General features: G+C 46.6%; 2 protein-coding genes across 2 annotated transcripts; both read left to right on the top strand.

Annotated features, from left to right (window-relative positions):
• The first annotated feature begins 8,070 nt into the window (after nucleotides 1–8,070).
• On the top strand, nucleotides 8,071–242,513 carry LOC122398936 (nephrin-like). The gene is made up of 13 exons (XM_043399206.1): nucleotides 8,071–8,192; nucleotides 141,601–141,812; nucleotides 171,918–172,028; nucleotides 181,200–181,290; nucleotides 181,963–182,075; nucleotides 185,630–185,796; nucleotides 193,382–193,526; nucleotides 197,034–197,164; nucleotides 211,678–211,837; nucleotides 218,409–218,708; nucleotides 225,428–225,748; nucleotides 241,236–241,466; nucleotides 242,197–242,513. Exons 1-13 carry the CDS (start codon nucleotides 8,071–8,073, stop codon nucleotides 242,511–242,513), a joined length of 2,421 nt encoding a protein of 806 aa, XP_043255141.1.
• Nucleotides 242,514–249,753: 7,240 nt separating this feature from the next.
• On the top strand, nucleotides 249,754–251,455 carry LOC122398937. Its single transcript, XM_043399207.1, has 3 exons — nucleotides 249,754–249,966; nucleotides 250,927–251,139; nucleotides 251,237–251,455. The coding sequence occupies exons 1-3, from the start codon at nucleotides 249,754–249,756 to the stop codon at nucleotides 251,453–251,455; spliced, it is 645 nt and encodes a 214-aa protein (XP_043255142.1).
• The last annotated feature ends 19,057 nt before the right edge of the window (nucleotides 251,456–270,512 follow it).

Genomic DNA, 270,512 nt, shown 5'->3' on the forward strand with positions numbered 1-270,512 from the left:
GCGGTGTTCGCAAAAGGTTCAATTTTTTACCATCCACAATCATTTTACTTCAGGCGTCGTTAAGTTTGCAAATCCTCCAGGATTCCAGACATTATTTATCCCCAGAAACTCTTTGAAAACTCGACGTTTCTATTCTCCTTGGAAATCTATTTTTGCAGTTCGTATTTCTCGTATGAATTTTGTTAAGGATTGCACGTCTTTTCATCGAAACCTTTCCTGTTTCGATTATAAATATTACACAGTTTATTTTGTCGAATAAAATTCTTGAGATTTCGGAATCGGTAACATACCTTCGGGATCTCGTCCCGAAAAATATCAGTGACGCTGTAAAAGCACTAATTTTCCGCGCTCGCCGGGAACTTTGTAAATTATATTTAGCCCGCGGCCTGGCCGCGTTAACCTTATAGCGAGATTAACTTATCTATAAAGACATTTCAGTTTTACGAGGGGACCGTGCCGAACTTGGTAGCATATTTTATTTTTGTTCCGAGCGCGTCCGAGACGAGCGAAAGGGCGATATTAACGAAAGCTCGTCGTCTAATTAAGAATTATTCTCCCATAAATATCAAAACCGCTCCTGAATCCTGAGACTACGAACGGGGGAGAGCCTTCCGAATTTAACGACGCTAAATATTTTTACCGCCGGTGGCCCCGCGGTTCCGTGCGTGTGGAAATTTACAACCGACCGGGACACTGAGACACACAATTATTTGAGTTTGCCCCTTCAATTTGCCCGGCTGCGTTCTCCGTTCACGAAGGTTTGCATACGTTTAGCGGCAACGTCAACGATTTACCGCGGTCGTATTTTACCGCGACTACTGTTTTTCCTTGCGGCTTTGCTTTTACGTACTCCGCCACGCGTGCAGCTACGAATCAATATTTACGATTTTTTAATGGTTACGCGGCGAAGGTTGCGGTTGCGTTTCAAACGCTCGGCCGTGATCAACGTTGTCGCCCGATATTGACCTGGTTACGAATTTACATTCGATCTCTTCCCACAGACGTCTCTACACATCTACATTTTTCGTTCAGGTGATCGTTTATTTAACCCACTTCGATATCACTATTTGCCCTTAGTGAAAATATCACTAAACTAAAACTCTTATAACGAAGCATAAAATAAAAATTTCTCCTTTTAAATTAAGGGAGCCCATAGCCAGAGGCCATATTGTACGTTGTCTCCAGCGCTCGCCGCCAGAGGGCTACGCTCAGCTTTCTTCTCTCGCGAGCGCTCCACGAGAAGGTGTCCAAACCCCAAATAAATAAAAACGAGGCATCGTGAAGCGAAAATTCGCGTTATTTTGACGAAGGAAGGAAGTTTTGTTGACTCTGGCGGTCAACGGAACCGCTGATAATGGTTTAATGGCCGTCGGTGGGACCTCGGTTGGCAATACGTGTCATCGAGGGGGTAACAGAGACAACCGGTGCAACGTCCGTCAGGCTTCTCCATGGCGGTTGATCGTACACGCCTAATGAGGATCGCAGCGACGCACAATCAACTTCGTGGCACGTAATTATAGCGTGTCGATAAATTTCAATCGGCGGGATGAAGGGATACCGCGACGAGAGGGCGAGGGAGGAGGCTTGGCTCCCAGCTTGCTTTCGAGATTCTGGCTGGCAGCTTTATCGGCGAATAATTGATAACCTCGTTGCGACGCCTCGCTGTTGTTCGCGTATCAACGTAACTGCACCGTCGGAAACTCGGATCGAAACGTTATACGTACGTACTTCAACGAGACGCGTGATTAATTGACACGTCCCGCGCCGCGCGGTATTAACTGCCATTGAAAAACTAAGGAGCATCGATTCGCGTCGGTCTGTCACCGTTACCACGAAAGCGATCGATAAATCGAACGAAGGGATTTCGTGCTATCGACGCTTAGAAAGGATTTAGAAACCGTGTGGTTGAATCAATTTTTCGTTCATTCGCGTCTGTTTCCAACGAGAAGAGTTTCCACGTACCAAAGAGTAGGGTGAATCTGTAAGTGATTTTCACTTCGAATGATTTGTATGGACCTGTTTCGATGGCGAGAAGGGTAGATCGTCTCTACTGTTGCAAGATCCATGCCTCAGAGTCTCTGATCCACCTGTTCAATTTACTGCTCTCCAATCTACGTACGCTACTTTCTCATCCCCTGAAAAATTATGCAATTTGTAAAGAAATCTACACACTTAACTTAATATTTTCCTCTATCACATCACAGTGAACCTTATTGGAAGATTGTAATAGAGAAAACTATTCAACGTTTGTTTGTACTATGGATTGTGTTCTTTACAAATTGCATGCTTTTCAATCGAACTATCGCATAACAGAGCGAATCTCAGCGAGGGATTAGAGTACCAGGCTCAGTCTGAATCATCCAGCGATCCAAGTGGATAAATTTCCGATGGAAAATCTCACCCAGAGCCGATTGTTTACCAAAAATCCGACCACCCCCCGAGCGACAGGGACGCAAAACTGGTGTGTACGAGGGAGGGGTCGCGGTTTGACGTTTTGATCCGCAGGGGGTTGTAGGTCGCGGGCCACGTTTGTCAGCCGCGCTCCATAATTAATAGTCCTCGCGCAGGATTTGAATTGAAAAGCGGACAGGCCGATTGTACGCCCCGCAGAGGGGATGGCACCACGCCCGTTTCGTCCCGTTAATTGCGTATTTATGAAAATTTCAATCGCGCTGTAATAATCGGATTTCTGAATGCAAATTTCATCGCCACGGGTTTCTTACGGCGTTCGGAGATCAAAGGGCCGACTCGATTCGCCGGCAAGTCGGCTGGACAAGCAATTTCCTGCGGTATATACGGGGTGGTTCGTTATTGGTAGTGCCAGACGAGAAGCCACGGTGAAAATACGGCCGGCAAACGAGTTTTCGTTCTCCAGAAAAAGAATTTAGAAAATCCCAAGAGGCGTGCGTTCCTTTTTAATTTATTAAAACACCTGTAGATTATAGTTTCCCGTTAATTATGTTGGGATTTTTAATAACGCGTCGAACAAGGGTTCGTTGTTATCCTTGGAATTTGAAATTACGCGTACGCGTTCGACGTAGGCGGCGATTCGATTAATGCGAGTCACCGCCGCGCGCGGATTCAATTTAACTACGGAGAACAATTTCCGGATTTTGAAATGTACCCGGCGCGCGGTCGAATCGATTTTCTAACGTAATTTTCCGACGACGACGGTCCGAGGTCCGGGGTATTTTCGGGGAGGGTTGAGGACCCCCGGAAAAAGGCCGGATTGAAGAGGCACGCGAACAGTTAACTCGTTGTTTACGAAGCCATCTCATTAGGGAAGTATTCGGAAGCTCGTGGACATATCAATGTTGCGTGAGCTCGCCGGTGCACTAATTATAACATACCATGCGAGGAAGGCTCGGTATGCGAACTATGCGCCCGGCTAAACACACGATCTGCCCTCTTGGCAACCCCTGTCCCGCTCGACGACGACACGCACCATCCTCGTAGCCGCTTTTCATCCCGACCGGTGTTATCAAACATTTATTACACCGCCCTGGCCCTCGAGCAACTCCCTTCTATCGTTACTTTTCATCCAAGCTTCCTATAATACGAATTAATTTCATTCCAAACGTCTTGCGATTCTATTTTTACCACCAGAAGGCACTGTTTCGATTCGTGTGGTAAAATAAAGAGGAAAGATGAATTATATGTAGAGTAATTCTTGAAGAGGATAGTTTGTTTGGAGTGAAATTTTCAGAGAAATATAAATTTACCTGCCCCTTACAGTGTCAAACATACACCCCTCATCAGGCCAAATCTCACTTAGCATGAGAAACTTTACTTAGTGTCGTATCGACAGCCTTACAGATTTGTGAGTGAGGACCACTATAGCAGCTGTTCGATTGCTATTCTTTAAACGTCAATAACATTTTAACGAAGTCTCGATCAACAAATTGGTATTCTTGATTCTCATCTCATTTTACTCTTCAGAATCCTCCATTAAAATCTTTCCCAGAGGTGAGCAACGTGTATACTTGACTATAGTGGTCAAATATCCTTTTTAATCCTGTCCCTCGACACAGACCAACGTCCACGAAATTGTCTCCGAAATAAACAAATGAAAAATCGCGAGCGGGGGGCGTTGAAATTTGATGGGTGGCTCTCGATTAACGCGAGGATCGCGGCTAAAGCGAAGTGGACGGTGGAATTCGTCGGAGAAAATGAAAAGGTATAACCGTACGAGTGAAATTTATGTCCAGGTTTCGGGGATCGTTTCGCGCGAGTTCGGATCCTGCTGGTTCCCGATCGAGATTTCTAGATGGAGTTCCCCCGGCGATGCAATAGGTTCCGACCTACCGAATCCGGGGCCAAGACCGAGGCCAGGCGAGATCCCCCTCAGCCAGGCACGTAATCCGAGGACGAATCCCCAAGATCAACGGTCCGGTTTCGCCGGAAGCCCCTCCGTCGACCGTTCGACCTTTGCTAACCGATTCGTACCTCGCCCCCCCTTAGAAATTTCACTCTGTTTGCCGACCACTCTATCTTTACCGTTTAACGATCGCGTTACGGGGATCGCGTGTGGCCCCGGCGTTTCGTTTCTTCCGCCCACCCCCCCTCCGGTTCGACGCCCCCGCGAAACTTTTCCCGTTTCAACTTTCTTCTTTTGCTCGATCACCCGTTCCGGGTGCCTCGACTCGTCGCGAATTTTTACAGGAAAACAAAACGCTGCCTCGTTGGGAAAGCGTTCGATATTAAACGGGATGGAAGAGTTTTCTGTTTGAGTTTCAGTGGTTTATCTTGTTGTAATAATCAAAAGAATCTTTTGGAGTCTGTTTTGGAATCTTCTGAATCTGTTGGACTTGGTCTTCTTGGCACCTAGATCGTTCGATCGTCATTTTTAAGGGGTACGATTACGAGATGTGATATGCAACTTCTTCGAAACACAGGAGGAATTTTGTCGATTCTTTAAATAAAATGGCAGGTGTATCGGTAACAAGGGCGGGTTCCTAAGGAGCCCGAGTAAAAGTTTATCGCGTTGCAGCCGTTAACGGTGAGCTACGAGTGGAAAACGCGACCGCGTTCGGATTAACCCCAGAGATCAGTGGTTTCTCCGGAGCCTATACTTCAGCGGGATCGAGAGCACGGTTAGACGCCCGGGGCGAACGGGGTCAGGAAGGTGGTACCGGGTCAAGATGCGGATTAGGATCTCCAAGGGGTCACCTTGCGAAGCCCAAGGGTCTATATACCTATCCCATAAATTATGTCCGTCCAAACACATAGTTCTCCTATGAAGTGCCCGTTCTAAGATCGATTAAAGCCGCGAAAATACGTGGGAGCCTCCAGGAACGGGCTCGAACTCGAAGAAAGCCAAAACTATCGAATCCTCCTCTTCAGTAACATGGCAAAAACCCTCTCAGAAACTGGTAGTTACTTCCATTCGTTTCTATCTCTTCAGCAGTGCATTCTTGACACTGCAGAAGTAAGGTCAATTTATACTTTTCTACAAATTTCACAATTTTATCTCCATCTCTAAATAAAATGTTCTCCGCAACGATTACTGTACCATTTTCCAACTTATTCTCGACTGGAGTGAAAAATAAAGGTTACAGACTGTGTCAAAACTATTTTTTATTAATCATCACTTTCCAGCAGCAGTGTATGTTTGATATATTTCTCTGAAAACTACAATTTTTGCTTATTTCCACCTCTCAACGACCCCCCTCAACAATTACTATATGTTCTCCGACCTTCTCTTCGATTGTAGCGAAAAATAAAGGTTGCACCCTCTCTGAAATGTCTCCATGCTCTTTTCCGGTTGTTAAATATAGAGTCAAGCTGCGTCGGGGTCGCGTAACGTTTCGATAAGGGGTCAGGATCGCGGCTGTTGCCGGGGTCACAGCTGTCGAAACGCTGCGAAGGATCGACGAAAATGTACGATTGACTTTACGTAACCCGGAGGTGGGAGGACTTTTCAGGTCGAGATTTCAATGGTCCGGTGTCAAACATTATCCTGGCGTTGAATTCGATCAACAATGGGGGCCGCCGGTTTGCGCTGCGTTCGCACAATAATTTGTACTCGACCAGAGTCCCGGGGGTTAGCGCGTTTACAGAGATTTAACCATTATCGTGCCTATGTAACCGGATCTAATCAGATTTATAGTTAACGCGCATAAATCTGATTAATTGTAATTACTGTAATTATCGGTGCCCCCGTGGTTCATACGCGTATAAATCACGCGCGAGTACGCCGTGGAACGACGGACGTCGCCGGAAACGCACCGTCGAGTTTTCGACCAGCAAAAATCCAACCCCGCCCCCCCCCCCTTTTGTTTGCGCGTACCGACGCGAAAATCGAATTCCGTTATTTTTCGAAATTTGATTCGTAGCCACGTTGATTGGCGGGAACTCGGTTTATGTAACAAATGAGAACAATCGAAACTTTTTTCCCCCTCCCCTTCCCAACGCGAAATGTTGCGTCGTTTTTTGTCCGCGAGCGAAACGGATTTACCCGTTATTCGCTCGCATCTTGATCCAGAGGTATCCGCGTTTTCAATTTCGATCGTTCAGCGGTGGTAGCGCCCTTGACCAACGACGAGCAGATTTCGTTTAAAAATATGTCGAAAACAGCGCTCGAAACGTCCGCGAAGTTTGTTCGGATTGAATCGTCACGGGGTGTATTAAAACGCCGAATTTTTACTGGGATTTAAACAACAAAAATACATGTTTTCCCGTCGCTTCGAAAAATTCGTAACGCGCGTTCCGGATAATGCAAAACGGTTTCTCGTTCGCTCCGACTTCACGTGCCGAGAACGATCGTTGGATTTTCTTTTCTTATTTCAACGACCGCTCTGATATCGAGAAACGGCGACATAAATTCGTCTTATTGCGTCTCGCGTGAGTTGCCCCGGCCCGATATATCATAATTACGAATTAAGGCTGTCTCGTTCGAATTTATGACTATTGAGAAGCGCAGGGAGACAGGTTCGATATCTCTGTAGCATTACAGAGTCTGTTACGAAATTATTTCGAGTCCTAGCTTACATTAGAAATGCTGGATAGCGTGTTTCGCAGAGTATCTCGAACAAAATTCTACGGATAAATTAAATTCGTCGCATAAACATCCTAACGAATGCTATCGATTTTCCCTGCAACTCGAGGCCCACGACTACTTTGTTTTCTTTCATTTCGTAGTTTCGTATCTATACTGCGTGGCTCCCAACGAAGGGTTCTGCCATTAATGATACAATAATAATAATAGTTGTTATTATTATTCTCTGTCCGAGAAACAGAGCGATATAGGGACCTGGTAACAGCAACGCGAAATTACAGAAAATACAATACCGAAGATCCAACAATAACGCGAGACCTACCCGGCTATGGTGCATTGAAAACACACAACATATAATTAACGGGTGCACCGGTGCTTGTACTGAATATGCAGAAAGACGCAACAAAAATATCGAGTCGATATGGCTCGAATACTGGGGAAGGGCAACTACATGCATCAGAAACATTAATAGACAAAGCCAGTACGCGAGATATATTGAAATAGATTGCAGACTACATCGATATTAAATGTTACAAATATAGGGTGGGAGTATCCTACAATTCTATTATCAGATTTACGAATTATAATTAAATCATGTGTCTCCAAATCGATTCTATTTCTATATTATATACCGTTCATCAAGGAGCAATGATGCCAGACGGTGCCCCGGACGCACCGTGGACACATCATTTCTCTTTCTAACACTACGCCAGATCACGCGTACGTGAGCTCGTAGAGTTACGAGGAGTCGACAAAGGCGAACTGACACTTGCCCTCTTTTTCGATTCTCCGAAGCTGCCCAAAGTAATTTCGGACCGTCTCGTGGGAGTCGAGAGAGGAAGGCTCGCATTTGCCTTCTCGCTCTTGAACAACTGGACTCCGACCTGACGTCAACTGCATACGATTTGGAATCTCGACTGCCCTTTATTTCTATACGTGGGGAAATCCTCATGGACACCCGCCGGCGGGTAGTGCCGGACTCTTACCGGCTAAAACCCCACGGGAACTATAGTGAGCCCACACAGGATTCACCTATGACCAACTGATCAACTCGCGGCCGAGGGTACTCCGGGATGCCTCATTCTCAGGATGATGACACCATCCCCGCATCCCATCCCAGCGGCTGTCCCTGTCCACCACCTGAAGACCCACCACGTAGGGGTTCACCTCCCATGCCGCCTGGACAACCAGACCAGTGCGTGGATCTACGTGCCCCTACTGGTCTCTGCTTGTCTCTGCTGGCCTCCACTGACCTCTGTTGACTGTCGCTGACCACACCTGATACTTCAGACAACGTATAACAATTACTACGGGCTATTGCCAGCCTCTGCTGGCCTCTGCTGGCCTCTGCTGACCACTGCTGACCACCGTATATTTCTGGCAACGTACAACGATTACTACTGGCTACTGCCAGCCTCTGCTGACCTCTACCAACATCCCCTGCCCTCAGATGTCCTCTGCCAACTTCTCCTGACGTCAGCTGCCCTCCACTGACCGCTGCTGGCCTCTGTATGCCCCTGCTGACCCCTGCTGACCAGTGATGACCACTGCTGACCACTGCTGACCACTGCTCACCTTTGTTGACAACTTCTTATATATTATACATGTATTAAAGCTTTGTATAATGTAAATTCATGACAATAAATTATATAATTTCAAAGAATGCTATGTGTTTTCATCTTTTTTACCTTTCTTTTCCTCTCCAAATCATTACCTTAGTTATAAGACTCCCTGAAACTCCTTGGTTTCCCTGAACCCACTAGGGAGTCCTGAAACTCAGAACTTTGCTAAAAATTCAGAGTTTCCAAGAATTTTCGGCGTTTCCAAGAAATTTCAGGACTTTCCAGCTGTTTCAGGACTTTCCAGCTGTTTCAGGGCTTTCCAGCTGTTTCAGGACTTTCCAGCTGTTTCGGGACTTTCCAGCTGTTTCAGGACTTTCCAGCTGGTTCCAAAATTCCAAGGAGTTTCAGGACTTCCAAGTTGTTTCAGGGCTTTCCAGCTGTTTCAGGGCTTTCCAGCTGTTTCTGGACTTTCCAATTGTTTCAGGGCTTTGCAATTGTTTCAGGACTTTCCAGCTGGCCCCAAAATTCCAATGAGTTTCAGGACTTCCAAGTTGTTTCAGGACTTCCAAGTTGTTTCAGGACTTTCCAGCTGTTTCAGGACTTCCAAGTTGTTCCAGGACTTTCCAGCTGTTCCAGGACTTTCCAGCTGTTTCAGGACTTTCCAGTTGTTTCAAAATTTAAAAGTTAATTTTTGATTTTGGCATCAAGTACGAGAGCTGGACACTTAGGGAATCCAATTTTAACCGGAAAAACGGTCTCTTAAAACTAAGGCAATGATTTGGAGAGGAAAAGAAAGGTAAAAATGATGAGAACACATAGAATTCTGTTAAATTATATCATTTATTGCCAAAGATTTACATTATACAAGGCTTGAATACTCTTATTGTACATCATGTGAGAAGTATGCAGAGGCAGGCAGAGGCCAGCAGTGACTCTGTCTGGTATCTCGGTCTACGAGCACTGTTCCCCAACTCGACTGTAAAAATATTATATTTGCTCTCGTATACTATTTTTACTTCAGAAATATATTTTTGTATTCTGTATAATGATCGACACTTACGAAAAAAGAGAGTGTAACGAAGGAGGAAGGCCCGAGTGAATTTATGTCGCATTTCGAGGGTGTCGTGGAAGCGTGGAAAGACGGTCGACGACGAATCGAAGAGATAGCATGGCGGATATCCAGTTCCACTCGTCCGGCGTCGCGAACCCCATAAATCAGCTGCGTCGTCGTTCATCCCCTTGCTCTATTTCTCCGTGCCTTTGCTCTTAGCCGCTTATCCTCCGCCGCCGATGGCCCCTGGGGGAGAGGGGGCTGTGCTCGCCCCGGTATCTCCTTTCCTCTTTTCCAACGGACCCTTTGCATCGCCCCGGAGAGCAAATAAGCGACAACAACGTCATCTCCCTCTCGTCGTCGCCGGGAACGCGTGCAACCGTAATCAAGGACGTTAGAAGCCCCGGGTATCGGTTCACAGGCATGTGTCTGAAGCGAGTGTCGCGGAGGGTTGCGCGAACCCGATACGAGGGGGTGCTTATTGGCGGGTGGTGGCGTGCAAGTCGAACGAGGCTACTACGAGTCATGCAACCGACCCTAACCGCCATCGCCGACACTATCATCCCTTCGAATAGATTATGGTATAATATCAAGATTCGAATCGCACAATCCAACCCCCCACCCTTTGGTAAAACGCGTGCCTCGTTTTAAACCGTGGGCCTTCGTGTTTGGGGTATCTTCGTACCCAATTTTCAGCTAGGCTTTACAGATACTCGTGTTTTTAAAATTATTGCTGGCTCAAGACACTTGAGTAACCGAGAAATGGACCGATCTCACTCTATTGCATTTCTGGATCTTGGAAAAAATTTCGCGAGTCTGTGGACGCATGGATATGAAAATGGAAAAATTCTGAGGGTGAAACTGAATGATATGGTGAAATCGTCTTACATTAACGATGGATTTCGGTTGTCCATAAAGCGTAGTTGCGGGTTAAACGAGAACGGGCGCTTAGCTACACTCGATCTACCACGTAACAACGTACAAAGCATTTCCCCGTTTGCTCCATCGTGTGACGCGCGAGCGTTTACTTTTCTCCCTCGACGGTTTGTCAACAAATCGAGAGTCTCGCTCCGCGCTCTCCAAATTCCTCTTTCTGTTCGCTGGACGATTGTTTCGTCTAATTGGCGGAGAAACTCGAGTGGCCTCCGCTGCTCGAAATCACCGTTCTCCGCGTTTCGTCTCTGGTTGAAACTTCCACCGATTTTCGATCGCCCTCCACCTCGACCCCTTTGCTCTTTTCTTTCTAAAGTTCCCTCGAGCCCCACCAACACGACACATTTCACGTCGTCAGATTTTGCAACACGAGACGCTAACACGCTTCTACGAACCATGTTAATCAAGAACAGGGGGTGGAACAACGTTCGATAACTTTTACTTTCGACGCAATGACAAATAGTAGTTTATTTTTGGCCGCGAGCATGTTTGCGGCGACTGAATTATTACACCACCATTCCGAGGCTGCCTCGTTCGTGCAAAACTTGGGCTTTTCGTACGGGGCTAGGTGGGCGGAACAAAGTAGAAGAATTTTTCACTTCTTACGGGAAGGTCTTCCACGCCCTGAAGGAGAGCGTAACAGGTTGTCGAAATGCCAACCCCACGCGCCTCGCGAGAACAGGGTCGTAAACGCCTAAAAGTACCATCTATCGTCCCCCCCAAGAGTTCCAAAATTAATTACATTCGGACGACATATTCTAAAAAGAAAGGATCCTCTCGAAAGCTAACTGAGAATTCCAACCCCCTAAAACATCTAACAATAGTTTAAGAATATGGAATAAATTTATAAATATTCCCTGACGAACGTACGATACGAAAACGAAATAAATTCGACCAACAGCCATGTTGGAATTCCCGTAGAAATTTCCGTAAGACTATGCTCGCGACGAACTACCAGGGAACTACATTACTCCCCTACATTATTCATAAATTTCAACAACGCCTCGCTGCATCGACGTCGTCTACGCCCTTTGGCAGCTGCATCCCCCGGAGTGTCGTGCACTCTTGGACGCACGCACGCGTACGTACGTTTGCGAGTAAATAATTGTACCAAGGACGAATAGGGCCAGGGGATTCGCCCTGTAGATCGTCAAACGAGCTCTCTCGCGCATTATCGCGCGTCCAGCGTCCGTTTTGGACCTTTCTGCCCTTTCAATAGGAACCAGTCGGTCGTGCGGTCGGGCGAACGCTCTGCGACGTCGTTATCGTTACGAGTTCGTGACCATTATGTGCTGGCCGCTTTGTAATGATACTAGCGATAACGATACGCGCAGGTCGTCGCTGCAAAGAGGTCGTTACTGTTTTACACCGTACACGACAATCGCCCCCACGCACTTTTCAATCGACCTACACACCCCCCTTTGGCTGATTTTCAGATCGACCGTTCGGAGTCGAGTGGAACTTAGAAAATTTCACACGTCGGACCGATCGCTCGCATCGGTTTTTCCTTAATAACTCGGAAACTAGGACGTTAACAACTATTTTCGCTTATGTGATACTTGTGCAGTTTCACGCTATCTACCTGATGGGCTAGTCTATTTTTTTTTATCTCGAATTTTAAGAATTTTGTTTTTCTTTTCTCGAAAATGAGCACGACGACCTATACTTTTAACGACGGCATTGTGTTCCCCTGATTTCCCCCCACAGGATAGCGTGTCGAAATTTTGTCCTACTTGACTCTGAATGATCGAGGAAGACACGAGCCATTACCAAACGATTTTTACGAGAGTCGAATTTTTCTTTTGGAACCATAATGCCTGTAAACTTTTAAGTAAAATTCTTTTTAAAAGTTAGTAGATCAGTCGATACATTCAAACACACCCCCCCAAGGGAAGCCTGCCCCAACACGACTGCTATGAAACGACATGATCGCGCGACAAACGCTCGCAGGCGATAGGATCATTAACGCCGCGATACAGCCCACAAAGCAAATATAACGATCTATTTAAGTCACATTCGAACAGCACGACGATACCCTCGTTGGCGAGCCGCTAAATGGAGTTTTCTACGCTGGCAACAGGTCCGTTCTTATTGAATTTCGATTAGGCACAGTTACCGGAAGCCTGTCCCTCAGGAATTCATTTTTACCGAAATTTAAAAATACATCCAGAGCGGTTTCATTCGAGGACGAGCCGTGTATCGATCCTATTTTTCTATTTAGCGGCGATTACCGCAATTTTTCTAGAGCAGAACACGACGCCTGGTGAAATTTCAGTGGATCCACTTAACCTAAGTGAAAGGGTCACGCCTCCGCTCTACGCCCCGTCAGGAAATCACTTTGCTATCGAGGATCAAGCGGGCCCAGTGTGTTTGCGTTTAGTTTCGACACCCAAAGAAGCCCCCATGCTCAGAATCATTATTATCAAATATTTTAAAATTAATTTCACGATGTCCAAGTAATTTTCCAACCCCTAAAATGTCATTTTAAAGTCCAGCAGTGGATCTGGAGGATGGATTCTGGATTCGAGGTGTCTTAAGACGATGTGGGTTGCGAAAATATCATTATCGAATATTTTGAGATCAATTTCACGATGTCCAAGTAATTTTCCAACCCCTAAAATGTCATTTTAAACTCTAGCAGTGGATCTGGACAATGGAGTCTGCATTCGAGGTGTCTTAAGATGTTGTGGATTGTGAGAATATCATTATCGAATATTTTGAAATTAATTTCACGATGTCCAAGTAATTTTCCAACCCCTAAAATGTCATTTTAAACTTTAGCAGTGGATCTGAAGAATGGATTCTGGATTCGAGGTGTCTTAAGACGTGTTGGTTGCGAGAATATCATTATCGAATAGTTTAGAATTAATTTCACGATGTCCAAGTAATTTTCCAACCCCTAAAAACCCATTTTAAAGTCGAGCAGTGGATCTGAAGGATGGATTCTGGATTCGAGGTGTCTTAAGACGTGTAGGTTGCGAAAATATCATTATCGAATATTTTGAAATTAATTTCACGATGTCCAAGTAATTTTCCAACCCCTAAAATGCCATTTTCAACTCTAACAGTGGATCTGGAGGATGGATTCTGCATTCGAGGTGTCTTAAGACGTTGTGGGTTGCGAGAATATCATTATCGAATATTTTGAAATTAATTTCACGATGTCCAAGTAATTTTCCAACCCCTAAAATACCATTTAAAACCCTAGCAGTGGATCTGGATGATGGATTCTGGATTCGAGGTGTCTTAAGACGTGTAGGTTGCGAAAATATCATTATCGAATATTTTGAAATTAATTTCACGATGTCCAAGTAATTTTCCAATCCCTAAAATATCATTTTAAACCCTAGCAGTGGATCTGGAAGATGGAGTCTGCATTTGAGGTGTCTTAAGACATTGTGGGTTGCCTAACATCACAATAAAATATTTTGAAATTAATTTCACGATGTCGAAGTAATGTTCCAAACCCTAAAAACCCATTTTAAAGTCTAACAGTGGATCTGTAGAATGGATTGCGGATTCGAGGCGTCTCGAGACGGTGTGGTCGCATATCGGGCATTATTTTCCCGCGATTTCATTCGACGATCTCGGTCGGATCGTTGGCAGCTCGACTGCAATAACACCGAGCCGGGTGCAGATGCAACAATAACAGCCGCGTCGCGACGTCGAAACCGGATATCAAATTCCTGTCTCCGCGGCCCAGACGGAATCGATAAATTGGCAACGGAAAACGCCGTAGACGTATCGAGAATTAACGTTTACGCGAACGGGCACGGGTCCGGTCGCGCGGCGATCGACAAATAATGCGGCTCTAAATTCGACCGTTCTCCGCTCGGCCGAAATTAAAACGGAATGCCTGGCCGTGTCATCGTCGCGCGGCTTTTCAATCGCGCGGAATCGACGGGGAAACGTTACGAGCGTCGCACGATAACTCGTTCCACGGGCTTTCGAATGCCTGCAGACATCCGCGGGAATTATTGACATCGTCCTATCGTCGAGAAAACCCCGTTTCCACCTCGTGATCCCGCGTCTCGTATAACTCTCGAACTCGAATCGGTTCCCAGACACCAAACTTCTTAAATTGTTCGAACTCAGAATTTCCAAAAATTATCACCAGCTTGCAGAGGGGGCGAGGCGAACGTAAAAAACAAATTCGATCGTATATTTTTATAGAATTAAGAGCCGATTGTTACGCTGGAAAACGCCGACGCGAGTTGTTCGAAACGATCGGAATAGTAAAACCGGGTTTCCAATTCCAATCAAAAGTTATATCGCGCCGCTATGAACGGCCCTAAAGACAACCATGAATCCGACAATACTTCGGGCCGAACTACGTTGCAATAACCTTCGGGGTAACTGCCGGGTACCAGCGACCTGAAATATTGGCTCGACGAAATAAACGCCGCGAATTGCCGTACGTTACGCCGCCCTGAAATTAAGCAGCTCGTCTCGTCCCGGAATCCGTCTGCTTCGCGCGACGCGTGTGGTAGGGGTGCTTTATCGCCGGGGAACGTACGCAACGGCTGTTACAATTGTTAAATTCGTCGAGTTTTAGGGCCTAGGACCTCAAATTTAACGATTACGGCGATGATTCGTTGAATGAACTCCTGACGTGATTCGTAAGTTGAACGTTTCCCTCCTGAAGATGACTCGAATACTCACTGATACATTTGCCCTATAAATATCTGATGATGAACATGCCAACATCGACAATCATCGCTGCACCAAGTATAAAAATAATTTGCAGAATGGCGAGGATGCTTTTCTACCCGACTTCGATCGAAAGTAGTCGAACGAAATGTTCCCGCGATATTTCAATCGCCCCGATCGATATTTAATACTCGCTTAGGACACGCACATATGCGAGGTACGTGGATTCCGTGGGAAAACAAGAGGATCGCGCGCGGTTCCCCGACGGCCAGCAAATTTATGCCGATTTTTAACATTCCGTCCGTGCTGCGCTGGCAGACGTGACCGCCTAAAATCGAGATTCGACCGATCGATGGAACGAAACGCTGCCCCCGAAAGTGCTTTAACCGTCCACGTTCCAACAATAAGCGTTAATGCTAAAATTGGAAGCGGTTATCGATGCAGAAAGCACCACGATTCTTAATTCTACGCTAAAACGAACGTTGATGGAGCGCTTGTGAGAAAGGTACAGGCATCGTAGCCCTCTACTGGCGGGCGCCTGGAACTATCGCCACTGTACGCTACACAATTGATAATAATATCAACTATGGAACATTCAGAGTTCCTTTAGAAATTCTCCACCTTATTTTCTCGAAATTAAAAATGTGTTTCTGCTATGGCAAACTAATATCTGAGCTATTTTTGGAGGAATATTTAGGTGACACACGTTTTTAATAAATTTTCCCGCCCAAAGAGAGAGTGACCCGATGGATTAGGATCGTTTAGGGGCGATTAGGGTTAATGGTGATCGCGGTGGATGGTAAACGTCTTGGTCAGAGGCGCGGGGGACACGCGAGCGCGATCCCGGGCCCGAAACTCTGATAATTACCGAACGAGCGGGGTTTCATTAGGCGAAAGGCAACCGGTTCCGCGGGTCCCGAATGACGGACAGGTGTAAAATTGGACTGCGGTAAATCTTAGGCTGCTGTCGGGCGTAGCTGGCTCGCTGAAACGTGGATTAATTACGCAGCTTGACAGTGCTGCGGTCGGTCGGTCGACGCGACCGCCGGTTGACACCGGCGCAAACGGAGATCCTGCTGATTGCGAATCTCTTCCTCGTCCTTTCCCGGGGATCGCGGCGGAAACGGCGCCATCAACGTCCGCGACAATTCCCGGGGTCGAGAGCTGTCGCCAGATAGAATTTCGTATGAGCTCGTTAACGCGACGATTGCCATTTCTTTACGAGCTAAAATTTCACCCAACGCCTACTCCCGCGGAATCGAGCCGATCCTCTGCTCAGAGGCCCTCCGGTTCCCGCGCGGGACCGGAAGTTACACGTTGGGTGGCCATACTGGCGAGCATCGTCCTCCAAACGACCAACTACAGCTTTTATGGGGCTCGGTGCTTGGCAGGACCGATCGAGAATTCTCAGCTTGATCGATTCGTGGAGGATCGAGGGAGACTGAATGGAGCTATGTTAGATATAGATGACTTTAGAGATTTATCAGAAACGTGTTAATTAACGTTCAAAGTTTGTGTTGCTCAAAGGGTTAGTCTGGGGTAGTCAAAGGGTTGAGTCTGTAAATAAGCAACATTTGGTAGAAATAAATGGAAAGAACTTATAAGAAACAAGCGTTTCCCGTAGCAGTGCACGAATACAAGTAGCAGAGACTGAATATTAGAAAATATAACGCGGAGTTTCGAGCAGGAACGACGAAGCTTGGATTTCCCCGGGAGCCAGCGAGCCCTGCTGTTCGATGTAGGCTGGAAACCCGAAGACCTCTAATCAGAAGGCCGCAACGTTACCCGATAGAACGGTTCGAACGCTGGCGGAACGCTAAACGACCCGTTGTACTTTCGTTATTGGGACGCGTCCCATTGATTGCACGGTAATTAATTGGCGATTCATTAACCGGCGAACGATAATAGACGTTTATAAATGTAGATACGCGCAAAGTGTTTGATTTGAATACCAAAGGCGGGGGCCTCTATCGATTGCACTATTTGTCGCTCGTTCGCGCGTGCAACTCTGTTTCGGGATCGCGTCTGCGCGCGCGCATCACTCTCTCGATTTCTATCTCTCTCTCTCTCTCTCTCTCTGTCTCTCTGGACTATATATACATCACGTATAATACAAACATCGTTAACAGTGCAAACCGCCGGGACGAATTGTAATAATTTGCCGACTGAAATTACGTAATAAAGCGGGCATATAGACGCATCCGCTCGTACAATGAACTGCACACGGCGCATTGTTATTTGCCAGCTTGGATGACGAATATTCCGGGCCGTACGCTTCGTGCCGTGTAACGCAATACTTTCTCGTTCGATCGGACGAAATTCCGCCCGGGTGGAACCAGACGGAAGGAAAAAGCTAACGAGAGGGAACACCGTCATTAATACATTATCGCGCTGGATCGTCGATTGTCCATCGAACGGAAACAACGCGCCGCTCCGGACGAGGAAGGAAGCACGTAACGAAAGCTACGAGACAGACAAAAGCCCAATGGCGACGAACTATAGGCCGGTGCAGTGGCCCTTAGCCTTCCTTTTCCCACGAAACCCTCTTTGGAATCTAATAAAGCATCATACATTCCTCGAAAAATTTCCTAAATATTTGTGAGGCAAATATATCAAATGTTACCATTTTATTTATCAAATTTCTTTGCTAGTTTGCGGAGAAAATTTTGACTCGAGAGGACTGGTAAACTCTGTGACTGAAAATTTTATGCATTTTTGTAACTTCGCTGGGGAGTTTAGGAATCCTCAACACGTCAGCTTGAGAATTAATTTATCATGATGAGATCTATTCTTGAGAATTGTCCAAGCACCCACAACTTGGACACCAAAATGAAATTATTGCCAAAATGTGTGCAAACCGAACGTGCAAGCAACAGGTTGGTCGAGAATTTTACCCTGTCAACGGAGCAAAGAAACATTCCACGAGGCACGATTAACTTCATTGCCAGGACACGATGTAACGAAAGTGTAAGAAACAGGCAAGAGGGACCGGGAAACTAATGGACGACCAAAGTGATTATGAGAAGAGACTGTTAGAAATTTTACAGGGGAACGTATGTAGAGTTTGACTTGCGAACGGACATCGAGACCGAAGACTTCGACCCCCGTTTATTTCAACTTGATTGCCAAATTGAAATTCGCAGGTTAAATATTTGGGCGCATTCTGTTTTCAGATGCAGTCGCCGCCGCGGATATCGATCGCAGCTTGTTACGAGAAAGCTATTTATTTCCTCGCATATCGCGTCCAATATTTGTCTTGAAACAGTTTCATTTAAAAAACACCGACGCGAAACACGAGCCTCGCGGTTATAATTACTCGAACCAGTACTTTCGAGGGCCCTTGAGCGATTTAAATTAGACGGTACGATTTATGGACGACCTATTGACTACGCGACGAGTTAATCGAGTGTCGAACAAATTTATTCAACATCAGAAACAAATTTATAAGTAAAATCGACAGCAAGTAAGTGCCTAAATTTTTCAGTGAAAAAAAAAATTTCAAATCGTTCTAGAAAAATTATTTTCTGCTGCAGGGGTCCATTTCAATCATTTTTGGTGAATAGACATACCCCCGAAATCCTACGCGTTTTCGAGAAAAAAATTCCCTACTGAAAATGCAATGTCTGACCACACATTGGTATGTTTCCCTTAAATTTTTCCGTAATAATAAGCGTTTTAAAAAAATTATTTTCGGTTGGGGGGATCAATAACAATCATTTTTGGTGAACAGACATATCATCAAAATCCTAACCATTTTCGAGAAAAAAATTCCTTACCGAAAATATCATGTCTGACCATTTATTGATATGTTTCCCTGAGATTTCAAACGAATCTTTAAAAAGTCATAACTTCTGAACGGATTGGAGGATTTTAATGTTTCAAGAGGCAAACTACGCGTATTTTAGTAAAGAATATGTAGAAATTCTAAGAATCTTCGATAAATGGTTCCTTAACTCGATGAAGTGAATATTTCATCCTCTCTAATCTAATACTTCTAGAAAAAGCCACGAACGTCTATATTTCCGGGTTCCTGTAATTTTCCACGAGCGACCGCTCCGGATAAAATAACAAGAAACGTCTCCATCTGTAGGAATAAAAATGTTTCTCGATGAATAGATGGCGAGTCCTCGGATGTTTAAATACTCGGATGGAAGGGACTCCGAGTAAACGCTTTGGCCGTCGGCGGTTGCAGCGAGGGGTTGTCGCGTCCGACTAGGGGGTGTAGAAGTAGTCGCATCCCGTCGAGGGAGCATAAAGAGAGCGGAGTTTTGCTGGGATAGAGAGAAATTGAGAGATCGAGGGGGGAGAAAGAGACTCTAACGAAGAGAAAAAAGGTGTCGTGGGAGGAAAGAAACCGAGCGGAACGCCTAGGAGGGGGGGGGGGGGACAAAGAAGCGTGGAGGGGTGGTGGGGGGTGGAAAGCTGGTCCACCACAGGCAACGGACTCTCGTCCATCTCCATTTAAATCGCGTTGCTTGGCGATACTTAACTTTAAAAATGGTGTCTGTATATTACCCGCTACGAAACACACCCTCTCCGTTCCTCCGCCTCGACGAGGGCTGTCCGTGTCTGCCGCGGCGGGTGAAGCAGCCCTTAAACTCTCCCTCTGCGGCGGCAGCGCGCCGTAGAGCCACCGAGTGCATCGTTTACGCGGCAATAAGGGAAACTTATTGCCGGTCGGCTAATAACGAACGATTCCCACGCGGGATATCCGTGGTCTTTATTTTCCAGCTACCGGGAACTTTACGGCCCCGCAACCCCCAGGATTCTCCAGGTCCCCCGATACCGCGAATCGCGAGCTGCCACCTGCCCCGCTGCTGCTCGTGGATCGTCGTTTCACCGATATCCAGCTACCAACCCTCCTATTTCCTCGAATTTCGTTTGAAATTCTATCGTTTTCGATCTAAAAATTCACCACGGCCACTGCGGGAGCGGAAGAAGTCCTTAGACAATTACAGTTAATAAAATATTGAGGGAGAAATTGAGACCATTAACCACACAAAGAGCATCGTCTGCAATTGGCTCGTCAGCGTATTCGATGGAAAGAGAGGAATATCGTCTTTGCTGATGAAATGGAGCTATCGTTTCGAAAGTATCTGTCTTCAATTAGTTAGTCAGACGAAGGATGCGATGCTTTTCAATTATTATCGTTCATCCGAATGTCGCGCCATCCTGTTCCCCGCCGGTCGCCGTCGTGCGATGTAATATTTTACTACGTATTGTCAGTCTGTTGCAAACTTTGAAAGTTTCAAGATGGTCGGGAACAAGGCGCATGTGAAACATTGCACCGTTATATGAGTTTCAGGGGGAGAACAACGCAGTGATCGCGCATAAAAGTTTGTGCGGTGTTTCCGCGAGGATGTACTGGCAGTGCGCACAAGTCAAAAGTGATACTCCCAAGTTTCGTTCCCGGGCAACTTTAGTCTCGAAAACGAGTCCCCGGGTCCCGGGGGGGCATCAAGAGTGGACGATCGAGGCAAACCCCTCGAAACGGATGAACGCGTCGAACTACTTAAACACCGTGTAAAATCTAAACATGCAACTCGACGCGAACCCGACGAATAGAATTTTTTTTATCGCGCCTCGCACCTCGTCGAACACAGAAACCCTTTCTCGATCGTTTAATTACAGGGGATGAAAAGTGGTTTCTTCTACAAAGGCTCAGGCGCGTAAAAGAGCTCGCACGCTCAAAGTCAAAACGCGAAACTGTGAAAGCTCGCGTTCCGTGGGCGGGGGATCGGTAAAACCGCCGGTTGATCGTTATTCTACCCGATTGGGAAAGTTGAGGGCGACAATTTACGGTCCGATATTAAACGCGGGAGACATTTTTTTTCTTTTTTTTTGCGATAACGCACGGACCACGTATCTCGCGGTGAACGCTGGGAATTCTAAGCAGGTGTGCTTGAAAGATACTACTTCATTCATTTTCTACCGACCGCCACCCACCGATTATCGCGGTTTCATATCTTTTCAGAACTTTACCGCGTGGTAATGAGTTTACTTCGGAAGAAAGTGTGCCAATGGCGCTTTACGATATCATTGCGCCTGAAAATGGGGAAGAAATTGATACTGGCGGATGGCGGATAAATAAACTTTTGATGTTCGAATTTTTTGACAATTAATATTTTTAAATAATTTAACACTTATATTTCTAAGAATATCTTTCCAATGAGTCTTGCAAGGGATGGAAACGTTCAATTTACGAATCACGGGACGATCATTTTACGAATCATCGCCGTATCGAGTGTCTACCTTGCCCGGGAAGATCGACAGACCGGCGAATCCGAATTCTCGCGGAAAGTTCATCCTCCGCGAGCGGTTTTCCGCGGCCGCAAACCGCGCCGGAAACGGCAAGACAATTTACAGTCGATACGCGAGAGCAGCAACATCGGGCCGCGCGTTACAGTAAAATACGATGCGGTTGCACGTGGGGAATTATAATTGCGAAAGTTCGGCGCATAAACTATCAGATGGAATTCGCGGGTGCGACGTAAGTGCAGCGAATAAGTTCCAAGTAACCATCGGGGGGGGGCCGACGATGAGCGGATGTTCCCCGTTCGCCGGAAACACGCGGCGCGTACAGGGCTAATAACGAACAATTCCCAGCTGAAATCTCGGATCTTTGCTGGCTCGTAACTCGATATTTACGAAGCACCGTCTCGCCGACCCGTTCGGGCTCAAACACTCCCGCGCCACGGTGAATTCGCGAGCGTAAACTCGCGCGAGTGCTACCGTAAATAATATATCCGAACGAAAATATTTGCACGGCCAACAGGTTGTTCCGTCGATCGATCGACCGGCAATAAGAATAAAAGGTCTGAACCAAACGTAGGAAAGGAACAAGGAGGAAGCTACGGGGGGCTCGAGATCACCGCGAATTCCTTGATTTTTCGTTAAGGGACCATTATAAACAACCGAAATCCAGACCAGAGCCTTCTAATGCAGCGATACTGGTTAAATCAATCGATATAACGTCTCCTTATTTCCCTATCTGCCCACTTTAAAGTGAATTGCACGTTTGGTCGAGTCTCGATGATATAGAGTTCGAAGTCTGTGTGTTTGTGATTGTCTCGTAACTTCCTCCACCCATGTTCGATCTCCACGAAATTTGGTGTGGTTGTTCTCTGTGCTCCAACGGAGAGTATAGGCTGGTTAATTCACGCGGAAATTTTCGATGCTTTCCAGGACGACCGAGTGGCCGGTGAAAGATGGGAAAGTATACGAGCGTTGGGATGCATAGCTCAGCGTTACCCTCGCGATTCCTCCGAGGATAGAAGTCTGAATGTCGAGTTACGTTCGCGCGTAGGTTTCTCCAGCAGGACCAACACAATCTCGCGGAGGCTGCGGCTATTCGGGTCGCGTTCTTTCGACGAATTAATTATTCAACGCGTTCGAGTCGACGTCAACAAACGGAAATATCTGTTTCACTAAGATCGCGAACAGTCTATAAACCCCTGGACGTATGATTTAATTACAAGTCGCAGACTGCACTTCGATGGAATTAGACTGGCGAAAATGCTCAGATCCAGCGGCGCGAACGTAAGGAATAAATAGAAGAGATCGGATCCGATGATCTATCGAGGCCATCGACGAGTTCGAGAGGAGGGGGCCCCACCCACCTGCCCGTTAATTACGCGAATCCGAATTTACCGTCGGGAATATATCGCGTTAACGCGCTCGTAAAGAAAAGCATCGTAGGCATCGCGGCAGTTACTCTGATTCATGCGACTGCTTGCAGACTCGGCCGACAATTTTAATCATTCTTTAGAGGAGCGTCGTGCCGGGCGTTAAACGCTTCGCCCCGCTCCGTACATTTATGCCGAAGGCGTTTATCGCGAGCACGCCGACGCCGTATATCTTTCTGACGCACTCGAAGCCCGTTGTCCTCCCGCTACAGATACATTCCTCGGACTCGTTTAATTTCGTTCACATAGCGCCGTTTATTTTGCCACGCCGTGCTTCCGCCTTTGTCCCCGGGACTCGGTGTTCCCTTCTTTTTTCCCCCCACCCCCCTCCCCCCTCCCCCAGCCCAACGTCGTAGTCCGCGCCAATGGAAAATGTAACCAAGAACCGGGGAATGGCCCTCTTCGCACCTGCATCTCTCGGCAATGCGGAGATCCATAACTCCTCGGTCGAGGGCAATTCGGTCGATTCCCTGAATACGTAATTGCCTCTTCCTCTTCTGCCTTCGTCGCACGTTCCTCTGTCGCCATCGCCCTCCCACGCTTCGTTCACAGCCTCTGATGTATCGCCGATATTGCGCGGCCTCGATATCTCCCGGCACACCGCCTGTTCTCTCGGGCCATCGAATCTTGGCGACTTTGTTTCGAAATCCTCTGTCAGCCTGTGGCGGGGCTCGCTGTTCCTGGAAGAAGAGGAAAGGTCGTTCGTAGCCTCAGGAGGCCTTCGATGGACAGTCGAGTGCTTGCGAGAAACGCAAGTTGAGCATAGCCCTCTACTAGCGAGCGCAGGAACTACGTCACGTACAACGATTCTTATATGGAAAGATTAATATATTATAGAGTGTATTGATAATATAGCGTTGCAAATCCCTCGTTACATGTTTCGACACAATTTTCTAAAGAATCGTCCGAGGAGAAGTCGTTCTACACACCTTTATATATCAATTTTATAAACCTTGACGCTGTGACATTCGATGGTCGAGCACTTGCGAGAGAAGTCGGTTGAGCGCAGCCCTCTACCGGCGACTATCGTAAATATCTACCTATTTTTCACCACTCGTTCAGTGTTTTTGGCAATTCTTTAAACCCTCCGTTTATACACAACATTCGCGTGAAACTGTTCGTCGAATCCCACCTTCTTAATGGTCATCTGGTGGGGGGTGAATAAGATCCGAGACTTTTGTCGACCGTTCAGCGGCAGCGTAGACCGTGCACGGTCATTTTTAAAGCTTTGCAAGAATAATGCAGATACGGCGAGGCGATCCATTCCACCGGGGGGGGGGATGAAACTATGGTGCTTTGCCATGATCTTTCTTCCGGAAGTGAATCGATGAATTCTCGCGGATACGTCGAGACGTCTCCGTTAGCGAAATAAAATTAAATAAACGTTTTCCTATTTTATCTGCGTGATCCCAACTTTCCATAATTCGAGAAAAATTGCAGCAACTCTAAAAGCTGCGACGTGAAGCGAAAATTTCAGTGAAAATTCACCGTGGACTTGAACCGTGATGGAGTTTTATTTAATGACGGGCATTTTAAGCCGGTGTTATTGTAAAAGTATTAAGAGCCGGGAGTAATCGCGAGCGTTTTGTTCCGTGAATGCGCGATCGCGCTGCTGCATAAGTTGCGGACAAATGACTTGCGAGAAAAGACGCGAGACGTTGACAAAACGAGCGGGTTTAGCGCACGACAACGTTCCAGTCCGTGTTCCCTACAGTTGCGCAAACTGCCATTAAGGACTGTGGCTTTAACACACGACCTGCCTCGAAACGGCTCCCAGCGATCATTATCTTTTCGTAGATTCGAAATCGTTCGAGAAAGACATTCCACGAGAAAGAGTTAAATGCTTCATTGCAATTAATGGGGATCATCGAAACGTGCTTCTTTTATCAAAAGTTCCGTATAAACAACTGAAGAATTCGAGACGGTTTTCTTGGGTAGATTTTTGTTTTTGCAAGCGAGATTACGTTGTTTCTTATTTTTATTTCTTCGATATCTAGCTCGTGAAGGGCTCGTGAGTATCGGCGGACGCGTACCACTGAATCTTATGCATTTTATAGGGGGTAACGAAGCTCCGCGACAGGAATGTTGGAATACTGTCGGCCATTACGGACGATAGAGAGCGTCGTGCTTAAGTACATTTGCCCTTATCGCGAACTTCCTTTCCTTCCTGTCGGGCATAGTCGACATAAGCCACAGGATAACCGTGGCGGGGACGGAGGCTCCCGTTGTCAGACGTCGATTATCGCTCTGCGGTTGTTCGGTTTTTCCCGGGACGAAAACGAAAAAGTTTCTCTGCGGACGATGGCGACCGGTTGTATCGGATCGCTGGTAATTATTTCCAACGATATCCGGAGCTCGATTGCCACGCTCTGACCGCCATTCTAGCAAAGTGACCTAACCCACGTCAGTCGAGAGCTCGCTGAACTATCCAAGAAGTAAAATGGAAATCAAAGGAGTCATAATTTATCTTTCACTGTCGACGGAACTACCATCGAAATTCGAATTTTATTTTAAGAGTAATTCGACGGAAAGTTTCGCGACTCCGGGCCAGTTTTATTAGATCGAATTGATCGAGTAAACGCGGTAACCTTTGCCCTTTTACCCGGAAAAATCGCTGCGGGCCCCCCGCGAGCGGGGCGAGAGCACGCGTATAAACTTTTTCGTGGGCCAAACTGGGCGAGATTACTTTTTCTCCGTTTTTTCTTTTTTTTTTTCTTTTATTCCCAGGCACGATAACGTCGACTCTCTTGGCAAACAATACCCACCCCCGTCCGTCTACGGTGACATTTCTTTGCTCGCCGGGAAGGAGATCGATGAAACGAGCCGGTAGCAGTTCCCCGTCTGCCGATAAGGGTCGATCGCGGGGCAAAAGCAAACGTAACCTTTCCAGTTTTCCAGGGGAGCGTATTTTAAGGACTCCCGGACTCGCCGCGCTGCGAAAGACGGGAGACGTCCGTGCTTCCTCCTGCCGTTTCTCGATCCCCGCGTTCGCGTGGTAACCGGAAACGAGAGAACCTGCAAAGGGTCTTCGATCCAGTTTCCATTCGCTCGTTCCCCGTTACCCCGGCTCCCTCCAATGACCAAGGGTTAAAGGGCTGGCCTCGCCTTTCAAACCGTCTTCGACGTCAAAGAACCTTTATCCGAACGGTCCAATCTGGCACCGGGGGGGGAGACGTTTCCCCTTCGTATCGATATGTTTCTTTAAAATATGTAGAAACCGTTCCCCGCCTCGATGCGCGCATACTTCATACTCCATTTCGTTCGCGAAGTTAGTGGGTTATTCCGAAAATATGCAATTTCGCCTCGCGTTTCGCAAATATATCCGAAAGGAGCGATTGCATTTGAAAAAAATTTATTTAACAAATTCTGTGTGTAAAAGCAAGTGGAAAGACAAAAGTAACATTTTTTCATTCGAGCCTTCGTTTCGAAGATATATCTGGAACAAGTGAAAATCAGTACGACTGGTCCGACAGCCGTCTGGCCAGACCTGTGTTTTTCTACTTAAAATCCAGCCTTCGCCTCGCGGTCGATTTTCTCGAAAACGAGGCTTCGAACGAGAAAATTTCACTCCATATTTCTTACTCGTTTTGACACGTAGAGTCATCCCCCGTTCGGAACATACCACCCCTTCTGGACATAAAACGATAATAAGGGTGTTCTTCGCGTACACGTGTTTCAAATATCTTTTGCGTATATTGCACCGACGAAGACGAGGAAAATATGATAATTTGGACGCATTAAAATCGTGAATCTCGACGAGATTCGCGGGGGAGGTGTGCGTTTGAAAAGGTTTGACGACGCGTGTTTGATGTATGGCGTCTGAACCGCTTCGATACCGAATATGAACTTGGCAATAACATTTACATGGCCTCGTTTCTTATCTTAGTCTGTGGCGAAGGCACCGGTGGTGCTATACAACCGGTGTCTTTGTGTTCGCGAGCGTACTTTGCTTGAGTAGCGCGTCTCGAAAGAGAGGAACGGTTTCAAACTTTCTTCCCCAAACAGGGAAGTACCGTAGAATCTACTTTATCCGAACCTCCGTTACCCGAATGCTCCGCCATCAAGACACTCTACTATTTGAAGGTTTCAGGTAGAATATCCTCCCTTTCGTTCACGCCTTCTACGACGCTCGCGATTCTGATTTCACCCCCCGATGTATACCGAAAAGTTCCAAAGCAATCGTTACTTTCTACTGTTATTAATTTCTATAGCAAATATTTACACTATTTTATTCGAACGTGCAACGATCGATCTCGGGGGAGTTTTATTATCAGAGAATTCCCTTACTCGAACAGCCTTGTCTCCCTATTAGCAAAGTTCAGGGGTCGACAACCTACTTTCCGGTGAGGTAAGAATAATTTTTAATCGAGTTTCACGGCAGAGTAACGAAACCCCGATATTACATGACGATACTGCGTTGAAAATAGAAACCTCGAGGATTAAAATAGTAGAATAATTAAGAAAATAACGACAAACCGATCGTGCAACAGTTTTCGTCGAAAGGCGTCATATTTAAAAACTGGTTCAGAGGAGTCTCCCAATCGAGTCAATTTTCTGGCTTCCGAGTAAAGGTCTTTGGTGGTAAGGAGATGTGATCAATTCTTAAGAAGTCCAAAACTACCCCTGCAGCGATAGTTTCTCTAGTATCATGAATAAACGAATAATAGTAGTCGTATCGATAACATTTACATTACAATACACGATTTCACTTCGTCTAAAAAGAACCACTGCCATCCATCCGGGGAGCAAAATAAAAATGCTCCTCGTCCCCCTATTTCCAGCGTGCTCGCCCATTAAATTGCGCCACGACTTAATGAATTCGCAACAATCCTTTCCCGGTATTGCGCGAGATTTACAGGGAAGGATTAACTTCCCTAAAGTGGTCACCAGTAAATCGCAGCAAACGCTAGCTCCCAGAATGGCTACCAGCGGTTCCACTATCTTCCTACGCAGTGCCTGTTACATGGTACGCGGAAGATATTTATTAAAACGTCCCAAACCACCGATGGAATCAAAATCTAAGTGGAATAATCAGTGCTCGCCATTACACGATTCGCGTAGAGGTCAAAAGGGTCCGTAAGAATGCTCGAAAGCACGTCCTTATCTCTACGTTCCATCTTGTTGTCGGAGCTATTCTTAAGGGCGAGGGTGTCATTTCAAATCGTCCTAATAAAATTATATTTGGCTACAGGGGTCAATTACAATCATTTTTGGTCAACAGACATACCTACGAAATCTTAACCATTTTCGAGAAAAAAATTGCTTGCCGAAAATATAATGTGTGTGATTGGAGGATTTTAATGTAAACACGGGTTATATGATTCGAGGAGAGGTTAAAAGGGTCCGTAAGAATGCTCGGAAGCACGTCCTTATCCCCACGTTCTATCGCGTTGTCTGAGCTAGCCTTAAGGGCTAGGGCGGGGGCCGAGAGCCTAGGGTTGGCTCGTCCTTGGAGACGTCTCGATGCGTGTCACTTCGTTAGAGCGAGCCAGTGGGCAGAATCTAATCGGATTCGACGGCCCTTCGCGGGTTGTTTAGGCAAACGTTGCGTGCAGAATACGCTGTCGGTGCCCTTTTTCACGGTGACCCTGCTGGCCCGCCCGTTGAATCCACCCCCGTTATTCAACGAACGGCTCTCGGTCGTTTCTTCTACGGCCAGTAGCAGCCTCCGACCCTTCAGTGTCGCTTCGAGCCACTTCCTTTGATCTTAACCCCGTCGAGGCAGGCCTCTTTTCAACCGTTTCGCACAGCCGCCTCGTAATAGGTACCCTTCGCGAAAAACCGAGCCACGAAGAGAATAATCATCCGGAAATCGTCGCCGTCGCCCTGGAACGGGCAACCTCGAGAGCGTTTTCATCGTTTATCGCTCTCCTTCCACAGTTTCTCCCGCCCCTCCCTCCGCCTCCCCCTTTACCTCCGCGCCGACAGCTTCCTTATTTCCTTTTTTTCTTCATTTCCTTTGGCCCCCGACCCCGGTAGTCCTCCTCGAGGAAGGCATTCGAGCCGCGAGAGCGCCAAGATTGCTGCCCTCCGCTCAGCTTTCTTCTCGGCTCTTCCGTCGGGGTACCTTTCCCTCCATTACAGAGAACGCCCTCTGCAACTTTTCGAGCGTCGACCCGAGTCTTGTACGAGTGCGTGTAATCGCCGTCCAAGGCCCACCCCTTCGATTCTCGCGTCGCCGGGCGCTTCGCAGGCACCCTCGGAAATTAATTCCATCCGCTGTGCAACGTCCCCTGCAAAATCTCTCGATCGAGTTCCAACTCCCTCCGGGCACAAATTTAAAACTATTTCTATCTATTATCATTACCGTTGAGTGATACAACTTGACGGGCAATGCCCTTTGCTGGAAACTCATCTAAACGAAATCCAGGACCAGGCACTTGGACGAGAATTTTATTTTTTTGCTCCGCGTGTAACGAAAGTTTTTTTAAAACATTTTGTGGGTAAAAGTGAGTAGAAAAGGAAGAGTAACATTTTCTCGTATGAGCCTTGGTGTCGGAGATAATTAAATTGGAAAATATAACCGATGCAAGTGGAAATCCGTACGATATGTCCGACAGTGTCTGACCAGGCCTGTGTTTTTCTACTTAGAATTTGAGCTGCACTTTGCGGTCGATTTTCTCGAAAACAGGGCTTCGAAACAAAAAATGTTACTCTTCATTTTTCACTCGTTTTGGCACGTAGAATCACTCCTAATTCGTATTATACAACTCCCATCCCCTATACACATAAAATAACGCTTCGAATGTCTATCGTGTAGTAATGATATTAGGAACAAGTGTTATTCTTCATTGATACAGGATGAAACAGTCACGAAGATGCACTGTGATAAAAAATTTTACTCGAGAAACCCAGGGGACGTATCTTCCAAATTTTTTAGGAGGATCGAAGTCGTGTTTACGCGAGAGGCAAGATTCGTCGGACGAGCCAGCCGCGTTCCGGTGAAAGCGACGCTCCTCGTCTTGTCCATTGAGGGTGTCTAACGTGCGTTATAAATTACTACGGCGCGGCGGAGCGGTGTCGCGCGACAGATGGATGCACCGAGCGCGTTTCACGACTCGTCGGCTCCTAGAGAACTGCGCGGAACGCGGCTGATATTTGGAACAATGTCAAAATACGAGGCGAGAGAGCCGCGAGAGACGACGAATCCGAACAAAAAACCGTGGAGGGCGCCTGGAAAGGGGGCGGAGGACGGAGAGACGAACGGCCAAGAGCGAGACACCCGGTGATTTCTCGACGATTTTCACGGTACGCCGATCGCTGCTCGAAACTCCCTCGCGACGCCAGATTTACCTCCATTCGCTCGTACGTCGGACCGTTGAAACGAGCCTCGCTCGATAGATTTATGAGGCTCGTATGGATTCCAATATAAAAGTGTTATATAGACGGTGTTCCGTCGGACTTGTCGTCCGTCGCTCTCCCTCTGCCCGGAGAGGTTTCGAACCCGCATGAAAAAAATAAACAGAGAGAGAGAGAGAAAAAAAAGAAGGAAACCGTTGCACACGGGGAGCTCGGTGAAAAAAAAAAAAGCGGACAGCATGACGGACGAGCTTGTCCCGTCGATCGTGATCGCGAACGCCCGGCGACTCTCCATCCGAGACGCTCGCGACGAAACGCGCGGAAAGTACTCTCAGCGTCCAGACGCCTCGTTAATTTATGACGCCTCGCGCGCGCTGACAGGCCGCGGGATTTCATTTCCGCGCGGCGTAAATAATTATCCGTCTCGCGGGCTCGAATCGCCCGGAGGATTCAATCCCGGGGCCAATGGTCGAGCATTTTTGCGGACACGCTGGATCACGCGAATGGGCTCGAGAATTCTTGCTTAGAGATGTTGTGTCGAACATTGCATTTTGAGACTCTTAAGAAAATGTAAGAGAAAGGACTTTTTTTAAATCTCTTCACAGACTGGACGGGGGTTCTCCTTAACGAGGCGAGGTATCAGCAACGAAAACGGAATAAAGGCGCGGAAAGAACAGCGCCAAGAGCAACATTGCGACTCGAGAGTTTCGTGGGCGGCGGGACGCTGAAATTTCTGGCTAACGAATGATTTAAACGAGGTCAACCTGTTTCCACGGACTTATTTCTCGGTAACAAGGGGTGGCTCGCGTTTCCTGGGCGCCGGTCGGACGCGTTACCCCTTTCGACGGCTCGAGTGCCAGCTGGAATTCATTACGAGGGGGAGCACGTCGACGCGAGCCGTCTGTGCTTTCGAGCCACTAGGATTTCGACAGGGCCAAGACGCCGACTCGCGGAATATTTTTTAATTCCGAGACAGACGAAACGAGCAAAAAGAACGCGAAGAGCCAGCCCCCCCCCCTTTCGTCCCCCTTCCTGGTCCATGGCCTGGCCCTCGAACTTGTCGCGGGCAAGATCAAAGGCCGGCGAAGAAAATGGAAAGCGCGGACGGTGAGGCGGAAAAGTTTCACACTACGGAATAATGGCGTCGTAGACGTCGAGAGGAATCATTCCGTGATACGTAATGACAACAGGAAATACAGTAGCAACGTTACTAACGATGGTTTGTACGATCGAGTTCGTCTGTTTATTTGTATTATCGGTTTATGGATATAGGGGGTGGGGGTGGGTAGTGCAAATGGGTAGGAGGTGATTCTGTGTGTCAAAACGAGTGGAAAAGGAAGAGTAATGTTTTTTCGTTCGAAGCCTCGTTATCGAGATATGGGCACGCAAAGTGCGAGCTAGATTTTAAGTAGAAAAATAAAGGTCTGGCCAGACGCGGTCGGACATATCGTACGGATTTTCACTTGTTTCAGATATATTTTCGAATTATCTCGGAAACGGAGGCTCGTATGAAAAAATATTATTCTTGTTTTTCTACTTATTTTTGCACGTATAATCACCCCCTATCCGAGTTTTTCCAAATATGTTAAATAATAATTTTCATATGTAAGCAATATTTCTAAACGAAGCTGATGTATAATTGTACGTCCCTGAAACTGGTTATTTCGTCGAAAGGGACGTTTTTCAAGGGTTTAAGGTCGTGGTCTAGGTTTCTCGGGGTAGTTATTTTTATATGGATGCAAAGCAAGGGGAAAAATTATTGTTCTGGACAGGTGGATAGTGATTTTTATGGATAGATAGAAGTTAAGAGACACATGTAAGACCTCGTGTAGAGGCAGGGAATCGGAAGCGCGGAGAAGCGACGGTGAAACGTGGCGGTGGAGTCCGATGAATATTAATGGCGTCGGAACGATTCGTCGCGTATCGCCAAACCCGTGGTGACATTGCCCGCTTTTTATCTCCGGCAGGAAATATCCGCCAGTCATTCTGGTAAATTTTTAATTCATATATTTCACCCGCGCGGGTCGGGGGCCCATAAATGACGTATCTATTTTCGAAAACGCGACGATCCAACGATTAGATAAACGGAGAGAATTTTCTCCCGATACCGCGGATATTCTCGCAATCAATAATCGTCCGCGTGCAGCTCTTGACAACCCTTGAATTTTTCAGTGCAACGAAGCGGCGTGGATGTCTGTGAAATGGAAATATTAATGATCGAACAAATTTAGTGTTAACGTTTCAAGACCTTCTCGTGTTCTTCCCGCAGAAATCCTATTTGAAGTTCTCCATTTGTATATGCACGTAGACAATACTGCTTCCTTGCAAAAATATTTTTTTGGCGGAAGAGGCGATCAGACAGGTGGCAGAAAGTCGATCGAAACGCGTTGAAACTTCGAAAGGGCAGAAACACCGGTCCAATGGAGAACGGGACGATGCACGGGGGTCGCTAATTTCCGTCGCTGGATATGTGAAAAACCAGTGCTAATTAATTTTCGGCGAGAAGCGATCCCCGTGCGAGGAACGTCGTCTCCGCGGCTATTAGCTCGAGCTGGTTTCGAAACGGGCACGTATTACTCGCGCCTCGCGACAATACCGTAACCAACGAACGAACGAGGGGGGCGACGCTGGCGCGGATTCGAGTTTGTAGCGGGCGGTGAGTTCGCGGCGTTTATGCAAATTCGAGCATGTGCTCGCGGAAAGTTCCTAATTCAATTCGGTTTCGCGTACACGCCGGTTACTTAACCAGCCCCCCCCGCCCACTCCCCGCGCCACGAAATTCATCCTCGCGACTGTCTTTCCGCCAACTTTTCCCTCGCCTTTTCCGTTCCTCCGTTTCGAGGCATTCGGACTCTGCGGGGCGTTTAAAAAACTTCGCCCCAAACCCCCACCGCGGCTAACCAGGGCTAAATTGAAAATTAAAAAATGCTCGAAACACGCGACCCCGACGTCCGCGAAAATAAACGCAACAATGGACGATAATTGCGGAACGCGGTTAACGCGATTTTTCTTTTTCCAACGGCGTGGGGAGAGTGGGGGGAAAAAACGCGAGAGCGATAACAAGATTTCTCGAAAAGTTGGCTCTCGTTTGCGCCCTCTAATCGCGTTACGCGAATCTGGCTCGAGGGGGATGATTCGCGAACGCTAACGAGAGCGCATAATCCACCCCTTGACAAATCGGGAGGTGGTATATTATAAGAATAAGATTTATTTTGTAGTTTAAAGTAGCCACGGTTAAGGCGTGCTCGTTTAAAGTTAACCGTTAAATGACTTCCAGCGGCTGCTGAATTTTGAAGGAACCTCTCTTCAAAGACGACGGATAAAGTCGTTCCGTAGTTAGGAGGTCCCGAGCGGCCCCGGAATGTTTAGTTTTGGGACGCAGCAATATTTTCGGGTAGCTGGCAATATCGAACGACGTTTAATCGATGCTATCGTCTGGCGCAAAGGCGTCTCTTTTGACGCTGCGGCGGCGACGACTACGACGACGATTCATAAATATGCAACGTGGGTGTACGAAGCCCCGTTCGAAGTAAAGTCGGCTTTAACGCCGAGTTCTGACACGTGCACCGCCCGCAGCTTCGACTTCGACGCGCTGCGACGCCCCCGTTGGCTTTCGAAAATTCGAAATCGTCGCCCCGAAAATTCCTAATTTCAACAGAACCGCGATCCAACTTCTGCTCGATCGAATGAACTTTGTTTTTCTTTCGCCGCTAAGGCGTAGCGGATACGTCAGAAATTTTTGTCGAATAAACGTCCACTTTGTTTCGAATAATTGCTACAACGCTTCCGACCCTTTCAAGCGACACACGCGAGCCCTCGAGTTAATTCGCGGATACGCGAACGCACGTATTAATTTACGAAACGGAGTTTTCTTTTCATCAATTTTTCTTCTCGCCGGGGCGAGTACGTACGGATCTGTTTAATATTAATTCTCCCCTTTGCAAGGAAGATTCTACGCTAAATGAATTTCACAAAGATATAAAAGTCCCTGACGGGAATTGTTAATTGCCCGACCCTCCCCGACCTCCCCCCGATGAACTTTTCTCATATAATATATTCGATCCACGTTGCTATCCGAAGAATTTACTGCATTTTCGTCTTCGGGCACTTTTAACGATCGACTACGGGGGCACCGGGATAGTCAACGCATCGATAATCGATGGAATTCGATCATGAATCATTCATTCGACGGAAGTTACTGAATATTATACGAAAATATATTATGAATAGCGCTGGCCTGGAAATTGTCGGGTCAAATTTTCAACGTACGCCGCGGTGAATTATCCGAGGAACGTGAAATATAAAAAGAATTATTTAAAATATTTAGTTTCTAATAAATAACGATAATAATAAATGCTTATGAAAATTTGATCAGAAGCGCTGTAATGGAATGCAGAGAATCTTTGCTCTACAGCCTTTTAATAATTCCTGAAATTTTACGTTTCCGTGGATAAAAATTTGAAACAAAAATGGAGGATCCTGAAGTATTTCGCGGCAAGAAATTCCCACGAAGGGGAGAATCTCGGGGTCGAAACGAGACGAGACAGGCGACTATGTGTACATACGAGTAGATGGGATTCACGGTCCGCTTAAAGGTGGCCGAACGTCGACCGACGGATCGTCCGATAGTAAGCGATAATAGTACCTCGACCTACTTACCTTTCGACAAAGAAAGTGGAATGATGTATTTTCATTCTCTCCAGAGGGGGAGGAAGGGGGGTGGAACGACGGGGAGAAAGGTGTCGGCCAGGTTGGCAAAGGTTAGAACCGACGAGATACGCGCGGCCCGAGCCCCGGAGTTAAAGCGATAAAAGCAAGACAGGGGGACACGAGTGACGCTAAAAGGATAAACGATTCGCTCTCTTTCAAAGAATCACCTTTTCCCGCTAACTTCGTCGACTTTTTCCGGTTCTCTTATTCTTCCGGGCGCGCTACCTCCGCGCGACTCGCGCGTAAAGTTGTTTTTTCTGTTCCGACGGACAACGAATCCCGACGCGGAGCGTAAACTACGGGGGCGGACTCATCCTTTTAACGAAACTTTACGATTTTATTTACTATCACGACGATATCGAATAACCCCTTGGCGCGCAATGGCGAGTTCACAATCGTGAGGCTACTCATTAACGAGTTTTGTGTATTAACCCTTTGCACTCGAGGGCTCCGCTATGGAGACAATGCAAATAATTACATATTGGCGATTGCTTCGAGGAAAGAAGGGAAATTGAATGGTATACGTTTGAAAAATTACATTAAATCGAATGTCAAGAGGTTAAAGAAATTATTAATGGACAGTTTATTAATTCTGATGGGGGCTTGGCGTACCAATGGCGAGTTCGACTCGTTATAAGTTCCTGATGTCGAGCTTCACAATCATTAGACTATTCATCATTGAGCTTTATGTATTAAAATCAACATATTTTTACATTCACGAGGTATTTGTAAAGCGAATATATTCTTGTTTGTGGTCACTCCTTGTAGAAACAAATTCAAACAAAATTGAAGTACGTTTCGAGAAATTAGTCGGAATTGAATCGTGCGTCGAGGGGTTAACGAAATTGTTAATGGATAGAACAAAATTCTGGATGAACGAGGCTGTGCAGGGGAACGAGTCTAGGGTTGCGTATTAAATTCGTGGGCGTTCCCTGACAACGATGGATCTTTTTTTTGGGGGGGTTCCACGACGATCGAATCGGAGCCCAGATTGTTGCGGCTCGGTGGCGCGACGGTTGTTGGCAAGAGTTGTCCGTGGGATTGGTCACGCATTAGTAATTGCCAATTTCCATCCTCCCCAAACCGGCGTAAACTGGCGTTGTGTTGTCGCAAGGGAATAGGCTGCGCCGGACACCACGCTCGCCACTGCAAACACGCGGAATTCGAGACCGGTTAACGTCGATGAATTCAATCTCTCCGTCATTATTCGTCGAGCGAAGAACGATCGATTTTATCTCCCGATGCCGTTCAGAATTCCGACATACTCTTCTGCTACCAAACATTATTATTACACGACCATAGAGCCCCAAAGATTCTGATAAAAATTCAAATTCTATGTTGGTGTCGTCCATAAACTTCTTTGTTTATTTGGGGTTGGTATATAATTGTTCAGCTGTTTCGAACTACTCTAAAAAGATCGATCTTTTGGCAATTTGCTGTCGATGAAATGCGTTTAAAATTTGATGAACGAGCATACGAGTGTTAGAGAAGAGAATCTCGAGTAAATTCGAAGAAATAGTTGGAGGTTCATGCTTATTAGAATTTACCTAGCAATGTAAATTCTATTAACAATAGTTTCACTCTCCAAGACTTCAGTTTTTACACCCGACAAGCAATATAGATTAAAGAGCCGCCATTATGGAGAACGATGGTTTGACAATCGACGTTCAGAGCGATCTCTGTCAATTCACCAGTGATTTCGCGTTTTGTTCTCAAAAACGGGGCCTGGATCGACTGACCCGGTGAAATATTCGTCGCGCGAACGACGCCCGTTTAATAACGAGCAATCTCGTATCGTTGCGCACCAGATTAGAGCGTCGTTTACACGATTTTGCCTCTGTTTGCGCAACGCCGACTCTAATCTCGGCCCCCCATCGACAAATGGATTCTCGTAATTCTCCGAACGATTTACGGAATTCCGATTAACTCGAACGACTCTCGCGGAGCAGAAAGTGGCGCCCGTTTCCGGCTCGCGACACGCCACCCCCCCGCATCCGGTCCCTTCGTTCTACGTTCCCCGACAACCGATACGATTATTCGCACCTTGCCATAAACGCCCACAAAACAGACCGTCACGAATTCGCAGCGACACATTGAAAAATTATTTTAATTTTAAATATTAATAATACTAAAACAATTTAAATTTGATATTGAATCATTTTGTAACCTTTTTATATGAATAAACTGAAGGCTATTGGAAACACTTGGCATTTATTTTTACCCAAAATGCCCCAAAGTGCAAAATCCTGGATCAACGCCCCTTTTTTCGCCTGGCCAATTTTATTTCGCGTTCGATCCCACGATCGACCCCGAGACGCGTTTACGTACGCCGATAATGACGTTTTCGTTTCGTTTGGAACGTTTACGACCCGCCGAAATTCCCAGACACCGCCGCCTGGACCAAATAACGCTTCCGGGGTACTCGATACGCGCGTGCACGCTTTCAGAAGAGACGTACGGGGTGGAAACGACGGGGGCTCGTTCGAGAAATTATCGCGGATAGGCGTGCACAATGCATCGGCGTGTTGCATTCATTCGACAGGCTCACGGTTGTTCCCTCGCCATTTTGCTAATTGCAAAAAACCGGTTCCATCCCCCCTTACCGCGCCTAGTCTCGATGTTCTCGGACTCCAGACTCCATTTCGGACTAAACCGCCCCCCCCCCTCCCCCGTTCGCCGGAAACGCAGGAACCATCCACTCTCCCCGATCTATCGCCCTTTTCTATTCGATCGCGGAAGCTCTCTCGGAAATCGCGTTTACCGGGGTCTTCGTGCGCTCCTTTTATCGAGGAAACTCATCGCGTCCGAGTCTGTTCACTGTTTCAATTCGCAAATTGTATGCATTCAATTTGATTTGCGACTGTTGGATGCTCGAAACGTTCCCGTGCAAGGGGGGATGGTCGTAACGATGTAAAAGGTATTTCTTGTGCAAGTTACCAGTGACGATTCGTAAAATGAACGTCGATTTGGGGTCTGGTACCCATGGTAAATGATACATTTTTAAGCGTATCTTTTCACTGGACTCTCAATGGGGATCCTTCGAATCGAGAGGGATGGAAATGTTCAATTAACGAATCACGTGGTTCATACGGATTCTCGAGAATGACGACATTATTTACGCATTTGCCGCGGGGATATCGGTATCTTGGTGTTTTATTTCGCTCCGTAACTGTGTATCTGATTGCTCTGGATCAGGGTTACCGCATCGGGATCGTAAACGCGAGTGAAACACGATTAAGGTGCATCGCGGTTCGGGTGGCAAAGCGCTCGCGACGAGTGTTTGCGGAGCCACGTTCTCGCGTGCGTGGAACACTCTTGAGACGCCTCTTTGGAGCGTGCTTCCTTCGAAAACCGACACCCCTTGGGTGCCTCGAGTGCAATCCGCGATGCGCGCGAGTGGATGCGTGAATTATCGATGCGCTCGAGTGTCTGGCGATAATTAGATTCTCTTTTGTTGTCCATATCGCGTAACAGCGAACCCAATTGTCCTTTCAAACATAAAATTCTCGTTTTCTGATCTGGGTTATCTAACCTCCGGAAGACTCTGATTTTTCCATAATAAGGCGACCCTCCACGAACCAGATAGCTTCGCGCGTATAAACAATTCCTGTACAATGTTCGATAGAAATCGTAACAAGCTATTGTTCCAGCAACTCTGTATCTACACCGCGGGAACAGCGCCGCGATAAGAAAACGCGATACACGAACGCGAGAAAGCAGATACGACGGTGGTTTACAACGCTTGCAAAAGCACAAGCTCGTCGGCGAAATTTCCTAATCAGCGCCATCGATCGCGTCGCGGGGGCACCCCAAAAATTCATACGAAACGTTAAAGGCAACCGCGCGACGTACGAATCGGAAGAAACTCGACGATCTAGCATGTGTTTCACGCGATCCTCGCGTGAGTCCTCGACAAATTTTACGACCGAGTAATATTAGTGGAGTAGCGTGATCTGCACGGTAACCATTTCCATCCATATCGTACGCCGTTGCATCGAGACTTTTGCAAGCTGAGGATAAAACTGGGTAATTTACTTTGGGGGACCTCAACTTCGATTTCGACTATTGCAAAATATTTTATAGAAAATAAGATTCTGAACAACTGTTTCCTACACATATAACAATTTTATTGAATTCGCGTTGGTAGGAATTTATTTGGTGAATGAGTCACACTGACGCTACGAAGCGTTGAAAAAAATAATTTTTTATGAAATGTTGTCACGAGAATAAAAAAGAATATAGTAGTTTAGCGAAATTTGATTTAACAATTTTATGAATACAACAGAGAGTATATTTCTGTGCAATAGCCTAGGGGGTCAGCGGTTATGGGATTTATTTCGAACGATGACGAGAGATTTCGATAGATCGAAGCGTGGGGGAGGTTGCAGACATCGGCGGGACAGCTAGCCCGGTCGGCTGGCCGCGTTATCATCGAAATTTCTCGAACGTCTGACAAAGTAGTTGCTTCGAATAACCGGCTAATGGTCGCGAAGGCTGAGTAGACGGCGATATAGAATCGCACCGGGAGCATTTCGCAATGGTATCGCGGCCAACAAAGGGGGAAACCCTTTTTCGCTAATGAACCACGAAACGCGGCATCGTCATAGAAATACTTTGAAAGGGGAGCCGCGCAGCTCGGTCTTTTGTTGCCTCTCTCCCCGTCGTTCTCTCCTCTGTCCATTCCGCCCACGCCCACCATCTTCATCTTCTGCTCCTTTTTTCCCCGCCGCCCCGCCTCGCCCACCCTCGATCGGCCGATAGACCTATTCGCTAGCCCCCGAGACTGTTCCACGAATCCAACGGGGCTCACGATTGCTCGACGTCCTTTGAATTTCCCCGTTTCTGGCCCCGTGTGCACTTACGACTCTTACGGCGCCAATGCCTTGGCTGGAACGACTGGGGAACACGAAATTTCGTGTCCGTCGGTCCCCAGAATCCCCGAGAGCCTTCCAGGAATTTTATTGGAATACCCAGACATTGGTATTAGTCGTTATTTTAAGTCTCTCAAGATGTCGCGTAATATTACAGTACAATTTATGGATCTTGACTCTTCGATGAACGAGAATTTTATATCGAAACGTTGGGACACTATCGATTGTAGTTGCAATCGAATTTCACTGAATGAAATTACCAAATTATTTTTATAAATAGAACGTGAAAATTATTAAATTTAGTACGAGGTTTTCCCTAGTTTCCCTAGAAGATCGATGGAAATTTTCAAGTGGAAAAGTAGATTACAGGTCAGACCACTCGTATTGAATTTCACTTGTTCGAGTAATTGAACCTGACTTATAAAACGAAGAACGATAATAAGACTTATGAACCGTACGAGAAGAGATTAGAGTAAGCATATAGACGTTAAAATTTTATTGGAATAATCGATAACCATTGAAACCAAGTGCTGGCGTGACGTTCGATCGATCGAGCAGTTGAATTTGTATCCGTTGAAATTTATAATTCCATCCAGTTGATCACTTATCTATATAAACCTTCGATTCCCGTCTGCCTCGTATGCTATTCCTTCCCTTCATAAATCTTGCAACAAACCGATAAGTACACCTCAACTTTTCTTCCCAGTTTTAAGAAACGCACGGTCCTCTCGTCTGTTCCATGAAACATGCCCAGACCTTTCCGGGGTTCGCGGAAAGTATCTCTAAGACTGTACCAAAACAATTACGTAAGTCTGAAGTTTACGTAACTCGGGCTTATGTAAGTCGGGAACCGTATCCATGAGAAGGAATGTCAACCACTTACCAGGACAACACACTTTTTTATAAAAATAGAATACAACAGTTTTACGCTTCACCCCGATAATCCAACCAGGATTTTTGTCTCCGGAACTATCAACCTAATTTTAGGTTTGGTAATTGACGGACAGGTTTGAATTCGAGAGTTGACATTGAAATATCGAGTCTTTTAAAAGTGTTCCAAACACCTCGCGATATCGGAGGAACTTTAAAAACACGGATTCTCTGGCCGACTCCAACCTAAAATCTTTTAGCTGCGTAATTATTTCAGTACCATCTTCCGTGGTGCCACTTGACACACTTCGCGCGATGGATGCGATCTACTTTCCCGGTTGTCTTCTACAAACTTGATATGGCGAGATGATTAATTATCGAAGAAAAGGAGTGATAAATTTCAATAATACGAATTGCTAAGTGGTTTGAAATAAAGGGATGAAACAATTGGGGTTCCAAATCATTCGAATTTCGCTTGCGTTCCTAGAAAATTTCAGGAGCCAACGCGACCAACGATATCCGACACGGAGGAAAGAAGAAACCTGGTCTGGAACAACAGGATCGGTCAGGTCGACGATCCTGAGGGTCTTCGTGGTCCCTGGTACCCTTTTTCCCCCGCGACTGGTAGAAAACCGGTGCTCGGACGAGGTACAAGATTACCGGTGCCCTTCGAAGGGGGGAGGTCGACGAAACGATTGACCCCGGGCACTCGGTGAAATTTATCGTAAAAAAGAGCCCCCGGAGTCCTCTCACGGCTTTCAGGCCCTTCTCGTGAGTTCTTCGCTCGGAAAGGATGAAAGTCGACCCTAATTCCCGGAGCGTCGAACGGAAAAGGATGAAAGTCGACGACCCGTTTCACGCTTTAAGAACCGAATCGATATCACGGTGGCTCGGATCCAGAGAGCCGCGATCGACTTCGACTTCGACTTCCAACCCCCCCCCTACCAACCCCCTCTACGAATTACCGTGTCGAGCCCCTCGTCCTGCCGGCTCGTTAAAGCCGTATTAATACGGTGGGATTAATCAGCGTGAAAGGGAAAGAACGGGGACGGTTTTATGTAACGCGGTCGGGGGAGACTTGCACACGACGATAACCGTCGTCCTCTTCTGCTTCCCTCTCAATTTACTTAAGGAAATATTCGAAGAGATTGCGATACTTTGAGACCCGTGCTATTTCCTCGTAGGCGTTCCGATGTTATTCCAGCCCAGGATCGAGGTCGTTGTTTTATTATTCCAGTCCTGGTTCGAGGATAGACGACGGAGGAATGCCTGAGAATTTTATAATTTTAGTAAAGTTTCGTGCAAGACTGTTTCGATTGATTATTTGCACCTAAAGCCAGCAGACGATTCGTTTCGACGCAAAATTGCTTGACCTTCCCAAGGTTGGAAGATGGAAAATTTTATTATATAATTAAATAAATGGTGCATTAACTCCTTCCTGTACCATTTAGCTGGACGAAATCCGCGATAAACAGACCAGACTGTGCTAACAATGCTTTGTAACAAAGGTAATAAGAATCGCGACCGACTCTTGCAGCGTACTGATAAGAACTGAAACTCAATGACGATCGTGATTTGTTGTCCTCGAGCCTGGCTCGTGATGTTACATGCAGATTTGGGCCAAAATCTTTGTTACGGTAAGGGGTTAATATTGATTTAAACGCAAAGATACATTTTGTTACTCGTCCAAATGAGAACATCACCCATAAACAAGACGTCGGAAGATTAGAAAAATTTCTTCGACGAGTAAGAACCCCCAGGTTGGCAATTAAGAGCCTGGAGGCGCGATCCTCCGGGCGCTAACGATCGCGAAGAATTTTATGCGGCGGGAAAAAGAAGAAATCGAACCGCGGGACAATCCTGAACGGGCGACGCTTGAATTCTATGATTTTGCGGTGCACGTCCACGAAGCTACATCATGAATATGTAAAGCGATTGCGGTCCGTCACGTCACAGTACCACCGAGACCACCCCCGCCCCTGTATCCACCCTCCCCCTCTCTTCTCGCCGCCAAAGTGTCCCCGGGTTTATCCGATCCCGCGGAACGTTCGAAATTATATCGTCATCGGGTAAACAAATTACTCGTTAGCGGCGATAATAACGATCGGTGCCGATCGAAACCATCGCCGTCGGCCGCCCAGCGTCGCGGCGCAATTAAAACCGGAGGGGCCTCGAAAATCGCGCGGCATCCCCCCCGTCCCCCCGCGGAAAATAATAACCGATCCCCTCGAAAACGCGATGTACAATTTAAATACCGTTGTCCGTTGTCCGTCGCGACGTTCACCGTGACCGATAACTTCACGAGGGGCTGTTTTTCGCGTGCGCGAGCCACCGTATTCTCGTCCCGGGGTTGCACGTCTCCGACGCGATATTTAATTCATGAACGGTCGGCCGTTAAGGTGTCCGCAAATTTCCGCGGATTTTCCTCGAATCTACCGATCACTGACCGAACAAATCCCCGTTCGATGTCCGTCGCGGTCTCGTACGTGCGGCCATCTCGACTAGACTCGTTCGTAAATAAATTACAGCTCTCATTGCTTCGTTAATGCATCGAGATATTATTACCACCGTACAGATGGTACTATTCAGGAGGAAATGTTTTTTTGAAATAAATTTGGGTGGTTAAAGCAGACACGCGAATGATGAAATTAATTCCATTTGCGAGACTTGTTTCAAATTTCTGTTTTTGGGGGGTGGCTATTTTATTGAAACCTTTCACGTTGAGTGCTGCATTAAAATTGGATTTTTCTTTTAATTAGGATATATATGTTCGTGATAAATTGTAAAGCATAAATAAACACTGGAAACTAAAGAAGGTATTTACAAGAACGTGACCATCGTAGAAAGGGAAATATATTTTTTTAGAAAAACGTTAATATAGACCATAATGTTATTACCTTCGATTAAAGAACAGTTCATCCTAAAATCTGTTACTAGTGTATTTTAAGGCTCCATTCAGAGAAAAATAAACAAAAGGCGTTGCACAGTTGCCCGTAACGAACGCCACGATTGTTGCGTCAATTTACCCCGTCTCGACGTGTTGTTGCTACGCCCCTGGCGTTCCCCCGCCCACCCGGAACAAGGTGGAGACCCTGTTAGGTGTATCTCGTGTTGATTAAAGAGCCCTGGGCCGCGAGGGGTAGCGAAAATCAGTGTTCCCTTCGGATAGCGGGAAACAACAGACGCACCTGTGCCCGGTTTACTTATTCGTGGAATCGAATCAGTCGCCCATCGTTTAGTATTTCAGCCACGCATTTCGATTTCTTCCTCCGTACCGCGGAGTGCCCCGGGGTTCGACACACGATCGTAAATAATTCCCTGCGAAACGAGTCCCGTGGATTTCAGGGAGCTGCCGGGGACTCGACCCACGAAACGACGAGCAGAAGTACGTTCTAGGAGCCATAACGTCTAGGCGGGTGTCTACGAAAGGATAAACTACCACCTGACTTCTCCCTATATATAATATCCGGATCTCTGTGCATTTGGTTCCACGGCGAAAGTTGCCACATAAATTTATACCGTGGGACCGACTTGGGCCGCGGAAAAATCGTAACTTTCGCGCCTGCTACTTTTTTTTTACACCTCGTCGCTCTATGGCCAACCAACTTCGGTGAAATATCGCGTGGTGGCGACAGATAATTGTAAAATAATAAAGACTCGGGATACCTTGATCGACAGTTTTTTCATTTACGTGGGTATTATTAGGTGTGGCGAAAAATGTTTCCAATTAAGTCGACTGGGCTTCCAGAGGGGTGCATTTTTGGTGATACAAATTTCCTTGCAGGTTGATGTATAGAGGACATAGGAAGATCAGAATATCAATATTTTAAATGGAATCATAGAATTTTGATTGCATCTGTTTATATTAACCCCTTGCTGTACAATGACGAGTCTGACTCATGACAAGTTTTACAATCATGAGGCTACTCGCTCATCGCCAAGTCAAATCTATTCCTTTTCTTGATCATTCCTTGTACGAACAAATTTAAACAGAATTAAACAGTCTTTTTTTAAAAATTATTTGGAATTAAATCATACATTGAGGGGTTAAAGAACCATTAATCTAGGGGGTATTTTAATTTAAACGTTGACTTGACAAATCAATTGAATTTCTTGGGTGGAGAATTCCCGGGGGACGTCGTAGCCAAATATTGCGTTCCCCAAGAAACACAGAACCCCCGATCGTCAGGTGGGGGGTGGGTAATCCTCGAATTAGAGGACGGATTGTCTTGGATTGAAGTGCATCCCGTAGTTCGATAACAGCAGCCGCAAACTCGAAACTCGGGACAATGGACGACGCGCGAATTCGCAAGCGTCGTCGCTTTAATTCATGGCCGGGAGCGTGTCTTCGTCACACCGCGACGAAGTTCATCGGGATTTGACAAATAGCCAGGACCGTCACGAGAGCAAACGTACCGGCGGGTTGGTTCCCACCCCCCGACCTTGAATAATTATTTTCGGCTTCGTCTTCCAATTAGAACGACCGCTTCGAAGCGGTCGTCCGGTCGCTAGGGTCGCCGTACAGAGGACCGAGATTAATATCGGCGGGGGCAATCGATTCTCTCTCCACCCCCCCCCGCGCCGTAGACTGCTCGGATTCCGGTTCTCGGCGTCGGCTTCGATCTCGCGCTATCGACCTTTGACGGGACGCATTACGTTAATGAGAGGCGGCATCGATTTCGAGTCGCTTTGCCCGACGAATCGCGATGCTTTTTCCACACTGCTCGCCTCTGTCGCGAACTTTCCGCCTTTGGAGCGACCGTTAATCGTCGGATCGCGAAATCTCTCCGCGCGACGCGTGTCGTCCGAGGGAGGAACGTCGATTTTTTTTTTTTAATATCGCGTCCTCGTAAAAATACAAGGAGAATTCGTTTCTTTCCCATTTTCCTCGAGTGGCTGCTCCGACGGAGGGGGCGCTTCCAATAGCTACGAGCATACCTCGTAGACGACAAATTACAAGGAAACAGGAACGAGTGTACTGAAATCGGAGGAGTACGTATTTTCGTAGTTACCTCTCGTTTTCCAGTCGCTACGTTTCCTCCATTCTCTTGCACGTAGTCGTCTTCATCTTCGTGTTCGTGTTCGTGTTCGCGTTCGAGAACGCGTAACCCCGTCGAGTAGCGTTTTTTCTGTCCTCTTTCATTTCTTCCTAACACATAATATCGGTCTCGAGAGAGGCTCCCACGCCGATAGGTCGATACTCTCTCGCAAGACACGGCGTATTATTGCCATTCCTATTTACCCCGTTTAAACAGGGAGGGGTGGAGAACGATACACATCGGGCGCTTGTTCTGTCCTGTATGTACACGGTACACGATACATGGTACACGGTTCCGGGGTACACGGTACACGGCGCACTGTACACCACCCGGAGACAGAAACTTCTTTAAAAGCTAAACGTCCCGGTAATTTCGACGCTAGACGCGATACCGTAGACGGCAGTCGGAAGCGATCGCTGCCAGAAACTTCCTCCGACTGAAATTAAATTTCGATGCTCGAGATTCTCTTCTAACCCCCGCTACCCGTGTCTCTCTGACCTTTTCTTCCCACGGATAAACAACAACTGCGTCCCCGGGATCCCGTTATCCCACGGGATAGACGCTAGTTATTTGCAAAGTCGACGTCGACTTTATTACTATTATTATTAATTCTTTTCTCAAATTTAAACTTTGGATTACTATAACTCTAAGAAGTCTGAGTATTTTTTCCGAGTAGATACAAGAGCACTTGTGAGAGAGAAATGTCGAGCGTAGCCATCTACTGGCGAAACCAAGAACCTTTCACTTTCCTCGGTTGAATTGTCCTCGAATGTTTAAAAAATCTCTTGATATATTGCACGAAATAATGTTTAAATATTAGAAAATAGATGTGGGAGTGGCTCGGTGGTAGGATAATTTTGATAACATTAGCATGGCCGTGGCGGTGGTCGGGCTAATTAAATTAATCATATACTTCGTGTACCACGTTGTAAATTATTTGGCAATCTCGAGCAATAACTGGAAAAGCTTTCGGTGGAATTTATGGCTGCAAATATATTAAACGATGGAACAGGAAAATCGATAGATGCGTACGATGAAATCAAGGGACCAAAAATATATTACGTGGCGGGGAACAGCGAAGAACAATGGTCTCGCGGAGGTTTCCATCATGCAGACGCCAGGGGGAAAATTTTATTCCAGCGATACATAAACAAAATGATTAAAATACCTCTTGGACGAATAACTTTTGTTCATAGAAGCTTCCTCGCACAAGGGGGGTCCCTACAAATGTGATTGAAGTGTTCAACTTACGAATTACATTCATTTTACGAATCACTACTGCAATTTATATTCCCAGATTAACTGAACATCCTCTATGGCGATACAGATACATATAGAACGAGTTTCATCACGAAGACAATAATTTAAACAATTTTATTCCAACGATACATAAACAAAATGATTAAAATACCTCTTGGACGAATAATTTTTGCTCATAAAAGCTTCCTACTTATCCAAAACCAATTCCTCACACAAGGGGGGTCCCTACAGGTGGGATAGAAGTGTTCAATTTACGAATTACAATTTATATTCCCAGATTAACACTGTACATACTCTATGGCGATGCAGAAACCACGAGGACAATAATTTAAACAATTTTCTAACCTCGAAAGCGTTTCTATAGTTTTATATCAAAGATGGTTGCAAACTCGCGATCGTGAACGCTACGATTACCGTATTTTATATCTTCCTGGCAAGTTCCAAGACCATTTCTCGAACATTGTTCTCCCCCCGGTCATTCCCTAAGAATCGTCTGGCGTATTTCCTTGCTCTGTTCCGAGCGTGTGCGTTTCCCGAGGATGCTGGACCGGGAGGAGAGATCATTAGGCGCGGTCGGACGCGAGGCAAAAAGAATTCGCGATGCGAGGGGTCCGCCGCCTGCCGTCGGGACTCGATGTTCCGCGACGCATCGCTCCGCCGGAGATTGTAAACGCGGAATACGACCCGGAGTAATACGTTGCGGCAGCAAATCACAGAATAAAACGTAACCGCGACGCATTACCCATAAAATAAGCGGCGGCTGGGCTCCGAGCTATTGCTCGTTTTTAATATGGCCCCATACCGCCTAGAAACCGACGAACTCTACGCGCCCGGTCGTCCGGGCGACTCAACCTTCGCGTTCGCGTTTGTAAAACGTTTCGAGGAAAGTAGAAAAGGAAAAAAAAATAGGAGAAAAAGCCACGCACTCGTAAACCACGTCCATTTGCCACCTCTACGACTCCCGGACTCGTAAGGCCGGAACGTGCGACGGGAGTAAAACGTCTCGTGGAAGAATCAAATGGACTCCGAGGATTCTTTGGAAATTAGCTGGATCGAAGAATAATTCACGCGAAGTTCCCCGGTCCCGGGAACAACCGAGGCAATTTGCGACCGCGCTATATAAGCTACAAATATACCATATATTTGTGCACGAAACGATTACGAGGATATAATTTCAGTTCTGGCTCGCGGCTCGCAATGAAATTAGATTTTTAATTACGTTTCGCGGAGCTCGCCCGGGCCCCGACTGGCTTTAATAACGCTCACTTTCGCGCCCGGCGTCGAGCCTTCAATTATTCTTGAGCCACGAAACCCCCACAAACCGCGTTCGCACTTTATTATAATTTAATTCGTCGTTCCAATAGTTTCTCTCGATTTTTTTCAGATTGTCCTCGTACGTTCGCACGCGATTTCTTTCCCGTAGCTGTGACGTAAAAACTTACGCGTCGATCGTTACGCGACACGGGGAAAGAGAACAGTTTCCCGCGCGATCGTTGGAAAAACACTTCGAAGAAGTCGGCGTGGAAATTAAATTCCCGCCACTAAAAGAATCATTCGACCACCCCCGCACGATTCTCGCCGCGAACGTATTTACGATAGTTTTTTATTTCCTTTGAACAGATTGCATAACGCGTAAAGCTTCGCGTTACTTTTTGACGTGGTCGAGGTTGAACACCGGTTGGATTTTAAATAATGAATCTTTTATTTCCCCCAACGTCGATATTCCTGTAACGTGCCACTTGTTGTATTTTATTTTATTAACCCCTTGCATCGAACCGCTATTGTTTATATCCACGACGTGCAGAAGCATACAGACGGGATCGTGGATATTTTAAAATATTAATTAAACTTCCTCCCAGCCGTCGTTTATTCGTTGACGGAACAAAAGATCGCGTTGAAGTTTTCCACCCCTTCCGGGTCTTCTTCGAAAACTTGAGAACCAAGTTATTTATAGTCGAGCGGGGGGTTCGAACGTTTCCCATTCGATCAAAGGGGAATTTCGTACAGTTTAACAACTACTTTACGAGAAAAATTCTAACGAGAAACTCTCACGTTTCGTCTATTTGGAAGTACATTTTTAATTGCATCTCTCTGGGGGAATTGAACGACAGGGGGCTAATTTCTATTTTCAAGTGAAAATTTTCCACCCCTTCCGTGTCTTCTTCGAAAACTTGAGAACCAAGGTATTTATAGTCGAGCGGGGGGTTCCAACGTTTCCCATTCGATCAAAGGGGAATTTCGTACGGTTTAACAACTATTTTGCGAGAAAAATTCTCACGTTTCGTCTATTTGGAAGTACATTTTTAATTGCATCTCTCTGGGGGAATTGAACGACAGGGGGTTAATTTCTATTTTCGAGTGAAAATATCTTCCGATGATAATAAAATTTTGATGAAGAGGGTCGTTCGTGCGTCCGTGGAACACGAAACGGCGCGGCCATCGATCTCTCTCCGTCCTATCTGCCAACGTCGAGACAGAGTTTCGTAGCTTCTAGATATTCCTGGAGGGTCTGGATGCGACTTCCGGGTTCCATCGAGCAATGTCCCCGCGTCGGCTGTACGTCGAAAGAGGATCCCCGGCCACTACGTACAGACAGCGATTTCGCTCCTTACGGCTGACCCGTTTCGCGCTCGTACCACTTACCGCACACCAGTACGCGCTGGTACAGTGGACACCGTTGGCCCGATCCATTCTGCCGGAAGGGCCGCTAGAAACGGAAGAGCGGTCGAGCAGCAGCTTCGAGAAGGGCTGCAGGACCACCGCCGAATTATATCCGAGCCAATTCTGCCGAAACCTATCCTGCGAGAGCTCATGCGAGAATCGCCTGCGACTACCACGCTATAATCCAAACAAAATCAACCCGACCACCGGTCAAACCGCGTCTCCCTTCATTTTTATTACCGCTATCGCGTTGTTTTCTTGTAACATATGAATATTTTATCGAACTATAGAGGGCGAGGCACGAACTTCCACGATTTTTCCCTTTCATATCGAAGTTAATCGGTATCAGTTGCTTAAATTTAAAGAGGAATTGATTTTCGATGAAAAAATTTAGGTTACTGTTGTAGTTTTGATTTTAGAGTATTGTAGGCGAATTCAACGACCTCTCACAGTGTGATTTCACATGATATTGAAAGGAAAATTGCCATGAATCGAACGAAATTTCTTACAAATAAACTTCGATGTGTCAGCTGTGAAAATATGTAATGGGAATATGGTTTAGAATAAAGTTGGCTGATTAAAAATACTATTAATAGATAGATAACCGTAAATAAATTTTTACAAGGTAGGTTAAACGAAGGGATGTTGCAGGGTTGTGAAACTTATTCGAGAAGGGAATAAATTGCTTAGTGTATTATACAAAATTTAATTTTTAATCCTTGATAAATGTCAACACTAGAACCACTAAGAATGATGAAGTATTTATTTATATCGAAGAAATTAAAAGATGATGAAAATTATGATAAATTTTCCAAAATTCAATCCAGTAAATTTTGCACAAGTTTTACTAGAAAATTATTAATAGATCATTTTGACTATTCTGATACAGTGTTACTGACACATATAATTCAATCAATTCTGATTATTTCTATCAAGAAAAAAATTCGAGAAAAAATTAAGCAAACTAAAATATCGAAGTTGAGAAGCTTGTACAACAGTTCTCGTAAAAAAATGGACGAAAAGATCGAGAAAAATTCTAGACTAGAACGACCACCTATGATTGTACCGACTGTGCCAATTTCGAGTTTCCAGGGGTACCACGGTCGATGTAATCTGAGTAAAAATGGCGGACGTAGCGAGGGTGTTTCAAAAACGAGGGGCGACAAGACGGCTGACTTTTTCTAATCGCATCGGAACGTCGCTCGATCGTGTTTAATCCGCGATTAAACTCCGTTGCAGGCGCCATTAAGCCGGAACCAAAGGACACCGGAATCCGGGAGCGGGCTATCGCCGATATAGACGCGCGCGATCCATTCTCCGTTTAAGCCGGGCCTTGACTCTTCGGCCATTCACCGATCGTCCCTGGTGCGTGCTCGTGGGCTACCGTGCTTCGACTAAACGCGGGCTTTACCACTGTCAAGCCCGTCGCGTACCTCTCCACACACGGTTTCCAACCTAACGTATCCCAGATTTCACGGATCTCGCGATACAACGGGATATCGCCGCGCTGAAACAGATCCCGGATTAGATGAAAACCGATCTACGGTCCAACGCCGAAAACGGCTGGAACGGAAATTTTATTTAGAACGCCAGATACCAGAATTTTTACCCCTACGAAGATACAACAATCTGGGTAAAGGGGGGGGGGGGAGGGGGGAAGTTTGTCAGAACATTCGGAAAATTCACCTGTCAACGATCTATGAAAAGTCTCAGAGTGTTGAGTAATGTGAAAAATAAATTCACGAGGGTTGCATGTTTCTTTTATTTTTCCTCCCCGATGAAGAGGGGGTAGAAACTTTCGGAAGAGCAAAAGTGGCTCGATCTCAAGCACTGCTAATTGGAGCTCGAGGATTTTTACAGAGCATATACACCGTAACTTTCCACGCGTAGTTAAACTGGGAATTATGTTAATGTTGTCGCTAGCATTCCCGGGTGTATAAAATGCTCGTTTAAGGCGTGTCTCGAATTAAAATTGCACCGCGAGTATCTTTGTTAACGGGATCAGAGAAGAAACGCGTCGATCTTTGCTGGTGGCTTTATTAAATCCGCCGATTTCTGTAGCCACGTGTACAAAAATCTATAGCGATATCGACGATCGTAAAACACCGAGGTGTATCGAATTCGAATCGAGCGTTCCCCCGACCGGATGATAGAAATAAACTAAATCTAATAATGACGCCGAAAAAGGTTGGACCGAAGTCGACGATATTTTAGCGACGCGGGGCAGAGTCGGAACGTAGCGATTCGAATCGAACGAAATTAAAACGAGCCCGGAATTTTCAATAAACGATCGTACCCGCGGCAAACGGCGCGCCGCCATCGAAGGGATTAACTCGTTAATTCGATCGCACGGCGGGCAGCTCGCGTACAACGTGTACCCGGGGATTTTACGATCTCGCAACCTCGGCCCTATCAAAGCCGTAATTTATATGAAAAATTGTCCACGCGAGGTCCCCCTCGTTATGCGAGAACGTACGTACGAGACGCCACTACGAGCAAATTCCTCCCGCGAATGGAGCCAAGTTGCGCCCCCCCGTTTCGTCGACCGTGGAATTTCACGAGCTCGTAAATCTCGCCCACTATTTCGACGATGTTCCATCAATATTTAATTCAATACACCGGAGCGTTACTTTATTCCACAAACACAGCGTACGATTTTGTTTTAGTCGTGCAGGAAAATGTCTAACTCGTAAATCGAGTGGCGTCGCAGATTGGGATTATTACGAGTATTAAAAAAATAACAGAAACCGTGGCGATATCTTTGAAGCGTCGAAACCCTATGCGATCGTTATTTAAATGGAACAAACGATGATCAAGTTTCGCCATGTAGTACACAGCTAAAAAAAAGTCAGTCGATCGTTGCGTCTAATTAGAAGCTAGTGTATCGTACAAATTACAAAAAATCTGAATGTTTGTAATGAAAAACGCGTGAATGGTATTGTTATGTCTTTTGGTAAGCACTTTTTTAATTACCTTTGCATTTTGTACATATAGTGCGATGGTTTTTATAAAACTAAGTATTTTTTATTTGCTGGCCCCTGGTTCCGGACATTGCAAATCTAAATTTTGCTTATTCGTGCTCGTACTAATGGTTTCCATCTGGAATTTCTCCTCTGAATAGAAATATGTGCTCAGATATTGATTATGCAGTTTGTGAAATAAGGAATATTTTCATTGAGAAAAAAATTGTGATCATTCGTAAAACATGAGCAAACGTGTACGTAAAATATTGAAATTGAGAAGCTTGTACTGTTCTTGTAAAAAAATCTCCAAAATGACCAACAGAAATTCGAGACTAGACAATTTCCAATTTTCAGGGTTCCACCGTCGATGAAATCTGACTACAATTACAATTACTGGCTTCAAATGTACTGCAATTTATCCTCTGGATAGGAATATATTCTCAGACACTGATTATGACAAATATTCCACACGAAGGAACAAGAAATCAGCAAAATTTGACTTCTACTACACCTAATGATCCCTTCAAACTCTACACCCAATGTTTAACGAAAATATCCAATCAACTATTATAATAATATTACATGTTTGGTTGCTTTATATTGATTTCTAACATTGTTAAATTATAAATAAATAAATTTAAAAAATACCTTGTCCAGTACTAGAGGAACCCCACCTATCGGTTTTCGTTTATTCCTGGCAAAGGATCGACAATAAACTATTTTTCTCTCGATGAGAACTTTGAAATTTGCTTAAAAATCGAAGGGGGATCGTCGACCCGGAGGAAGTTTGCGCAGTCGTTGCAAGATTGGTACAGGATGTACATGAATTCATAGACGGTTTCGTGGAACATCGTCTGTCCACAGTAGCAAATGCCACCGGTACAATGAAATTCTGGAATGAAACACGAACGAGCTTCATATTCAGCTCGGTCGGCCGGTCCGGTCAGTCGTTTCGAGTTGGTTTACGAGCACGGGTGCTGCATTAATTCGTACCGTGGACGGTTTCAGGACGATACGTAACGGGGACAAGTGCCTAAGACGAATCCTCCGGTTTTGGCTGATTGCTCGCGTCTTGCGCGAAATAACGCTGCGCACACATATACTTTCGAACACTACGCCCCCGATGTTTCGCAAACCAACGCGCGATACGGAGCGTTTCCGTGAAGAATCATAATTAGCCACTTAACGACTCCGACGCGAATTAATTCGGTCACGCACTCGCCGGAAAAGAAGGGGAATTTAGCTCAGCGAAACGTTCAAGAGCAGAAAAAAATGGGAAACGGGAGATTCGAAAAATTAATACTCGAAAAAACGTCAACTTTTAAGTTTGTACGATGGTCCCCACCCCCCGGCCAAAGAAAATCTCGAATTTCATGAAATTTTTGTTCCAAGTTCCGAACTAGGCCGAACTCGTGCAAATTGTATTCACGAATAATGAATAGAAATTTTAAATTCATTCGTAAACTAGTTCCGCCGTTCGTGGTTTCGTTCGTCCGTGTTTAAAAAAAATCCATTAATGGATTCTAGTGTAGGAATGAATTTATGAATGGAACATAAACGAAAGTTAATTCGCTACGAGCGTGTTCAAACTTTTTCTATTTTTTTTTTTTAGTCGTGTAAAATTTGCTCCAGCTTCGAACCGTGCTGGTCATTCGAAGTTCTGACGTACGCAAAGTATTTCCCTGGGAACCTTGAATCTCTAGAAAAGGACAGAGATATTTAGATGCCAGGTAAAAAATTGTTATTTCAATTTTATCGAAGCGATCATTGAATCAATTTGCCATAAAACAAGTATTTTTACAAACGAATCGAGTTTGCACTCACGTTTCCCCGGTGGAATTTTTAATATTTTTGGGTTTGGTTAACGATACCGAAGCCAAAAATGTATTTTCGGAATTTTTGTTTGTTTGCCCGATCCGATATCTCTTCCGCCATAACTAAAAAATGGCTCAAAATATTTTCAATTTAAAAAATAGACGATAGCTGTTTCCATTACATAAAAATTCACCAATTATTCCCTGACATGGACTGCACTTAATTTCAATATATATTCTCCAATCCGCGGTGCACGGCAAATTAATTATTAAAAACCACGTCGAGTAAAATTCCTCAGACTCGAGTTTACCGAGCGCTAATGAAATTTCGAAAGCGTTCATAAATAATGGTCATCGATCTAGGATCCTAACCGTGCAGAATATTTACGAGATCGCGATGTTTATTTATTCATGTAAACTGGAATATCCCATTAGTATACACCGAAACGCTGCAATGACGTTGCAAACTGACGTACCAAATTTGTGCATTGCATCCAAGTAGCTGGATCTGGGGCAAACGCTTTGAGAACAGTGTAGCTATTTTGTTGCCGCGGAATATCACGCGGTCTGATATAATTAGCGTATTCCTAGGTCTCGAACAGGGCTTCGCCGATTCAAACACGAGAGATCGCGTTACGATTCACCTATAAATCCGCCACCGTTTGCCTCCGCCTGTTACACGATCCAAAGAAGTTTATGGTGGGAGTAATTCCGCAAACGAAATAAAACGTATCGTCGCGCGATCGATGACAACGGAGAAACGTAACAGTGTTTTCGCGCCCACCGTGCTTCATTGCTTCCCCGGCAAACGAAACGCTCGCTTTACATTGCAAATAGATTATGCACATAAACCCGTTGCGCGGGATTTACGTCGTATTTTTTCGCGCAATTATCGTGCTACTTTATTTCCCTGTAACGGTCGCAATTCGACGTCAAACATTACGCGACCCGGGACGAGCAGACTCCGCTGGAGGGGATGGAGGGGCAGAACGCGATAAATTTCGAACCTCGAGCTCTCCGTGGAATGAAAGTCAAGCGTCGGGAAAAATCGAATCGAACCTCCGCACGCACCAGTCCGGGGATCTAGGCTCGAGGGTGGAGAGGCGAGAAGAGCCGCGACAAAGGTAGCCGTGGAAAAATCAAACGGGGTGCTCGAAGAGGACGGAACAATTTGTTGGAAAGCGGCTAAATTGGCGAAACGATCCACGATTGATCCCTTTTGCGCCACGAATAGTTTTATATTCGAGTACTGGGGATACTCTTCGGCATTGTTGTTCGAATATTGTTGAATAAAAGGAACAAAATTGCTTCCTTTTCGAGATATTTAAATTAAAAAATTTCTCCAATGAAATCCAGCGCGACTGGTCCGACTCAGCATTTACTGTTACTACTTGGAAACACGTTTGGAGTCGATTTTCTCGAAAACTGAGCCTCGTACGATAAAATTCTATTCAACACTTCTGTACAGCTAGAAATGCTACAATTATCCTAAGTGTCAATTCTAGGATTGATTATAATATTAAATAAACGTCGAACGAAGAAGTGGCGTGGCAAAGGTGGCCGTGGAAAAATCGAACGAATACTGGGAATATTCTTCGATGTTGTTAAATAAAGCGAATAAAATTGCATCCTTTTCGAGATATTTAAATGAAAAAATTTCTCCAGTGGAATCCAGCGGGACTGGTCCGACCCAGTATTTACTGTTACTACTTGCAAAGATGTTTGAGGGTCGATTTTCTCAAAAACGGAGCCTCGAACAATAAAATTCTATTGAACACTTTTGTACAGCTAGGAAAACTGCAATTATCCTAAGTGTCATTTGTAGGATTGATTATAATATTAAATAAATAAGATGCTCGAAGAGAACAGTAACCGAGTACTGGGAATATTCTTCGATATTGTTGCTCGAATATTGTTAAGTAAAACGAATAGAATTACTTCCTTTTCGAGATATTTAAATTAAAAAATTTCTCCAGTGGAATCCAGCGCGACTGGTCCGACCCAGCATTTACTGTTACTACTTGGAAAGATGTTTGGAGTCGATTTTCTCGAAAACGGAGCCTCGTACGATAAAATTCTATTCTACACTTTTGTACAGCTAAGAAAGAATAGATAAACGTCGAACGTGGAAGTCTTTGACCACGAATATTGTTGTAAACGGGAAAAAAGCTTGCGTTGCGGGGATTGGTATCGATGAATCTCTACGAGTGGCTCGTAAAGAGGAATAACAGGTAGGCGTTAATATCGCGGAGGCCGTGGCGCGGTGGTCCAATTGAAATTATAAACGGCTACTAAGAGAGGTTAATAACAGCGGCTATAATTCTCGCGCTACCCTCTCTTATGGCGCAATTAAACCTTGATAATGAATCGAATCGATAGCACTCGAACGCTATCGGTTGGGAAACGGGTCGCGTTGACCGTGGAATTCATTACGCGGCCCGCGGGCTTCCTCGTCTCTCGTTTTTTTTTTTTTACTTTCACAGAAATATTAATTCGTTCCGTTGGGGGGGATGGCGGTGGGTCCGAGGGTTCCGTTCCATCGAGATCCTCGGGACTCCTTGGCGATTCCTTGGCATTTCAATTACAAATTAAGCGTTCCGCCCGGCTCCGTGGGTTTTTGCCGGAGGTCGCGAGAGCCCCCGATCCCGCCTCCCGGCGAGGCGGATGAATTTTTAAAAAGCTCCTGGGGAAACGAGGGAGTGATTTGAAAGTTTCGGGGATGTCGAGTAGAAAAGTTTTGAAAAGGCGGAGGCGCGGCGGAGAAAGCAACGGGGGTGTGGGAGGGCGAAGGGAATAAAAAAAAAGAAGGGAGAAAAAAGAGGAAAGGTGGGAGGGGGGGGGGGGCAGACTGCGGCCTCAGCCTCGGCCTCGCGGGCCGCGAGAACATCGCGAGCGACGAGATTGAACTGGCTGTCTGCAACACCTCCGGTTTCGAGACTGCCGCGGCGCTCGTATCAAGTTGCTTACCGCGGAAAACAAAGGCGAGGAAAAGGAAAGTTTCCCGCCGGCGTAGCGAGTTTTTACGATAAATCACGCTCACGAGATTCAGATCGCGGAACGAGGACGACCGCGCCGAGCGTTCCCCGTGTTTGTTCCCCGGAACAATGCGGATTATTAGCCGCAACTGTTTCGGAACGGGCCACGCGGGAACGGAATTCGTACGAACAAATTTCTACGCGGTTATAGACGAAACGAGTACGATTGCAATTAATTTTCGAGCCTGACGAACCGAAACGAGACTTTCTTGGCTTGATAACTATCAAAGAGATCATTGGAATTTTCAAATTTGGATGATAACAGCTTTTGGACTTACAGAGCTGCGCACTGGGTCCGATTATTCTCGTCTGCGCATGGATTTCTCGTTTGAACGATCGATAAAATTTATTAAAATTAATTGTACCTTGACTACTAAATGCCTATGAGCGTTAGACCTGTGCTCAAGGCATGAAAAAGCTTTCCTCACGCGACTTCTACTCGCGTAAAAATTACCCATAGTCGAGGGGTTGATAAATTAACATTTTACACGATACTGTGGCTTTCGATTTTAAATCTGAAATAAAATAAAATCTATAATCCACCGTTTGGGCAGGTTAATAACCGATCGCGAGCCATCGAATGGAAAGTCGTCGGCGAGTGAAACGTCCTGCGACAACGGCGACGGTTCCGCGAGGGTAAGAAAAGAAAAATCGGTCCTCTTTCCTCCGGGGTAAAATTCGAGAACGCGTTCGAGCGTGTCGAGAGCTTCGGGGTGGGGGTGGTGGTGGTGGTCGAAACGGCGTATCCCGGGGCAAGTTTTCGCGCTTGACGGTGTTGGTGAACGAGCTTGTATATCCGAAGGGACTACTCGCGAACGTTGGGGGAATCCAATGTATCATCGCGCTAACAATACGGGGTAGAAAGAGAGGCGACGAGGAGTAGCAACGCGAAGGAACGGGTTGGAAAGAGAGGGGAGAACGGTCCGCCCGCGCCCTCCACTTTGTTCCCGAAGGTTATTTATTACTTATTGAAGCGGTCTTGTAATTTCCTCGCGTGATATACTACTGACGGAAAAATAATATCGGCCGCGTATGCATTATGTATCCGCGGGCGCGTCGTCCCCCCTCTCTGAGGGTTCGTGCAACCTCACGTAGCCACGACGCCGATCGTGCCCGATTTCGTTCCGGGACGCGTTCGCAACAAACGTCTCCTCGTTCCGTCGTTTCGAGACCGGAAGTCACCGGACGACTGCACGCCGCGGCTTCGGGTACCATTTAATGCGTTGAGTTACGACCACCTCCGTTCAATTATTCAGCTGGACGAGTTTCGCGTCGAAACGAACGTCTCGGCGTGCTCCTTCGCCCTTTGAACCCTCCACCTTACCCCCCTGTATCGAATTTCTCGACAGTTCCGTCTGGAAACGTTTGCAATATTTTCTCCCCCTCGATCGAGACTTTGTGCAGAAACGAGGTCGAGAGTCCAGAAATAATAATTACCATCGTTTGCAAAGCCACGCGGTTAAAAGGTATAAATTTCGACTGGGAGCACCGTGGAGGGAAACTTTTAGAAAATCCTCAAAGCGTTAATGGAGGCAGATAGGTACCGTGGTCTATATAGTTAACATCCCCGGGAGTAAAATTGTTTCGAGATCGTTCGAATTTAGCGATCGTCTTGGAGGATCGACGCGGTTCCCGACGTACGGCTGGATCGATAAATAACGAGGAAGGGTAGGACAAAGTGTACAAGAGAACGAGCCCCCGATGAATATTTCAGTTACACGTGCAGCGGAATTGCGTTCGCGTCCAAGAACACAAGCGCCGAGTCGCACGATTTACACGTCACCGATGGCTTTCGATGCTTGATTGACAAATCATTCCGCGTCTTAATGGATAATGCACGCCGTTATAAACGCCGACGGGGAAATCGATCGATCCCACGGAAACAGTCACGGAGCACGCCGTGCAAAGAATCGTCCCAGAAACTCGTTCGTTGTTTGCCCTAGGATGATGGCTCCGTTGTTGATCTTGAGACGACCTTTGATCTCGCCGGGGAATCAAACTTTGAACCGAGCACGAAACGACCGTGGACATTCCCGTTTCCCCTATCGACGCGCCCTGAAATGTTCATGAGTCTTGGCCCTGCGAACGGCCTGTAAAATTTTAAACCACCCCCCATCGTTGTTAGGCCATTTGTCTTACGCGACGGACCACCAAAAATTCAGGACTGCTTCGTTATTTCTCGTAGAAATACATTTTACTGACACTGTTTCTCGATTTGCGTTAGGGATACTTGCAATGGAACTCGACTCAAGTTTAAAATGAAAACACCAGTTGCGAATGCTCTTCGAAAGTCAGGATTATGAATGTTCAAAGAATGGCTATCGAATTCGATTCAGTTTACAAATGTATCACTATCTCTCTATCAGCGTTAGGGATACTTGCAACTCTGTTCCTCCAACTCTAGCAACAGCTGTGGAATTAAAATGAAAATACCAGTTTGCAACTGCTGTTTAAGAATCAGGATTATGAATATTCCAAGATTGTCTATCGAATTCGATTCATTTAACAAATGCATCACTATCTTTCTATCAGCGTTAGGGATACTTGCAACTCTGTTCCTCCAGCTCTAGCAACAACTGTGGAATTAAAATAAAAATACCAGTTTGCAACTGCTCTTTAGGGATCAGGATTGTGACTATTCCGAATGCAAATTTTTCATGTAGCTGGTGTTTACAAGTGTAGAATGGATTGAAATCCCTTTAGCGATTATTTGATTGCTCGAAGGGAGGCGTCGGTGTATCTCGAACTCTGGTTTGGAGAATTTTTGTCGTGTCCGGCGATAAATCTTGGCAATCAACGCGGACACCGGCAGTCGTTTTTCTCTCCATGAATGGATTCTCGTTAACCAAATTGGACGATCGACCGACCAGACGGTAGCTGCGTGTCACGGTTGCTCTCCGATTAGCCGCGCTTGGGCATTAAAGCTAAAATTAAAACAGCGACGCGTACTAGAAGGGACGCGATGCGTGAAAACCGTCGACCACTCCGGTTCTTTGTCCCTCGAACGGACCCGCCGTTCATCCTGCGAGCATTCAGGGGCTATTGGTAGCCTTGCGCGCGGTAAATCGCTTCGTTTCCTTTAACATATTCCCCGGCCACTCGTCTATTTTTACGCCGTTTTACACTTATAGCCCGGGACAAACAGTCCGTATCTCAGATTCGAGAGTTCTACTAAACGTCAAATTTCTTTAATATGAACTTTAATCGAGGAGCGTCTATCGTGGAATTTCTAGGGAACAGGGGCGAAAAAGTACACTCTCGTCAAAGAACAGAATTCAGTTATCGTTGCAAGACAAGCGTCGACGTCTTCGCGTCCGTGTGCGTGCAATCTCGGCCAACGAGTCAAAGAATCCTCCCCTTTTGTCCGCGGCGGCGTTGAATGGAGTTTTCGGGGGTGTCGAAAACAGTCGACCGGTTTTGAAGAGTACACCGTCGCCGAAGGATAAAAATTACCGGCTGAAAGGCCGACGAACAGGGGAGGGCTCCTTTCTCTCGCGAATAATAATAATCTCGCCCAGTGATCTCGTTCCCTTTTCTCGAACAGCTACGACTGCGACTCCCGGACTAGCGACAAAATTAATACGCCTCGTTCTTGAATGGCATCCGGAGCGCGGCTTCTTTGAGCCAGTTTCAAAAGGACACGAATTCCGCAAAGACGTTACCACCCACAATGCCAACCCTCTGTTCCCCCCCTGCTTTATTACGAGAGGCACGACCGTATCAAAAATATTTGTCCTGATTTTTGTTAACCAACATTTAATCATTTTCCGTAATCTCCAAGTCTCGACTTGAGAATCAATTTTTCCACTCTCATAGTTAAATTATCGCCGCCACCCCCCAAGGGGGAATTCCATCGAGAAGATATAGGGGTGAAAATAATCGATAAATAAGTATCGACGCGAGTTTGTTGAAAGTTTCGACGCGTCTAGCGCAAGACAAGATCGAGTAACTCGTTAGAGAACCGGGCTAAAGATAAATCGCCTATTTTATATGCGAGCCTGGGCCTCCGCCCGCCGTGAATGTACAGACGAAGTTTCGGTAATCGATAAACGCACTCGTAACTCTTCCTCCCCCCCCTCCAATACTCCGGCGTAATGCCGGAAATTTATTAAAACGTTGGCGAATTTTACGACCCTGTAGAACACCGAACTCTTTTCGCGGGGCGTCCATCATCATTTTACGCGGATACAATGCCAATTTATTGGACGCGCACCGAACCCGGCTAAATCTTTTATAGATTTTCCCTGGATGTTCCATTTTTCCTGCTTTCTCGTTCCTTTCCGGAGTTCAGCTACTCCCCGGGCTGTCACACCCACTCTTTCGTACCCCAACGTTCGAAAAATAACATTTTTAATTAACCGTGGGCTCGATGAAATGCGATTTTAATTTATTCTGCGCGTTTCAGGTCGCCATTTTGGATCCAATTGTATTTAAGCACTATCTTGGCTCGTTCTTTCGCAACCGAGTTTATATTTATATGGAGTACATTGGGAACGACATTCGGGATTACGAAAAGTGCTTTCTTTATTAATCCACCGCGAGAAATGCAGATTTCGACGAGCCAGCTCGCCCAGTCGAAAGGTTAAACGTCGCCATCTTGGATCCACTTGTATTTAAGCATTATCTTAGCTCCTTCTTTTACGACTGATTTTATTTTTATATGGAGTACATTGGGAACGACAATCGCGATCACAAAAAGTGCTTTCTTTATTAATCCACCGCGAGAAATGCAGATTTGGATGAGCCAGCTCGCCCAGTCGAAAGGTTAAACGTCGCCATCTTGGATCCACTTGTATTTAAGCATTATCTTAGCTCCTTCTTTTACGACTGATTTTATTTTTATATGGAGTACATTGGGAACGACAATCGCGATCACAAAAAGTGCTTTCTTTATTAATCCACCGCGAGAAATGCAGATTTGGATGAGCCAGCTCGCCCAGTCGAAAGGTTAAACGTCGCCATCTTGGATCCACTTGTATTTAATCATCATCTTGGCTCCTTTTTTTATTTTTATATGGAGTACATTGGGAACGACATTCTTAAACACGAAAAATGCTTTCTTTATTAATCCACCGCGAGAATTGTAGATTTGGATGAGCCAGCTCGCCCAGTCGAAAGGTTAGACGTCGCCATCTTGGATCCACTTGTATTTAAGCATTATATTGACTCGTTATTTTCGAAGACAAGTCTACTGTTCATTAGGCAGCTCGGTACGGGACGAGACACGACGGAATAATAGTCGAGTGGAGTCCGTATTCTGGCGCGCAAGGACTCGTCGATTAAATATTGAATTAATACGGAGCCGCGAAACGTCACGGGACTGTTTAGAGACGGTCGACCCAGTTCCGCGCTAAACTCCTCGGAAAATCCGTTTATCGATTTCACACGTCCGCGGGAAAATTCGATTTTCTCGAAACCGAGGGCGAACCGAACGAAACCAGTAGTTGGCTCGGCGCTGTCTCGCCGCTTACCTTATTTTTCCACGAGAGCTTTCAGCTTTGAACCGCCGCCTCCGTGAAATCATTTTCCATCCAACTTTCAAATATAAACGTATCTACTTCCCTTTGACGGGGACGGAAGTCTTGGAAAAATCTGAAAGCGTAACCTCGATACAAACACAAACAGTGCTTACCCTTTGAAATCGTTTGGCTCCCGTACGTAAGCGCGTCCTCCGCGGCCATTCCTCCTACGGATCGATATTACTTTATTAATCGGGAGGCCTGACGGTTCCACCAATTATTTGTATCGCGTCGATACGGAAAATGTCTCGCTGGTACGCGGGTACGCTCGACCGGAATTAATTCCGCGACGATAAAGGGATCGTCGGTGACTTCGGCGACACCGCCGCGCATCCCTCCATTATCCACGCAGGGGGTATGGAAAACTCGCGAGAAAGAGCATTTTACAGCCCCCCCCCCTTCCCCGAAGTCGTGCTCCCTGGAAAAAATTTCCGAGCGGCCGACGCTTTCGAGTACATTGTGTCGAATCCTTTTCAAATCGTCCGCCTCGAAGTCGCGGTTGCCTAACAAATTTCGTACCCGACTCTTTTTTTTTTTTTATCAATGGAACGTTCAACTTCTGCCGGTCGCGCCCTTTAATCCAGCCTACTTTTAACGAGGTTACGACTTTCTTTCGCGGAGTTATCGCGATTTAAAGCGGACTCGTGAATCGGATTCCCGCGCGAAAAGAACCGGGGTTCGCGTTAAATCGAAATAAAAACTGTTACCTCGTTACAAAACCGGCTAAATTATTCTTAAATATAATCGAGACCGTCGACAGGCAGCCTGGACCCCTCGAAAGTTATGGATTCGACAGTAATGTCGTTTTAAAACCAGTACACTCTGCCAGACATTTCATAAGATACCTCTGTTGGGGGAGAAAAAAACTATTACCAGGTTAAAAACGAACGAAATTATTCTTAAATACAATCAGGACAGTTACCAAACAGCCTGGAGACCCCAAGAGTAGTGAATTCGATACTAATATCGGTCTGGTATACTTCAAACCAGTACACCCTACTGGGGGATCACAATTTCAAAACATGGAAATTCGACTGCCCTTCGAATCAGATATCCTCTAACTCGAACATTCTCACACGATCATTTAAAACGTTCAAACACGAGAATATTCTTATTTAACAATTATCTCGATACACCAACCTACACGCCGTGATACACGCGCATACATTTCCATATACGGTTCAATTGTGGTCTCAAAGTTGGAATCGTGTCGTAACCGTGTCACCGGTTGAAAGAAATCATTTTAAAGCCCGTTCCTTTTAATCGTCGACCCTCTGGCGCCGTAAATACCAAGTGAAACGCAGCGGTACGCGCTCGCTGGAAAAACAGAGCGATGTCCCGTTTGATTTCGCGGTTGCGGCGAACTAACTTTCGCTCTCTCCCTTATTTTTCCGTGCTCGCGGTGCACGTTTTGTGTCCCGAGCGGCACAGCCCGATAACGACAACTTCGATGCACGGGGCGAACAAACGCGAACCGCGCCCGATACGCGCGTATTCTTCTCGCCCCGACAGCCCCGTCGCGGGAAGAAATAACCGTCCGCGATAATTACGCGGCCGCGATCCCCGTTATTTCAACGTACTCGCGGAGAGGGGTGAAACGGAAGTAGAAAACCGTAGGCAGTTACGTGCCCCGATATTGGATTTCATCGTAGCCTTTGGACACGTCCCGTGGTCCCCGCGATTCGACGTGCAAGCTCGCGCGCGCGGCAGTCAGACCCGCGGCAAAGACGAAGACGGATAGTTACTACGGGATACCACGGCGCCATTAGGCATTCAGGCTCGTTCGTGCAGACGGTTCCCGAGCTCTCTTTATCTAAGAATATTTGTTCAGGCGAACCTCGTTGAAATTGAAACGGCCAGATTCCGCGGTCGCTCTCGATTCCCTCCGGGGGCGGCTCCTCCCCCCACGAAAGTAACCGAGACCTTCTTATTTATTTCCCCGCGTCCAATTAAAGGTCTCGCTCGAAGATAACCCGGGCATAGCCGATGCCGCAAATTAACACGGATATCGCGTTAATTGTCCCCGGGGCGCACGGCCCGTCGAACAAAACGGGCCATCGTCGCTTTTCCCGCGGTAATTACGACCCCGTCGACGTCGTCGTCGTCGGCGAAAACCTCTCTTTTCACGCGCGCGAACCCGCATCGAGCCGCCACTGGCCTACATTCGGTTTCGTTCGTTTATTCGTCGTTTCCACTTCTGTTTAACTTGCTTCGGGGTCCCGTGGGGTCACGGAGGGGGGGGTGCGGGGAGTCAAGCCACCAAACCTTATTACGAATTTCACGCATCCCGAGTAAAGGGTCCCGGGCTCCTCCTCCTACGACCGCGCCGCGGCTCGTTTCCGGCGGGAGAACTTGTTTTTCGTTCCCGTCCCGGTTTTACCTGCTTCTCCGCGCCGGCTTATTTACAGAACCGCTCGCGGAATAACGAAAACAACCGCCTCACGCTGCGGGAATAATATCCCGGATTCCCGCACGCGACGCCAGGAATTAATCGACCGTCCGATTTTTAATTGCTCGCGAGCGATCGTCTCGATTTATTACGATAATAAATTTATTCGAAAGACAAAATGCCATTTATTAACCCTTTGGAGTCGGTGACTTTTCTTCGATCACTTGCGTACGAACTCGAGCACACTTTCTCACGAAATAGATGGTAAATACTCCGAGCAAACATATCTTTCTTAACATTCTTCTTTAAATTTCTCCAGTGGAATCGAGAACGGCTGGTCCGACTCAATATTTACTGTTACCACTTGCTCAGACGTTCGGAGTCGATTTTCTCGAAAACGGAACCTCCTGCGATAAAATTTTATTTTACACTTTTGTACAGCTAAGAAAACTACAATTATTCGAAGTGTCATTTGTAGAATTGATTGTAATATTAAACAAACGTCGAACAAAGAAGTTGGCGTGGAAAAATCGAACGAGGTGCTCGAGGAGGACGAAACACTTTGTTGGAACGTGGCTCGATTGGTAAAAAGTTTTCTATACGAGTACTGGAGATACTCTTATTATATATTATTGAATAAAACGAATAAAATTGCTTCCTTTTCGAGAAATTCGAATTTAAAAATTTCTCCAGTGGAATTGAGCGCGACTGGTCCGACAGGTTCGACCAAGCATTTACTGTTACTACTTGGAAAAATGTTTGGAGACGATTTTCTCGAAAACGGAGCCTCGTACGATAAAATTCTATTCTACACTTTTGTACAGCTAAGAAAACTACAACTATCTGAAGTGTCATTCGTAGAATTAATTATAATGTATCTTGCTCTATACAATATCGTTATGTTTCCTTAGAAGATACAATTCTTTGTCCCTTCGGAGGGTACAGTCGAGTGCAAAGGATTAAAATTTCTCGAAACAATATTTGGAAACGTTCGTGTATTGTACGCGTCGGGGAAATGATCATGATCACTGCACGATCGAGGTCGGTGATTAATTATTGTAATTACCAAGTAATCAGTAATCATCGTTCATGAATAATAAGAATAATCCGAGCGAACATAATCATCGGGCATTATTAACTCGTTAATTATTAAACGTTTGCATTTTTTATTGCGATCCTGTCGATAATTTAATAAAAACTGGCTGTAATTCAATGTTCCCGGAATATACTATTCAATCCTCTTCGAGAATAACCAAATATTTTACTGTGAAATATTTTAAAAATATAATATGATATTTCAATTTTATCGGGCATTATTAACTCGTTAATTATTAAACGTTTGCATTTTTTATTACGATCCTATCGATGATTTAATAAAATCTGGCTGTAATTCAATGTTTCCGGAATATACTACTCACTCCTCGAGAATTACCAAATATTTTACTGCGAAATATAATAGGATATCTCGGCTATTATAAGAGAAACACGTTAGGTTGTGTATTTTCGAGGGAACGCGGGGTTGTAAGAAACTTGAAACGAAGAAAGATCGATGTTTCCACCCGTCGCCAAGCATAAACGCGCGGAGTTGTTTCTTTTCGTGCCTACGGTTCCGGACCACCCAGAAAAATCCACGATACCATGGATATTGTGTAGCGTAAAGAAGAATGCCGGGGTCACGGGGCAAGCGAGGCGTAAAGAAGGGCGCGCTTAAGAGGACAGAACGAATCCGAAAGGGAGGAACAAACAGCGCCTTTTGCAAACAAGAGCATCGACTTTCCTATCGTTTAAGCATGACCCGCAGAATCCGTCGAAAGCGTACGTGTGTACCGAGTGCTGCACCGTGCACCGAGTCGAATTTCACGTGCTAGTAACGGCGCATGAATCTGTTTGTCTTGCGTGAAATTAATCATGCGAGGCCGGGCTCGGCGCACGGAGCGGACCCGGGATTCCGATTTTGCTCTTAAGATGGATGTCTTGTAGCGACATTGATAGAATACACGTTTCGTAACTGTCGCTTCAGAATGGTGTAGTTACGGGAACGAGAAACTCACTTATTCTTCCCTGAATCTACCCCGTTCTGATGTTCCTCGAATCAACCGCCAACGACCAGCCAAAACCGCGAAAATTCCCTGTCAAAAACTACAACAATGCAAAGTGGAGGGTCGTGGAAAAGTCCTACTTTAGTGCTTAATTTACAGACTGTTCACGAATGAAATTTCTGGCTTATTAGCAAAAATTCAACGTTTCAACCTTGAGAAAACAAATTTTTATATTATTTTAACGCCAAGTTTGCAGATCGATATGGCGAGTTTCAGATTCCAAACTTAACTTCACAGAACTCGTGTCAGCAATTTATATTGAGATATGCCCAACGACCGTAAATCCGGTGTTAAATTAATATGCAAAGGTTCTCCTACGATTGTCAAAGGGAATAATTTTGAAAACTGAGGAAAGTTTCGATTGGAAATCCGGGATCCTCCGCCTCTCGATGGGGTCGTAAAAACGCCCACGAGTTGCGTAACGTTCGCGCGTAGGCGACGACCCGGTTAGCGGTGCTCCAGGGGCAAGGTATCGGGTGTGACTTGCAAACGAACACGCGTAACCCTGTCTCTCCCCGAAAATTGCAACCGGGGATTGGTTCGTAGTCACCCCCGATCGGCCACGTTCCAGGACAGCGCACGTACCCGCTCGAAATCCCTGATTTACCGCCTCGAGGGCCACGCTGCGCTGTTCTCGCTGGCCGAAACGTGGCCACGCACACACCGTACCGTCGATAATCTACGCGTTCGCGTACTTATGCACGCGTGATACACACTTACGTGTCGGGAGGCGCCACCCACTCGCCGGTATCTATTTACTGCTCTCGCATTTGGACCGATGTTTACACGCTTTCGGCCTTCTCGGATAGCTACAGAGCCTACAGGCCGTTTCTAAACGAGTCCATACAAGTTTTAATAATAATAATTCCTCTCAACTTCAGAATTCATTTTTCTGGTGGTAAATCCTGGCACCCGTGGCAAGCAAAGGGTTAAACTGGGTCCCTGAATCTTCTATGTTACCCTCCAAGAGCAATAAAATTTATTTTTCATGTTCTATACACTCCAGGACTAGACTCTACACACGAATGAACTATGCTTATCTCACTGTTTACAAATAGAGCTCGAACAATCCCTGAACGAATGAAAAGGGTAAAATAGTCGATGACAAAGCGTCTCCATTTCTCTCGCCATAACTCGAAAACAAGATCGAACAGGACTTTTTTTTATTGTTTTTTTCACGCGTGGAATCTAGTCCCGAAGAAACGATGATAATTAAATACCGTGTAAGACAATCGAAATACCTTTCTAACAGAGTTTGTTTTTCACTCGAGCCAAGTCGATGGGGAAGAAGAAAGGGGCGTCGAGACAAAGGGGTGTTCGGATTCAAGCGAGACGAGGCTGCAATTAGGAGCGAAAGAAACGCGTAACGATATTTGCATGCGAAAATGGGGGGAGCCGAGGTGTCAGCGTCGTTGAATGTTTGTCTTTCTCGAGTTGATGCGCCCTGTAGTCGTCCAGCTTTCTCGATAGACGAGGATCAAAAGCGAAACGGCGAGCCACGATTTCTGCGCGAGGGTTTCCGGCTCGTTACGACGAATTAAGAATCGCAGGAACGACAGAGAAGGAAGAGCCCCCTCGGGACGCCCAGTGTCCGCGTAATTAACGTTGAATTTAAAGAGACACTCGGGCGCAAAGATTTTTTTTTTTTCTACGACCGTGCATACACCCCTCACTTTTCATTTCCCGAAGATCTTAAATTTTACAAAACACCCAGGCAAACGAACAGACCGAGGTTTCTTCTCGCTGATCTCGCCCCCCCCCCATCCTCCCCCTCCTACCAGCGCCTGTCTAGATTTAAAGTCGAGGCATTGTCACCACTTCTCCACAGCGTAACGACCTTTTTATCCCCTCTCTCTGTCTGTCCTTCAACCCCTTGCTATCTCCGCCTCGTTCACCCCCTCTTGACTCTCGCCTTCTTTCACCCTGCTTCCTTTCTTCCTTCTTCCACGCTCTGAAGATCGGCTCGAGTGGCTCGCCGTTTTGCGTGTCCCGGCAATTATCCCTTGCACTCGTTAATCTCTCCCACCAACCACACCCCCCCTCTTTGCTCCGCGTCCTTGGTCTGGAGTCGCGCGAGGTACGCCGGACGTAAATGCACGCGCGTTCCGTCAACCTCGTTGTCTCACGTGAGAGCACTCCGAGTACTTTCGCCTCCTCTATCCCCTTTTGTCCCGTCGGTGTGTTCAACGTGTACCCGTAGACTCGAATATTTTAGATCCTCTCGCTAGCAACCCACGGTGCAACCATTTTTACCCCGAAATACCGAGTTTCGAACTTCCCAGGCCTTCCCGCATTAAGGGGGTCTTCTACTCTGAACCGCCAAAAAATTACATTTTTTCTTCTACAGTTTCTCAAAGGATACAGTCTTATCGATACATGTACAAAAACATATCACTGGACTCTTAAAATTAACGAAGATATTTAAAGGTATTTAAATGCCTTTTTCTCAAAACTATCTTTTCTGAATTGGCTTCCACGATATCTCAAGATCTACTCGACCGATTTCGATTAAATTTCCCATGCACCTTTGGTACATGCTTCTACCACAATGAAGCCAAAATCATTATTTTTTAGTCTGCTAAAGTTTAAAGCGAGAAAGAAATCCGACCACCGAAAAATTGATTCCGTAGCCCCTGTTTATCGTTCCAGTAGAACCTGTGCATGGAATTGAATAAACTATAAAGTCTAGGGGCTCTTACAGCGAGCGCTGTCCGTTCCAATAAAGAACAAACGTTCGTAATCTTTCCGCGCAATGTTTTCCTTTGTAGCCGGGCGCTTTTGAGCGGGAAAACACGGGACATTCCACGGCTTACATTAGAATTGATTAAGATTAGATTACGGTTCAGGCAGTGGGCACACATGGAATAGTATAACCAACTGCAAGCAATCCTTTCATTAATTAATCCGTCTGTGTACTTACACGCGCGCGTGGCGTCCAGAAAACCGTAACATCGCAGGAACTCGCGAATTTAGCGAGACCGTGTTAAAAAGGAGTAATGGCCGAAGTTACAGGTCGCCATCCAACGCGTGTACTTATATTTCATCGACAAGTGCTTCAGAAAAATATACAATTGAATGATACCTTCCAATGCATACGTATTTTTTAAATGAAACGTTATTTACATAAGTTGATTTTATTCCTGCTCGAAGTTTCGAAGACTCTATTGCTTTCTTGAATTTCTAGCTAGATCCTTAAGTTGCACAGAGTGTTAATTAATTTGATTAATTTACCAAGAAATCCAAGCGAGCGATAAAAGCGTTCGACCATTTATTTTCCGAATAAATCGAGCTGGAGGGTTTTGGAGAATCGTCCGGGAAACAAAGGTGGACAATTATACGATCCGAAAAGTAGCTGAAACGACTGGTTGTAAAATTTAGCCAGGTTTCAGGGGGGCCCCGAAGTTTAAGACTGTAATGCCCACGTTCGTATAATTTGAGGTCTCGCGCCGCCATTTAAGTCGCACGTGCCCTCAGTCCACCACCGAACGCGAACATTATTGCCGAGCTTAAAGCTCGCGTGCCTTGTAATCTTGAGCAGTGGGAACTATACATAATGCGGCAATTGCCAGCTCGTTTCGACGTGCTCTCGTGCTCACCCGTGCGAGCGTTTTTCCCCCGTCGGTGTTCGCAAATTAGATCGCGGTCCCCTTTTAAAGAAAAACAATCCCCTACGATACGGAAACGTCCACCCGTTTCGATCCTCGATCAAAGAAAGGCTCGAAAACTATTTTATCAGATTTCTGATGATATGCTGTCTCCCGAATTTAATAGGAAAATTATAATAATAAAATTGATCGCCGTTCGAATAAACTCGAACGTTCCAAGCAAATTAACAGAATCGGAGAAATAATCTAGACGCTCTTAACTGGCTACTGGCAATGTTGCGCAGTCGATTACCCGGGTCAGGGTATCCTAGATAAGTTCGGGGGAACTCGTGCCACGCTAGGAGTCGGCTTTCCCAACATTCCGCGAGATCTTCTAAGATTCATTAGTTCGAGAAGTCGAGAACAATTACAGAGGCTTCCATGATTGTAAGCAGAAAGCCTGCCCGTGAATTTCTCCCGCGCTTGTTACGGAAACAGAACGAAACTTTGATTCCAGACGATCGCGAACTAAAAATTTTCCAGGGGGAATTCTCGAGATGTCCTGAATTATTTCACCGCCGCTCGTAAATGATACAAATTTATTTTCTCCGGTATCTGGGAGTTCTGGTGACTGGCAAGAGACCTTTCAGGCATTCTTTGTTCGTTTTAAGGTAACTTTTGCACAGTAGCGTACGCTGAGACCGATCCTCTCTCGCTATAATATTGATGTCTGATAAGTATCGAAGAATGATTCAACTTTCCGCGGCGGCTGATGTGATCAATCTTGCCCGGGTTTCACGGGGACGTCCCCGGGTTCGACGGGATATACGTTTCCTCCTCGTCTTTTGAGGGATCGCCTCTCTGTTCCCGGATCCAACGGGAAAGAAACGCGATCCTGTTTTGTCGTGACAGGCGTCGTTTTCGGGACCTGCCCCTTCGGGATCCCGCTTTGCACACGCAGCACGTTTCCTGGCTGAGGCTACGGTATCCCTTCCCTCTCACCCCTTTTCCACTTTATACATTTTTCCTATCGCATTCGCGTTGCCCGTGTCCGTGTCCGTGTCCGTGTCCGTGCCAGCGACCGAATCTCCCCGTTCCGTTTTAAATCTGGCTCGGTGATGTATTGTCCACCAGCTCGTTTCTATGCTCCCCCCGACAACGAAGTAAAAAGAAGTACAGGCCTAAGAAGGACCATGGCCCTTCGAGGAAATCACCTCCATCGAAATTACCAACGATATTCGAGAACAAGAAAATGGCACCAATTTATCTTTTTGGGGGACAGGGCTTTATACGGTTATGATTCGTAAATTGAACAATTGTATCGTGAAACACCTCCAGAAAGAATAAACGAAGTCTAACTAAGACCACCCTTGTTGAATCTATTTGATGCAGTATAGTGGTCAGTGAGAATAATTTTATAGATAACATCGACGTTTATTGTTTTCATCCCTTACCAAGTGGCACGATCATGATTCGTAAATTGACCATTTGTATCGTGAAACACATCCAGAAAGAACAAACGAAATCTAACAAGCTAAGACCACCCTTCTTAAATGGAAGAATCTATTTGATGCAGTATAGTAATCACTGAGAATAATTTTAGAAATAACATCGATGTTTATTGTTTTCATCCCTTACCAAACCACCCTTGTTGAATTTATTTGACGCAGTATAGTGGTCACTGAGAGTATAATAATTTTAGAAACAACATCGACGTTTATTGTTTTCATCCCTTACCAAGTGACACGATCATGATTCGTAAATTGAACATATGTACCGTGAAACACATCCAGAAAGTACAAACGAAATCCGATCAGTATAGTGATCACTGAGAATAATTTTAGAAACAACATGGACGTTTATCGTTTTCATCCCTTACCGACACGGACCAAAAGAATGAAGAAATTTGAAAATTTGTGGAACACCATCGCCGAATAAATAGTTCTGGAGCGATTTTTCCGTTTCGTGTGTTGTCGAAAGGTTTTACGGCGTTTCCAGGGAATCGTAAAACGTTATCCGCGGGTCACCGGGCAGTCTTTTTCTTCTAAACACCGTCTACGAATGCCCGTCGCATCGATAATTCAGCGCCGGAATAGAACTGCTCGAGGACACGGTCGTCTCTCAAGAATCTCTTCGCGCGTCGCTTTTCAATCTCGAATCCGGAATTCCAATACGTGCCGGACCCGTGAACGTCCCGCCCGTTTACAGGGACGCGAAGCACGACCATTGAAGCGCCGTTTTCTGATTACACAGCCCCCCCCCCCGACGACGACGTTTTCTTGTTATGCCGCCTGACAGTTTCTCATTATAGATTACGTTCGCCCCGGAGTCGAGTTCTCGCGAAAAACATCTCGCCTGCCTTTTTTCCTCCACTCGCGCCCTCCCCCATCTTTCTTTCATCCTCGACGATTCGCTATTGTGCAGCCGCGATCGTGTCCCCATAAGCTATATTATTCGCGCGGAGCTGTTTCCTCGGCTGACGCGCGACTTTAAATGGAAAACATTCGGTCCTCCGTTGCGACGGGAAAAATAACAACGCTTACGCAAATACCCGTCCCCGTTTGCAGCGGATATTCAAATATTGTTCTTGAGCGACTCGATTCTTTCCGAGACGCCACAATGGCGACGAGATCTTGCTCGATCCTACGAACGTCGATTGTTAACCCAAATTACGCCGTGAAGGAAATTTGTATCAAAAGATCTTTAGCAAATAAAATCCTCGTTAACGTAAAACAGTCAATAATTTATTAAGTTTCTCTTCCAATTGTAACACGAACTCTGTAAAACTAAACTCTCGTCCAGGAGATCATAAATTAGGTTTCTGTACACAACACGGGGCTGTACCGGACCGTAAACCACACGAACAATTCAGCGCAGCAAGCTAATTTCCGAGAATCCTAAGAAAATACACGGCTGCGAGGAAAGGCACGAGTTTTCCTTCTCTTTCGCTTTTCGCCCGTTCCTGTCGCAGCCCTCGAACACGAGAGGCGGCGTTACACGAAACTCGTATAACCGAACTCGTTCGGACGTCCTGAAGAACGCAACTAGAACTTGTAGAGAAGAACAAACGGAACAGATATAACTCGGGTGAACTCAGACAGCGGCGAACTCGTTTGTAACATTATTACTATATCTTTGCACGGTGTGCAAACAAACTGTTGCGAGTTTCGAGTTGTAAAAATATACCTCTGAATCGTCGGGCGCTTCTTTGCCAGCCGTTCGCCTCGACTACGACGACTACGGTTAATTTTCGTTGCTTCGAATATTCGATTGAAGCGACCGAGTTCGAAAGAGTCGCGTGGAAAATTGTAACCGTCTCGCAGGGAAACGCGAACGAACTTAATTGTGCGGAGCAGTCTCCAACGCTTTGTCTCCTGTTAGTGTATGCACGAACGTTTACGCGCGACCGCGCCACACAGGAAACGGAACCGAGGAGTCTCGTTGGCGAATGAAATTTCATTAATTAATTCAAATTTAATCTTTTGCACTCCCCGTATGTTCGCCAATAAACCAATTTCTTAGCAATGTTATTAAAAATTCTTTGTTCGGAAAATAAAACACTTAAATAGACTCTCATCCAAATCAAATTTCAATTAAAGTATATCAAATTGGTAAATGAAAATCCTCTGTTCTTTAAAAGCATTTTAAAAAATAATGGAGGATTACATAAATTTTCAAATAATTACATTGACATATACACTTAAGGATTGAATGCAGAAGAATTTTGATAAATTAAACAAGTATCATTTTGACATTGCCAATAATGATTCTTAAAATGAACATCGACTAGAACGTTCATTTTTCGTACAGTGGAGGCGAGCTTCGACACCGACAGACGTTTGTATCCCCAATTCGGGATGGAGGCGTTCAATTTACGAATCACGGTCTGATCATTTTAAGAATCATCGCTGAAACTGAACGTAGAAATTTTCTTCCGGTTCGAGGAGGTTTTTTAGAAGGCATAGACACGTTGGAGGAGGATATTTCGCGTCGAAAAAATTCGATTAGGGCTCGTTCGCGAATATCGTCGTCGTTGAAACTTGGCGATCGCGTCGCGTGTCGTCCATTATACGATTCCATGGGTAGCTCCGTCTGCCGGGGGTCCCGTTTAATTACAAATTAACAGGTTTAATCAGGAAACTTGCCGGGGTCGAGTAGCCCCGTATTTTCGCGTCAGCCAACGGCCACCTCCATTCCCCCGGTATTATCACTATCGGCGCGGCGCAAATACGACCTATAGCCAACCGCATCGTTCATCGCCACCTTATTGGCTGAACTTGCCAACTAATTTTATCAAAACACTCCTACCACCCTGCCCGAATTCCATTCAGGTTCTTCGTTTTTCCTCCCCGCGATTCCCTGGGAGTTCTCACCCCCCGGAGGCTTCCTTAATAATTATAACGATAATTTATTGTACGAGTACGATAGAGTAGAGAAAAATACAATAACAGTATGGTTAAGCTTTTTCTGAACTTAAAGAATTTGGAAAGGACAGAGGGTGAAAGAGGGATAAGACGAAGGCCCCCCAATGATCGAAAGGGTGAATCTATTTCTGTCCGTCTCTAATGCTGGCAAATTGCACGACTTTTAGGTATACATACGTGTTCCTTTTTCGGGCAGCGAGCCGAAAGGAAAAAGCAAGCGAAGCACTTTTGCGCCACGCGCGGAGGGGACAAAGTCGAGAAAGCCGTGGGAAAAAATAAAGTTCGCCAAGAAACAAAAGCGCGAACGAAGGGTGGAAGGTTCCGAAATACCGTGCTGTTTATTTACTTTCTCCGCGTGACCCTTCGCGCGTAATATTCTATTAAATTGCAGTATTTAGACACTTGGTCAGAACTCACCCCTTGACAACCACCGTTTCAAAAATTATTGCGAGTAAAATTTATTTATTGCTTGCTCGAGACGCTGGAGGAAATAAATTTTGACTGGACAGGGGTCGTCCGGTCGCTTCCGGTGAGACAATTCACCCCGGCGATCATCGCCAGGCGCGTTCAATCGGCAATAATAATCGCGCCGGCAATAACAGAAACAACCATTAGCGTTCGCGCGCTCGATTCGACACCGCCGCGTACTTTTATTGAAAACGTAATTTATGGAGAAAACACATCTGCGTAATAAAGAGCGGGTCGTTAATTTTTCTGCCGCGCCAGCCGTTAGCGAAACGGGAGTAATATTTTCGCAAGCGTTTTACCTCCGGCCACGTCCACCTCGGCCAGCATTCACCGCTCACCGTCGCTTAATGTTCCGTTGCTCCGGCAGAAACATTTAAATCGCGGCTGACTTTGGCGTTCTTTCAACGCTCCGTGTTCCCTCTCGCTCCTCCCGGAGCATTCCTCTTTCGCGCGACAACTTCCTAACGTTTCCCCCCACCCCCTCAACAAAGAGCTTGTTCGGAGAAATTTTCTTAAATTCCAAATTATCACGTTCCTTTTTTATTTTATTTCTCGTCGTTATGAATATTCGTTTGTCTAGCGTGCAGGAACATACAATATTCCGATTATCACGTGTTCCCAAACTTTGGTTACCCGATACAAATTGGAATATCAGTGGAATGGCTGCGAAACGGTCGGCCATGTCTGGCCCATTCGAGCACGTACTACTTGTTTCTTCGGTGGAACCGATGGCGGATTACAGCGGGGGACGAAACAGACGATTTCCTGGGCTCCGTGACGTTTGGAACTCACGATACGTTTATACTTTTAAAAACTAACAATTAATTGTTCATTCGTGTTAATAAAATAAATAATTAACAATTGGGTGTATGCCTTATTGGAGTACGAAAACGTCTCAAATGAAATACACGCAATTTCTTCTTGATTTACTGTCCCATGTTAAAAAAGTAATTTGGAAGGAGGCCTAAAAAATAGTCGAAAATTAAAATCACAGAAATTGAGACTTTCCTTCAAATACAAATAGAATAACAATAGAATAGAAACTGCATTAAAATTGCATTCAAATAAAAATAAAGTACTGAATATTATTTCTAAATTAGAAAGTATCGCGTGGGACCTTTTCCGAGGGAGGGCGGTTTGATCGTTTATTCTGAACCGATCGTCCCGATTACCGAAGTTATCTCCCCGACTCACGTCGTATCTCAATTTCTGTATATCGTGCCCGGCGAACAGGAACGAGCCCCGCGTGACTCACGTAGCCATCTTTGCAACACCTCCCCCGTCCGGCGTGATTAGATTTTTGGCATCGAGCCATCGGCGTGGCAACAACCGCGGCGCACGGCGAATCGATTTCCAAAGCCCGATCTCGAAACAAATTACGCAACCGACGGATGTTACACCGGGCGAGTTTCGAAAATCATTACGAAGCTGCGCCCGAATTGCATTATTCAATTGGCCGCGGAACGGAACACGAAATTAACAACGAAAGCAGCATCGTCGGGGGCCAACGTTCTCCGAAATCGATCGATGCCGACAAATCCGCCCGCTTCTTCCCTCGTTAAGCGTGCACCAGGACCAGTAAAATCCATCCCTTAACTCTGACTCGTTGACTGGCGTTGGTTAAACTCATGTATATTCTTATAACTTCAAGAATTATTAACTACCCTACTGTAGGGACGTGAAAAATTTATTTTGAGAATCTCGATATAAGAGAAAATTGCACGTTGCTTGTAAGACTCCGCGGTAGAAGTTTACGCGGAGAAAGAATAGCTGTAATCGGTATCGCGCGAGATTCGATTTTTAATTCACGAAGTCGATACGGCCATTCGGGTAACAAAATGGGCGGGCGTGTATACCGGGAAAGTTGACGCGTACTATCCAATATTGTTAAATGAAACGCAGCCAGATATTGACTCGCCGTTAATAAAATGGCAATATTAAGTTATCGAGTACACAATATTACGTCGATATTGGGTAAATGTTTAATATGCAGATACCCGGGATAATCGATACGGAACGAATAAAAATCTAATTTCGCGCGCAGTTATGTTTTACCTCCGGTGCACCGCAACGTATCGGGCTCGGTGTAGTCGCGCGTTAATCGATGCGTTCGCGTTGTTTGGGATTTATTGTAAGTCCTGAAATGGCATTCGCGCGGCTGAATACCGCTGGAACCCTGTGTTTCTTTTATGAAAACCCGAACGACGGAGCACAGAGAGGGGGGTGGGAATTGGGTGGCAGTAGCGGCACTCGTGGTCGAGGGTTCCATGGAAATTCTCGCGAAGGGTTGCCAGACGCGCGACCGCGCGCGCCTCTGTTAAATGTATGAGCTTATCGTGCCAAGAGGGGATAAAAGTGACGGAGAGGAAACGCGACAAGGCGAATATCATCAAAGTTGTCGCCCGTAGGGGGAGGCTATCTAGATCTTGTTTTCCTTCGGACGGTGTTTCCAACGTTGTCCCATTTCGGTGACAAATGTTTTTGAGAAACGACATCTGTTGCTAGCGCGAACGTCGGAATTAACGATGTATCGTGGCTGGAACTTGGTCCACGCGAGGGCAAACATTTTCCAAAATTCAAATTGTTAATATTAGTTCAGACTAGCCTTGGGATGAACACAAGAATGTTCCAAAAATTGCATTGCACCTGACAGTATACAGTATATAGTGTTCCTCTACTGTATCGCGAATCTATCGACATCGAGCGTCGAAACAAGGCATTTTTCCACCACAGAACGGAACTTCCGTCTCGCGTGAATTTTTCCTTCGCCGGGCATCGTCTGGCTAATGAACTCCATTGAAACGAATCGTCGAACCGATAATAATTAGCGTTCTATCCGACGTTTCGGACACCCCTTCTGTTCTCTGTCTCCTCGAGGACCGGGGACGATCGAAAATGGCGGGACCCGTAATTGCGAAGCGGCGAGAGTCCCGGGACGAGAAACATAGATTTTCGGAAAACGGGTAACGGAGGCCTCGACCTCGGCCGGCTTTGCCAGTGACAGGTAGATGAAAAGCCTCGTTAAAATGTCTGCGATTCTAAGCGACCGTGGGAGGACGTGGCTCGGGCTATAGAACGGGAGTTATGTCGGGGGAGTTGAAGCGTCGGTCTAAGCATCAAGACTAAGTTACTGCTCCGCAGACGCGCTTGATGCACGAACTAATTAAACAGAAATTTAATACGCGGGATTAATCTGCCCGATATTCCCCTGTTCCCCTGCGAATGGAATCTCGCGACTCCGACGTCAGCCTTCGAGCATCTTGGAGGTCTGCCCGTCGGATAATAACAACGAACGTCTTCGAGAGGCTTCGGGTTCGTTTCGTGGCGCGCGAGAACGCTCGGCGATAAGTACTTTACGGACGAGTGAACTTTTCCCTCGCGCTGCGTGCCGACGATAAGCGTCTACCACCCTCCGTAGACTTTGAAAGATTATTGTTACGCGTTTACGTTACGCGCCCTTAACTCCGAGAGCCACCGTGAGCCACGAACGCGAACGCGTACGCGTCGGCGGTTAAACACAATTTTCCTTTTGATCGTAGTACACGTTCGTATCGAATTCAGGGGAACGCGTTGCATTTAACACGAGAATCCATTATACTAATTATACGCGATCCTGACGATTCGATGACGGGACGGAAAAACACGTAGTCGCGTCACCGTCGAGCGAAGCTTTACGGTTTAATTACGAGCGCGTCACGAGACTCGTTATACCAATTACGAATATTGCCGATATTTAAATAAACTCCGTTTTCCAGTCCGGTAAATAGGCGAGGAGATTTACCCGGGTCTACGATGACGGAATTTATTGAAACGCGAGGATCAAGAATGTAAAAAACCCATGTTTTTTTTTAAATCGATGGAAATTAATATTTCGATCACCGTGGGAGAATAGGTTTAAGGCTCCAGGAGTTTCGAAAGTACGCAACTCGGCGAGAATCTCGGGTAGCCAAATGTTTGAACAGGGTTTCTCGGGGCGGCTGAAATCTCCGTACGTCGCACGCGTGTTTTATAAGCTGCCACGTCGAATATTTTCGCGCACGGAGAAGAGGAGACAGCGCTCGCGACCTTCTGTTACTTGGCTCCGACGTGGAACTCGGTGCTGGCGCTATCCGTACCCGCTCGAACTTCCAAATTCGTCGAGACAGTCGAGTCATAATGGAGAAATGGACGGCGACGCGCGTAAAACTCAGACAAACTTTGCTGTCGCGTTTCGCGTCATCTTCGGGTTGACGACCGCCGGGAATAGAATAAGTAACGTCGAGCCTGCGGGGAAGTTAGTTGCTCGCTGGGACGGGGAAACAGTCCGTTGACGAGCGACGAATACAACAAAAGAAACTATCACAGACGTGTAACGAACGCTTGTTGCCAGATTACTCGAGCGGACAGAGAAATCACGATTTTGATTCCAGCGATCATTTTGTTTCTCGATTTTTAACGAGTCTCCCTCTGAACCTCTTCAAATATGTTTTCATGATACGTGAAACTACCAATCGATGTGTTTTTTTATAATGATAATTTAATTAGAAAGCTGTGTTTCTATAAATATTGCCGTCGAAAGTCCTTTCGATCGAGTCGCGAGTATTCGTGACGCGTCGGTTTTCTGGCAATTAGAAAAAGGCCGTGAAATTAACGCGGGTCGATTTTTCGGAGGCTTAATTTGCGTCGTAACAGCCTCTAAATATCCGATATCCATAAAAATACATATTTCGAACCCGCTAACGATGCTCGGCCATTGAAAAAGGACGCAGTTATTCGGCTTAACGCCGCGGCCGTTCCGACGATCTGTATATCGTAATCCTGAATGAATTTCACGAGTTTTTAATTCCCGCTACGCACCGCCGCGACGATATACACGTTCGATTTGGCTCGATTTATCGATACGCGGCAAAGTTACCGGTATCACGGAAACGAGGTACAGTAATGGCGGGCGATAAACTCGCGATTCGAAGTCGAACAAAAAGTGCAATTTAAACTGAGATACGCGAAAAACAGAAACAGAGAAACGAACGCTAAAAGAACATAGCAATTATAATTACTCTGGAGCCCGCAATTATAATTAAAATTGAAACTTTTGAAACACGAGGGGAGAGGTTCGAGTATAAAATATCGAGCACGATCGTCGAGGGGTAAATACTTCGGAGAGGAGAAAATGATCGTTTGTCCGAATTCGAATACGAAATTCGAATTCGAATGTTTTCCGTGAGAACTACGAGGGACCAGGGTCGTCGACGGGCACGATGGAAAAGAGAGAGCGACGCGAAATGGTTTCCACGAGCACGAACGGTTCATTACAACTCGAGCTCGTGTTTCGAGGGTGGTCGAAAGTGTAGCTTTGCGGGAGAGGTCACTCGCAAACCTGGCGCGCATACAAAGACAGCCGCGGCACCCGCGTACACACGCCACGGCAGAAGCGGCTACATAAACGATGACGGAGCGTAGACGACAGCCAAAACCCGCGAGCGTTTTAATCTACCGCTCGGCAAAGCTATTACACGCTACCGGTGGAAGTCATTTCGAGACGGTGCGCGTTCGTCCGACTTCCTGCCAGCCGCGGTATCCGCCGCGAGAAACAATGGAAATTAGGACTTTACCACTCGACCCCACCCAAATCCATACGTTTATCGCTTTATCCGCTTGGATCGTCCATCGTGTTTTTCCCTTTGACCACAAACGGCCACGCAAACGCGCCCCCAAATCCGTTGTATTATTACAGTAATGCCGTACGGTGACGATTCGTTAATTGAACGTTTCTGTCCCTTGCTCGGAACGTGCACTATCGTTTCAGGAAAATTAAGTATGTACGAGACAATGATTCTCTTGGATTTTCAATAGAAACGTTGTGCTTCGAGTGGTTTGAGAATACCTGGAAACCGTCTACACAAATATGGAACACCTTCGATCCTCAAGAGTCGTTAAACATGAACGAGACAGGATGAATATGTAATTCTGAAATGTTGGTATATAGGACAATCCATACGAAAAGATACACTTTCCCAATAAGACAGAGCCAGGTTGTGCAAATAAGCAGATGAGGGGATCGATACTCCAAACGAGGACGCATCAAAGACTAATACGCAGACTCATTCTTCATTTTCAAATGATTATTCAAATGAATTGAATCTGTCTCAAGCTTCTCGAAAGTAATTTTGGGGTGATTTTAAATATTCTACGGATCGTTTAGAATTTTTGAAAATACATCAGACGTACGTGCCGGGAAAACTTGGAATTCCGAGGCAACGGGGCGCGTATGCTTATTGGAATCGGTCCTAGACCGTTTCCAGGGGGATAATTTGTACGCCATTTGGCAGCTGTTTCTTCGCCCTTGTCTCTGCTCCGCGATAATTAACGATTTTCCGGCCACGGACGCTGTCAGTTTTTCCTGATGCTCCCCCGGCGTCGATCGGGGAACGCGTTAATCTCCATCTTCGACGTTTCAGCGGACCCGAGATCGTATCCCCGATAGGACACCGAACCTATCGCCCATTTCCTTAATCGCACCACCTGCGAGGTTTTAACGGTTTTGCATCGACGAACGCTAAATATCGATTCACGTCGCGCGACCATGGAAGAACAGTACGACACACCGCACTTCCGCGACAATGGAGAACCCATCGACTTGGAAAATCCGCCATGGAATACGCAACGAAGACGTTCAGGCTAAAAAATCCCCATTGACAACAAGTTATCTTACTTTGAAACTTAAATCCATTACCAAAATAGAAATCTACACAGTAAAGGTTAACTGTCGGTAAGTTAACGCCGATTGATACCAGTCGATAAGTAAAATACCGATTAATACCCTACCAGTCGGTAAAGTACTCGATAATTGAGTCGGTAAAACAGAAAACTAGTTTTTCTCAAAGTGAGAAGACGCGAAATAAAATTTCTAATAGAAAAATATGTAACTACGAACCTTTCGTTGATGGAATGATCGAGGGATCAACCATGCGTTTAACGAGATGATCGACGCTACTTTCCCACCGCGGGAGCAATTTAGTGGCAGGTTGTACGCCAGCCTCGGCCCACCCTCGTATGAATTATCATCGTTCGAGAACGGTTGTACATCTTCCGAAACATTAATCTTGCGGGGAATCCGTGCGCGACGCAGCCACGTGCCCCGGAATAAAGTCCTCGTTGTTGGTAAACGACGACGTGGCTCGTTAAAACTGAACGCGGACTACTTTCCAGCACGCTCCCCGAATTGGCCGGCGGGGGCACCCGACGAACAATTAGCGAGCACGAAAATTCGCAACGACGCCCAGGGGAAGGGGGACACCGGCTATACGCGTCGCGACGGTAATTGGAAATACTCGGTGATTTTTCCTGGACTCGTCCCCCCTCCAAAAAAATGCGAACGTTGCTTTTTAGCGGTCAACCCTTTGCAAAGGGTAAATTTTGAAATAATAATTATGGAACTTATGAGTTCGACGCGAGTTTGTGAGATGAGCCGATTAAAATTCATTTCTCTGATATATAAAAGCCTGATATAAATGTGAAATGTGAAAGTTCGATGTGGTTTGCTCGGGGAAAGGCTATTTCGGAGAAATTTAAGTGGTGGCGTTAATAGGTTTCCGGGACGTGTGAGACCAGGTTCGTTTCGGAGAAACGGAGGCGTCGTATTTACCGATTTAAACGTCCTATAAATCCTGCCCAGTTTAACAGAGATTTTACTTAAGAGTCGAGAGGACGGCACCGCGCCGCACCCTCCGCGGGGGGGGCGCGAAATTTATCGCTTTATTTAAAGAGTCGCGGGACGAGCACCGGCGTGTACGTCTCGCAAACTATTTACCGTCATCGCGCACGCCATTTCGCGGTACACATTCCCCGGGGGGGCTTTATTATCGTCCGCTTCTACAACCAGGATCCTTCTCCGCGTTATCGGTTTCGCCGGTCAATGTTTTATTTACTTATTTATACCGCGATCTAAACACCACGACCGTTCGTCGTACTGTGCGCGATCCGATCGCATATTTTGGTAATTGCATGCTTAGATCGTTCGTCGATTACACTATCGAGCCGTATAAATAATTTCAACATGTATTTACGCTGCCGGTACAACACGACTTCGTGAAATATTTAATTTCGAACGAATCTCCCACTGCAAACGAATTTATAAACAATCTGATAGCTCTGAGAAACACGTCCACTATCGAGCAAAGATCGCAGCGTGAAAGAATTATTTGCCCGAGGAAAACAGTGTGAATCGAATTGTTTCGAACGATATGTATCATTCTACGAGATGCACACTATTTACTCAGCCGGATAGAGGCGGACAAACAAATGCGTAGGCAGTCAGCGAACTATTGGAATATATATGTAATAATACTTTTAGATCTACATTACAAGCCCAAATATTTACTGAACAAATAAACCGTGCTATAACATTTCTTGGATGCCCGAATTTCACGGTAAAGAGTTTGCACAGTTATGGAGCCATGTATTATCGAATATGGACGCTTCGAAAAATTACAAACATAGTAATAATAAAATAAATCAGACATTGGCTGCTGAGAGCTTCAGCCAATTTCTCGATAATTCTCTGAGAATCGATCGAGGATACGCGAAGTTGTACCGTGTCTTGGTTCCTGAACTCTCACGTAACCTGACAGTCCGTTCTTCCGCGGAACCCTTTCTTCGATCAAATATTTACAGAGACCGATACATCGACCATAGACTAATAATTGCCTGGAAGACAGGGGGAGACGTTCGAATACAAACTTGCGCGACCGTGAAACGCTCGAACGCCCGTTCACGTGAAACCCTCCGCCCGGCGGCGGCGGCCATTGTGGTCGAAAAAGCAAAAACGCGAAAAGAAAGGAAGGGGATTCGTTTTTACGAACGTTACGAGCGCTTCCGCGATCGATTCCGCCTGGCGTTAAGAATGCAAGACTAACGGCCGCAAAAATTGCCGCGATAACGACGCCCGTGGTAAAAATCGACGACGCCGAAGACGACGGGGTCACGCGGGACCATAACCGTCCCTTAACGGCCGTCTTTGTCGACGGCGGATCGTCGAACTTTGCAAGAAGCTTTTACGAGCACGTACGCGCGACGGTAAAAAAAACCGCGGACGGATGAAAGGAGTCCGACTATAAAGTCTGCTTTAACGTCTGCCACCCGCGCGATATCGCGAAAACGTCCGCGTCGCTATCAACGAACACGGTGAATCTTTTTATTCGGGCTGGAACCGCAGACCCGCGTCGACCAGTGAAACTGAAACCCGCGATAAACTGGAGACGTCCAGAAGAAGCGTCGAGGGTCCTTATCGGGGACTCGAAACCCCCGAAGTTTGCACAAGCTTCGCGGATCAGCATTCCGGGGAGCTAAGACTCATTTACCGACTCTGGAAAACAGTTCTTTCTCCGGAGAATATTGGCAGACACTTTGGAGATGCTTCGGATATCGTTATTCGTATTATATTGAATTTTAAGATACGATATGGACCATTCGAGGTGATTGGATCGTGTGTCTCACTCTGTGTATAGTAATTATGGAATTATGGGAAATTTTGATTCTCGAGAAACTACAGAATGCGCTTGATATGCAAAAATATAAGATATGCTAAGGGTAGAGTACGAATTATTATATTTAGGGGTTGAGACGAAGCTACAAATCTCCCATTTCATGAATTCTATTAAACCCTGGACGTACGATTTAATTTCAAATAATTTGTCAAAGATATTTAAATTTCATTGTACAAAAATTGACCACGAAACAGATTAGATTTGTTTTATACATACTTCGTAAATGTAAAAATGTAGCCTTATGATTGTGAAACTTAACGTCATTGTACGGTAAGGGATTAACAAAAATATGAATTTTCCAAAAGATCCACAGTAATTGTATGTCAAAAACTGAATCAAGTTACCTCCAAATGAGTACTCAACTCGTCCACGGTAATGATTCGTAAAATGAACACTCTGATTCGTAAAATGATCGCTACTTATGAATTGAACGTGGAGATTCGACCGATTCGAGTCAGTTTGAGGACCAGGCGTCCTCTGCGGAGGAAACCGGAGGAAACGAGGGACCATTTTCGGTTTTACTCCGGCGTTGTCGATCGCAATCGCGGCCGTTGAAACGCTGTCGGCCGTGGGGCCGGGGGATTTAAAGCAGAAACGCGCGTGCCGCACGGTTCGCGTCGGGGCCAATTTCCAGAGGCCATAATCCGGGGCGCATAAACGTCCTCACGGTGAAAAGACACCTGCCAGCGAATGCCCTGGTCCCGTTTCGCGCGCATCCGGCTCCCTTCGACCGGATCGCAATAAATAACCCGGCTTTAGGGTCGGCCGCGGATACTTCCTTCCGATTGTCCGACTTGCTCTTACTTTTACTGCCGCAGTTAACCGACCCCCGCCATCCACGAGCCCTTTGTTTCTTCCTCTTCCGCGCGACCGACCGCCACCCCGCGCCGAGGACTCGTGAAATTTTATCGAAACGCGGCGTTCGTTTTACGGACCGACGCCCACCGCGACGCAAAGCCTCGTGCGTTCCGAGGCAGCTCGTTTCACCAACGTAAACCACCATCGTGTAATCTGTTCGAAAATTATGTTCGAAGACTCTCGAGGAAGGGAGAAATAACGAAACTCGGATAAAAATGGACCCAGAGAGGATTAATCAAAATGGTTGTTTGCATTATTGGAACAATTACAGTTCGGCAGTGGTAATCGTTGTGTGCCAAACACTGAATTACCAAACTTGGACTATCGATTTGTGTACCCTTACCGTACGAAATCCTCTTAGTGGGGGATAAACGGACTATGGAGTTTCCCCGGTGAGAAAGTTCCCGTACTCGATCGGCCGATTATGGGACTTTTCGACAATTTGGGCTGTGCTCCGAGGTTCCTGGAAAGGACTTACACCCGTGGCGGTAAAGCATCCGTCATAGGTTGCGAGCTCGCGAATAAACTCCACGAACGAAACATACAGCTTCGCGAAATTCGTTTAAAGCTGTGTACGGTCGTCCGCGAGATCTGTAAAATAATTCAACCGGTTTTTTTCGCTACCCGGGAAGTTTCCAGGGCTTCGAATGAATTGCAACGAGGGCGCGGAATGTGTGGAAGCTGCGGAATGGTCGCTCGTCCTTGAAAGTTGCAGAAAACCGACTTCCCTTAGCGCATGATCAATCAAAAGGAGGAATATCCAGGGACGCGCGAGCGAGAAAAGAGTTGACCGACTTTACCGCCGGGTCCGGTAGCTTTTTCTTCCTCCCTCTCTGGACGCGTTCCCCCCCCTCGATCTTCCCGCCATCGTCTTCCTTTTTCTCCCTTTCCGCGACGTCCGCGCTCGTGGGAAAGCTCTTTGAGTGACCGCGTGCTAGCACATTTTTGTCCGAGAGTCAGCCCTTTTATGCCGGGAATTCATCGACGGAGAGGAGAAGCGAATGCCTGGAAGACGCGTGCGACCGCCTCGGTATATGTCACGCGAACGTAATTTATTTACGAGCCGAGGAGCCGCCGGACGCGCGGCTGCCAGGCCCGATTGCGAGAAATAGCACGAAACCGATCGATCCGCTTCAAATATAAATCCGCAAATAATAGCAATATAGAATTGCTCGCGATTCCGTAGCTCGTAACTGGTTCTGATTCTTTCTTACGTTGTCGATGGCAAGAAGAAGCTACAAATTCGAGCGGAAGAGGACTTAAAACCATTGGTAAGTGGTCTCAGATAAGTGGCCATTTTTATAAAAATTCCCGGATTAATTTCAACTTTGTTTGGTTTCGAAATGTTCTTGTATCTCAATCTAGTGTCACTTTTACATATGAAAATTCGAAGATGTAGGTGGACAAATTTTTCGGTGAAATTGAAAAACTTCAAATCGTTCTAAAAAAAATATTTTCAGTTGCGGGGGTCCATTACAATACTTTTTGGTGAATAAACATACCCTCGAAATCCTACCCACTTTCGAGAAAAAAATTCATTACCGAAAATGTCTGACCATACCATTGATATGTTCCACTGAAATTTCAAGCGTAACTTTAAAACGTCATAACTTCTGAACGGATTGGACGATTTTAATGTTTCAAGAAGCAAACAACGCGTATTTTGATGCAGAATATGTGGGGATTCTAAGAATATTCAAAAACTTATTCCTTAACCCCGTAAAATGAGAAAAACCCCATGAAAGTGGTGTAATCGCATACCTCGTCTGTGATTATACTTTTTCTCATCGGTCGGTAAACATTGTCAGTAAAAAACTGATTAATAGGCTATCAGTGGATAAAGTTTTAAGAACAGATTCTCATAATCGCCTGCCTACCGAACACGTGAAACAGACCCAGAGATCGAAGGAATAATTTCAACGTTTCGCGGCGTAGAACTGGAGCAAGAGACCTTGGAACAATGAGCGTAACGCAACTTTTATTTCAGCTCTTAGTCACCTCTCGTCCAGTCGACATAGTAAAACCTTTTACACCGTTCCCCTTTGCCGCCCCCGTTTCTCCGCAGAAAGAGTTCCGCAGCGTAGAAACCAACACCCGGGCGTTTTTGTCGATGCTTCGCGGTTGTATCTCTCTTACGTCCTACTCGCGTGACTCGTTCCGCAGACATAATAAAACCCCCTTTATCCATCCTCGATCCCCCTTTTCCGCCGTACGTTCTCCATTACTGCGCTTCCCTTCGGTCGGGCCATGTTTCTTTAAGGACGCCGCGACCCTTTCTCCGGCAATGGATGCCGACAACGTTGCTCGTTTCCTCGCGGCGATCGCGGAAAAGCCTCCGCACTCCTGGGAGCACGGGAGTGCATAGCGTCACGTGACCGCGTAACGAGTTCCGCGACTGTTGGCCTCCGACAGGGGCTAATGGAGCACCGTCGCCGAGGAAACGCGGTCCAAGTTCCCCGCTGGCCTCTCGAGATTAGGGCCCCCGGTTCCCGCGAGCAATTTGTTTCGCTAATTGAAACGCCCCCTGGATCCCTCGCGATTTCGATCCAGAGGTCCACGAGACCGGAACTTGTTCCCAACTGGTCAGGGTTATCAATCAAATCCAACCTCACTGCTTAGTTTTAACTTGTTATCGACCGAGTGACGTACGGTCGGTAACAAAAATCGTTTCGATTCTATTTTATCGACGCGAGTGTTACCCTTTTACGGATATTCGAATTGTTTTCAGAAGGATGTTAAAATTCCCAACGAGTGGGATTCGGTTTTCGCGAAACGGTTCGTCGAGCGTCTGGGAGAGCCCGAGCGCGGAAAAGTCGACGTCTGGAGGAAAGAAACGAGAACGGAGACCCGGGCGTCTAAATTGGAGGAAGCGCGGGAGAAGCGAGAACGGACTGCCCCGGCCGGATCCGGCGCCGTCTAACGATCTCGTATTATGCGCCCGGTGGAAAACTCGCCTTAATTAAAGATTATAACGCGTGAAATGAATTCGAGCGGGACAGACGGATCCCTGGTACTCCCAGACGATGAACGGAGGGGAAGACTTTTCACCGCGGAATTCAAGGTGAGGCGCGGATAAGTCCCGCGTTCGTACCGTCTCCTAGACACGACCTCGACGAGCAATTTCCTAGCTACGATTAGCCCGTTCGACCAGAAGTCCGGATTCCCAGGCGAAAGTGGCCAACGACGCGCAAAACCGGTATCGATGGGAACAAGAATGCGATCAGAGTCGACCGGGATCGTTCCGCTCGACTTATTTTATTTCACGTCGCGTGCATTTATCGTTTCAACTTCTCGATTAAATCCAAGTAATATGTTATACGATAAAAATATTCTCGAGGCTCGTTCGCGACCAACCGGGGGCGAAATCGGTGCAAAATTGGAGTTGTCACCGATGAAACGTACCGTTTCGAGGGGTCGAAATTAAAACGGAAGAAAACGCGTTCCTCCCCCCCTCGGGACGCGAATAAATTTCTGACGAAGCGCTGGCAACTTTTTCCCCGGGTCGTAAAGCGACCTGGAGGGGTAGGTAAACTTTTTCGACGAAATCCCCGCAACACGTGTGCCGTTTATTCTCGACGGGGCATCCCCGGTTTGTTCCAGCCGCGGCGGTCGAACGCAGACCATTATAATAATGTTACCTCCGTACTACGAAACCCGGAGGCAGATCCTCGTTACAGTTACGATCGCTGCCACGATTATTGGCTGACTCTTTTTACCCGTCTCCTCTTTTCCCCCGTCTTGTGATATGCTCCATTATCCCGTGTCCTCGACTCTTTTGATTCTCGTGGCGTTCCTTAAAGACAACCCCCCGTTACGCTTCGAATAACAACCGACGAAACGAGATTTGCGTCGCGACGCTCTTGGACCCGTACAAAGGGACGGTCTCGTCCATACGCCGAGTCCTCTGTGTTATTTTTTGAGCTCAGAAACTGTCTCCTCGAGCCAAGGACCCGAGACGGCCTCGATCAAAGAGTGGACCTTCCGTAACCGGAAACGAGAGACTCCACCGACGTCCGGGGACTTTGATCTGCCATTACATAGAACACCGCCGCGATAGTTGTCGCGGCTACAATGGAAATTCTGACAGATATATGCATTTATTCGGGACAATATCCCTTAAGAACGCTGAATACAAACAACCTGTAGACAACGATGGCGCTAATTCGACGTTGGGAATTTATACCGTAATTGTTATGGAACAATCGAATAAAACGTACGAAAGAATAGTTTCTCTGTCCCTTGTTCAAACCCTGGTTTTAAATAGAAATTGGACACTTCCTAAATTGATTTAATTTATTTGAAGACTCGGGCACGATGTAGATATTTTAAGATGACAAAATTACTAAAAATATAGATAAGAAAATTGTAGCTTCGAAACGAGATGGATGAAAAGCTTAATATTTTCGTCCTGGTTTCTGAGACGCAGGAAGTGATCGAAATAAACCTGTCCAAGTTTTTTGAACGATCGATCGAGATATTATTATTTAATCCCATTGCTTCCTAGTTATTTTCGAGCCCTACGAGTTTCTATTTGCAAGGTTCACGATTGAGGTGGACAAAAATAACATAATTTTATTTTTTACTAAAATAATTAATTATCAGGTATAATTCAAAGTTTTGGTTTGGTAGTGAACGGGTTAAGTGCTCGATATTTTCCTGGGGCAGAGACGTAATACGTTGAGAACCAGTCGATAGACTGCTGTTTCAGATTTAATCCGTATCGATTAAGATATAGTGGTTACTTAACGTCCGTTCTGGTCTCTGTGCTTTTGGCGGAGAACCAGTATTAGCAATGTCGCGCGGGACTATCGGAAGATCGGAATTTACTTACTCGAGGCACTCGAAGGGACGTGCCGGTTGGGCGGAGTGGCTTGTTGTCGAGCGCAAACACGGCCAACAATGGCGCGCGGGGTCTGCACAAAGAAAATACGACCGTCCGCGAGAAGAGGGTCTTCCTATCGAGTGTCGTCGACCCGACGGGACATTAAAGTTGGAAATCTTGCGACACCCTTTGTCGTCGTGTTTTGAAAAAGTATGCATACACGGTAAAGCAGATTAGAAAGTTCCGTTCGGTTGCGGTAGCAGGTGTCTCATTAAATCTGCACGAGCCCCCTGGTCGCAACGACTCGCCTCAACCGCTGCTGTCAACGACGGAACTTATACTGTCGCGGACGACCAAGGGACTTTATTATTGAATCGTGTCCCCGGGCTTCGAAATGAAACCCCGATTACATTCCCTGCCAATTATTTCGGTACCGAGATACCCACGTGAAACGCGGTCAAACTAGCTCCAAGCGTTTCTTGCGTCAGATATTGTTAGTAGAATAAAATTGCTCAGAGATCACTTTTCTGCTGAAATCTGCTGGAATCCGTGCAAAAATAGGGAGAGTTTAAATCACACTCTGAAGTGTTTATTTTTTCGTGGATCAATTTCAGTTGCACGTACACGTGCCACAGACTCGTGCATAAAGCGAGGCACTATTGCAGAATTTGCGAGAGACTCGATAGGAAAATATTAGTTAAATAGACATGGTCGTGTCGCTAAACTGGTAACCGTGGCGTGAAATTTTTCGAGGGAAGTTTCGAGGGGGTGGCGAACGATCAATTGAAAATTGGAAGTTAGAAGGGCGCGGCGCAATCGCGCTCGGAACTGTCCGCCCGTGAATACGAGGAAATTGGAGAGTCCTTCTGGACGTCCGGAGAATCTGTTCCCCTTTACCACACGCCTTCTCGAATCTTCACACGTTTTCGTTCCCGTCCCTCGAAACTAGTTCTCGCGATCGATGGGTCTCGCATTAACGACTGCTCGATCGCTATCGACGTTCGCCTCCCAGCCGCCATCCATCTTGGTTTAATCGTTGTTAAAGGTTCCGTCGAGCTCGCGAGAAATATATTTAGCAAATAACCACAATTACGGGCTTAAAAATGATCGGAGCTTGTAACGATGACTGGAGAATTTAATAATGTGTTCTATCGAGATGGGGGATCGTTCGAACGCGGAATAGTTTTTCCCCCGCGTATTTTTCGACGCTACGGATCGTGAAAAATGCAATCGCGGATATCGATTTAACGACAGCGCGGGCAACAGCCAGATATCTACTTAATATGCGAGTTAAATTTGAAGTCGATCGGTTCATTCGTTCTTGATATCGCGGCAAACAATGTGGAAAACACGGTTTGGGAAAACAACGGCGTTTAATGTTTTGCGTGCACTTTCGACGCGTGTGGACATAACGTTTCCGTCGACGAAACTGCTTCGTTTGCTGGTATAATGGGCGGTTGAAATTAACAACGTGTTTTTCGTTCCACTCCTTTCTTTCTCTTCCATCGACCGTGATGGCGTTTGTTACGGCCACGAGGTTACATATTTCGCGATATTTTCGTGCATTCGCGATCCACCGATCCTCTTCGCTCCCGTTCGCGTAACAGTTCGGAAACACGTTTTTAAAATACTAAGAAAAATCCTTTCGTAAACGTGATATTGAAAATAAAGTAAAACGTCCCTCAAAGCGTCGTGTTCATTTCAGAGGCAGAACAGCGGCGGAAAGTCAGTTTCGTGCACGTATCGCAGGATAATAGGGGGTGATTAAAGCAAACTTTTTCCCCCTGCCTGTTACTAAAATCACTGTTCGTTTAAAAATCCTATAACGTTGGTATAATTTTTCAAATTTCATCGTGATCCTTTCCGTGGCATATTAAGACACGAAACTTTAGAAAGACGTAAAGAAAGCAATTTTCTTATCTCGCGGGACAGGGTGGGTTCTTGATCAAGTTTTCCAGGTACGAGGACCTCGAGGCGGCCCTGAATGTTTAAACAAATATTATCGACGAAATCACCGTGTCCTGAATATTTTAAGCCACGTCGAGGCGAAATTCCGGGGATATAAATCCACGGAGAACGGTGCTCGGGGTTGTCTCGGTATAAACCACGTACCACGGTGGCTGTACGCGTGTATACGTTCCGGTAACGGATCATCTTTCACGCGTCGTCCGCCACATACTTCTTCTTTGACCATTCACCCCGATACACGGGTCTCCTCTATCCTCCTCCCATCCGTGCGGAGGGTTTCCTTTCTTTTCGGTACTCTTCTGCTCGCTGGTTCGGACGTCGAGTGATACTACTGAAAATATTGGCGTACCGTTTCACGCCGTCCGAGGTATCTGTAAACGTCTCCATCGGGGGAAAGGAAGGAAAACGCGAGATTCGAGCGGCGAACAATAACCGGAAGACCGCGTAGGACAACATCAAACGAACGAGTAACTATTTGCAATTGCAATTCGTGCGGGATTTTCCGCTCGAAAATATCTTACGAGTTTATATTCCGTGCGCAACGTAAAAGTATTTGCAATTTTTAAACGGTCGAATGACTCCGCGCAAATGTATAATTCATAAATTCTGCATGAATTTTGCGCGAGTAAATTCGTCGATTTCGACCCGTATTAAAATTTGAAGAGCTCTCCTGAAAACGGAGTGGTTTGTAAGACCCAAATTCGTTAATTTCGAGTGCGTGGGAATTCGAATATCTTCCCCGAAGAAACTGGCACAACTGTTCGTATGTTCGATGATAGTATAAAATATATTGCGGATGTTCGAGGTATTTTCGACGTATTTCAATTACAGAATATCCCCGTTCGAGTCGATGAATTTATTATATTATTGTTTATCAATCGCATCGGGGGGATCTTCCGGCGCGAAGCTTCTCATCGCGAACGCTCGAAACGGCCGGAATCCCGCCACATCCTACCCCTCCTCCCGCCCCTCCAACCCCCTCCCCCACCCGGGGGAGATACAAATAACGTTTGGTCCGTGAAATTTTCGACACGTTGCCCGGAGAAATAGAAGGTTGAAACAGCGATACGTGCTCGAAAATTCAGGAATGATCAACGGTTCGACGGGGGCTATCGGCGTTCCATCTGGAAACGGGGGGGGAGGGAGGAAACAATCGGAACAGAGATACAGCCGGTCGAAATAGCCGGGCGCTTATCGTCGATACGATACAGACCGGCCCGGGCATCGATTAAAAGTAACTGCGTACCGGCTATTCAACGTGAATTATCAACGCGATTTAATTGATTCCTAATCACTGGCAACACGCGTTACGCCCCGGAGTCGTTTATTGAATCGCGCGAACTCGTATATTCCTCTTTCGTCCCCGCTTTATTACTGCAGTCTTCGAAGGTGTCGCGATTACTGACCCTTACGATACAGATTACAACACGATGGGGGTGGTGTGTCTGTATACAATTTTAATCCCACTCGTATATGTACATATATTGGTGATTCACTTGGAAATTACAGAAGAAACTAATTTTAGGGTTTTTCTTACGAATTTTCCCCCTAATTGCGAGTTTATTATGAATTTTTTTTGTTAATATTAAGGGATTAGTAATGTCTAATTAGAATAATAATATAAATATAGTGTAGAAATCAAGAATATGTGTTTTTTTTCCTCCGAGCGGTAACCACCCATCCTGTGCTGCACGCGGCCCAATGCAGCTGCACTTTTGTGATCGGACGGAGGCCAGTGTTTCTAACGTTCCACGACTGCTAACGAGTTTTATTCTTAATTTATTCATAATATTGTTCCTTCCCTTGAAATATTTGAGTTTTTGCAAATGCAAAATGATCAAAATTGTCTTTGAATTAAATTCTGTACAAGTAAGTTAGATTAAATCGTTGAAGTTTCAAACAAAATTCCTATTATGCTGCTCGAGATCTTTTTCAACAAACTTGACCCGTTTATAATATGAGAAAGATTTTGGTTGAGGGCAAAATGTATGGAGGTTTTGTTTCGAATTCGGGCACAACCGACTACGGGCAAATAGCTCGGTCGAAGAAGAGGAGATATTATTACCGGGTAGAATAAATATAGTAGCAGTGCAACGAGCAAACGGGAATCAAGTTTATTACCCGACGCTTCGACGCCAGTTGTGGTTCCTCTTCAGCGAAGTACAATATTACTGCAATGAGAACGACGGAATAACACCCCCCCCGGAATGAAACTAGATCTGTAAGTACAACACTGACCCAACAAACAACTCCATTATACGTTTAACTGGTCGCGAGCTTCTTTCGTAATTAATTAAAATCAAACGTTACTCCCATAAGCTACACGTTAAATATAAAATCCGTGCAGAACGAGCATAAAACGATCATGCCGAGCGATAAAACTGGACGTGCAAACAAGTAAAAAATTCGTTCAAATTGTTGCAATATTTCTGTCGAAGGGTAGAAACGTTGGATAATTAATTTCATTTCCATTTTGCCCGTCCATTCCCGCTATATTTATTTCATCCGTACGTAGTTAGGTATTGTTGCACGGAGTGAAAATAGAGGGGCAATGATACGGTGCTCGGATTAGTACTGTAATCGAACTATAGTGGGAGTGGTTCAGTGACCTCGCACCAGTTACCAGAACGATTCTATCAAGCAGATATGTGGGATACGACGAATGAAAGAATAACGAAGCGAAGGACAGACGACGTATGACAGAAACGAACGAAAAAAAGAACGGTTTAATACGGGACGAGTGTCGGGCAATATTCGGTGAAGCAATTAGTTTCGAAGATACAGCCTTTTATTTTATACATTCTCGCGGGCACACAAGTAATTTCTAGTCCCGGAGCTGTCTTCCGTAAATCTGACGCAATAAAGACTCTCGAAAATAAATAAATCGATTTGTTTCCCCTTTACCTGGGTCGGGAGGCGCATCGTAAGTGCAATTTCGTCCGGCGATAAAGCGTCAAACGAGCATTCCGTCGGATCGGGGCCGCTCGTTAATATTCCACGTGCATTTAATTCACCGGCATAATTAATTCCGTCGAACGGGACAGCCTCGTCCCGAAAGTAACACCGGTTTTTCTTTGTGCCCGGGCCCGGGAGCCACGGGAAACTTTCCTCGGGCGCAAAAGCCGGGGCTCGAACGGCCGCGAACACATTGAATTCACGTTCGTTCGGGGTTGCGAGACGTGTAAAACCGGGCTCCGAAAAGCAACGGGTGGAAGGGTTCGCGGAGGGGGAGGGACGAGGGTGGCACCGGGAGCTCGTCGAGGCGCATTCAGGAACTCGCGTTCACGAGGAAAACGCTTTCCGATTGAATCGAGTTATGTAAAGGACGGCGTGAATTTTACGCGGGCGGTTTTAGGCGTCGCGACGACGAGAATACCTCGGAATCACCGTGTAGCCACCCTTCGACGACCTTTTCCTGAATAACTTTCTAACGATCCGAGACGCCGCGCGCGTTGCGTTCCCGTCGCCTGATTAAATATCATCGCCACGCTCAAAGGAAAACACCGTCGTCGTTGGTTTCCCCCCACCCATTTTTCTCCGACCGGAATTGTAACGACCAAGGGCCGTTTTAATCACCGGCGCGCGTCTCTTTGCGGCAACCGCCGGAATTAATTAACGGAAATGGAAAATTCTCGTCTCGAAGTCCATTGCTCGCGTTGCTGCGCCCGATTGCTTTCGTGTCTTCTTAGGCACGCTCGTTAGCTCGTTTTTCCAGGCCTGGCCGCCTCGAACAGTCGATAAAAATGATATCGAGAACGACCTGGCTTTCGATTTACGAGACTACTGAGAGAGGCTACTGAAATTTGATCGTTTTGACACGAAACGACTCGAATAAATCAAGAATACACTGTCGAATATATTTTGCACCATGCTAGCGTGAAAGCGTATTTTTATAAAATTTCATAATTCTCCCGGGAGTGTAACCACGAAGCTTGCAGAACCACGAGTCGACTTTAAAAATTAATAAAGAGTAGAAAAGTGTACTCCACCCGGGATAACTTCGCGAATATAATTTGTAAAATTGTTCGAAGTTCTGAATGGAGGGTGTTTTTTTCTCGCAACGAGAGTAAACAACTTGCGTTGTCCTGCACGGAGAAGTTGAAACATGTAGCCAGTCGCCGTGTGCCGGATTACTGGACGCGTCGGATTAGCGAAAGGCCGGATTATAGCGACTACAATACTGTACTTACGTACAACAACCTTGCACGGAAGCGTGAATCCTTAGCGTTAAAAAATATCTTCCGTTACTGGTTTCAACGAACGACTGTTGAACGGCTCGATGGAGAAGGAGACTTGGCAACCCCTTGCCGCGTCGGTGACTTTTATCGTTTAATTCTAAGCAACGTAATTTATTTTATAGCCCCCACGCTACCACCGGCGGGACTTAATTTTCTCTATATTGAAGCTTCTTCGTCGCTTATTCCGTTACTTAGCGCGACAAATGCCGCGCTGTGGCATTCACGGCGTTTTGAGCGCGTTTATGAATCCATAAGTAGCGGATGAATATAATATTCGAAGATGTGACTATGGCTGCGCGCGTACCTGGAATTAACCGGGATGGAGCTCTTTGAAATACGCATGTATGCGAATAACGCGATGTCCTACGTACACGATTATACAAATCGAATATCGACGGTAGAAGAAGTGCATTAAAACCGAGTTCCCGAGGACTCGTTCGTATCGCAGTACGAAAGAAGTATCCCCAGACACGGGGAATGCTGCAATTTGCAAACCCCGTAATCTGTAAATTAATGTCTCGTAAAAAGCAGACATGCAGAATTTATAACAGAATTTATAAACAACCGTCCTTGTATTCCGACTGCGTAATTTTCTCGGATTGAAGCGAACGTTGCGAGCTATTAACTAACGAATGCTATAATAGGTACGTTTCATCCATTGAGGCTAAAATACTCGGTAACATTAATGCCATTCGGAGTTACGTTTAAAGCCAACCGGTAATACAAATTCTATCCTAACAAATTTCGCTGCGTGCATTCATCAGTAAATACCGATCGGCGCATTGTGGAACTGTTTGCCAACTTCTTCGCGTCGGGCTGTACAAATGCGATTACAACCACCCACTTCGCACTATACGTTAATTGAAATTTCTATTATATAATCGTCGATGACTACTTTTAATTATTTCGATAGAATAGCGTTAGTTTTATACAGGGAACTGGGAACCAATGGTCGAAACGTTTGCACGAACAAGCTACGCACTAGCTATAATTAGTCAAATTTCATTAACTCCGGAACACGAATACGGGGTGGATCGTATTCAACGAACGTGTTTGCACAGTCGCCATTACCTGCGCGGTGCAAGTTTGCTTTATCGAAACGTTTCACGTATTTTTTCCATCTTGTTCCGCCGCGGTTAAATTGATATACGACGGCGTCGTAAACGAGACGCGGGCGACGCGAATTCCTTTGATACCGCGGGCCAGACGGATCGAACCATTTTCCGAAAACAAAGAGGAAAAGCACGCTTTCACGATGCTGCTGCGTCGTCGTCGTCGACGGCGCGCGAAGATAAAAAAAAAAAAAGTTTTTTCGCGGGATTGGACGGCGTTGTCGCCGAGATATTCCGACGGGGTTAGATCGATATTACACACGCCGTTGGCACACGTGTTTTCTCTCGCGCTCGTTTAGACTCCCGGCTCGAACGAGATAAAGCATACAAAATGAAGCTTGTCGAGCAAACAAGAAAGCCGGAGCTAATATCGCGGTTTATACGTGCCGCGATAACCGCGTATAACAAGGCAATTAAGCGGCCAGCAATTTCTTCGCGATTCGTGCTGTCGCAACGGAACCCCCCCCCCCCCCTTCTCCGGAACAAGAGTAATTAACTCGTAAAGACGACCGCTCGAGAGGAAAATTTATTCCTCCGGGCCATAAGAAAAACCCATGGGCGCCCCCGCGAATTCGCAAGATCTAGCGGCGTCGACCCACCCGCGGCCTCCCATCGGCTCGGTTTTTCCCTCGAGCTTTACTCGCGTTACCTCGTCAACATTTACGGTTTTTGTACCCTGGCATATTCGAGCATCGTCGTCGAGGTTCGCGGTGAAATTTCTTGGACAAATTTCTATGCTTCGACACTCTCGCTGTCACGTTTTCGGTATGGAGAATAAGTACTGAGACCGTTTTTAAGTTGTGGCGTCGTCTCCCATGCTCTCACAAGCGCTCGAACGACTTCCCAATATCCTAGTCGTCTAAGGCAGGGCCCGCTAGAAAGTCTTACTGATGAGTCCACTAGCAGGCCCCTCCTTTCCTTTTCTACCCTCCTACGAAATTCTCCCGAGATTTTACCCTCAAACAGCAGCGCCACAAAGTTATTTGTGTAGTTTGAGGTGTTTGATTCTTTGAGACTCGAAGCAAATACAGTAATACCTCTCTAAAGCTCGCTGGATGGTCCGCGTTATCGAGGGAGGTACACTGAAATTGTTGATTTTTATAAATAATAACAGCTGGTCAGCAAAGCGATTAAAATAATCTCACAGTTGCAAATTCAAAACCATAGCAATTTTATTTTCGTTCTTTCGTTACGCGAGTTCTAGATAGCACGAACGACGACACCGCGACCAATATCGAGGGAAAAAGTGGCGAACATTAGGCGAGGGATGGTGCATACCCCAGGGACCACTCTATTTTCTTAGGCTGCAATTTCAGGCGGACTGACAATCACTAATGGCTTGGCGCGACATCAAATAAAAATGTAAAGAAAATGCAAATGTAAACGATTCCTTATTCAAAGTGGGGAATAACAAAAGTTCTCGAACGGGACGAATCCTCGAGATTTAATAATAGTTACCATTCACAGTCTAATTTAATCACCCACTCGTTTATTACGAATAAAAACACCAGATGTTCGAAGAAGCAAGCACGAAAGAAAGATGCATATAATTTTGCATTTATACCACCCGTGACACGCTTCTGTTTTCCGGTTTTCTGGGAAATCTACATTTCGTATCGATTACCGTTGAAAAATAAAGCATCGGAAGATTGATCGAATCTTATTCGTTTACGCGGCGGTAACGGAGGACTTCGCGACACGTCGGTTTCGTTCTTCGTAATCGCGTCGCCCTGGAGAATTAGCCGCCTCGAAGGCGGAAACTTCGACGAGGGATACGCGTCCCGAAAGTAAACGCGCGATAATCGATATTATTCGTGGTCGTGGCACGCGCGAATGTTTGATCGACGGAAATCCAGCCGCCGACGAGGACCGGGGAGTCGAGAAGCGATTCACGCGACCCGACGACGCGGAATATCGTCGATTCCTGTACGGATTACCCGCGCGTCGTGCTCGCGGGTAACGTTCGCGCCTACGACTAATGAATTTCCATCCAGGAACGGTTATTGGCCGAGTCGTTCGACCAGAAACGCTTCCATCTGCCATCTTTTCAACCCTCGACGAAAAAGGATTTCGAATTTTACGTTCAACACTTTGGTAAAAATGAATTCTCAAGCTCGTAAATTTGGATAGGATTTGTGAATTTTAGCAAACTTACAAAAAATATTTACAAAGGTTTAAAATAAAAATTCTAGTCTTGGGTACGATTGCGTTGAGATTGATTGAATCGAACGTTTCGAGGACGGTTATTTATTTAATTTGCACCGACTGTATTCGTCGGAGGAGGAGACGGTATGGGTTTTAGGATCGTCGGAATCTTTCGGCGAACGATCGGTTTTTTCCACGGGCGCGTCGTAAGGCCGCGAATCGTTTCCCAGCGCAGGAACCGTACGGTACACGCTTAAACAACGGAAACGCTCCTCCCACGAGCGTTTAACGAAATTACGTTGAAACGCGAAGAAGTACGCTCGCCCGATGTTCCGGGCACTTCCATAGATGGTCCCCGTCCTCTTTCTCCTCGCGTTTCTCTCGCCGACCACGGGTTCTCGCGTACAGCCCGTCTCGCTCCGGTCCACTTTTCTTCTCGGTCGTGTCCCCTTTTCCCTCTCTTTTTCTCCCGTTTCCCCATTTTTTCTCCCTGTCCCGCCTTTCTCCGCATCCAGGCGATTCTCCCGGTCGACGAGCTTTAAAAACGACTCTCTTAAACCCGTTAGAATTACACTGGTCCTTTCTTCCTCGCTCCTCCGTCGCCCTCTCTTCGTCGCCCCCGACGTTTCCTTTTTTACTCCATTTTTTTCGAGACTCTTCCTCCCCCTCTCGACCCTGGCTCAGCCCGTTCCTCGTCGCGTCCCTACTTTCCTCGGAGTAAACAGACCTCGAATAGCTCGCTGATGCTACGTAATTATCGCTACGCGGGCGGAGAGAGCTTATCAGGTTAGTCGACGCTCGTCTGGCCAGGGGAAGAAGGTAAAAGTCCTCCGTGAGATTTCTTCCCATGGAACGATGCCCCGTCGACGTCCTCGTGATAGTCGACCCGAAATTAGTCTGGAATCGGTATGCCGGGCGTGTCCGTTCCACGAAACAGCGATCCTTCGGAAATTCTGGGGGACGTTTTACGACTGGCAATTTGTCCGCCTCCGCTTCTTAATCGCCGGGTCAATCAACGAACTTATGCTCCTCTCGTTTACGTCCTCGACGCCCGTAATGGAAGTCCACGTTTTGTAAATTTTTATATCGTTCACGGTTTGTCGACCGTTTGCCGACTTTTCGGGGATTCCAATCGAAGAAAGAGAAGTCCAACTGTCGGTAAAAATTACCGGGGTATCGTTGATTCGAATCGAAACTGGCGTCCGCGGTTTTTTCCCTTTAAACGTTCCGGAACCGTCTCGGTTTCGAACGTTCTCGACGTGGCGACGTTCGTCCACGCGAACTTGTTGCGTGTCGCGTGCGATTAGAATTCCGTCCGGCGGCACGGAACCGGGACGAAACAAAGGGCAAGAGATCGGAATCGAAACGCGTATCGCGAGATGATTCGCGATCCGCCGGCGAAACGATACCGTGACGTTGCTTGGCCGAAGCGCGTCGAGATTATTTCGAATTAAATAAGACCCGTAATGCTGCTCGGGACTGTTGAATAATTCAGTTATCGAGCGCCGAGTTGCGTAACTTCTCCTCTCCGGGTAGGGCAAGAGAAAGAAAAAAGAAAAGAAGTATCGCAGGAAACACGCTTCGAGAGTGGGAGAAGAAAAAAAGGATGGCTTTAACGGTGAACAGCTCTAACGAGGAAACGAAGAATAAGCGTCGAAGATGCGCGCCGACGAGAACTGGGAAGCGGTTAACACTAAACCTACCAGCACTTCATGTATACCCATGACCGGTCTTTCTTTTTAGGCAAAGTACTTCTAATTTTTGCATTATATGTATAGAAAGTTGTGTTTTGATGTTTATTCGTAAGATATCCTTCTCTCATTTTTTAATTGTCATCGGATAGGCGATAAAACGCCCTTGAAAACGAATTTTTTCCGAAGTCGATACCATGGTTAGTTCTAGAGAAAATAATTATTTAAGAAAGGTACTGGCTAGTAATTACGCAAACATCCTGTATTTAAATTCATTTTAATTAACAATTTATGATCCAGTTTTATCGTATACTAGTCGTACGATCAGTTGGAATTGCTGAAACGTCTTTGGATATGTAACGTCAAAGTAAACTTCAAAATAAACATAGAAGATTGAAAAAATTATAGTACGTGATATGGTCATTAGGTAGAGGATGAAATGCCCTTTAAAATGAGCGTTTGTACGAGTCGATAGCTTTATTAGTTCCGGAGATATAGCGATTTTAATTTCAAGTCGATGCGGTGGCTAGTTTCGGAGATATGAGGGTCCGAAGCGTTTGTTTACATTTTTACGGCGGCCTTGTCAAGGCCGTTGACCGGCACGTGACTCGGAGAAACTAGGTCACTGGGCCACGCGAGTCACGAGGCACGTGCGAGAGAGAGAGGTCCAGCGCGACGCGTCAGACGGAGACAGCGATAGTCGAATTAAGAAAAATTACCCCTTTACATAAATTACGATATCTCGAAAACGGAAAGTCGGATCGCCAAAAACCAAAAACCACTTTAAAGAGGAAGGTTCACCGCTTCCAACGACGGCTTAAAAATGGATAAAGCGCTAGTAGTTTCGGAACTGCACGCGTCCAAAGTTTTAGTATTTTGATACGCGTTGTTAGACTGTTCTAAGACAGTGGAAACTGAAGATTCTCTCTTTTCGTCTTAAGCTAACCACAATTTGATACCAAATTTTGTCCAGTTCAAATATAAATCGTTCAGATGACCGGTTGTGGTAGACAAGACAAACCACACATTTTTCTCAGAAAACAAACAATAAGACTAGATGTGAATACTGTAAAATTCATTGTACCTATACTATAAGAAAAATCGTCAAATAAAATCAAATAAAATCGCTAAAGTAATATAGTGTGTTGGAAATTCTAAACGAAATTTAAAAAACGGTAATTTGATCGGTCGCGGTACGTCTGGCGTTAAAGAGGAGAGTTCCCGCGAAACGATCCGGAACGAGGATCTCTGGGTAGGGTAAACCAGGATAGTCGGCGCGAGCGGAAACGATAAATTCGAGGCTGGCCGCACGAAAGGACCGTCCTGCGGCGCCGATATTATTAGTTTACGAGAACAGTGACTAAACTATAGACGGCCACTAAAATGGACGGGGATAGTTGGTTAGGTAAAACAGGGGCAGAGGGGTTTTCGGATCGTGGTTAGGACGCGCTGGTCGAGCAGCTAGCACCCTGGTTGTTTATGCCTCATTAGCCGCAGTAGTTACGTCAGTGCCCTTAACTACCCTACGAATTGAACGCCGCCATGCCCCTCTGGCCGCCGCTTTGCCCCCCTGTACATCGCGCAGTAACCTCTTGGCCGATCTATAACGTATCCGAGCGTGCGAGTTTCCAGCGTGTTCACGGCCTGCTCCGTCATTCGATATTCCGATTCATCGTTGCCGGACCAAGAACGATGGTTACGTACTTATCTGATCGCGTGGGAGTCGCTGTAATATGCCTCTGTTTACACTCGTAGGACGTAATTCGCTGGGCAAAGGGATGCTCGATTCAAAGGAAACTTTATTCGCGATGATAAACATAAAAGGCATAACAATTTCATTTTGTAACAGTCTATTTTAACAAGCTGTTCCCGCATGACTATTAACATCCAATTATTAACTGATCGACCACGATTAAAAGTGGAATCGTTTCGTGATTAACGACTAATTACTTAACCATGACGATTGTACACGCTTTGATTACTTGTGTTATTCATTAATCATGATTATTGATTACTCGGGAATGATTAATCGCTGAATGGACGTCACAGTGGTCATAATCGTTAATCGTTAATCGGATTACGCGTTGCCCAACACTGGTCCCTGTACGTCCGGATGTATATGAAAATAATTACGTGTCCTCAAGATCAATGTCGTGGCAATCGATCGACCTGAGACTAAACGAAAGATGGAGATCTCTTTTTCAGAAGGTAACTAGCATTGCAGGTGTTCCTGTGGTACCTGGTACCTCTCGATTTCGTTCTCAATAATTAAATTACGATACAGATACTGATACGGATACTGGATCTGCTCGTTAACGTTCTCAGGAATCACAACCGGCGGAACGATAACGCGGAAATCTGCTTTCCACGGGGGAGTGGGCGAACGGTCCTTATCCGAATCTCAGTATCTAATAACAATAAAGGACGGGGGTGAACCGGCGACGAGAGTAATAAAGGAGTAGCTACATCGCGAAGAAACGACGCCCGGTGTACGTGTAACGAACGCATAATGGCTCGTACGGCGGTCGAGCCATGGCGCAGAAACGTTGTCGCGTTTCCTGTAAGACAGCCACCTACAAACGGAGTACCTGCTAACGGAACGTCGCGGTTATCTGTTCGAAAACGCCGCTCAGAAATTTGTTTCGTCGACAAACGCGACGCCGCCGCGTGTACCCGCGTTTCCGGTCCTCACGGTCACTTTGGACGATGTTTCGTCCGGTTTAATAAACGATGAGAAATAAAAATAATACCGTTAAACCCATTTCTCACGATCGATAAATGGATTATATAAAAATAATAAGTAGAAAATAGTCATTCATGGAAGAGTTCATCGGTAGTTTAGGTACTTCCTGGAAAACCACCTGTTTCCATTAACGAACGCCTTTCGAATCCCCTTAAAAGGCGATTATACGGGGCATTTAAATAGACCATTTAATATTTATTAGCGACGAATTTCGGCCGACCAAAGTACCCCGCTTATTAATTTTCAAACTTCCACGCCGTTAACTTCGGCTCCGCCGTTATTTTATCCATAAAAGAACCTCAAAACCCTCGGCATTATTACGGACCCCAACCGGAATTTTGAACCACCGCCATTACTGCTAAACTTAAAGTTGCTTACTCCGGTCTTCGCCGCCTAATTTCGTTCTCTGGATTTCTACCTCGTCGTTAAAAGCCCCTTCTTGCCTCGCTACTGATAATCTCGGTATTTGCCCGCGCTGATGTTGTTTATTAACCCACTCTAACTAAAATATACCGAGCTCGTACACCCGTCGCTGCAAAATGCTCGCCTGAACTTTGCTTACGGAGCGCGGTCTATTTGGACGATACGACTGGCTTAAACGCGAAACAAAGATACACACCTCGTCATCATCGCCATTGCGTTAAAAAACACATTCTTATTCCTTTATTTACCGCTATCTATCGGTCGATAACCCTTGGACGCCTAATTACCGATCAATCAACGGTCGATAACTGTTGGGCAGCGGTCGGTAAAGGGTTAAGTAGCTCAGAAACGAACCCAAGAAAAAACGCGAGCGCAAACTTCGAACTTTGAACTTCGACGGCGGTTTTTTCGCGTTTTCCATATTTTTTTTCGTACTCCCTCCCCCCTGTTCAGCTTTTCCCAACTCTTTGTCCCCCATCCCCCCGCCTGCGCGTTGTTTGCCGGCAACTCGAGCGAGAAGCGAGCCACGCGGCAAAGCTTTCGCGGCGGGCAAAGCGAGCCGCGTTTTACGGCCGTTTCGTACTAATGGAGTTTCAACTTAACGCCCTGGCGAGGCTCGTTGAAAAAGCTCGACGCGGATATTTTAAACGGCGACTATCCTGATCGAAGTCCAGCACTGCTCCTCCATTTTTTCGGAGAAGCCCGCGGGACTCTTCGAGCGAGGAGAACGAGCTAACGAAGTAACTTAAGCCACGTCCGTTATCGGCCGCTCGTAAATCGACCGTCGCGAATAAAGCTGCGTCGCCCTCTTAATCGAGACGTTCACGCGAGACGCGACAAGGTGGTGATCGTCGACGCCTCGCGTCCTTACACCCTCGTTGCTCCACGCACCCTTACGTGTGAATTTTCCCCGAAGCTTAACCGACCAAATAACGTTCGACAATGTCGTTCAATGGCCCCTTGGAAGAATGGTAAAATTAATTCTTGGACTGACAAAAATACAAAGATCAAAAGATTTATTTAGAATTCGACAGAAAGTGCATTGCTCCAAATCCGACCAAATAACATTCGACAATGTCGTTCAATGGCCCCTTGGAAGAATGGTAAAATTAATTCTTAGACTTACAAAAATACAAAGATCAACAGATTTATTTAGAATTCGACAGAAAGTGCATTGCTCCAAATCCGTCCAAATAACATTCGACAATGTCGTTCAATGGCCCCTTGGAACGGTCAAATTAATTCTTGGACTGACAAAAATACAAAGGTCAACAAATTTATACCTAGAATAATTTAGACTTGTATGACCAAAGGTGGACGAAAACTACAATGGAGAATTCGACAGAAAGTGCAAAGTAAATACGAGGAAAGGGAAAGCTGGGAGGGGATACGGTTGCGTAAAATGGCGGGTCGAGGCGCGTCGGATTTGTCAGCGGCGTCGGTCGGGCCAAAAGCATTTGCATACATTCCAAGTAATTACTGGTCCGCATTTGAAAAAATTTCGCTCGACCGCTGATGGATAGAGTCATCGTCGCGCGGCCGATATTTCAGAAAGCTTTTATTTTTTTTATTTTTTTTGGCCGAGCCATCCGCAAGCCACTTCGAAACGTCGTTGTCCCCCCGGGGATCAGCGCCGATATTTGACGAGCGGAACGGCCCTCCCGATCGCGAGATTTTTTTTTTTTTTCGATTGAAATCATCGGCCCGTTACCATTAATAATCACGAGTCTCGTAACAACGTCCTGCGGGACTCGGATCCGCCGGTGAGTTTCGTTCTACGTTCTTTTTTACGTTCTCTCCAAACTACCCCCTATCTCCCCCGAAACCCCCCGTTTCGCTCTCCACCGACGTCTCGTTGCCGCGGTGATGCAACCCCGTTTAATTGCGAAACATTTCCGGCACAATACGAGGCGATGAATCAGCGGTACGCGGACTCTATTCCTGTTTAATTACAAAATATTCGCGGTATCCGACCGTCCCCTGGTCTCACGGTCCCCGGCGCTGTTTTGACGCGATCGTAATCACGCGAATTCATTATTTTTCTTGTTCGCGAAACTCGCGAGGTTATGTTACTTTTTTTGTTTTTTTTTGATCACCCAAACCATTTCTCGCAGAAACCACCGAACTCGGCCCCGCTTCGCCATTGATTCCGGATCCGAAAAAATCGACGAAACGAGGGGAACAAATAAACGTGGACGCGAACCTCGTTATCCTACCGGTGCATTTTGCTCGCAACATCGTCGATATCATTATCCGTCGAGCTGCCGGAAGAAAATACGCGGCGGACTGAAAACCCCCGCGATTCGCTCGCGGTTCGGTGGCTCGCGAACGAGATACGAGAACCGGCTTCGTCAGCTCACCGAATTTCTTTAATTTACCCGGCGATCGATCGCGACCGACGAATTAAAATCGACGCCATTGTGCGTTCCTTGCGGCACGAAACCGTCGTCGACGAACGAACGAGACTGTGCACACTGAAACTGCGAAGCGGGGGATCTCTCGAGGATCGAAACACTTTTGTTGGAACGGTATTCGGAGTCGCGATGTCGCTGACGCTAACGGGATAAGGCTAGAGACAAGGAAACGGTGGACAGGTTTTCTGGCACTCACACTGAGATGTCCATTGGGGGCCGGTTAGTGGAGATAGGATGTCTGATCTTGTCAGGATTTACGTTCGAACGAGGTTGGATCAGGATTGGAGCTGCACAGTACTGTCACACTTTCTTTGACCACTGAATCAAACGTTTGTATCGCGAGAAAACTCGACACCACGTGCTGGACGGCGGCCATTGAAGCAATGCGGCGCCACGTGATCTGCGCGGCGCAGCTGTGGCCCCACTCTGGCGCTCGCGCATGCGCGGTATTGGTAACGCGCGAAAGGGCCCAGCGTTCGATAATGTCGATCGCGTGCATCGATCCTACGAGGAATTTATCTATTTCTTACGGCTCTCAAAGAACACAGACGATTATGTTGTATTAAATAAAGAATCGACATGTTTTCCATGTAAAGAAGAAGGGCATTTAAATGGCAATATTAAAAACCACTTCTTATGCATTTCGTTTGTTACACACGTCATGTTACATTTTATATTTTCGACTAAATGCTCCCAGGTGGTCCCAAAGCAGGGCACTCGAGCAGCCCCGTTCAAAAGGAATATCGCGATCCCGTCGGACGAATGGAAAAAAAAAAGATGTCAGCGTCGGATTATGATCGTTTGAATTAGCGCGTCGAGGCGGAGTCGCGGTTTTCCCGTATTCACCGCGAGAAACAACGCGAAACTGCCGCGGCGAAGCATATTTTCTCGACCGCGGCACAGATCGGGCAGCTTCGACCATTCGTGCCTTGAAAGCCCACGCTCCAGTGTGTGTGTGCATCCGCGTATAAATATATACGTGTGTATATATTTAAAAAGGTATCACGGACCGCGTATACGTGGAGCGCGCGTCGCATAAGTATGCAATCGACCCGGTTCACCGAGTATGCAAGAAAATGCAACGCCGAGAGAAGGAACGAGAAATGTAACCGTGGCGAGCATAAAGAAACGCGATGGCTGGCGAGGTGGCGGGTGTGGAACGGAAGAGGATCGGGGGTAAACGATCACGGATGTACGTGTTGCGCGGGAATTCGATCGAACGGTCGCACGCGCGTTCGAGAAGAAATTGAAAAGAATGCTCGGCGTGGAAACGGGAGGAGGGATGGAAGAATCGACCGAGAAGGCAAATGGAGACGAGCGCGAGAAGAAAATAAGAAGCGATGCGGGAGGAGGGGGGGTAGCGCGAGGGCCGACGCCGGATAGGGGTGGATTACTCGTGCTGGCGGAGGATAAAAGCGAGGAGGAAATAAAGGCTCCCGCGAACTCGCGAAACGACGCTTTCTTGGAAACTTTTTACCCGCGGTACCACGTGCTCGCTGGCGAAAGACGGAACACAATGGCCACGAGGGCGCGACGCGGAAACGAATTAGGCGCTTGTTAAAGAACCGCTCGACGAAACGTCGTAAAACAGCCGGCGGAATTGCGCGGAAAGGAACTGAAATTATTCCGTCGGTTTATCGCGACCGACTTCAAAGAACCGCGAGTTTCGCGACGATGGCTCGCGGAAGGCCTCGAACGATTCTTCCGGGTCGTCATCGAAAGGATTTCAAAACAGTCGCGACGTCGAATAAATTTTTGCTGGCGCGTTACCTTTAGATTTCATAATTTAAAACGATATTTTCGTACGGCGAAAACTTTGGCGGACGAGTTAATAATTTCGCCGGTCGTGTAACTTCCGGTGCACCGATTTGTCGAAAGTCCGTGAAACAAATTTGCCAGTCGGCGGGTCTGTTTGACTAAACTCGGGTCCCGTTTCTAACGAGATTCCGAGTCGACCGGGTGCGCCGATATTAGTTGCACTCTCCTTAGCATAAGAAAGTTTCCTAATCAATCAATTTCTCGTTTACGCTGCGTACGTCAACGTCAGGACCTCGTTCAAAGTTTCGCGGTTGCTCGAGCGGCCCGGAGTATCGCGGCTACGAATCTTATTAACGAGCGTCGGAGAGGTTTCTTCGTTTCTGGCATTCGTCGTTCACCGTGTAGAGGACGAGTGGCGTACCGAGTCGGGGAGGTTGGGGGGGGGGCGATCCTGTGATTAAGGCGAGCGGTATTTGGCAAGACGGAAGGGGGTCCGTATCAGTCGGTAGCTTCTCAACTTTAACCTCTTAATACCTTAATCCGCTTACGTCATGACCAGATTTCGCGTGCCCGGCCGGATTACTTCGTATACGTCGCTTTAATCGTATCATTTTATTCCGGTTCCTCCCTTAATTTCGTCTTTCAATTATCTTTACAGCATCTTCCACGGACGTCGGGAGATTTAATTGGATCGATATCGTAAATAACTCACCCGTCGTCGCCGATTCTCTGTAAATCCCGGATCTTCCAGAGTAGCGTCGCCACTCTTTCGAACCACAGAAAACATTTAAACAGGGATTTCAGGTCTGGGTCAGCTTCGAAACTCTTCGACGATAGAAACGTGTAATTAAACGTAAAATGAAAAGATAAAGGCAAATCCAAGACTCGATGATACACCTGCGTGTAACGATCATTTAACGAATCATTACCGCGATCGACTCTCGGAAATGGAAAGCAAGAACAGAACGCCTGGAGTTCTGCGAAAGTTGTGAAATTCGAGGGCGCAACCGGATGTCCGTCCCGAGCGATTTCCAGGCGGTCCGTTCATTAATTTCTAATTCGTTAAAATGGAGTCAGCGGCCGGGAGGCGAGTGGGGCTGCAGTTTTCATCGCGTCACGTAAAGTTCCGGCCGCTTAGTGGGTGGCGTACGAGGGAGGGAGGACGAAACACACACTCGGTATATTTACAGTAATAGCAGCGTGGCACGAGTTACTTCCGGACACCGGTGCCGATGCAGCCTCCCTCCATCGGGGTGCGCACACGAGCCACGGTTTCGCGTGTGCGATGGAGTTAAGTGCGGGTCGGCTAAGCGGTTACGAGGAAGCTCGAGAGAGAGAGAAAGAGAACGCTCGATTTAGAGCAAACACACGTCCGGTGTCGCGTGCGACCACGGATATCTGATACGCTCGGAACGCGAGCGTAATTCTCTTCGACGCTGTCGCGTTATTTATAAATCGTCCACCCCCGACACCACCCCCTCCCCTTCCATCGAGCATTATCACCGATCGTTGCAATTTTTCACAGCTCCGAAACGTCCTGCCCATATAATTACAGCAATGATTCGTTAAATGAACGTTGCTTCTCTCCAAGGGGGGATCCTCCAAATTGGAACCGCGTTCGATTCGTTTCAAGGATCATCGTCGCGCCATCAATTTAACTGGATTATCGCGCGAATACGTTGGCTGGAAAGGGGAGGGGCAAAAAATAGATAAGGCAAAGTGCACAGGTCGTTTAAAGCGCGCGATACGCGAACGAGCCGGTCTTTTGACGCCGGTTCCGGCACTTTGTTCGCGCTAACCAGGCATTACGGGGCCGCTTCGCCTCTAGACTGGCAAAACAAGCGACACCAGATGCGTCCAGCCTCCCTTTTCCCGTCCCCTCTCGTTAAAGACCGGTTAATTACGCGAGCGTAGACAAGCTGTTAGTCACTGGACGATACTGGATCCGCAGTGCGTGAACCCGGGACGTACGAATGTTTCTTTTATTTCGTTCCACCGGCGGGTCTCCGCGCTCGAATGCGAGAATAACGCTCGGGGTTGTCGTACCGACCGGACTCGGTGCAAAATTTAGTGCTTACTTTTTGTTTCGCGCGCGGCAATATGGGGTTTTATTATTTTAGATCGTTCGTAACTGGACGACCGTTGCGTTCGTCTAACCGCGGAATAAGGGATGTTTGTCGGCGGGTTGAAACTTCGTGACTGTGACAAGCTAGTCCAACACCATCGATCATGAAAAATAAAGAATTCCTTCCCTCGTGTGGCAATCTAAGACCGAGGCGTGCTCTTAAACTACCCCTGGGTTATTAAGTTATCGCGGCACAGATAAGTCCTATCGCCAGGGGCAGCTTTACTCGACGCGAACCTGCGGCCCCTTAATTACCGCGTTCCTTAATTCGACAGAAGCGAAACAATATATTACACCTCTGTCTACGAGTAGCAATAAATCTAGCAGCCCGATATCCTCGACGCGTTTTAAATATGCAGGTACTCTCGTAACGATTTTAAGAAACGTTTCGGACGGCAAATAATATTACTGTCTGGATAGAAATTAAGCCGGAGGTATTAGAGTAATTCACTACTTCGATAGTCGACTGGCTAACGTCGTTATCGTGTCCTGGTTTCGTTGATACCCGATGTTTGAGTTGCATCTATAGTGCAAGAAACGTTAGCAAGTATGTACGTCTTACCAATACCATTGGCAATTTATTTCGATGCTTGTTTTAGACGTCGTTGCAATGCTCGGGAATTGATAGCGTATCGGTATTAACGGGTATGTCGTTAAACTGGTTCGATCGCCAAGAATAGAAATCGTACGATCGATCCATCCGCGTATCGATTGTCCCTGGACGAAGTTATAGTTTTAATCATCGTTAGAACAGTTGTACACGGAACACTGGAATTACTTTACGTCTCCACGTTTTCAATCCTCAAAATTAAATTCCAACCATTAAAATAGCAATTCGTACAGAGACGAGTAAAATTATATATATATAGAGCATGACGTGACCCAAGGCAAAAGCTTAATAAGATTTTAGTTCTAATTAAATGTAAATTGTAGGACCTCGTCCGGAAATACATTTACTAGATTACTATTATATATTTTGGCCAATTTTCGCCACGGAATATTACGATTACAAATATAAATTCACCGTTAACAGATAACCGCTTACCAAGCTTCGATTTTTTTCACATTGTTTGCCCCTATATTATTTTTAATTTTACGTGGAACGATAACAACCTCCAAAACGCTGGAACCGACGTTTAAACAAAATTATTTGAACCGCGTTCGTACGGCTATTCTTACGGTGATTGATTTCTCGTAATAACAAGCAATATTTACCATTAATTTCCGTTAGAGTTTCACCGCGGCCCGGGCATCGCGGGGATAATTCCCGTCCGCTTTTCAAAGAGTCGACTCGCGTCCCGCGCTCGGAAATTCATATCGCTTTGACCCGTTGGAAATTTTCAACGGAACGAGACGTCGCGTTTATCGTTTGCGACGCGATGCGCCCGTGCCTCTTGGCCCGGAAAACACACAGGACCTTCCAACCTCCGCACGAGAAAATTCCGCTCGCGACAACGTCGCGACGACCGACCCCCTCAGCGTCCTTCGAGCCCGCGTTCCTTTCAATCTGCATTCATTTTAAGGGAAAAATGCCGCGTCCTTAATTTCCCAAGGCTCGACGTTCGACCAGACAGGATAAACAAAGGCTGCAAATTGCAGAAAGTTTCCATTTGGAAATTGGCGAATCGATCGTTATTAATTTCACTATTTATTTCCGCTCGAAACGTTTCCAGGAAATGTTGGTTCGCGAATCGTGGATAATTCTACCGGGAACATCCGGTCGAACTTCTAACGAAATAAGGATCATAGTGTCTGCAAATAGGGTAACTCGGGCAACGCTGAATCGTGACGTTAATTTATTAAATGTGCCAGTACATCGCGTACGGTTAAAACGTCGTAATGGAAACGTACGATTTCACGGTGGCTCGAGCATTTGCCCGTGGAAGTGGAAAGCGGAAATGGATACGGGTTTGACGTCCGTTGGCCTTTTAATTAATATCTTTTAAGCGCCCCGCGGAATCCGAAAGAGGAGCGAAACCCGGCACGGCGCCATCGAAGACAGACGCGTTGCATTAATAATTTTATTTAATTAATGCGCCGTTTCTGGCTCCGCGCGAAGCACCGAAGACTACGTTTCGCGTCGCGATTACCGGGTCGATATTAAATCTCGCGACTGTTGGGACGTCAACAATTTCACGCCGGATGTCTCCGTCGTTCGCGAGATGCTGAACACGTTTTACCAACCATATTGAATCCTCGTCAATTACGACGTCGATGCTCTATCGCCCCGTCGTCTGTGAAATAACTGTCGTTGCCCCGTCGTAACCGGTGTTTTAACGTAACAAAGCCTATAGTCTACCGTCCTCGTTCGGATTCCCCCCCGTCCATCGAACTACGAGCAATCGTCGCTGAAATATTAGGCTCGACGTCGACGAACGAAACAGACAATCCGTAGGACAGTATAGAACGAGCCTCGACTCGATCCCATTATTTTCGATGCTGGTGGATCGATGGAATTATTTTTAAAGCCGGCGACGTACACTCGAAAGGTCACTCGACCTTTGCACGAACCAAAATTCCACGTTAAAATAAATACGAAGTCCGTGATCAGCGATGGATCATCCTGGTTGCTTGCACTGGGAACAGAGTTTAACATTTTTTAATTTTGACGATGGTTCTCGAGCTCGACTTTCCTCTCTCGCGTTACAAAAGACTGCAAACAGAAAAATACATTATTAGGTCACAAAATCTGATTTAGATTATATATAATGGCGGAAAATCCGTGATCGAAGCGATGGTGGTCCAACGAGGTGGGACGGAAGTTATTGAAAAACGAAGCCCTCGGAGGCGAGAGAAATAAGGGACGCGTAAAGGACGAACGAGGGCATCTTACCTTTGGCGAAACGTCAGGAAAGCGGTGCGTCAGCTCGCGTCTTGTCTGAGTTTACGAGGCACCATAGCCGCGAGTGTATTTGCTCGTCGAAATCCGCAGGACGCCAGGTTTACGGGTGACGTAAACGGGTTCTACCAGCCGGCCTGATGCTCGACTCATCCTTCCGTCCTGGCCTCTGGTGGTTTATGGTCTGGTTATTCGGTTGACGCGACCCTCGCCACTTTGCAGGGTCCGTGCAAAGCGGGGAGTTCCCCGAGAAACGCATAATATGGTTACCCCCGGGTCCAGAGGTCGGATCCGTCGGTTGTGACCTCGTTCAGGGAACCATCTACTCGTTCCAACGATGGTCCATCGTGTGCCTGGATTCGTTTTTCCAGCGAATCGACATTTTTAGATTCGTTAACTGTACTCTGCTTACCTCCTCAGGTCTCAGTGGCCATCTTCTTGCCTCGAGCAATACAATCGAGGCGTCCATTCTCCCAGGTAGACGAATAATAAACAAAACTTGGTGGAACGAATCTGAAATTTGAATAGGTTGTTTGTTAATAAAATTCGAGTGGGTATGACTACTTGAGAAAGTCTTATTTATCTGTTTCCGAGCTTCTAGAACAGTGTCCAATATGGCGACCCATCGATTCAACCCCCGATCGATTCACCGTGATTATTACTGTTCCGTAACGTTTACGATATTTCCATTTAATGTAATTGTATGGTTCTGACGCGGAGGACAAAGTTAATAAAGTACGGAAATAACAAAGAATTAGGTGTGCATTACGGGATGAATGCGCGTGCAAATAAATTAATCAAGTTAATTATTCAAGATAGCCGCGGGGACGGGACGCTCGAACGAGTTCGCCGAGCCCGCGGAAAAGTCCACGTTGTCGCATAAATTATTAGCTATAATCCACATTCGCGCCGGTGGGATCAACGCGCGAAAGGTCGGTTTTAACGCGGTGAATTTTGTACGGAGCCGCGGTGCAGCGAAAAAATTTATCTCAGACCAGAGTATACGAAGATAAATAGTTCGAAAAAGATGCTTCGAAACATCCACTTCGAAACGTAAGTTCGTCGAACCCTGTTTTAGCCTGACGAGAAGATCGCGTTGCATTAGCATATTCTAAATATGGAGCGTGCGAGGGAACATCTTCGAAAGTTCCGAGATTAAGAATGGACGTTCGAAAGCAACGAAGCCGGATGGTTCGCGTATAAAATAACATAATTTTTCGCCGTTGTCGCGATACAGTTCGACTGGAATGAAATCACCCCCTCGAAAACAATGCAGGATATTTCTTTTCTCGCGGAATATCTTCCGTTTCCCCCGGACTCGGAGTAAACCCGAGTAGATTTAATTATGGCCCCGTAGACGAGGAGTTTGTTTTTCATTTCCAGTCGAGACTGTCTTCCGAGAAGTCAGTTAAATATTAGCATATTCCTGCGTTCCGAGAGTTCTGAATGCGTAACCAAACGTATTATACCGTTTCTTCGCGAAGAGTAAAAATTTACCGTGCGTGGACTCGTCTCTGGATTAAAATTTTTGATGGAATAATTTTTTCTAAATTTTCTAAAACATCTGTGAATCTGTAGTAGACTTGCTTTATAGTCTTTTTCTCGACTCCTTTGCATGACGTAAGAGTTCCCCCGACACTTTCGACGCAATTGTCGGCGACAGGGCATAAAATAATCGCTGATTGTAAGAATAAACGATTGTTCGAGGGGTCTCGTGACTCTGCGATCCGCGGAACGAGAGGGGACGCGTAACAAAGACCCAAGCGGAATTATTATTATTCCTAGGATCCAGCCTTACGTGCTCAATTTGTAAGTTCGTAAGGAGTAATGAGTACTCGCGAAAGGGGCACGCTGAATCACAGTAGCGAATGCCTCGGCGAACTCGACGGAAGTTCGAAAGTTCCGTCTACCCTTCCTCTATTTCCTTAATGCGAGACTCTACTTCCCGTCATTGTTCGATATCTTTGCGTCGCAGGCGAAGAAACAACTCCGACTCGTCGACGATCGTAACCAGACATCGTCGGGAGTGAGATTTACGACTCGACGTCGAACTTCGTCGGGGATCACGGTTTTCGTTTTTATCCCGCGTTCCCATATTTACGCGCGCGTTAAAATTCGAACGCCTACGAGAGGCACTCGCATAAAAAATGATCCTCGATCCTCCCACTTCGATCGAACTGTGTAAAAATATATTTTTTCTGTTTAAATTTCTTTACGAAAATACCGATATTTTCTAACGTAAACAATGCTAGTTTTTACATACGTAAATATCGTATACCCGTTTTTCCTACCGGTGTATTTGTACAGCCAAAACGAAATTATTGTAATTCGATAAAGCAACGATTTCCCAGCATTACTCCCTGGAGCATCTAATAAAACAGAAATCGATTTCTGTTACGTTCCTAATGAGAGTCCGCCCCTTAAATCCATCCTTTCCGATACACGTTCCTTAGATTCTCTTAGTTCTTTTGAACGTGCTGCTCGTTGCCTCATTCTCTCACGTTCCCCATAAATCTTCCTTTTTTCCCCCACACAGTCCTGCACTCACAATTTTTACTTCCAATTACTTCCTCTTGTTAGCAGCATTGTGACTTCCATCCTATTTCTAAGTGAAATTTATACACTTACGAGTGTGTCTATAAAAATAACCAAAAAATAGCAAAAATCTGTCCTGTTTGACCCGGTTCAAAGGTTGTAAAAGAAGAAGAAACCTTGTTGTTCTCTTCAAAAATATTTCTCGACTCCCACGCGTAACCAGATTAAAATTCATTGCGTGTTTCGAGCTCCGTAGCCTGTATATTTCACGTTTAATCGAACGGCGAATAAAATAAAATAAACATTTAATCCGTGGCGCATCCAATTAGACCCGGGAATCGCGTGCACGGGAGATCTCATCCTCGTTGGAATCCTCGCGAAGCGTCGTCCCGGGTCGAAGCGTACGTGTCCCGAGCTCGTAATCGTCGATTATTTCTTTGTCCCGGTGAATTCGTACAGAATTCGCGGGGAATTGGCCAAGTTTCGGAAGTATGACGCCGTAGGAGGCTTCGACTTGCAATTCGAGCCGCGACTCACCGCGAAACAGAAATCGCAACGTTTCTCCGCGCGCGGCGTCGTTTTGGAACCGTCCTAGGCAACTTCTAACCGCAGCGATACACATCCTAGTTCACTCGTGGGACCAAACAATTCCCCGCTATCTCTCCCAAACCGGCACTCGAGTTTCGAGCCAGTTTCAGGCCTGGGCGAGATAAGATGTATCTAGGAAGCAACGAGGAACATCCAAGAAGAATGCTTTAACCGACAACGCCAAGACCCAAACGAGAATTAATACCATGGAAATCGTGGTTCGCCTCTGATTCGTTATTTTTACACGAAATTGAGGAGATAATTATTGTTAAAAATAATCTTCTGCACTGACAATTCGTTGTAGATTGATCAACATTCCCGACAATGTGTTCTGGTCATTCCCTTTCAAAGCTAATGAAATATTCAAGTATTTCTTTTTGGAGAAACTAACGCATCAGTGGGGTATTTTAAAATAAAGAATTTTCCGTTTTGTTTGCACCTGAGAGACCGAAGTCGAGACGGAGGGGTGGAATTTCGAAATATTTTCCTAAAGAGAAGAAGCTGGGTTCGCGAAGTGATTCATGACGAGCCAAGATCGCGTAGACTCGGGCAACGATTTCGTTATCGCGAGAAAACTGGCCGAGTCCAAGGATTCCTTTGAGAGACGTTACCTTCTGCCAGGTTCGCAGGTCGCTTAACGAGCCGGGGACCCGAGGAAAAAGTGACACAAAGAAAGGCCGGGGAAGGGAGAGGAAAACGAGTGTCGCTTAATCAACGCTCCGTACTCGGCGAATTTTAAAGAAACGTTGCAGAACTTCAGGCGCGACGGATCCTCGAGGAACGAATGGAAATCGCGTGAAGTTTCTCGCAATCGATGTTCCAAAATTGGAATTTTCGAAACGAACTTCGTGATCGAAATATAGAATAGAGACTTTCCGAACGTGATTATTTCTGGGGGCGAACATTGTTTTCCATCGTGTAAATTGTACGTTTCGACGCATCTGCGTCTCGCAGGTTCCGCGTGGAATTCGTTTTTCAAAGATTGAAATATTCCGTGGGAAGTCCCTCGAAACGAATTTCTCGTCGAATATTTTTCAAAGTGATGAGACGGCTTTTGTTGGACGATCGAGATCGAGGCGGGTCGAAGGATAAGAAGAAACCCCGCTATATAGTCTGTACAATCGGAAGGCTCCATAGTTCGTGTGCACGGAGACGTGTCTAAGGCTCTCGACCATTTATTTGTCCGCTCGGGTATCACCGGGAACTTATCACCCTCGCGGACAATATCTATCCTACCTTCGATCGATTCTGGTCTGATTGCAACACGATCTTTGTCATACGTGACGCCTCGACGATCGGATCTGCTGGTACACGCTCCCGGTAGACCCGGTGCTCGAATCTGCCCTACGATCTCCAGGTACCCGTTAATCCTGCTGCTGGCTAATGGAGTCCGACAGACCTCGACAAATATTGCTTATCCTGCGGGTAATACTTTCTCGTGGACTCTGGCGCGGAAGGGATCCTGAATAAATAGCTACACGGTTCGTTCGAAAAATGTGTTGCTTTCGAGATATTTAGATTTAAGGTTTTCAGATTAACACCCTTGCACTCTTTCCTATGTTACACCCCAAATTAATTCTGTGCAAACTAGTGAAGAAGCTTCTCGCGCTCGCCAGCAGAGGGCTACGCTCTTAACTCTCTCACAAGTGCTCGATCAACAGTCTAATACCCTAGAATCCGAGGCAAGGCCTGCTAGACTATAATGGAAACACAAGAAGAAGATTGCCTCGCCGATGAGTCCCCAGGACCAAAAGCAAGTCGCCTCGAGTGCTCGAAAATAACGATTGTGGGACCCGCGATAAATAAGATCTCTTCAAGGATTACGATAGGTGAAAGGGGGAGGAAAGGAACGACAAGGGGAAAGAATTTCGACAGCCTCGTGGCGGAAAACTGGATGGAAGTCGAGGCGTGTGGAGGATATCGGAGCGTCGGGATAGAATCTGTCGTCACGTACGCTGGGCTCGTTTTAATACGGTTGGGCCATTCGACGTCGGCGGTTCCTTTCTCCGTGGAAGCTGGACGACGTCCAGGCTCGAGGAGGACGTCCACTAGGGGCGGACGTGCCTGGCCGTAATTCAAGCGGATAAGAGAGAAGGTGGTCCCACGATCTCGGTCCGGGGCTCCAAAGTCCACAAGGAACCCTCCGGTACACAGAGGACGCGAATGAGAAAGCCGTGTAAAAAGGATCCGAGGGATTAAGATGACAGGGGCCGCGATGGAGCACACGGGGGGCCGGCCACGAACGTGATTCCTACTGGAGTCGATGGGGAAGTATATACTTCTTGGAAGAACCGGGCAGCCACTTAACTCCTTCGAGAATCGATCCTTCTCAAGGTAAACTGTATGCCGGACGTGACGTACTTCCTTCGAGCCCACTTTTCTTCGGGTTGCCCGGTTCACGATCCCCCTCCTCCTACCTTCTTTGCCCCCCTCCGCGAAATGAAACGCGATGGAAATTCAAACTTCGATGTACCAAAGATCCCGGAGAAATAAGAAGATAATATCCCGCGGTGCTTGATCGAGTCGTGGAGAAAGTTGGTCGGGTCCAGGTGTTATTTCTAATGGGTTCCGGGCGCAGACGACCGGGAACACAGGGAATGGAGGGGACCGATCTACTTTCTTAAATTGGATTCGTACCCGGGCGTCGTTCGTTGTTGTTACGTAAATCGACCTCTTTGCTCCCGGCGCGACGTGAAAATTCAGTTATCGTCAGACGACATCGTCGTTAACCGGGAGATTTTTGAATAGTTGTTAGGATCGAACATATCTCTCGGGCGAAGGTACTGTTCCTCTCCGCCATTTGTCTATATTCCGGAGCTTGTTCGCGTAGCGACATGCTCCCTGTAACTAGCTGCCTACAGGCACTGCAACCGTCTCGTTCCGCGGGACCCTTGACAATATTGGCGTTCGTTTATTCCGCAAACATATGTTGCCAGGGAACCTCGTTGGAATCGAAGAGAATTTCGATGTAAACATTTACGTTCTTGGGTATCCAAACTTGGGAATTTGTTGGGAACGTTGGAGAGGCAACGAGTTTACAATGACGTTTAACGGGAGGCAGGAGTGCAACGGAGCCTAATCGCGGAGGGTCGCAGGTTTAGCGATTTTCGAGCGGCTCCGGACAAAGGGATCGTCGAAGAATGAATTCGATCCGATCGTGATCCTCCCCGGTTCGGTCCCCCCCTCCCTCCCGATGAAATTCGTGGATAGTGTGCTTAATTAGAACGGCGATTCGCGCGATCGTAACAAGAATTCCAGAAGCGAGTTCGAGCACGGGGTATCGGACGATAAGCCGACTCGTTGGATTGGGCGTGAAGGGTAGGAGGGGGCAAATCGAAGCGAGAGTAAGAGAGAGAGGGATAGAGAGACAGGGAGAGAACGGGTGGAATAGCTGCCGGCAATTATAACGTTGTACGAGGCCCGAGCAGTAAATAATGGGTTTTGGGCTTGTCCGGTATTCAGCCAGAGCGTCAATCACCCTCAATCAGTTAGCGGGTTGGCTGGCGACCTAAATCAGAGGGCACGAGAGAGGGAGGCTGGCGAACGAGAATACGGCCGAGAGATCGAGATAAACGCGGAAGGACAGAGGGACGGACGAGGTGCTTGATATCGGAGCCTGGTGAGTGTCAGCCGATAAAGCCGGGATGACAAAGAGGGAAAAGCTGCGAGAAGACTGCCCAGGAGGATGATTGAAAGGATCAAAGGGCGCGGGACGAGCCACGGGTATTCCCCCGTTCGGGCGAAATAATTGCCCTTCTTACCGATCGGTAACGCCCGACGCTTTACCGACTGGTAAATATTAATCGACGCTTACCGACCGATAAACTCCACCGGCCGGTAAAGTGTTAAACTATCATAGTTGCTGTCTCGGGAAGAGAAAAGAAAAGTTCGACGCGCGTTGCACTGGTTTGAAACTTGCTTTGATCGAAATCCAGAACGAAAGAGTTAATAACGTTGATTGAGAAGAAACGGCGATGTACAGGGATGATGGACGACCCTCTGTAATTGGTTCTTACGTTTCAACTGCAACGGTTTGCCGCGTTGCAAAAATCGCTTCGAAATTGCTACATCGCCCGATCGAATTATAATGCGAAATATTTTTCTACGTTTATCAATTACAAAGACCGCGCGAAGAATACTCGCGTGGCCAGAAACGAAGCTAGTAAACCTGCACGCATCGAAAATTCGACAATGGGAGCTCGATCCGAATTGCAAGTCCCCGAACGGAGTAATTAATTGGCGCGAGCTCGCCTCGCGATCGCGAAAGCTTGTTCCCGTCGTTCGTGCCCGAAATTCTATGAGCGACGAGGGCGGATCGCGTCTGGCGACCGGGTTTCTCTCGAATTGAACTCGCGTCGACCTTGTCGATTCGATCGACCGCGTTATCATTAGGCCGAGCGTATTCAATTCCGCCCGGCCGGGGCCAAACAATCGAGAAAGTTGTCGCGTCGGGGCGATGCAAAGGACGGCCTCGATTCACTCCTACCGGTGCTTGTTTTGTTATCGCCGCTAACGAAAATGGAAGACGTCGATGGATATTGCAACGGGGTACACACCGCCTCCGCTGCCCCGGGAGCAAATATCGCCGGTTCGTTATCAACTTCGAGACGTTTAGGCGAATTAGTCGTGACTCGGCGGTAGTTCCGTCTGAGGCAACTTGCCGGGGATACGAGGACGGTCGACGTTTCGCGCGAACGGTACTCCGAGACTCCTTTAAATATTAAATTGCTGGGTGTGAAACGTCGCCCAGAACCATCGACGTTAATCCAACTCGAAACACCCTGTAGCTTCTTGCACGAATGTCGACAAGCACGCAGATTCGTTCCTTTCCCTTCAAATTTGTTTGAAAAATACTCCTTTGGAGGTTATTGACACTTTACCGATCGGTAGTCTGTTAAACGACTGTTTTACCGACGATGCTTACCGACCCGACAGTCCCGTGAAAATAAAAGTGTTAAAACGTGGACTGCGATATTAAATTGTCAAACAATGTTATGAAAAACCGCCAGCGAGCACGTTAATCATCGCGGATGCGATTTATTACCGTCGCCGCGACGGATTTGCCACCCGTCGACCGAATAAACAAATGGAAAATGATATTTCGCGCGGCACCGGAATCAAACCATCCGACTCGATACGCTTTATACTTTTCGCAATTTGCGAAGATCCTCCTGTACTTCGACGCATCGCTCTCGAAGAATTCAATTCGGAGCGAAACAAGCCGGATCGCGTTCCCCGGCTGCCTTTCGGGGAAAGCTTCCGTTAGAGCCAAGCTGTTTATACCGTTCCATCCTCCTTCTATCCAGAACAGTTTTCCTGGTAGATTGCCAGAAGTTCTTTTCCCGTGCTTTTAGATGCAAGATTCTCTTTCGACATCGAGTGATTCGAATCGAGCCGCAGTAGCTGCACCGTCGCGCCAAACTTAACCGAAACAAAAAAAAGCTATTCGCTTAAAATGTTTCCCGAATTGTATTTAGTTCGCGATACCACCGTGATTGATCGGTTTCTACCAGAAATAGGGTCTGCTAATTTATCTTGATAAAATCGCGGGCTGGATTCGACCGAATATTTTATTTTTTCCACCGATTTCCATTTACAACCGCCAACCGCCCGCGTCAGAGTTTGCAACAAACTTCGACCCAGATTTTATTATTAACACCAACCGGGTCGGCTGCAAGTACCGTGAATTAATCGACGGACTTTATGGAAAATAAAATATTACACGTTTGTATACTGTGCTCAATAACGGAGCTCGCATCTATAGCCAAACTAATCCTCGGCATGAAAAAGGGCCATGGTACATTTGAACCGTGTATAGATGAATTTGTACGTGGTCCAACGTGATCCGTGTATCTCTGCTTTCAATCTACGCACGACTACAACCCGACATCGCACACGCCATTGTTGCGGTGGCAAATGAAACCAATTAAAAAAAAAAAATATTAAAAAAATTGCATGAAAACCTGCAACTTCGAGTGTATCAACAACGTGTTCGTGCCATTTATTTAAAAGGGAAAAGGATTAATATTCCCAAAATACGCCTGTGCTATCGAAATATTCGATCCTCTTATTTGCTTGTTAAAATATCTATATTATTACGAAGAATTAAACATCGAACAGAATTAATTACTCCGTGTTTTTTGAAAATATAATTTTCCCTTGCAAGAACAGATATACAGGGTGTTCAGCCAACTCTGGGAAAAATTTTAATGGGAGATTCTAGAGGCCAAAATAAGATGAAAATCAAGAGTAGCAATTTGTTGATTGAGGCTTCGTTAAAAAGCAAAGAATTTTTTTCTCGAAAGTACGTAGGATTTCGGGGGTACGTGTATTCAACAAAAATGATTGTAATTGACTCCTGCATCTAAAAAGAATTTTTTTAGAACGATTTGAAATTTTTTAATTTTGTCGAAAATTTGCTCACCTTCCTGAATTTTTTTCTCGAAAATGGATAGGATTTCGAGGTTATGTCTATTGACCAAAATTGATTGTAATTAACCCCCCTAGCTAGAAATAATTTTTTTAGAACGATTTGAAAAAATTTTTTTTTCGCCGAAAAATTTCAGTGAAACATATCAACGTATGGTCAGACATCACATTTTCGGTAAGGAATTTTTTTCTCGAAAACGCGTAGGATTTCGATGGTATGTCTCTTGACCAAAAGTGATTGTAATTGACCCCCGCAACCGAAAATAATTTTTTCCGTGAATGATTTGAAATTTTTTAATTTAATTCTGTTAATAACATTTTAACGAAGCCGGCCTCCAGAATCCCCCATTAAAATTTGTCAAAATATTAAGTTAGTTACATTTGTGAACCGATTTGCAAATGGCGTTGGAATTGGCTGGTTGGAGGGACTCTTTATCCTCCTTGCCGAATTATGGTAAAGCGGTGGTTAATCGTAGCCAAACATTCAGCGGTCGGGCGCTTTGATGGCTTGTATCTGCGCGATTCCCGCGTTTCGAATCGTCATAATATAGTAATTGAATTGCTGCTGGCGACATTCGATTCGCAGGAACCGTCGGGACGCGTTTACGGCCGGCGGGCGCATCGCTCAACGAGAATACATTAAGGCCGAATTATTCGACGTAAAACAGCAGAATGTAAAAACGTTTGTCGGGGGGGAGACGAGCTGGGTGGAGCTTTTAAAAGCTCTCTTTAATCCCGGAGTCTCGACTGACCCCGCTCCATCGATTTTCAACGACTTTTACGTGCTCGTTTCCGTTCTTGCCTAACAGCCTTCGGTTCGCAGCTCGATCAATCCTTGCGTGAATCCGATTGCTCGGATACACGCCGATCCGTCGAGATAATTCCGTTTCGCCCTTTGATACGGAGAAAACTGTTCTTCCCGTGCCCGTTCCGGGCTTCGCTTAATTGCGATAAACTTTTTATTTCGTTTCGAATATTACCCAATCCCGACTCCGCCTCGATCGATGCTCGAGTCCTACTTCCGATCGAGCCAGAGGAAACCGGAACAATCGTGGTAAAATAGCTGGTTGCTATCCGCCAAAGACAACTCTCATTTTCTACGTTTAATTGATACTTCTCTCGGCGAAACACGCGCGATAATAGCTTCCGCCTGTAAACTGTTCCCCACCATAATCCGCAAAGGCACGTGTGACTTACGCCACATCCACGACCACACTCGCGATATGCAAATCGCGCAGATTTAGGCACTCCCGGGGCTCGCCCTGCGAGTAGATATCACGAGTTTACAGTTGCCTGTCGGTGCATAGCTTTCCTTATAAAGAGAGATCAGGAACGAATTGATACTCTTTAGCGACTTTAGCGGAGATAACAAAACGTACATAAATCCAGAATCAAACGAACTTACGAAGATATAACACGAATCTTCGACCCAGGATTACCAGTTCGAGTAACCATTATATTTATAGTATTGTTCCCGCCTTCCACAACTAGATTGTTAGCTTGTAATTTACAGCTAATCAGTGGCAAACGAGTAAAGTCGACTTTGAGCAACCGAAATCGCTTTGGAAGAGGCGCTGTTCGTTTACGGTGTCGCAAAGGGCGTAGCCTGTTTCCGGTGGGGTATCTCTGGTGTTCAAAGAACGAATCACGGTGTCAAAAGAATCTCGTTCGAGGCATCGTTGTCCGATTTATCTCCCTTTTCGATTGGAATCGTATCCCGGGTCGGTGGACGGGTGACTGATAGAAGTCAAGCCCGGGGTTCGAATCCCGTCACGAAGGCACGATTTCGTTTCGAGCCCCATTATCGATTCTCGTTACCGTGCGTTCCCGTTGCACCTGTTTCGTTTCCATCGCGAAACCAGCGTCGAGTATCCCTCTTTCTCCGTTCCTCCGGACCCGGAAGGTGGCCAACGGCGCCAGACTCCGTGCAAGAATGAGCCAGCAACCTGACTCGGGCGTTTTTACATTTGCATGTAAATAAGGATCCCCCCGCCGGAATCCATGTACGCCGACTTATGTACCGAAGCGGCCGTGCACACGCTAATGGAGCACGTTCCATCCGTAACGAACGCAATTACTTTCGGAAGATTCTGAAAATACTTTGTCTCGGACGCTGGGTGTGCCTTTCTCGAGCACTCCTCCAGATATAAGGCGTCGTAAATTACTCGAAACGAGCGTACGAAAGTAAATCGACAAAGCGGAATATACAATTTTTCTGCTTTACCGACTGAAATCTAGGAACATTTTTTATTTTCATGACAGTCGGTAATACCGCCTACCGGTCGGTAAGTGTCGACAACAAAGAGTGGATTGACAGGCTACCGGTCGGTAAAGGGTTAAGCAGAGATGATAATTACCCCTATCGAGGAAGTATATACAATTCGAGAAACAAAGAATACCCGAAAAGCGTCTTGTTCACAAATCTAGGTGAACGAGGGACCCGTTTAGCGACCCTCGCGTCCCTCGACGTGCGTGAATTCATCAAAGACCGTGTGTAATAAGGTCGCGGGAAGGTGCAAGTTACGCACGCGCGTAATTACAACAATTTACGTAACGCAGCCGACGGAGCGTGAAGGTATTCGGTTGCTCATCGATCGACGACGAACATGGCACGGTCAAACGTCTCTGTTATCACGCTCGAGGCTCCCTTCGACCGTGCGAGTCTCCAGGAGGGCCCTTTAATCGTACTTCAGACAAACTCGTGAACTCTGCTCGAATTGTCGCGTTCGCGGCCTTTCCCGTTCGTTCCCCGGGCCTAGGGTCTGCCAGAATTCGTCGATTTTCTTCAAGGACCGGGCTAGATCGTCCGGGCCGATGCTGGTAGTCGGCTCTCGAAGATACGTCGCCGGTAATGCGATAATACCGGACGTAAACGCTCAATGGCACACGTCGGGGCGGCGCATCCTCGAATTTAGCGTCTCTGTTATCGCGCGCCGTGGCTCCGTTCCTCCCGAATTAAGCCTCCGGTCCCTTTAATCGAGGCCGAAGCCAGCTGCAACGCGTCTTCGCCCGGCAAATGCAGCCTCTTTGCCCACGGACCGGTCGCCGCGAGCTGCAAACGTCCCTCTCGAGACGGAGAGCTCGTTAATCGTTGTTCCCGGCTGCCCGGAATTCCACCCTTACTCCGGAGACCGACAACGCGATACGAAATTATATGAAAAGCGTCAGAATTTTGTTCAATTCTCATCAACGACGACGATTTTACCGACCCGTTTCGCGTCGAGTTGTTTTCAACGCTTTACCGACCTAGTCGCTGTCAACACTTACCGACCGCTAGCGTGTTATCGACTATCGCGAAAATAAAAATTCTAATAAGCTACAAAAATGGATTCTCACGCGAGAAACGCTTGTCGTAAAAAGAATGTGCAATGATTATTCGTTTTAAAGTTTCGCAATCATCCCCGCCCACTGTTTATGTTTATTCAACGCGAGCTACTCTGCTACGATGATCCCAGGCTAAAGCGATAAGGCACGTGCCCACGATCGACCATCAACCACTAATGAAAATAAAATTGTTTACACTTGTCATTGCGCGTGCGAGTATTCCGGTGAACACGAGTCCCAAGCGCGATCTTAGTCGTCTGCGATCGAGCATTTTTTAGACACTCGTCCGTCGATGATTGAGATCCCAACGCGCGTGCAATTTGACTTTGAAGTTTCACTCGGCATCCGCCATCGAAACGGTACAAAAATATCGGTGAAACTGGAACGAAATCGCAGGCCTTGTCAAGAGTCTCCCAACGGGCCCGGTTTTGCTATCGATTCTCCCTTTTCAGACACGCAACATTGTCACGGGCTCGAAATAAAAAAAAACTAAACTCGTACAAAACTACCCCATTTCGATCTACTGTAATATTCTCGTATTTACACGAGGTCTTGAAATATGAAGAAACACACGGAATAGGAGCGTTTGAGCGATCGTGGTACATTGTCAACGGCCCTAACTCGTCCAAACGTCGTCGCCCTAAAGTTTGCGCCCGCTTTAACACCCTCCTCGAGACTCTGGCGACTTCCACGCACCTGCTCTATCGTCCACAAGGGGAAACGGTGCTCTAGTTGTTACGACTCGGTCCCGATCGAGTAACAACTTTAAGGGGAATTACCGTAGGAAGAAACTGTTCCTGGCACAAAAGATGTCAGAGAGGGAGGGGCGGAATACGGAGTCGAGACATCCCCGAGAGCCGGCGGAAGTTTGCATCGACGGGCTCCGCGGGTGGGGAAAACCGTGGATTTAAATTCGCGATTTCAGCGTTACGCGCCGGTAAAATTCTCACCGGGGCCGGGTATACGCGACGTACGTGGGTGTAACTCTCCCGAGTGGATTGGAGGAACACAATTTAAGCGAATTGGTCCGCGCAACCTTCCTCCGCCCGCATGTAAATAGGTTTTAATATACTGACACGTCGTGCTTGTATACCAACGCTCCGTTCCCGCCGAGTAATTTCGAGCGTTTAACCTCCGAGAGGGTTTGAATCGTTGAAAGGGTTCTCCCGGCCGGGCGAAACGTACGAGAAAGAGGGGAGCCGTGAAATTTAAAGTCTTCGGAAAACAACGCACCCGGCGTTATTTGCGTCGCTCAAACGCCCCGGGCGTCGTTATTAGCGCCGCGTGTTTAACGAGACCGGGAAAACGTTTAAAAAAAACATTCGATCGCGGGATCCCGGTGTAATTATCATCCGACGTACGGGGCGATCCTGGAGATCTTCGAACGCGCGAAACCACCCTTTGAATCAGAGTTCCTTTCACGAGATAGAATTGAAGCGAAATTATTCGTCGGGATCGATCGTCAGCTGCGTTCTTGGAACAAAATGCTCCCGACGGTTCGTCGATACTGCACGAGGGAGGTTCGTTAGGGATCGGATGACACAGTGATATGTGTATCATTTGACCGTATCGGTGTGTCATTCGATCCTCTGCGAAGCCGCAATGTTGGCGACACGACGGAACAATTTCCTCCGTGGACCCGGAAGCCTTCGGTATCGTCTATCGGAACTCGGGCTCGTGGAAGCCTAAAATATTTAACGGAAGAAAACCTCGCGGAACAGGCTTCCAAGCAATCTTTTTTACTGTGAAAACGATTCGACGTAGCGGTGAAAAAATGTTAGTTTGGATAGCAAATACGCGGATCTCGAAGAATTCGATCGAAAACGAAATATCGGTGTTTCCCCCTGGCTGGTGGCGATTTCATCCGCAATGCTAATGAACATAAGGCAGTTTGTACGAAATAAATTAAACGACCGCGGGGGCGAGCAGAGATATAAAAATGTTACCGCGGACGTTGCGCGCCGGGGCGAGGGGTAGACGGGGGGTTCTCGTTTTTTAAACCGTAGGAACCGGCGAAAGGGATGTTCAACGTATTCCATGAGAAATTACGAAAAATAATCCTCGAAAATTATCATGAGAATAGCTTCATGGCTGCGCGCGGAGGTCTACTCGAACAACAATGCCGTCTGGTCCCATCTGCATAACAATGTTTAGCCGTGAAAACAAAGCTCCGTGACGCGCCGGGGCCACCGCCGGTGAAAAAAGTGATATATTAACTAGACCCTCGCTTTTCGACAGCCTCGTCGAATTTAAATTCCAATCCCTCGGTAATTGTCCTAGTCGTTGCCGAACGATCTAGCCTTTTATCTCGCCGGGCCAAAGATGACCTTTCCTCGAACACCGCGGAATTCTTCGTGAAAAGATTTCCTTTTTATTAACACGTTAACGACGGGTGAATTTTACGATATAGAATTCCGTCAATTAGAATTTCTTTTCTCGTGTTATCGGAGGAATCACTAGAGAAACACACAGTGTACTGTAATGTGCTCAGCATTTGTTGTGAGAAACATTTCGTGAGTTCTGATTTGGATAATTTAGAGAAGCAGAGTATCATCGCCCTGCTACAAAACGCGATTTAAATCTTAAAAATCGTTGGATTTAGAATTTTAAATTTCAACGAGAGTTAGGGAAGAAGCCAAGATTTGAGATTCTTTCCTTTTAGATTGTTTGGGGAAGCAGAAAATAATTTTTCAAGTTTCGTAAATAAACAGATAAATTGGAAACCTAAAGCTGTTATTGCCCTGCTACAAAACGTGATTTAAATCTTGAATTTGGGATTTTGAACAATTCCAACGAGGGTTAAGGTAAAAAGCCAAGATTTTAGGGGCGTTTTCTTTTTTCTGGGAGCAGATCTATCGCGCAGAGGCGACGCTGAATAATTCGGGGAACGGCTGAAAGCTCGAAAAAGCTACGATGCGGTAAACATGGAAAGAGGGTCGGCGGGGCAAGGGTTGGAGGGTAGTGCGTGATGCACTCGGTTGGCGTGCTCGCGGGCAGTAACCCTAAATATTAACACGGGCCCCCGAGCGAGCGAATTGCACCGCATTACCATCGCCACCCGGCTCGGCCATTACCGTGGAAATATTGAATTTCGTTATCGACTCGGAATTATCAGACCGAGGGACTCTAAGGACAGGCGTTATCGAGCCGCCAGGAATCCCGGGAATTCTTCGAAAGCGATCCGTTTCGAAGGTACGCGTCGCCAAAGGGAACAAGGAAATTTGTCCTCGCGACGGGATCGTTCGAGTTGCATCGGACTCGATCAATTTTTTACGAGTACGCGACGGGGACGCGGGGATATCGACACCTCGACCCTTTGAAAATTACAGGAAAGTGGCGAGAGACCGGGTGGTAAAGGTATCGTCTGCCCGGGAGGCATTTCTACGCGCGACGACGTAATACCGCGATAACGGGAAGTAGCGATCGCGCGATGAAACTTTCCTCCCGGCGTGACAATCGCGCGTACCTTATCGGCGTACTCGTCAAAGGACAAACCCATATTTTACCCGAGTGTCGTCGAGCTTTCCGCCGAGAGCAGCCCCCGGGATTCAATTTACGAGCTTTCCTTTCGCGAGCGCTCCTCTCGTCGCAGCAAGAAGACCGGTTTTTCGTGTAATGGAATACTCGCGACGCGATCCCAGGCTCGAGTTACTCCGGAATTTCTCCGTAGACGCCGGCAACAAACGGATGCTGAGGAGGCGGGGGAGGGTGGCAGAGGGTTGATGAGGAACAAGAGGATGGCTCGAGACACAGTCAAACCGCAGTGGTACGACGCGATACCGTCGACCTCTCGGCTACGTACGCGCGCAGCCTGCGTCTACGCTCCCGCGAACCCCACCATATTGTTATTTCTCTCTGTAGACGGGGCTGCACGCGTGCACGCGATTCCGCGTAAATACCCGGTGCGTGCGAGCCGCCGCAATGCTCCGATACGTTCGTCGAACGCGAAACTTCCGACGCAGATTCCGACCGAACGCTCTTAATTGCATGCTTAGGAGCAAACGCGGGACATAATCAGACGACGTACGCTCCGACGACAAAGACGCATCGTGGCTCCGGGGCTCGTCAAACAACTTCGAAACGAATCATAATAATCAGTACTGTGCGTGGTAATTGTTTGCTAAAATTCGTCTCGACTCGAGAATTCAGTTTTCTGGTTTCACTGTGCGTCTACGACAAGTTGGACAAGTCACCATTGGTCTCTAGACTGGAGCGGGGGACCAATCGGACCCGCGTTCCTTTCACTCGTCGACTTCTCGCGACGACACGCTACATGTGTTTCGATAACTTTTGCAATCTCAGAAATTACTATTTCTAATTGAAAAATTCAGATTCTGATAATCAAGCACGATTGCCCCAAGCTCCCGGTGAAAGATTGATCGAAGATCGAAACGAAGGAACGAACGGGATTCGTGGGGTAGAAGAGAAAAAAAAAAAGCGAACGTCTCGCGCGCCGCATCGGTTCATAACGTGGCAGCGTATTACGAGCACGATTACGAGCGCAAAAATCGAGAGGGGGTGAGATTTAAGCGCGCCGATAAGGCGGAACGGTACCGAATCGGGTTAAACTTCCGACGTGGAAAGTTCGACGTTAATGCGACACGACGTGGCAGCCTGTCGCGGCGGAGAACGAATTCGCGCCTGTTATAGAGGCACCGTATCCTCCCATAAGCGCAGCTTTTCGCGACGTAAAACGCTCGAGACACCCGACGAACGAACGGTTTCACGGGCCCCGAATTAATTTTACCGACACGGACCCCCGTCTCGCTGCTTTTCATGGCTCGCGAAACTCTACCCCGTCGACTTCGGGATTAAAAACCGATCGTAAAAGCTACCAGGCGCGTCCATTTCCGATAGACAAGAACAATCACACTGGACGCGGTTCAAAGTGTCCCAAAAGGCAATATTGGAATATTCTAGTTATTAATGCGCATTATTATCATAGAACGATTTCTTGAAGAACACTAAGGCCATATTTTATAAATTAAAATTATTACTCAAATTAATTTTTTAATCCTGCCGCGAGTGTTTAACAAAGACGATGCTCTGTGGATGAAGAAAGGGAAAGGGGGAGTACGTGGATTTTTTTTTCATTATCGCGAGCCACGATCGAAATTCGAGTCCGAGCGCGGAGAGCATTTCGTGGAGGCAGGGATGACGAGAACGTTTGTATACGTTAACGCGTATTCCCAACGATTGCTATTTGTTTTCGCCGTCCGTGCTGTCGGCGACAATGAGTCTCGTCGAAATGGAAGTTGGTTTCGGTGAATATTTCCGGGGGTCCGCGTGCGCGTGCACGCGCTCCCCGTAGTCCTGGTCCACGGACGGCGCGACGGATTTCAGTAGAAATAACGACACGCAGTCAGACATATCGGAACGGGGCACACGTAGTTGCGGCTGACGCTATCTGTGACGTACTACTGCCGGCCGAGTGCTCCCACCCGTTGATCCGCACCGCTGCCCTCTGAACTCTGACGTTACTTACGGCTACATAGCCCCACGTGGACGAGAGAGTCTTCCAAGAACAGGGAACCATAACGAGATAATATAATTAACGACTTGCACCATTATGATTCGAAACGCTTTGCTAAGTGACAAACAAAAGTTTCGTCATTTCTTGGCAGAGTATGAACTTAGAAGTAAATCGATCTCGATGATAACTAGAAGACAGCTTGAAGGTTTCGAATCCAGTGTGAAGGATTTGGATTTACATCACTAAGGCTTCTAGCCAATTGTGATGATCAAAAAAATATTTCGAATAATTTGAAAGATCCATCGTACTGTATTTTCTAGAAATGAAGTTTCGAAGCCAGGGGTTGAAGCAAGCGTCGACGAAACTCTAGACGCGGCTAGAAATGGCTCGTCGTGGGACGACACCGATACGCTATCTCGATTACATATTAATGTAATATAATGGAAACGCGGCGAAACTGGGCTACGCTGATTGCAGAAAGCAGAAACGAACTTTGTTCTACGAAATTCATCGTGGAACTATGGATTACGCGGGGATGTTTCAACGTATCGCAATTAGGCTTTGACCCGTCGTTGATTCAACTACACTAGTTCGAAATCAAAAAATTTTGGGCGGAAATTTTATATTACAAATAACACCGATTAAAGTTTGAAATACTCTCGAAAAACCACCCCTGTCCGATGTAATTCAGTCAAAATAAAAAATCCCCGACCCGCCTGTTCGTATAATGACAAACGATGAAGCGTTAGCGTGACAATTTTTTTATCGCGTTTCCCAGTGTTCGTAACGCGATGATGCTCGTGTAGAGCTTCGAATGCGATTGGCTGCGCGAAAGGGCTTTATTAACGGAGATCGGCTGACAGGGTATTTCGTAGCAATTACATCACTTTGACGAACCGGTTACAGGCCTTTTGGTTAACAGGAAAAACTATATTCCGGCAAACTGAACACTGAACATACTAATTAACTCGTCGCGAGGCTCTCTGCTTTACAACCCTCGTAAAAGACACTCTCCGTCCAAGATTAACTCTTCTCCTCCAAAATTCAGGCACGTTTCGAGAGTTCCTTCCCCCCGTTAAATTTAATTAATTTTCGAGCAAATGATACGCAAATTGGATTTTATTTCTAAATCAGAGGCAACGGAATTTCGTTTGTCACCGGCGGAAGGTGAAATTTGTAAATAAAACTCGACCAGGCTTGGAACTCGGTAACACCTACGAGCAACGGACGATATCGAGTAGCGTCGAACCCAACCCCCACAACCCTTGAATTTGCGTTCTCGGCTAGATATCGGGGCGTTCGGTTACGCGCGGGGGCGTACGTTGAACGGGTAAAACGCGCGGTCGGTCCGCAGAAACGAAATCGGCCAAAGCGTGTCAGTTTCCGCGGTTTTACTCGGCGGTCCCGGGCGCAACAAGCGCGTAGCCGCGACGATAGTGACACACCGTGGATGACGAGTGTGTACGTACCCCATATTCCCGTTGTTATTTTACCCGTCCCGACCGTTTATCATTTTTACGCGGCCGACTTTCCAGGGAGGGAATAAAAAATGAAAGCGCCGCGCCGAAACCCGGGGAAGGAAAAAACCGCGTGGCCGCTCTAACGGACTGGAAATCGCCGCACCGGAATTTTTAATCGCCCGCCCCTCTAATCATTTTTGCATTTTTTTTACGACCATCAAAGTGGTTTACGACCTTCGTCTCTTACCCTTCGATGGTTCCTCGCGAATCTTGAATGATTTACTTTTGCGGGAAACAGTCTATTCCGCACCTTGGAATTAATTCGATGTTACGAGTTAGACTTTTGTTAAAAATATTTGTGGAGTGTTAGTTTTATTGGAACCAAGATGGTGTCGAGATTTTATTCTGCGTCTTTAAATTAATTTATTTAGACACACGTCATCCATATAAGGGTGACAGGTGATATTTGACAATTTTTTTACAGCACAACGGTTTAACGAAACTATCCGCCACTTTTCATATATATTCTTTAACATTTCGAGATAGATACATTTTTTTTTCGTTACGTTTTATCGACTTTGGATGAAATAATAATTCCTTATATCGACGGTGTTGGTCGGCGTGCAGTATTCCCTTTGATCATTTATTACTTCATCCAAAGTCGATAAAACATAACGAAAAAAAAATACTACTATCTTGAAATGTTACAGAAAATTCGTGAAAAGTGGCGAAAAGTTTCAGCAGACCCTTGTGCTGTAAAAAAAATTGTCAAATATCTCCTCTCATTTTCCCATTTCACACGAGTCTCCCCCCTTAAAAGAAACAAATTTGAACAGAATTCATGAATTTCAGATGACGGAAACAAGTGACAAATTTTAATTCACGTAGTTTACAATCGTATAAAATCAAAGTTTGACAGTCAACGCATAAATTCTCGAGCCTCGAAGACGCCTGGTCAAAGAACAACGTAACGAGACCGCCGCGAAATTAACGCGTAAATAAACAGATATACAATATCCTTGAGGGGATGGGGGGTGAACGTAGTAAATGGTGGATGGTCTCCATTTATTTCGTTGCTATTTATCTTTTGCCTGGAGGACATGCATCATTTTTACGAGGAGAACGCGAACCGCCGGGGAACCGCGGAGTGCTCGGGTAAAAAGAAGCAGAACGCGGGCGCCACGGTAAAGCTTGCGGGTGGAAAGCAACGTAAACGGGGCAAAATACTAAAAGAAAGAGAAAAAAAAGAGTAGAAAACAAACGACAGGGTAAAAGGAAGGGGGAGGGGGAAAAAAAAGCAACCCGAAGGAAATATCGTCCACGCGTTTCTTGTAATTACGCAACGCGGCATGGAAAATGGATCGCGTCTCGCTGGGTAATACCCGGAGGTTCGCCCTTGCGAGACGAAGGGTTTATAATTGACAACGAGACAGACTCCCGGGGAAAACTTCTCGTCGGTTGCTCGTCCGAACTTCCTTCCGCGGCATCGACTTTCTCGAATAACCGTCGTGGAAAAAGTTCCGCGAAGAATGGGAAAAAAGAGAAAAGGGGGTAAGGGGAAACAAGAACGGCCGCCGTTTCGTTTAAAACGACCGACGAATTAAGAATCTTGCTAACCGACCGATTGATAACTTTGTTACCGCGGACCGTTCGTTATCGTTCGGTTTCCAGGGAAACCCATCGGCTGCAAAGTAGACGTGGAACTTAATTAACAAGAAAAACCCTCGCGGTGGAACGCGGACTCGTCGCTGTTTACCCTTTGCCTGGTGGACGTGTATCATTTTTACGAGGAAAGGGTCGTGCTGGAGGAAGGGTGACGTGCAACGGGGGGGAAAGCAACCCCGATCGAAGACGCAGGGGTCGAAGGAATAGGTCGCGAAGGTGCTGGAGCGAGAACGGGGCGAAATATTGGAAAACGGGCTGCGCGGCGAGATAAAACGTTTCATAAAACAGACATCGATTCCGTATTACTCGGTGGCGCGTCGACGTGGATCGAGCCTCCAGGATCCTCGACGACCCTCTCGGAGGTCGGTGTCTACGAGAACCAAAGAAAGATACGGACTTCCCGAGACGGAGTCTCCATCCCCTCGATCCCGTCGACTTACAGGCTCTACGCTATTTTTTCAACGAAATATTCGACTCGAATTCCATCGATGGAACGAGAATTTTCACGATTTTAAATAGCTATCGTAGGAACCGCGGGAAACAGGATAAATATTCCCCATCAAATTTGATTTACACGCGATCGAAAATGCCCGTGCAAATCGTACATCGTGTAAAAATAAACCGAAAGCGATAAAACTCGTGCAAGCGATTCGAAAAAATCAATTCTGAAATTCATCTGTCACGCGTGCAATTTGCTACGATTTGTCCAACGTGTCTGTTCATTGCTCGCCGATCCTACTCGTGTTTGTGTTCATACACACTAGGTGCTATCCGTTTGCCATCGATATTACTATCTTCTAACTATTTGCAACAGGAATCCGTCCGTCGGTGTCGATAAAGATAAATTCAAGTAGAAATATCGACCATAGGTCGGACATGTTAGCCAAACTCGATCGTGCACAGTCTGAAAGGGATTAGGTGGGTTTTGAGAGCCACGTCGGAAGATATTTGTGCTCGATGGGGGTTTATTATAGTACGGTTGAATAAATATATTAACGAATTTCCAAATTAAGTGAAGGGTGTCTACCGTTGATCCGACATTGCGGTTTCCAGGCCCCTATATTCGTTCTGTGTCTATCAGCGTCGTCCAAGCCGTCGAGGAAATCCCACCGTGCTATTTCTGCGAAACTCCAGAAAGAGGAGAAGCATACTCGACGAGTGGAAGTCGATTTGTCGCGGCAGCCGTACGGGTTTTGATATTTATAACGCGTGCACGTACGCGCGTTCCACCCGGTTTCGCGGATACGCCGCGAGAAATCCGGCCAGCGAAGATTTATCGACTACTCGACGCTGGGTAAAATAATAATTCGCGTGAAAAACGCGCGCTACTCCATTAAAATACTCCAACAAATCCGCCCTTTGCGCCACGATACTCCTTCAAATTCGTCGACTGACAGCCCCCGATTGATATTTACATCAAAACACAGATTATACATAGAACTACTATTACTGCTAAAAGTGATCCCCTATTCAATCCCCCGACTCGCAATTTAATTTAAACAATTTTGCACGGAACACTATCGCCTACGAATTTTCCGAAAGATTTAATTAGCGATACTGGGAACAGAGAAAATTGTAATTGCATTTCCCGACGTTTCAACGTACGTAACACGGGGGAAAAAGTATTTCTCGTTTTGCAAAAAGCGCTCGTCACGGTTCCCTAAACCCGACCATTGTTGCACCTTTGAAACACGTTGCTACTTTGTGTCCAATGAATCTATTCGTCCATCTACTTCCGCCGGTTGCGTGGAATCAATGTTGTTTCGAATAACAAAATTCTGCGCAACGTTTGCCTCCGATTCGAGCGTTTTAACGGACGAAACGGAGCCGCGCTTTCGACAAGACGGAACGGCGATTCAATTCGCTCCGAAGTCCGAGAAAGTTTCCGCAGGGAGCCGGTCCGCCGACAATTAATGAACCCCGTCGGATTGAATTCCGACGATTTAACGTCGATGTTTTGCAATTTCGAGCTGCCCGCGACCGAAAGCAGCTTTGCTCGACGGAACTTCGGGGGCTACGCGGGCAAAGAACTTTTAAATTTCTCGCGATTCCCTCGACCGTACAAAGACCGGTCGACGTTTCCGATTGTTTCCTCGGGAAACTTGAATACCGAGACGCGAGTCGAGCTCGTCCAATCCCCCTCTGCGCTTTCCTTTGCAACGAGAGGAAGCTACGGTGATCGAGCCCCAACGAAACTTTGCTCGATCATTTATTATATTTTTATTTCCGAAAATTCGTACGCGTTAACGATGTCTTCAATTTTGTGGAGCTTCTGAGCATCGATTGAACAACTGACTATTCGTTAACGACGGAGTCGTAAGTACAAAGAATCGCAAGACCAAGTAATTACGGGCCGCGGGCGCATTATATGGCAGCCGGCTAATGCTACATAATTATGGCGCATTAAACCTTCGTTCCATAACAGTATTTCACGTGACATTTTTCTTCTTTTTTTTTCGCCGCACTTCTCGGTTCTCTTTTTTTTTTTTTATCGTCCGCCATAACACGGGCACCGATCCAGACGTTTTTAGCGGCGGCGTTCGTTAATGAATATCACAGGGCAGAATTTCCCTGCGCCGCGGTTTAACGTCGCTTCCGCGCAAGTATGCGAAACTTTCGTTGAATTCGAGAAACGAAGCATCCAACGGCTACTAGCCCCGACGTAATTGCGAGATTTCTGACGAGAACTGAACGACCAGACGGATCTCGAACGCGTGCGCGGATAAAATTTGATAAATAGTTGCCGAGATATTCACTCGTTACTTCCGTTAATTATTTCGCGGTTCTAGCTCGTCGTTCGCACGCCATACAAAACCTTCTCGAAGATGAAATATTAATTGGAGCGATTCGCCACGATCTACGAATCGTTAAAAACCCTGGAAAATTTGGACGCGCCTGCATTTTAGCACGAAATGTGCAACATGTCTGACTAGTGATTACTAATTCCACTTTGGGATCAGTTGACAGATGCTACAGAGAGTATGTTTGCTCTTCGTAAATGATTGCAAACGCAAGTAGAAGCAGCCAGCAATGAAAGCAAATTTCGTCGAAACACCGTAACGCGATCTACTTAAAAATGCATTCGGATTTTTCACCGACTCGCTCGAACAAGATAGTCCATAAATTTCTGGCCACACGGACGGTTCTCGGAGGAGGCATTGTGCGGTCGAAGAATAAGAACGTTGTGACGTCGCGATGTACCTATTGTTGTCCACGCGAGGTGTCGTTTTGTTAGGAAAGGCGAGTGGAAGAGGTGCTCGGTCGGGGATAGAATCAACACTGGCCTGCAGAACGAGACAAATGACGCTCGTAGCTGGACACGATAGTGTTACGGAAAAGTGTGTTGCTGTTTTCGTTTCGAGGGGAACATTGTCGACGGTCCGGGAGGTATTGTTGCGCTCTGTTATCGCGCGGAACAGAATCGATACTCTGAGTAGGGAAACGTTTCGCTGGCCGAACACGAGGTTTCGAGCTCTGGCGCGATCCTCGTGGAAATAAATCCTTTTTATGCCCGCGTACTCGTTCCTGGGGAAATATCCGCGCGCACCAAGACGATGTCCGGTTGTTTAAAAACTTGGAACACCGAGCCCAAAAAGCACCTCTCGCGTAATTTAACATCTTGATATTATTTTTAAGTGTTTAAGTATTTTATTAAAGTGAAATTTAATTTGCAACCTGGACAGTTGGAACGTTTCATTGTACGTTCCATTTTGGTGCACGATGGTGCATTGGCGCGGTAGTTTTTCTTCGAAACCGCAAACGGGAGGTACTGGTGCACAAAATATCGGATAATGGGGGCACGATTTAATTGCGTTATCTCTGGCCGGCCGGTCGTTGCGGGATAATTATTCCATCGATTCGAAATAATGATATTCTCCAGCGGACGAGCAATAACGACGAGTCGGGACGAGAGGGAGTTCTCGGGGCACGCTTCTCCGGTCCTGCGTCCCTCTCGACGAAACCTCCGGCCGCGCGCACAGTCTCGAATTTCATTGGCCGGAAATTGCGATCGTTTCCTACATACATATCGAATACCGCGGCCCGTTCCGTGAATTCTTGAGATTCCCCGGGCGCGAGTCGAGCGTCCCGGTCGAAGAAAAAACAAGGACCGAGTCCCGGGGAACAGGGAAGGCCGAGGAATCGGGAACGACAAAGACAAAGCGGGATAGCAAGAAGTTTCCACGGAAGTCCCCGGGAATGCGAGCAATGGTATCGAGTATCTCTTTCCGCTCTCCTCGAGACTCTGGTCGCTTCTCATCAAACGTGCTTTCCACAGAGCCAGGAGAGGAGGGGAAAAAGGGCCACGGAGAAAAGCGAAACTTCGCGAACGATTAAACGATAAAGTTTCGTTCGCCTCTTTGTATTTTTAATCGTGCGTTTTCGAGTCGAATTAGCGGGATTTCCGAACCCCCAACGCTTCGATTGTTATAGGATAGGTTTACACAGTGCGGTGGATAGCTGTACCACCACCCAATTTCTTCGATGTTTCGGAATTATGAGCTGTAATGCAAGAAAATTGTCTTTCGTATATTTTCGGTAAAGAATTTTTTTCCTCGAAAGTACGTAGGATTTCGGGAGTATGTGTATTCACCAAAAATGATTGTAATTGACTCCTGCATCTAAAAAGAATTTTTTTAGAACGATTTGAAATTTTTTAAGTTTGTCGAAAAATTTGTCCACCTTCCTGAATTTTTTTCTCGAAAATGGATAGGATTTCGAGGTTATGTCTATTGACCAAAATTGATTGTAATTAACCCCCCTAGCTAGAAATAATTTTTTTAAAACGATTTGAAAACATTTTTTTTCGCCGGAAAATTTCAGTGAAACATATCAATGTATGGTCAGACATCACATTTTCGGTAAGGAATTTTTTACTCGAAAGTGCGTAGGATTTCGGTGGTATGTCTATTGACCAAAAGTGATTGTAATTGACCCCTGAAACCGAAAATATTTTTTTTAGAACGTTTTGAAATTTTTTAATTTCGCCGAAAAATTTCAGCATCTCCTCGAATTTTTGGCCCCTAGAGTTTCCCATTAAAATTTCTCCCAAGGATAGTCGAAAGTTGTGTAGAACTTTCTGGGCGATATTGACAATTATGGCAAGAATAAAAGGGATAAAACTTAAAAGTCCAATACAGTAACAAATTTCGGTGGTGCTATAGTTCATGCACCGTCACTGTATTATTATGCAAAGAGTGGCTGTCACGATGGGGGAGTATAATGAGTAAACGAAACGAAAATATTTCGTGACGTTAAATCGTGATAGGATTTGCAGTCGCATATAAGATTCGCCTGTCGAATGTCGTTCGCGTGGCAAATAAACAAACTGTCCACGTAGCGTAATAACGTTCCGAGCGTTCGAACTATCGCGTATTTACCGAGGTCCGGTAACTGGCGAATTACATTTATATTACGTTAACCAGTTACTGTGCGACCTTTCGATAAATTCCAATTGTCGTTTCCTGGCTGGACGAGGAGCGCCCGGGTGTCGCCCATTGTTCCCAGTCGACGACAATTACAGCCGGTAAACAAGCGTCACTGGCCTCTTTATTGACCCTGGACGATTTTTCCCGTCTGTTTCAGAATCGACGCCCGAGAGAAACCGGTCACCAAAGCCCACCACGCGTCGGACTCCACCGTGTTCGGGCCTCGAGCGTATTTCCGGACCGCGTTCCCCAGCCCCGCGGTCCTCGTCATCGAAGACATCAAGAGGCACGACGCCGCCACCTACAGGTGCAGGGTCGACTTCCGGAAGGGCCAGACACGCAGCTTTCGATACAACCTCACCGTCATCGGTGAGTCCCATCGCCTTCGTCAACTATTCTTTCGAAGCAACGCCTCAATAAAACATTTTTGTTACACATCTACTACAAGACTCAATTTTTTACCTATTTCTCGCATCCTCAATGAATTCAGGACTCAGCTTGAATTTTAGAACTTTAAATTGAGGATCTATAATCCTCTCAAGCTTTAGAATTTTGTCCTTAACCCTTCAAATAGACTCTCAATTTCAACTGAATTGTTTTACTCTTTCTCAAATTATGAGCTTTATCAAATTAGTGAATGGAAATCAATTTTCCTTTAAAGCATTTGAGAAATAATGAAGAATTATTGTGGGAGGCCCCAATAACCACATAAGATTTTTTTTGAATCTGAGAAACTTAAAAAATCAAATATTTTATCCGAGCCTAGTAAATTTTGGAATCCCAGGAGGGTATTGTGACTATATAGTAGGAGAACTATGGTTGCGACCGAAGATCCCCGAAAAGGAAAATAAACGAGCGCCGGAAGAGTTTAATCAAGATCAAAGCAACGCTATTACGAGGCCCTGAAAAGCGCGCCGTAATTTCTGGTGTCAAACAAATTTAGCAGCTAGCTGAAAAGGACCCTCGAACGGCGTATTAGCCTCTTCGCAGGCGGAGGCGGATGAGCGCCAGGCTGAAAAAATCGATGGACGGTCGTTCCGTCGTCTTCGAGAGCAACGATACCTACAAACCTAGCAACAATCGTGTTTTTCTAACATATTTCGCGTCCAGACTAACTTTACTAGCCACGAATCCGTCGAAGAGAACTTCGCTATTTTTCATTCGAATCAAAATAAATAGATTCTACTGTTGCAATTCTCGATGTTCTTCCAAGCCCTTCTATGCTATAAGACGCGTTATCTTTTATCGAAAGGCACGAGTAAGAGTGGTTCAATTTCAATCTGGCTGGGCCAGCTAAAATCCCTGCGTTAGGATGGATACTTTGGCAAGAATGGGGCGAAAGGTTGATCGGAGGACTCCTTGCAGCCAACGCGTTAGCATCCTTTCGCTCGACGAGGCATTCCAACGGGGAGGGGCAAACACACGCTCAACTTGCCAGACGCCAAGCGTCGTCGGGTCGACGTCACTACCGAACGTCGAACGAAAAGTGCAGTTCTCAGCGGGCGCTAAGTCTGATCAAACAAATGGCGACTGTTGAAAAATGCATGAGCCAATCGAAGACGCGCGACCCCCTGATCCCGGTCCTCCGTCGCGACGACCCGGCCACGTGGACCGACCGGCTAGACGGCTGTTTACGCTTTTCCGCTTAATCCTGCGAACGTGATCGCGAGTTAAAGACTTACGAAGAAAACGGGACGACGAGACACCGACGGTCGAGCCTCGATCGTCGAGATTCGGGACTTTGCACTCCGGCGAGCTAATTAAAATGTCTGGTTTCTAAATCGAATCGAGGCTCTGATTATTATATAATAGCTCCGAGTCTATTGTGGCCGAGGATATAGCCGTTCTAAAATTTACGATCTCCAGGATATTCCGAGATGGTAGAGTTTGACCTCGATCGATCGTAACAACGTCTGGTTGGAAAGATTCTACTATGGATGATTCGAAGAAACTTATTTAGGGATATTTTGACACGAGAATTGATAGATCTTGCACGCGACGCGTACAAAAGGAATTTTCAATTTTCTACCAAGAATGGACTTTTCCTGAATATTTTTTAAATCCCAATTCCTGTATAGCAGGCACGAAATTGTTTTCTATTTTTAGCGAAGATGGATATACGATTTTCTTTATATCGAATATTACCGCGTCACTCTTACATATTGGGGGGTGGAGCGTGATTTTCCGTTTCGCGACGAAATCGTCAAGTGGTTCTGGTATTTGGCGACTCGAGCGGGGTTCCAGAGTGATGTATAGATCGCTGTGTCGTCAGCAAAAATTGCTAGATATACGTTAGGGGTTTTTGGGAAGGTCCCTGATGAAGATATTAAACATCGATGTTTGCTGGCACTAACACGTAAGCGTTTGGACTCGAAGATCCCCCGTACCCTCGAGTGTTTATCCACGGTTAATCGAATAAATAAATGATCCTCGGAGTAAATTCTGTACATGGGTAACGTCTACGCGTACGTAGCCGCGGCTGCAGTCGATCATAAAGTCCACGAGGAGGGTGTAACTTTCATGGATGCTCTTCAAAGCAGTCGGTGGCGTAGTACGTTCGAATCTCCTCGGGATATCCCGTATAGCTCGCGGCGGGAATATAACCTGGAAAATCCTGGCTTCGATCCTTCGATACCGGAATCCATCTTCGCCGGCAATCCCGAACCTTCTTTCGTTCCTAACCCGTCGTGGTTCGAGGTTAGAAGGCGAACCGTGCGAGGAACGGAGACGGCGAATGAAAAGGAAGCGCCGTAGAAAAGGAGGGGAATGGATAACGACGGAAAAGAGGCAGGAAAAGGTGAAAGCAGAGGGTGAGAAACGGCATAAATGTCGCAGTGCAGGTTCCAGCAAGACCTCCGGGCTAACGTGGAATTGCTCGATCTTTATCTGTTCGGCTTTTCCCGCGCGTTTGTCGCGCGCGTGCCCCTCTACGCGCGAATTCCGCGACAAACCCCCGTCTCGCGAAAAACCTTCCAGGCAATACCCGCGGAAAATTAATGGCCGTATCGCAAAACGCGGTTTAACTCGACCCCGATGCGTTCTCCGAACGTTGCTTTCGTTGTTCATTTTTCTTCGTTACGCGTCAACTTAACACATCCACTGCCACGTCAACCGCGTATGGGTGACACGATTTTTCACTGAGGAGCTACAGAAAATCAATTCTCAAGATCGGATGGTAAAAAAAAATCAATCTAGGCGGGACTATTGAATTTTAACCAGGTTGTAAAAATAAGTCAATTGTCTAAAAACAAAGTTTCGATTTCGTGGACAACCAACATGTTAAAAGGTGCATTTCAATAGCAAATTGGACGTCCTCTATCGGAAGAAAATCTAGAGACTAATCTCGAGCACATACCTTCAGTTTAAAAATTTAAAAAAATGCCAAAGGATCCCACCATATTCTCCAGACATTGTATCGTCCGCCTAACGAACGAAGTAGTAATATCGCGTGCATTTTATAAATGCAGTCCTGTTTAGTTCCGAGGGGAAATTTTCGAAGCTGCCAGTGCGGGGCAAACGTAGGAAAGTACGCGGCCGCGAGCGCGATATTCCAAAAAGGAGTCACGAAAGAAATTGGCCCCGGCTGGAAAACCCGTCCGCTTTGAGCGAGGTATTTTCATCAGAGGAGATTGGTTCCCAAGAGTTCCTAGATTGCGTCCGTCCACTAGATTTTCCCTCGTAACCGGCGTCCTTCCGCAGCGACGGCCCACCTTTTTATCGGTCATTTCCCTTTCTTTCATATCGTGCTCTTCCCTATTGCCGATGATACTAGCCGCCGATACGCGCGTAACCTCGTGCTACCCCGACCTACGGACCAACGAGCCCCGGAAACTTCGTTGCCGGACCGGATCCCGGTTTCCTTTTGCCCCGCGGGATTATTTTCCCAGGAAAGAAAAGACCTCGCGAAACAAAATCGAGCACCCAGCTACCACCCCCCAATCCCCAGAAGCAACGACGACGCCCTCGCTTTTCCAGCAGATTGCTCGAAAAAATACGAAACGCTCGAGAAATTCACCCTCCTTGGAACCAAAATGCTGTTTTTCTATTAAAATTTGTTCGGGTTTTGCTTCAATTAATTTTATATAATTGGAGTCATTTGTGACCAATCTATAGTATTTTCTATACGAGTTTGTAAACAGTTTCTACAATACTTCGGAGATTCATAGCTGGTACGATCGCTGCATCGCGTATTGTGGTCTGAATGTTTTAATGTCTTTCTCTATGGTAATAATGCGACGGAATAAGAATACCTTGAACAAGAATTTTCCGCAGAAGAGGTGGCACTCTATACCAGCCAAACGATAAGACAAAACGTTTCCCATTTGCTTCCAAACGCGGAGTTAAGCATTTGTTCAGCGATCTCTCCCGGGTTCGCGGACAACAAATTTCCCAAACGTTGAAAAGAATAGGAAGACTCGAAGATCTATTCAAGAAGACATAGAAATCTCCACGCAAAATAACGTGTATAACTGTACACCGAGACCATTGTTTCTCACGGGATATTGTGTTCATTTTATTCACGAAAAATTTCATTCTGCGCGCGAGCCTCACATACTAGACACCATACTCCCAACGTTTAAGATTGCAACTTTTTACTGCCAATTCTTCTTTGACCCAATTCTATGCAATATAAAGTTTAAATTGAGACCTGAGTGAAGAATGTGCTGGAATCGTAATTCAAATTGACACGTTAGAATGTGTTATAATATATCTTTTCTATAGATTGAACTTTACTTGTTGATTTTATCCTGAATTTTTGATCACCCAACAATTTCGCTTATTGAATATCCAATATGAAAAGAATCCTAGTAACCATAAAATGTTGAATAATTTCTACTAACATGAATTCTCTAAAATCTTAAAATGCTTTCGTAATTTATTAAAACACGAGAACTCGAGGTTCGAGAGAACAATCTTGTTGAAGTTTCGGGATTTTCGAGCGCCGCGGGTCCCGGTCCAGCATCACGAGAATTTAATGAATCGTTGGGAACGGATCCCCGACACGTGAATGACGCGCGATATTAGTTTTCCGGATTGCCTCGCGACGCGTGTCGCCATCGACTTTTTATTCCCGACAGTAAACGATGGGAAGATAAATACACGCCCGTTCGCTACGAAATCGTTACGAAAAGGCAACGCTCGATGCAGGGGGGAGTATCGCCACCGCTTCGAGCATAGAAATAGAGATGGAAAATTGTAAAAGATTGAAACGAAGCCTGCCGCTGAAGTGGTAGGAAGGAAGAATAGAGATCTGCCCTCGTTAAGGAAATAATCCGCGGCTTAATTAAATACAGTGCAATTAGTTCTGCTTCTATAGGTAGCAGGTCGTGCGCTAGCGAACTATACACCTCCCGCCAAAAGTTTCGGTAACGATCTCGTGTGTTTCGATCCTGTAATATTCATCAGGTCTCCTACTTTAAAATAAACTACAATAATCGAAACGTCCCCCAGAAAAATGTCCAACAGCTGATATAAAAATCGTTTTTTCGTGTACAGCCTATGGAGATTGTTATGAATATTTTGGGACAGCCTGTACATCGTCGTACGTATCATCGCGTCTACGAGGATGTAGAAGGAGGTCGGAGGAAAGAGCAGGCCATCCACCTTGGTTACCCCGAGCGACTATGCGCGCGTTCGCGAGGCGTCCCGACGCCTCCGCCGAGGTCTCCTTTTCGTCGTTGGTCGCGACTCTCCGCGAGAATCCTTGGTCTCAGCGTCGAGAAAAGGACCAACGGGGAGACAAGAGGCAGGGAAGAACCGAGCAGATTAGACGGCGGTCGAATTAGAATTTCAAAAATCCACGGGTGAACTTTCGGCGTTAACTCGAGTCAAAGTCGGTCGACGGTAAGGGAGGGGAGGAAACCTCGCATAGGAATGGACCAGGGGCTGGACAAACCCCGTCGTTAAGTTTTCCCTTAATTAACCTCCGTCTCCCTTTCGCTTCTTCGCCCTTCTTTCTCTCGTTCCGATTCCACCCTCGGCTTCCTGTCCTTCCCTTTGCCAGGACCGTTTCGCTACTCCGTCTCTGCTCGCTCTCGTTTTATTCCTACCGACTATATTTCACCGCACCTTCCTTCCGGTTGCATTAGCGTTTCCCCTGGAAAATCTCTGTTCGCGTTCGCCTCGTGGAAAATCGTCCCGACGGTTTTTCCTGAATCGATATCTCTTCCTGGTCGACGCGATTAACCAGCTTCCTGCCTTGCTGCCTGACGGCCACCGATCCCCTAAATCTACCACCCCCCGCCAACCCCCTCCAGGGCGATACTTGTTCGCATATTTTCTCGATTATGTACCTTCGTGAATTATAATCTTAATAAATTTCGAAGGGTAATAGTGTTTGGTCAGACTCTCCGGAGTCAAGAAACCTTATCGAAACAATATTTCTGCAAATTAGTACCGGGCATCTTGAGCGCGAAGTTAGGTCGATTTTCGAGAGCGAGAGACCGGAAGCGGGGAATCAGGATCGAAGGAAGTCGACGCGGGGTACCGCGGGCCACGCATCGTCTCGTTAAATAACTCTTCTTTGTTCCAACAAGCAGCAATTTCTCTTGAAAAGCGTTGAGCAGCAATTTTTTCCGGGCTTTTACTCGACGCACACGCTTCTCTGCACACACGTACCAGAACGAGAGGTGGGGGGTGGAGGTGGTTTGTCCCGAGGTCGGCAACCCTTTTTCCAGCCGGTGCAGGTGTAGGGTTATGTTCTACGCGCCGACTAATGGGGAAAAATAGTAAGAGAGGAGCGGCTGGGGAATAAAAGAGAGGGAAAGGGAGAACGGGAGAACGCGCGGAAAAAAAGTTGGCTGCGCGCTATTGGCCACCGGATAGCTGTACATAATCGAGCCTCTCTGTGGCGAGGATAATTAACCCCCGCTCGCTCGCGTGCTGTCCTCTTGCGAACCGTATAAATTGAATAGCGAGTACTTCGCCTCCTATCTCCGTCTGCCCGGTTCTTGTTCGCTTTTCTGCTCACTTTCGATAATCCGGGGCCTCCGGTTCCGCGGAGTTGCTAATGCGCCGCCGAGGCGATGCCACGCTCGCAAATCGAATTAAACCGACGATTATACAAGAGTTCGCTTTCTTTCGCGAGAAAACCCACGGAACGAACATCGTTCCATAGAACGGAACGCGGAAAAAGGGACGTCGAACCGAAATAAGACTCCTACTACCCTTGGAATCTTATTTTTCTCCTTTTACGACAACCGTGTGTTCTCTAGTAATGTCTCTGATAACGGTATTATGACTGGGGTGCTTTTTACATTTATTCTGATCTAATTTTTCCCCTAAGGAGTAAAGATAAGCTACTCGAAGATCAATCTAATGATGATTTATCAGACGAAAAATACAATGGACATTATTCCCGGAAAAAAGAGACGCTTATGTATTTTATCTAAAAGAGAAACCATTTGAAAATGTTTCGGGTCACATATAACCGATTGTGACTGAAGAGAGACTATTAAAAATAAAAATTTTCTATGCAAAGGGAAAGTACTGTCGCTTTATTAAACCCAAGTAATAAAATGAAGGATTTGAGTGTTGGTATCGAAGGGAAATTATTCGCGTAGTAATTTATTAGATATATTTTGGCGGATCGACGATATATTTTGACGGTCAACGAAAATCGCCGACGGAACGAAAACGTTGGAAGATGGGGTAACTCGCGCGGAATGCGACAAGAGTAAAAGGTGTGAAAGGTTGGACCGTGGGAGGGTGGAACGGGGAACGAGGAGTACGAAGGGTTAAAAAGGGGCTGGCGGAAGGCTGGCGAACGGGGTCCGAGATCGGAAAAACGGTCCGCGAAGTCACATGAATTTATGACCTCGACATAAATCCGGACTCCCGGGTTCGGGCGTACCACGATTTTCGGAGGCCTCTGCGGTCCACGGGTTCGCCAGCATCTCCCACGGCGAAATTGGAAAGATGGCTCTCGCGCGAGGCGGCTATCGACCAATACCCCCTGGAAATGCAAACCTGTGACGCGAGCTCTAAAGATAGACTCGGACATTAACCCTTCGCCGGACCAGGAATATCCATTGAAAACCGCTACGATTATTCGCGATGATTCGAAGACTCGACCGTAACGCTATATCGAGAATAATTATGATAAAAATACCCTGAGAAGAATTCTATTACGCGAAACATATTTACCGAAAATTCTGAGAAACTTCCCCGCGGTGTTCTCCAAAGTTTCGAGGAAATTAATTTGAAGGATTTCGTAAAAGGTGAGATCCACGATTCGAAGAAACGGATGAGAGTCTAATAATTGCTCGAGGGAAGACCGACGATCGTCCGTTAAAACAGCTGCACCGAGCAATAAAGGGAAAGACATCTTAAATCCTGGGGAACGTACACGCTCCGCTGCCTCGGAGTAAAAAGATTAAGGGGCCGAGAGTGGTCGTGCGTGCGCGGGAAAAGCTACGGAAAATTACGAAGCACTTTACGATCTACCGGCGAAAAGGGGCAGGGGTAGAGAAAATACTGTTACGACGATGCGAATAATTATCCAATTCCGTGTACGGGGCGAATCGGTTACGCGGACTACGGTTTCGCGGAATACGCGTGCTTTTCCGCGCAAACGGAAATAAGTACTCAAAGTCGGTATTTTCTGTACCGTTCCGCGCGCCGATACGGCATAAACTGAAAGTTTCCTTGCACACCGAGGGATACGAAAGCAATCGCTGACTTTCCGAAACTTCTAAGCTTCTTAAACAGAACTTTCCTCGAAACCCACGCCGTTTAAAGGCGTCCGTCCTTAATTGCTTTCTTCGCTCGCAATGCCTGACAAAGTCGTCGATTCCTCGCGATATTTATCTAAATAAAAACACCCCACCGACGACCCTTTCAGAACCCTGTGACGTACCAAAAGTTCATACATATGTTCTATTTGACCCCATTTTCATGTTATAGCGAACTCTGTGCTGAACTGATTTCGCTCAACTATTTATTAATAACAGAGCCCAGTATTTGACGTTCAATCCTGCATTCTAATTCCGCAAATACTTCCTTCGAACATTAGGATACTATGTGTCAGATTTGTCTAGTCAATAAATAGCAGATACAAACCGTGAGTATGGGTGTATTATTATAATACCTTGACAAATAGAGAGGATAAGATAGCCAATCGTAGGACATCTCCAAACTTATATTTAGATACAAGATCATTTTGAACACCTATTGTAAAGATACAATGCTTTCAAGAAGAAATGAAATCAAATGGGACACAATTTTATATGAACTTTTGTTATTGTCTTGTGTAGAATCCATCTATGGACACCCTATACATATAATAAAATTATCCCTGCGTAGACACTGGGTCTAGAATTATGACCTAATATTCAAATTGCATTTTGCCTCGAACCATTTGGTCGGAGTAATATTTTTCGGTTGGTAGCAATATTTTGTAATGGTTGGCGAATGCCAGGGGCGACATAAATCGCACGTGGGCCCGCGGTCGGTCATAGGTGAGGCGTAGGAACGCGATCAAAGGACCCGGGGAAAGGTATGGTTGCGGAAGGTCGATACTATGGAAATTGGTGGGTGGAGGGTCGGTCCGCAGGAATGCTATGCCGAGTTGGGTTTGCGGAGCATTCGTGGGACTCCTTGTAGGCCAACGCTTACTTCGTGTCGGCAGCGATCTTGGTTTCGGTTTGCTGAACTATGCGTGTGCCGACAACAGGCTCGCGGACCAACAGAGCGTACGAACGAGCGAGCGTTGTCACCCACGGCGTGATAAACCGCCGGCCGCTAACTACGCGAATTATTCCAAGTAGACGCCACCTCCGCCACCGCGTTAGTTCCTACGACGAACTTTCCCTCCGCAGATCACGAGTAGCTTGGAACCCCGTACCCTGGCCGAAAACCCCGGGCCGAGGATGCGGATTCCGAAACGGGGGGGATGAGAATTACTTGCGCAGCCTCTTACGAGCCCGCGTGTCCGCACAAAAACCACCAACTCCGTACCGGGGACAACGTTTCCCCCCAACTGTCTTCCCTGATTAATTGCAATTAACCCACTGCATAACGAATTCTGATCCCCCAAAAGGTGGTGCGTTTGTGTAAAAAAAATTTTCCAAGACCGTTTTTAAAACGTAGAATTGAACGACGAAGAATAGGGGTTAGCTCGAATCTCTTTTCAGAGCGCTCGATTCGTAACAAGAGTTAAAGATTCTCCGATAAAAGGGCGAGAGGGTATAATTACGTTGGTCGAAAGAAATCCCTGTTAATACGAAGGAGCCGGAGCACTCGCATAATTTAGATACCAAGTAGAAAACCGAATTCCGGCTCGGCGCGCGGAACTTCGTTAACCATCCGAATTAAATAAATGGGATACGAGCTAATCGCTTTTCGATCCTAATTTGTACGTGCTCTCTTTTGTTTTCTTGAAGCATCTTTAAGCTTCGCGATGCCCGAAGAGGGATCTCTCCAAGTACAACCTACCCCAAGTTTTCACCTTTAATTTTGATTTCTTTGTCAAATGTTTCCTCGACCCTTTGGGGATAGATCTTTTTCAAGATTAAACCTTGATCGGATATCGTCACAAAGACGTTAAGAAGATTCGAGAGCGTAACGCCGATCTGGATGGGTCAGTTAGGGATATTTGAGGCGATCGAAAGAAGAAGGAGGTCAGCAGGGACGAAAACGGGATCGACATTGGGTGCAACGGTTGCTTGAACCGTAGGTGGGTAGCCAAACACGACCGGTAATCACGTTAGTTCCCCGCGAGAAGACCCGTGAGACTTCCAACGAGTATTGCCACCTGTTTGGCGTACTCGCAGCCGCTTCCCCGCTGTAACCGGCTGCCACAACCAGTTCCGCTCTCGAATACGAATGTAATTAGTGGGAAATTGAACGAGGGGCAGCAGCCCCGGCGCGGTTAAATGAATGTCCTGAAGATTAATGGCCGGCATTGACCGTTCCGAATCGATCGTGTGATTTCTTTACTGCGTCGACAAACCCCCATCGCGTCGACGGAGTACATTTCCTGGCGACCGAGTGGAAAAGCAATTCGTTCTTCCTACCGGCACTCCCGATTGCCCGGATTGTCGTCGTCGCGAGTCTCAACAATTCCAACGATCCTTAAAAAAATCATCCAACAGGTGGAAACAGAAACTGTACATTTTCGAGCTCGACTGTTCCCAAAGCTGAAGCGTTTCTCCAGACTTTATTGTTGCCACGAAGAGTCGATCTCGAGAACAAGTGAATGTTCGCGACGACGTAGACGGATCGATTTAGATCGAGTCAGCGGTACGCAGGATGCGGATTGCACCGGTACTGGTGATTCGATAACGCGGAATCCGCGGTTCGTCTCGCGATTCGTGGAGGAAGAAGGCGTCCTGGGTAAGAACGCGAGGCTCGCGGACCCGTGTTCGTCTCGCGGATACGTGCTGCGTCGTCGTAGCGTAATGTTTCGCAAATATTGACGTAGAAATCGGCTCTTCCGCGTTCCGCCCCCGTTCTGGCCTCGTTTCCAGCCCCTCCTACGCCGGCGATCTGGCTGCAGACACCTAAATTGGCTCGATACATCCGACGAACGTGGAGCGAGTACATAACTCGATAAGTACACAAAATTTTCCTCGCCGTACTACTGCCGACGAATATTTCGCCGGGAATACCGTCTACGAGACATTCAGTCCCTGGCCCATATCCCACCCCCTCTGCGCCCTCTCGTGAAACTCTTCCATCCACCCTCCGGTCCACCGATCTTTTCTCCCTGTTCCCAATAATCGCGATACCTCGTCGACGACTTCGATGCCATTTTATCGCGATCCATAGTCTCGAAATTATTAGCTCGAGAGGCTCGAGGGTCGATACGTACGGTACGTGGTTCGATCCGGAAGGTATTTTACAAACATCGCGAGTTTATCAAAATTGTACCATAAAAGGATCGTAAATTGTTCGTAGTTTCGTCGTAGTTTCGCACATTGTGTCTTCGTTTCTGTTTCCATCGATCTGCTCTTTTCTGTTCGTTTCTATCGTTCCGCGTGAAAACGTATTTTCTATCAGTTTTTCTGTCAAAGATGCGCGCCCGTGCAGTTCATCAGTATATATGTAAAATACGCTCGAATAATATATTGACCATCAATTTCATAACAACGTCGTGTGAATGGCTTTTGTTTGAACGTGCTTCCGTCTCTCGCGAACAAATATCGACATTATACATATAGCCATTAACGAGACACAGTTTATAGAACTGAGCAACGATTTATTTCCCTCGCGAATAAGTTTGACGCGGGATCTGCCGGAGCGTGTCAACCGCGAAAAATGCTTTAAAATCGCGAACGCGCTAGTACAACCGTCCCTTCTTGGCCCAGCAATTGTCTGGACACTACGGATTCCCTATGATTTCTGATCGTTTCGAAACCGGACGTCTAGGAACGCTTCCACTAAGCACGCGGAGTCATAAAAGGCTTACTTCGAAAAGAGGACTTATTTTTCCCCACCCCGCCGGAAGGTCGGACACTTTTTGATCGCGGTTCCATTTTTGCCAGAGTCTGCGGCCAGCAATCGATAAAGTTAAGTCCTAAACGAGTTATTTGTAAGATTCGGGAGCAGCTCGACCGGAAAGTCTTCGCAGATAGAAGTGTCGACGAAGTTTAACGTCCAACGTGAATGTCTCAAAGTACGAAGTAAGAAGCCCAAAGTGCGCTTTCAGCGAAATTCGAATACGCTCTTATTCCGGTCCAGGACGTTCTGATTTAAGTCCACGAAATTCCAGTAGTCTTTATTATAATCTTCACCGATAGAAAAGAGACTAGAAACTTTAAGTTGTCGCACGAGTTTATTTTTACGTGTACTTATTTATGGAAAGATGGCGACAGTTGCCCCGTAGCACACGACATCCCTATTCTATTCTTCGGTTCCATGTGTCGACAAGTTATCGCCCTAATATTGTCCCCTTAGCTTCGTCGTTGGTTAAAATTAATTTTAGCCCACAGCTGTCACTCAACCCAATCTTGTCTTCCCCTACGTCTTACGCAATTTGCAGTTGTTTCATCGAAGATTCGCGCAGAAACGAGTATCTACACCCTGCAGGGATTGGCAAACTTTCCCTAAGAAGGGCTAAGTAATAGTTATTTTGAAATTAAAATTTAATTTTTCAATGACTACATTCTGCCTATAACGAGAATTCGTCTGTTTTACTTTTGAAACTAACTTCTCCGCGCAAGCAGGTATAATCTAAATACCTGAATTAATTCACAACAATACAGGAGCCATTAGACATGGCTCCGTCATTAATAAAAGTCTATGGACATTGATACAGCAATTTTTTGGTTCAAAGGCCATTGTTTGCCAGCTCCTGACCTCTATTGTGCCTGCGAACGAAAGACGTATTAATTCTATTCATTCTTTAAATATATATATATATATATACGTTTTATTGATTTATTTGACCTCGCTCTTATTGATCCCACATTGTCCGGGGCTCGTCCGAGATCCTAACGAAACGAATGAAAAGCATGAAAACAGAACGGAAAAACTAACGCGGACATCTACCTACGACACCGACGTATCTTCTGCGCAAGTTCCTTTCCAGTAGATGCCTGTTTTAATCTTGAGTGAATTGATTGTTTACGGAATACATATTCTTTAATTCGGACTTAAGGGTCGAAATAACCCGTAGATTGTTGACAACGCTGGGTGTCATTATGCTTCGATGGAGTAGACTCAATGTGGATCGAAATTTCAGCATTGTCTCGACCTGAAAATAGAAGAAACCGGAAATAAATTTCGGGGCTGAGAGTGGGCTGGCAAACGTACTTGAAATATTTAAATCCATCATCTTTCACTCTCGCTTCACGCTCTTCAGACCACTCTAATATGCAGCTTGAAATTGTAGACTGAAAATGTCTACTTGGGAATATCTAGGGGCACTGTTTGTCAAAAATATTCGTCTGTCTAGCACAAATGGCGAACGAAACAACATCAGAATTTGGATACTTTATTAAATATATACAATGTTTTTTTTCAGACCTAATTTTAGGATAATTCTTCTGTGATATAGTTTATTTCCGGGTTACTGGAACGTTACGATCGGGTCGTTTCACAGCGATTCGCGATTGCAGCACTTCCGCGGGAACCGCAATATATCTTCGATTCTGCTAATACGTCTGACCTAACAAGTTTCTTACCGGGGAAAACTGCCCGGCCATTCTTCCTCTCGTCCTTTCCGCCGCCCACCCCCGCGGATCGACATCGTCGCGCGTGTCCGCCAACTTTCCTCGCAGTGGCTTTCAAGCTGCCCCTTCGAGATCGTGTCCCGAACCGTACCCAGCAAAAAAATCACAGTTTATATCCGGTGGATATCTGTTCCATCGACGGATCTCGGATTTCGATCAAAATAAAAAATATCCTCGAGGTTATCGCTGCTATCAACTCGCGCGGTAACAGTTTATCGGAACGACCGCGAGCCCGAAAGGTGGAAAAATTTTATTCCCGCCGATGGATGACCGATAAAAACCTACGATTGAAACAATAATTTTAATTCGACCATCCGGAAGACGGGATTCCAGGCTCGCCGCGAGGGTTGTTTACGTTTCGTTCGTTGTTCGTGAGTTTTATGTAGACAAGAATTCAGCTCGCCCGTGGCACGAAAGGATCTTCGATTCGCGGGAGCGGAGAATCGTTTCTCCCCTCGAGGTAATCTTCCATTTCCGACTGGAGACATATCCGTTCGAATAAAACACGCGACTTCCGGGACGATGGGGGGGAGGAGGGAATAGGCAGACGAAAAGGCAGGAGAAAAACGAGGGCAGAAATCGTTAGGGAAGTCGTGTGGGAAGAGGAATGGCAACCACTGATTCGCGGGAGCGGGTGCACGGAACCAGGACTAGAAGCCTTGACGACCGGCCAGCAGATTTTAATATTTGCAGCCATATCTCAACGGGGAGCGAACTTTTGCTCGGAGAAACGGCGAGCCGGCTCTCACTTAAAATCACTTTATACGAATCGCGGCCACTTTTTCGCCGGTCGTTTCGTATCCCCCATTCACCTCTCTAACCCGTCCCCTAACGCGCCCTACCACGCTCATCCCTTTCGCCCGACCCATAACACATATCCCATGGAAAACTCGCGAAAATCCATTTCGCTCTCTCCCTCGTCGACGACTTCTGGAAAACGCCCGCATTATTCTTACCCGACCCTCGCACCTCTTTGCATTATCCGGACGACGTATGGCGTCGGATAACGTCCCTCCGGAAAAATGTCTGTTGCGTTGTGGGAGGGGTGTGGATGGGGGAATAAGGCGTTCGAGTTTTTTTTTTTTCTCCACGAAATTGAAACATCTCGATGGCTCGCGACGATCGACTATCCGTAGCCGGGGGGATCGACGGGGAAGGGAAACGGTAAAAATGGACCCTTACAGTGGGCTCGCGGGAATAAAATTTCTGTGAAACGCGAGACGATCGGCCAAGGGAGCCGGAACACCCCTAAGAGCCGGAGCTTATTATCCGCGATCGATTGGAAACTCGAATGTAAATTTCTTTTTATGAAACTGCGTCTGAAAATGTATTTGCAACTGGTGATTTTAAAATAATAAAAATAGAAAGCGATGCTGGATAATTTAAATTGTTAATGCTGAAGAATACGTTCGCCCGCATGTAGGTTTGGACTCTCTTGTAACGTTTCCGCGACACGTACTACGTCTTTCTGGCACGCGTCGCGAAAGGATCGCGGCAGGAATGAACACGTGCCCAACTTTCGACTGTAATTACAATACCGACACACAGAAACTTGGAGAAACCAAGAAACACCCACGCCACGCCCGAATACGTACACGAACCAATGAAAGACGTGCAACTTGGGACGCTGGTTGCGACAGATAAATGTTTTCAACGATGTTCCACGGAGTGACTTCTCAATATCCGATGTATACTTTTATTTTGATTTTCCGATTTATTATAAATAGTCCCGTTTACGAATTATTTTGATGATTTGATGGTTCGATCGGTGTTTCTCGATCTCCCGTGCCTATTTTCGAAGAAGACTGGACGGGAGGAGGGCACGAGCGAGGCAGAGGTGATTTATAGAGGCGGTTGGGAACGCGAACTCGGTTCTTTCACGATCCCGGATATCCCGAACAGATAAAGGGCCACGGAGCGTCGAGGCTCCGAGCACGGTCTCGATTAACGGGCTACCGTGGAATTCAAGGACAGCCATTTCGTGGGCGAGAATTAGACCACTTAGGCTCGAACTAGTTGCTCTAACTTTTTAAACGAATGCACGCCACCGTAATTAACGGCTCCCGACGACCTGGCGGATTTTATTCCTCGGAAAGTTCCGCGAAAAAAGGCACCGTGCCGGAATACACCTCGACAAATAATATTTACGATCTTCGAAATGTCGATCGAAGAATGAAAAAGACTAGTTTGCTAATACTTCGCGGACGGAGCAAAAGAAGAATGAAATTTTCGTTCCTATCTGCGGCGGACATTAATTATTTCCGTCGTCAAAGCGTTCTTCGGATCGCGTCGAGAAAAAAAAAACCCGATCATATTTTACGATTCTTACTGGCTGGTAGCCGCGCGTCCCTTAATGACCAAATCCGCGCCGATAATCGAAGATTAATCGGCGCCACCGATACCCCGCGCGACGATCATAATTCAAATCTCTGGCCGCGATAAAAACGCGCCGGAAGGCGGTCTCGCGCGATTCGATTTCGTCCCTCGTCTGGAAGACGGCGGAAGAAACCCGCGACGGGGGGGAGGGAAAATTAACGAAGATCTGTAACGGTTGGCTCGGTTTCCGTGTACCTTGCAATATCCGGGCTACGGTCATAATTAAAATGTCCGCCGGTTTGACTTATCGACGTCGGCGAAAAGAATACAAGAATCGACGCGAGGCTGCTAGAGACGTCGTCGGGGATATCTGAAAAGTCTCCCCTTTCAGAGAATTCCGGCCAATCAACGTTATTCTGAGCGCGCCGCCAAGACCGCATCCAAAAGACGCGAGGTGCAGCCACGGAAAGATGAAAAGGCAACGGGAGGGAGGCGAAAGGGGGTGTAGGAGTCTGGTTCCTCGTCATCGAGAATTCCTAGCCATCTTGCCTTTTATACCTTGTCAAACAAGAAAGCCTTTTGTCCGTTGACCTCTTCCTCCTCGTCTTACGATCTTCCGGCCGGCGATTCGACATCGCTCTATCTACCCTCTTCCGTCGTCTTTGTTCGCGTTACCCCGCCTCGTTTCTTTCGTTTTCGGGACGACGACAACGACGTCGACGACGAAGTAGACCGCGCCCTCCGAATTAGACGTTCGCCGTCGACGCAAGGACGATTAAAGTATCGACGAACAACGAACGGGTTCCGCGACAGGCTCTATAAATTCCGGACGACGGCGCTAAAGGATGACGCGCGCCCGGAGTCGTCCTCGCAAAAACTGCTGGCCGTAAAAATTTAACAAGCAGCTTCCGGGGCCGGGGCACCGAGTAATGGAACAACCATCGTCGTAGGAAGGGGGCATAGGAAAAAAGGAGGAAACGATCGAGGGGAAAGGAAGCGACGACGGCGCCGGAAGAGATAAAAGGCCGTCGATGACGCGAGATGAATGCCGAGGCTGCTCGGGACGAATCCGTGTTTATTATTAACCGTACCCACTTACCCCGCTCTATATTCGGACCACAACGGGGGGATCAATCTTCCCCTCGATATAAAAGCGGAAACTAGATACGTCCGGGTGCAATTAATTTATTACGACGTCGAAAATACCGTCCACGGAACGAATTCGATCTCACTTCTTTTAATTTCATTGGAATATTACTTGGAATATTGCGAGTAACGCTAGTTTGGTGAGGAATAAAATAAAGTTACTTCGAGGATCGTGTAAACGATGAACAGCGGGGCATCCCCCCTCGTGTTGATAAAACTTTGCATGCTTGCAGACAGCAGAAAAATAAGGGAAACGTATTTCTTTCAGCGACTCGAGCTTAAGGGGCGAAACTACGCAAAGTTTCATCCCCTAATGCCGCGCTGAGAATTATTTTACAAGGTAGTTTCCCGAACAAATTCTTCATGGGTCGATGGGAAATTCCGTCGACAAGGAAGCTTAATAAAAAGAAATCACTTGCTGCAAATGGTCCCAAGATTTTCTAATTCTTAATTTATTATTATAAATTCACTATTTTCTTGCTGCGAATATTTAGTGTGAAGTTGAGATGCTTCCGGCTCGTTAAGGGCTAAATACGCGTTGTTCGAGCCACGGCGGGTATTCCCATTTACGACAGAGTCCCTCGACCCATCGCATTGTGGAATATTCTAGTGGCCCGGGGGTTGTATAGTCCTCGCGGAGGCCTTAACGTTCGCCGGAGAACGATAACCGAAGAGATCGATCGCCAGCCACCCTCGTATCTCGATATTCCGGGCAAAAAACAAATCGCGGCGGTGTACCTCTCCCGTAAAAACGCGAGTAATAGGTTGTCGGCGGGATCGCGTATGGAAAATGGCCGCTCGCTCAAAAACGTCCCTCCCGTTGCGTTGCCGGCATACGAAGTGGCATTCGGGGTAAACATCGCGCGGCTTTTCAACTCGCCTGAGCTTCGGGCTCGCGAGGCTTATTCAAATCGTCCAGACAACCGGAGTGAACCAGAGGGTACCAGAGGCTACGAACCAGAGAACCTCGCCAAGGGTTTATTTCTCTTTTTTCTCGGCTCGCCTTCAATCTCCCCGCGTACTTGTTTCTTTCAGAGAAACGTGTTGCGGCCGCAGCTCCGCAGGGAGCCACGAGCCGGCCCGAAGACGATTACACGACGGCGTTCCGGCCCCTGGGATCTCTATTTCAGCGTTAATTATCCGTGGCGGAATTGTTTCTTTCCGATATTGTGGCGCGCCGGTATCCGCCAGAGAGTTCGCCTCGAAAAAGATACGATTGCTGGCCCCGGCTGTCCCGTTCGCGTCACCAAAGCTGCTTCCCCGGTTGTTACAGTTTCTTTTTCTGGAATACTTCTCGGGGCCGGGGTATGGGGGAAACCTCTGATCCCGTATTGAGCCCTCCCCGAACGCAACGTTTGCCCTCGAGTGTCCATCCAAGCTTTCCGTTGCCTCTCGGGACGATAATACCCCGACACTGGTTTTGTCTTCGAGTATATCCCCTCTTAGGACTCTGGACTTGACAATGATCGTCCTGCATCCTGCGGAAGCCAAACCACCCCTTCCAATATGGAGGGTATACAATTTAAATATTTACGTTGTTGTTGTACCTCGATGGTTGTTTATTGGGTTTCTTTTTCGTGACTTCCTTTTTACATCGTCGAAAATAGGACTCTCCAACAGGCAGTGTATGGGGAGCATGTTATTTCACACGAATACACGAGAGTTTGCCTCAAGGCAGCGTATGATCAATATTATTGTGCAATATCGAATGCTGGGCGATAATATTGACTGTCTGGGGGATGATACTGTGGATCAATTCAATTGTTGACTGTCACACCTGTTTCTTATTCCGACAGAATGTGTTCTATTTTGTATCTTAATATGTTTCTGTTTGAATTATTTCTGTGAAACTTCGTTGGTTCTTGCGTTCGGGAGTGGGACATGAAACATTGTTGGGAAGCGAAAAAAGAGAGTTTTTCCAGGGATTCCCAAAAGTCAACCCGCTGCAGCTAATTGGCGACTAGATCAGGATCAGTCACCGTGCAGTTGCAGGATATTTTGTAGCAAACTTTTACAACAAAAATGAAAAACAATTCCACCAGGCTGCGAATAACATTTATACATAAAATGTTCGTAGAGACCAGCTTGGATGCTGTTCAATTTTAATCCGTCCAACAACCAGTGACCTTAAACGCAATTATTCGCGGTCGAACCGGACTCCTGCGTAGGTGCTTAATTAAATTGCGTCGATCAATTAATTACCGCGTCTCGATCGCGTGTAATTGCGTCTGAGGCTACAGGCTTAAATACTCGTTTCTCGAAAGAACCAGAGACACTGTACTTGCGTTAAGGTCATAAATAAACTGTGTTAATATCGAGAGTTAGGTGGAAGGTGCCCGGACAATAACGTTTTCGAGTTCGGTAAAGGAGAGATCGCAGGCGACTATTCAACCGGTTTTAGGCGATGGCGTGCAAGCTCGCGCCGGCACGCAGCGATATAACGTTAAACTCGGCTCGAGCCGTTATAATATATTAGCTCGCTCGATTCCTCCTCGCATTACCATACGTTTCACGGTGCATTCGCGTGATGGAAGTCTTCGCGTCAATTGCCAGCCCCTATTGAGAGAAATACCGCGGCGCGTTGATGGTGGAAGCTACTATTAAGTCAGACAACTGGGAAGCGTGTTAAATTTCAAGGGAATGGCTCCCCAATAGTAATAGCCGAGTGGTGTCAGACGAGCAGAAACATTATCGTAAGTGGTGAGAGACTCGGTATGGTCGGACAGCCCAGCTTTAAGACCCGCCGGAGTAGAAATTGGAGTAGAACTCTCTCTCTCTCTCTATCTATCTATCTATCTATCTCTATATCCGTTCCTTCCATCGGGGGCTCATCGACACGCAGACCTCTCCGAGCGCTCCATTGATCTTCGGCTTTGATCAGCCCCCCGTAAACGCCTGGCTCGGAGCTTTTTAAATATTTAAGGATTTATCCGTATTAAATGGACGGTCGCTGGCCCCGGCACACGCTCCAATTAACCCTCCCAAACGCGGTGGTCTTTTTTTTTTTTTTTTTTTTTTTCTTCGCGTCCCCGACACACCCCCCGATGGTACCGAAATAACGGAACACTTTCGCCGGCCGGAGGAATCGATGATGCAACGTGGAATTGATACCCCGCGGAAGGGCGTGGTAAATTGTCGTACGCGACCCACTGACCCCGGCCGACCGGGATCCAACCGGATCGCCGGCCGGTTATCGAGATTCCGGCGAGAGCTGCCCGCAGGCCAGATCGCGCGTCGAGATGGCATTCGCGAACCGAAATTACATGTCACGAAAAAATTCGCTTATTATTCCGCTCTCGGGCAACACGGGGGTCCGCGCGATATCGCCGCATTTTTCCGCGAGATTATTTATCCGGCTTGGAAACGTAAGGCGCTTTCGTTCCTTTTTCTCGTTTGCTAACCCGCGACAGCGACGGCCCTTTGCCGACAAAAATGCAAAAACACGTTTAATTCTTTGACACGATTCCATGGACGGTTCCAAGTGTTTTGGTACAACGAAGACCGAAACGCTCTTCGTTCCCCGATGCCTTTTGTCGTTGGCTTAAAAACTCGGTGTTCGTTATTCGCGAATAAAACGCGTAGTCGGCCAGAGGCGTCGCTAAACGCGCATTGTCGCTCACGCGGCCGATTAAAAATGTTATCTCTTTCATTATTCATCGACGGGGGGGAGGGGCCGGGGAAAGGGCTTAGGATTTATGGAATACACTTCCGCGCATAATGATTACCGTTCGCCGTGGCGAACAATTCTTTATTTGCATTTTTATTGTTCCCGGGCGCGTATCTGAAAACGCGGCCGACCGGCGAACAAATGCGCGACTAAATAAACGCTCTAATAAATTCCCCCGGCAACGATACAGAAGCGAGCGCGTAACGGGGCCGCATCGATGAACGTGAACGAAACATTTTTCCAGCCGACGACGCCGCGGCGTTTTCAGCCGGACACAATGCCGCCACGGTAAGGGTTTTCGATCGTCGTCGCCGGACGGTTTAACCGTTCCCTCGCTTCCTCCCTTATTGTCGCCTGGGACAGTTAATCCCCCGGGAGAATGGGGGTTGCAGCATCCCGGCGAAGAGTGCAGCGACGTTTCAGGTGTGCATACACAAAGGGTAAATTGTTATCGACAAGAATATCATTGTACGAGGCCGGGCGTTTTGTGTTGGTTAAGGCGACGTTTCTACGCCGCGAGGAGATAAATCGATTCTCGAACAATTACCACCCTCGTAATACAAGCCATCCAACCGGTACGCGAACAGAAGCCACGCCGTTCTGGCACGACTTCCAAACGCTCTGCCTTCCTTTTTTCGCCACCCCCTCCCCCTCTCCGCGTGTCTCGTGCCCGCTTCTTCTTCCCTTTCGTCGTCTTCCTCCCGCGGCTTTTCATCCTCTCGATTTTTTTTTTTCTGTCTGCGGCAATCTTGGATTATCCTGCCGCGCGACGATCTCCAAAGGAACGAGCACTCCGGGAAAGGACTCTCGGAGACGCGCCCAGGAAATTCCGTCTACGACATGCCGGGCCAACCCCATCCACGCACCCGAGTATAAATACCACGGCTCCTCGAAACTCAGAATTTTATTGTTGAATTCCTGATTTCTGTGTTTGAACATCTACTCCACGTGTGAACTCGATAAAATATAAATGGCGCGTGAGTAAAATGTAATCGCGAGAAAACCCCTGTTTTAAGATTACACTGGCACGAGAGATCTTTGAGTCACATTGACATTCACGAAACATATAAAACACACTGTGATTACTTATGAAATATAGTGATAAAAATTGCCTAGATTCACCCCCTCTAAAATTATAACGAAACTTCGTCAGCCAAAGCGAAAAATTTGCCAGGCGCTTCCGTTAACGCCATTCTTCCCCGTGAGTTAATAATTGTTTTTCGCCCGGACTATTTCTGGCTAATGCCGGAGCACTGGACCGCCCGTGGAAATTCCCGAAAAATCCGGTGGACCAAGGAAATTCGGAATTTCCGGTCTTTTTTGGCCGATTTTCCAGCAGCCATCGAACGAACGAACGAATCGAGCGCGACTCGAGAATTAAACCGTACTAATGGATCACCATCCGCGAGGATACGGCGTCGAGTCAAAAATCCATCACCCCCGTTGATACTATTAAACCTTCCGGGGTACTGGTTCCTTGAAGGATCGCCGCGTTGGATGTATGCGCGAGCCGTGATACGATAGGACACGACGTAGCGCCTCGTCCTTGGATTTCAATAAAAACGTCAAATTTTATTTTCAAATTCGTCGCCGGGAACGCCGCCCCATCGTTCATGCTCCTTGTCAGCCTCGAGCACGTCGTCCTTGCGAGCTAGATCCTCTTTTCCTCCCCCTCTCGCGCAGCTAACGGCTCGATGGCGACAGCGGGGGCGGTTTTCCATGAAAACTCGAGCCGCTGTTTCGACATTTTCGAGCGCAGAGCGAAAATAACGAGAAAAATTAAGGACCACGCGGAATATTTCGCTGACGAACTAAATACACGGAGTGTTACGCGTTTGTACGCCTCGACGCGAACAATTTTTCGCTGCCAGTGTCGTCGCGAATATGTCTGCGGGATCCTTTACACCGGAAAAAAAGGAAGAGCATCGTTGGAAAGGAAACTAGAAACGACGACTTCGTCGGGCACGTTCGATCTCTTACCTCAATTTTTCTCTCCCCGACGCAACGGACCACCAGCCAATTGCTCGTCGTCTTTTATAAATTGGAAAAGCTAAGATTCGAATCGCGGAAGCAGCGCAACTATGTCCAGGGAACTCGAGGATCGGAAGAATGTGTATCGCGGGAAGAAAAGAAGATTAAATCTGGCCGGAATTCTGAGTTATTTAACAATTTAAACATTTTACATTCGTGGTACAATAGAGTTCCAATTATCAGGAATATTAGAATAATTCTTTGGTAAATGTTACGGATTATATTTCACAGAAACTAAGAAATCACAGCCTCATGCATCCAGCAGTGACGAATAAAGAAGAAATTTTTCGGCGAAAAAAAAAAATTTCAAATCGTTCTAAAAAAATTATTTCTGGCTAGAGTGGTCAGTTACAATCATTTTTGGTGAATACACATAACCCCGAAATCCTACTCACTTTCGAGAAAAAAATTCCTTACCGAAAATGTAATGCCTGACCATACATTGATATGTTTCACTGAAATTTCCGGCGAAAAAAAATGTATTCAAATCGTTCTAAAAAAATTATTTCTAGCTAGGGGGGTTAATTACAATCAATTTTGGTCAATAGACATAACCTCGAAATCCTATCCATTTTCAAGAAAAAAATTGAGGAAGTGGACAAATTTTTCGACAAAATTAAAAAATTTTAAATCGTTCTAAAAAAATTCTTTTTAGATGCAGGAGTCGATTACAATCATTTTTGGTGAATACGCATACCCCCGAAATCCTACGTACTTTCGAGAAAAAAATTCTTTGGTGGATAATCGGAATTTTACTGTACCTAGTATGTACGATGGTAGTTGTTAATTAATCTCGTTAATATTACAGTGTATTAGAAATCCGCGGGGGAAGAATTCGGTCATCAAGCGAGGCGCTACTGTACGCGACGCGCGAAACCAAGGTTTTCTGCCTACAATGGAGCGCGAAAGCGTGAAGAGGCAAGGGGTAGCCTCGGCTGGTGAACGGTTTGTCAGGAGGTCGTGAATTAATTCGCGCCACCGCCTATTCTGCCCTCCCAGCCGCCCTTCCGGAAAGTTAAATTCACGACTCGCGCGAGCTACACGAGTTTCCACTATCGTTCTAAAATTCAAACGAGCCACCGGTGCACGGCCGTGGCACTCGATCGTCGGGGGGTCGCGCCGCGGTTTTAAAATACTCCATCGAACGACAACACCTGGGGAGCCTGAGACGACCGTGCGAAACGGATATATTCGCGAGGAACAGGACCTGGAGAACTGAGAACGCGGGCTGGGAACGCATTGATCATACCGCGGCGCTTTAAATCATCGTCGAGAGCTTGTCGGGGGCGTTTAACCCTTTGACTGTGGACCGAACAGAGAACGCTTTATCGCTCGAACGCGTTGAATACATTTTTGTTTAATAAACCGTGGTGAAAAATTTTAAAGAAAATTCGAATACAGTTTTCCTGGATGGTGTACAGTCACTGTTCGCGGTCAAAGGGTTAAGGGGGTAGTCCAAAAACATCGACTTTTTTTTTTACACAGTTTTGCACTTTGAATTATTAAAAACGTACTGGGTAACGTTGAAATTCGAACATTTGCCAAAGATACGACCGGTTCAATGTATCGAAATACGAGGGAAATATACAAAGGGACCATCAGCCCGCGCAGTTTTCGGCTGTAATCGTGAAATAACAAAGGCAAAATATGCATTTGTCCTTTGTTTTGTACCACCCGGAACGGGGAAACCTTCCCGGACACGAACACGCTCCGAAATTAATATTTGAAAAATTACAATACAACAGATTGACAATTCACTCCGAAATATCATTTTGGCCGAACGCGTATTATTATTACCGAAACCGACCAAATTACAGCTTATCCGGTCGATTGTCAGTTCGACGATAGTTTTGCGTTCTCTGGAAATTACGGATTACAAATTTCAATCGAGTCTATCGTATTATCCGCCAACTGCGATAAGGTGCGACGGAGATCGACTTTTAAAAGTCGACAGACACGATATCCAGACACGTACGTATTTGAATATCGGAAGATCTCGAACTGCAACCGGTTGAATTGTTCATTAACACCTCGTCAAAGTTTCCCGCGTTCCAAATAACGCTCGAGCGTATAAATGACAGCGGAATACCAGCAACGCCGGGTATTATATTTCGCTGATTCATTCTCGCCGGGCATCGTCCGCGTAAACGAGCGGGTCGACGTTTCGGTAATTAGTCGAGTTGAAGGAAATTTCCATAACAATGTAAGAATTATGACGTTAAATCGAGCGTCGGTGGCGTCGTCGGCTATAATTCTCATAGATCACCGGACGTCGGTGGGCGAGAATATCGCCCGGTAACGAACGCTTTGAATTATTATAACGGGCGGGACCGATCGAACGAATCTATTTAACGGGTAATCCCTCATATCCGCGTACCTGTAACACGGTATCAAAACAAATCGAACGAGCATTGTGAACGGGTCCGCCGCGATACTCGGGGCTACTGGCAGAGACGCCCGGCGCCACGGTATTAAATCGTGCAACGAATTCGAAAATAATTCCCCGCCGTTGTTCGGGATATTTGTAATTATTGCGTTCCGAAACGCTTTGCGCATTGGAAATTCGACGGAATTACAAGTCGACCCCGTCTGCTCCCGCTTTGAGCGCCCGGGGTTTTTCGCCTCGTTTTAATCGCTCGTCCCGTTCCCATTAATACGATGTACCGAATAATTATTCCCGACCGCGTAACGCCTGCTAATATCGACCCCACGGTTCTGCGAATAGAATTCCGATTTTAAAGGGTGAGACGTAAGTAACTGTGGGTAAAAATGAAATTTTCTTGGGATCTTTAAATAATATTAAAAAAAAAATGCTTCTCGAATTACAAGAGAGAAGAGGATTGTCGGAGGACGTAAAACTTATCGTATTCGAATATGGCGGACGGCGTTGAATTTTTCGCCGTTCTCGAGGCTCGTCGACGGACCGGAGAGTCCTTAAGATCGAGCGATATTCGAAGGAACAAGGCGCGTAGCGGGACTAAATTGCTCGAAAGCCCGCAATAGAGAGAATTGAATGGGCATCGCTGGAAACGGCAGATCCGCGCGGGGGTGGTGACTTCAGATATACATATATATGTATATGTATGCGAAGCTATGGCACACGGGGCCGCCTATTTTCCAGCCAGCCCTGAAATTATCGGCGCGGTCTGAGCGAGGTCCATTGATTACCACTGGTAATTGCCATTACAAGCCACCCCATCCACCAACCTGCGCCCCCACACCCCCCTTTCGCCCCTCCTACGCTCGCACCGACCTCTTCCAGCGCAGTCCCGCGAGGGCCTGGATATATTCCTCTGTATCGGCATTGAAAGTCAACCGTTTTATCGGGGACGCGAGAAACCACTCGAGTATTGCGACTCTTCTATTCTTAGCGTGCACCCGTTTCAGATTTAACCCCGCATTCAAAAACGCCGTGCGTCGTTTCAGCGGCGGAGAAAAATAAATCCTATACAACTTATTCCGTGCCCTTTGAATTTTAATGCATGGTCGATAGCCACCCCTATCCCATTTAACCCATTGTTTTATAATATCGAATCGATATTCGTGATATACCCCCAAAATTACGAAAAAGAATTTTCCATCGTTGGAATAAATATACTTTAAATGCATCATCGGGAGCTCTGAGATTCTCTTGGAACGATTTCGATCACGTAGTCTCTTACATTTGCGTTAATTTTAGAAACTACCTCGATTTAAAATTCAGCGTCTTAGAACGATCACGAATTAAATCGTAATTATTACATCCAGGAGGGACCGTACGGATTCGATCTAAAAATTGATCGATATTCGCCGGGACGTTATAATTGGAAGACGTATCGTTCGATCGCCTCCTACGGGGGTTTTTTAATACCGCCGAAGAACCGTCCACGGCTCGTAATACTTATGCAACGCTTAATCCCCTTCATATCGCTAATCGGATGGAGCATACGATCGAATCAGTTAATTGGACCAGAGATCAATCTTAATTTCCCTCGTAAATCCAGTTACGTAATTTTCGCGGTTATCCCCTTGGCGGATCTACCGAGGCGGGGTATCGTTTCCGGCCGTGCAACTTTTCGATTGGATACGGGGGCGTGTATTTTGTTTCGCTCGTGTGGACGTATTAATTCCAACGGCGTCTACGTTGAATCTAAAACTTACTGTCTTAATAAATAACAAATATCTTCGTTGTCTCTGATATGTACAAACGAATGATTTTCGTTCGAAATCTGTTTCCACGTTCCAAAGCTCCGTGATTTTTATGTGCACGACTTAATTCCAGTGTCGCGAATCAGAGACAAACCTCATATTGCAAAGTACGTGCTCGGATTCGGGACGCGAGCAGCGAACGTGTTAAGGCAGAGAGTTTAAATGAATGAATAAACACATTTATGCTAAATTACGCGTATAATTAACATAGGGAAATAATAGCCGTCGCGTGTTACACCGCTTGCGTACATGGTAAACTTGTTGAACGCAGTAGTTTCCAAGACGCCCTCTTCGCGTGGCTAGACATCGAGAATTTCAGATTTTCCAATCAAAAGCTACGTATATATTCAGTTATTTAAGTTGCGTGAGATCGAATAGAAATAAATAATTAGTAATAATTTAGCTAAATAGCCACAGGTTGCCTCTACTATAGAAATTGCTTTCAAATAAATTTTGAGAAACTCAAGTTTAACTACAAACTATACCGACGTAATGTTTGTATTTTTATACGAATGTTTTCGGAAGAATTTTTCGTGTTATCGATCGTTGTAAACCGTTACGCGAAATCCCAGTATCGATGCATATTAATAACATTTACGAGCCAATTGCGCCATATCACTGTCGACTGATCGTCGAAACGTTCGCGAACATTATACGAATTGTTGTACTGGAAACCGACGACCCATGATAGTTAACTGTACTCGATGGGTTATCGATGAAACGTTGCTCGGGAAAAATTGAAACAAATAAACTGCGAACTTGCGGCCGCATATTAACGATTCGAAATCCGTCAAACCCCCGTTTCTCCGTTTAAAGCGTTTTCGGTTCAATGCGAATCGAAACACGCCCACGATCGAAAATACGTATAAACGGGGGATGTTGATGACGTTGAACAGAGCTTCATAAGCGAAAGTTAACGAAAAAACGAGGTAATTATAAGCAAGGTTCGACAAAATATTTAGTATTTGTTTACATTGATTATTCCTTAAAAATATTTTATACACATTCGTCGAATTGAAAGCGATTTAAAGACGCTTCAAACTGCAGCGTATCGAGTCGAAGGTCGAAGCGTCGAGATCTCGATGCTCGTTCGAGGGAAAGAATCGCGATCGATCGATTGATTGGCTCGCTGACGCGCGCGGCCGGAACGGCGCTCCATTTTCGTCGATACAGCCGATTATGGATTGAAAAGCGGCCATAAATCTTCGTGAATACTTTACACGCGCGTTTCGCCAGCCGGGTCACGGGGTCGAAACGGGGGGGTGCAAAATTTCGTCGCGGGTTCGCGTCGTAGTCGCTCGAAATTGAATTTACCGAAACACGAATCGCTTGATTAAGCTGCTTCGCGACTCGTTCGTCCCGATATCCCTGCGATTTTCGAGCGTTTCGAAGCACCCCGGACCCGTGTCGTTAACCTCGTGATACTAACGCCGTTCGGATGTAAAGCCAGATCCATTTATATCGAATTCTCGACACGGGAGGAGAGAGAGAGAGAGAGAGAAAAAAAAGAACCGACCGGAACGCTGGGGGCAGCGTCACGAATTGCGAAAAGCTACGGGACTGATCGAGTTCACGTTACATCGTTCGATTTCGCTCGCTGACGATACACGGGGATACAATTTCCCACGAGCCGGATACCGTCTACGGTAAACATTTCTAGAGATCGGAAGAGAACGGACGAATTCGTCGGTGTCCCTCGGAATCGGACCGAATCTGCAGTTATTTACCAGTTCGCGTTTAAAGTCGCCGCGACACCATTTTCTAATCGCCTCGCGCGCTCGAAAGCCGCGAAATATCGCCGATATTCGAGATATTTTATTTATTCAGGTGATACGAGAGACTGTTCGGAGATCTAAACTGCATAGAAAAGTGCATAACAGATTGTCAGGGCGCCGATTGGATAAATCCGTAGCGGGTCGAGGCCGTGCGTCACATTTTAATGTTTAAGTGTTTAGATGGGAATTTACGGGCGATAGTAACGGAAGAAGCTTAGGCGAATATATCTGGAGCGCCGGTGCCGGAAGGATGGTAACGTTATTTCGGATTTGACGCAGTTTTACGACGGGGCTCGATTGCTTCGCGCAGTTTTTCCGTCGCGACATCATAGAACCGAACGACCGTTTCCATATCCGCTTAAAGCAATTTTTTGAGTGGTACCGGTGATCCTAGAATCGGTCGGGGAAAAAAAGCGACGCGCGGGTCTGTTGTAGGAAATCCGCGGCGATCGTTTCGCGACACGGCCCCGATATATATTTTTGATTCACTTCGAGCGAGGAAAGAGCCGAGTAATGGAACCGTGCCCGTTCCTGGATCGGCCGTAACACGTACGCGATACACGCGATATCGATGGGACAGCCACGCGTCATCGACGAGAATCGCCGCGAAAATCTGCACGGTTCCGCGCCCATTGTTGGACGCCGCGTGAATTTTCGTCGGTCGGTATACGTTTCCAAACGACCGAAAAATAACGGACACCGGGGGCCGCGAGCAAGAACGCAAAGCTTCGAACGATGGGCTAAACAGACTGATAGCGGAAAGGATGGCAGGAAGTGGAATAAATGTAGGTGTGGCTCGACCGTAACCGCGCTGATAAAGCATCGAATACGCGGGACGTATGCAAGCTACTTCAAAAATAACGAAAAAGCCAGAGAAATATCCCAGGGTTGGCTTATCCGACTCCGGTCCGAGAACGAATATTCCTGGAAAAAATATCGCCACGCTTAATCCGCAAACGATCATACCAACACTCGGAGTCGATACTGCCCGTTGGACCGAATTTGTTTCGAAGGTACGCGGTTCAAAGTACCTTCCATCTGTTTCTGACTTTTTACCGGACCAATCGTTTTAAAAAGTTTGCTGTTTTGAAATATACCCGACGCTCGGTCGGTTCTAAAGCTGGTTACAGGGTGTCGGGCACGCTTGTTCTGACTTGAATTTTCGTCTCTGTCGCAGTGCCGCCGGAACAGCCGACCATTCTGGATCAATGGGGCAGGATAGTGAACGGGACAGCGGGACCCTACGTGGAGGACGAAACCCCGTCCCTGACGTGCCGCGTGACCGGTGGTAAGTGTACTCAATTATTCGCACGCTCGTACGTTCCCTCAACTTGGACGTTATCGACGGTCCCCTCGTAAGTCGATTCCCGCCTTTTCTATACATCAATCAATCCCGAGACGGAACACGCCTTGAAACAATTTTTTTACACCGAGTACTTGGGTTCAAAAACGAAAGAAAGATACAGAGGGTTGTTAAACACCTGGAGATCAGAAGGGTTCGCTAAATATATTATTCTCTTTTCATATTAAATACCAATGCATACCAAATGCGTGTTTTATTCCGGAAATTCTATATTTGCATGCCTGAATCGTTCGAAGAAAATGGCAGACAAAAGGGGCGATTCTGCTCGTCGAAGTACTATGGAAACCAGGAATGCTAAAAATACGCACTTTGCGCCGGAGTTATTCGTTCCGAGCATTTTAGAAAAATATTTCTTTGCTAGAGAGGAATTGGTCCGACGATTTGAAAATACCCAAATCGACGGAAACGCGTAATATTTTCTGCAATCGTCCACAAAGTGTAATTGACTTCCGGTAGGCTTGATCGATTCGACTAAGGAGCTTCGAAGTTTCTAAAACCCGACGATTTCCGTTCCACGGGGACACTTGGAGACGGACGCGAGGAATTCGACGAACGCCCGTAACTTCTTCCCAAGTTTTTTAAGAGTCTAGAATTTTTGGCGTGGTAAACACGGGGATCGCGAAATAAAAACTTTTGCTTTTTCCCGGAGATCGCACGCACCGGTACTCCGGGAACGTTCGCTCTTTAGCTGGTCGCGAAACTTCGATCGCGAACCGGGAGACACCCCGGAAGGGGATGAAGGATCGAGAGAACCTAGACGGGGGGTGGGTAGGGGGGGGATCGAAAGGAAGGGCTGACGGAGTCAGTGGTGTCGCCAGTTATTAGATCAGGCAACTTTTTATCGACGAACGGAGCTAAGTGAAAAGTTCCACGTTCGGGAGGGCGCGACGCGAGAGGAAGTCCTTCTTCGGGGGATGAAGAAGAGACGGAAGGGTGTGTTGGAACAGGGACGAGAAGAGGGGGATACCGGAGGATCAAGCGTTCCCGAGTGGAACGGGGGAGGAAGCACCAAACTACCCGAGGTCCCGGTGTTTACTTTGGCAACTGGATCTAAATTTCTGTTTATAACTGCGGCAACTTCTTCGTCCGCCTTAAAAGATTATTTCCGCCCCTCCGGCCCCTGCGGCCACCTTTCCCTCGCGGGCCACCAGACGTCCTCTGTCCTCCCCGATTAAATCGCGCTGTCCTTTGACGGGGATTTTCGCGCGATTATCTGGAAATCAACGTTATTAAACGAACGAAATATCCGAATTTACTGTGAAACTGGAAGATACTCTGAAACCAGAGTCTCTCAACGGTATTCGAAGTATCGAGAAACTGGCAAAATAAGGCAACGATAAAGATGGCAATATGTTCATTTTAAGAATGACTACTGGGGCGGCCGACGAAGAAAGGCACTTGGGGCTCCTCGAAGACGGTGTAAAATCGTTTCGATTGATACGTATCCTAAACTGGATAACTACGATACAAATACAGAGGTGTACGGCGATTCAATGCTCATCGTCGGCGCGGGCGGACCGATGAATACATCGAAATTCGAAGCCAGGAATATTGCCGTATGCAGATTCGATGGGAATTGCATCGACGCTGCGCATCGATCATACGCACTGCGGCGTATAAATTGAATATCGAGAAGATCGGCTTATCCTTAACAATACGCCGTCGGAACCGCTGCAAACGATCCCCGCTAGAACGAGAGCCTAGAATTTTCATTTAATTGTAAATCATCCTTAAAGAGGGAAGAGAAGATTGCCTCGTCCCGGGAATTCAGTTGCCAGCCAAATATTTGTTTTCCTTCTTTTTCACCCCTCCCCCTCCCCTCCTCTCTCTATCTCTCTCCGCCATCAGGTTTTTCACCGACCGTCGCGGTGTCTGAAATTTATTTTTTCGACGAGTGGATCGTTCGGCAATATCGCTTCTGTCCCGCGCAAAACCCCGCTCGATAAAATTTCGCGATTCCCTCCCCCTCCTCTTGCTGTTTGTTTGATTCCGCGCATTTTTACGCGTATTCGTTTTACTGTTCTACAACCGGGATCCGGAGAACGACGGGGGCTCTTCGGTCGGAAATAAATCGAAAACGTGAAAATACAATTTTCCGAGAGTCGTCCGAAGACGGACGCTTCCCAGACGAGGAAAACTTTTTTTGCTCGAAGGCCAGTTTCCGTGTTTTGTTTAAAAACCTTTTACTTTATCTTCACGGACCAAATAAAAATCCACCCGTACTCGATTTCGTACAATTTTACCCGTCTGATCTTTCCTGTAGTTTTCTACTGTAAGTTTGTTGCGTCGCCCTTGTAATTTTATTCAATGTTAACTTATGCGAAAAAGGCTCGTGTATGTGTTTTGTTCGTCGGGTAACGGGCAACTGGGGACAGCGAGGAACAGATGTGATTTAACTGATGGTTCGTGTTACAGAATTTATATCCAGTGTGATTTAAATTGTCCGTTCTTGTAACTGTATTATTCGTTCCAAGCACAGTTCACTTCGTTCTAGCCTGCCGTTTTATCGAGTATTTCCTCGCTATCTCAAGAAACACGGTGGTCCACGAAGGCGCGAGATAGTTGAGAATCCCTGGTTTATAGCACGAATTGCTAGCCGCACGGTATTCCTGTTCTCGCGGCACTTCGACGAAGATTTGCAATTCAATCGACGCGCGCAGAGGTCGGAAACGCTAGCCGCCAATGCAAAATTACGCCGACGTATACTTCGCCGATTAAATGTTAATTCGCGCTAGCGACTACTTTGGTCGACGGGTTTTTGACCCGGCTCCTGGCCCATAACGTCGCGAATATCGATGCTGCGCGAACCTATTTAAAGGGGGGGGGGAAAAAAATCATCTCAGAACGGAAACGATACCAGATCCGATTATTCAAACGAGAAACGGCCGAATAACGACGAGACGACGAATTCTACTCTATCCTTTGGCCGGGGCGTAAAAACTTTCCAGACCGCGCGTTTTATTGCGGGCTTGTTGCTCGCGATATTTAATATCGGGCAGAAAAGTTTTGTTTGGCCGTTCCCGAATTCGATATCGAACACTTCTCGCCAACGAATTTCGAGACCACGAAACCACGTCGCAACTCTCTCGATCGCCAGGAACCGTCAACTCGTCCCCCGTCGAAGCTTACGCAGATAATACAAATTTATCACAGATAGCGGAGGGAAGTAAAAATTCGAGGACCAGATCAGATTTATTCGAGTTTTCCCTGATCTTTCATTATACGACGTCGTGATTTTGGAGGATCGTAACCGCGTTTGCCTTCTCGCGAGATACGAACCGGACAGTCTAATCTTCATAAAGCGGACGAGATCGTCGAAAGCGCCGATGACCGACGAAATTCGAAAAAGGTAACGAGAACTCTTTGGCGCGATCCTCCATTTCCGGGACGAGGCAATAAAAACGCCGCGGCCGGTATTAAACGCGTCCTTGCCGCGACGGTCATTTTAATTCGTCGGTACCGGTTTTCACCTGGAAAACCAAACCGGACACGCCGCGTTAATTATACGAGACGCGCGCTAATACGCGAGCTTTATCTTTTTCCCCGAGGGGGAGCGGACGATAAATATATCACGCGGCCGCGCCAGCGTCGATTAACTATAATCAGTTCGCGCCGGCAGTTCTCGTAAACCAAATTAATATCGACTTTTTAAAATATCGATTCTTACGAATTGGGCCAAAAACAGTCAGAAATACATAATAATTGAGGTTTTAAACTCTGAAAAAAAGCAATATAAAATTTTCAAACTTTAACATAGATCATTCTCTGCGACATAATTTACAATAACATTTACATTGCATAAGAAGATCGTTGATCGACCAGGTGTACTCTAGGAATAATAGAAATTTCGTTTCATCCCGATCCGCTTAATTCACCCTGTGATTTTTATCGTCGAACCAGCTCGGACATCCATACCCTTCTCTCAACCGCTCTATTATACGCGATTTACAACTAAGCCTAACTCCTACCACCGAGTTCCGTGTTATCTATAATTTATGGCAATAGCGGCGAGAAAATTTTACGACTCAGCCCGCTCACGGAATTTATTGCCAATTACTTGACTTCGTGCCCGGAAAGAATCGAGGGTCCTTCTTCGAGGATGTATACGCACGTAAAAGTAAGGTCTTCCTGCCCCCTATCTCTATCCCCACCCGCGTTACGATCCAGAGAAAATTCCTTTTTCCCTTCTCGCCTCTCGCATACAGGATCCAACAGGGCGAGAGATTTCGCCCGGAGACCGAAATTCATCGCTTGGAAATAATAAACAAACCCCTGCGCGTGCACGCGAGTGTCCAATTTCGCTTTACCTCGGCGATCGTTGTCGACTTTGTTTCCACGCTTTTCGTATTAATATCTCGAAGCGTGTAATCAACGAAAAGGAACGATTAATACTGGACTCTTTTAGTTTTTCAGCGATTTAAATTTCTCAATCCTTTCTCGATCACAAGAAAGACGATAGGGATGATTTATATTATGTGATATTTGAATTGTTTACGTTCTAATAGGGTCACCATTTGATTATTTTTCGGTGGCGGGTAAAAGTTTCGAGGTACAACGTCGGGCAGCCAGTTTCCTCGGATGATTATCCGCCGGAAACGGAGAGGAACGGTTCCTCCTCCCCTTTCTTCGGCCTGTTTCGCTCTCGCGTCATCAAGCGCGATGCACTTTGCCTATTTCCCCGGGGTGTACGCATAATGTCGCGGGATCGCAATCTGCTCGCGCCCGTATTGGCCGAGCAGGGGATATTTATTTTTCAATCCTCCACGCAGAACCGGAACTCCGGCGACGCCATAAAGGATATTAAAAATCATTCGAGAGCGAGCCAACGAGGACACTACGGGCGCCTTCAAAGCGAGTTAAATTTCCTCGTATCGGCATCGACCTGCTCCGTAACGCGCGACCTACTACGTTTTATCCATTAAAAATATTGCGAATTTTCTGTTTACCATTCGAAGAAGCCACCCCAAATTGCTTTTCGTACGCTCTCGTTGGGCTCGGACTTCCGCGGCTCGAAAAATCCTCTTGTCCCCTCGCGACGCCATTGTATGCACCTGGAAAACAAAAACAGGTGATCAAGTCCTTTTGACCAAAAACGAGAATGTTACTTTCTCGATAGAATTAAACTTCCACGCGTGTGTGGCGACTGATCATTTCCGAAAACAGCGGACTACGCGAATACTCAAATAATTACACGCATTTAATAATTATTACCGGTTTGATGTTTGGATTAATTCTGATCCGCGGGGAGAACATAAACAAAGAACTGTTTGCTCCTGACAAGGCTAATTAATTAATAGATATAAACACAAGGTTTTTCGAGTTTTGTAAAGATTTAATATACGTGAAACACCACGCGTCATAACGTTCGCCACCCCCCGGGGGTTTCATTAATTTCAGCGATCAGCGACTCGGTTCCCGCAGGTGTTATCGTTGTATTCGTTAAACGGGGGAACAGACGGGCGAGTTCGACTTATCGTCGCTGGGCTTGGGTAATCCCGAATCAAGGCGTCGATGAAACGAAGGGAACGTCGGGAAGGGCTTCCGTCGGGCGTATGCAGGGCGCAAGGTTGAATAAAGGGGCGATCCGAAGGAGGGAATCTGGCAAGGATCTCGAGTTCCAAGCGGGTATTTGCCTTGAGCGGAGTTCGAACCGATGGTAAACTTGTTAGATGTGGGCGAGTAGCTGCGGACCGGTCTTAATCCTGGAAGATATCGTCCGGTATCCGCGGATTAAAATCCGCACTTTAGTGCCTCCCTGCCGCGCAGATAGCGACCAGTGTTGTCGTCGTTTCAAGGGAACCAGCGTGGGGTAGGGGTAGTTCGAATATAGTCCGACAGTTAAAGTCAACGCCAGGGGCGTACCGAAGCCATTCCCAGACCTAACCCAGACCGAGGCTAAAACCCAAACCGTGCCACGGTTCTTCTCCCTTTCCGCAGCCACGCAAACGCGCCACCATCTCGCCCCTAAGCACTCATGCAAACGACCTCACGGCTTACGAATTAACTGGCCTCCCCTGCCTACTTCGCCCTCCATAAAAAAAAAATCCTCGATCACGGACCAGCGGAAAACAACAGCTTCCTTGCATTGATACTGTTCGTCGGTTTCGATATTGGAAATTGGGACGAATCGATGCAACTGCTTCTAACCCTTCTTTTCACTTACGTTTGATTGATTTGATGTTTTGTATTAACTCTGGTATTCATATTTGAGAAGGCTACCTATTTTTTTTTCATATTCGATCAGAATGAAAACATTTTAACTTGTCGGTTTCGTAGAAAAATACACAAGTTTAATCTGCATCTCACCCCCTCTTGAATACTAAATAGCTAAAATAATTCTGTACTGCATAAAATATCGAGGTTTCGGTATTATGAATGTATGAAATATAGATCCAATATTGTACATTGTATGTATTGCAATTTTATTTTTTAAAACCAATCAGTTAGGACAAACGAGGGTCCCTAGAATGAAATACCAAATATGTGTATAATAATAAAATGTAGGATGGCGACATACGAGCGCAAAGGGTTGATATAGAAACCTGCGCTCCTGTTTACCCTCTCGAAGGTTGATTTTCAGGGAATAGTTCGAAAGAGGGGTCGAAGGTGGCCGAGAAACGTACGAAAGGGAGGAAGAATCAGAACCAACGAGACAGTTAAAACGCAATCTGGATCGACGGAGCATCGTGAATAACAACGACGAGGCGGGAGCTAATCTAGGCTTCCATCGGAGATCAGACTTGCAATTTTAAGTGTCGCGGGCGATGTTGCGTCGGGTGCCTGATTAAATTACGATTCCGATACCGTACACCATCGTGAATAACAATGAAAGCCGGGACCGTAAAGCCCAGCCCCGTTTGGCCCGGTGTTTCACGATGCCTTTACCCCCGCAACGGGGAATTTCACCGTTCGATAGACGCGCGCCACGCTTTTTCTCGCTTTATGATTTCTGACCCATTACCGGGGCGCATACCTGACTCTTATAATGCTCGTATATCATTCGAGCCGTTTTATCATCGCCATAACCGGCAGCTTTTTCCAATAAAAATATGCACCTAGCCACCGGGAGCCGCGCGTATTATTCGAGGGAGATATGTAAATCCGTGATATAATACGGAGTCTATCCACGGAACGTTCCTTCGAATGGAACTCGATACGATATACCCGATATATATATAGATATATATATATATATACATATACCCCTCCTCGAACCATTTATTTTCGATAAACGCTGCTTTCGCGAAGCACGTACATCGCGAAGGGCGACCAGTTAAGGAGATCGGAGCTACGCCGACCGAACCCTTATTTATTAGCTCGGTGCACGTGAAACCCTGTTTCTCCACAGTTTGGATGTTGCGGCGCGATAACGTATGCGAAATTGTGCGCCAACTTACGAAAAAGGTACCCCCGCGTTATGATTTAATACAACGATTCGCGTAATAAATTGCCTCTATGAAATTGTGAAAACTAATTTCGGTCGGGGGCGTATTTTACGGAATTATTACATCCCATATTCGATCTCTGTTTACGTAACGAACAAAGTCCTTTACATTATAAGGGTTACAAAAAGAAGAAAAACAGAAAATTAAATCTGAACAAAGACTGCAAAGGCGAGCACAAAAATTGTACGATTTCATAAGGTACCCTCTGAAATTAGCTTTCGGATAGCGTTGTTCAACATTTTCTATTTCTCTGGCTGAATAATCGGGTGTTTTTAAAAGCAATTCACCGCGCTCCATACAGCCCCGATTTTAAAATCCGCGCGTCGACAAGAACCGTAGTCATCGTTGTAAACTCGCTTTTAATACGCCGCTTTGATCCGTTCTCCCGTTCGTGTGCAGGGTGTTACACTCGAAACACACCGCGTAATTACCTCCTTTAGTTGTAACGATACGGAAAAATGTTTCCATATACAATTCGAATGGTTTCAAAGGGGCGAGAACGCTAATTTCTTTCAAAGGTCGTGCTTTTTTCGCGCGCAAGTATCGCGGTTTTCCTTAAACGTTCCTAACATCGATAAATTTGCTAAGATTACTGCACACTGGTTAGACCAATCTATCCCTAAATATTCTCTCATTATTACAATTACCTTCTAATCAAATTAAATATGTCCACCCTCGAACACCGTGAAAAAGTAGCTGGGTGCTTAGTGATCAGATCTCGTGTCCAAATATCATTGAAGTACTATGTTGTTCTGAATTATTTCGCGTGGAACACCATCGAACACTTTATGGCTTCTATAACCCTTAAAATCGTTTGTTCATTCACGTAAATACTACACATGGTATGATCGATATTTTTAAATGTTTTTTACTTTACATCTCCTTGTAATTATTCTCTAAGACACTTATGCAACTATCTCTATAAATGAATAAATAAATAATTCAAAGCGATGGACGATGGATGCTCGATGAGCAGAAATAGGGTACGCGAAAGTTGCGTATCATCGCGGTTACGGCAAATAATCCGACGCCTCGTGTAATTGATATTTTCTCGACCATCCCCAGAGAAACGGGGAAACTATAACGGCGCTCAGTTATCGAAGCAACCGGGCCGCAGCTCGCGGGTTTTTGTCTGGAGAGCACCGCATCGAAAACTCTGGGGTATCGGCTAATTTAAAAGTTCCCGGGAACTCATCTACCCTTTAGTGGCTTCGCCGAGGCTCACCCCCGACCCCCGTGTATACGATCCCCCTGTCCACTCGGTGTTCCGCTCGCCCCTAACCCCCCTCGTGGCATCTATTTCTCCTTTGGTTCCGCGTAGGAACAGTCGGACGTCTTTCTCGCCGGTCGAAACCACTTTCCGCAAGTCGTTACGCTCCGCGATTTGCTCCACTTTCGCGGAGCCCTCCCTCCCCCCCCCCGCCCCCAAGGGCGGAATGTTTTCGGTATTCTCTGTTTCGTAAATCTTCCTGACCCTCGGGGCTCTCGTTACGTTCGATCGAGTCGATTATTAAGTCGTTAGCAGACCGAGAACGCCGACGGAGATCCCCGAGCCCCGGGCAGGAAAACAAGAATTACGGAGCTGTAAATCCACGACACCGGACGAAGAGTTTCTCTGGCGCCCTTAACGGTTCGTTAATTTACTTTGCAGGCAAGCCGGAGCCTATGGTCCGGTGGCTCGTCAACGGCCAGGTCAAAGACGAGGAGTACGAGAAGAACGCCGGCGACATCATAGAGAACAGGTACGCTTTTATTTGCCGCACTCGAAAGCTCCGAACTGACGGTTTTATCGCTCTAAAAAACCTTAATCTGGTTGTCTCGAATCGACGAACTCACGTTTGGCATCAGGGACGCGAGATTGTACATTTTTATATTGTGCACGAAAATATTTTGCAGAGACAAAAAGTGTCGATCGCATGGTCTTGGAACGATGAATAAACTTTACGAATTCATGCAACGTGTATGTGACTAACTGTACGACCATATCTTGATATTTCTACTTCATTTCGTCGAACTACTACTGAAGAATTTCGTTGCACGTTTTCAATTTGATTTCGTTTGGGAGAAGTAAATTTTACTAATTCGTACGAGTTTGATATAATGTCTGGCCATACCTTGATATTTCTACTTGATTTTCTCGAAACCCGTACCATGCAAGAATTTCGTAGCACATTTTTCATCACATTTTGACTGGGAAATATAAATTTTACAAAATCCTATACCGAGTACGCGACTAAGTACGAGTTTGATATCGCGTCTGACCATACCTTGATATTTCTACTTGATTTCGTCGAAACCCATGCTACTCGAGAATTTCGTGGCACGTTTTCGCGTTTGCTTTAGCACGTGGAATCGGCACGTGCCTTACCAGCTGAAACTGTCGTTTTAATTAGAGGGTTGTAATTTTTTGATAGGTTAACCCTGCTGCCCATCGAGCGTTCGGACCTTGGCACGAATTTCACTTGCCAAGCACAAAACACGGACCTGATTGGGCCGAAGGAGTCCTCGATTACCCTGGATCTTAACCGTGAGTGACAATTATCATCCCTCAGATTTCCGCGAACGTGACGTTAGGGGCGCGGAGACCGATATCGTAGGGTAGGGGGTAGACCGTCCAATTCACCGGAGGGTTGAAACGCGCTCGCCATAGGCGATGGGTGGGAACGCCGTTAAAAGAGGAATGAAATAAAGACAAGAAGTAGATACAAATTCTTATCGCGTGGCTAACAAATCAGAAGCCTCACCCCGAGAGCCTATCTTGTCCCGCGTTAACGATAAGATCTACGAGACAGAGAAAGTGGGCCAACATCCTTTGCTCCCTCGCCGCTGTGAATCGCCTTTAAGGGAAGATAAGGCAAGATAAGACGAGAAATATATTAAATCCTGCCTCGAGCCCCACCCGGCTCATCCATCCCGGCGCCCTCTTGGCTCGAAGAAGCCGAAGGAGCCATGAAAGCAGGCTAACCTCGAGCTCTCTCAAAATTAGAATTCTTCGTTAACTCGCGGCCGCCCCTATAAGCCGGAACGACGAAACGCTAATTTCGCGAGTAAACTGAAAAATTCATAGATCAATTATCTCTGCCGTAGCGGCCATCGCGATGGTTCCCCAAGTAACGACCGAAAAGGGAGAAAGTTGGATGGGACGCTGTACGCCTAAAGCAAATCTCGTCTCGAACCGATCAAAGACGCGGAGATTATTGTTTTCGCGACGTATTTTGCGTTCGTCGAACTATTCGATTTCGTTTTGTAAGCGATCAAAATTGAACGAACATCGGCGCAGGAACGAGTTACCGCATCTGTCACCCGTGACTTCGGATCGACCGTACTCCCGGCGATTTGTACAAAATTTTCGTACGCGGTAAACGATCGACCGCGTCAGAAACACGTTTCGTCGAATTCTCGAAAATATTTACCGCCGTCTCGTTGATTTTTCGCTTCCTCCATTCCCTCGTCTGCGAGGTCCCGAAAAAACTCGCGTCCCGCGGAAAAAGAAAATACAGACCGACAGATCGACCGACCGGCGGCCGTGATTGATCGGCGCTGAATTATCGGTGCTTCCGAAAGTCACGAAATTTTCGACGAAGCGGACAACGAAATTGAAGGCCCGTTATTGGCGAACGAGAACACACCCATCATAGCGGTGAACGAAAACCGCCCTGCGCTTCGCGCGGTGAGATAACGAAACGGGCAGCGAAAGAGGGAAAGAGGACGAGAGGGTGAGAACAGCCAGCGGGGGGAGGGAGAAACGAGAGGGAAAAGGGGAACGAAGAGAGAGGAGAGAGATTGATCGATGCTCGCTCTTTGATTTTCGCGACCTGGACCAAGTGACCATGCATCCAGCGTGTATTCATCTCATGGCTGGCGGAACAAAAAACGAAAGAGAAATTTAAAAAAAAACCCCTGAGCGGTGACGGAGCGAACCGCTGCCGGGACCGGAGGATCGACGAGATTGCGAATATTCGAAAAGGTCGGTGATTCCGAAAATCCGGCATATCAAATATTTGCAGGCACTCGATCCGTCTCGAGTGCGTTGTTCGTTTAAAAACTTGTAATACTACGGCGCGATCGCGCAACAAAATGTTAATCTTTCCCAAAGAAGAACTCTGAACGTTGTGCAGGACGAAAGCGTCGTCTATTGATGCATCTACTGTGCGTACGCGAAAAAGTGGCTAGTGAAAGGAATGTATCTGACGCACAGTACTTGGTAAAAACTATTTCTCTTTATCTTCGATACGATAAAGGATATCTATAATTGCAAGTATTGAAAATACTACGAAACAAGTCTATTTGGCCAGAATTTTTCCAAATTTTCCGAGTGTTCGGGTTGGCGACAAACGGGACAACGTTGCGGCGCGGAATCGAGGGACTCGTTAACATAAAATCGAAAAGTAATTTTCGTAACTGGGTCGCGCGACGCGAACGGACCGGAACCAGACGACCGGAAGGCGTCAGGGACGTTGAAAGAACGGCCGAGAAAAATATCGAAACTCATTATCGGCCGACGCGGCCTCGACGGTAGCGAAGAGGAGAAACGACGCGCACGAGCGCCAAACGTGTCCTCGTAGTTTTCATATTTCACGCACGAACGGATCCGTATCTGGCCCGGTATTGGCCAATTGGAAACGCGGATTTATCGTCCGTCAAAGCGATCGTCGCCTGGCCAGTGAATACCGGGGGATAGTATCGTTCCGCGCGTTTACACGCGCGCGGAAAAATCAATGTTTACCTCTATGGAACGATCGTTATCGCGCAGAAGCTCGGAAAGAAATCGTCGAACAATTCGCGCGTCGATTTCTCACTGTTTGAGTCTCCTCCTTGTTTGATTTTCAAAGGGGGAGAAAAATGTAGGTTTATTACAGACTCTGGAACGGAATCCCCCAGGAGAATCGAACCAAAACCAATGGTAAATAAACATTTAACGAATAATCGACAATAAAACGCTAAATACAACGCTAAGGATAAAAATATCGATAGAGTATTTTTACTCGTGAGATTTTCTCGAATCTTCGACGCGAAACATTATGTGAAAGTTGGCAAACGTCCTGACAAGAATGAGCTAAACAGACAGCGAACGTTCAAACCTGGTCTGAGTAAGCTTGGGAGTGGTTACTAATCTGAACCTCTAAGGCAAGACGTTCCAAAGAACTGTTTCAGGGATTCTGAAAGCCTTCTTATAAATCTCGATTCTGTGTGAAGGTACCGAAAGAAGGGATAAGCAAGAGCGGTTGGGTCTTTATGTCGGACCGTAAAATAAGATGCTCGTGCAAATACGCTAACGTTTCGTAATTAAATGCAGCGAGGTGAGCTGTCTAAGTCGCTTGAACCCTTATAACGTCGAATCAGAATTGAAACATGTCAAAGCGCTGTTGCTTCATATTTCTTGCCTTTTAAATGATCTCGCGATTTCATTGACTACCACTTTTTATTGCACCGACCGAGAAAACATAAACAACGATGGAGGCGATTCCGGTTGCAAGTATCCCTGACGCTAATCGACGTGACGGTTAATGAATTTACCTACCCGCGATAAATTAGAAGAGCATCGTGACTAATCTTTAGACGGAACGTCATAAATCTTGCAGACGATAGAGTCGACGTGTTCTCCCCGACACGGGTCGTTACGTGTAAAGGGAAAAACAGGAGACGAACGGGGGGGGATAAAAAACATCGGGCAAATCGTTCGTCCTATTTTCGCGTTCAACTGGTCACGTAACGCGGGGGGGGCAAGTTCGAAAATGACAAATGACTGACAATCGACCGACCGGTCGGGGAGTTTTAAAACGTTAAATCGGTCGCACGATTTGCATCGGGCTCACGTACCCGACTAACCCCCCCGCCTCATTTGTCCGCCTTAATTATCGGTTCGCTTTAATTATCGCGCCCGATTAGCGTCGTCGGTCCGCGTGATTGCGGGACTCGCTGATTCGAAAAAAGAAAAAAAAAGGGGAGCACGGCATTCTGTCGTTCGACAACGACAGATCGTTCCCGGTGCGCTTCGTGTTCGGAACAGGGTTCGAAATCGCGACGCCGGATCCCGTGGGTTCGATCGATTTTGACCGATGGTTGCCCGTTCGTTTGCAGTGAAGCCTTTAACGGTGATCATAAGGAGGCCGGGGAAGAAGGGAGTGGGCGAGGAGTCTCTGCTGGCTGGGAAACGCTACGAGGTGGAATGCGAGACCACGGGATCGAGGCCACCGGCGGTGATCACCTGGTACAAAGGACGGAGCAGACAGCTCAAACACACCACGGTGAGAACAGGAAACAACAAACGATAGCTGCTGTGCGTACGCGAGAAGTTGGCTAGCGATCATCCCCTTTCACTTTCGAGGCGCCGATCGAACTAGCGAACTTCTCGCGGACGCACGCTACATATCCTTCGATCCCTGACTTTTCCACCCACGTCTCCTATTAGCTATCATCTTCAACGCGAGGTGTTCGTAAACAAGATCGTAAAATAACTCTGTAGTATAGAATCGGCTCATCGCTGTCGATTTTCCGATTTCGCGGTAACTTTACCAGCGGCTCGTTGACGCGATATCGATAAAGCGGTAACTTAGCCAGCATCGTCTATAGCCGAAAATATTCCCCGGCTCCCGTAGCAGGTGACAGACTATTATTCGAGCAACTGGAGCCCGATAATCCGGCTCGCTATCGCTTTCTAATTATTGGCGCATCACCTTAACGAAATTTGTCGTGTCCCGGCGGACGAACAAAAGGCAGCGCGGCATTTAATTAACAGCTAAGCTGCTTATTATAGCCGGGGCCGTTGGTGCTCGTTAATTAACCGGAGGGGTCCTCGAGGGCTGGACGCGGGCTAGGATGAAATACGGTAACGCGTCCTGACGCTGAGGTATTTCAATTTCACTTCCTTTAAATTTAAATCAGACTATCTGTCCCGTAAATTACACCTAGCTACATCCGCGGCCGCTTAATGTTCCACGGCTAGCGGCAAATAGTCCGTGGCGGGGGCCGATCAGCGACAGACGCGACGAATTTTCGCTCGAGCACGAAATTACACGGATGTCTCGACCAATTCCGTATCCGATCGACGGGGGGAGAAAGGGGTACCGATTGTTTTCACGTCGACCCGTTCCACGGTTACCAAGCTCGACCGATACTCGTCCAACGATTCCCCGGTGTTCCCGGTTTCTAGCGATTGGAAAAACGTCCCGGCGGCCGCTAACGAGCCCCATCGATCTCTAACGAGGAGTTTCGCGACGGTTACACGCTGCAATGAGACGCGAAGCGACGCGACGCGACAAAGAGTGTTCTTGTCGACGCGGTAGTTAAATCGTGGCCGGCTCGATTTCACCCAGTAGTCGTTCCGTACGAGAAAGAGGAAGTGGCTCGAAAGGGATTCTAAGAGAAAGAAGGGTAGGGCTGGCGGTAAAACGGAAAGGAAGGAGGAATAGGTTGAAAAGGTCGAAACGCTCCAGGGAACCGATAACTATACCCCTCGGCGGCGAATCTTTCCCTTGGGAGAGGTTTCACGGCGCGGAAACAGAGTCAAAGCTCTGGATAGACGAAGACGAGGAACGAAGACGTCGGGGGGGCAAGCAGAACGGGTCCGAACGAGGACGAGGAAGAAGCGAGGATTGGTACTCTTCTCGAACGGATTGGATTCGCCTGGTTCGACTCGCGTCCGATTGTGCGAGCTTCGAAACCAACGAGGAGGAGGGAGGGGGATGAAAAGCACGGAAGGGGGTTTAAAGGTACGATCGGAGGCCCTGTGCTTTCCAGCACCGCCGATTGAATTAAGCAGCCACACCTGTCGACTCCAGATATTTTCATTGGCCGCATGCTAATTGGCAATTAAGCGACGACGATCTAACCGATCCGCGGAGCAAACGTTCCCCCGTTCCGATCCTCCTTTGTTTTCGGCGCCCAAACCGAGCTGACGCGGATGCTCGCTCGCGACAAACTTTCCGTAATGGCTGCTGGACAGATTTTACGTACGCCCTTTCGCGAAACGTTCCAACCCTTTCCAAAAAAAGAAACTTGTCTTTGGTTAATTTGTATCTCTCTGCATCGATTCGATAAAAGCAAACTCCTCTAAATAAATTTTTATCAACGAATAAATAATTGCTTGCCCCGTCGCAAAAATCGTCGTTTTGTTCGGAGAATTTGACAAACATTAAAATTCTAATTACTTTCTACGTGGAAACGCAGGAGCAAATAACAAAATTACAAATAAATATTGGTAAATAAATACAGCGGGTATAAAATGCGGCAACATTCGTAGCAAAATTAATGGATGTCACGGGTAAATATTAGTCCGAATTTTTGATATTTCAAATAATTTGCCTCTGAAGAGGGTTCATTTCACTATTTGGCGAAAGGGGACGTTTTTTTAAAATGTTTTTTTTTTCAAACAGCGTGCACGGCACTGTGTCGCTTTCAACTCACCGCGCCATTAATTAATATCGTGTCTAGTTTTTCTGCTTGACCGTGCACCTTGCTACGAGACAACCGAACGTTTCGACGATCCCCGTAGTCGGGTCACGAATTTACCGTTTAATTAGTTACGCGTTTTACAGGAATAACATAAAATCAATAGCGAAAAATTATAAGAAAAACGGCGGGGGCTGGGAAGACTGCGAAATGGAAGAATAAACAGGAAGAACAAAGCCAAAGGGAAAAGGGAGGGCGAACGGGACAAAGGAGCTTGATATATGGAAAAAACGAAACAAAAAGACGTACAAGGGAAAACTGATTTAGAACTTACATGTACAAGGCAGCGCCAGGCTTGGGATGGAGATTTAGTTACCTTTGCTCCGCGGAGGGTTCGCATAATAAAGAAACGTTGCTTTTTATTTTATTCCCCTTAATATTAAATGCAATTCATCTTACGGATCTTACGAAAATTGCGCGAAGCGATCGAACACGCGTTCGGATACTTTCCGATTCAAACGGAAACTGCGAGTCTGGTTGGATAGTCGCAGAAATTACAATGCCAGCAGAGACGTCATTGTCCCAGAGTCGACGGGAAACGGATGGCGTTCTTACGAAGGATTTATTGGACTCCGCGGAAAGTTTGAACCTAGAAGTAACGAGGGCCTCGCGATTCGTTCGAGGAGCCTCGAAAATCATACCGCGAGGAGTTCCCTGTATTTTGGCGGATCGGACGCGGAAGCAACCGGGTCGATTCGTCCGGCAGAAGAGCCCCCGGTTCCAAGTTGCGGCGTTCGACGTTTCCAATAATACAACTAGGAACGAGCGTTGCCATTGGCCTCGAAACGAACCTGGCCCGAAGTACGTGCGGTACACGGAAGGGCTGAAAGCCCTTTATCCTAAGCGCCCGGGTGTTACTGCAACGAGCATACAGTAGAACCCGCCATTATCCGTGTTAGTTGGGTAAGTGTTCCGGTAAGAAAACTTTCGGATAATGGGCCACTTACTTTTCCAAGATGGATCATTTCGAACGAAACGCGGTTGCTGTTTCCCCAGAAGCGAAGATATCGACTTTGTTTCTTTTTTTTTTTTAATTCGACGTTCCCTAAGGCAGGGGATAAGTTCTCTTTGGGACGCCTTGGATTTGATGCGAGTGGAAGGAATTTTCCAGGAAGGCGAACTCGACGGGAAAGGAAACCGGGCAGAATAAATCTCGCAGAAGAAAATCTAAACAGACGTAATTTCGCTCAGCCGATATTATCGGGAGCATGAATTCGACAGACGAAGCGGAAAACGCTAGGAGAAAAGAAAGGACTCTGACGCGTTACAGCTACTCTGACAGCCATAACTACGAATTTCCATCCGAGTTCGCGATGCGTTGCAAAGTTAGAAGCCCTTTCTAGGTCGTGGCGCGAAAATCGGCGTCTAAAGTATTCGAAGCTCCGCCGATAATATATGCGCCTCGCAGAGAGCATTTCCGGCCTGGCGGGAACACCATCCAAGCCCGTATGCAAGCATTTTACAGAAACAGTTTCTGCTTTTCGCCGTCGAAGACGCAACGAACGACAATTTTCTTTTACCATGCAACCCGAGTCGTTATAATTTCAGCATCGAACAACTATTCGAGCTTGGATATAAGGAAAATTGCGTTTGAAAGATACATTCTGTTCCGTACTTTTATTTATACTTCGACTCGCACGGGTACGAGGAATTACAACATTGAAATTATAATTGCAAACGTTCGGGAGGAACGAGGGATAAAATAATAATATTGCAAGAGGAAAGAAAGTTCAAAGTCTCTTACAGTAAGTCCTCGACTTCCACGGTAACTTGTTTCTGTAACTTTCCTGCGTAAGTCGAATTGCATAAATACAGCGCCAACTTTACGCGAAAACAAACTATACACTAAGCTTCTTGTTAAGGACGCTTAATTGGAAAGAGAGGCGCTTAAAAAATTAATCAAGAGACAACTATTGTTATACTAGAGTACAGGTACCATATAAACTGATAAACCAGGGATTAGGACAGTTATTAACATTTGGGAATAAATCGTACACATAATATTGAACGACGAACACTCATTGTAATATAATGCAACAATGAATCACTCCACAATATTTTTATATACACTTCGGATGTAACTCTTTCATTCCAACGTACTGCACATCCATAATTCAGGTACCATTACATTTTACAAGAAATAATATTCATCGACGTGTCAACATCACCACTTCTGTATACATAATAATAAAATAAACGCCAACACACATGCACATGTACAATTATGATGTTTTCTTTCGACCAAAATGGCGGGGAAGTCCACTTGGAATGACGTAATCTGAACAGCTGTAACAGTTCTAACGGAAAACACGTAATGGCCGCCCTCGATGAAGGCGGATTGACTTCGCGCAAGGATTCGCCTGTCGCTCGTAATCTTCCCGCTGTTGGAGGTAATCTCCACCGTTCGGACGAACGAGCAGATATGCTCGGACCTAAATCACGATGGTTAGGCGCGAGAGACCCGAGGCGTCTCGCATTATCGATAATCCGAAATCACAGATGTAACTCGCGGCGCGCGTGTACGCCGAGCTGCCGTTGTCTCCAGCACGCTGACGCCGCGGCCCTAATTAATTTCGCGTAGTTCATTAACAAGCCCTGGCCGCAACGCTTAACGACGCCCCGCCTTGCACTGCCGTACACCCGTGCTTAACGCAGAAACCAAAACTCCGTCGCACAGTCTGATTAACGGAGTAAACGACAGCCACCGATGGAAACGCGACTGAATTCTAATTCGAGCAAAACAACCGTTGTCTCCGAGCTCGGTCCCGAGAGCTAGCGACGCGAACTTTTCTACGACGGAATTAAAATTCTTTGACGAGAAACGAGCCACCGACCGAATACGTGTAAAGATTCAGCGACGAAGACAGCATGCTGTTTGTCGGGCATCGAATATTCCGGAGGACACAGCGAATTATGATGAATTCTAAGACGTGTTACCTTCTTTCGTGATTTGCGATCGTGTTAACGCCAACTTCAGCGACGACGTGAAGGACGCCTGCGAAAGAGGCAGCAAAATGGCCGCGAGGCGTGGGTTGATTCAGGACTCGTCGAAAGTAGGTTGATATTGGGATGATTACAGCTTGTTGGGTCTGGATACAGGATACACAGGATGCAGGAAGTGGAGCGGATAGTCACGCCAGTCTTCTTAGACACTAATTACTTATTTATATACTCTAATAATGCAAATAATGCGAACTGTCCGACTACACGCATGTTTCACTCGCCGCCATGTCTTCTTCGTCTGCCTGCACGTCGTCCCTTTCGGGCCGCTCGGACCGACCGAGGTCGCCCGAGACTGCCCGAACCACCCCGAACAATAGCGGAGGAAGCCGAACGACTCGTTGCCGATCGGGAGCTGCGCCTAGAGGCCCGCGAAAGTTTTGAATATCATTTCTAATCGTAAATTCTTATAATTAAACTCATCGAGAACTTGTCTGGCCTTCCTTCGACGACTAAAAAGTAAAATTAAGCAGCGCGCGTTGTTAACGCTTTAATTACCATGCTAAATAGATTTTACATATCGGCCATATCTATATAATATGGCGATAAGGGCACGGAGGCGTCTCGTTTTCGCGATGACGAGAAACGTGGCGACGTGTCTCCTTAAAATTCTCGGTGGCGCGGCTTCTAAGCGACGGATAATAAAATATAGCCTTTAAGCGAGGCTTTGCGCGTTGTACGAGCGACGTTAAGAGGAACAGACGATCTCTGGACCCGGAGATTCTTGGAAAGAAACGACGGCAGTGAGCACGAGGTCGAACGGAGCCAAGGACAGGTATTAACGTAAGCAGATCCTACGAGCGACGGAACACGTAGACCGCTTCTATCGCATTACCATCCTGATTATCCTATATAGTCATCCGGGCTGTCTTTAAGCGTTCACCGCGCGTTCAGTATTACGTGGCTCCAGCCAAAGAGGGTTTCGTTAGCGGCGCAAGAGCTCCGAGAAAACTGCGATAGAGCCGCGTATAATCGCGCGGTATATTATCTTTATTTCCTGTACGCCGGTGCATCGGTGCACTTAAGAGCGTATAAATATTTCTAAATGAAATTCCGCAACGACTTTGCGCCTTACTTTCCACTTGTTCTTTTCCTTTTTTTCTCACTCTTTCTCTCTCTTATTTTCCCACCATTCCGTTTTACTACTTCGCAGTCGTCGCGAGAACGTTCGAAAATTAGTGGAGCACGGCGAGAGAGTATAATTTCAGCGGTCGGATAACGCAAGTTCCTTCGTTACGCGGGAAAAGCGTGTCTCGAAAAGAAACCGGACTGGGGTGAGAACGCGTCCAACAGGAGACAAGTTTCGGTTTCTCCCTGTTGGCGCTCGTTCCGCGCCCGACGAACGTATCGGTTGACGCGCTTTGAAACTGAACTCCCGGGTCGAGGTAGCGACGGCTCCCTTTTTTCCACCGTCGGTCGGGAGGGATAAATAAAAATAAAAAAAAAAAAAAATAACGAGACGCGGGAGTCTCGCCGCCCCGGCGTCAGAAGCTCCCCGACAAAATTCACGCTCGGTGGAATCCGTCGGCGCTCTTTAGAAAGGATTCCACGGCGTTAGCAGGACTCTCGGGGTCCTTTCGAGCCGGGGCTACCAGGAATGAATTTCCAGCAGATGTTGCCGACGTTGCTTACGGTCCGCCTCTCGACCTTAATATAACCAAAATTAACCATACCGAGTACCGTCGAACTCGTTTCGCCCGTTTTCTTCTTTTTCCCCCTCCTTTTGCTCTTCCTTGCCACTCCGATTCTCGTTTCTCGCCATCTTGCGCCGCGGAATTGGACCAAGCAACGCCGTAACAAACGGTACCACCGCGATACACCGCGGAATTATTATCCACGAGAGTTACGTTCGGTCGGGTAACAGAGTTCGAGGGAACAGAAAAGGGAATTGCGCTCGCTGTCTCGAGTTTTGCGCGATTAAAAAATTTGCCGGGGCGACCCAGCAAAGGACGAAATTATACAGATTGTCTCGCGTAATTGCATCACCCGTAGCATTTTCTCCACTTTTAACACCCCTGTATCAGAGATGCGTCTCTTTCTGCGGGGCCAATCCGACCCCGCTCGCTCGGTTTCTCATCCGACCCGTGAAACGAAGTTAGAAGCAAGCTCAAAAATGTTCTAGGGAACGCGAGAAGGCGCAATTGTTGTTTTAAATATTCTGGACGATTCATTTTGTACAGTAACATCTGTATAAAATTCGCAGGACATTATCGTCAAGGAGAAACGTTTTTTTTAACGTCCCTAAATGGAATCCCCCGAATTCTTATTCCACTGAATCCTACCTCACGAGTGTCCTTTCCAGATCCTCGACGGAATCGTTCCCTCCACTTTCGCCCCGAAATAATACGAACCCCGTGCAAAGTCGTACGTCTTGTTACGCAGGAGGAGAGATCGGAGAATCGAACGATGAGCATGGTGGAGTTCGAGCCCGGCGTGGAGGACCACGGCAAATCGATCACCTGCAGGGCCGAAAATCCAAACATGACGGGACAGTTCGTGGAGAAATCCTGGAAGATCGACGTCGTCTGTAAGTACACGATAAATATATATTCTATCGGTCCTTCGACGGGGGTCTCGGATCCCGCACGCCTTCATTCCGCTCGGCCTTTTACGAGCGGTACGCGACGTTAAATGCATATTCGATGATTCCGCGGCTACGGAACTTATTCCGCGTTTGGTCCAAGGACCGTAATGCATGCATACGCGAGGCGCTCGAGCGTCGTAAAACGAATAAAGCATCGGCACGGCATCGCGGCTATCCCTCGGCCTCATCTTCCGTCGAGCCGCGTCGTGAAATCGGCCGATTTACGAGCCTTTTCACGTCGAGCACGCGCTTCGCCCCGCCCCCGTTCTGTTCTTCTTTTTACAGCCACAATAAAACGGCCTCCGCCAGATTTCGAGCGAATTACAGTCGAAATTCAGCGAGACCGATCGTTTGCGCGCCTCCGCGTGGCCTGTTCGGTAATCCGGTCGATCGTAAACCGTGAAAAAAAAATATATATGCGACGTACGAAGGCTGCTCGTAAAGCGGAAGGGACGCCGACGAATTCGACCGTTTTAGTCGATCCACGAGCCGTTCTCCTTCCCTGCCAAATATTTTCCCCTCTTTTTGCGACCTTTCCCTTCGACGTCGTTCCCCCCCGGGTCGCACTTATCCGTCAGGTTAAAAAAGTCGGCGCCGAAAGAGCGTCAGTTTTTACGGGAACGTATCTTCCGTTGTCCCTCCGCGAACCAAAATCGTCCGTCGCGTAAAAACCAGCTCGATCGTCCGACGGGTACCGCCGCTGCGCGAAATCACGCAACCATGAATATATACGTTTTTACGAGATTATTTTTATTTATTACTCCGGACGCACCTGCTGCACGAACGGCTGCCAGCGACCAGGCTGATGGCCGCCTCGATTCGTCGGCGAGCCTGCAAAATTGATCAGCCCCGTTGCTCGTATCGCGTTACGATCCAAGACGCCCCGAACAGGGGAATATTCATAAAAATTACAGCCCCCGTGCGTCGAAACGTTTACACAAAGTGCCAATAACGGCTCCTTTTAATTATTAAAACATCCACAAAACCCCGGGATCGCCGTTGCTCGGAATGTCTACCGTATCGTAGACGGGCTCGATCGTTATATTTTCTTACCAGTTCGGAAAATAATTTTAAAGCAAACGCGGTACTTAAGGAGACTTTGAACGCCGAAGAAACTTCGCTGTTTCGAGACTTTCGAGTCTTCGACCAGTTCCCTCGAGCGTCTTAAACATTTTTCAATTGGAACGGCGTTCGGGGCGGTTCGAACTTCCATAACTTTGCGCGACTGAATTACCCGAAAACTCCGGGATGACGGAAGGAAAGACAAAATCGACGGTTCGTTTGATCGAGGATCGCCTGTACGTGCCGTTGAAACGTATCCACGAACATCTGATTCTCGGAAAAAATCCATGTGTTGTTCCTCTTTAACCCAGACGTCGGCCAGGCGGGGAACACAGGTAAATCGGAAACGAGGACGAATAATCTCTCCGTGGCTTCCGTCGAAGCGGAGATGAGCATCGAACGAAGTCGACGTCCTCCCGTATTTTGCAAAAACTCGGAGAAGGATCGACGCCTCGAAGAAACAGCTGGGAAAAGGTATCAAGAAAAAGCGCGAGGGCCCAGAGAATGACGTCACGTCGCGTATCCAATTAGGCTGACCATCGCAGCATGGACGGAATTACGCATTACCCCCTCCCCCCGTTACGCTCGGGCTTTTTTCGTGACCCTCCCCACGTCCATACGAAGCCTCGATTCGCGAGAAACGAGGAAGAAAATGAAAAGAATGCGAGAGCGGGACCGGAATTTATTGCAATCCCGGACGAGGATCTTCACGGGTAAGAGCGAAAAACAGGCTACGCCTGGGACGATGCAACGAAGGTTCGAGGGTTTAAAAAAGTGGGCAACAACAGAGGCGAGTCTCCGGGACGGAAAGCAGCAGACGCGATCGAGCTAATTAATACTATCTCTCGACAGACTAGTACACCGGAGTCGAGGAAAAAGAAGGGACACGCCGAAAAGGACGGAAATTTATCGTGGCTCGCGATAAAATCCAACGAGAGAGAACAAACTCCGCGCGGAGGAAGCGGGATAAGAGCGGCCTGGAATGATTAAACTAATGAAGACGGTAAATGAGAGGTACAAGGGGCGAAGAAAATGCCGAAGTTGTTCGAGACTATGTTGCAGCGGAGGCAGCAGTGGCAGAGTTTTCGGGCCCGAGGTGAAAACGATTGTACGCGGCTCGACGACTCGGCCATTGTCTCGCGAAATTGGAAATAAGAGAAAATCCCGTTGGTTTCCTCCTTGGTCGAATCGAACATTTCATTAGGAACATAAAATAGAAATAATATATTTGAGGAAGGAAATTCTGACAAATGAGGAGATAGTAAATATTGTACACGTGGAAAAGTCGAGGTGCAAACATTATACAGAATTTATTTCAACCAGACGAGATCAAGAATTAAAATATGTCGGATATTCCTCCACGCGTGCAAACAGCGACCCCCCTTCACACACTTGCACACACGTTTGAAATTATGCGAAATAAGTCACCAACAGGTGGCTCATCTCACATTTCCGTCTGTACGTACAAGCGTCATAGTCAAGGTCACGTAAATATCATTTTAATTTAAACCTAAGTCCATCTCGAATAAATAATGTATCCCTTTTATTTTACGACCTGGAAATCCTCGCGCCATGGAGTAACTGGTTTCGAATATCGTTATAATTTTAGCCACCCTCCGTAAAACAAACTTTCAAGTAAATTAAAACGTTGCTTCGGCTGAAACCGGTGAACCCGAGGCGACATGTTCCAAAATGTCCGCGGGAGTTACAGAATTTTCTCGACACGAACACGGAACCAACATCATTAAGGAATAAGAGAAATTCATAAGGGCGAACGTGCGCAGGAACTCTGAGAAAGCTTCTTCCTGCTCCCCCGTTTCACGGAGGACATTGTTTCCGGGAGCGAACGCGGCAAGTATTTCGGATTAAGATAATTCCCCGACATCGAGCGGGTCGTATATCATGGAGGTAGACGCCTTGCGGTGGCAAAAGAATGGGGGGGAGGGAATGGGAGAATCGTCCACTCAGAGTTGACACAAATATTTCCTATCCGAGATACGGGACAGCGCGTCAGACTCGAAGCGCGTCCTTAAGCTGGTATCCGGTTGATGAAATTCTACGAGGGTTGGACGATAAAATGAACCTTCAGCCCTTTATCCCGGTCCCTTTGTACGAGGAAAAATAGGAATCTTTCTGTTCGTTAACACCATCGAGGCATCACTGTGCAGCAGGGAAAATAGATGTATGGCTTGGAGACCTAAATTTTAAGGGGAGAAACCACATTTTTTTTTCGATGCTTGGAGTTTTAAAAATGACCCCCTAAAATTGCCTCTATTTTCAACGATCACAGTAGTTTCCCCCCATTAATTTCGTAGTCGACTCTTAATACCGAGTTTCCAATCAACTTTCATATCGAGGAGTGTGTATCACTTATGAATTTGCTTGCAGATCCACCGATCGTGTCGCTGAATCTTGGATCTACTCTGAGTCCAGAGGACATCAAGGAAGGCGACGACGTCTACTTCGAGTGCCACATCAGAGCCAACCCACCCTGGTCGAAATTGACGTGGATCCACGATGTAAGTGAAACCAGTAAAAAATATAATTCATTATCAACCAAGAAAACGGCACGATCCTAGAAACGCAGAGAATATCTCCGATGTTCATCGCCAGCGTCATCCCTTAAAAGACGTTTCGAACACACGATATGATCCATGGAAAATAATAAAATAATATTCTCCTTAAATAATTGACGATTGTTCATTCTATCTAATACCATCTAACGTGTCTATGAATTGATTTTTTTAACTTTTCTCCCCTTTCGACTCTGTGCTACCGTTATACGCCTCGTCGAAAGTTTCGACTGTTTCGCGAGACGCGGTGCGTTTCTTAACAAAGTTACATTTTAGTCCGCGGCAGTGCAATTCCGTCGTCGCGCGCCCACGCCGTCGACGTTATTAAACCCTCCCCTCGGCCTCTGTATCTCGCGACGCGCGACGCCGCGGCGCTATACAAATTCCCCGGGTGCACTTGCCGCGTCACAATGGCCGGGAACATAATACGGCCAGATTCGCGGAGAAAAATCTCCGTCGCGGACAAAAAGCACGGAGCCACGTAACTCCCTAAATTTACAAGCGAGCGTTACAGGTAATTTACGCGACAACATCCGCGGGCGTAAAGAGAGTCGGTAAGGGTTGGTACCCCGGGCGTTCTTATCCGCCGCGACGCCTCGTATATCGAGAGAGCGACCGAGTAAAACTTTAAATCCTTTATTTGCATAATATATGAGATCGATCGACGGGCTCTAACCCCCCCACCCCCCGTGCAACGCCGTTAGAGAGCCCCGGAGACTTAGCGCCGTGACGCCGCGGAAACAGGACCGCGTCGAAAGCCGATCAGCTCGCGGATTTATGCGCCTGAAACGATAAAATACTCTCGCTGCCCTCCCCGGTGCTTGTCTTGTCGTTGAAATTACGTTTATTAGATCGGACGAAAACGTCGTTTGCATTTTACCACCCACCCCCCCGTTAAACGACTGGGACGTTATTTCCGCGGAGAACGAGTCGTTCGATGAGTAATGCGATTTCCATTATTCTCTGTTACCCTGCGAGAGAATATTCCTGGGTAAATTCTGTAATTAAATACGATACGTTGTTCGTTTCGATGTTTTTTTTATTTTGTAAAAGATAGATCGAGCATGTCGGAATATCCAAGAGTATCCTTATTGTAATAATCGCGGTTCTTTAATGGGGGACGCATAAACTTCACCGTCTTATTGCTTTTTCAATTCCCGAACGTCCCGCGACTATAATTTCATGCCGCTCTCGTTAAGTTTGACGACTCCCGGAGAAACGACGAGTGTTGTTTCGAAACCGCTTGAATTATACGTTCGTTGGAAGCCTATTGCTTTACTGCATCCGAGCCCGCGTCGCACGTAGTACGATAAATTTAATTGTATTAATCGTACGGAACATGCTTACTATAATAATAATTTCAACGACTTTATCGATCTTTCCTGAAGCACGGCCCGTGAATTTAAACGATCGTTACGTGCTCCGCATCGACGATTATCGTTGCACATATTCCCAACGATACGTAACGTTTAATGGGTCGTATCGCTAACCCTTCGATTTTACACAAGTATCGCATTTGTATCACAGATGATACTTGATAATTAAATAAAAATAATCAAAAAACCTCCTATCGTCCGTTTTGAATAACCCTTTAAAGCATTGACGTTGAGTTTCATCGTGCAACCAAATTTTAATGTTTATGGAACAACCCCGAGATAATAAAAGTTACGAGCCCGGCTCGAGGAAGAAAATTTCCGTTCCGCGATCGCGGCGATAGGAAACAGGAGGATTTCGTAGTTTACCAGGGAGGAAAGTTTCCGGGATTTCGGGTTCGATTCGTTTAATCGAAACGCCCGCGAGCTTATCCCTCTTCCGGAACTCGTTTCGGGGGGGGTGCTCGCGTCGAAGTTCACGGGGCAAAGTGTCGGCACGCAGTCCTGGAGTAGGTCGTAACGATGCCCCAGGGGGAGGGGGGAGGGGGATCCCGAAAAATCTGGTGTCTCTTTTAAGGACAGCTTAGCGCGAAGCTGTTTCGGCGACCAGAAATACGAGCGGCGTGTGTTCCGCGAGCAACGCCGGCTGCTCGTTACCCTCTTCCCTTTTTCCTCGTTTGCCTTAATCCCCCGGACCCTTCCGCCGTTCTCGTTCGCCCCGTTCTTTAGGTTTAGTCGGAGGATCTTTCGGCGGATACGTGTCGTAGTTCACGAAGAATGCCGGCCAAGGAGACGGGTTAACGGCGGTCCGGGGCACCAGCTGCTACGTCGTAACAGATTTCCGTTGAAATTGCATCTTAAAAATATGATCCGACTTCATTCCGCGCGGAGCCCGAGCCTCGTCCCTTTCTCGTCTTCTCGCGTACTTTTTTCCCTCGAGCGTAGGGCCTTTTCGGTCCCTCGAACCGCTTACGATCCACAGACACCGCGTCCCGTGGATATCCTGACTTTTCCCGATCCGTGTCGACCTCGTAAAGCTGAATCCTAAAATGAGGATCCGAGAGATTCTCGAAATGGACGTCTAACGTCGTAAACACGTGCTGATTTCACGATAGCAAGACGTAACTTTTGTCTAAGTTAAACGACGACGCACGGTGTGCAAAAGTGGCCAAAACGCGGACATAATACGGAATCGATCTTTGGTTTGCGCGAACATTGGCACATTGGGGCACTTGGGATCGCTGATTACGAATCTAATGTCAAATTACATGTACACATTAAAGACAAACTCAATAAATTCTCATTACCTTTCAAATTATTTGAATCAATAAAAGTTGGAGTAAAACTATGATTCGACAAGTTTCTACTTAGGGTTTCTATGTCATATATTAATTACATTTTGCTTAATTTTGTCCGCGTTTTGGACGTTCCTTACAACGTATTTTAATAAAACGACATCCGTAAGGGCAGACCATCCTAATTTTATTGAAATGCAAAATGATCTTACCCTCGTCGGGGTCTGGGATCAGTGAGACGCAACGTAGACTCGTTAATTCACTTCTCCCCGGGTGGTTGAAAATACGAGCTGTCCGTGAACAAGTATGCGAACACGCCGAAAACGTTTATCTCGATGGAGGCGGCCCCTCTTGGTCGATTAGAAGGGTTTGCCTAGGTATTACCGGTGCCCATTGGCACGTTCTATCTGCCAATCAATCCCAAGGTAGCAATCGGGCCGGGATTCCGAACTGTCGGTCTTAAAAAAACGCTTTAAACCATTGCCGGCGGCAGTAACCTTTCGAATGGCGATCGTAAAGGCGAAGGAAGACCAGCGAACGAAAAGGGGGAAGGAATGGAAACGAACGGAGTGGAAAGAGGACGAGGGTAGTTGCAATAAGGGTCGAAGACGAGGAAGGCCTACCGAAGTAGGAAAAAAGGAATCTAGAGATATACCGACTATAATGGGGGACAGTGATTAGACTGGCTTCGCCATTCACGAGGACAATAGAGACGTTCTTTAGATACGCGAAGTATCGACGAGCCAATCGGCCTTGGCGCAGGGTCCTCTGAAAGATTCACCGGGCTCTTCATCTTCCCTGGCAAAGTGGATTGACCGACTAGACAACCGGAACAGCCCTATTAATGTCCTCCGGATCCACCTAAATATAAGGGGAGAGATCAAATGCTCTTTGCCAGAGTGGCTCTTCGTAATCTTGACACCGTCCACGTCCATACGTGTTCGGGATGCGATAAAGTGGGTTCACACCTTGGGTATTGACAGCACTCGGTCGAAACTGGCCATTGTTACAAATCGAAACTCGAAATAAAAATTTAATGAGTGCTACTTCTCGTCTATAGAAGTTACTTTCAGTTACATGATACGATATCTGATCCTTTACTCATTTGAAACCTCGTAGCTGTCCAAACCTATAGACGCTTCGTGCTTGGATTTCGACTTTCAATCATTTTTCACGCGTCGAACGGTTAAAGAGTAATTAATGGTCGTTCCGGGAAGGTTTCTATCGAAAATTGGGAATTTCGTTGACAGAACAGAGATCGATACAGACGACGGATCTCGGACAAATTCCGGGGACGACAGGACCACCGGCAGTCGAGAGATCGAATATCCTCGAGAACCATGGAGTTAGCAATATTAGAGGGAGGACGAAACTTTAAATTCCACGCGGTTCGAGGCGTTATTCGATACGGAGATCGACGTTATTGCTTCTGTTCGTCGATGATCGGTCGCCGGAAAGAAGACCAGGGTAATGGAGTTTCGCGGAATGAATCGATCGAGGGCATTTCCCTCTCGCGGGGTAGATTCGATACAACGAGTACGGGACTTAATGCGGGATGGAGTCGAGGACGGGGGTGAGGTTTGCGATTCCGTAGGTAAGAAGGGGGGCGTCGGATTCGGTGGGCCGTATATCAATCAATTTCACCCCGGAGGTCGTGATCGAGCTGGCGTGCCGGAATTCCGCTTAAAGTCGCCGCCTCCGGACGAGGCGAGGAGAACGCTTCGTTTCGTTGGAATCCGATTCTCGCGAGTTCTCTCGTTGCTAGATAAGGGGATCCCGGCGAAATCGAAGCGTGCACCCGTCCCACGGTCAACCGAGTTCTTCGAATCATTCGATTCTCCGCGAAAGAAAATATTTTGCGGGCCAGTCGAATCTCTGTACCGATATTTATTTTAAATCGCAGAAGGGGTCGACGCGCGTCTCCTTCGTCATCAGCGAGACTTTGTCGATTCTCTCGCGACGATTGTCGCGGGTTAACATCAAAAAGGCATCCAACAAACGACGAAATTACAAAGTCCCCCGGAGCGACGGAACTCGAGAGTTCCACGGCGAGGCGAGGCGGCGTGCCACGAAGAAGAATCGAAAACGTAATCAAAGATAATGAGGGAACTTTTCTACGACGCGGAAGGATTTACAACGTTCATACGAGGCCACGCTGGACGCCGGACGCCCAGGCACGGGAGGACCGTGGGAGGGGAAAAAGGGCAGAAAGAAACGCGGCGCAAACGAAGCTCCGAAACCAGCCGCGCAAGCATCTACGCTGCCCTTTTTCCACCGCCTTCGTCCTTCCGCATTCCGGGCCGCAATGCATCATGCTTGTTGGTCGAAAACGCCCTGCGTCCTCGTCGCGAATCCCTGAGCTTCCCTTCTTCCTGCACAGAAGGTTCCTCGATCGTCGACAATTTTATCGACGACGGAATCAAGAAGGAAATTGATTGCATCCACGAAACGACACTCTCGACAGCTTAGCAACGCACCTAAATTGTGCTTTAATCTCTTAAGTAAAATGTAAATAAATCTTTATACGAAGATGACTGTAAGTAGGGTCAGTTGTCCTAATATGGAGTACTTTTTTTTATACACATGTTTCACTTGCACGGTCAAATTTAGGAAATGTTTACCTTTTTTACTGAGGTCTGGGTTAGGCACAATATAGTTTACGGGTGTTCCAAATTAAGAACGTATTCCATATTAGGGCAACTGACCCTACATTTCCCATGCACCACGTCTATGGTCCCAAAAGGTACCTGTTTCAACACCGTCTCCCAGGCTCGTCGGGACGAAGCAGAGCGGAATATTAACGCGGCATACCGGCAAACTCCGAACTTTAACGAAGCCCCCGGACGGCTGGCTGCACGCGACCTTCTCCCGTCGGTGATAAATCGTTTTAAAACAAAAGGACAGGACCGGTGGGCGAGAAGGAGAGGGGGGCAGCGAAACAATTTTTCTGCCCGAAACGTCGCGACAACGCCGCCGATATAATCGTGATGAAAAATTTTTCGGACACCGAATCCTCCGCCACAAATCTTCTCGAGGAACCCCGCCCCCGGGGGCCCGGAAAGCATCCTTTTTTTTCGGCCGGAAGTTCCCCGGTAGGAGGACGGGTAAGAAACAAACAGGGTCGAAGAGACCGGACGCGTCCCGGCGTTAAAGAAGCGGCGAAATTTACGAGCCTTTGACGCGAACGTGTTCGAAACGAGGGAACACTTGGAAACTTAATGGCCGGAGTGTGAACGGGTAAGAATTTTCTGCTACCGATGCATTTTAAGGAATATGGCCGCCCGCCCCGGTCGGTGTTTACGGTAGCATTTTTATGTATTTGGCTAATATAATAGTCCTCTTCAACCAGAACTATAATAGAAGCACGTTTCCGCGTCGATGACTCTCGCGATCGTAACCGGGCGTTAATGCGGAACTGAAATCGTTCGGAACGTTTATTCGGAGGCGGCCAACTTTCCGCACAGGGGGCGATAAAAGGGAAAACGGCGAGTTCCGGTACACGCATATCCAATAGCGTCGGCAATCCTTCGTAACGAGGGCACAATAGCAACGACAACGATGCTATTCATTCGACGTTCGAGGCTACGCTCAGAACAGGGATAATCCATCTGCTGTCCGTTGATTCCATATATTCGCGGAAATAAGATCCTGGACGAGGATAAATAACCACCGGAGGGAACAAAAACGATGTTCCTTGTCGGGAGGGACTATTATTCTTAAATAACCATTTTAATGCACGGAGTCTGGGAGCTGCTTCGAGGGATTGATTAAGAAAAATGGCTCCCTCCCTCGTAACCTTTAATATCCCCGGGTTATCCTACGCTGTCAGGCTTTGTACCGTTAATTATTGATAAATGTTCGATCGTCACGAGGAAAGTAACATGGTTATCGCGAATACGTACGCGTGGACCGGCAGGAGAAGACAGGAGGACGAAGGAAGGAAGGAAGGAAGCACGGCCACGAGTTGTTGGCAATTTTTCAAGGAATCAGTGCGCCGTCTGACCGGAATGAACGCCCTCCTCTAGCCTCCTTTCTTCCCTGCCCTCTTCGACCGCCTTTTTTCCGTCAACCGGAGCGCGCAGAGAGTGAGAGAGAGAAAACGGAGAAGAAACTCCTCGCGACCGAGTCGAATTCTCACCAGAGAATTCCGTCGTCCAGGCTTACGCTCTCCGCGGAAACGACGAATCTTTTCCACGATCGAAATGCGAGAAGAAATTCGATGAATCTTTCGGATAGGTGAAGCGGCAGCTTCCGCGAAAGCGAGATTGAACGAGCCAGATATTCGGGGGTTTTGTTGTCGCTGGACACGAACGATCCACCTCGGGGGGTAGGAATTCCTCGTAATCGGGTGTCGTCGATAGCGATCTCGATCGTTCCACCGAGAAAAGAAGCTTAACGCCACGGGAAGACAACGCGAATCGCAAGGATTTCTGTTTAGACCCGGACCTGCGTGCTAGGGACTTTGATTGCCCTTTGTCTGCTTCAGGAATATTTTAATAGGGTAAGTTGACCTAATATGGAATACGTTCTTAATTTGGAACATCCCAATATTAAGGAATTGTGAATTTCAAAGCAACGTTCGTAAAAGAATACTCAAGAAAATATCCAGAATTTAAATGAATAGAGAAAAGATGGTTGCTTGGGGTATAAACGTATCAAGGGGTGATTTCTGGTCCAACGTTCGATGCAGATTCGTTTCAACTATATGGAGAGTCGCGAGGCAACAGGATACTTGCGTCGAAATCGTCCCAGCCACTGTTTATGCCACTTCAAGCTCAAGCTACCGTCGACTTGAATGGCCAGCGGCAATTAAAAACTCAGTCGAGCGACCCGTTTGAGTTTCGACCACTTCCGGAGGACTAACAAGAAGATACGAGTGGGAACGAGCGCTTTTTCGTCGAAATAGAGCTTAAAATGTGGGACGAGGATCGAGAGAAATTCTCAAATATCGATCGTCCGTGATCAGCCTGGAGTTTTAATTAAGAGAAACACTTGTTTTATTTGGATTTTACCTGCGCGAAGATACTCGCCGTTTTTAATTTTGGACGTGGAAAGCGGGGATTAAAGTTATAGAGTTTTGCATTGTTCCAAATTCTTGTGCGTGCGAGTCTACCCTGTTCCGCCTCGAGGAACAATGAAAGCCAGAAACCGTGGCGCGAAACTCGAGTCGGTGACCGCGCCAGATGTCACCGACCAGGGCCCCGATCTTCCTGCAATGGCGAATTAGGAACACTTTTTCACCCATCTGCTGTCCACTAGTTCCATTAAGATTATAAGGATCTTTTAGTACCGCAGAGACGTGTATAAAAGTCGCAAAAAACATTTTTAAGCCCAACACTGACGAGAATCGACAATTTTCCTATAACCTCTCTTGGTAACTCTGAAAAAGGTTACAAAAACCACCCCCCTGCTTGCAAGACGAGTCTCGAGGCCCAATTTTCCTACAATAGCGGATCAAGAAATAACACTTTGTCCCCTATCTACCGTCCAATAGATCTACCAAGATTATAAAGATCTTTTAGCACCGCAGAAAGCATTTTTAAGCCCAACAGAGGCGACAGTCGATAAAAACTACCCTTCCGCTTGCAAGACGAGTCTCACCGAGTTCGAGCATCGTTCCAACGAGCACCACGGGTGGATTCGAACAACGCGGACGCTTTTCTGGAGCCGCGTCGAGGTTCGAATTTATGTAGATCCGTTAAAACGAACCGTGGCGCGAGGCAAACAGGTCGACGACGGTGGGTGCGCGATATCGGGCGATCTTCGGGACACAGGAGCTCGGGGGTTCATCCATTTTCCATCCGACGCGGTTCCAACGGGTAACCTTGGAGGGGTGCGTGTACGGAATATCACGGAAAGCGTGTACGAAAGGACGGTTAACACCTACTTTATGTAACGGCGACGTGCGAGACAATGCCGCGGCCCATTGTACCGGCGACGGTTGTATGTACCACGTGCTACGAGTAATTCCACCCTTATTCCGGATTCCGAATATTCTCAAAATGAAGCTCCCGGGCTTTTGGGCTCCGTTCCAACAGCCTCTTCCTGTGGCCAGACCACCCCCGTTGCATAAAACCCCTACGCTCGCCTGCCCTCGCTCTTGTCAGCTTCAAACGGAAAGTTTTAGCATCGGTGGCCTGTTCGAGCACCGGTCCCCGATATCGATGACTTTCTTAACCCTTTCGCCAAGCCGTATCTCGTTTATCACGGTTCCACCGCGGCGGGTTGACCTTTGTTCCCGGGTCGCCCGAGGCAACCGCCGGAAACAGGCCCTCGCGCTAAGATCCCTCGACCCTTTCGTTTAAACATCACGTTGCACGCGAAACGACGGACTTTTCGCGTGAAATTATCGTCACCGAAGCTTCCGAATAAATGTAAAAATTGAATAAGCATCAGGATCGCGCGATATTTTTATTAAAGCGCCAGAAAATGAATCTCTTTAATTGCACGGGAAATAAAAAGCGTGCCGTTTTTCCCCTCTATTGTTAGCAAACAGGTTAATTGAAAGTTTCGCGTCCCCGTTGGTTTAACTCGTAGCGAGTTTTACATGAGAGGATCGCGCGAAACGATATTTCAGATTTTAGTTCTGGTATTGGATTTCTGGAAGTTTCACGATATGGACTGCTATATGGGGTGGTAAAGAGGATGTTCGAGAATTTCGAGGCGTACAGTGCTCGCTAAAATGAGATGTGGGTACTCTCGGATCTCGTAGCTTCTACTTACGGCGAACCGAGAGTCTAACTTAGAGTTCCGCGCAACTTGGGGCCAAAGGCGTTGAAAATACCAATATGGAGTCCTTTCTGAGCGTGTTCTGTGCTCTGAAAAATACAGGACCTCGAAGAAATCCTATAATTAGTCGCTTCTACGTCCGTGGACGAATTAAATCGCCTTGTAGTTCGGTGAAAATCGTCCAAAAAAGAATGGTCGCCGCAGAGAAATGGAATCGTTGAAGAAAATTGTATTTGAATGCATATCTATAGAGATACTCGTGTATATTTTTAAAAGTCCATTTCCCCCTCCGAAGATATTTGTAAATCTAACGGAGCTTCGAAATCTCTAGGAAAATTCGCATATTTGAAAATTTTGTACGATGCATTTGCATTGCTATACTTTAGACGTGTCTCGCTTATCTACTTTCCATGTAATATGAAAGAATTCTGCGCAGGTTTCTAGGATTTTCCTCGCACCAAATTGGAACGAGAATGTAACCACTATTTCATGATCTCTATAAAATTCTGCGGGCTTTCGCTTACAGCAGCGTAGAATCTTCTTTTCTTATTGAAATTCATAAATGGTCTAATAAATTTAACACATTTACTAAACCCTATACCATTTAACGTACCGTCGGGACCACTGAAAAGCGTAATCTTTCGTAATATTCGCTACAACCGTAACGCGCATTGGCGAACATCTCCGATCAAATACTTTTTCAATTAAATTCATCGAGAAGGGCTAAACAAAATTATCTCTCGACGAGGTTTTGTTCAATCCCCGATGATTTAATCAGCAGCGGGTTACCGATAGGACTATCAGGTGTTCGTGGCCGCGAAGTGGATTCCACAAACTTAGTCGATTCTCATTTACTCCGGGCTAAACCTGATTAGCAGACGGAAAATCCTCGAATCGAGCGATCAAAGGAGCAACTCGCTTACGGGGAAGACGGAGCAGGGGAATCGAATTAATAACACCGAAGTCTTCGATCTTAATTAACGCTCGCGCGTTTGGGGGATGATCGTACACACTGTACCTCGACAATTTCTAATATTCCTCTGCGATAAATTCGAACTGGTCAAAGTGAATCTGTCTTGGAAAGAGCCACATCGTTCACGGTTTAAAGATCTAAACGCTTAAAGGTGAACGTTAAATGCGCGGAAAACTTTAAACCGTACACCGTCGAAATCATATATAATTGGCTTTAGCGTTCCAAGTGCTATCACCGCGCGGAAGCTCGTTAAAAAGTAAGGGTTACACCTGAGGAAGTTTCCTTGTTAGTCCCTACGGTGTTCCCCCAAGGCTGGGACACGCGCAATCTAGAAGCAACGCGCTGCTGCACGGTCCTCGTCGCAATTGGACCGAAAACTCGCGTGCTCGACCTCCGATGTAATTGCAACGAAACGCAAAGAAACGAGACTGTTTGCACGGGCAAGGACGAGCACGCGCGACAAATGCAAGAGATTAGGACGACGACGGGAGGACGAGAGGGGTAGGTGCAACGTTGCCCCCGAACTGGCTCGTTCGCGATAAAAGACAAACGAAAGCTCGGCTGCACGGGACGGTGTCGTTCTTTCGTTTCTACGTGGAAACGACCGGGTGAAACGGCCCGGGGATCGTCGAAAGGTTCCTCGTCTCCGAGGAAAACCGACGGAAAGGCGAAACGCCACTCCTCGGAATGGAAACGTTAAACTTTGCGGCCGCGTTCCCCAACGCGATCGATCTCGAAACGAAAGACAGTGGATCGGAGTTCACAGTGAAATATTTAATCGTTCAAATTGCAATTTTTTTATGAAATTTCTAAACCACCGAAATGGGGAAACGTTCCGATTTGTCGCGCTGGGATGGCGGTTCTGCACCACCGCGCGACGTCATAATTTACATTTACTGCCGCAGGGAGGGAAGGGGAAATTTGCATTTCGTTATATTGTGCTCGCTTGGAAAGAGTGCAACATAAATTTACGAGGCTTGAGGCTCGCGGAGTAGGTCAACCTATGTTTATCCTCGAGGATCAAGTGACCACGATTATATGAACTACCGGGAGAATGCTTAATTTGTCATCGTAAAACTCCGGGCTGGTCCTTACACCTTCGCTCAAAATCGTTTCTAGAATTAATTAAATTGGCACCGGGGATCTTTAGAAAATCGTACTTTAAAGCGTCGCCAACCGCGTGACGCTACATTTCACGCAAATATGTCACTTGTCTTCAAATCATACTCCGAAAGAAAATATAAAAGCATCGATGCAGAGAGATATCTTGAAAGATGAATCAAAAATATCGACGCACAAAAGTGAAAAAGAGAGTCCTGGCGACGTTACAGTTTATATTTACTGCAAACTGGAAATCGTATGACACGCCACAAGTGATATATACACTAACAAAAAGCCAGGAAAATATTGACCAATTTTTCTAGAATAATAATGATCGAAAGTCTGACCAAAAACTTACTTACTCTACTGACTCTGAAAATAGAGCTGTTTGTGATATAACAAGATAATCCGTGATAAAAATAATTTCGTATTAGCGTCCGGACTTAAGAAAGAAAATGTTGACGGTAACGAGAGGTTTAATTAATACTGGGTTTCCATAGTTGCGTGCCTGGCGTGTTGATTTTCCCGCGGCGCGGAAAGTTGTAAGTTCGCGAGGATGGGAAATGAACAATTTCAGCGACCTCGAGGCGGAGGGCTGTCGGTATTTCTTCCAAGTTTTTCCGCGGGGCTTCTTAACGAAGCATAACGTTTAACGAGTCTCCTCGAGCGAGTAAATCAAAGATAAATCCCCGGTCTTAACCGTGGCTTAACCTATGCTAAGCGGGCTAAACCTCCTTGCCTAGAACTCGGCCGCACGGAAGACGGCCGAGTCGCATAGATTACAATGTAGCTTAATTGAGTTAGCGCCTTCTCGATGGCCGAGGACGGTCGGTCGGACGTCCTTTTAACATTTTAACCCGTATAATCGGACGAGTCCTCGGCGCCAGGAACGTTAAACTGCACCGAGGCTCGCCGAAATTCGCTGTTTAATTCTTCGTCGTTCGAACAATGAGCCTTTCACGGTAGGGAGGATCGATTGGTGGATACAGCGATCTCCACGATCCCGTTCAACCACTCGCGAGTAATTAAGTGTCTCTCCGTCGACGCGATACCTAACCAACGAAAGGTGGTGGGGGGAGAATCCCCGAGGGGGGACGAGATTACAAAACAATCGAACAAACCCCACCTCCCCCCAGCGGAGGAACGAAAACCGGAGGCGAACGGGATCGAAGAGAATCTCTCCGTGGAGGGAGGAGAAAAGAAAAAAAAAGGGGAGAAGAAATCTTGATCTGCTCTGTCATTCCGCGCCACCTTTTCCGAGATTCAAATGGCCTCGTTTCGAATCGATTTCGAATTATCTTCGGCGAACGGATTCCCCCGGAGCGGGGATAAAAGGAGAGTCCGTGTAATGGAGGAAACGGTTGAAACGGAGGGAGAAAAACCGGCGTGTGGAGCGAGAAAAGAATGGCCGCTGGGAAGACAAAGAACGAGTCCTCGAAGGACGTCTCTCGTCCGATTAAACAGACGCGGCTGCATTTGGCAAGGTCTTGCGCCAGGCTGGCAAGCCGTGTCCTGGTTTTGCCTACTTGTTGGCTCCAACCCTTGCCAGGACTTCGACGAGACCCTTCGTCGACTGATCGAAACGCGATTCCTTCGTTCCGAAGACACCTCGAAAGGCAACTTAACGTTATCTGGATACCGATCCTTTCAGAAATTTTTTGGATGGAAAACGACAGGGCGCTGCGTTGCGTTTGCACGGTTCTTCGTTCCGTCGCGCGAGACAAACAAGAACGAAACAAGATATAATGAAACTCTGTCCCGGGGCTGGCCTAATTAAACGTTCCATCGTGCAGATTTGGAAAGGCCTCGTTCTCTCGTCCGCCCCTTGACGTCGTCAGAGCTTCTTTTTCCCCCCTCCACCCCTTGGTACCGCTGTCATGTTAATTCGTCCTGGAGAGCCCGAAATTCTTGAACCAAACGCACTCGTTTTGTCTCCCCGTTAGCGGGGACAAAAGAGAAACGGTACAAAAGATAACGGAAACATGGCGCTCTTTTCATCCGGTCTGATTAAACAACTAAGTGCACCGTTGGTATCGTCTTTAGCGGCGGAAACGACCTGATAAGCCGTCAACCGCGTCTTCCTCGCTCCCCCTCCCCCCCTCTCGCGTTGTCAATCCTCACAAAGGGAACGACGGAGTCAAAGGATCTAAGGTAATAAAGAACACCGGCGTTATTGTTCGTCCAAGGCGTTAACTAACGAAAAACGTTCGAGTCACTTCGTACCCAGTGCGATGTATCGTCGCGAGATAAATTTGTAATAAAGACGAGAACCGTGACATCTTCGATCGTAAAAGTTATCCGCGCTTTCTGCTCCCGGGTACAACGTGCTCGCAATAATAAAGAATCTATCCGTTTTATTTTCGGTCGCAATTCCCTCGACGTACCGTCCCGATATCCGAGCCACGCGAAAAGGGAAGAGAAACTTCGTTGCAATAAGTCGGAAGGTCCGTAAACTGGGCACTGTTTTAAAATCGTATCAATTATATTTTAACATTTTTCGAAACGTCGATCTCGACTCTGATATCTCGTTTGGCCGAAGGGTAGCGTTTCTAAAAATACGAGTGCTCGAGCATTAATTTCGTCGGGAGGAAAAAAGGGGTAGCAGGTTGATAACGCTACTGACGTCGCATCGGTCAGGAAGAAGTAGTCGCGAGACAGCTCACCGCGCGTTTATCGTTAATTTATCGCGAACGTCGAGTGTAACGAGAGACGAAATCGCGTACCGAATCTCGCCAGGGTTCTGAACGCCGACGGGAAAGAAACGGATCGAAGGCTGGCGAACGCGTGCAACTAATCGTTCTGCAAATAAAGAGATGCCGTGGGCCGTTGTGGTTTAACCCCTGGACGATCGTAAACCCGCCATTGTATGCTTCCTAAATTTTTCTAAAACATTTCAGTTGTTCTCGACCCCTGTGCATCGACGATGGTTTTCTCGCGACGATTAAAACTGCTCTGCGTAGTTTTTATTATAAAAATTGTTGATTTCAGAACCAAATACTGGCGCACAACACGTCGGCGAGGATAATATGGTCGAATCAGAGCCTGGTGCTGCAAAGCGTGACGAGGAGCAGCGCCGGGGAGTATGTCTGCGCAGCGACGAATGACCTGAACGAAACGCGGAGCGAGCCACTTCATTTTCGCGTGAAATGTAAGTACATGTCGCGTTGGAGCCTTCAACGATCGCTGCCGCCGCGGCTCGGGGCCGTAGTTTATTTTAATCGAGCAAAGTTAATCGAGGATTTTCCATGGTGCTCGGTAACGAGTCTCGTATTCACCGACGGAGCCCGGCCGTATATGGCCGCGTTCCGTACCGTAAGGGGTTCGCGTATTTATTCCGAGGCGGATAGACCGAGGATCTCGGCGAGGGCTGAATATTTCAGGCGTACTTAGTTCTAGCTACATTTTTGATATCCAATTCCCCGGGTTACGCCGGAGCCAACCGCCAACTGCACTGCGGTCTCGAGGAGCACCAGATTCTCCCGTCCGCGAACCGGTCTACGAATTGAATATCTCAGATTTAACAAGCGACCCCGATCGCTCTTTTTCACCCCTCCTCGTTCTGTCGCGAGCGTTACCAGACGTATAACGGATGGTCACTTTTAATCGACCCTCGCCGGACCTCGTTAGACATAGGAAATTTACTTTAAGCGCAGCCTAAAAGAGACATTTTCCACATATTCCTTTTTATCCGGAGGCAGTGATCTACCGAAACCTCTCTCGAACTGTTGGAAATGTAAAAAAGGTGTGAATAGATGAATTATTCCACTCGTCATCAAGTCTCATATAATAAAATCAACACATTCCTTGTACGAACAAATTTAAAAAAAATTGAACGCGTTCGACGAATTATCTGATATTAAATCGCACGTCAAGGGGTTAATAAAGCCGCCTTTTCGAGTGGAAATGAATTTTCAACAAAAAAATAAAAAATAAAAACACGAACCCGTAGAAACAATGCATATTCATGCGGACACAATTTTCGAACGCGAACACTGCAATTAATTTTGAAAAAAACCATGAATATTTTATGTCTTCGACACCGTTGTAACCCCCGGAATAGAAGAACGAACGTTCGAGAAAATTATTACCTCTGCTTCGAGGGTGGATAAAATCTTAAAAATTCAGGCTACCGGAATATTGAAAAATCGATGTTCTTAAACGGTCCGGGTAATTTGGTGGGGTTAAAAATGGATTTGTTGGGTCGCTTAAAAACAAGTGCAAGTATCCTTTACCGTTCTGCTGGCGAGACACCATTTACTCGGTGCTCGAAGCCATTTATGCGAGTCGTAAAAACACGAGTCTAGGTACGCCCGCCGACACATCGAATATGGATGCGCCGCGAAAACCACCCCCTGATATTTAACCGCGGCTCGTCACGGCCTCGTAAAGGCCGAGGAAACGATCCGGGATAAGCAGCAATCTCTCGCGGGAATTCTCGAATCGAAGTCAACCTCGTGTCTGGATTTAGTTTCCCGGTTATTACATCGCCGCCCCGCTTCTGGAAATGACATTTGCTTTAGGCTATTCACGTCCACCCAGAAATGAGGTTTCCTTCTGCCGGGCCGCGGGATTTAAATCAATTCCGATCGAAACTCGGGAGTGACGACCTCTCGAAAAGACGTTTCGACGGTTTTTAAAATTCCTCGCGAATCGAACCGCGCTCGAGAAACCACCGAATTCGCTGTGCAAAAATTTCGAGATATTTTCAAGCGTCGTTGTAACAAAGTAATTTGTAACTTGTAATTTGATTTAAAAATGGGGGCGAACAATATATTTTGAAAAATCTGGTCACACGAGTGAATTGATTTCGAAACGGTTATCGGGGAGAAATGTTGAACGTTGACGGCAATGAAGCGTGTGGAGGGGGTGGTGGGGAACGACTAAAAAATCCGTGGCGTAAAATCAAAGGGCGCGAATGGCTTAAACCGTTCCCGCTTCGCGATGGCCGCTGTCACGGGTGATAATTAAATTTCATACACGCTATTTAAAAGCGCGCGTCGCGGTGTCGCGTTCGACGATTCTCGTCGTTAATTCCGAATTACAGACCGTAGGGCGCGCGTACTAACGACGAACGTTTTCGGTGTCGCGCGTTAATTATAGTGGAAAACGAGCGTGACCGTCGCATTTCCTCGACGCGTTCGCTACGCAGCGTTCAATTTTCACGCTGAAAATGTTTAAAAAAACAACGAGTGTCTATCGCGATGCGATCATGAAGTTTCCAGACCGATCGAGGGGTGGTAATACCAACGACAACAACCCTTATAAGTAACGTCCCGGAAAGTGACCACCCTTCGACTTCGAGGGGGCTTGTAGACCGACCAAAATCGAGGGGCGCGTGTTTTCTTTAGCCGGAGTAAGTCTTCCTAAGTTTAAGGGCTGAAACTACCCTCCAAAGTTTCAGTCCACCGATGCTGTCTTTAAAACTATCGGATACACAGCGGAAGTCTCTTAACCCCGACTGTCTAAACAGCCTCTGGGAGCCCCGGTTGGCCAAACACGCGTAATTTTTACAGCGCCTATATGGAACACGAAACGAGTGAAAATTAACGGGTGCAGGCGAGATCAAAGGACGCGCTCGAACGGAAGAAATTATTTTAATGAAAAATAAAGTTTTAAATTACGGGAACGAGATAAAACTGGTATTAACGTTTTGGCCAAAATTTCGACGAATGCATAATTCATGGGCTTTCCGCGCGCCTTGCAGTACGATGTAATCAAGTGGCTCTCTGCACAGGGACAGAAGTTGCAACAATAAATAATAATATTTTATATTCGTATTCCGTTGAATTATTGAAACGCCAAGTTTTGCATAAAAGTGCATTTATGCGTAACTCCAACGCGTTCGGTTTCGTTTTTAATGGCCGAACGTGTGTAGTTTCTACGCTGGAAACGGCTTCTCGAACGCTTTCGCGTTAAACAAACTCTTTATGGTTTTCGGCGAGCCTTGGAACATTTTTTTAAAGGATCGCAATACGCGGACAAAGATAAAAATTCTCAAAGAGACTCGCGAACGAGTAACGATGTTGATCGTTTTATCAAAGTAAAAGGGATTACGGTCGCCGTGGACTCGTCCCTGACAAGCGAAACGCGAACAGAAAATCTGACGTCAAGATCGCGGATCGTCTAACGAAATGAATTCGTACCGTCGTGCCCGCAATTAAATGACGGTGAAACGTGATTCTTGTTGTCTCTCGATGTTCCCCAAAGAAAGCTATCGCGGTGCCGCCTACTCGACAGACTCAGCCACGGTCTGCCTCTTTTTATTCCCTACATTAAAAATGACGTTAAAAGGGCCAGCTTTGAGGACGTGCCGACGATTCAAAGAAACGTAACGAGGGAACTGCACGCCATTCCGGAAGAAGCTTTTTTTGAGAAGCTTCAAACCACTACATCAGGGGTCGGCAACCTGTGGCTCTTGAGCTGAATTATAGCGTCTCTTGATCCGAGTAAAATTATTTACATCGCGTCTGATGGCTTAAACGAACCCCGTGTTTCGAACAACGGAAACACGCAACGCAGCAACCTTTGCCATCTTTTCTAAACAGAAACGAAAACATGCGCTTTCGAGCTTGAAAAAATTGATGATATTCACTCTCGAGGAAATTAATCCACTTTCCGGATACTTTAAACAGGATATCGTTGTCTTTGTTCCGCAGACTTCTTCATTCGATAAGGATAAAGTTCCGTCGTCTGTTAATATGCCGCAGATGCAAAAAAATTCTGCTCCTTTGTAATTGAAAAGCCGCGCCTCTCGCTTTCATCTCTTCTTCTTGGCCACTTCCAGTGTTTACCGTCTTTTTTCCATTCCGTTTACCCTAACGGTAAGTCCCCGACAGTTATATTACTCCGCGTTCTGGTTTACTTTTCAATTCTTTAAAAGAATCCCGTGGAAATTTACCATCGAATCTAAGGAACAACGAATGGTAGTTTCAATCTGCAGCAACGCAATATTTGTCAGGAAAATAGACCGTAACTTTCGTTTGCTCGTAGAAAAATTGCTAGTAAATTCGAATCCACGATAAATTTCCGGATCGATGGTAGTAATTTCTTTAATTTGTTCGTTGCGCGAAACGTTATGGTCGTGCAACGAGCATATTTCGGGGACCACGTTCGCCGCGCCATTGTGCGTGTTAACGAAACTTCGCGGAGAGCGCGCGCCTGTTTGCGGATCCTCTTATATTTATTTGGCCCCGGTGCCTCGGACGGTACATTTTGCAAATTAATTCCTTCGTTGTGGCGGTCGTAGCCGCGCGAACGTTTTTTCCGCGCCGATGAATCGGACGGGAACAAAAGCTGTTGAACGAGAAAGAACTGTATCGCTCGATGACGCTTTTGTACTCGAAGCTTGACGTCAACTGCCATTTACTGAATTGCGCGCGGTAACTAAATAAAAGGAGTGGCAAACAACACGGGGGTGGGGGGGGAGGGGACCTTTGTCGAGGATAAAAAGGAAAAAAGAGAGGGGCAATAAACTAACCGCGCTGCGGCTTTGATTTTGCGGGATTTCAACTCGAACGTGACGACGATACGCGGCCCGGCGCTGATCCTTTGAAAATGAATGAAAGCGAATTGAACGTTGATAAACGAGTGAAAAACGAGCCTCGTTCGTCACTCTAGCCGTGATGACCGACCGTGGAAGCCATCGGGACAGTATCTTCCGGCGCGAAGGTGCCCCTAAAAAATTGTTCCCGAAGATTGCCTTAACTCGTAAACGAGGCCATATCTCCGCTCGAAACGGCGGATTCTTAGCTTTCGTGGCACGATTCTGTCTCTTTGCGACCGTGACTCTTTCGTCTCTCCCAAGACAAGATCTTATTTTCACCCCCCCCGCGCGGTCTTCTTTTGCTTTCAATTTCGAGCCATCCGGGACGAGCAACGTCGACAAAGCGGCCATTTTTGGGATCTTACGGAAACGTTACAACCAAACTTTTTTTACTTCCGTGAGAATTGATCGATTCAGTCGATAAGTCTCGGCGACGAAAGCCTACCGGTCGGTAAAGCGTTAACGATGAAGTAATACTTACCAACCGGATAAGATTTATCGACGTAGTCATATTTTCGAAAGGCAATCCCCGTCGGTGAGGATTGTCGAAAGCGGTAAAGTTACTCGAACGTTGATTCAGCTTCGTCACTCCAGGATATTACATCGCCGGTGTTGGGGAAACCTTTTATCTATTCCGAGCCGATAAGATACGTCCATCTATTTATCTCTCTTATGCCACAGAGCGAAAGGGGAGACGAATGCAGGGAGAAATAGCAAAAGCAGATAAATTGGACGAAATATATATGTACGTATATAGGTGGAAATGTGACGCGGCAGGTGGAGAATCTTTTTGCATCAGTCGCGAAACGATTTCATCCGAGCAAAGGTCCCCTTTCTGACAAAACTGCGAGGCGTGCTCCGAAAATTTTCGTGACGAGAACCGTGAATAAACGCCCCTCGTCCTCGAATATCCTTCAAGCCAGGAGGATGTATCATATACGATTCAAGTTCCGGTGTAGCGCAATCATTCTCGAGTTCTCAATGTTGTCATCAAAGTACCATGGCGTCTCTCGTATCTCGATTCTATATATATAAGTATATATATATATCCTTTTGCTTTCCCCGGCGTTGCAAAGCGTCGCAAAGTCTCTGAAGCTTCTCTATAACGTATCCCAGCCTTGGAAATCACTCATTCCGTTTTGAAATCGCGATATTCTAGAGTCGAAAGCTTTAATTCCAACGTAGTTAGGTCCCTCCGTTGCACACCGTTCTTTAGAATTCGTCTCTTCGAACCTCAACCTGGGGTATCGCTTTGGACCACTGCTGGGGCTGTAAACAAATTTACATACTAATAACATTTTATCTGTTATCGAGTTAGAAAACACATAACTGTGCACGTTTACTTGGAGGCACTACAGTTGCCCAAACTTAGTGTGTGACCCGAAGTTACATCGCGATAGAGTTAGGGTAACGCGATCAGAAGTGAAACCTGAAAGTGACAAACCAAGACGGTGTAAACCACTTTATGTCGTGTGTTGTTTGATAAGCTGGACTAAATAGAATCAGTAAGTTGGCCTAAATTTTTCGGCAAAAATGAAAAGTTTCAAATCGTTCTAAAAAAATTATTTTCGATCGAAAGGGCTAATTACAATCATTTTTGGTGAATAGACATACCTTCGAATTCCTACTCACTTTCGAGAAAAAAAATTCCGTAAGTGGAGAAACTAAAAAATATCGAAGCGTTTAAAAAAAATTATTTTCAGTTGGAGGGATCGATTACAATCATTTTTGGTCAATAGACATACCCCCGAAATCTTACACAGTTTTGAGAAAAAAATTCCTAACCGAAAATCTAATGTCTGACCATACATTGATATGTTTCCCTGAAGTTTCATTTATCTTTAAAATGCCGTAACTTCTGAACGGATTGGGGGATTTTAATGTTTCAAACGGTGAACAACGCGTATTTTGGCAATGAATATGTAGGAATTCAAAGAAAGTTCGATAAGTTATTCCTTAATCCCGTAAACTGAGAAAAACTCCTATCACTTCTTACGTAAATACGTTGCCCCAGTCCCGAGTATACTGGAAAATCGGAATTCGACTATATACTGTTTTAAATTCTTTACAGGTAAGAAGATGAAACATATTTGAGTCACGTGTGGGGGTCAGGTGGACTGTAAAATTGTATCGTAAAGTATCGAACAGTTGACGAAGGTATGATCGTTTGTTTCAGTCGCGCCCGTGTGCAAGGAGGACCGGATCATAGTGGTGGGTGCGTCGAGGGGCGAGTCGCTCGACATCGCCTGCAGGGTGGAGGCCGATCCGCCGGCGCACAATTTCCGATGGAAATTCAACAACAGCGGGGAGACGCTGGAAGTAGCGCCTGGCAGATTCTCGATGGAGAAGTCGAGCGGCGTGAGCGTGCTGAGGTACACGCCGACCACCGAGCTGGATTACGGTACTCTGTCGTGCTGGGCGGACAATTTCGTCGGTACACAGGCGAGACCGTGTCTCTTCCAGCTGGTAGCCGCCGGTGAGTATTTACTGCATCTCGGTAAACGTTACACCGTGCTTCAACGGCATCGCGCTTCGCCCCCCCTCCCGAGTTCTCCGTAGAGCGGTCAGGAAATCGAGTTAAAATCCTTTCTGGCGGGCAGAAACGAGCCTGTTTACGCTGCGAAACTATGACCTTCCGCGTTACATTTCGACCGACCCGTGAGCTTGCAAACACGATACTTTGTGGCCAAGCGACCGAGCTTGTCGCGATCAACCGCTCGGAACGACCAAGGGGCGAGGGTTAACCTTATAAAGACCGGCGAACGAACCTTGAACAGCGATCCACCAAAATTCTCGAGTCGTTTTAACTATATTTTCGCCACACGCGGGGAAACAATTTTCAAACGTTTCCCATTACCTTCGAAATTTTCTGATGAATTTCAGCGGGACCTGCGCACGCGCGATTTCTTGAAATTCAAAACGCAACGCGGAACGATCGTAACGATGACAATTATGCGAGCAGTTGCGGACGGGAAATGAAAGAAAAACGGGAGGGAAAGAAGTCCCGGAGCACGATTCCACTCGGAAGGTCCTTCGTGCGTAAATTATTCAGAGGCCGGGGCATTCCTGGCGCCCTCGAGCCCGAAACAAACCGCCAAGTCTATTAACGCCTCGATTATTTACCCTTTCGAAACCGTGATTCTCCTGCCTCTAAAGATCTTTCCAATTAGTTGAAAAGCGATCGTTAATCAAGCTCGCCCCTCTCGCCTCTGTTGCAGCGCAACGAGCCCTCGAGCGATTCGTGCTTACTTTCTTGCGCGCGTGGCCATTATTTACGTCCGTGTTTACGGAATATCTAACTTGATAAATGCAAGGTTACAGTTTCGTGACTGGGTTTCTTATCGGCGCGCCAAAGTCCGCCCTTCATTTGTCAAGGAAAGCGGCGAACCCGGGACGAGACGAAACGAAAAATGCTCTGATTTAAAAATCAATGTTTACGATACATCGACCCGAAAATGGCAAACAATTTTCCAATAAAGTAGAAATAAAGGAAGAATGATAATCTGTCTTCAAAGCAGAGAAAAAACGAGCGACGTCGAGTACGTCCATTCGAAACGAGCAGTCGAAAGTAATTAAACGCAACGGAACGGCGCACAGGAACGAAATTCTGCACGTCGATAATTAGAGGACAAGCGACATCCAATCTACAATTTATATTTTATTATACGACGAACGATGCGAGCGAAAATTGAAAAGTGCCGTCTAAATTTAACGTTTCTGGAATAACCGCGTCGGCAAACATTTCGTTGCGACCATATTTACCTCGTCTATTCGCGGGGTATGATGATATGTGCGGGAGCAAACCGAGTTAATCAATAGCTCGTTAATTAATGAATTCGAAACAAATTGCCGACGTTACTTTTCCAATTGGAAAATCTCAACTCGCGGCGTTTCGCGGTAACGCGGCCCCTGTTTCGCGCGGAAAAATTTGTTCACGAAGGGCCACCGTGTTTTCCGAGGGAACCGCGATGGGGGGGTGGAACGGGGGGCTGGCGTGCCAGGGGAACGAACGGTCAAAATCCTGACAGATATTCGGGAATTATCGTCGCGCGTACAATGCGATGCAACCAATCATCGCGCGGTAAACCCGACGTTAATCCGCGTGCGGATTTTGCGCCGGCTCGGGACGCGTCGACGTCTTTTTTCCCGCGTATGATCGAGAATGACGTTGACGCGACGACCTGCCGAAACCGTGTTGACGTTGACGAATACACGCCCGAGGTACGCTCTCGTCCAAATCGACACGTTTCCCACCTTCGCGGTCCAAACATTTTTCCTCTCGCTTCCCCCTTCCCCGCTTTTCTCGACCAACAAACAACGCGTCCTGTTTTTAAGAAACGTTTATCGGCCCCAAGGGAGCAGGGAACCCTGTACAACACACTGGAAAAGCACATTTTCGAAACTATTTTCAACAATATTCTCTTAACTGGGGAGGGTGTAAAATGGTGAAACGAGAATGTTTGACAATTTTTTTACAACATAAGGGTTCCATGAAAGTTTTCACCACTTTCCACATATATTCTTTAACATTTGAAGATGGAAATATTTTTTTTTTCTTATCGATTTTGGATGAAATAATACATGTTATTCCATATGTGGATGGCATTGATCGGCGTGCAGTCCAGCATTTTTTCTTTTTATGTAGAATAAAATATCGAACGATATTTTGTTCGTAATAGCATACTTCCTAATAAATTATGTTTATTGCATAATTAAATTAGAAATTTATTGCAAGAATTTTAGTACTATTCTGAACAAATGTATCTTAATATTCGTGTTTTCGAATCGATAGAATTTTTTGTTTTTATTTAGTATACAATGAAATTAGAGGTATCTATGCACCGTAGATCTTGGAGAAACAAAGATTTGTACTTTTTCAAGTTTGTGAAAAGACTGTTGGTATTGATGTTTACAAATATCTAATTTATTATATCATAACGGTTGCTTATTCTGCAACATAAGGACTCGTAGTAAAATCGAGGGCATTCCGGTTGGTCGTCGATCGAACCGAAAGCTTGGGCGAGTCTCTTTCGTCCGCAGCGACTCGGAAAGCGACCCTCCACGGAATGAAATTTTATTTTCAAGTCTGTAGTTATCGGTATCGGGTATTGCGTATGCGGAATAGCGTATTCGAGAGCCACGAAAAGAAGCCACAAAAGCGCGCATAAAGGCGGTTCTAATCTACCCATTTAAGAAGTATATTTCCACGTATATTTTCTCAATCGTTGAAATTCGAAAAGCGTCACGTGGTTCGGTTTTAAACGCTTCTACGAAAGTACAATGATTTTGACAAATTTAATAAATATAAACACTCGAAGACGACTCTGTTACAGTTATCGGATCGGTAGAATAGAGAAATCGTCTGGAAATTAAATTTGTTTAAACCCGTTTTCTTTAGGTTGAAGAAATGCATAAAGACTGAATCCTTAGGAATAAGCTGCTTAACATTTAGCTGGGAATAAAGTTGCAGCAAGGTGCACCACGGTATTCAGAAATCTTTCAATTTGTTCCGGATTCTATTTCTCTTTATATTCGTTATTCAATATCTTACTCGAAACTGAAAATGCTGCTGAGATTTATTTCTGCATTTAAATAAGAATTGAGAGACGTATTTTTATGAGTTCTGCAATTACAATAACAGCTAAAATATGGCGTTCTTATCATAAATTCGACAGACTGTCTGAAAACAATGTTCCCAGAAAAGTGCGTTTAAGGCCTCCTAACGTAATTCCAACCGCGTATACCGCTAACGAACTATAACTTGCTCAGCCTCCTCTGGTTCAGAATTTTTTTTGCTCCAAGATACAACGAACTGAGACGTTTCTAGTATAAAATCAAAACAACGTTGATCGTCAAGCAAGAGCATTGGAATTTCTATCATTTTCAGATATTTACACCTAATTTTTCCCCCCAACTCGCTGTATAATTTTACCTTCGACAAAAATTTGAAGCCTCCACGCTCGACGCTCGCTTAGAAGCCGGTTATCGTCGCCGAAACCGAGTTTCGATAAAACGTTTCGACCAGAATTTTCTCCGGAAACAGCTACTCGAGCGCGTGAAAAATTCACGCGGTTTGTCGTTTCCATTTTTCATGCCGGCCATTGGGAAGAAGTTGAAAAGAAGGAGGCCGGTTTATCGAGAACAGAATTTTCAATCAACGTCGAACAAAAAAAAAAAAAAAGGAATCCCACACCGAACCGCGTGCATATATTACGCGGCGGATGAAAATAAATTGAACGACGCTCAGGGGTGGCTAGAGGGGGGGAATGAAAACCGTCGGAAAATTCAATATATCTTTTCAAGCAACCGAGAGGTTCGAACGTCGGGCAAGACGGCGGGTTCGCGATTAACGCGAGTGAAATCCGTTGGCCGTTGCAGCGCTCGCGGGAAGCAAAGAGCCCTGTATAAATAGGTTTCGCGGGGGTTGTAGAGGGGAAACAAAGAAGAAACTTCGCGCGAGGGACGAGGATGCAAAGTGAAATAAAGGCGTAGAGGTTCGAAGGATACGCTTTCCGCCCGCTGCGCCGTCGGAAAAGGCGAACAATATTTATTTTCTCCTCGCCGCTTGGCGCCAGCGCGATAGCTTCGCTGTCTGTTTAAGGAAAAGGAAATTTTATTTCGAGAGAACGTCGGTAGGGAGAGGTGGGGAGAGGGAGAGGAGAGGACGAGTGGGAAAAAAAAATACGAGGACGGGGAAGAAAAATAGCGACGCGCGGGACCGTCGCCGAGTACGAGAAATCCGGGCGTCGAATCAGGGCTGCAACGCTGCTCTTTGACTGGCGGCGAAGAGAAAAAGGAATTTTCGTAGAACGCAAACTGCATCAGCGCCGGGTCGAAAATAAGGGGAAAAAAAGGAACGGGACGTCTCTGTGACCATTACTATCCCGGTACACTAAATCCTTGCCACTCGTAGACGCGCAAACATTTTTCACCGTTGGCCCAGGCCGAGCTTGATTTCCAGAGAGCTCCGGCCGCGTCGCTTTCAGCCAACCTGTGGAGCGCCCGAGCCTTCCACTGTACAAAGTATCCGGGAAATATTACCGGACAAAGGGCGACAAACGAGCCGGGCGCGATAATAAAAATGAAAGAAACCCGCGCGTCCGCCCATCGCGAATTAAAACCATCGAGGATCAACCCGACGTTCGGTCGATCGCAGTGTCTTGCAAACTACCACTGTGCTCGGGGGTAAATTGTTTCGAAGGGCGGGGGGACGTTGAACTTTGCGATTCCCATCCGTTCGAGCGAAATCTGCTCGCGAGAGGGAAGTTTCCCGAGAAATATCAACTGTATCGAGTTCCCTTTGACACCGAAAACGTTTAGAATAAAGGAGACGGACTCGAGGATCTCCGATTTTGACGAAAACTGGAGTCTGAGAAGTACGTGGCTCTGAAGTTTGCAATTTCTGGCTCCACGATTTCTTAGTAAAGAGATGAAACGATTAATTCTCGAGATCAGACGTTGAAATTGTTAGTAGCTTCTGATTATTTAAAAACAAAATTTCGTTTTCGTGGGCAGGTTGAAGGGTTTGGGTCTGTCATCGTGTTAAAAACGCGAATTCCAAGCAGACAATATCCCGTGTATCGTTTGTGCTAATAGAACACACGAGGATAATGAATTTTAAGCGGTTTGGACAACCGAAGGAGATCTTTCGGCGGGAAAACGACGAGAGCGGCGATTAGGAGGACAAAGAAGGCGCGCGGGTGATTTTGGTCGTTCGTTTGATTCGTCCAGCGGCCGGCAGAAGCTTGGATAATGGTCGTTTGCAGCCGGACGTGTGCGGACGTCGGTTCTGCGTGAGACCGAGGCTCTTTTGCTCTCGTTGCACGGAGGTTCGCGAAGCTCGCCCGGAGCGCAGGGATTACGCACAAAGTAACCGTGGAATATTGCGAGCCAAAAGGAACGAGAAACCGGCGGCGGTCGGGGCCCTGGCCGTTTACAATCGTAACGTTCTAAAGACCCAGCCAAGACTGAAATCCTTTACGAAGCAATTTCACGCGCCGAGTCGTTTTAATATTCGGGCATTTCCGGAACGTCAACTTTTTACTCGCCCCCTCCCCCCCCAGTCCTCGAAAACAGAGGCCATCTCGCGCTGTCGCGAATCGATCCCCCCAAAACTTCTCGCGAAACACAAATCCATGGCCACTTGGAAACTATTTTTCATCTGCAATTTCATTTCAACCCTTCGATTGATTTTTACCAAATTGGTTAATGGAAGTCAATTTTCCTTTAAAGCATTCAAAAAATAATGGAGAATTACATAAATCTTCGAATAATTAATAAACCTGTGGAGGGCTCAATAATCCACTTAAGGGTTAAATGATGAATTAAAACAGCACGAGAATCACTGGGAAGGTCGTAAGTATGAAATTGAAAGATTGAAAAGACGATTGGGCAGATGAAATTTCTACTTAATTATTGCGGCATTAAAGAGCTAATCCATTCCATAATTTAGCTCCAATTATGTCCGCGTGATGCACGGATACCGGTACCGTGTGCAGTATAGAAAATTAAACGCTGCTTTGTCCCGACAGATACCGCTACGCCCGACAACGGTGCACTAATATAAACGACAACACTTAAAACCAAATACAACTAAGCAACATAACTTGTTTCAGCAGTTAGAGAGATTAAACAAGGCTTGTTCAACAGGTCGTTGAGTTCTAATGTGTCTTGTTTCTAAACTAAGTTTGTTCTGTCTTCGCGGAATGAATTTATCTTCCAACAGAGTTCGAATCCTCCTTCCAAGACTGTGGAAAATCTAGCCGCTGGGCGGGGACGGAAATTAACCAATGACGAAGCACACTTCTAATTTCTGATACGCCCAACGACTATACACCAAATTTCTCGTTCGATATTTATTTAAATAGAAAAATAAGTTATCCCATCATAATCTGCTTCCTGTAATCCCTGTTGAAGCAGAACCATAGGAGATTACATCACGATTAGTCGGACTAGCCAACTTCTCTCTGCGTACAGTACACAGTTTCGTATTTTGTTGATTAACACTGTGAAATTGTAATCTCGTCATCGTTTTGTAATTTTTAAAGGTGAAACAGCACGCAAAGTCGTTGTTTGGAGGGTCGATGTGAAAAGTGAGACGAACAGGGCAGGTGGAAACTATTAAACGAAGCAATCCCCGTTGGGCGCAAATTACGCGGCTGCCGTTTAACCATGGGTGACGTTTTCTCGTTTCAGGGAAACCATTTCCGGTACGTAACTGTACGCTCGCGAACCAGACTTACACCAGCGTCGAGGTGAAATGCGTGGCTGGCTACGACGGCGGACTTCCGCAAAAATTCATCCTGGAGGTGTACCACGGCGACGTGGACTTCCTGTCGAGCAGCCAGCCCCTCTACAACGTTTCGAACACCGACGAGCCGAGTTTCTCTCTGGCGGGGCTGGAGGCGTCGGTGGAGGCCGGCGTCCACGTCGCGGTTTACGCCATGAACGCCAAGGGTCGGAGTCAGCCAGTCATCCTCAGCGAGGTCACTTACCGCGACGCGGAGAAACGAACCGGTGAGTCCACGATTCTGTCCTACTTTCTTACCCCATTTTTTCAATTCTATGCAACAAGAACCGTTCACGACATCGGTTTGCACCGTTATTTTCACAGGAAGAAAGCCCTTTTTTATTTTATTCCCTGAAAAGGATTACTTGGAAGTTCACCAGAAATTTGAGAAATATCACTTGGTGAAATAGTGATTTTGTTGTCTTATAATTAATTAAAGTGATCACGATCGGGCACACTATGTGCACTCCTCTGTGAATGTTTATTAAGAACTAATAATAGTAGAGCGAATAAGCCCATATTTAAACGTTTAAATATCAAATATTGCCCTCCAAATGATTTTAGCGAAAATAGTGGAAAATCCAATTCGACGCGAAGAATATTTAAACCTACGGTTAATATTTTATTTTAATCTGTTTTGGGGCACATAATTGGTTGCTCGTTAAACTATCATTTGATCTTTTATATATTTTTTCAACTATTCCCTCGAAAGTTTGCACGAATGGAGCACCCGCTTAATTAGAGCAAACTGGACCCGATGTACCAATTAACCGGAATCGATTTTATATCCGTATACCACGCTCGTTATTAAAAGTGAACAATGCCTCGCTAATACTCGTAATTTAAAATCATTTTGGCTTTTTCCACGCTAGAGCCGTGATTTCGTGTGCGCTGTCACCCGAGTTCGACCGCGTTTAATACCCCACGAATCTAAAATCAGGCAGAACTAATACTGGAAATAACTAAAAAAAATTGTGGACCACCCCAGTAGATGATTCTAAACGATTAGAAGATTGTACGATTACAGGAAACACTTCTAATTCAAGTGTACACAGAAATAAGTAGTAATATCGAGCATTGGTCAGCCAGGTCGACCCAGGCGTATTAAATCGTCCAAAACTAGGATTGAGAATATCAAAATAAACTTGTGGACCATCCCAGTAGATGATTCTAAACGATTAAAAGTTCGTACAATTATAGGAAACACTTCCAGTTCGAGAATACACAGAAATAAGTAGTAATATCGAGCATTGGTCAGACAGGTCGACCCAGGCGTATTAAATCATGCAAAACTAGGATTAATAACATCAAAATAAACTTGTGGACCGTCCCAGTAGATGATTCTAAGCGATTAGAAGATTGTACAATGATAAGAAACACTTCTAATTCAAGTGTACACAGAGACAAGTAGAAATATCGAGAATTGGTCAGACAGATCAGCCCAGTCATACTAAATCGTGCAAAACTAGTACTGGGAATATCAAAATAAACTTGTGGGTCATTCTAGTAGCTAATTCTAACCGATTAGAAGATCGTACGATTATATAAAGCACTTCCAATTCCTGTATAAGGAAAAACAAGTAGAAATATCGGGCATTGATCGGACAGGTTGGCCCGATCGTACTAAATCGCGCACGTACCTGACGTATTTTCAAAATCGATTCTCTCAAGAACGAAACCCTGCACGAAAACGTTTTACTCTACATTTTCGATTTACTTTTATACGTAGAATCGCCATCTACCCTTGCAATTCGTCTCGAAACACACCCGCGTCGAAAAAGAAAGGAAACAACCGTCGAACGTGCCGTAGCCTCGATTCTTTTCCTTAAAACGCACATTCGTGTTAGAAAAATGATTGCAAAATATAAACCTTAATAAAATCTATTTTATTTCGCCCCACCCAGGCTCGAATGATTAATGCGCGTCTCGCTCGGGTAATCATAATCATTAATCACCGGTTTGATCGCGAGGTGATCGCAAATCATTACTCATTAATAAGACTTCATTTCGCGCGACGCTGGTCGATGAAGGGGAAAGAAATAACGACGGAGATGACTTGCGGCCGGCGGTGAAAAAAAGAAACATTCGCCCGCGGTATCGCCTCTAATTGATCGCGGGACATCCGACCGCGGTGCAGCGGCTTATTAGCATAAGTATTTACGATGGAAAAATTGTTGTTTCGCGGAGAAACAGCTGGGCGTCGGAGGAGATAAGACCCGGGTAGGGTAAGGCGAGCGGGACAGAATGAAAAATCGCCTGTCGCGCGTAGGCGTTTAATCGAACAACGAACGCGTTAGGTTTGACCCTGATCAATATGGCGACCGATTGCTGGGAGATTAACAAAGGTTCGGGGGTATCCAGCGGGCAAGGTCGGTGGCTCTGTGGGTTCCTGCGGGTTCCTCGCTTCGAAACGGATGGCGGCTGTTCCCGAGTGGGTGGTGTCAACGACCGGGCTGGTAAGCAAGACGGATCACCGCCCCCGAGACAACACACCGGGACGAGTGCACCACACCCATTACTGGGTACGTCACGCTACTTAGGCCACGCTCGGAGAAACCGGTGTACGGAATCGTCCACCTCTCGAAAAAGCGACGGGAAAGCGCGCGAATGTCATCGATCGGCGGTGAAAACACGCGTTGATGCACCGAGGAAAACGCGAGGGCGGTGACAGGAGGGACACGTATGGTGGTGTACGGTGTAAAAAAAAAAAAAAAAAAAAAAACCGTAAAAGATTTGTCGCGGTTGGCGGGCAGTGTGTCACCGGGTGACGTCGTGTGTACACGCGTGATCGTAAATATCAACGGCGGCGCGGAGTTTACAACGAGGTAAAACGGAGGGCACCACCAAATCAATTGTCAGTAAAGTGATTTACGGTCGCGGCGGCGTCTATCAATTTGCGAGCCGGGAGATGCGAGCGAGCGTGGAACGCGCGCGTACATCGGCCTCCGCCTCGCGCGAGCTACAAACCAGACGCCGCGACTCCTCGTACATCAACTTCCCGACGTTCAAGAACAAACGACCATTACTTACTCTGCTCCGTCTCTCTCGCTCTCACGCTCTCGCCCTCCCTTTGGTATCTATCCACCTCTCAGACTGCATTTGATTATCTTTCGATTCGCCCTTCTGGCGGGCAAAGAACGGGGGCAGAGCCAGAGTCACGGCTACTTACCATTAAAACTCCCCTCGTTGGAACTCGATCGGTGAAACGACCAGTTCCCTAATGAACGGACCGAAAGTCGATTAGCGCGTAATTAGGACATTAGCTGGAAACTTGCGGCATTTAAATACCCCGGCTTCTCGTTCTTCCGGCGTTCTTCGACGTTGCCTTTCCGTTCCGCGTGTCTCGAGACGGACCACTCGCGGGACCATAACTCCCCCTTAAATGCAAAGGTATTTTCATCCTCTCTTGTCCATCGAGGAAACTTCTATCTATTGCCTGGTCACTGAAATTAGTCTCACAGTCTCGTTCCTTTTGAAGAATTCATTTTAAGAAGCTCTAGACTTCGTTTTGTAGTGCCTTCGAACTACGTTAGGGACACTTGCAACACACTCAATTGTATGTTAACTAAAATTAGTCTTATGGACTTGTTTCTTTTAAAGAATTCATTTTAAGAAGCTGTAGACTTCGTTCAGTATTGCCTCGCTTCTTGCAACGATCTGCGTTAGGGATACTTGCAACACAATCAATTGCAAGCTAACTATAATCAGTCTTATGAACTTGTTTCTTTTAAAGAATACCATTTGAAGAAGTTATAGACTTCGTTAGTATTGCCTCGTTTCTTGCAACGATCTGCGTTAGGGATACTTGCAACACCCTCAATTGCACGCTAACTAGAACGAATCTTATAAACACGGTTCCTTTCAAAGAATCCATATCAAGAAGTTATAGACTCCACTTACAATTAATATTGCCTCGCTTCTTGCAACGATCAGCGTTAGGGATACTTGCAACAACCCCTACAGTTGTCCAGATTTCTTCAATCAAACTCGACTGACTGCCAGTGAAATTAGAAGTCCGTTCGAACCGTTCCAAGAACAAAGTCCTCTCCAAGCGAACACGAATGGTACCGATTCGTTTGCAAGAAGCGAGGGAGTAGAGTTCGACTCGTGCCGAACTCTCGACACGCGTCTCGCGTAGCCTTTTTGCCCCGTTTCCGACCCGTTTCGGTGCGTTGGGAGGAATTTTTCCCGTCCGCCCCCCCACGCAGAGGCAACGAGCATCGAATTAAGGAAAGCAATTACAGATAATGGTCCCTACGGCGCCCGCCGCCGGAACCGTACGGAAGTCGAAGAGGAAAAGGGCGCAGAGAGCGAAGGAAAAGAAAGCGAAAGAACCCATCCACGAAAGATACGAATGTACAATGGTCATTAAGCGACTGCACCCTTCTCCGTCTCGCCCTCTTTGCTCCCGTCGTTCCTCCCTCTGTTGCTCGTTCGCTCGTCTTTTTGGACATTAAGCCGTTTCGTGTGCGGTAATTTTCCCGAGGTCATTTTTGCCGCTCTTCTTGCTTCGTCGTTAACTTCACTTAGCTCTGTTTACTCCCCGCGTCGTCGCCATTTTCCCTCCCGCCGTTCCTAACCACTCTGTCTTTCGCCTCTTCTCGCTCCGCCTCTCGTCAGACGTCGCCCGAAACTTTGCTTCCCCTTTTTTTCTGTTTTTAACCGCTTTAACCCCCCCTTCTTGTCAACCCGTTTTATCGTCGACCCACCGAACGCAGCTTTTTCCCCCCTCGTCGAGCATAATTCGCGTGGCCTCGAATTTCCTGCAAGACGAAACGTTGCAAGTTTCTTGTCCCTTGATCCTCGAACGTTTGGACGATAATTAATTGTTTATATCGCGCGTAATAGCTCGACCCGCGCATTCGTGTATCAATTTAATGGGAGCATTAATGCGTTACGAGGAGTCCACGCGTTCGGTGTTTGGTGTTTGGCGAATGGCGGGAACCGGATGTTCTCTTCTAACGTGCTGCTTGGCAAACGGATGCTCTCTTCGCCCATTTCCAACGCCAATCCAGAAAGCGCTCGTTTACCGAATTCCGGATACGCGGTTCCGCAAATACACTAATAATGCGCTGAATTTACTGACCGTGAATATCTATATGCATCCTGTAAAATGGCTACTTTCAGGTAGCACGGTACCGAGTGCTCGAAAAGTAAAACATCCAACGTTTATGGTAGATCTAAATCTCTGACTTCCGTTGAAGAGTAATATTATTAATACCAGTCCGTCTGAATTATGCATTCGTACCTTATAATAAATAAATAGATGGGGGTAAATGGGGGACTTGGAACATCCAAGAGGACCTCGTGACGTAATATTTAGAGACGTCGAGAGGAAGCTGCACGTTTTATGTTTGCAAGAAAATGGCCGCGCGAAATAAGAGTATCCGGTGGAAACGAGCGCGGTGGATAGAATTTGGCGATTCTGTACGCGAACGTTGACGCGCGGATGTTAAACAGGTGCGTCGCGTGTTGTCGTGGTTAACAGCGAAGCGACGACAGTTCGTTTGCAGCATACGCGCGTGCTGCTTGGCGTGTTTACGCGTGTCGTTAACGCAATCGGGGCCCCCTCCCGCCCCCCCTCGATGCTCGACGTCGGTGTAATTCATCGCGCTTGAACGCCGATACCGTTTCTCCCGCCGTGCCGTACGTTACGTCAATTAAAGGCCGATCAAACCAACAGGCGTTTCCGTTACACCGAAATGAAACATCGAGTGCGTCGATGCTCGCAGATTATATCAACCCGATTTCGCGCGGAAGTGAATTGCAACGCCCCGACGGACGTTTCTTTATCAAACGGATATTCCCCTATCGCGTAATAATTATCCTCGCTCGTTCGACTCGTCCCGGGTTAATCGCGTGCTTGTAATTATAATAATTATTACGCGTAAGAGGCTTTGTCGACGGATGAAATTTTAACGGACTGGATTCTTTAATAATATAGAGTGAGTCGCCAGGTTGTACAGAAAAATGCTTCGAACGAAAGTTGTTTGGTACAAAGGGGAGCACACACGGCAACAATTAATTTTCTGCTGTTTTTTTATCAAAATATGAAGGACATGATATTCTAATGAATATAGAATAAAAAATTATTAAGGTGCAAGGGATACTATAACTGCAAAAATTTCTTGAAATGTTGCACATTGTAGTTAAAAAAAGGAAAGCAAACTTTCGTTCGAAACATGTAGTTTACAAGAAAAGTTAAGGCGAAAGAGTTAAATGACTGTGTATCGTTATTTTGCCTAAATTGTACGTCACCCTTTTTGGTATTATTTCAACCTCGAATGCTCCCTTAAAAATTGTCCAACGCCTTGCAATTTCCTGAGTGTCGACGTCTCGGAATTAAAAATATTATGAAAGATGTAGAACAATGATGTTCGAATAAAATTCACAGGAACAAAATATCCACGGTATAATTCTCGAAATAAGACTCGTGATTGATCGTGAGATAGGAATGGATGAAATTCGAGAATCTATGGGACCTTAATAATGATTTGAAGGGTAGTTGAAAATGATTATGAATCGCGTGGACGATTATGACGTTGCAGAGAGACAACGGGGGATTGGGGTCGTAATCTCCCTTGTCGAGACCCGATCGTTCGTAATTCCGTCGAACGGAAAACGTCCTGGATTGCAGACGCCAGCGGATACATCGCACCGAGACAGACGAAGGTACGCGTCCTGATTGGCGAGTACGTGCCCGAACCTCAAATCCAGATTCGTCCTACGTTTCGTCGGGGCGAATCGAGCCTTAAAACGCGCGGCACACGATCGATCGACATATTATTATTTTCCCGGACTCGTAAACCGCAACGATAGTCTCCCATTCAGACGTTTATTAGAGGTTTATTAATTTTTTGATAGTTCGAGGGAGAGAAGACGCCCCTTTGGATCGCGCTGGGTCGCTTTAAATTCCATTAAAGCGACACAGACCTCGGGGTCCCGTCGGATGGAAAACGATTATTATCGCCCATACGAGTCACCGTTAAGTCCTTAAGAAATATTCTCTGGCGGCGGGTAATATATTCCAGCCAGAGTTTATATCAAGCGCAGTCGAGTTATCCGGCAATTCCGCCGGTAACCGTGGAAATTCCTCAAACGGTTTGGCCGGCCCCACCGTCACCGCCATTCGTAACAGGTAATGTTACCGGAAGTATCATAACGACCCATTCTCGAGTTCTAAGCCCGTCTCTAAATACTGTCCGGAATTACGCGGAAGCGACCGGTCCTGGCTACGCGACCGACGACCGCCGCCTTTGAATCGAAATCTTTCGCCGCGTAATACCGTGGGACCGTTTCCGTGCCTTTTGTTCGAACGCTGCCCGCGGATACGTTGCTTTGCGCCAAGGTATTACGGTCCAAATAGAACAATTATACTTCATCCGCCGTTAATCGATCAATCGACTTTCGAGTGTCCAACGATTACCGACCGCTTGGTCGATTAATCAGATTCCTGGAGTCCAATAGTTATCGACTCGACAAAAGGAATGTTAAATAATACGATTATTACCCTATATTTAAAGAAAATATTTAGCCGTGCGTATAGAAACGTTCGTCGACGTATTCGGAAACTACCAGAGGGTGATTGCACCGAAACTATAATCGCGGACCCGAACGTCGACGTTATCTGGGAACGGCGTCCCGTTTCGGGGTAAAACGGTTAAGGTAATTCGATGGATCGTGGAGTCCCCGGGAATTAACTCGTGTCGCGTCGTCGGGACGTAGAAAGCATAATTCGAATATCCGGCGGCAGTGTCGCGAGAGGAGAGTCCCGGCGCCCAAGGTAACCAGAGACGGGAATAATTTTCGGGGAAACCGATGGCCCGCGGCCATTCGAATTAAAGCGAAATCGAGAGGCGGTAGGAGGAGCTGGTCGGGGGGGCACCGGTCGCGTCCGTATATAAAGGGTTCCATCGACTGCTGTGTGTGGCATTCCTGGCCGAATCGCTGGATAATCGAGATTAGGGTACCGAGCCTTAAACATTTCGAGCCTCCGGACGATCGGCCAAACCCCTCGATAAGCGTTTATTATGAACGAGATCCTCAAGATTTGCCAACGTATCGCCCTGGGGGGCATCAGGGGTCCCTTTCGTTGTCCCCCCCCCCCCCCTCCCTCATCTCGTCTCGTTTTCTCTCCGCGGGCCAATCCTCTTCGGGTCGCGAGATTGCGCCGGTAATTGCTCCTCGATTTCACCTACGTACACACGGCCCTCTATTGTTGCGCGGGAAGCGTACGATCTCTCGTGTGTACATATGGTAGAAGGGGGCAGGAGAGAGAGAGTATGGAACAGCAATCAGTGACGAACTCTCGAGACTGTTCCGGCTGATTGCAATTAAGAGGATACCAAACCGCCATCGACGTCTCTACTTGACCATACCCGGTATTAGCATCCGGAGAATCGCGTACCTCGTAAAAGGGATCAACCTTCGAGGTGAAACGCAGACCACTCGAGGCGCCGGCGTTCCGTGCGGGGTATTCGTTCCATCGACGTCTCGCGTTCCCACGAACACGGACGACGCCTCCGGGGGAATAAGGATATCGAAACTGCGAGCACGATGAAACACTCGTACTTCGACTTATACGGCTCTCGCGATGATAAAGCTACGGGGGGCTGGAATGTCAGCTTTTTACCCCCCACCTCGCCGGAGAGTAGCTGTTACGCCATCGGAATACTTTTTTATGTACGTAGCTTTAAAACGCTCGTAGATGGAGAAAAGCAACTGGAAAAACTCTCCGTGATGAATTAAAAATACAATACTCTTGTGTTATCCCTATTTAATGTTTGGAGTCTTGCTACTTTGTCGACCGTTAGCTGATTTATCGACTTCTGGAGGTTTGACAGTTATCGAAGACAATGTAAGAACCTGTTCGCCAGGTCAAAGAATCGGATATATCGGAGAAGCTCAACGTCGCTGACGACGTCCGCCCTTCAGGAATACTTTTAATATCCCACCGGCGAGGGAACGGTGTAATTTTCAGAGCGACGCGTCGGTTCGTAATCCCCGGGACGAAAGCGATCGGTCACGGGAGACGAAAAGAGACCTCTCGCGTGAGCGTTTCATTAATTGAAAACGGCTACCGTAACGTAAGTCGCCTTAGCCGTGGGACGGACAGTGTAACATCGATTCGGGGTTAGCCTTACGTTCGAATTAATCCCGGCGAGCCGAAGTTAGATCTGGCTCCGGCTAAGCCGGGCTTTTTGGTGACTTAGTCGACCACGTGACACCGAACCTCCGTCTTACTCGCGACTGGATATACCCTAGCAGCGCACGCTCTTCGAGAATTACTTCCCCTTTCGCGGTCCTCGCCATTCTCCGTCATCCCCCGTCCGGTAAATTCTGCCATTTGACCATGGATCAGGCAACCTCTGCCACCGTTAGAAAAGAAACGATCATCCTTCTGTCGCACTATTTTTCTTACCGATTCCATAATGAAAATATACATAACAAAATTATAGACTTTCGAACATCGTGTTAGATTCTGGGAGTAAAAAAACTCGATTGGAATCCGAGGAAGTGAAGGACCAGATGCTTCAAGAACTGAAATGGAACCCGGTGCACCGTCGTGCATAAATCACACGCAGAGAACTTCTTCCAATAATTCATGTAACTGATTACTCAAGAAATCAAGAAATTGACGGCTGATGGGCCTATTAATCTCCCGAACAAGCTATCGAACGTTCGAACGGGAAAGTTTAGTATTGTATCCGTTACGTTTCCTGAATTACGAGTCGTCCGTGCACCAAAATGGCTGTCGCGGACGAAGTTTGGTCTGAAGAGAGCCTGGCAATTTGGTCGTGCTTGATTCCCCGGTCTTATCTTGGCCCCTTAAAATTTCTTACGCCGGAGAACATTCTTCGCGAAGAAGAGAGCTTCTTTGAGAACTTGGACGAAGAAATCTTTCGATAAAGGTTCCCGAAAGAGGAATTTTTATTACCGTGCGAACCGTGGCGGTGGGGAGGGGGAAAAAAGGGAAAAAGTTTAAGAAAGGTCCGTCGAAAAGATATTTTTTCTCCCCGTAAACGGCGCGGAGGGGTGGTGACCTTCCGCGTTAAGACCGATTAGCGATCTAAACTTCGATGAACTCCGAGTTCTGGGAGCCCGCTGGGATACGCGATTCTCCCCAGCTGGCTCTGCCCGGGAATCCCGTTAGACCATCCACGAGGATCGACGGTATAAGGACCGGTTTATCTTTAGTACCCCGCCGCCAGACGTTTCTTCGCGTGGAACTCGATTAAACTTCCATTGCAACTTTTACGAGACATTGTCGAGGCTTAAGAGAGGGAGTATACGATCGCAAACTGCGCCCGTTTCGCCGTGCGTTGGAAAGAGAGGACCGTCGTGATCTGCTAATAACCGGCGATTGATTGAAAAATAGCGGCCGCGGAAGAGAGCTTCCGCCGTGGATAGAAGGGGGAGGGAAAGGATGAGAAACTATCCGCGTGATTTAGGTGAATACCCGGCGTCCCGAAACGCGCCGCGCGATATATATTTCCCCGTTGTTCCTCGGAGGAAGGAGCTTCCACGGTGCAACTTTAACGAGAAAGCGTCGGCGCTTTCGAAGAATATACGATCGAGGCCGACGATGACGGCGTCCCGGAGTAAATCGCGGTAATTAATTGGGAAATTATCGTCGTGACCTAACTACCTGCCATGGACCGGAAGGAACGTTGCCATCGATCGAGGAAGCGGTGTACAGGGTGTTTCGAGGCGCCGCGATATCAGCCGAGAGACTGCAAGCTGCTTAATTCTTTGGTTAAATTTTAATCTTCGAGACTCCGATCCGTATCACGGCTTTGTGACTTATCCATTGTCGCTGTTAATTTGTCATCGATAGTACGATACCGGGGGAATCATCGAAAACACGAATCGAATAGAAATGTCGAGGTACGGTCGGAAATTACCTGGATTTTCAATATCGATCGCCGCAGGCATTTCTGTAGTTAAATTTTAATCTTCGAGGCTTTGTTTCGTTGCTGTCGATTTATTATCGATAGTTAGAAACCGGGGAATCATCGAAAAAGCGACGTCAATGGATCAAAACACGGATCGAGTGGAGATATCGAGGTATGGTCGAACATTGGTTAAATCTTCAATATCCATTTCTTCGAACATTTTTTCAGTTAAATTTTAATCTTCGAGGCTTTGTTCGTTGATATTGATTTATTATCGATAGTTAGAAACCGGGGAATTATCGAAAAAGCGACGTCAATGGATGAAAACACGGATCGAGTGGAAATATCGAGGTATGGTCGAACATTGGTTAAATCTTCGATATCCGTTTCTTCGAACAATTTTTTAGTTAAATTTTAATCGTCGAGGCTTTGTTTCGTTGGATTTGATTTATTATCGATAGTCAGAAATCAACGAATCGTCGAAAAACCGACGTCCAGTGATTAAAAACACCAGATCAAGTAGTAATATCGAAGAATGGTCAGACACTGGACGGAATTTTCAATATCGATTTCCTCGAAAACAAAGCCCCGTACGGGAAAAATTCATTTCACGTTTTCTGTTCAATTTTGCACGTACTATCGCGCCCCGTTCGGATACCTGTCCCGAATCACCCGGTTTATTGAAAGGAACGTTCTGAAAAACGGTATTCCGTGATTTTACGCGCGAGGATTGTTTTAATTTTATCTTGTAGAATTTACATTAACGTTGTTATAACTGCTAGCCCCACTGGTGCCTGCTAACCGCATTAATATTACTGGTACCATTATTATTATTACTGTTTAATGCCTTCCAATTTACGCCCATTGTATGCATTTGACGAATCGCATTGGATATTACCGCGAGAGAGCCCAACAATTTCTCGCCAAAAATATTATAACTACCGACACTACGGCTATTCTCGTTTGCTGTGGTTAATATTATCATTACTGATTAATATCCGCCTATTTACACCGTGTATACATTTTGTAAATAAACCTCGTAATAATAGGAGTCGGTGCAAATACGCAACGTAGATCAAACATTTTTCACAGAGATAAAAGAGAAGCGAGGGTTGCAATTATTTTAAATACAAACAACGTTAAATAAAATTCTCGAGTATGATGCACTGTCTTTTTTTTAAACGTTATCATTTTCCATCTTCCGCGGATTATGTTGTTCTATATTGTCTCGAGCTAATAAATCCATCCATCTATCCAGCCAGTCCCTTCGACTAAAACCATCTCGACTCGTTGGCACGGCTCTGTGTTTTTACGAGAACTTTTACGCCCACCTTAAGGACTTTCCTGTCACTCAGGCGCACGCTCATATATTCCTCCGACGTTTCTCGAGACTCGCTAGATCCTCCTATACGATCCATCCGTGGATCCTGGCGCAGCATCTGGAACCGATAGGGCGCAAGACGCCGCCGATAAAACGCAAGAATCTTTCTAACCGTGTCACGGTAAGTGTAACAATCGCGTTCGCGTTTTTCTTTTCTTCGTAGTTCGTTTTACAAAACGTCAGCCGCGAAAAAGAAAACGGCGACGGTGCACGTACACGGAGGATTTCGAGTCCGAGTTTTGTAAAATATTTTACACGGTTTTCGAGTTGCGTTACTTCGGGGATTTCCACGAGTATTCACGGACCGAATGGAACACATGGAAAGGCGAACGCTGGCCGTAATAGCACGCGTGGCGTTGGACGTTCCTTAGATTATGGGACAGAGTAGAGCGCGGATGTTCAAGGTGGCTGATTAAACCCTGGATTTTATGGGTATTGCGCGTCCACGGGCGAAATACCTTCCCGCGTGTAAGTACACGCGCACACACACCTGACCGCAATCTATTTACATGCATAAACACGCCTGTATTATGCACGACACGCGTACAGAACGGATAGATGCGCGCCTTCGTGCCAATTTCTCTCCTCGCGCAAGTTTCAAAGGACAATCTTCGAAAATGGCCATCTTCTGCTCGAGGGAAGATACAAATTTTCACGTGAAACACGTCTGCGCAAGGTTGCATAGGAAATTACAGAGGAATTCCACGCCTTTGCATACGAAAATTTATTACATCGAACGATAAATAAAATTTTTCCTGATTTTAGTTTGCCAAGATTCGATCAAACTGTTACTTTCTAGACCCTTGGAGATACATTTTGAGAGCAAAAATGGCCACTTTGGAACCTTTCGACCCAGTTCCTTCCACCGGAGGACGTTATACCCCGAACCTTCCCGCAAAGTTCGCGAAAACTTTCGGCGGGGAAAGAGTTCGAAGTCGTCGACGAAGTCAAGGAACCAGACGATCTTCGGTTGATCCAGGACCCGGCAGAAGTTTTAACAAGGCGCGTTCCGATTCGTACCGCCGAATTCGTGCATCGCGGAATGACACGCGCGCGGGCAAACGGCGAGAAGTTAAGAATTAAACACGTTCGCCGCGATACGCTAACGAGCGCGCGCGCACGTTTCGACTCTGTCCCACTTAAACTGCAACGGAGCACAGCTGGCCAACTCGCACTGGAAGAAAACAGTTTTGTTAATTATCCGACGAAAGCAGCAGGCCTGCTCCCACGCTCCTGCAACTATCGACTAAAACGTCACGCGCGAGAATTAACCCAAAAGATTCCTCGTTCTCGTTCCCGTTCTCGTTTCTCGTTTTCGTTCTCTTTTACCGGGCCAACGACGATCTCGAGCATTACGAGCTTTACCCCGAGTTAACTTTCGCGGTATACATCGAAGCTCCATCCTATGTCACTTGGAATTCAATTCTCATAGTTCTCTTTTTGTATAAAGATCGGTCGATAACTGCTGGACACTCGAACGTCGATTAATCGACTAGCAATCGATAAAGTGTTAAAATACAGATATTTATAAAGTGTATAATGTTCAGTTCATTGTGATTTTCATAACCAGGAGACGTCTGAGGAATGGAAGTAGTTAATAACGAGTAGGGTTAAAGAAGTGATCGTTAGAAATAGTAGACAATTACTGAAACATCCACACTGGGATGTATATATAGGTCCTGTGCCAGAAGTAACCGAGGTTCTTTTGTCTTCTTTGGTCCGAAGTCTGCTAATGGACCAGGCGATCCAGCCTTAAGACGCGAGAAGTTGGAAACCATTTCCTGTAAGAGGAGACTTTAGATCAAACTTTGCGGATGAAAAAGATTTGCCATCTAGCGATTACATTGCTAGTAAAAGTTTGAACAGCCTTCGTGGCTCGGGGAGTTCACATCGAACCGCGATACTGACGGAATTTTTAAGTTACAATGTAAACCAGGCCGTAGAATCAACCGTGGGTGGCCTCTTCCATTCGAACGAAAATTAATAACGGTAAATAAATAATTCTACGAGCTTTAAAAATATCTATCGCTGTTGTTGACTGTGTTAAGCGACTTAACGAGCAGGGGGAGGGACGACGTTTCGCGTATAAGTAATTAAGTTAGTACAAATCCGAGCATACCCTGGCGTCCGAATATTTTCGTAACTCTGACCGTGCTGCAGTCCGCCCGCGAGTTTGCAGAAAAGTTTCCTCCCGGTTTGTGTGTACCGGTTTACCGCGACGCGTTCCCGCCCGTAAGAGGAAAAAAATGTAGAATAGTAAATAGCCACGGAGGGCTGTAAAGCAGTCGTTGCCTCCGCGCCGTGACACACAGTGTGGTTAATCCTTCGTTCTAATTTGCGTTTCTTCGTGCGCCGGCTTCGCGACGGATCTCCGAGCTCTGAACGCGACCAAGTGAAAAAATGCCCGGTTCTATAAACGCTCGCGTACTGGTTTCGAAACCACAACCATGGCTCGATACCCGTCCGGGGAAACAAACGTATCGTGCTCGCGAAAAGTTTCTATAAATTGGTTTACCGGAAGTCGACCCAGTTCCGCCGCCTCTGATCAAAGTTTTTTCGATGGGGGGAATAAGTTGCCGGGGAAAAAAAATTTTAACGAACGGAACTCGAGCACGTTCTTCAATTATTAACTATTGTTCTGATGTCGAAGAATTCGAACTCGAGACAAGCTTGACAAGCGGTCGAAAACGCTATCCTCTGTTCTTTCAGAGTTCTTTCCGCGAACTGGACGAATAATCTAGGTTCCTTTGGGTCACCGTCCAAATTATTAAGCTTTGTTTTTTGCCCCCCGTGAACGATGGCGGGAACAAGAACGAGCGACAAGAAAATCTGCCCGGTTAATTACACCTGCTGGAATTTGTACGCGTGCGGAGTTCCGTTGTGACGCGCAAACGTTCGGAATGCCTCTCGAAAAGCTTGTCCGCCGTTGCATAATGATTATTATCGCGCCATTCGGAACGTACCGCGGTTACCTGTTTATTAATGCACGGATATATTACGATTTATTCGCTCGACGAGCAACGATCGCGCGATTATTACAAGCCCCGCGCATCGTTTAATTACAGCCATGATAATTTTAAATAAATTACCATTGTTCATTTGTCAATCCCTAGTTACTCGTAAATTTCGTCGAGCACTGACTGGATACTGCGCGAGTACCGCGGAATTCCGATAATTACGCCGGTCGTTTAAGCGACGCCATCTTGGAGAACGGAAAGAAAAGCATTTGGGTACCTTTTCTGACGAAGAAAAAAATATGTTAATTTATGTATTATAAAAGGTGCATTCAGGATGACCCAAAGGGCTGATGAATATTGTTTCAAATTAAATTATAGCGCAACGAATGGAAATATTTAAAAAATACTGTGAGTCTCGAAAGATTGGATTTCTTTTTAGAAAGTTTCAACCCTTGACGTTCGTTTTGTGTTTATGTTAAAGGACAAGACGCCGGTATTGTACTATCGCCGTTGCTCGGTGTATTGGTTGGAGCGTCGGTGACGCTGGTGCTGATCGTACTGGTGGTGGTGGTGCGAGTCCGGAGGGAAAGAGTATCGAAGCCCCGACACGAAAAACCGGCGGAGCTCAGTGAATTACCGGCCCAACAGTATCCCCTGCAGAACCCTCAGCAGACCGTGGAAACCGACCCCGACGTTATTCCGAATAAATTCGGTAAGTTTCCGGAGACTCTGGCAAGTCAGGGTGCATTATCGACGAACCGTAGAGGAACGAGCCACCGTCGTTTATACGGGGTGTCTGGTAATCCGTGACACGAGCCACCGTCGAATCGATGAAAACGGAAACGAAAGGGTACGGCTGAAATTCAGGGTTTCTCATTCTTTTTTATCGACTCCTTGTTTTCCCACTATATTCTTTCGTATTCAATTCCACCCCACTTTCGAGCATTTACACAGGATCCAGTAAAATTTCATTCAACTTTATACATACGTTCTCGACTAAATTTATCGCGCTTATTTTTAATTGAAAAAACCGATTGATCGTCAACCTGTGGAGTATGTTGTTGCAACATCGAACGGATATCGATGTAAACGGGTTCTTGAAATATAATGGCGACGATCTCGAGCGCGAAATTAGCCGAGTTTGCGGTGCTTTGTCGCCGGGAAAGGGCGCCGTAAAAAGCGAAGTGACTAAAAGCTCGCGATATATTCCGAGTCCTAATTTTGCACCTCGCGGGACAACGAGTACGGTTTTTTTTTTTGGTGCCCGAATAGAGTCGCGGGGGGCACGAAAAGAGTATAGACATTAGGTGGAAAAGCGAGTATAAAAAGCGCGGTCGGCTAATTGTCGGGTACGGTGAGTGGCGGTGGCCGTTTCGCTTCATAACGTTGACCATACCCCTGCCCTGCGTATCCCCAAAAGAATCGTGTGCTGGCTGTTGCAGAGGGTAGTCTGGTGGAGGTGAGCCCGCCGAGTTATCCGGGCGGATATCCCCCAGGACACTGGGTCACGCCCGGACCCACGCCGAGCATAGACGAGCTGTGCCACAAGTTCACCGGAAGGCCGACGGAGCTGAGGTTACCATCGAGAAGCACGATACAGAGTTTGCAGAGCATGCCCGTGACGGGAGGGATGGCGGGCGTCGGCCAGGGCGGCGTGGTCCTCGGCGGACAGGGGGTGATCGTCGCGGGGGAGTGTTTGGACGGCGAGGCGATCAAGCGACGACTAATGGCGAACAGGCTCCCGGAGAGCTGCGTTTAAGCGTTTTCGAACGGCCGTCGTCGGCGACCTAAGCTCGGTTGCGCGTTCGCGAGGACCCCGTCGGACAGTCGACAGCGAGACGAACGATCGAGAGTCATTTGCGGCGAGTCGACGGTTCCACGCAGACGACGTATCGATACGTCGCGCGTGGCGAACGGCTCGCAGACAATCCACTGCGTCGTCGCGATGGACGAGCACCGTGACACGCGCGCAAGATTTGTCGCGGAGAAAGTTTTCGAGCCGGGGAACCGAGCTTTGAAAATTGTTTTGGGAACGTTTCCTCGACGGGGGTAGCAGGTTCCTCCGTTGGAAACGGGAAGCAAACAGGAACGAGCAGGGAAGAGGAATCGACCCGTGGAAAGAATTAGGTGTAAAGTTGCCCTCTCTCTCGAGTTCGCCCGAGGACGCTACGGAAGTTGCATCCCTCTTCTGTCTTTCCGCGTAACTTTTGCCCGAACCGACGGCCAGAGGGGTCCAATGATCTTCGACGGTGTCTGCTCGCATATTTCTTCGCGGGCGGTACGTGATTCACGCGGGTACGCGAACGCGCCGCCCGGGAACCGTGAAAATTCACCCGGAAAAATGGCGAACAAATGGCCCAGGCAGTTTCGAGTAATATATAGGGTTCCTTCCGCGCCGGATCGATCACTTTTCCGCGCGATCCGCGCCGGGGATTTTGTCCAAGTTGAAATACGACGCGGTACGCGCGGAAATTTCGCGGGTCTCGAGTTTGTTTAACCCAGTTACGTTCCTTACGGAATTTGGCAAATGTATCGTTATCTGATTTCGTGCCCCTTGGAAAGAGAACCGTGGCAAGATTCCTGCTTGAATATCTTTATTCGTGAGATAATTCGTGGCAAACATGTATTCAGCTGGGACAGAGGATAGAAAAATGCCCGAAAAGCGCCTGAGGGACTAATTTCCCTATTTTTAAAAATGGAAGCCTGTTTCTAGAGTACTCGTTTCATAATTGGCGATAATTAAACGATATTAAGAATCGAATTTATTTAAATACAATATTCAATATCCAGCGAGCGTTCGAGAGAAAAGCTATTATTGTATATGGGTTCGAAAATCATTAATTACAGAAATGTTCTTTGGCGGGAAGTCATAAGGATTCCGCGAACGAAGAATCCGTACATTTGTCTGATTGATGGATCGTATGACAAAAGTTATTGTTATATAATCTAATATTAGCCACGGCGCGGAAACGAACGTGACAAGTAACCGTAACGACGAAATTTACTGCCGCCCGTTCAGCGAGATGCGATCCACGTTTATGGCGCATGCGAGGAAAATTCCGCGAGAACGTTTTGTACGCGGAACAATATCCACCCCGAAAGCAACCATCGTACGTTTCGAAGGCTTAATAAAAGACCCGGGTAGAAACTGACGGCGCCAACGCGACACGCGAACGACACAGACGCGTAAGAAACGCGAGGAATAATACTACTTGTTCCTGTTACTGTTAATTAATCCGACTAGAGTTTCACGGATTCTTCGTTCGCAGAAATTTCATCCCCTATCGCTTCGTTAACGCGTCAGCTTCCCGTGCCTGAGGTTGTAATATTTTTGCAAATGCAAATTATGAAACGACCTGGAAATTACAGGGGAAACTTCAAGAGAAACTTGTTCATAATTTTTAGAAATTATTTCCGTGTAATGGGGAACAAAAAAATTCGAAACCAGAGAACAGAGTCCCACGTCTGAGGTTGTAATAGTTTTACAAATCACGATGTTAATTATGAAACGAACTAAAAGTAATTTTAGAGGGGGTAACTACGAGAGAGATTCGTTTATAATTTTTTAATTAATCTAGTGTGATTTTAGTTTAATTAGCTGCATTTCTCAGTCAAATTCGAAACCAGTGAAACGATGGCTCGAACCCCCCAAATTTTAGGTTCGACTGTATATTAGAATGTGATCGATTTGGGGGTGGAATTTTTATCGCGACACCTTTGGAGGATTGCTAGAAGGTTTCGAGGCTGAATTGGACCCTCGAATGGGACGTTTTCGGCGAGTCGTTTCCGCCTTTCGTCGATTCGTCGATCAGCGAATCGGAACGGACGTAAATAAACCCGCGTCTGAGCCTACCAATCGAATCCTCCAGACGTCGAGGCATTAGGCCGTAGAATACGGGAGAAAAGATAAAAGGTTCCCGAACGACCCCTCATCCGGTCGCTGGAATGAAGATGGATGGAGGGAACCGATGGAAAATATACGATGGTAGGCCAATGGCGGAAGAGGGGGGGCGGCGGAATATTGGCGAGAAGTCGTAGAAAATGAAAGAAACGGGGAGAACGAAACGATAACGCGATGCTACTTTGCCGGGTTGTTCGGGGACGCGTGAAACGCGGTTTCGGGGCTGTCAATCAGCACCAGACAACGAACAAAATATTCCTGGCAAACCGGAATTTGTTACGAGACGCGAATCTCTACGTGCTCGTTGCGTTATCGATCCCTCCTTTCCCGTTGTTTTCCCGCCAAATGTTCCGTCGTTTGTTGAAACGCGACGTCGCGTTCGGGATTAGGAAGCTAAATATTCGACGATACCGAGGAACAAAGCAAACGATGGGCTCTGTAAACAAAAATCGACAATAAACGATATTATTGGGGGATGGAAATTCGAGTCAAAATCCGAGGGTTTGTTTGCATCATCAGGAATCGAATGAAATTACAAGTGAACGTTCAACGAAGCAAACTCAAATATCCGTGTAAACAAATACCGGGTGTCCGGTGAACTGGGATATATTCGACGAAGGGCTATTATCTCGAGAAAAAATACGCGAAAAATATGGAGTATTTTCGTTCCGTTGGTCTGGCCAGCTTTCGCTAAAAATAACCGAAATTCTCTCACGAACAAGTCATTATCAATTTTAATAGATAATTTAAGTTTACTTTTTTTCTATTTTTATGAGAATAAGTCTTCGTTTAATTTGTCTGTCCTGTATCTTTCATTAGTACGAATCTATAATGTAAAGGATAATTGCTACTCTGCGATAAGCTTGTATTATATTATTAAAAAGGAGTCCGGAATAATTTTGTTCCATTGGAGATCGCGAAGAGGAGACGCTGCAATTTTAATTAGACAAGAATGTCGCCGATCCTCAGCGCGCAACAATCGAAATCTCGTTGGAACGATGGAATGAATCACTGTCGCGCGGACCGGTCTCCTAATTTCATTCGATTCTCGAGCAGAGAGAGGAAAAATAAAAGTAAGCGAGGGGCGGGAAACTCGAGAGAGAAGAGGCTTTATACCCGGGGTGAAAAATTCAATTTATAAGGTCAGAAAAACCGGGCTTCCACGCGACACTTCGCGACGAAGTCATGAAGCTTGACGGCGAGGCTAGGAGTAAAAAGTGACAAAGTATATTCCTAAGAGAATGAAGCAACGCGAACTTCGTCCAAGACTCTCTCGCTCGGGATGGTTCGTGCGTTTAACGCGTAACGGAGAGGAAAAGGAAAAAAAGAAGAAGAAAAAGAGCGAAGACGAATGCAGAACGGGAAATGAGAACGATGCGTGGGAATCTTGTCGTGCACGCGCGACGCGTTCAACCGTCGGTACCGAGTGTCGAGTGTTTCTTTTCGGTGTATTAAAAGAAAATGAAAAAAATGAATAACGAAAAAAAAGAAGGTAAAAAAAGTCGTTGCTCGTTAGTTAATGTCGTATCGTTGTACATAAGTATGTATCGTTGAAGAATTCTCCGCGCGTGTTTTGGAGCCGAGCTCGAGGGACGATCGCGCGCGAACAGCGACTCGCGATCGAGCAGATCGACGAACGCCACGAATTTTCACGGAATTGTTTGCCAAAAAAATAGCTTCGAACTCTCCGAGACCACGAAACGATACATCGCGTCGTGCGATTTTATAGAGAACCCCTAAGAGTTGCGACTTTATTTTGCGGTTCGTTTCTGCATAGTTGCAATATTAAGTCGATGGTATATATTGTAAAAAATAAAAAGAATCTATCGAACGTTAATTTTTTTGGATTCCGCGGGGATTCTGGCTGGTCGGTTTCTCGTCTACGCGACGCCGTTCGCAGGTCGTTGCTTCCCAGAACCGCTCGACGAACAACGATCTTTGTTAATTAGGGTCTATTCTCGCCGTAACTTAGCCACCCATCGAATCGAACACTTTTTTCTATCGAAGATAACCCTCGAGAGAGAGACCGCGTCACGACCAATCGTCGCGTGCCGTAATCGCGACCCCTCCACGATGGAAAGAAGCGACCTGATCGACGCGATCGAGCCTTTTTTATTCGTCACGTCCACGGAGATTAGCCTAATTGTGTGTGTTCCGAGTGTCGATCGCGGCGGGAGTACGTTCTTCGATGTAACGCGCGTGCAAAAGAAAGAAAAAATATAAACTATTTGCATCAAAACTGTCGCGCGACGCTGAACGTTTGGTTTCTCGTCGAGAGAGGGAAAGGAACGTCCGGTTAAAACGTTTCCGTCGGGACGTTGACGCCAAAACGAAAGAAAAAAAAAAGACAATTTGAAGTAAAAAATCTCCCTTTTCGTCGTTTCTGTTCTAAGCGGCTGTGGCACCCAGATACATCGATAGAAAAATTTCACGGCGAGCAAAATGGTGTGCCCCACTCCCCCTCCTCCTCCTCCTCCTCCCCCACACACCCCCCCGGTGACTCGACGCGAGCGATTCGAGCGCGGAAACGAACTTAGAAACAAAACGAATGTACATAATCAGCATGATGCGAAAGTCCGTGTAAATCGACGACTATATTTTAAGTTCACTGTATAGGTGATTTCATATCAGAACTCCATATCGTCTACTAACTCGTATGTATATACTACGTAAAGTTTCGATCTGAATAAACTGTTTAACTGTCCGAAACCTGGCCCGTGCTCTGTTATCACCTTCCCCGCGGGATTCACCGTCCATCCCCCTCCCCGCCTCCCCCGTCCAGCTCTGTACACGATATTCTTCTCTGATTTTAATCGAATTACGTTTCGGCCGAAAGGAAACTTTGAAACTTCCGACGTCAAAGTTCAGGCGTCGAACGTTAATTGCTCTGGAAAACGTGGAGCCGACGACGAGAGAGAGAGAGAGAACGCCACAGCGAAACGTTCGTCCCGAATACGAATCGTTCCGCGTCTAGTTACTGCAAATCGATAACGAGCAGAAAGTGTACCGCAAAATTCATCATCGGCCCTTGATTAATGGACATTAATCGACCCTAAATACGAAGCTGGAACTGCGCCGGTCGGTCGTTAAAGGCCAAAACTATCAGTCTTGATAACGACTCGACCGATCGGCGGTGCACGTACGCTATCGACCGGTAATGAAACTAAGATTAACTCCACCGATAAATTAGATAAAGAGTTTTCGAGAAATCGCGTTTCGTCTACGTATTCGAGGCAAACCTCGAAGCCCCCTCTGCGACCGTATACATTTAGATACAAAACGCGGGTCTCTTTTCTTTTTTATTCCCTTCGTGTTACTGGCGTTCTTCGATCCCATATTTTGACAATTACAAATCACGATGAAATTACAGTACTTTGGAAAAATGGAATTTATTAGAGGTTACTTTAATCGTAATGATTTCGGAACGGAAGGTTTAAACGGGAGAACGCTGCGCGGGATTCCGGCGATAGACGGACGTTCGATGCTCGAGAAAGCGTTCGCGCGATAAAAATTGAAGCTACGGCGAGCACGCGTCGCGGGGGAAAGAAAAAAAAAAAACCGTGGGCATTTAGGGTGGGTGGGCAGACCCGGCGGTCGGGTGTGCATAAACATGAAGGATGTACGAGCGTGTCGGATGGAAATTTCACGAGTTTTTCCAGTGGCGTTGATGAATAAGGAATCGTGAGGTTGCCGGGTAGCTCGTGGCAACACGTAGCAGTGGAAAAGTGGCGTCGGAGCTCTCGTTGGAAAACTCAGTTTCATCAAGTAACCGACCCCTCTTTCAATCCTCCTCCTCCACCGCCCCCCTCCTGCTTCCCTTCCGCGCCCGTCGTTGTAATCTCGCCTCCTTTATATCTTCCTTCTTATCAGCGGCCCGCGAAACGAGGAGGAACCGAACGAGGATTTCGCGAACGAGACTGAACGCTCGCCATATGTAACCGCTGCCGGGCCTCTTCGTACACGTCGCGTCGTATCTGCGACGCCACCTCCCAGCATCCTTCTTCCGGTCTCCTCTTTTACCCTCTTCTTTCAACCCCTTCTTCGACCATTCAAAGTCTCTTGGGTTCATCGAGAATTCGATTCCGGGGATCTCTTCGAATTTATTCCATCCTTCGACGTGCCGCGAACGCGCTGTACAAGCAAGTGTTCTTCGAAGCTTATTAAGAAAGAACCTTATCAGTGATTTTAACCTTTTCCCCGGTGCTAATTAATTGGAGGTAAATGAGTCGATTTTTCTCACTTATAGAAATGATAAAAACGTTACTTATACTCGTATCTATTGTAGGAATCGAGGCGAAATGAAAAGTGAAATACGGGGGATTCGAACACCTGTGTCCTCTGGATCACTGACCAGTCATCTTACTAATGTCGCCAATGTCATTTTATCTATTTTTTAAATTCTATGCTTGGAAAGAAAACATCCGGACGATTTGGTAGCACAAATCCTTAATCCACCCATAGTTCTACATCCACCGAACAAATTACAAGGAAACACGGGAGTTAAATGAAAAAAAGGACATTTAACCCTATCCAACGACCAAATAAAAATTTACACGTCGAAATAGAAAGTTGCAAAGACCGCCACGATTCGATTACAAGTTTTTCGGAGCGCAGCTGCAGTCGTCGCAGGTGCGCGAAGTTGTCGAGGAGCGATCGCCTCTAATATCGAACAAAGAAGAATGAAGATGATCGCGTATCGGCCAAAATTCGCGCGACGCGTGCTAACCGTAAAATGATCAAAATTTGAGGTCGTCGTATCGAACTCGACTCGACCATCGAACAAAATCCTTCGATAGCAGACAAAGGCGACGACCACACGCGTTTGTCGCCCTTAAGAAATTGTTCCTTCGAGGTTATACGATGCAAAGTGAATGCACGTAATCCGGGCTAAATTACGGGAGTTTCTGAAGAACGCACGGACGGGTCGAGAGGTAGCCGTCCTTTCTCCGGTCGTTGACCTTTCCTTGGCGAAAAATTCGGACGCGAGAACCCGGGAGATTGCTGGGCCCCGCGCGTTTAATCTCGCCGTGGCTCGACGGTGAGAGACTTATTGAATATCTTTCGACGTTCGCGAATAATCCCGAGGACGCGGTGAAAAATGAGGCGAGGAACCAAGTGTATCGCCCAGACCATCAACCTCTCCAACCCGGAGACATGCATCAGGCCGACGAGGATCCAGAAGCTCGTGGCCGCGGAGGTGACGCAGCCATGCCCGAACACGTCCTCGGGGTCCTCGTCTTATTGGACCCCGAGGCTCGTACGGGTCAAAGTTTGCTCGCGGAGGGACATGGAGAGAACTTGCCCGCCGAAGGTGAGAAGTTTCGCTCGAAATCTTCGATCTATACGCGCCTGACTCTTTTTATTCCAGGTAACTGAGACCACCATTTCTCAGATTAGATTAAATGACTTGACTAATAAATATTAACTTTCAAAGTTGACTTTTCGCTTAATCAGTGACGAATATCAAGTGTCAAAGTAGTCCCAACGTAAGCTTTCCCGGGCCATTTTGCATTTCGCGCTACGGAGTTTGACGAAGGAGATTCGCGAGAACCGGAGGTCGCGTGTGCTCGTTGGAGGGTATTTGTTGTTAATGAGATTCCGGACGCCGAGTTACGTCGACTCGTTAACAAGGGGGAACGCTTTGGCGTCGGAGGCGGGCCTCGCGTAGCAGCTTCGAAGCTGTCTTTGCGCGATATTGACGTGCCGCGCCAAGGGGACGACGGCGGTCCAGCACCTGTACGGAATTGGTTAGTCGATACGTAGTTGCGTTTACCTGAAATTAGCCCGACAGTCCGGTGTACACAGGTATAGCGACGCCGATGGATCTCTAATGGAGGAGGAGGACAGTTTGGAGTTGCCGTACTTGTTAGGGACACGTACGTACGTACATACGTGACCTCACCAGTCGAGGGCGTCGTCGCGTTTAGCGAGAGTTTCAGGCTCCTCGAACCAAGAGAGCCGGATACTGTCGAGGGCTCCGTAAACACGTCGAATCTAGTCCCTTCGCGCGCTGGCTTCTTCTCGCGAATCTCTTTCTCCTCCGCTTCTTTTGGAACAAAGATCCTCCACGAAAGTCTTTTAAATGAGAAAGAGAAGGAGAGGGGCCTAGCAGGCGTAAATATAGAAACGGGAGATCGAACGCTTGCGAGAAAGACAAGAGAACGTAGCCCTCTAGTAGCGAGTCCGGGACAGTTCTTCGCGTGGATACCATGCTTTTATCGTGCACATTGCAACTCGAGTATTTTTTATTTTTAACGTATTCTTTTCTCAGCTATGTGACTGCCCGCCGAAGGCACCACCGAAGACGGTCGGCCATAAGTTCTGCAAAGTCCTTCTGTTCGTTCTGAAAAGCGGCATCGCGGCTGGCCTCGTTTATTGGACGCATTCCGAGGGTCTCTGGGGATCCAGCGCCGACGTGGAGGACCTCTACTGCAGGATACTGACCACGATCTCGCCGCTGTTGCCCAACTACGACGGCGACAATGTAACTAATCGTCGGATAATATTTTTGCTGACTTTCACAGTTCGACTGTGAGAACGAAATTGCGTGTTTTCGGGTAAAATTGTCGCGGGTTTCGCAGGTCGAGCTGCCCCGGTTCGGAGACATGAAGTACAGAATGATCCAGAGATACAATCGCGCCATATGCACGCTTATGAATTGCATAGTAGGAGCGTCGAGCAAGCTGCAAGTGCAGCTCCAGAAGATCCTGATCACGCAGGAGAAGAAGGAAGAGAAGGAGGAGAAGATCGAGGAGAAATCGCCCGCTAGCGTCACGGACGTTAAGGACGAAGAGAGCTAGCCCGAGATCCAAAGTTTGCCGAACAGGAACAAGAAGCCCTCGAGAACTTGTCGCGATTCTTTCAATTCGTTGTGCGATTTTGTAAATTCCGATGCACGGTCGAAATACGAGACTCGAGGATAAAACTGGCAGCCATTGCGGGGGGGCAGAGGTCGATGCTTCGCGACGATAACCGGCGTTCGATGCGTTAACATCGAAAGGGCTGGTTCGAATCGTGGCCAGCCACGTTGATTGATCTGCGAGTGTCACTTAACATATACAGTGACAGCGTGCACTGTCATAGACAGGACCGTGCTTCGATGTTTCGACGCCCAGAGCAAAGACGATATCCTTTGGAAATGTTCTTGAATTTTGGAAGCGAATTTGTAGATAAAATTGTTTTTTTTTTTGCCATGTCTGTCTAATGTCCGTCGGTACGAAGATAATAAAAAGATGTGAAATTGGAAATTCAACTTCGTCAACAGGATTGGTGTTCATTTTATCGACGTGAAAACCGGTCGATAACCGCTGGACGCTCGAGAGTCGATTAATCGACTATCGGTAAATAAAGAGTCGACTTAAAAAGTACGATGTTGCTGGAGTGAAAAAGTAGGTCGTATCAGAGTAAACGTATTCGAGGTGTGGTTCTGGCGTTCGTGCGTAAGGGAGGCGCGTAAGAGCGCGAAACACGAGGGCGGATTAAGATTCCGGTCGGGTGGCGTTCATTTTTTTTCCACGGGACATTCGAGGGCACCCGGGGGGATTTCTCGTGCGGAAGCTTGCATCTTAAGCGATTTTTATGGCGTGTCTTACTATCGCCGTAAAGTCTCGGGGATCCCGTTCGCTCCGTGTATCCCGGGCCAAGGCGCGAATTTATCTCCCCGCCGCGTAGATCCGTTCCGCTCGACAGTTTGTATTTTTTCACGTTCCGCGATTAAAGCACGGGTCGGCGTTGCCCCGTAAATTAGATAGAAGGGTACCATAAATTCGATTCCACGGATTTAATGGAAGACGAAATTGATGTACGCGCGACCGACCCACCCGGGCTGTTTTGCATATATTTCTCGTCGTCGCGACGCTGTGTCAAAGGTGGCTCCCAAGATTACGTAACTACTAATAACAGCATCGACGTCGTCTCGTCGTGGAAAGCGGATATCAGAAACGAAATCCTGGTCCAGCGTCGCGAAGCGTGGATTTTCAATAAAGGACTGTAATCGCTCTTATCTCTCTCGCGAGTGCTCGACTCCTGGGTTCCAGGGTTTAGTGACCCTTTCCTGCCTTTCTACGATCTCGATCGCTTCCTCCACTAGCGGAAACAACGGAACGTTTCGTAAATTTGTTCGCGACCGCGAGTGGTTCGAATCGGCCGCTGGTTTCGCGGTACTCGGCCATTCGAGCGACATACATCACTTTTATCGCGCGATTCCACTGGCCCGATATGCTTATTAATAGACACCCGGCACCCTTACATCCCCGTCCGAAAAATATGGCCGAGGTTCGCTCGAAAACGGGGAGGACTCTTGATAAAAAAAAAAGCCACACGCTCGCACACGTACAAAGGGAGAGATATAGACGGAAGTGGGTGTACAGAGAGGGGGGCGGAGAGAAGGAACGAACGCGAAGAACGAAAAGGTCGATCGCGCCGCGGCGTATATCGAATCGCGCGCGTTCCCCCGCTATCTTGCGCCAGAGTAAATGCATTCGAATCGATGGGGAAATAAATCAAACGTTAATAAATCAACTTTAAACATTCCGTGCGTCTCGTTCTACGGGGGCTACGAGGGAGGAGAAAAAAAAGCGTATCGAGACACGGCCGCGTTTAAATATCGTTTCCAATAGCGACCGGAATTTCCGATTGATAAAATCCGTTCGATAAGCGCGCCCTTTTTGTCCATTAATTTTCTCGTCGGACGAGCAGGGGACGCGCGGGCTAAATTGCAAAGATTCGCTACGGAACGCATCGAAAAGACTAATCGGTCCCCGTGGGGTCGGGCAAATTTTAAACCGGCTCTCTGATTAAAACGTTTCGATCGAACGTCAACGATCGGCATCCATTTCTAGAACTTCGCGAATTGTTTTAATCGACAGAAACGAAGTTAAACTCCTTTCCTAGGAAATAACGCGACGAGGAAAGTAACATCGCGCTTCATTGTCTTGTTTGATCGTTCCTCCGCCGGAACAGAAGATATCGGAGCTCGAGAACAGATAATGCAGCAATTTTAGTTGAGTGCTAGAGTAGCTGTGATTTCGGGAATGTTCTTAATTCCATGCACTCTAGCAATTTGCCAAAGTATTCCGCGTTGTAGCTGTTATTACCGTGGAACTAGGAAAACTGATGGACTCTGTCGATAACAAAGGTCGATTAATCGATCAGCAGTCGATAAAGGGTGAAAGATACGACCAGAACGGACCAGCGTAAATTTTGACGACAAACGCCATCAACGAGAAGAAAATGGAGGACGAGGGAAACTGGTTCCCTTGGTCGAATGCACGCTCGTCGGTCTGGATATTTTTCGGGGCCGAAAAGAAGCGTCGGGACGGGGTTCCCGGGCAAAAAAAGAAGTAACAAGGGTGACGTTACAGGAAAGGAACACCGACGCCCGAAGAAAAGTTGGAGATACACAGGGGCGGAGGCGAATACTCGGGCGGCGAAACGAAAAATGAGAAAAAGAAGAGGTTCCGGGCGAGGCTCGCCGCCCCTAAAGTAATTACGTCGGAAAGGGAACCGAGAATCGGACCATAACTCGGCGAATAATTAATTTATTAATTAAGGGAAGCTGCGTCGAGTCGCGCGGGGCATCTCGAGGAGCGCGGACCTCGCAAAGAAACTTCTTTTCCTCTTTTCAGCGTAGCGTCCTGACGGGGAGCGTCGTCCTACGCGACGAGAATGAACGACTAATTGACGAGAAACGCGCGAATTTTTTCCCCCCCTCGATAAAAGATTCTTTTCGACAAACTTCCCGGCGGGCGGGCGACGAACGATCGAAACTATTTCACTCTGGGCGAGTTTAATCGCGATTCTATAGCGATCGAGGCTGCTTAGAACGTTTCTCTTGGTGTACTCTGCGTCTTTGAGCTTGTCCCTTTCGATGTAACTTTTATTATATTTATAAAATAGTTTGGACTTCTCGTTGATTTTCTAATTCGTGAATTTATTGTGCTTATAGGTAAATTGCAACGCTGGACGCAAACATTGCACTGTTTCATCGTGTGCAGATGCCGATGCTGTCACTACTAGTGTTATTATCAGTATTAACACGAACCAAACAAGATCTATTGAGGGGGGGAATAGACTTTGTATCTGAGACGTTTAATAAAATGGAAATTATTGAAAATTAAACTGTCTTATTTACTTTCCTCCCATTTATCCCTCCGACCATTAAATGAGTAAATAAATAAGCGAGAAGTCAATTTAATATTGCAATCCAAAATCAAAGGAATCGGGATAACTATATTAAAATACGATATTCAACGAGAAAAAATCGAAAAGAATAATCGCGAATAGATCATGAGGGAGGATTGTGATCGAACGCTATTGACGAGGTTTGAGAGAGTCCAAGGGTGAATATACCACGCAGGATCTAGTGGACGCGGATTAAAAGCTGCATTATCGTTGCTTTGCAGTGTCGAGCGGGCGCGATGAAAAAGAGAAGGGAAAAAAGGAGGCAAAGAAATAGGAAAATACGACCGGAAACGGGGTATCGCGAGACGATGAAGATTCACGATCGCTCTCGCCTTGATAAGTGGACATTAAGAGAACCAAGAGGTCGTGGACCTTTTAACGAAGGTTATAGGTGCAGAGATAGAGTATAAGGAACGAAGGAACGGGGGAAAAGGGACCTCGGGAAACTAATTTTCGCGATATTAGTCTTACGAAATTGGTTATTGATGTTCCATTCGTCCACCGATAATGGCGGACGGAAGCGATTCTCCGGTGAAAGGTCGTAAGTCCGGGAAGGTCGAGGATCCCTGGGAGGCCACCCTCGCTCCCCGTCTCGTCCTTCTTAAAGGAATTGCTTCCTTAACGGGCGTTAAATCGACTTTACCCCGGGCCTGGTCCTCCTGGCTTTGCGATTGACAAATATTTCGTGGTCGTCCTCCCTTCCACGAACCCCCCGTTTTTTCGTTACCCTTTTTCTACCCGGAATTTTGCTCGAGGTGCGCTGCAAACCGCCTCCGTTTCCACCTGGACTAACGGTCGGCCTTCTGGCCAACTTCCAAGAATCCGTACTCTCCTTCGTCGAGCCAAGAATGCCCGAGGAAAGGAACCGAGGAATCGATAAATTCGCGGGACGACCCTACTGTCCACGATGAAACAACGTTTTCCCTTCCATCCACTCCCCCTCCAGAGATGATCGTCCATTTCATTCGCGAGCCAGACGGTCTCCCTCGTCCAGATTTTTACGGAACTGATTCAAATAATCTTACTAGATTTTATAAAATTTTTCCTAGACTGCGTCCATCGTAAAAAATGTTAAACAGAGTCAACTACGAGTCCTTAAACCTTAAGTGGATTATTGGAGCCACTGCATAATTGTTCAATATATGTTAATGTAATTATTTGAAAATTTATGTGATCCCCCAATTTATTGAAAATCAATATTGAATAAAATAATTCTTGAGAGGTAAAAAGAAGGATCGAGGGCGATTTCGATCGATTCACGGATGTCCTGTTACATAATTATAATCCATAGATCGAAGGATTCAACGTATGACCAATAAGTTGGCCACTGTCGCAGAGAAGTAACAGGCACGTATGATTTATGTGATCCCCCAATTTAATAAAAATCAACATTAAATAAAATAATTCTTGAGGGTTAGAAAGAAGGATCGAAGGCGATTTCGATCGATTCACGGATGTCCTGTTACGGACATAATTATAATCCAGAGATCGAAGGACCAAATGAACGATCAATAAGTTGGCCACTGTCGCAGAGAAGTAAGAGGCGGATATGATTTATGTGATCCCCCAATTTAGTAAAAAACAACATTAAATGAAATAATTCTTGAGGGTTAGAAAGAAGGATCGAGGGTGATTTCGATCGATTCACGGATGTCCTGTTACATAATTATAATCCAGAAGATCGAAGGACCCAACGTACGAGCAATAAGTTGGCCACTGTCGCAGAGAAGTAAGAGGCGCGTATGATTTATGTGATCTCCCAATTTACTAAAAATCAACGTTAAATAAAATAATTCTTGAGGGTTAGAAAGAAGGATCGAGGGTGATTTCGATCGATTCACGGATGTCCTGTTACGGACATAATTATAATCCCAGAGATCGAAGGACCCATAAGTTGGCCACTGTAGCAGAGAAGTAACAGGCGCGTATGATTTGCGGCGATGCCCGTAAATTCGGATTAGCCCGAAATTTCGAGTACGTCCTTCGTTAGCGATTTGCAGCCAGGACGCTGGACAAACTTCTTCCGTGAAGGATCTAGCCGGCCACAGACCGACCTAAATTCACCGGGAACCCATCGACCATCGTTCGTATTCATGCTCGGTCCTATGAATTACATTAAACGATATTCCATCTCCTTCGCTTCAACGAGATGCTAAGGAAAGGAGAGATTTATTTACGGTTCGTCTGTAATTTAGGAACGAATCGAAATGAGGGTGTCAAATCCGAGGAATAAACAGAAAAGTTCTGCGACCATGTGGTGCGGAATAAAAAAGAAGAATTGCAGGGAACGTCGAACGTGGACGACTATGGACGTTTGGTAAGGAAAGGGGCCCCCATCGACCGCGTCCTTTCATTCGTATTCATACGCGACGTCGTATGAATACTCTTTAAAGAGGACCAGGCGAAAGAACCAGCCCGTCCCGATTAGGATATCCTTGAAACCGCGTCCCGCCGGGGCAAAACTTTCAAAGGAACCGGACATCGTACCCTGCCAGTCGCTGAAACTTTAATCGCGACGTCGCAGCCCTCGCCACTCTCCGAATTAAGCAGCGTTAAGTACTACTGACCTTCTTTCGCGGAGTTTCAAACTCCCGTTCGCGGCCACTGACGGACTGAAAAGGGACGTCGACGAATAATTTATCCTTAATACTGGCACGCGACGAGACACGGAGACCTGTCGATAAATTTCTTGCTCGACTACCGCGAGCAATGTCTGATCGTTTCGGTTCCCCGTCTTTTTCGTTCAATGCTTGAGCCATGTTCTTCTCGCTATTACGTTGCTTTCATTTATACTCGGACAATACTATGTTAAAACGCTCGACGAATATAAACAGTTAATGTTTTGAGCTGGCACGATTCAAAGAAACGAACAATTTTATCCGAACATTTCGCTGAAGCTATTCTAAGTTCGCAGCCATTAGCTCGGCCCTACCCGGGAGGAAAGTATTTAGAAATACTTTCGTCGCGGGTAACACCGATTACCAGGTCCCACCACGTGGAGGTTGCTGCGACTGGAGACCCGGAGGGACATGGATGGAATCCAAGTTCCATCTATCTCCCCCTTACATTCTTAGAAACTAGAGAGATACGAGATTAGTTATGCCAAGCAATTAGTTTGTTTAAAGAGGGGTGAAGCTACTTTGAGGCAAACGCGATGTCGATCAGCAGTGATCGAAGCAAGAAAGGACGAAAGAACGAGAAGCTAAGTTAATAATTGCTTGGCATCGCGACCTTAACAATATATTTTATCTGCGATGTTCTCTGCAAACCTACACCTAAACTGTAATGTAATTTAATTTAAGAACATAGAAAAATTAAATTAAATTATCTGAAACAGAATTAAATTTCCTAACATTGCACATAATCAAAATGACACGAGCCAACACATCATAATACAAATTTCCTAACATTGCACATAATCAAAATGGCACGAGCCAACACATCATAATACAAATTTCTTAAAATTGCAGATAATCAAAATGGCACGAGCCAAGACATCATAATACAAATTTCTTAAAATTGCGCACAATAAGAATGGCGCAAGAGACAATGTGTCACATAATAATGTGACATCAAACGATTATAGCCAGCAATTACAAAAATTGTCTTTCACCAAGCAGAAAGACCATACAAATTTCAGAGGAACAAACCGAATAAGATTAGAATCTTATTCTAATTGATATCAACAAAATTCATGAGATAATAGAGAGACCAATATGATACATGTATGAACACAATATCACCATCGTGTTCAATGTAGCAACCATATCAGTTCGAAAAATAATACAATAGTAATCGACATCAATCAATAAAATAAGTACATTTGTAGTAATAATATAAATAAGTGAAATGGACTTACTACTTGCTGTCAGCACATAGGATAGTTACCACAAGGCCAGGTCATCTGTAAAGGAAGAAAATATTCATGTTATAGCAAAAGCAGGTAGGCAGACGAGGCAAAAACAGTTCATTGATTGAAATTGGTATCAAACGATAGAATATAAGAGGGGAGAGAATTTTTAAACAGTTCTTACCATTGGTCATCACCGTCCGGCACTGGTCAGCAGTGGTCAGTACTGGTCAGCAGTGGTCAGTAGTGGTCAGTAGTGGTCAGTAGTGGTCAGTATTGGTCAGCTCTGGTCACTAATGGCCAGAGGTAGGCCCGCGACGCGAGACCCGATCCCCCTGGAGGTTCCAGGGGTACTGAAAGATTCCTCGGCAGTGTTCTCGCTTATACCTCTCTCTAACATGATGGAAGAGTGGGGAGACACAAGGTGAAGACTCTTTGGTCTACAGAGAACTACTTCGATTGATCCTACCTCCTGGTCATTCTTCCCTGATCTACTGACCTTAATGTCAACCTGACTGTCGACCATCGATGACCATCAGCTAACCACTGACCTATATAGACCACCACAAAGACGAGGATTAAAGTCTTCCTACAAGGATCCCCTTACAATTCGATGCACGATCTTTTGCAGGAGCGTATCTTATATTACAAAACACTCATGGTATAAAAATTGGACACGTATTGCGATGAAAACTAGGAATTCAAGGATGGTGGATGAAGTTATCCTGATTTCCAGTCGCATTATTTGCAATATGCGCGATAAAGGCGCAATAACCCGAGTCGAGAGTCCATATCGCGCCCCCGCAAGATTAATCGACGAGTCGATTCCAGTGGTCGACGTGGTAAATAAAGGCTGGTAATCACGTTTGGTAATCCGTATCGCGAGAAACGATAACGGGGGAACGGGTTATGGGACGAAAAAGGCGATAGTAGCGGGTGGGACGACGCGAGCCGTCGCGACGCCGGGTTCGCGCGAGTTTGAAAGTTAAATTTACGAAAGGGGGACGTTTCACGGTTGCGCCCTTTAAGGCAATATCCAGGGCAAAGTACGCGCTAGTAGGCCATTACAAAGTTATAATAGTACAGCAACCCTCTTACGATGTTCCGGAGCCCCGGCCAGCCGGCGTTTTGACTTTAAAATGAAATAGTCGGCGCGACGCGCCTCCAGCCCCCTCGCGAAACCCACCCCCCCGCCGCCCCTCGTCCGCCAGTAAACGTATACAACGGAAGTTCCCCGCTCCTTTCGTGCGGCCATTATACAAAGTGGAACGTTTTTCCGAAAGCCACGGGCACCGAGCAATTCCCAATGGCCCGTATAACGCGAGGATTCGCCCAAACGACCCCCCAGGATGCTCGCGTCCGGCAGTCTTCGAGATTCTAATTGCAGATCGCGCCGGGGGAAGGCTCTGGATACTTGGCAAATTTCATATATCCTTTGCTCCTGCGAGCGGAGCCCAACTTGTTGCCCGCCATACTCTTTGGTGCCTTTAAGGGATCCCAAGCATGGACAAAGGGGGATGATTTCGCACTCTGCATCTCTATTGACTCAGTATCTTGCTAAGCTGGACGAGTTTAATTCGTACGAAAATACGGAAACAGGCTTGTGACGCTCTCAACTGGCGGAGAAAGAGGCTTCTTGGTCGTTTTTGGTCAAATTGGATAAAATTGACAATATAGTGGTAAAAGTAGTACCGATATAATATCTTAAATAAACAGATTCCATTAAAATGTCGAAACTCGCGAAGCAACAATTTTAATAGACGATACTCGCGATCGAGGACGAAGAGGAATTTTCAAATATCATATAAAACGAAAAAGTACGGAAGCGTAGACCGCCAAAAAGACTCGAACCGCGACGAGTGCAAGTCGGTGGATCCTTTGAAGCGGCAAGGGCAAAAGTAAGTCTGCTCTCTGAAATAATGATCCCCCGACGTGAAATATACACGTCTGCGGTAGGTCGCGGGTTAGGGAAGAGATATTCATTTCACGCGTGCCTGCGTGTAAATGCGAAAGCACATTCAGGGCCCGTATATCATCCCTTTCGAAGGACTTTAAATCAACCTGGAGATTGAATGACCCAACGATTCGAGGAGATACCGCGGAATTTCAAATGAAAATGCGCGCCGCTCCTCGAACCTTTGATACATCGAACCCCGGAATTTTTGCCCCGTTGAAATTTCGACGCCGCGCCTCTTTATTCCGCGAACATTTTTTCTATTTATTCGCGTGATTAACGGACGACGCTAATGGACGATCGATTGCATTTGAACGAATTCGATTACGCCCTCGATCGAGATATAAACGCGGATTAATTTGCGTCGCTCAGACCGGGAATCGATTCGAACGTTTGACGCTAACGTCTGTTGTCAACAACTGGAAAACATCGAACGCAACGATACCGGTGAACAAAACGCAGACCTCGTTACGAGTGCGTTCGATACGCAAGATTATCGTCATCGACGATCACGCAAGATTACACGGTGTAATTGATGGACAATTTTGACGAATTGGGGCGTTTCGCTAGCACAAACTATCGTTCTCTATTACTGGTTCGGTTTTGGTAATTCCATCGTGATTTATAATTGTTCAAATATTATTTCATAGTCATTTTGTCGGAATTAAAACCGGTATAATTTTTGGTACTCCAGGAAGCCGATTGATCGACCAGCGGTGCGAACGATTGATATTTAGTAAGAAATCGAAACTTTGGAAAACGGTGATCTTTGCAAGGTCCGATGGAGGTGCATTAATTACAGCCAACGAATCCAATTAAATCCAGGAGCGTCGTGAGACCCGCAGAGACACCACCCATCCACCGCCATTTTGTGGTCCGGCATGAAACGAGGGGATAGGGCCGGTAGCAGCGAAGAGCACGCCGCTCGGGGAGTAGGATGGAGGGCTTAAAAATATGATTTTAATACCGCTGCTCCGGGGGTCGCCGTATATCACGCTTTTGTCCGCCTACTATTGTCTCTACGCAGAACCCACACCCTCTCAAAACCGACGACCCCTTCCTACGCTGTCCACCTCCGTTCCAGTCCCCTTTCGACGGACCTACCTACGCCCCCACACCCCCTTCACGCCGCCCCCGTGCGACGTGTCACGCGTGGCCGCCGGTCTGCAACGACCGAAATGCGCGTAATTGAAAATTTTCCTAGTATACTGTCGTTCCGGGGGAGACCAGGGAAAGAACCCGTCGCACGATTAATCCGCGAGGATCGGACCTGCTTCCATCCCCCTGAAACAGTTACCTTTTCGTTCGATGAAAATCAAAAAGTCGTAATGTCGAGCCAACCTCCTTAAATCTATCGAAACGAGAAAGACGGAACAACCCTTAACTGCTATCGTGAGGCATCTGAACGCCCCCCTCCCGGATACTATATTCGTTTTATTCGTAATTAATAAGTTGAAATTTACTTTATCTCGAGATCAGTTTCTTTAATCCTCGTATCGTCCCTCCAAGAGAAATTCCATTAACCGAAATAAAACAGCAAACGCGAGACCAGAAGGCAATATAACGAGATATCTGGCGAGACCTGGCAGCGAAACGAAGGCAGAACCATCGGGATCCCTTTGCAACGGTTCCCGGGCATTAAGCTCCCTTGGAAAATGAATAAAAATTACATCCGCGACTCTTTAAATTCCACGACGACGCGCTACAAGGAACGAAACTACAAAAGCAATCCCGTTTCGCCCGGTGTTCGTTGCAGGAAAGATTAACCCGTATCGGCTAAGTAAGAACCGTGACGTTTCTTCTTCCGCGGAAGCTGAAACGACAAGACCAATCTCGAGGACCGCAAGCCATCGCGAGATCCGCGTCTCGTCGCAGCGTTCAACGAGAACATTTCAATTAATCCAGATAGGAAGGATGCAACATGCAATGGAAGGGATCGGAGCAACCAGAGGGCAATGAAATAATATCCTTTGGACGTAATCTTTTCGCCACGAATGGATGTCTAAACGATTGCTGCACGAAGAAGGAAAGATATTTGTGGCGTCACCTCCTGTACTTGTCACTAGAGGGCTACGCTCTTGTCTCTCTCGCAAGCGCTCTCCTTTCCTTTTGTGTCTTCCTCCAAACTGGGCATCAGGAACCAAAAATAAGTCTAAAGAAAAAATACTTTGAGAAAAGAACTCCGTAACCCTTTGTTCGAGCCACGAATATTCCAGCCATATTTCTTTCCGTCTTTGCAAACGTAAATCTGCTAAATCAACATTCCCTCCAATCATCGAAATGAGTTCCCCGGATGCAACGGGATAAAAACTTGGCAATCTTTCGCTCGCAATTGATTTTGACGCCTAAATTCGGTGGACAAAGGGACGAAGGGAAAGAGAGGGACGGAAATCAGGGTGCATTACGCCGTTCGACGATACGAAAGTTTGAGTTTCCGGGGGGCGGGGAAAAGCGAGTCGACGCACCGTGCGAAACAGAAGACGAGATGAACGAGCCAAAGGGAGGAGGGTTGGTCGAGGGAGAATAATTTCGGCCATGGAGCGCGCAAACCCCCAGTACCTTCTGCGTGGGACGTTTGAAATTTTAAAAATATACAGATTCGCCTCTGCTCGCCGTCTACTCTAACTGACTTTCCGTCCCTTTTTCCCCCCGCCGCCTCCCCCCGTCGTGTTCTTCTCAATTCCGATCCAATCCGAATATTGCGCCGGGGCACTCCTGCGAACGAGCGAGCCAAAAACAATTTAGCTCGCGCGTAGCTTCCTGAAAACAATGTTGCGGACGAAACGGCTGCGGGCACGTTGCAATTTCGAGCGTATTTTCTACCCATTCATACGTCGATAGAATGGAGAATTCACAGGGCAGAATGAAAATTATTTAGATACGCAACATCGCGTAGGGAATCTGAACCGTCCGGGATGCGAAAAGAGAACGAAGCCTCGCGTAATTTCAACCGATTTTGATCGATTCTTTAAGCAAAAAATATGCATTGGACGGGCATCTGTAGTCGAATAAATTTTAAACGATATCAAAACAGTTGTAGCACTCGCCGACAGAGGGCTACGATCAACCCTCTCTCGCAAGTGCTCGACTGACCATCGAATTTTATATATTAAATGTTTTCTTGAAGCTTTGTTAGCTTACTCGAACATCTTGTGCACAATAATGAATTACAATAGAAGTACGATGGGTCAACGGGTTGGGAATCCTTTAAAGATTGCCGTAACAAACGATTTTCCATTATATACTGTCCGCGCGGTTCACAGTAGATGCTCCGGGAAATAGTAAACGGGTTTCTTCCTAAATGAAAGTAATTATGGCCGGTGTTATTTGGCACGGTGGAAGGATCGCATGGCGTGCACCGGATTCTCTATTTAATTTCCTCCGAAAACGTCACGAACTTCGCGTTAGCGAGAAGATTGTATCTGTAAGTCGCAAGATAAAACTATTTTCGGAGGAAAATGCACACGACGGCATCTTCCTCCACCTTCGACCCCCGTGAAACGACTGTTCATTACTCTGATTCGCTATTAAATTTTCTCCAAAATTAGCCGGCACGATCTCGCCTCGTAAGATACCCAGAATTATAACTGGGATGCTACCAATCAAACGCTCTCCATTATGAGATGCTCCGTTATTTGATTATATAAGCGAACACTAAGAAAAAAATTCGAGTAAGTGCCTAAAATTTCGGGGAAATCGAAAAGTTTCAAATCGTTCTGGAAAAATTATTTTTGATTCTGGGAGTCAATTACAATCACTTTTGGCGAATAGACATACCCCCGAAATCCTACGCACTTTCGAGAAAAAAATTCAGTAAGTGGAGAAAGTCGACAAAATTAGAAAATTTCAAAGCGTTTTGAACAAATTATTTTCAGTTGGGGGGATCAATTACAATCATTTTTGGTCAATAGACATACCCCCCAAATCCTACGCACTTTCGAGAAAAAAATTCAGTAAGTGGAGAAAGTCGACAAAATTAGAAAATTTCAAAGCGTTTTGAACAAATTATTTTCAGTTGGGGGGATCAATTACAATCATTTTTGGTCAATAGACATACCCCCGAAATCTTACACAGTTTTGAGAAAAAAATTCCTTACCGAAAATCTAATGTCTGACCATACCGTTGATATGTTTCCCTGAAATTTCAGGTATATCTTTAAAATGTCATAACTCCTGAACGGATTGGTGGATTTTAATGTTCAAAAAGGCAAACGACGCGTATTTTGGTCAAGAATATGTAGAAATAATAGAAATATACGGAAAATTGTTCCTTGACCCCGTAAAGTGAAAAAACCCCCATAAAAGTGGTCCAATTTTCAAACGACCATAACTTTTACAATAATGAAAGTATCTCATTGAAATTTAGTCTGAAAGTGGAGTTCATGATCACCTCTAGAACCTCTAGATCGATTACTCGATCGATACGACCGTCGAACTTGGGGCGTTGCACACGTTCGGAGCATTGGTCTCCCATCGTGAAACAGAACATAATCCACGGTCCGGCGCACCATCCGGACGAAAGGGAACACTACAAGCAGTCGGTGGACAATACACGAGTGCAAACCGATCCAGACTCACGCCTCGGTACGTACAGTGATGGGCGTTTTCCACGGAGTCGCGCTGCTGCCACGAAAAGGGTGGCTCTGCGAGTGTCGGGGACTATAATTCTGCGTTATCGGCGAGTTCACGGGCCAACGCATCTCTTCCTGGAAGAGTAGCTGATCCTACTCCGCTGTTACCACCCCGTTGCTCCGCAAACCCCGACCACTCCAGAGGATCGTATGCTTTGCTAGAGATTCTTGATGTCTTCGTTTCATCGACGTTCCCGGGGACTCCCACCAGATTCCGACTTTGACCGAAAAATATTGTGAGAACCATAAACGGATGTAAACACAAAATGGCCCATAATTCACGAACGAGGTCAGGGAGATTCTATTAACCTCTCGACAACGCGCGTAACGCAGACAGAGGGCTACTCTCAACTTTCCTCTCTCGCAAGTACTTGACCATTGAATGTACGTGTACTCAAATGCAAGTAACTGCTCTAGCGTCGAAACAAGGATGACGAACTCAACTTGCTCGATCACACGTTTCCCAATTAGTAAAAGAGTTCCATAAAACCATCGAACGCTAAAACGCCACACGGATGACCACGAGAGCGTTTTAACGATGACCCAGCGTCGTAGATAAAGCGACTAACGATAACATTAAAGCGACTGTCGAAGGGCAGTATCGTCCGAACGACATCCCTCGGTGCCAAGCGCGAAGCGGAACGGCGGAAATGGTCGATTTGAAGTGACGCGGCGCGATACCCGAGCAGAAATGATTTAAGGGTTGTTATCGGGAAACGGGTCTGTGGGTAGGACCGCCCACGTCAGCGAGAAACGTCCGTATCAAATTCGGTTGCACCCTCTCGCGTCCCGAAGCCAGCCTTAACTTCGGCCTCTGCCTCACGGCGTGGACCCGGGCCGGGGACACCTTTGACCTCGTTCGAAGGGGACCTTCCTGCCTATAGCCAGTTTGCGTTTAGCCCCCCTCGAACCTGGTCGCCTCGACGTGACGATGCCCACGCGCCAGTATTGCCGATGTATCGTCTATCAGCCGGAGTTCACGCACGATTGCCTCGAGGGGCAATGGCGAGTGATGAATCGGTGATTAAGATGAGCCGTCTTCCGTGAACGCTGTCCCCATCCTGTCTCTCCGACCGAGCAACCCCTATCGATTTCGTCGTTCCTCCGCGCTTCCAACCTTTTTCGTCTTCTAATTAATCTGCTTTCCTCCTTTCGACCGTGTTGCGTTCCGAATACCTCTCGATGCTTCTCACAGCCCCTCCGGAATTTGAATCTGTTGGAAACTGGTGCTCTGCGTCGCTATAATTATCCCCCAAAAAAATCCTAGTTGTAGATACAGTTATGAAACAGTTACCTCGCTCGCCGCCAGAGGGCGACTCGACCTGTACTCCTCTCGCAAGCATTCCATCGACCTCGATCGTAATCGAATCGTTGCAAGGCAATTTGTGTTTTAATTCGCAGAGTCTGATAAAAATGGCCTGGGGGCTCGCGAGGGCCAAAATGGTCCTTGGAATCGTTGATTACCCGGTTCCCCGCGATTTCGAAGATCGGGAGGAGTTTGGCACCGTTGATCCTGGACCAACTTCCGGCGAAACGACGCCGAACGATCGATCCGTGAACTAGGAAGCGACGATAGCGAGACGAAGTTCCCCCGGCAAATTGGAAGAGCCCAACGGTAATCGCGTGAAATTGCAAGGCATCATCCCAAACGAGACCGGGTCCCACCTATATCCACAGCTCCTCCGGTCGGAGCGTACCTGTACGTGGATCGGGACGGAGTTTATATCCCGAGGAGTGCCACCGCGTCGACTAAACTTTCGCGTACGGGCGCTCTCTCGCCCTCGTGGATCCCTGGGCTTGACTCCAGGGTTCTTGGTTCGGTGCCACGTATCGGCATGCAAACGAGGGAGGAAACGTTCCGAATAGTTCCAAGTTACTAATGTCGAAGATGGGGAAGGTCGACAAGGCGTCCCGGCGACGAACGCTCGACCCTCGCGCAACTGCAACGGGACTCGACGCTCCCCCCCGAAACCACTGAATCGAGTAATTATAACGATTACAAAGTCCAAACGGGGTAATATTAATAGAGACGTATCCGCAAACAAATAAGGAAAGCAGCCTCGATCTCGAGAACGAACCGAGGATGAAAAAATTAAATTTCTCGCGAGCAGCTTTACCTCGGACTCGCATTTATTCGGAATTTTATTAGTTTGCATTTACATTATCGAACGAATTGTTCGAGGCGACATCCACGATGCATGCAAATCCATGCTCCCCCCAACGAATCAAAGAGTCCGTGGACCGATGTTCCGAGGCTTTGCATAATTGTTCGAAAGCCTGCGCGATTCTTTCCTCGAGCTGCGGAACACTCTTTGGCAAAATGGCGTTTTCCTCCGTGCAAAACATTTTTTTGATAAAGTTTTTCATCCGGTGAAATTGTTATTCGCCGGGGAGGGGGAAACGCGGGGAGCATCGACGAGAAATTTCGTTCACGTGTCGAGTGGCGTGCGGCGAAGAAATTAACGGACACGCTGGCCGAGCAAAAAACGAGGGAATTTTCGTCGGACGAAAGCCATCCTTTACGCGATAGAGAATAGAACGCGGGGCGAATTTATGGTCGGAGGAATCGGCCACGGAAGGTATTAACGAGCGAGGCAACTTACGGAGAAAGAAACGCGAACGTAACTTACGAACGGGACAAAATGGTCGGCGAAGAACAGCCGCGGAAAAACCGAGGCGGACGCGTCGCGACCGGGTTCCGTTCGTTTTGCGACCGCCGTCATATTTTCCTACGTATCCGCCATTCTTGCTTCAACGGCGGGAGGAGGGGGAGGGGGGTAAAAATTCTGCAGCCGTAATTAATCGCGTGGAATTCTCCGCGCGCTTCGAATCGCGGCAAGTTGCTCCGGCGACCGGCGACAAATCTTCAAAGCGTCGCCGACGATCAATTAACCGTGGCGGATGGAACAAACGGAATTTAAAGGAGGGTTTGCAGCGCGCGAACGCAACGACGCTCTCGTTGATGGAATAAATCCTGCGGTTCCACGACGATGCGCGATACGAGGGGCGAAACTAATTTCCGCGACGGAGTTAGCTACGCGGAGACAAAGCGCCGAGCTAGCGGGCGAAGGGAAAAGTAGGATGGGTCGAGAGGAGCAAGGAAAATTACTATAATCAACCCCAGCGATGGAGTAACAATTACTTACACAACGAGACCGTCTTTACGGAGTCAAAGGGAATCCAGGCCGCGTTCCCTCGAAGGCAGAAGCGTGTCTTCGAGGCGAGAGACCCCGACACGCCGAGATTGAGTCGCGAGCTACGCCGACGAACGAAAACGAACGGAGACGCGACCATCGATGCTTTCGAGGCTCGGGAAAGCCGAGAAATTTGGCAAAAAATTTCAATTAACCGCGATCGATGCGTTTTAACTTCGTTTCTGATGGTGGACCTTTCTTTGATCGTTACGCGATCCTTTGTATACAAGGTGTTCGGCTACCCCTGGGAAAAATTTTAATGGGAGATTCTAGAGGTCAAAATAAGACGAAAATCAAGAATACAAATTAGTTAATGGAGGCTTCGTTAAAAAGTTATTAACGTCTACACTTCCACCACTACTGAATTTTTTTCTCGGAAATGTGCAAGATTTCGATGATATGTCTATTGACCAAAAATGATTGTAATTGATCCCCGCAACCGAAAATAATTTTTCCAAAACAATTTGAAATTTTTTTTCCCGTCGAAAAATTTCACACTTTCTCGAATTTTTTTCTAGAAAATGGGTAGGATTTCGAGGGTATGTCTATTCACCAAAAATGATTCTAATCGACCCCCACGCCGGAAAATAATTTTTTCAGAATGATTCGACATATTTGTTTTTCACCGAAAAATTGAAGTGGAATAGATGGCCGCCTGATCAGACATTTCGGTAAGGAATTTTTTTCTCGAGAATGGTTAGGATTTCGATGATATGTCTATTGACCAAAAATGATTGTAATTGACCTCCGCAACCGAAAATAATTTTTCCAAAACAATTTGAAATTTTTTTTTCCGTCGAAAAATTTCACACCTTCTCGAATTTTTTTCTAGAAAATGGGTAGGATTTCGAGGGTATGTCTATTCACCAAAAATGATTGTAATTGACCCCCACAACCGAAAATAATTTTTCCACAACGATTTGAAATTTTTGAATTTAATTGTTAATAACTTTTTAATGAAGCCTCCGTCAAAAAATTGGTATTCTTGATTTTCGTCTTATTTTAGCCTCTAGAATCTACCTCACTCACATCGATGCAGTTTAAAACAACAGGACACACGATTGTCCAGCGTCGAATATTCTAATTTAACAATCGAATTTGTATATTTTATTCATAGTACGATATGAAATAAGAATTTTACCTGCCCCTGTTTGCAGCAGAACCACTTGCACGGTCTCTGGGACTGGTAAGCCAACCGAGGAGATTGGGATGCACTCCCCCAAGGGCTCTCGCTCCCACAGGACCACCCTGCCTGAGGCACTAAAGCAACTAGTATTAGTAATCAGAATCTAAATATACATACTTTAGAAATACACAAATAATAGTCTTTTGTTTCGACTACTTATCTTTGTATCTAATTTGTTGATCGCCATTTGTTGATTCACCTAAACAGAAAATTGCATCGATCAGAATAATATAGTTCTGAGATACAGAAATATTTGGGGAAGCATCGTCCAAATTCTTTTTATTTCGAAGAACAAAGTTAGCTGCATCAATATTGCACCGAATTCCCTTCCAGCTGCGCGGGCAAGATAAAACAATGTAAATGCTTCGCGTCCGGTTTTACGAGAATTTTATGTACTCGGAGAAAAATATTAGAGTGTTATCCTTTCCTCGATTTTAAAATACTTCGATGTTCCCGGGAGATATCTTTCCTTACGAAGTTCCATCGAACGTTCGGAGCGTTCGACCGATCTACGGGGATCATGCGAGGCGGACCGGCCTTCGATCTCCTTTTCCCTTTATCTTCCGGTATACTTTCGGGACGATCGGACGCGGCGCTGGCTTCCACGGGTCGTGGAACGAGACGAGACACGGTCGACGCGGAACGTGACGTTTCAGTCTCCTCGAGAATTTTAATTTCATCTCTTATCCGACCGATGGGAGAGAGACGGGGCTGCAGAGAACGAAGGCGGAAGATTTAGATGGAGAGTCAACTGTGCCCGTTTGTCTCGACGTGACGAGAATGGATCTTCACCGAAGACACCGGGGCAAAGGTGATTACACGCGAAAGGTGTCCGATAAACCATCCTCACGCACTTTCCA

Source organism: Colletes gigas, unplaced genomic scaffold (genome assembly GCF_013123115.1).
Source record: "Colletes gigas isolate AHSC1104 unplaced genomic scaffold, ASM1312311v1 Colletes_gigas_Sc00012, whole genome shotgun sequence".
NCBI classification, from domain to species: Eukaryota; Metazoa; Arthropoda; class Insecta; order Hymenoptera; family Colletidae; genus Colletes; species Colletes gigas.

Coding starts and splice junctions, on each gene's coding strand:
- LOC122398936 (XM_043399206.1), top strand. CDS start 8,071: ATGCCTCATTCTCAGGATGATGACACCATCCCCGCATCCCATCCCAGC. Junction 8,193..141,600: donor CCGCCTGGACAACCAGACCA/GTGCGTGGATCT, acceptor CGTCTGTTTCAG/AATCGACGCCCGAGAGAAAC. Junction 225,749..241,235: donor CGACGCGGAGAAACGAACCG/GTGAGTCCACGA, acceptor TTTATGTTAAAG/GACAAGACGCCGGTATTGTA.
- LOC122398937 (XM_043399207.1), top strand. CDS start 249,754: ATGAGGCGAGGAACCAAGTGTATCGCCCAGACCATCAACCTCTCCAAC. Junction 249,967..250,926: donor AGAGAACTTGCCCGCCGAAG/GTGAGAAGTTTC, acceptor TTCTTTTCTCAG/CTATGTGACTGCCCGCCGAA. Junction 251,140..251,236: donor CCAACTACGACGGCGACAAT/GTAACTAATCGT, acceptor CGGGTTTCGCAG/GTCGAGCTGCCCCGGTTCGG.